The sequence below is a fragment of the Pelodiscus sinensis genome, chromosome W, assembly GCF_052426305.1.
Source record: "Pelodiscus sinensis isolate ZL-2025 chromosome W, ASM5242630v1, whole genome shotgun sequence".
Classification (NCBI taxonomy): Eukaryota; Metazoa; Chordata; order Testudines; family Trionychidae; genus Pelodiscus; species Pelodiscus sinensis.
Window position 1 is genome coordinate 8,937,171 of NC_143084.1, and position 285,966 is coordinate 9,223,136.

The following is a 285,966-nucleotide window of genomic DNA, read 5'->3' on the forward strand; positions in this document are numbered from 1 at the left end:
AATGGAACACCCACCACGGCCCTAGTGGACTCTGGCTGTAGCCAAACCATTGTCCGGAGGGGGGTGGCAGTAGGAATGGACCAGCCGGGGCCCCCCGTGCAAATGATGTGTGTCCACGGAGATGTACGGTCCTACGACACGGCTTGGGTGAGGTTGGAAGATGGGCAGCGGGGGGCGCGCAGGCTGGTGGTGGTGGCGGCCCCGAAGGTGCCCTACCCGGTGATCTTGGGGCGGGACTGGCCAGGGTTTAAGGAACTACTACAAGAAGGGAGTGAGCTAAGGGAAAATATTGTCCGGGCACGACAAGCTTGTCGGGCCCCACTGAGCCCGCCCCTCGAGATAGCAGTGGGGGAAGGGACCCCACAGCACACTACATCGGGGGCCCCGGCGGCGGACGCAGGCAGTGCCCCTGCAGATGCCCCACCTATCCGCCTAGAGCTAGATGGGGACTTCCTGGTGGAGCAACGGAACGACCCCACACTCAGCCGGGCCTGGGAGCAAGCGGTGATGCGCCCGGAAGGGGAGGAGCCGGTTTCAGGCCAGCCCCAAGGACCCCGCTTTGAGGTACAACAGGACCGCCTCTACCGCCTAGTACGGGACCCTCAGACCCAGGATGAGATGCACCAGCTGTTAGTCCCATGCCGTTTCCGCCGGGGCCTGTTACAGTTGGCGCACGCGAACCCCTGGGCGGGCCATTTGGGCCGAGAGAAGACCCTACAGTGAGTGGCACGACGGTTCTTCTGGCCGGGAATCCACCATGAAGTGCGGGAGTACTGTGCCTCGTGCCCCGAGTGCCAGAGGGCCAACCCCGCCAACGTTCCCCGGGCCCCGCTGGTGCCACTACCTATAGTGGAGACACCCTTCGAACGCATCGGCCTAGACTTGGTGGGGCCCTTGGAAAGGAGCCAGACGGGGCATAAGTACATCCTAGTTGTGGTGGACTATGCTACGCGGTATCCGGAGGCCGTCCCGCTACGGACAACCACCGCCCGCGTCATTGCGGGGGAGTTGCTGGAAATATTCTCTTGGGTGGGTCTACCCCGGGAGATTCTTACAGACCAGGGGACAAACTTGACATCGCGACTCATGGCGGAGCTGTGTCGGTTGCTGAACATCCGTGCGCTCCGGACCTCGGTCTACCACCCGCAGACGGACGGATTGGTGGAGCGCTTCAACCGCACCTTGAAGTCAATGCTGCGCAAGTTTGTGGAGGACGATGCCCGCCATTGGGATAAGATGCTCCCAGCGCTGATGTTCGCAGTGCGCGAGGTGCCCCAAGCCTCTACTGGGTTCTCGCCCTTTGAGCTCCTATATGGACGACAACCCAGAGGGGTCCTAGACCTTGTCCGAGAGACCTGGGAAGAACAAGAGACCCCCGCCCGAGGCTCCGTACACTACATCTTGCGCTTGCGGGACCGGCTCCGGGAGCTAGGACATTTGGCCCAAAAGAATCTACGCCAAGCCCAGGAGACCCAGACCGCCCACTACAACCGAGGAGCCCGGACTCGGATCTTCCAGCCAGGAGACCGGGTATTACTGTTGCTTCCGTCCGCAGAATCCAAGCTGCTAGCAAAATGGCAAGGCCCATTTGAAGTGGTGAGACGGGTGGGCCCAGTAGACTACACCGTACGGCTGCCAGGGCGGAGGAAAGAGGTGAGGATATATCATGTGAACCTGCTCAAGGGGTGGAAGGAGCGAGAGGCCTTGATGATCACCCCGTACCCGATGGAACCAGAGTTGGGGCCAGCCGCCGAGGAGGATCCCCCATCCACCCGCCTGGACGTCAGTCCCGACCTTGAGACCAAGCAGCAGGAACAACTCCACCGGCTGCTGAGCAGCTTTCCCCAGGTCCTGTCGGCGAAGCCGGGCCAGACAAACCTGGCAAGCCACCATATAGCCACCGCCCCGGGGCAGAGGGTGCGTGACCATCATCGCCTGCTGCCCAGGAAGTTGTGGGACACGGTACGAAGGGAATTAGACCAGATGCTAGCTCTGGGCGTGGTAGAGGAGTCCCGAAGTGACTGGAGGAGCCCCATAGTGCTGGTGCCAAAAGCAGATGGGTCGGTCAGGTTTTGCGTAGACTTCAGGAAGGTAAATTCCATCTCCCGCTTCGATGCCTACCCGATGCCACGGGTGGATGAGCTGCTGGAGCGATTGGGGCACGCCAGAGTCATATCCACCCTCGATTTGACTAAAGGGTACTGGCAAATCCCCCTAACACTGGCGTCCCGAGAGAAAACGGCCTTCCCAACCCCGTTCGGACTCTTCCAGTTCACAACAATGCCTTTCGGCCTCCATGGGGCCGCAGCCACTTTCCAGAGGCTCATGAATAAAGTACTAAAGCCCCATGATGACTACGCAGCGGCATACATTGATGATATTGTGGTATATAGCCGGAGCTGGACAGAGCATCTTCAACATCTGTCCCAAGTGCTGCAGGCGTTAGCGGAGGCCGGCCTCACCGCCAACCCGGCCAAGTGCCACTGGGGCTATCCGGAAGTGAGCTATCTCGGCTATACGGTAGGAAAGGGGCAGCTCCGACCCCTGGTAGACAAAGTCCAGGCATTACAGGAGAGCCCTACGCCGACCACAAAAAGGCAAGTACGGCAGTTCCTGGGGCTGGCTGGATACTACCGCCGTTTTATACCTGACTTTGCGACCATCGCGGCACCCCTGACAGACCTCACGAAAAACCCCCGGGGGCGCCGCATAGAGTGGACCCCGGAGTGCGAAACTGCCTTCCGGACCTTGAAGAGGCGACTAGCGCAGGGGCCGGTGCTCGTCCAGCCGGACTTCGACAAACCGTTTGTATTGCAAACGGATGCCTCCCGAGTGGGCCTAGGGGCGGTATTATCCCAGGTGGTGGAGGGGGAAGAGCACCCTATCCTATATCTTAGCCGCAAGTTATTCCCGCGAGAGACTAAATACTCGACGATAGAGCAGGAGGCGCTGGCGGCGAAGTGGGCCATAGAGTCCCTTAGATATTATTTATTAGGGAGCCCGTTCACGTTAGTGACCGACCATGCCCCCCTAAGATGGCTCCATGTCATGAAAGACTCAAATGCACGGGTCATGCGTTGGTACCTAGCATTACAACCCTTTGCTTTTCAGGTAGTGCATCGGCCGGGAAAAGCACATACTAACGCAGATTTTTTTTCAAGGACGACTGAAGAGGGGTCGGCCGAAACCCCGTCGCCGACCCTCTTAAGGGGGAGGGTGTGTGACGGGGCGAGGCAGCCCCGCACTGAACCTGCAGGGCCCAGCCAGGGTTACCTGGCTGCAGAGGCCCCTCCCCCACAGCCCTACCGAGCATGCCCAGGCTGCAGCAGGGCTATAAAAGCCTGGGCCAGGACTCAGTCATAGGGAGGCAGCTGAAGGAGAAGGACTGGAGAAGGGAGCTCTCCCTCAGCGGTTGCCAGGGACTCCAGGAGAGGCCGGAAGGAAGGCGGAGGCGAATTGGTGCAACCCAGAGACTGCCTGCTGAGAGGACGCCGGCCTGGAGATTGCAGCCAGCTGGGCAAGTCCAGGGGAAGGAAGCCCGGGGGTCCAGGTAGGAAGTGGCCCAGGGCAGGAGCAGGAGCCGCCGCTCCCGGCCCGAGAACCTCGGCGCGTTGCGGCTGGAATGCCCCGCCGAGAGAGTGACCCGGTACCTGGTCGCTCACAGGGCCCTGGGCTGGGACCCGGTGGAGTAGGGGGGGCCCGGGTCCCCCTACCTGGGGTGTGCCCCGCTACAACGACAACTGTGTTGTGGACTTGGCCTTGCTTAAAGGGCCAGCTATAAACTGTTTTTGTGGACTCAGGCCAGGGGGCCTTAAAGCCCTGCTTAAAGGGCCAACTGTAGACTGTTTCGGGGACTCAGGCCAGAGGGCCTTTGGCCTGGCTTAAAGGGCCAGGGAGAGACTGTATCACGAGGGGTCGGGGACCCAGGCGGGAGGGGCCCAGAACTGGACACAATATTCCAGATGTGGCCTCACCAGAGTCAAATAAAGGGCAATAATCACTTCTCTGGATCTGCTGGCAATGCTCCTCCTTATGCACCCGAATATGCCATTAGCCTTCTTGGCTACAAGGGCCCCCTGTTGACTCATATCCAGCTTCTCATCCACTGTAACCCCCAGGTCCTTTTCTGAAGAACTGCTACTTAGCCAGTCAGTCCCCAGCATTTCTTGGGGTTTGCTGTGAGCCCTGCTTCTCTCAGTACCTGCAGAACGGTTGCTACGTGGGTCAAGTGTGACCTCCAGTCTTCACTAAAAATGACCACGTCATCTAGATAGGCCGCTGAGAATTGTCCACAATGTCGCAGCACCTGGTCCATTAGGCGCTGGAAAGTGGCTGGTGCCCCATGGAGTCTGAAGGGCATGGTCACGAACTGAAAGAGTCCTAGTGGGGTGGCAAAGGCTGTCTTCTCTCCCTAGTCCTCTGTAAGGGGTATTTGCCAATAGCCTTTAGTTAAGTCTAATGTGGTAATATATATTGTGCTTTTCCAAGCTGGTCCGAGAGTTTCTCAACCCGTGGCATGGGATATGCATCAAACAGTGAGACTGCATTCACCGCTCTGAAGTTGACACAGAAACAGATCGTGCCGTCGGGTTTCGGTTCAAGGACCACTGGACTGCACCAAGGGGCTTTGGGATTCTTCAATAACCCCCAAATCTAACATGGCCCGAACCTCCTGTTCTAGGGCTCCTCGGAGCTTTTCGGGAACTCAATAGGTCCTGTGTTGGGGTTTAGCTACCTGAGTTGTCTATATCTGGTGTGCCACCAGATGGGTTCACCCTGGTAGTGAGGAAGAGATCTTTGAAGTGTTCCAATAGGTTCCTGGCCTGCCATCGCAACCACAGAGGTAGACAGTCTGTGATAGGTACGTCAGCAGGGCCTGCTGGGGGTTGCACTTCTGGCCCTAAATCCTCTGGTACTTCTTGGGGGTCTACGAACAGGGCCTCTTGTGCTCTCCAGGGTTTTAACAGATTCACGTGAAAAATCTGTTTCTCCTTTTTCTTGTCGGGACAACGGATTTCATAGTCCACCTCTCCCACTTGGCGTATAACTTCATAAGGGCCCTGCCATTTGGCCAAGAGTTTACTCTCAGAGCTGAGTAGCAGCAGCAAGACCCGGTCTCCCGGCTGACAGCACCTTTCGCGAGCCCCTTTATTATAATGGCGAGCCTGGGTTTGTTGGGCTTTCTCTAGGTTTTCTTGGGCAAATCTGGTCACGTGGCCCAGCTGCTCCCGCATTTCCATCACGTACTGAACTACATTTTGAGACTGGGAGGCTTGGTCTTTCCAAGTCTCTGAGTAAATCCAATATCCCTCTAGGTCACCGACCATATAACAGCTCAAAGGGTGAAAAACCTGTTGAGGCTTGGGGTACCTACCGCACTGCAAACATCAAATATGGCAGTAGTTGGTCCCAATTACGAGAGTCCATATCCACAAGTTTTCTCAGCATGCTCTTTGGGGTCCGATTCAACCTCTCCACTAGGCCGTCCGTTTGAAGATGGTAAACCAAAGTTCGAAGGGGTTTTACTTTGAGGAGTGCCCAGACCTCTTGACAGTCAAGACATAAAATTAGTCCCTTGGTCAGTCAGGATTTCGGTGGGAGAGACCGACAATCAACACCAGCAGCAACAACAGCAGACGGCCCTCCTTCAGCAATTGGCCGCCCAGCACCGAGAACAGCAGGCCCAACTGCTGCATGACGTAACCGAACAGTTCCGGGCGCAACAGGATCACTGGGTGAGGCAGTGGGAGAATGCGGGGTGGGGGCCGGCCCCGGTGGCCGCAGGGGAAGGGGCGGAAGGCGGGGCCTTAGCCCAGCTCCCCGTAAGGCTGACTAAAATGGGCCCCGCCGATGACCCCGAGGCTTTTTTGGTCACTTTCGAGAGGGTAGCCACAGCCGCCCGGTGGCCAGAGCAACATTGGGCCACGCTGCTAGCTCCGTACCTCACGGGCCCAGCTCAGCTGGCCTATCGGAGTCTAGATCCGCGAGATGCCCTACATTATTTTAAAGTAAAGGAGGCAATCCTGGACCAGTTAGGGGTCACACCAGAGACATACAGACAGCGGTTCCGGCAGGAAAAGTACGACCCGGGGGCCCGCCCGCGAGCCGTGGCCCAGCGGCTCAGAGAGGCGGGTTGGCGCTGGCTAGAGCCAGAACAGCAATCAGGGCCCCAGGTAGCGGAGAAGGTGGTTCTGGAACAATTCATACACATCCTGCCGGGGGAAGGGCAGCGATGGGTGAGGCGGCATCACCCCACATCGCTAGCCGACGCGGTAACCCTGATGGAGGACTACATGTCAGCCGAGGGAGGCGGGGAAGGAACCGGGTCCCGGAGGGAGCACCCTGGGGGAGCATCAAGGGAGACCCGACCCCCACCCCCGGCAAGGGGAGGCACGGAGCCAGGCCGCCCCTCCCAGTCCCAATCGCACCGGGGCCAGACGCTTAGCACCGGTGTGGAGCAGGCCCACGAGGGAAGACCCTACTCCCCGTCCAGCGGCCCTGGAGGAGCGGAAGACCAACCCCCCCCCAGCACGGAGCCCTGGGGGAGCGTGCTATCAATGCGGCCAAGAGGGACATTTCAAACGTGACTGCCCATTGATGGACTGCTCCTTTACTCAGGTAATGACGGGGCAGAGCGGGTCGGGGCCACAGGCCGCGGGGAGGATACTGCGAGAGGTGGAAGTGGAGGGCCAGGTAGTCACCGCCCTTGTGGACTCAGGATGTTGCCAGACCCTGGTCCGGGCTGACCTAGTCGCCCCCGGGGGACCCCGGGGACCCCCCGTGTTCGTCCAATGTGTACATGGGCGGGTCGAACCATACCCCATGGCCTGGGTGCACCTAAGGGATGGAGGCTCGGAAGGGTGGGCCTACGTCGCCCTTGTCCCGGGGTTGGTATACCCCGTGCTCCTTGGAAGAGACTGGAGCGGGTTCAGGCAGGCCCTCCGTGAGTGGCAGGGGGACAAGGCAGCCTTGGCCGTGGAAGACGCAGGACCCCCAATGGGGGAAATGGGAGCCAGACCAGGGGAGGACCCGGCCGGGACGGAAGGGGAGTGGTCCCCCGACTTCATACGGGAGCAGAGGGAGGACCCCCTTTTGCAACGGGCTTGGGAAAACGCGGTTACGGGAGCGGAGGGGGAAGGGATTTATCCCCACTTCGAGATCCAGGATGATCGCCTCTATAGGATCACTGAAGGACGAGAGAACGGAGAGGTGGTCACGCAGCTGGTCGTGCTGAGGATACACCATAGGCGGCTGATGGACCTTGCTCACAGCAACCCCTGGGGCGGGCACCTGGGGTATGAGAAAACGGTGCAACGCCTGTTGCAGAGGTTTTACTGGCCTGGCATATACCGGGCGGCCAAAGACTTTTGTGAGTCTTGCCCGGAATGCCAGAAGATGGGACCAGGGCGGGTGGCCAAAGCACCGCTGGTCCCAATGCCAGTAATAGTCCCATTCCAAAGGATAGCTATGGACCTAGTAGGTCCCTTGGAACGGACAAAGAACCGGTACCAGTATATCCTCGTGGTAGTGGACTATGCGACTCGCTACCCCGAGGCAGTACCACTCGAACGCAACCGCCCCCACGCTCGCGAACGAATTGATTAAAATCTTTTCACGAATAGGCATACCTAAGGAAATCCTCACAGACCAGGGGACAAACTTCACCTCGACACTTATGAAGGAACTGTGCCGCCTGCTGCGGGTAAGGACTTTGAGGACCTCGGTCTACCACCCCCAAACAGACGGGCTCGTGGAGAGGTTTACCCGAACGCTCAAGGGGATGCTCTGGAAATTCGTGGAGGAGGAGCCTAAAGAATGGGACCGAGCCCTGCCGGCGCTACTGTTCGCAGTGAGAGAAGTGCCCCAAGCCTCTACGGGATTCTCACCATTTGAACTCCTGTACGGTAGACAACCCAGAGGGATTCTAGATATAGTGAGGGGGGCTTGGGAGGAGCAGGAGACCCGGGTGCAAGGGGCAGTGCAGTACATCCTGAGGCTCAGGGAAAGGCTACGCCAGGTAGGGGAATTTGCCAAGCGTAATCTGGAGGAGGCACAGGAGAGGCAGGCCCGTCACTATAACCAAAACGCCTGGTTACACACCTTTCAGCCCAGGGATAGGGTCCTCCTCCTGTTGCCAGAACAGTCCTCTAAACTGTTAGCCAGTTGGCAGGGCCCCTTCGAGGTGATCAAGAGGGTCGGAGAGGTGAACTATGAGATTAGGATGCCCGGGAAACAGAAGGCAACCAATATTTACCATGTTAACCTACTAAAGGCATGGCGATCCCGGGAGGCCCTGGCGGGGTGGGCCTCGGAACAGAGGGAGGAAGGGGTGGTCACCGGGCCCCACCTAGGCCCGGACCTCGTACCAGGGCAGAGCAGGGGACTTCAGGAAACCCTGCAGAGGTTTTCACGGGTCTTGACGGAGACACCGGGTCGGACCAACTTGATCCAACACCCGATCGTGACCGAACCCGGCTGCCCCGTAAGAGAGCCAGTCAGGCCGCTGCCCAGGAAGCTGTGGGGGACGGTACGCGACGAATTGGACAAAATGCTGCAATGGGGAGTGATCGAGGAATCCCACAGCGCGTGGAGGAGCCCCATTGTGCTGGTCCCCAAGAGCAATGGCACCATCCGGTTCTGCATCGATTTCAGGAAGGTCAACGCAGTGTCCGTGTTTGATGCTTACCCGATGCCGAGGATAGACGAATTGCTGGAACGACTGGGGGACGCCCGATACTTGTCTACCATTGACCTGTCGAAGGGATATTGGCAAATCCCACTGAGGGAGGAGGCCCGCGAGAAGACCGCGTTCTCCACGCCGTTTGGCCTGTATCAATTTAAGCGGATGCCCTTCGGCCTCCATGGGGCCGCCGCCACATTCCAGAGGTTGATGGACCAAGTACTCCGACCCCACGGGACGTACGCGGCAGCATATATCGATGATATAATTATCTTTAGCGCAACATGGGCCGAGCACCTGCAGCAGATAGAAGCGGTGTTATCCTCGTTACAAGAGGCCGGGCTTACCGCTAACCCCGCGAAGTGTCATTTCGGCCAACGAGAGGTTTCATACTTAAGGTACACAGTGGGGGGAGGACGGATACGGCCCCAAATCGGGAAAATGGAGGCCCTACGAAACTATCCCGCCCCAACCACGAAGCGCCAGGTCCGGCAGTTTCTGGGGCTTGCCAGTTATTATAGGCGTTTCGTGCCAGATTTTGCAACCTTGGCGGCCCCGCTGACGGATCTGACCAGAAACGTGGCCCCCAAAAGGGTGCGGTGGAACCCCGAGTGTGCCCAGGCCTTTGAAACTCTAAAGCAGCGGCTGACCCAGGCCCTCGTGCTGGCACAGCCCGATTTTTCTCGCCCCTTTATTTTGCAAACAGACGCCTCCGAGCGCGGGCTCGGTGCTGTATTGTCCCAGGGGGAAGGAGAAGAGGAGCATCCTATTGTATATGTGAGCCGCAAGCTGCTCCCACGGGAGCAGCGGTATTCGACAATAGAAAAGGAGGCCTTGGCGGTTAAGTGGGCCGTTGATATGTTACGCTATTATCTCCTAGGCAGCACGTTCACTGTGGTGACCGACCACGCCCCTCTCCGGTGGCTCCTGGCCATGAAGGACGCCAACCCCCGCATCTAGAGGTGGTACCTGGCGCTGCAGCCCTACCGGTTTAAAGTGAGCCACCGGGCAGGGAGAGACCACGGGAACGCGGACTTTTTTTCTAGGATCCCCGAGGAAACCCAGGAGACACAAGGAGGGGAACAATCAGACTTGAGGGGGGAGGTGTGTGACGGGGCGCGCCGCCCCCTTCCCACCGAGGTCAGCCCGCCCACCAAGCCCGCGGTTGCCCTGACACTCCTGGGCACCACCCGGAGAGCGGGGCCGAGTTGCAGGGCCTGCTCCGCGGCCCAGCTGATGAGCGGCACGGCAGGGGTGGGGCTGACGGCAGAGCGGGGACGCACGGAGGGGGAGGAGCCAACCGACGCGGCGCCTGACGTCATCAGGGCCGGACGTCAGCGCGGTTTTTAAAGAGAGGCCCGGGGGAGCAAGGAGGAAAAGGAAGGAGAACGGAGGAGGCCGGAGAGGAACAGGGAGTGAGAGGGCGAGACGGAGGAAGGAGGAAATAGCGGAGGAGGACGAGGAGAGAGACACAACACAGAGGGTAGCACGAGCCCAGAGGGGGCCTCGGGGTAATTGAGAGGGGGTAGGAAGCAGCCCAGGGCAGGCGAACCCAGCGGGCCGGGGTGCTGCGGAGAAGCACCGCCACAGCGGAGCCGGTGGCCACTCCCCTGTCCTTAGGGCCCTGGGCTGGGGTCCGGGAGAGAGGGTGGGCCCGGACCCCCCTACCCCGCCGCGGCGGAGGACCAGCAACCGGAGGCTTACCGGGGAACCTGAGCCAACGGGGAGCAGGACTGGGCTCCCACGTTACACCGACCCAAAAGAAGAGGTGTACCAGCTCAGTGGCCACAGTTTGTGCCCTTATTGTGCGCAAGGGGATCGCTTCTGCGTAGCGCGTAGCGTAGTCTATGATGACCAATATATATTGGTGGCCCCGGGCATGCCTCTCTAGGGGACCCACAGTATCAACCCCTATTCTTTCGAAGGGTGTACCTACAAGGGCTAAGGGTACCAGGGGAGCACGTTTGGAACCCTTTGGTTCTACTAGTTGACAGTCCAGACCTGATGCACAGAAATCCACAGCCTCCTTATAGACCCCTGGCCAGAAGAACCGAGCCAGTAAGCGGGCTAAGGTCTTCTCCCACTCCAGACGGCTAGCAGAGGGGATTGAGTGGGCCAAACACAGAACTGCTCTCCGGGCCTCCCGAGGCACCAAGAGTTGGTAGCTGATCTCCCCCATGGTCGAGTCCTTGTCAGCTCGGTAGAGCAGGTCTTTCCTGAGCTCAAAGTGCGGGAACTGGGAGGCTGGGGCTTCCTGAGCAATGACCCCGTCAATGACTGCCATCCAGGAATAAGCCTCTCTCAGGGTTTCGTCTTCTTTTTGTTCTCAGACAAAATCATAGGAGCTAGTTAAATATTGCAAGTTACCTCAGGGAGGGGACCTTCTTGCGAAGGTTGCCCTGGGTCAGAGGACATTTTCCCTTCTTTGGTGGGGGCATCTCCCTGTTGAGACAGTTCCTCTTCTGGCTCGGTCTCCCTAGCCAGATGAGTTTGGAGCTATGCCCTACCCTCTTTCCAATGCCTCTGGCGGGATTTCCCCGCCTTCTCAGGGGAGGCAGGTCCTTCCCATAGGTCTGAGTTCACTACGGGAAATAGTTCCTCTAACGTCTGGGTACGGGTTCCTCTGGACTAGAGGAGCTGTCTGGTGAACAGAGCAACGAGGGAAACTGTTGCCAATCTCTGCCAATTATGACCTTCCAGGGAAGCTGTTTTGCTATACCCACCCGCATCCTTGCCTCACAGTCCTTAACCTTCAATTGGACCCATGCTGTGGGATAGGGGTGCACGTCCCTATGTACACAGGTCACCCTCAGCGGACGATCATATTGGAGGGTGCTAAGGTCCAGTACCGACTCCCAAATCAGGGTTTGGGAACACCCTGAATCTACCAGTCTAAGCACTGTGCATCCCCCTACAGTGACAGGCACCACATAGGCCTTATGCTGCTAATCAGGCCCCAGGTCAAACCCACTACAAGTTTCAGTAACCCTGCAATCTAGAAAGTCACATTCCATGATGGGGCATGATCTGCTGAAGTGTCCAGGCTTCCCACAGTGGAAACATACCAATGGTCCCTGAGCGGGACCCAACTGACTGTCCCCTTCAGTCACCTGGGACATGACTCAGTGATAGCCGGGGAAAAAAGGTGCCCCTGTGGGGTACGAGGCACCAGGCTGGCATCATTTCTTCCTCGTTTGGATCCCTGGGGTACCTCTTTCTATGCTCCGGCTGGGCCTTCAGAACCCTGGGTGGGCCAGCTCTCAGGCTGAGGCCGAGTAGGCTTGTTAGGTCCAGCTTCAAGGAGAAAAGCCTCAGTGCTCTGGACCGCAGCAGCAAGCGAGTCCGGGTTGTGCTGCCGTACCCAGGTTTGGATTGAGGTCGGCAAAATCTCCACCTATTGCTTCAAAAGTATGGAGTCCATGATCTCAGAGGCTGTGCAGGCCCCGGGGCATAGCCAATGGGAGGCCCAGTCCTTGAGGTGCTGAGCAACCGCTTGGGGCTGAACTCTTGACGGAAAAGGTTCTGCACGGAACCGCTGTCGATACATCTCAGGGCATACTCCAAGGTGTTCTAGGATGGCGACTTTCACTGCCCCATAGGCGGTTGCAGCTTCCTTGTCCAGGGCTTGGTAAGCTGCCTGGGCCTCCCTAGAGAGGAATGGTGCCAAGCGGGTAGCCCAAGTAGTTTGCAAGCCGGCAGTTGTGGCTACCCACTCAAAGGTGACCAGGTAAGCCTCTGGGTCATCGTGTGGCCCAAGCTTGGCCGGCGGTATCCCAAGTCCCGAAGCTACTGGATTAGTGGGGACTGGGTCCGCCAGTCGCTGGAGCACTGCCTCCTGCAACTCTTGCCTCTGCTGCTGGAGCTGAAGTACCTACAGCAGTATGCTCTGCTGTTGCAGGGCTGCTTGCCGTGCCTCTTGCTGTGCTTCCAGCAGGGCCTTCTGTGTGTCTGCTGTGCTATGATTCTGCTGGGCCAGCAGCCTCACCAACTCCTCCATTACTCATTCAAGAGTGACTACAGGGCTCTGGGAGTACGGGTGAAGGGGTTTGGAGCACAGGTGGTATTCTCTTCGATCCTTCCTGTAGAAGGTAGGGGCCCGGGCAGAGACAGGTGCATCCTGGAGGTGAATGTCTGGCTGCGAAGATGGTGTCGCTAGGAGGGCTTTGGCTTCCTCGACCACGGGATGCTATTCCAGGAAGGACTGCTAAGCAGGGATGGCATCCACCTTTCGAGGAGGGGGAAGACCCTATTTGGGCACAGACTGGCTAACCTAGTGAGGAGGGCTTTAAACTAGGTTCGACAGGAACAGGTAAGCAAAGCCCACAAGTAAGTGGAGAACATAGAGACCTGGGAGATGGGTCAGAAATGGGAGGGAGCGTGGGCTATAATGGCAGAGAGAAAGGAGGGTCAGGGCAAAACTGGGAGGCAAGGTCAAATCAGTATCTTAGATGCCTATATACAAATGCGAGAAGTATGGGAAATAAGCAAGAAGAACTGGAAGTGCTAATAAATAAATACAACTACGACATTGTTGACATCACAGAAACTTGGTGGGATAATACACAAGATTGGAATGTTTGTATGAAGGGTACAGCTTGCTCAGGAAGGATAGACAGGGAAAAGAGGGAGGAGGTGTTGCCTTATAAATTAAAAATGAACACACGGAGTGAGGTGGAGATGGACATAGGAGACGGAAGTGTTGAGAGTCTCTGGGTTAGGCTAAAAGGGGTTAAAAACAAGGGTGATGTCATGCTAGGAGTCTACTACAGGCCACCTACCCAGGTGGAAGAAGTGGATGAGGCTTTTTTTAAACAACTAACAAAATCATCCAAAGTGCAGGATTTGGTGGTGATGGGGGACTTCAACTATCCAGATATATGTTGGGAAAATAACACTGCGGGGCACAGACTATCCAATAAGTTCTTGGACTGCACTGGAGACAACTTTTTATTTCAGAAGGCTGAAAAAGCTACCAGGGGGAAGCTGTTCTAGATTTGATCCTAACAAATAGGAAGGAACTGGATGAGAATTTGAAAGTGGAAGGCATCTTGGGTGAAAGTGATCATGAAATCATAGAGTTCACAATTCTAAGGAAGGGTAGAAGGGAGAACAGCAAAATAGGGTATGTCTACACTACCACCCTAGTTCGAACTAGGGTGGTTAATGTAGTCAATCGAAGTTGCAAATGAAGCCTGGGATTTAAATATCCCGGGCTTCATTTGCATCTTGCTTGGTGCCGCCATTTTTAAATCCCCGGTAGTTCGGACTCCGTGCCCATGGCTACACGCGGCACGGAGTAGCCTAATTCGAACTACCTACTCCGTGCTGCGTGTAGCCATGGGCACGGAGTCAGAACTACCGGGGATTTAAAAATGGCGGCGCCCGGCAAGATGCAAATGAAGCCCGGGATATTTAAATCCCGGGCTTCATTTGCAACTTCGATTGACTACATTAACCACCCTAGTTCGAACTAGGGTGGTAGTGTAGACATACCCATAGAGACAATGGATTTCGGGAAGGCGGATTTTGGTAAGCTCAGAGAGCTGATAGGTAAGGTCCCATGGGAAGCAAGACTGAGGGGAAAAACAACTGAGGAGAGTTGGCAGTTTTTCAAAGGGACATTATTAAGGGCCCAAAAGGAAGCTATTCCGCTGCGTCGGAAAGATAGAAAATGTGGCAAAAGACCGCCTTGGCTTAACCACGAGATCTTGCATGATCTAAAAATAAAAAAAGGAGTCATATAAAAAAATGGAAAGTAGGACAGATTACAAAGGATGAATATAGGCAAACAGCACAGGAATGCAGGGGCAAGATTAGAAAGGCAAAGGCACAGAATGAGCTCAAACTAGCTACGGGAATAAAGGGAAACAAGAAGACTTTTTATAAATACATTAGAAGCAAGAGGAAGACCAAGGATAGGGTAGGCCCACTGGTCAGTGAGGAGAGACAAACAGTAACAGGAAACTTGGAAATGGCAGAGATGCTCAATGACTTCTTTGTTTCGGTCTTCACCGAAAAGTCTGAAGGAATGCCTAACATAGTGAATGCTAGTGGGAAGGGGGTAGGTTTAGAAGATAAAATAAAAAAAGAACAAGTTAAAAATCACCTAGAAAAGCTAGATGCCTGCAAGTCACAAGGGCCTGATGAAATGCATCCTAGAATACTCAAGGAGCTGATAGAGGAGGTATCTGAGCCTCTAGCTATCATCTTTGGAAAATCATGGGAGACAGGAGAGATTCCAGAAGACTGGAAAAGGGCAAATATAGTGCCCATCTATAAAAAGGGAAATAAGAACAACCCAGGAAACTACAGACCAGTTAGTTTAACTTCTGTCCCAGGGAAGATAATGGAGCAAGTAATTAAGGAAATTATCTGGAAACACTTGGAAGGTGGTAAGGTGATAGGGAACAGCCAGCATGGATTTGTAAAGAACAAATCATGTCAAACCAATTGGATAGCTTTCTTTGATAGGATAACGAGTCTTGTGGCTAAGGGAGAAGTGGTGGATGTGGTATACCTAGACTTTAGTGAGGCGTTTGATACGGTCTCGCATGATATTCTTATCAATAAACTAGGCAACTACAACTCAGATGGGGCTACTATAAGGTGGGTGCATAACTGGCTGGATAACCGTACTCAGAGAGTAGTTATTAATGGTTCACAATCCTGCTGGAAAGGTATAATAAGTGGGGTTCCGCAGGGGTCTGTTTTGGGACCGGTTCTGTTCAATATCTTCATCAACGATTTAGATATTGGCATAGAAAGTACACTTATTAAGCTTGCAGATGATACCAAGCTGGGAGGGGTTGCGACTGCTCTGGAGGATAGGGTCATAATTCAAAATGATCTGGACAAACTGGAGGAATGGTCTGAGGTAAACAGGATGAAGTTTAATAAAGACAAATGCAAAGTGCTCCACTTAGGAAGGAACAATCAGTTTCACACATACAGAATGGGAAGTGACTGCCTAGGAAGGAGTACGGCAGAAAGGGATCTAGGGGTTATAGTGGACCACAAGCTGAATAGGAGTCAGCAGTGTGATGCTGTTGAAAAAAAAAAAGAAAAAAAAAGGCAGCAAACATGATTCTGGGATGCATTAACAGGTGTGTTGTGAGCAAGACACGAGAAGTCATTCTTCCGCTCTACTCTGCGCTGGTTAGGCCTCAGTTGGAGTATTGTGTCCAGTTCTGGGCACCACATTTCAAGAAAGATGTGGAGAAATTAGAGGGAGTCCACAGAAGAGCAACAAGAATGATTAAAGGTCTAGAGAACATGACCTATGAAGGAAGGCTGAAAGAATTGTGTTTGTTTAGTTTAGAAAAGAGAAGACTGAGGGGGGACATGGTAGCCGTTTTCAGGTATCTAAAAGGGTGTCATAAGGAGGAGGGAGAAAACTTGTTCATCTTGGTCTCTGAGGATAGAACAAGAAGCAATGGGCTTAAACTGCAGCAAGGGAGGTTTAGGTTGGACATTAGGAAAAAGTTCCTAACTGTCAGGGTGGTCAAACACTGGAATAAATTGCCCAGGGAGGTTGTGGAATCCCCATCTCTGGAGATATTTAAGAGTAGGTTAGATAAATGTCTATCAGGGATGGTCTAGACAGTATTTGGTCCTGCCATGAGGGCAGGGGGCTGGACTCGATGACCTCTCGAGGTCCCTTCCAGTCCTAGTATTCTATGATTACCCCTTGTATGCAGGAGCGGCTTGAAGCCCCACTCCCGGTACCTGTGTAAAGGGTTCTGCCCTTCGCGCGGGTGCCCCTCGGTGGCTGAGGGGAGTCTTTCAGTCTCTACTCGCCTGTCTGTGGGCGTGGCAACGTCCAGTAAGTGGTCTGAGGTCAGACATCTTATTTTACCCCCCGGGTGCAGTTTGCAGGGTGGTTGGGGTGGGGGAGACCTCAGGCCCTCCTCCTACTCTGGGTCCTGGTCCAGGGACCCTATAAGTAACAGTTACCCACTGAATTTCAAAGTCATTAGTTGCTGTCACGTCCCTGGGCCACTTCCCCAGGATGCTGTTCACAAGGCCCTAAAGAAGGGCTGGATGGGTTGAGTTCCCCTTGGCCAGGGTTCTGCAGGGTTGCCTTTGGCTTCTTGGCTACTTTCAGCCGCAGGACCTGGCTCCGACCAGGTCCTATGCCCAGCTCCCACTCGGAGCTGTCCAGAGTTCTGGTGTTCCCCAGTCAGTCCTGAGGTCTGCCTGAGTCGTGCTCCACGAAGGAACTGACAGGCCCTGGCCCAGCAGCTCCTTTTATGGCAGCCTGCTGCACCCTAATTGGCTGTAGCGGAGGCTGCCCCTCTGTTCTGCTTGGAGGACCTCTCTATTGCTCCTGTTGCTGGGGCAGGGTGCTGAAAGGCCTCCAGCAGCGATGTCAGGCCTTGTCCACCCCATTACACCTGGATTGTCCTTCTTCCCTTTTTAAAAGATGGGCACTACATTTGCCTTTTTCCAATCATCCAGAATCTCTCCCGATCTCCACGAGTTTTCAAAGATAATGGCCAAAGGTGCCGCAATGACATTTGCCAACTCCCTCAGTACCCTCGGATGCATTAAATGCGGACCCATGGATTTGTGTTTGTGGAGCTTTTCTTTAAAAAAAAAAAGCAAGCTGAGTCTGACGAAGTGGGTCTTTGCCCACGAAAGCTTATGCTCCAATACATCTGTTACTCTATAAAGTACCACTGGACTCCTCGTCGCTTTTGCAGATCCAGACTAACATGGCTACCTCTCTGAGACTTAGCTTTTCTAAATAGTTCCTAACTTGTTCTTTCTCCACCTCCTTCCCATACTGCGTTGCCTAGTGCATTAGTCTGGGAGCTGACCTTGTCCGTGAAGACAGAGGCAAAGAAAGCATTGAGTACTTCAGCTTTTCCTACATCATCTGTCACTAAATTACCTCCCTCATCCAGTAAGGGCCCCACACCCTCTCTGATCACCCTCTTAATGCTAACATACCTGTAGAAACCTCTCATTACCCTTCACATCCCTTGCCAGCTGCAATTCCAATCGTGCTTTCGCCTTCCTGATTACTCCCCTGCATTCTCGAGCAATATATTTATACTCCTCCCTCGTCATCTGTCCAAGTTTCCACTTCTTGTAAGCTTCCTTTTTGTGTTTAAGCTCACCAAGGATTTCCCCGCTAAGCCAATCTGGTCACCTACCACATTCACTTTTCTTACTGCACATCGGGATGGTTTCTTCCTGTGCCTTTAATAAGGCTTCTTTAAAATACTGCCAGCTCTCCTGGGCTCCTTTCCCCTTCATGTTAGCATCCCAGGGGCTCCTACCCATCAGTTCTCTGAGGGAGTCAAAGTCTGCTTTTCTGAAGTCCAGGGTGTGTATTTTGCTAATCTCCTTTCTTCCTTTGGTCAGGATCCTGAAATCTACCATCTCATGTTCACTGCTTCCTGGTGCCACCCACATCTACTTCCCCTACTAGTTCCTCCTTGTTTGTGAGCAGCAGGTCAAGCTGTGCATGGCCCCTGGTCACTTCCTTCAGCATTTGTACCAGGAAGTTATGCCCAGTTCTTGCACGTCAGTGACGAGAATATTAATGACTCAGCATTGATAACAGACACTGGACTAGTTGCATTGGCTTCATATAACATGAAAAATGAGCTAGAAGACATGTAGTGCCAAATAACCAACTGATAATACCTTAGGGTATGTCTACACTACCCTCCTAGTTCGAACTAGCGGGGTAATGTAGGCATACCGCACTTGCAAATGAAGCCCGGGATTTGAATTACCCGGGCTTCATTTGCATAAGCGGGGAGCCGCCATTTTTAAAACTCCGCTGGTTCGAACCCCGTGCAGCGCGGCTACACGGGGCACGAACTAGGTAGTTCGAACTAGGATTCCTAGTTCGAACTACCGTTACTCCTCGTGAAATGCTGGGGGCTGGATCTGGCCCCTGGGCCTGAGGTTCCCCACTCCTGCTCTACATGCTTGCAAGTTCATTTTCCCGCTACTGTTCACCTAGACCCAATGAAAAAATTATAGAGGGGGATTTTTAAAATAACCATTCTTATTCAACATCAAAATCAATTAACATTTTATTTGGAGTAATGCCTGATCTTCCAAACAGGAGTGGATTTGCATTGCTCTGATGTACTTTCCAACTTCTGCCAGTTTATGCTGGCACAGTGATACTCTCCCAAGTTTTGTTACAGAATTTCAATCAACAGGCATGAAAACAAACTTTAATAATCATGTTTTTATTAAGGACTGAATTATATTGTGAATTGATATCATGGCTTTCATCCCAAAGGGCCTCACAGTATCAACTCCTAACTAGCTACCCTGAAAACAGCAGCCAGGAATATGGCTGGCAGACATGCACCAGGGACTGTGGATTTTTAAACCAAGGACATCCAGGCATACACTTATTCTTACAAACTGTGCCATAGGATTACAATGCCTATTCAAGTCAGATAGATGGATGCTCACTCTTGGACAACTACTGCACTATACTCAGTTTATTACCTCAGGAATGATGTATCCTGTTGGTATTTGACTGTACTGTATTGTTTCAGAGGCATATAGGTATTTCCAACCTGATGCTCAGACTAGCATTGTTAAAAAGCAAGATCCATCATCACATTTTCAAATAAATCCAGACTCCAATGTTATACAGAATCTTACATGGCTCACATTTTCTTATATATGCCATATAAGAAACCACACAGGTCTTAAGAGGATGGTGGAAGATTAATGAGAAGACTCAAAATGCTTCTCTCCCCCCAGGTACCACTTGTATTTAATTCTGGTGCCTCTTTTGAATTTGTCTATTCCATCTTTGTGTCTTCTATGAAGTGCTATGCTAATGACAATCACTTCCTGACTCATAACACATTCATGAAGGCAATCAAACTTACAGCTGGTATTAGTAAAATTTTGGTAGAAGATGGAAGAGTTGCAGAAATCCTCTAGTATGTTTTTACTTTTATTTTGTCTCACGGAGTTTCACTATTTTCTCAGATCATCTCAGCCAGGAGGATTCAATATAAAGTATTAAGTTCTTACAATAATTCTTGCTGTATAAACCTAAGGCTGTTCTGTGCCCACCTCGGTCTCCCAAAAAGAAAGCATTCCACATGCCAAGTTCATTTTCATAAGGGAAGACACATTTTCTTTTAAAGTGGACAAATTTCCTGCATATCAATTTGAGGAGCGAGACTACAAAACCATCTGGGTAGGATTAGTTCGCTATGGGGCAAGACTTGAGAGATTTCCTCCTACAGTCAGCAGGACACAGCTACAAGTTTGTCTACTCATCACAATACTAGAGTACTATGCCAAGCTCTATCTGTCCTATCCTATCCCGTTTTTTGGGGTTTTCTTTCTTTTTGCTGTATTTTGATAGCATGCTAGTAATGCAAGGGCCTACAGAGTTAAATTTTTTGTATGACTGCTTTAGCAGAAATATGGTAGCTGATAAGTTAAGATGTGTGTCTTATTTTTCAAGATATGTATTAGGCAAGAGCTTTTGCAGTTAGCTTGACAGGCTATTACTTAATTTTGATCAGAACCAGTAAGCATAATCTGCCAACTTCCACCAACTGATTTTTCTTACTTCCACAGAGATAAAAAGTGCTAGATTTCCTGGATGTAACCGCAGGTTCCCGCTCTGACTGTTCTGGGATTTGGTCCAAAAAAAGTCACTCCTCTCATATACATATTTATGGGCTACCCCCATATTTTTTCCCAATCAGGTATAGGCACCCACAGAAATCTTAGTGTATCAAGCCCAACTTTGGGCAAGCGGTTGAACATCCGGGACATTTTGGCAGCAAAAGGGTAATATAGGTCCAGGAATTAGGGAAGTTGAGGCTGCTGCAGCTGTCGCTGACAGAGCATCACCAATATTCTCTTGAGGTCAGAAACTAAACACTTATGTCTATTCTATCTTTATATTTCTATCTTGTTTCTTGTATTTTGTTTAAGTCTTGCTTTCAGGTATTTCATACTCCACCTGCTCCAAGGCCTTTCAGGCAAAGGGAGGCTGGTCCTTCCATGCCCAGCCTTCGGGGAGACTAAGATCCTGTGGGTATGAAATGCTGTTACATAATTAGTATCGGTATACTTAAATAAGTGTTAGTTTGATTTTGTTAATGCCATCTGGGGAAGAAATCCAGTTAATCTGTGTTCTTACTGCCATATTCTTTGTGGTTTTTGTAGTTATTCCTGTGGCAATAAAATTGATTTTCATTGCATTTCCTGATTTAAAGTGTGACTGCTGTCGATTGTCTACGGACCCTCATAGAATCATAGAACACTAGAACGGGAAGGGACTTCGAGAGGTCATTGAGTCCAGTCCCCTGCCCTGACAGCAGGACCCAGTACTGTATTTTTTATTACAACATTCAAACCAATGATCAGCCAGTAACCATAACACAGAGTAATTACAGAGCTGTTAAACTTGGCAATGAAAATTTAACCAGCTGGCAGAATCAAAGTAACTAATATTTAAATATTTTGGCTTTTTATTCCCAGCAGCAGAGGACACAGATGACTGAAGTTTGTTTTCAGAGAGACAGCATGTGTGAAAATATGTTGATGAAAGGAACAAGGAGAAGAAATAAGATTTGTAATAGGGAGCTCAGATTTCTCAACAAGACACTTGGGAGAAATGAGTGAAACGGTATCAGTCAGCCCGCCCCCCACAACATTGATCAACCAAAATTTATGGCCTCCACCGAAGCTGCACCCAGCACTGTGGACTACACCCCCGCCCCCGTACACACTGCCATCCCAAGAGACTTTGGGCGTGGAGTCCAAGCCCCCAAGGCAAAAGGAATGAGCTGTTTCAGGGGGTGAAGTACCTGAGCAGAAAGGCAATGGGGGAAATAGAAGAAGGATTTTCTAGGCAGGGCGGAGAAGGGCTTGGGGTCCGCAAGATCTGGCGCCTCCTTCCTACCTTAATCATGTTATCCATTTCGTGATCCTCGGACATCCTCTTCCCCCACAGAGCCCTGGGCTGAACGTGGAGAGGAGACAGGGAATCCCGCCTGCCGCTCCCCAAGGAGAAAGAGGAGCAGGGTAGGGACCGCTATGTAGTGGGGGAGCTCAGAGAACATGAAAAGGGAGAGGGAATCATTGACGGAAGAGCCAAAGCGACTCGGGACAGCTGGATGCGAGTGGGGGCATGAAGCCAAGCCGGCACTAAGCGACAGACAGTCCCGGAAAAGCCTTTGCGTCGCCTCATCCTCGCACAGCCGGGTCAGGGGCGCTGGGAGAAGCGGGTTGGTTTGTAGATTGCTGCTCCCTATCAATCAGACTGTTACTTGGGGAAAATTTAGGGTTACTACGCATGGTCAGACGTACGGAGCATGCCCAGTAGCTCAGCTGAAGCACCTGCCATTCACCCTACCCACTCTATGTATAAGATTCTGCTGACTACATTTTACAGGGGTTAAAAAAAAAATAAAGACAGAAAAGGAGCTAAATAGAGGTACAGGGGGAAGCAGCTGCAGGCAGGGTTAGAATCGGTGCTGGAGGCAAAATCAGGGCAGCGGTGGGGAAGCAGCTGGTGAGCTCTGCTGCTGGAGGGACAGGAGACAGAATACTGTAAAACAGTGTTTCTCAACCAGTGAGTGGTACGAGTACCCTTGGGGTATTCGAGAGAAGTCTGGGGCATACGGCAATACAACTGAAACTTGGAGAAAACTGCAGTTTTGTTGTAAGTTTTACAGCGCTTTACTATGTTTGTACTTTTTATACCCACAAATTTAATCACCCACCCAACTATGATTAAGTTGTTTAAACAAATGTGTTGCAATGATAGAAAAAATGTGTGTCAGAAAACTGTAGGTACTAGGGGTACTTCTAATTTTATTTTTTTGTTAAGGGGGTACTTTAAGAAAAAATTGAGAAACACTGCTGGAAAACATCCAGCATTTGAGGGAGTGTGCAGCACATTGAGTATTTAAAAGACTCTAAGTAGTCCCGTCCCCCCAGCATTTAGGAAGCAGTCTGGAAACCTACATAAACAGTGGTCAGTGCTGAGCCCCCGCTTGTAACTACCACCAGGTGGATTTGACCCTAGGACCTCTAAAGCTTAATATAGGCACTTCTACAACTTGAGCTATAAAGCCAACTAGCTTTGAGTCTAGGTTGTATAGGTCTTTTGATCTTACCTGTTGCTGTGGTCTAGGTGCCACTGCATGGGACAATGACCCACACTAGGGCTACGTCTATACTGTAGCCTTCTTACAGAAAAGCATATGCAAATGAAGCACAGCACGGAATATTGCTGTGCTTCATTTGCATACCTAATGAGCCGCCATTTTGCGCAAAAAGGAGCCCTGTAGATGGCTCCTGTTTGCGCAACCCCCCCCCTCTTGCACAACAGCTGTTCTTCCTGCAAAAAATTAGGAAGAATGGCTCTTGCGCAAGAAGGGGGTTTGGCGCAAAAAGGAGCCGTCTACACAGCTCCTTCTTGCACAAAAAACCCCTCTTGCGCAGGAGCCGTTCTTCCTGAAAATAAGCGGCAGAACGGCTCCTGCACAAGAGGGGTTTTTTTGCGCAAGAAGGAGAAGTGTAGACAGGTCCTTCTTGTGCAAAACCCCCTTCTGTAAAAATGGTGGCTCGTTAGGTATGCAAATGAGGCAGGGATAGTCATCCCTGCACCTCATTTGCATATCTTCTTACGCAACAACACGCAGTATAGACATAGCTTCAGTGTTTAACATCAGCCTTTGCCTCCGTTTCCCCAGCCAGCTCTCCTCAGTGGCTATGTCTAGATTAGCATGATTTTCCAGAAATGCTTTTAACAGAAAAGTTTTCCATTAAAAGCATTTGCAGAAAAAGAGCGTCTAGATTTTGCGGAAAAGCATCTGTGCCAATCTAGACGCGCTTTTGTGCAAAAAAGCCCTGATCGCGAAAATGGCAAACAAATCTCAGCTGTCTACACTGGCCCTTTTGTGCCAAAGGGACTTTTGCCCGAATGGGAGCAGCATAGTATTTCCTCAAGAAGCACTGATTTCTTACAGTAGAAGTCAGTGCTTTTGCGGAAATTCAAGCGGCCAGTGTAGACAGCTGGCAAGTTTTTCCGCAAAAGCGGCTGATTTTCCGGAAAAACTGGCCAGTCTAGACACAGCCTAAAGGTTTATTAATAAAGGAAAGAAAAGGTTGAGAGTAAAGTTAAGGAGAACACATTACATGCACCAATCACCAAGTTCTTGATGCAGGCTCTCAGCAGAGATGTTACAAAACTGGCCAGTCTAGACACAGCCTATCAGTATGTTGACATGAAGTCTCATAACAGTTAACAAATTTGTCTTATCTGCTGCTGTGATTCCCTGAATTGCAGTCTTGGGCTACGTCTACACTGCAGTGTTATTTTGGGATACTTCCGGTATCCTGAAATTGCTATTCTATATCTTTTGAGCGTGCCCATTATTTTGAAATAGCGTGGGTTCGCTATTCCAATGTCATTGTAAACTTCATTCCATGAGGAGTAAGATTTTTTCAGAATAGCACGTTATTTTGAAATAAGTGCTGTATAGACGGTGCCAAATTTTGAAATAAGCTACGCAAATTGCATAGCTTTTTTCGTGTGCTGGGTGCAGTGTAGACGCACCCTAAGGATGCGTCTACACAGCAACGTTATTTCAGAATAATGTCCATTATTTCAAAATAACTATGTGAGCGTCTATACAGCAATTTCGTTATTTCAAAATTATTTGAAATAACGAGCGACTTATTTCAGCGTTGGTAAACCTCATTCTACAATGAATAACGCCTCTTCCGAAACAGCTATTTCTAAATAGGGGGTGTGTAGACAGGGCAGCTGCAGTAATTTCGAAATAAGGGGCCTCCAGCCCTTCACAAGGTGCCCTGCTGGCCCTTCTGTCCACATGCATCAAAACTCTGTAGTCCCCACTTCTGCTGGAGCCCTTGAAGCCGCAGCCCCAGGGGAAAGGGCTTGTGGCATGCAGCAGGACCTGACAGCCCAGAGCCACCCAGCAGCTGCCACTGCTTTCCTTTGGGCCACAATGAGCCAGCCTGCTGCTCCCACCAGCCCTCCACTGCTCCCAGGGAGCAGTCAGACAGCTCCCAGGAGCCTGCCAGGAGCCAAAAGAGATGCACGCCTTCCTGGTCTGGTGAGGAGATCCTGGACCTCATTGAGGTTTGGGGTGATGAGACCAACCTCCAGGGTCTCTGCACCAGGCACAGGCACAACGACGCCTATGGCTGCATGGCTGAGAGCCTGGCCAACAAGGAGCACATCCGCATTGAGGAGCAGGCATGTGGCAGGGTGTGACGATGCATCAGGGAGCCCCTGACCCTGCACCCCCGACCGCAGCCAGATGTCACTCTGTCGGCCAGTAGAGTAGGAGCTTTTATTGGTTCTCAGAGATACAGCGCAGCACAGGCTCGATGTTGACATAGGAACCAGGGCAGACAGCCTTAGTCCTCTTGGGGGGGAAAAGGGTTCACAGGCCCCTGAACCCCCTGGCCTGGACTTAGTCTGCTCTCTTCATGCTTCCCCCAGCCAAGACTGCCCCTTCTCCCAGCCACCAGTCACGGTACTGGATTTTAGGGGGAGCAGCCAGGGCAGGGGGGTTGCCCCACAATCTATACAAAGGGGGCCATGTGAGGTGTCAAATGAAAGCTTATGCTCTACTGATTCTATGTATCCTACTCACGTACTTGTTCATAACTCCACATACTGACATCATACATGGACTCTGTGCTGGTACTGTGAATGTTCTCTGTCTGAGACAGAGCAATGGGCCTGGACTGCCTGCTGTAAAGAACAATTGTTCAGTCAATGACTATGCTAATTAGCAGAGCCCCAAGGACAATGGCTCTCAAGGTGCTGTTGGGATTTTGCGGTTCCCAGAGAGTCAGGTGCTGGGCAGAATCAAGGGTCTTCAATTCAATTCAATTCAATTCAATACAAGACTTTATTCAATGTGCACAAAGGGAGAGCCCCTGGTACTAAAATCAGCCAGAGCCCCTCGAGCAAGGAGCCCCTCCCCTTGCTGTTTTATAGCACATGGTTACAGGTTACATAACACAAACTTCTAAACCAATCAGATTCAACCTTTCCATATATGGCTTTGTTTGTCACATGTCCGCACCTCTCCACTCCACATGCCGAGCTCACCCCCCTCCCCTTGGCCTCCCCCAGACTGTTGCTAGGGCGGTGAGCCACAGCATGCCTCTCCATGCATACCCTTCAGCTCCCCCATTTGGTTTTGGGGCTAAGAACAATTCTTAGACACCACTTCCTTGTATTTATTAGGAGCTATAATTGACCTTATCAACACTTAATTGCAGTTTTGGTAACAGAATTAAACAATACATTCAACCTTTAATACATAATGGTATCTACACTAAAAGTAAGTCCCCATATCCATTGCGAAAACACAACTGAAATCCATCCCCAGGGAATCTCTGTTCCCACAATAGCAAACTCTTCTATCCACGGAATCACTGTAATTGCCTTACCACTTCTTTCATAATATCTTCCACAATAGGAAGAACGAGATGTTCAAGCCAGGCTTACCTTCCAAAGCTAAATACCCAAATCCACACCAGGTAGTGGAGTCTTTCTTCACTGTTATAGCATCCATTAAATTAAACGTTACATGCACCATTAAGTCAGGTCCCAACATTTGAGATAGGGCTTGTCCTGACTCCATGTTTCTTATATGCAAAACCCATCCTCCCAGGATGGAACATTGGTCCCATGGGAAAGCTATATAGTTATCTCCAGCCATTATTACATACTCAGCTACACAGGTGTCTATGACATGAGAATGGGAGTGGGTGGAAGGGCTGAGCCTCCAATCCAGGAGACCAACCCACAGGAATTAACACCTCTCCAAAGATGGAATAATCATTCCAAAATGCCCATTATCAATAGAGACCACTCCCCTGCCATCATGCAAGGTGAAGACATTCAGTCTTTGAGAACTGCGGCTCTCACCCAACAGGGCACCTGTGACACGAGCAAGTCTCCTATCAGGGCTACAACTTTCATGTTAACACCATGCCAGTATGATAACACCATTCCAGACCAATGCTTGCTCAGACATTTTAGTAGTTTTTAATAGATGGCTGAGTACGACAGTGAGGAACTAACCAACTATGTTGCTGAGTTAAGGTGATGTCTAATTAATTAGACATGAGCCCTATTCTCACCACAATAAACTGTCATCCCTGCTACTAACAAATTTTCAACCCAGTCCCTATTATGAGATTTGATAGCTTGAGTAATGGCATTTACAACTGATCCAGTGGCTCCTCCCCAGGTGATGTAGCCAGACAGGAACCCCCTCCTTGTAACATCCATTTTTGCTTGCCTGGAGCATCCAGGGCACACAGAGCAGAAGGCCCAGGCTGTGTGACCGTGAATAGCTGTAAACAGAGATATGCCAATTGCTGACTAAGAGGCTGCCAAGGAGTGCCCTTGACTCAAACCCATATTGATACGAACACACAGCCGTCCGCGGGGGGAGGAATCTCTCGCCCAGTAAAAAAAAATGTCTAGTGCTCACAATTTAGTTCTCTCTCTTGCAAGTGTAAATTAACTTGAAACTTGCTTGTAAGAACTGGCGCCACAAAACGGACCAGTACAATTCGGCATCTTAGGGTACGTCTACACTACAGAGTTAGTTCGAACTAACTTAGTTCGAATTAGTTAATTCGAACTAAGCTAATTTGAACTAACGCATCTAGAACTAAAAACTAGTTCGAATTAGCGTTTTGCTAATTCGAACTAGCATGTCCACATTAAGTGGACCCTGAGCAGGGCTTAAGGATGGCCGGAAGCAGTGCCGGCAGGGCATCAGAGGAGGACTTAGAGCATGGAGATGCTGTCTCAGGCTAGCCGCGGGCTGCGCTTAAAGGGTACCGACCCCCACCCCGGACACACAGTTCTAAGGGGTGCCCCGCTTGCAAAGAAGTTCTGGCTTGGAGTGCCCGGAGTACCCACACTGGGCACATCACACCACTCGACCATCAGCCCGGCTGCACTTGCCACAGGCTGCCATCTGGGGAGAGGGGGCAATCGGGGGGGCTGCAGGAGAGCTTCCACCCCCAGAAGCCCGCAGAGCCAGCCCAGTCCTCCCCATCGGGGGCTCGTACCCCATTCCTCCCTCACCTCCTTCCACTTACCCTTCCCTAGCCCCCCTTCTTATTGATGTACAAAATAAAGATAACGTTTCTTCCAACATTGACTCTGTCTTTATTGAACAAAACTGGGGGAGACTGGGAAAAGGAGGTGGGAGAGGGGAAGAGAAAGGCTGGGAGAGGGGAGGGCAACTAACATGATCAGGGGTTGGGAACAGGTCCCAGATGAAGAAAGGCTACAGAGACTGGGACTGTTCAGCTTAGAAAAGAGGAGACGGAGGGGGGACAGGATAGAGGTCTCTAAAAGCAGGGGTTGGGTGGAGAGGGTGCATTCATAAAAGTTCTTCCTGAGTTCCCATAAAGAAGGACTAGAGGACACCAAAGGAAAGGAATGGGTAGCAGGCTTCAAACTAGTAAGAGAAAGTTGTTGTTCTTCACAAAGCAAATAGTTAACCTGTGGAACTCCTTGCTGCAGGAGGCTGTGAAGGCTACAACTAGAACAGAGTTTAAAGGGAAGTGAGATCAAGTCATGGAGGTTGGGTCCATGGAGTAGTCTTAGCCAGGGGGTAGGAGTGGTGTCCCTGCCCAAAGTTTGTGGAAGGCTGGAGAGGGATGGCACGAGACAAATGGCTTGGTCACTGTCTTCGGTCCATCCCCTCCAGGGTCCCTAGGGTTGGCCGCTGTCGGCAGACAGGCTACTGGGCTAGATGGACCTTTGGTCTGACCCAGTACGGCCATTGTAAGCTCAGGGCTCAGGGTCGGGGGTCTCAGTGGACCCCCTTGATTTTCATGCACACCTGCTCTTGGGTGGCCAGGCTGGCAGCTCTCCTGCCCTAGCCGGCCACTTTCCTGTGCCTAGTGCGGAGATCGTGGATGAGGTCCACGATGTCCGCACTAGCCCAGGAAGGTGCCCGCCTCTTGCGGTCCAGGGCAAGCTCCCGGGAGCCGCCAGCCTGGTCCCGGGAAGAGGGGGTGGGCTGGGGGACATCGGGTGGGTGGCTCTGTGCCGTGCCAGGTGCAGGGTCTGCTGGCTGGGTGCTGGCAGGCTTGCACCCGGCACGGGCACCGTAGCCAGCCCGTGCCCCTTTAAGGGGTCCGGGGCCGGGAGGGGGCATAGAGTTTCCCTGGTGTTGGCCAGAGTGGCCACCAGGGAAACCTGGGGAGGGCTAGCCTCCCACTAGTTCGAATTAAGGGGCTACACACCCCTTAATTCGAACTAGCTAGTTCGAACTAGGCTTAATCCTCGTAAAATGAGGTTTACCTAGTTCGAACTAAGCGCTCCGCTAGTTCGATTCAAATTCGAACTAGCGGAGCGCTAGTGTAGCGCCTATTAAAGTTAGTTCGAACTAACGTCCGTTAGTTCGAACTAACTTTGTAGTGTAGACATACCCTCAGATAAGAAAGAGGATACAGGCTCCCAGGGGTATATAGATGGGTCTAGCAGCGCATTTTCTCTGAGTGTCAATCTACCATCTATCTGCTGGTCGGGTTAGGTGTTTGATCTCCCGAGGTTCCAAGGGGACGCCCACCTCGTATTCGTCTTTCCTAGGAATTGAGAGACCGGCCCTGGCCTGACACGCTGGAGTCGAGAGGCACAGAAAGGGGTAAAAATTGTACCTGGATGTGGTCCTTTGTCTTAAGTGTACACATAGACTTAGAGCTCTTTAAAGATTAAGCTGTCACTTGGTACCATTATTTCTATCTTTACCTTTTTCCTGTAATCATTTTTAAGACCTATTATATATATATATATATATTTGCTAGCATTTAAGAAATAGAGCAATAGCCATTGTAACCATATGATTTATAAGCTTCTTTAATAAACCTGTAACTGTTTAAGCTTTAACCTGACTCCTCCAGTTGCTGTAACAGAACCAAGCACAATTTAAAAGAACTTCAGCCGGTCATAAAGGGACAGACATAGGGAGAGCTTGGGCGTTTGGATCTGTGTCACTCCCAGGTGACAAGATCCGTTGGGGCACCTTTTCAGCCTTCCCCAGGCTGCCCGCTGCGAAGGAACTTTGTGTTCTAGCAGCTAAAATCTAAGGTGTAATAAGCTCTTCCTATATAACGGGGCATCTGTTGGCCTGCTGGCCACCCTCTGCGATGGGACCCCGGTCCTAGCAGTAAAGACACAGACGTTAAACCTTTTCTCGGAAGCACACACACACACACACACTGCCCTGACCGTCGGCTGACAGGTGACTACATCAATAAAACACTTAACAATACTGAGAATGGCCCTCAAGGAGTCCATAGGGTAAACAGAGATTATTGTGCCCTATGTTGAGTGTCACCCTTGTATACTTTTACTCGTGACAGGTGCACCCAAACTGGAATTCCAGTGACCCGGGCCGCTGAAGGAGTTACCAGGAGAACTATGTGAGGTCCAGTCCAGGCTGGTTCAAAGGTTCGTTTTCTATAGGCTTTCACCAGTACTTGATCACCGGGCTGCACCTCACATGTGTCCTCTTCACTAGCCTTTGGGTCTGGTTCAGTTCGGGGGTCCTGTGAGACACACTGAGATAACAATTTGCAATATTCAGCAAGCTGGTCACCCATGACATACAACTCCCCCACTCCAATGCACAGATTTCCTGGCGTCCTCATCGCCCGCCCTGTCAGCATTTCAAAAGGAGATAAGGAATGTGTATTAGTAGGACTGGATCTCATAGACATGAGAACCACTGGTAAATTGGTGACCCAGTCTTTCCCTGTAGCAGAAAACACCTGTTTGGTTAGTTTGTTTTTAATGGTTCGGTTAGCTCTTTCTACTAATCCCGAACTCTGGGGATGGTAGGGACAGTGGAATTTCTGTTTGATCCCCAGTGCCATGCATACTGTTTTCATCACCTTCCCTGTAAAGTGAGTACCTTGGTCACTATCAATGAAACATGGAAATCCCCATCGGGGAATTATTTCAGTCATCAATATTTTAGCTACATCAGACGCAGTGGCCTTGGCCACTGGGAAAGCTTCTACCCACTTAGTAAAGTGATCCACGATCACGAGAACATATTCTTTCCCTCTGCACCTTGGCAGGGGTCCAATGAAATCTATTTGTAACTGCGTGTAGGGCTGTGTTGGTCTTGGCTGATGTCGCATTCTCACTTTCACTGTGGGAGCAGAATTACATTGAGCACGTTACACACCTCCTCACATAATCATGCACATTTGCATTAAGCTGAGGATGCCACCAGGTGTCTGACATCCGGTGGATCACCCTCCGTGCTCCATCATGTCCCAACATGTGATATATTTGTATCATAGTTCCCATCAGCACATTTGGTAACACTAATGTGTTTCCTGGGCCTCTCCAAGTGTTATCATCACACAGTTTTCCCCCATTATCCATCCATAACCACTTTTCTGCCCTTGGTGCAGAGTGTTGGATGTCCTGTAATTCAAAAAAGTTTGGGGTTTTTATGAGAGGCTGTGTTGCAGCAATCAATTGCATCTCTTTACCTTCCACTGCTGCTCGTTTAGCTAGTTTGTCTGCCCTTCGGTTCCCCTTACTATGAGGGTGTGTCCCTGTTGTGTGGGCCCTCACTTTTATCACTGCTAATTCAGTAGGTTTCTGCATGGCTTCATGAAGTTTCTCCACTATTCCCCCATTTTGTGTTGGGGATCCTGTACTCGTCAGGAATCCCCGATTTACCCACAAGTTAATATAATCATGTACAACCCCAAACGCATATCTAGAATCAGTATATATGTTTACAGCATGACCTTTCGCAGCTTCACATGCTGCAACTAATGCCTGCAGTTCTGCTACTTGTGCAGATGCCCCAGGCAAACTGCCGTGTGCCACCAGCTGTCCATCTTGAGTACACACGGCCCATCCTGTGTGTCGCTTGCCATCCACATAGAAGGAAGAACCATCCACGTATAGGCAAGGGGCACCAGGTATTTCAGTTTCTTTTACCAATGGAACGTCCACGGGCTCTTCCTCAAGGCAACAATGATGTGGGTGTCCCTCATCTGGGGTAGGCATGAGGGTGGCAGGGTTTAACGATGACGCTCGTTGCAGATGTACCGAAGGCATTAGCAAGCTCGTTTCCCATCGAGTCCATCTTGCCACATGGACTGCTGAGGATTTCTTCCCTGATAAAATAGCAAGCACAGCGTGAGGTACAACAATATTTACATCCTGTGAACCAATAAGTGGTGTGGCCTGATTTAGGGCCATAGAAGCTCCTTCCACTGCCTGAAGGCATGGTGGCATTGCTTGAGTGACAGCATCTAGTTTAGAAGAGTAGTATGCTACTGGGCGCTGTTTGTCCCCATGTTTTTGCGTTAACACTGCTGCCATATGTCCCTCACTGACATGCGTGTACAATGTAAAAGGCATTAATGGATTAGGAAGTCCCAATCCTGGGGCAGCACTTAGCCTTTTTTTTTTCAATGTGGTAAATGCCTGTTCACAGTCAAGTGTCCATTCAATTGCCTCATGTGGTCCACCAGCACCCTTCAGGAGATTATTAAGAGGCTGGACAATCCTTGAATAATTGGGGATTTGAGTTCGGCAGAAATTGAATAGCCCCAATACTTTCCTAACTCCCCTGACCGTAGTTGGTCGTGGGCAGGCATTAATAGCCTCAGTGCGGTCAACAGTTAAACGCCTGTACCCTTTGGATATTAGGTACCCCAGATATGATACTTCCTCCTTTGCAAGCTGAGCCTTTCTAGCATTACATTTTACCGCACTGTCTGCCAAGTGCTGCAGGGTCATTTCTAAGTCTTTCATGTGCATTTGGCGATCTGGTGAGGAGATAAGAAGATCATCAACATACTGTACAACACAAGAAGCCATGTCTGGCAGCTTTGCCAGCACATCAGCTAATGCTCTATGAAACAAAGTAGGTGAGTTATGAAAACCCTGGCTTAGGCGAGTAAAAGTATATTGCTTCCCTTTAACAGTAAATGCAAACCAAAATTGACTGTCAGGGTGCACAGGAACAGACCAAAAACCATTGCTGATGTCCAAGGCTGAAAACATTACGTGATCACTAGGTACAGTAGAAAGAATAGTACTAGGGTCTGCAACTAGGGGGGTGAGTCTGTCTGCATGTATGTTAATATTTCGATAATCAATGGTAAGCCACCATGATCCATTGGGCTTCTTAACAGGCCAGACAGGTGAATTACATTTTGACTGTATTTCTTTTACAACTCCTCTCTTTAACAACTCTTTGACTGTACTTTCTACTGCTGTCAGGGCCTCTGGCTTAATTGGATAGGGACGTGCGGGAGGGGGAGGGTTTCCTGTAATCACCACTGGTGGGACATTCATCAAACCACAGTCGAGTTTATCGGCTGCCCACACTCCCTCTGGTCCTGGCAGCTCAGGGAGCACCTGCACAACACACACACGTTCACCTGGAGAAGAACAGATCAGAGGCACATTAGCACTTGACTTTTGAGATGGTATTTGCAATGAAGGTGACTCACCCAGATTCAAATGACATCCCAATTTTCATAACATGTCAATTCCCATTATTGTACCTTCAGCTTGTTTTGGTGCATAATAAAATCGCCCCATCCAAAAACGTTCTTCTGTCTCGATTAAAAGGGGCTTTGTCAGATATGCTTTCATACTTGCTCCCCCCAACCCTGTTAAAGTAGTAAATTTAGAAGTCAAAGGTAATCCTGGAATATCAGTAATGGATACTGAAGCTCCTGTATCTATAAGGATTTTACACGACATGCCCCCAATCCTAGCATTTAGATACGGATGTGCAGATGAACCATACTGGCTCGCTGCAATGGGGGCCGAAAGCCCTTAATCAGATTTTTTCATGGAGTTGAGGATTTGTAGTAATTGGTCCCGAGACATAGTCTCAAGAGGGTCTTTACCCTTGTTACTAGGGCAATCTTGGACCAATGCCCTGTCTGGTCACACTTCATACACCGATCAGCTCTTCCACCCCCTTTCTTATAACATTCCTTTTTGTTATGGCCCAACATTCCAGTTACTACAATTACCACCTCCCACATTTGCTGCTTTAACTGCAGCAACAAAGTTATCTTCCAAACTCATGTTCAGTTTCCCTTTTCCTTTCTGTCCTCGGGTTTGCATTCTGTGCACCTTTCCTCCTGTATCCGGTTCCTGATTGTGTTTGCTAATGTTTGAAGCCCAAGTTAATAATTCAGCATAACCCGGAGGCTGAAAGCCAGTTTTCAGGGCTGCCTTATAAGGGCCACATACCCCGTCAAGTACCCCCTCTATGAATACAGCATCTTCATGAGTAACATTCTGTTGCCCCCCATACTGTTGATATAACTCAAACTTGTCTTCCACATATTTCTCAAATGGCTCATTTGGACGCTGTTTTCGGTTTGCATATAATGAGTACAACTTAGTACCTGGCCCCAAAGCCACTGTTACAGCCTGTCGGAAATTCCGCACTGCAGTCTCCATATCAGCTGAGGAGGCAAAAATAGCAGTTGCCCATGCAGAGTTATTAAAGCCACCAGCAATTCTACTCCAGGCTGTGCCAGGACATTTTGCTTTTACCATGGTGAAAACATCCAAAGCATGCAGGCCTCCCACTACCATCCGCTCCTGCACCTTTTCCCAGAAGGGTAGGTTTGGGTTATTAAGCTGCAAAGATGACAAGTCTTTTAACATGCTCCGCAAGTCAGATGGACTCATAGGAGTGTGCTCTAGGCGACTTTCAGTAGCAGGGTCCCCTTCCCCTTGATTAGGATTAGGGACAGTGTGCACTCTCACTGGAGCCATAAAACCAGACTGATATCCCCTCATTCCACATGTAGGGTCCAAAGGTGCTGAGGGACAAGATCTCTCTTCCTGCAAGGCTGTTTCTTTATAGTTTTTTGCTTCTGTTTGCAGTTTTTCTACCTCTGCTTCTGACTCTCCCACCCTTCCTTTTAGCGTATCACACTTTCTAACCAGCTGTTCATAATCAACAATTAAACACATACCAGCCATTTTGTCCTTCTCTTTACTGTCTTTTAACCCCATACACCAACAGGCAACATAATATGGATGTTTAGTTGGGTAATCAGCATGTGTTGGATATCCTTGTTTCAATGCCTTGTCATACTGAGACAGGGCAGATCTTATACCCAGCAACCTCACATCTACACTGAGGACATTGTCTTCCTCTGATAAATATTGTGGTTTATGCACAAAATCAGTGTTGCCCACCTGTAATGGGGGGTGGTCATCCTTCTTTCTTTCAGTCGTACAGCCAAGATATCTCAACAAGAAAACTAAGAAACTTACTGCTACAATAGTGATAAAAGCACTAATTAAACACTCTTCATATTGTGGATCACTAAATCCCTTCATCTTTCCCCCCCTTTTTTTTAACCTAAATATCCTCCAATCTCAAAATCTTTAAATACAATACTGTTTACAAACTAAAAATTTCCAATTAGGAGATCTGGGCCAGCCAACACATTAACTAGAGGTACTTATGGCTATACCTGCCCCTACACTAACTGTTGGTCCTTATGGCCTCTTTGATTTCCCACTTCAACAACACTTAGAGGAACTTACAGCTTAACCCGCCCCCACACTAAGTACAGTGTCTTAAGACTGCAACCAAAATGTTACAAAACTGCAACAAACCCCTTAAATTCTCCAACACCCAGTTTCACTTACTACAAAAAGGTGTGAGAGTCACCAGTCAGGTCAGGGACACACAACCAAATGAAAAATGAACAAAATCACCCTCTAACTTGATTGTAGGTCTTGATCCTGAAGGATATTTCTGACCCTGCTCGCTGCGCCAAGAAACTGTTGGGATTTTGCGGTTCCCAGAGAGTCAGGTGCTGGGCAGAATCAAGGGTCTTCAATTCAATTCAATTCAATACAAGACTTTATTCAATGTGCACAAAGGGAGAGCCCCTGGTACTAAAATCAGCCAGAGCCCCTCCCCTTGCTGTTTTATAGCACATGGTTACAGGTTACATAACACAAACTTCTAAACCAATCAGATTCAACCTTTCCATATATGGCTTTGTTTGTCACATGTCCGCACCTCTCCACTCCACATGCCGAGCTCACCCCCCTCCCCTTGGCCTCCCCCAGGCTGTTGCTAGGGTGGTGAGCCACAGCATGCCTCTCCATGCATACCCTTCAGTGCCCAATACACACCTGAGGAATGCATCTGGAAACCTGCAACCAATCAGTATCTAATGGCTGCTGGCACGTGACACAGGGATCGGTCACTTGGCCATGTGACCCACTCCAGCTTGGGAGGTACCAGGAATGGATATAAAGTGCCATGAGGCTGTCAAAGTCAGACAGGACTCACAGATTTGTCAGACCGCTCTGTTTATTCAGCAAAGCTGCTCTGCTAAATTCACCCAGAAAATATGAGTGCCATACAAGGTTCAAACCCCTTGATTTATACAGTCAAAAGAAAGCCAAAATTAACAGGATTAAGAGAGGGGCAAAACTTCACATAATTAGTGTGAGGCTAGTCAAGTATCTTCATTTCCACATCAAGCACACAGCAATCTCCTGTCCATATCTCCTTGGTTATCTCAATTGCTTTCTCCCTAACACCTAATGTTCCTTTTCCTATTAACTCTGGCTAGCACTCTGATCTGCATACCTACAAACAACATTAACATACTTTTCTTCTTCCTGTTCAGAGACAAACAGTATTCCTTCAACTTATTCAATTACAGCATAATTCATCTTTCTCTTACAGTATAATTCTTCCTACTTTCACAATCCCTCCTTTTGGTCAAGCCACGCCTATGACCAACAATTACTGGGTTCCACACATTAACCTTTCTTTGTCTCTCTGTTCATCAGTGATATTTAAAACCATCAGATTAGCACTCTGGTGAGGGATAGCTAGCTGTGTGACGTCTTGCACAGTTTTGGATACAACAGGAGATTAACTGAAAACATACAAAAATCATTAAGATCCCAAATAGGATAGTCAGGTCTCCCTGAAACAACCAGTTTCCTATGCCAGAGACATTGGACAAGTTACTTAGCCATTTCCACAGGGAACTTGGCGCTTCGTTGGGAAGGTATGCAATCTGCTCCAAGTGGCTAGTGTGATCTATTACATCATTGGTGTTGTCAGGTGTGTATATATACACACAACATTCTTTGCCAATGAGAGCACAGGTCCCTCCTTTTGCCGCCAGCACTATATCCAATGCCTGACGGTTTTGGAGGGTCACCTGTCGGATCGCTCCTGTTTCCTTGGCCAGGGCCCTTAAACTTTCTCTAGTTTCATTTACCATGATTTCAACTACTGCTTGTAACCTCAGAAGCCTTTTTGCATGATGTATTACTCCCCCAAATGGGATAAAGGAACCACCAATAGTCTCTTCCCAAGTTAAGGGGCTTATGGGATTCACATACCATTGGGCATCTAACAAGTCCCTTCTTTTTCGCCTAAAATTACGGAGGCGTTCTCGTGGGAAGGACTCTAACACTCGGCATTGTGGGAAAAGTTGGGCGGGATAACAGATACCTGACCAGTTAACTGGTAACGCGGTATAGGCTTTTGTCCCGCAGACCCACTGATGCCCTATCAAAGCTGGGAAGGGTCGGTTGCACCCCTTTGCCATATAGGTGTCTACAAAGGAGGAGTAATATCCCCCGAAGGGCGCACGGTGATTCTCCTTACGGGGAGTGGTGTTATTTGCATGGCATTGAAAGATTGTACTGTTCTCACTAGGGTGGCTGTAGGGGGAGCATGAGAGTGATTTCCCTGTTTGATCCCAGGTTGAGAAAAAAATTCATATCCCCATACCCAGTTCGTCATTCTCCAATCTTGTTTGAATAATCCCACACCCCATTGGTTACAATATGCCGGAGACAACTGCTCCTCCCCAGATTCAGCCCCGTCCCATTACACACCCAACACCAGTGACCTTTTCCCTCCTCCACACATCCATTTAGATACATTTATTCCCACTGCTTCCCAAGTGTCATTACTGTTCCATGTCTTGTTAAACGGATGAGGTCCTCTGGTGAGGCCTGGGGAATTAAGTGGGATTGCCAAGACAGGAACACCAGCTTGTGAGTGGGCTGGGATGTGGCTGCAGACCCAGCAATTAGAGATATTAAGGGCCTGAGCGATCCATACTTGCTGGTGGATAAAAGAATTGTCATTGTCATTGTGGATTCCCCAGACCTTAAGACACCAGTGGCTGAGGAACAGGCCCCACCAGAGGCACATGCTGGAGGCAAGACCCTTTTGGTTCTGACAACCTCAGCAGAGGGAACCGCAGTCACGGTTTTATGTCCGCCAGGCAGCAGGCGCTAGGCTCACTACTGCTTCTTCTTGGGCCTTCCTTTTGGTCCTCGTCTGCTTCAGGCAACCCTTACGTGAACGTAGGTTGTAAGGTATTGCAGGCTGTTCCTCTACGTCTTCTTCTGGACTCAAAAGTGACTCTGCGTGGTCCTGAGGCGATGATTGGTCCGCAGGGGCTGGTGCCTTCTTACACTGCGAAGCCTGTATCCATGCTGCGATGCCGGATAGCTTAACAGCCGTCTGGGTAGTGAGCAGCACCTGATGCGGGCCCTTCCACCGGGGTTCCAAGGCGTGTTTGATGGTGATGTCGTACGTAGACCCAATCACCTGTCTCGAGAGCGTGGCAGGCATCAGAGGTGGGTTCCGTCAGCCAGGCAGCTTGAACCTGTGAATGGAAGTGACTTACAGCTTGCATTAGTCCATTGCAGTACTGAACGAGTGTACCGTGAGTCAAGTTCAAGTCTGAGACTGGAGTAATGGTAGCCATTGTTCGCATAGGGCGCCCCATAACAATTTCAAAAGGACTTCATTTATGTCTTTGGGATGGGATGGATTGAATTTCCATAAGGGCCAACGGTAAGGCTGCTGGCCAGCTTAACCCTGTAGAGTAAACATTTTTTTTTTTTTTGCAAGCTTATTTTTTTTCCCCCACACCATTTCATTGTTCAACTGCACCTGCGCTCTGTGGGTGGTAGGGACAGTGCAGCAGGTGTGTGACGTGTAACACATGATCCAGGTGCTGAACAAGTTGTCCGGTAAAATGTGTACCCCGGTCACTGGACAGAGTGGCAGGAATTCCTTTGGCAGGCATAATATGATTTAACAAACATTTGGCAACAGACAGTGAATCAGCTTTGGGACACGGAAAGGCTTCAGTCCAACCCGAAAATAAGCATACCATAACCAAAATGAATTCATATCATTGACACTTAGGCATTTGTACAAAATCAAGCTGCCAATGCAAGAACAGTGCTTGGGGCAGGCCCCAGAACCCTTGAGCTACCTTTACAGGTTTGCCAACATTGTAGCTTTGGCAAGTGGTACAGGCGGCACAGTGGCGGGCTGCAAAAGAGCTGAAATGTGGGGCTCACCATCCTGCCTTAGTTACAGCAGAGAGCATCCCCTCCTTTCCGACATGCAAAACATCGTGAAGCAGGGCGGCCAGAGAGGGGTAGAGTGAAAAGGGGGCCACAAAGGCACAAGTAGGCGAGCGCCAAAGGGAATCGGGGTATAGAGAGCAACCCAGGAGTCTTTTTCCGCTTCTGGGGCAGTGTCTTGGAGCAGGGTGAGGTCAGAAAGGGACGGCAGTGCTACAGAAACAGAAAGGGAACCGAGAAACGCACCTGGGGAAGGTTCTATGGCAGCATTACCCTTGGCAACATCAGTATCTGCTGTGGAGTGGCCAGGGCACTTAACAATAGCTAATGCAGATGGGAGTGCATACAGGAGAGCAGCAATGTAGGGGCCATTCTTGATAGGGGTACCAGCAGAGGTAAGGAAACCCCGAGCTTGCCAGAGGGTGCCAAAGTCATGTACAACCTCAAAAGTGTAACGAGAATCAGTATAAATGGTGGCGGAGTGCCCCTCAGCCAGAAAGCAAGCGCGGGTTAGGGCAACTAGTTCAGCAACTTGTGCTGAGGTCACAGAGGGTAAAGGCGCCGCTTCTAGGGTTTCAGAGAGTGATACCCCAGCATATCCTGCAAGGAGATGACCTTGGCTATCTCTAAAGCAGGAACTGTCAGTGAATAACACAAGGTCGGAGTTAAGAGAGAGGGACATCAGAAAGATTGGATGCTTAACATAGGAAATGCCAGTGAAAATGAGGTAGGATTAGAGTCGAAAATAGGAAAAGAACAAGTTAAAAATACGTAGATCAATTAGATGTCTTCAAGTCATCATGGTCTGATGGAATGCATCCTAGAATACTGAAAGTGCTGACCAAGGAGGTAACTGAGCCTCTAGTGATCATCTTTGAAAAGTCATGGAAGATGGCAGAGGTTCCAAAAGACTGGAAAAGGGCAATTGCACTGCCAATCTATAAAAAGGGAAATCAGGACATTAATTTGTGTACCTGAAAAGATATCACAGCAAATAAATAAGCAATAATGTCAAACCAACCTGATAGCTTTGACAAGGTAACAAGCCTTGTGCATTGGGGGGAAGTGGTTCACATGGTCTATCTTGACTTTAGTAAAGTTTTTTATACTAATGTAACCTAGATGGAGCTACAATAAGGTGAGTGCAAAACTGGTTGGAAAATAGTGCTCAGGGTTATCAGTAGTTTACAGTCATGCTGGAAGGGCATTATGACTGGTGTCCTGCAGGGATCAGTTCTGGATACATTTCTGTTAAAAAAAACTTAATTAGTGCTTTAGATAATGGATTGAAACAGAGGTGAGATGAGGGGCACAATTCCCCAAAATGTGCGGGCAGAAGTGGAGCGATGCGGCCAGGTGAGCAAAGAGAGCTGGGGCCGCCATGCTGTGCTTTCCGAGCTGCGGAGATGACACGCAGAGGGGGGGGGGGAGGCGAAGGAGGAGGGGTAGGGGTTGTCCCGACCCTTGCTCAGCCCTCTGGCCCCCCCCCCCCCTCGTCAGTCACCTCTGGTTAGCGAGTGTTTTTATAAAGGTTGTGGACGATAATACATTGGGAGGGGGTTTGCAATTGCTTTGGACCACAAGCTAAATACGAGTCAACAGTGTAAAACTTGCTCACAACAGTGAGGTTTGCTTTTTTTTGCAAGACACAATAAGTAATTCTTGTAGTCTACTCTGCGCTGATTAAGTCTCAACTGGAGCACTGAGAGAACCCTGAAATATGGTAAGAATCACGGGGTCTATAGGAATTTTCTAGATCTGGTGTTAGTATTTGACTATCAGTTTCTTACACTTTATAGTGATAGAAATGTAGCTGTGTTACACTTTATAGGTATGTAGCTGCTACCTGAAGGATTGTGCTACTTCCGGTAGCAATATCTTATAGGAGGAGTTCCTTACGGTCCCACAAATCACTACCGGTAGCAGTGCTGTACAAGCCAGTAGCTGCGCAGTGACACTCTGCGCCCTCATCATGGCGGCGCGGGGCCATGTGCAGGACCCCAACGATCGGCGCCTCCGGCCTATCTACGGTACCGACCCCCTTCCCCGTCCCGGAGCGCGCCCGTCTCCACTAAGGGGTCGACCCCCTGCGTTCCCAGCCGCCCGACCAGGCCGCACCGCCACCGCGGCCTCGCCTACTTCTCTCTGCCCGGGGAGTCCTGCTAGGGGGATGGAACTCGGCCGAGCAGGGCTGGCTCTCGCCGCTCCCGAGCTCCTGCAGGGGAGCGGGGCTCCGAAAGACACCGGGCGGAGGGTCGTCCCCTCCCTGAGCCCCTCTGGTGCCCTTAGCCTGCCTCTCTGTCTCACAGGGGCCCTTCACGGTCTTGACCTCCATGTGTCCCCACACATCCTGGGAGACCCTGGTTCTCCTCCTCCCCATTCAGATACCCCAACGTTAGGGGCTTCGTTTTATACAGGCGACTGTTACCCCTTCCAAGTGTCCAGCTTTTCCACACTTGCTATCCCCACACACACATACACTTTTCCTCACTCCTTACAGACCAGTGGTTAATAATTAGTTATTTTGAAGTGTTAAGGCCAGGATTGCTAAGAGAGCCATTATTGCCAAATGTCAACATGGGGAAGGAATGGTCCTTCCTCACTGTTGGTCTTTGGCCCTAAGTTATTGTTGGTGCTGTTCAAGGTAAAAGAGTCCCTGCCCCAATTAGCTCAGTCTGTTATGGTAGAACAGTGGTTTAGATCTACAATTGGGAGCCAGGAAAGCTATTAATGTTTTGCATGATGGTATTAGGGTTGTTAACTAATAGGTATTTGTGTAAATGTGTAACTTCTGCATTTTTGTTAGTGTTTTTTGTTAGTACAGTAAACTTCCGATAATCCGGCACGTTTAGGACCCAGGGGGTGCCAGATTATCAGATATGCCGGCCTATCAGAAGGGGGGCTATGAGGGGTCTGGAGTGGGGTGGGAGGGGATGCCACCCCAGACCCCTCATAGCCCCCCCTTACGATAGTCCGGCTCTGCCCCAGGCATCCCTGATTCAGCTGCTGCTGGTCAGTTTCAGCAGCAGCTGAATCGGGGATGCCTGCAATAGAGCAGCTGGGGTGCTGCTGGGTTGGTCCCACAGCACTGAGGAGCGGCGCTACAAGACCAACCCCGCAGCACCCCAGCTGCTCTGCCCCAGGCATCCGGATTCAGCCGCTGATCTGTTTCAGCAGCGGCTGAATCGGGGACCCCTGGGGCAGAGCAGGTGGGGTCCTGCCGGGTTGGTCCCGCAGCGCCGTCCTTTGGCGCTGCAGGACCAACCCGGCAGCACTCCAGGAGCAGCTGGGGTGCTGCCAGGTTGGTCCCGCAGCCCCGAGGGGCAGCGCTACGAGACCAACCCGGCAGCACCCCAGCTGCTCTGCTCCCGGCTTCCCCGATTCAGCTGCTGGTCAGTTTCAGCAGCAGCTGAATGGGGGAAGCCTGTCCAGCTGCCCCAGCACTTCCGGGTTCCTGATGGTGCCGGACCATCACGAGTCCCGGAGCATTGGATGCCGGACTAATGGAGTTTTACTAATGGATCGCCATTTTTGCGATCGGGGCTTTTTTCCGGAAAAGACTACTGGGCTGTCTACACTGGCCCTTTTCCGGAACAGTGTTCCGGAATAAGGACTTATGCCCGAGCGGGAGCAGAATAGTTTTTCCGGAATAGCAGCTGATTTTGTACAGTAGAGCATCGTTGCTTTTCCGGAAATTTAATGGCCAGTGTAGACAGCTTGCAGCTTATTCCGGAAAAGCGGCTGATTTTCTGGAATAAGTGGCCCAGTGTAGACACAGCCCAGGTCTCCACAGCAGACCCCAAGAGAGCCCCCAGAGACCACAAACCAGATAAGGATCGAAGGTGCCTGGCCAGGTTTATTGCTAAGTGAAGTACAACAATAGTTGTCAGTAGACTCTGCTGAACCACTACGCATATGCAATTTGTAACTGGACTGACTCAGTGGGAAATTTCCACTGCTCCCCTAGGTCATCCAAAGACTGTCCCCCTAAGATACCACTCTATGTACAGGTACAAGAAGTTACACACCGTTGCTGATGCTGTCACGTTACTACCCTCTGATGCTACTTAGATACCATCCATCACCCTGTCCCTTGTGGTTTGATTAGATCATCTCTATCCATCATTCTGTCATTTCAGACCCTTTCCTGAACCTGGGTCAGTATCTTTGGGGAGTGGGTGCCAAGGTCTTTAATGAGCTGGTGGTACCATGTGCTTTCAACTTATGACCAGTACCAATTCCTGTTTTACAGTTGGTACCTAGCACTAATTACTGGTGTACACCTGGGCCTATTACCAATGAGTGTTTTGCACTCTCAGCCCTGTTTGTGCCAAGTTCTGTGAGCTGGGGCCTGCCTCTTGCTCACAGCTTAGCTTTATGTTAGCTAGGCCTCAAGCCTCAGACCAGCCCTGTGCTACATGTACTTATTTTTTAGGCCTTCATTTTACTACATTAGGATTAATTGATAAGCCCAGGCTTATCAGTTAATCATGTAAATCTGTGGTTTCCAACCGCTGGCCCACTGCTTCTTCACCAATGGAGCACCTCCCTCCACGCTTGGGGAGGGAAGGGGGTGTGAAGGAGGGAGGTGCACCAGGCTCTTAATACATTTAAAAAATACAAGTGTATGATTATCGGATAGTTGACTAGTTGCTTACATTCCTCCTGGTAGCTGGCCTTGTTTGTGAAGACAGGCCAAAAAGCATTGAGTACTTCAGCTTTTCCCACATCATCTGTCACTAGGTTACTTCCCTCATCCAGTAAGGGCCCCACACTCTCTCTGATCACCCTCTTATTGCTAACATGCCTGTAGAAACCTTTCTTGTTACCCTTCACATCCCTTGCTAGCTGCAATTCCAATTGTGCTTTTGCCTTCCTGATAACTCCCCTGTATTCTCGGGCAATATATTTATACTCCTCCCTCGTCATCTGTCCAAGTTTCCACTTCTTGTAAGCTTCCTTTTTGTGTTTCAGCTTGCCAAGGATTTCCCTGCTAAGCCAAGCTGGTTGCCTATCATATTTGCTTTTTCTTACAGCGCATTGGGTTTGCTCTATGGGACTAAAGGTGTAGTAGTTTAGATCTTCCTCCTCAGACTGGAGCCTAGGCTCTGAGACCATCCAAACCCATTGTGCTATCTAGATCCTGTCATACCATAATGAGCTTTCATCAGAAAAGACCCAAAGAGTCTTTTACTGTGTTGGGTTGACTAAAGCTAGAACAAAGGAGATATATTTTTAAGATGCACTGTGGTAATGGTGAAAAAGGAGTTCGGTAATTGTGAACTGAACTTAATTTTGAAACAAAATCTCACCCTTGCAGCACAGACCTTCTCTCCTTGAGATTAGGGAATAGACATCCATCTTTTCTTTGCTCTCCGTTGTAATCACTCTGTGTGTTGGTTTTGTAGATTATCTTGATAATGGCAGTAATAAAATGGCAATCCAGCAGGCAGATAAACTGCTAAAAAAACACAAGGATCTTCACTGCGCTAAGGTAAATTTGATTGCTTTTCTTTATGGTATTTTCCTGAGTAAACACGGTTCTGAAATTTGGGGAAATTCTACTATCCCATTCAAGCATCCAGTAATCTGATTTTCTTTTTAAAGAAGCCATAATGTTTCTTGACAGTTTTCAGAAGGTTAATAGAACACTTTGAATAATTGAATATCATATTTGTTTGAAAATGTGTAAAGAAATATTTTCTAACCTGCAAAAATTCCACCCTTTGGGCTATGCTGTTACCAGGGCTTCTGCTATTCTGTCCCTCTCCCAGGCTCCTGGCTACTAATGCAGTTGCCACTTATCAGAGCTTTCCCAAGCTGCAGAAGAGTGAAACTGATGATGAATAGTTTTAGCTCTTCTTCTGAATAGCAGCAGTGAAAACCTGGCAAGAGTGGTTGGTTTTCACTCTGCTACAAGTAGGGAGAATTGAGCAGCAGCAAAAGCACTGCAACTGGCAGTCTACAGACTGAGGAAGGCAGCACTGCATCACTTTACACCAGTGTTTCTTAAATTTTTTAAGACCGTGGAACACCAAACCATTTTTTTTTAAATGCGGAACACTGGGGGAAAGCTGCTGAGCAAAAAAAAAAAAAAAAAAAAAAACCCAAGAAAAACAAAACAACGGTCGCTGCTCCTTTAATTGCTGTGTGTGTTGTCTCAACTGAGTTTCCATCTCCGCGGGGGGGGGGGGGGAGTTAAAAGAGGCCGTGGTACACCTCTGACTGTCTTGCAGCGCACAGTTTAAGAAACACTGCTTTACACCTGTAGAAACCATTTCATATTTAGCTAGAAGCCATCTTGTATAACAGAAACCATTTCAGCTTTTCTCTTTGGCAGTAGACCAGAGTGATCTTTGTCACCCCGTGAGAAGAGGCCTACAGGATGGGCTATTAGAATGTGTTAATTGGGCTGGTTGGGACAGGAGATGTACTCCCTCGCACCTGTCCGCCATCTTGTTGATAAGGCTTTGTTTTTCCTAGTTTAATTGAGGATTTCTGTAATTGGATGCTGTGAGGTCAGACTGTTCGGTTAAGGGTAAAAAGATACTAGGATTGATTGTATTAGCAGCCTTACTGGGCCCGGCTCTGCTGGGACCACGTTTGGCTCACTTGGCTTTACTGATCAATAAAGCTGTCTGTTTAGCCACGTAAACTGAGTGAGGCCTTTGCTTCAACACACCCATGGCTTTCAACCTTTTTTCATTTGCTGTCCCCTAAAAACATTTTAATGATGGTGCAGGCCCCTTTAGAAATCTTAGACATAGGTTGAAAACAACAGTTTTAGACTATTTGCATTTGGAAGATATTCTTTGCCATCTTAAGGGGTGTGTTTTAAATGAAAGCTTACATTCTTCAGAAATTGATGGTAGTCACTTAGGCAAGTTTGTTTCTCACCATGGACAAGTTGATTTTTCTCTAATGATCCTTTGTTTCAAAATAAGTTTCTTCTGTAGGTGTTGGCAGTGGTTTTAATAGCTGCTTCTTTATTACGTATATAGGTATTAAAAGCGATTGGCTTGCAGAGAACTGGGAAACAAGATGAAGCATTTGCTCTTGCACAAGAAGTAACTGCACTCGAACCTACAGATGACAACTCTTTGCAAGCACTGACTATCCTTTACCGGGAAATGCATAGACGTAGGTTTTCTGGTTTTACTTTTCTCCTGGAAATTTGAGCTGCTTGATCCTAATTATATAATCTTTCCTCTGGCCTTTCTTTAAAATGAATTGTCTGGAATTCAAAGGGAAATGTACAAGGTACAGTTTTCAAACATGGGCTCTTGAATAGGTGGTTCAGACATGGGATTCAGGTGCCCAGTTTGGCACAAAACTCTGTAAATGCCCTTTTGGCATAAACATGTCTGTTCAATTATTTTAAAGAAAGATGTCCTAGCTAGGCTCCTGTTATTGAAAATTGGGTTCACGGTAATTTAACGTGGTGTGTTAGTCATAATATCAAACAAGTTCATTCAAATGTATTCCAGTGAAAAGAATGTGAAGTTGTTAATTTAAATAGAAATGATGTGTAAATCGTAAGCAGCTAATACTATATATGAACTTTGAAGAGCAGACAACTATGATTCTATGTAAAATAATGTGTATATAGTCAAGGAATTTGGCCCCTCAAAATGTCTTTAGAAGTTGTCTTGTAGACTTAGTGGGGAAATCCTGACTTCTCCCTTTCCTGTTACTCTTGAAAACAATTCCTCTAAATCAAAACTTCTTGGTTACGTCTACACTGGCATGATTTTGCACAAGAACTCTTTTGTGGAAGAGTTCTTGTGCAAAAACTCTTCCAGAAGAGAGTGTCTACACTGGCATGTGCCTTTGCGCAAGAGCATCCATGCCAGTGTAGACGCTCTCTTGCGCAAGAAAGCTCTGATGGCCATTTTAACCATCCGGCTTTCTTGTGCAAGAAATTCATGGTGCCTCTCGACACTGGCCTGTTGCACAAGAACAGTTGCACAAGAGGGCTTATTCTTGAGTGGGAGCATCATAGTTCTTGCGCAAGAAGCACTGATTTCATACATTAGAACATCAGTGTTCTTGTGCAAGAACTCGTGGCCAGTGTAGACAAGCAGCAAGTTTTGGCGCAAAAGCAGGTGCTTTTGCGCAAGATTGCACCAATGTAAACACAGCCCTTGAGTGATTCAGTAAACAAAGCTGTGCATGCTTACTGTGAAAGAGAAAGCATACATGGTTTGGTTTGTCTGCAGCGCAAAGACATACCTTATCACTTTCCTGAAGATGTGTCACTAATGTTCATTATCAGGTTTCCTGCAGAAAATGACTGAATTGAGACACTTTTTGCCATGAGGAGGTATAACTGCACAGCACTATTTCTTTGATGTAGCAACCTCTTCTGTCCTTTACTAATTGTGATAATATGAAGCCTCTTCATATCTGCTTTTACATCTTTATTTCAACAATTCTCAACTTAAAAACCAGAAAAATATAAACACAAAAATAATTGAATGTATTACACATAGAAGTTAATTATTCAAGAACATATAAAACACACTAAACCTTATTAATACCTTGCATATATATATATATATATATATATATAATGCGTTTATGTGAAGAGTAACTTGAATTTAAGAAAATTACATTCAGTAATAATTGTGTAAGTACAAGTGCACCCCCCTCCAAAAAAGAGTGCAAGGCGAAGGAGGAATGGTAAAATCAAATACAAATAGTGTCTAGGTATTCTAAATGTCTAATCCTAACTTATTTCAAGATAAGCTTATTTTTAAAGGAGATTGAAAACATAAAAGCCACTTTGGAAATATGAGGGTTTTGTAATGTACAGCATAATCTCTCCTCCTGTGTTAGGCAGTGATTTTCAAACTATGGTTTGGGACCCCAAAGTGGGTCATGAACCTGATTTAATTGGGTAGCCAGGACTGATGTTAAACTTGCTGGGGCCTGGGGCCAAATTGCCCCAAACTCTCTCGGACCAATGCCTTCAGTCCTGGATGGTGGGGCTCCGTTACAGATCTACTCATCATCATCAACAACCATAGGCTCAACGCCTGTTGGTGTCCAATGTCTCCCTCACTATTTCCTTCCATCTTTCCCTGTCCAGTGCAGAGTGGCTTAGTTTCTGTAGACTAGCTCCTCACCAATCAACTAGATCATCTACCCATTCTCTGTGGGGTCTGCCTCTCCTATTGGTACCATCCATTATGCCGAATACCAGGCTCTTAACTTTTTGCTCGTCGTTCATTCTGCAGATATGCCCGAATAGCTGTAACTTCCATTGTATAACCACCTGCAGTAGGTTCTCTTTCAGCTGTATCTTCCTATTTAATTCCTCGTTGGTGACCACCTGCATCCATTCTATTCTCAGGATCTTTACTGCCCAAGGTTAAAACTCTTTGGCTTGGCTTTTCCCCCCTGCCTGGGTCAGTTGGGCTCAGACTTTGGCACCCATCCCACCCCACACCCAGGGTGGCAGGGCTCAGGCTTTGGTCCCCTGTCCTGAGTCATGTAATCATTTTTGTTGTCAAAAGGAGCTCGTGGTGCAGTGAAGTTTGATAATTGCTTCATTAGAGGGAGTTTCCTTAAAACAGTTTGAATTCCTCAAGTTTATTCTGTCTTAATAAATAGTTTATTTTTAAAGTAGACAGTCTCTGTGTGACCAAAGTACAAATCTAGAATTGGTGAAGTGTCTCAGAATGGGTGACCTTGGAAGTGTTTTAACTCCAACCTGAAAGCATTCAGAATGTTTTTGCAAAAAAACAGACTTTTTTTTTAAAATTATTTCTACTTGCCTACTGTGTAATTGAATTACTTTGCACAGCATCCCAGATGCTATCTTGAAATAGCTGCTTTATAATCTTCTGTCCCAAATGTGTCTGAATTGAACAATCTGTTTTTGGTTTAGCGGAGTTGGTAACTAAACTTTACGAGGCAGCTGTAAAGAAGGTTCCCAACAGTGAGGAATATCATTCTCATCTCTTCATGGCCTATGCCAGAGTCGGGGAATACAAGAAGATGCAACAGGTACCTTCACCCATTTCAGTTACAGTAATTGTAGGTGGTGCATTTAATAATGGTGGGGGCAAAGTTCTTAAGACAGAAATGTGAATTTAGTTTTGTTTTTCCCCAGTTGATAGTTGCCCATGAAACAAAGTAAATAATAAATCTAACATTTCCTTAAGGCTCTTCTCTGTATCCTACTATACTAGTGACCAGCACCTTTTAAAACGTTCTAGAAATCTGAGTTGAATCAATACTAAAATTCTACTTCATGATTTTGATATAGGGTTAGTTAGAACCGCTACTCAGATTTGTTTTTTATATAGAAGACAGTTGCTTCATTTCCCCTTAAAAAGGATAACTTTTATGAACTACACTGTGTGGTCTGTACTGATGTTGTATGTTGGTTGGCTGCCTTGGCCTATTAGCTTCCTGTTGATACCTATATCCAAGAGTACTAAGTTAGCAAATAGGGCAGTGTATTAGGAGTAGTTAGCTTCAATGAGACTTCCTGAGGGCCACAATTTCAAATAACATACAGTAAAGTTCCGATAATCCAGCACCTTTAGGACCCAGGGGGTGCCGGACTATCAGATATGCCGGACTATCAGAAGGGGGGGGGCTATGAGGGGTCTAGAGTGGTGTGGGAGGATGCCACCCCAGACCCCTCATAGCCCCCCCTTCTGATAGTCCGGCTCTGCCCCAGGCGTCCCCGATTTAGCCGCTGCTGGTCAGTTTCAGCAGCAGCTGAGTCGGGATGCTTGCGGCAGAGCAGCTGGGGTGCTGCCGGGTTGGTCCTGCAGCACCAAGGGACAGCGCTACAGGACCCAGCTTCCAGCTGCTCTGCCCCCAGCTTCCCCGATTCAGCCGCTGGTCAGTTTCAGCAGCGGCTGAATCGGGGAAGCCGGGGGCAGAGCAGCTCCAATGGTCCGGCTGCCCGGAGCACTTCTGGGTTCCTGATGGTGCCGGACCATCAGATGCTGGACCACTGGAGTTTTACTGTATAAACTTAATCTTTTTTTTTTGGCCTGTACTCTTGTTTCTAGAAAGCAGTGTGTAGTTAGACTGTGCACCTTGTGTTTTGATACATGCAAAGAAAAAACAGGCTTTTCTTCTATCTTGACTTTCAGTTGACAAGACAAGTCTCATGCTTGTTAGTTTTGTTTTTCATCCTTCCGAAATTAGGTGCCTAGAGCACGGGTTCCTAACCACCAGTCTGCTGACCCCTGCCTGCCGGGCTGTGCCCCAGCTGCTAATGAGCTCCGCTCGCTGGGGAGCTCTATTCCCGATAAGGTGCACGCCTGCCCGCGCACTTAAAAATTCTCCTCCCACAGTGAGTAGCACTGCAGGCTGCCCTGTGTGCCACGGCTGGAGCCAGCTCGTGGTGAGGCTGTCCCTACTGGGGCAGCCTCACTATGGCCCTGGTTCTAGCTCTGGTGGTAGCCACGTGGACTGGGTGGCAGGGCTGCATGATGAGCGGGCTAGTGCTGGGGGGCTCTAGGAGTGGGGCTAATACTGAGGGCTGGGACTGCAGGGAGGCTCTGGGGGTGCTGGGTGCAGTAGGACTCTGGGGTCAGTGGCTGGAACTGGGGGTAGTGGATGGGTGGGGGGGCCTCTAGGGGTTAGGGCTGGCACTGGGGGACTCGGGAGGCCGGGGCTTTTGGTGGACCGGTAACATTTTATTTGCATATTTGAATATTCATTAGTTGCATAATGCATATGCAAATAAAATGTTGCCAGTCTGCCACAAATTTGTGAATGGGTTTGCCAGTCCCTGGTATCAAAAAGGTTGGGAACCGCTGGCCTAGAGAGTGCCTATAAATGCAAGTCTCTCTTCAAAGTGTGCATGTACTCCCTCTTCAATGTACAGTAAACTTCCGATAATCCGGCACTTTTAGGACCCAGGGGGTGCCGGATTATCAGATATGCCAGACTGTCAGAAGGGGGGGCTATGAGGGGTCTAGAGTGGTGTGGGGGGGATGCCACCCCAGACCTCTCATAGCCCCCCCCTTCCGATAGTCCGGCTCTGCCCCAGGCGTCCCCGATTCAGCCACTGCTGGTCAGTTTCAGCAGCAGCTGAATTGGGGACGCCTGCAGCAGAGCAGCTGGGGTGCTGCCTGGTTGGTCCGGTAGCGCCGACTCTTGGCGCGGCGAGATCAACCCGGCAGCACCCCAGCTGCTCTTGGGGACGCCTGGGGCAGAGCAGCTGGGGTGCTGCCAGGTTGGTCCGGCAGCACTGCTCCTCGGCGCTACTGGACCAACCCGGCAGCCCCCCAGCTGCTCTGCCCCAGGCGTCCTGATTCAGCCACTGCTGAAACTGACCAGGGGCTGACTCCAGGAAGCCCGAGGTAGAGCTGCTCTGACCCAGGCTTCTTGGAGTCAGCTGCTGGTCAGTTTCAACAGCAGCTGAATCGGGAAGCCTGGGACAGAGCAGCTGGGATGCTGCTGGGTTGGTCCCGCAGCGCCGAGGGGCAGCACTACGGGACCTACCCAGCAGCACTCCAGCTGCTCTGCCCCTGGCTTCCCCGATTCAGCCGCTGGTCAGTTTCAACAGTGGCTGAATCGGGGAAACCGGGGGCAGAGCAGCTCCAATGGTCTGGCTGCCCGGAGCACTTCCGGGTTCCTGATGGTGCCGGACCATCAGGAGTGCCGGACCGTCAGATGCTGGACCAATGGAGTTTTACTGTATAAAGAAGCAGAGTGAAGAAGGCAAATTGATTCCAAGCTCTCTTCCCCCTGTATTAGGGTCTTTGTACAGAGATTCAAGTCACTTTGTCTCCACAACCAACAAATAGAGTTGAAAAATGGTGATTAATCTCTCTGTGGCCCAGCTGCAAATGGCTTAATTTCAACAGGGTTGAATCACTGGTGTATGTAGTGAGTGCTAGTAGGAATGGGGTAGGTTTAGAAGATTAAATAATAAAAGAACAAGTTAAAAATCACCAAGAAAAGTTAGATGCCTGCAAGTCACCAGGGCCTCAGTTGGAGTATTGTGTTCAGTTCTGGGCACCGCATTTCAAGAAAGATGTGGAGAAATTGGAGAGGGTCCAGAGAAAAGCAACAAAAATGATGAAAGGTCTAGAGAACATGAGCTATGAGTGAGGATGTTAAGTATCAGGTAATTGATTAATCAAATGCATCGACTAGTCTATAGGGCACCTCTGCCTTTGCAGTGTAGCAATAGCCCTAGGGCCCTGCACTACTCGAAACAGTTCTGCTGGACAGCATTGTCCAAGAGCAACAAGAATGATTAAAGGTCTAGAGCGCATGACCTATGAGAGAAGACTGAAAGAATTGGGATTGTTTAGTTTGGAAAGGAGATGACTGAGAGGGGACATGATAGTGGTTTTCAGGTATCTAAAAGGGTGTCATAAGGTGTCATATCCCCCCTTAGTCTCCTCTTTTCCAAGCTGGAAAGTCCCAGTCTCCTTCATCTCTCCTCATATGGGACCTGTTCCAAACCCCTAATCATTTTAGTTGCCCTTCTCTGAACCTTTTCTAATGCCAGTATATCTTTTTTTGAGATGAGGAGATCACATCTGTACGCAGTATTCAAGATGTGGGTGCCCCATGGATTTATATAAGGGCAATAAGATATTCTCCATCTTATTCTCTATGGGTATATCTACACTACCACCCTAGTTCAAACTAGGGTGGTTAATGTAGGCAACCAAAGTTGCAAATGAAGCCCGGGATTTGAATTTCCTGGTCTTCATTTGCATCTTGCTGGGCGCCGCCATTTTTAAATGTCCGCTAGTTCGGACTCCGTGCCCGCGGCTACACACGGCACGGACTAGGTAGTTCGAATTAGGCTTCCTATTCCGAACTACCGTTACTCCTCGTGGAACGAGGTGTACCGGTAGTTCGGAATAGGAAGCCTAATCCGAGCCGCGTGTAGCTGCGGGCACGGAGTCCGAACTAGCGGACATTTAAAAATGGCGGCGCCCAGCAAGATGCATCTTAATGGGTAAGATAGTTGGAGTCTTTGTTAATTCCTCTGCGGAGAGTGTCGAATTTTAGCATGAATGCCAGTTCAGAGGATTCCCTTTCAAGTGCAGATTTGAATGTCTTCTGAAGTAGGATGCAGGTTAGCAGGTCATTCAGACAGTGTCCTTTCTGGTTGAAATGACAAGCAACTGTTTTTTCTTTGTGATCCTGTCTAATGTCTGTTTTGTGGGCATTGATTCTTTGGCGAAGTGTCTGAGACGTTTGTCCAATGTACATAGCAGACGGACACTTTCGGCACATGATAGCATAGATGATATTTCTGGAGGCGCAGGAATATGTATTCTTGATCTTATAACTCACTTGGTTAGGCCCAATAATGGTGTCAGCAGAGTGAATATGTGGACAAAGCTGGCAGCGGGGTTTGTTGCAAGGGAAAGTACCAGGGTTGGTATTAGTGTGGTATGTCCTGTGGTTGTTGGTAAGAATCATCTTGAGGTTAGGTGGTTGTCTATAGGAGACTATGGGTCTGTCTCCCAGAGCTTCTTGTAGTTTAGTGTCCTGTTCCAGTATAGGCTGTAATCTATTGATAATGTGTTGGACAGGTTTAAGTTGGGAGCTGTAGGTGATGACAAGTGGTGTTCTATTGTTGGTTTTCTTGGGTCTGTCTTGTAGTAGATGGTTTCTAGGTATTCGTTTGGCTCTTTCGATTTGCTTTTTTATTTCTCCAGGTGGGTAGTTGAGGTTTATAAATGCTTGGTAGAGATCCTGAAGTTTCTGGTCTCTGTCAGTGGGATTAGAGCAGATGCGGTTGTATCGAAGGGCTTGGCTATAGATGATGGATCGTATGGTGTGTGCTGGATGGGAGCTGGAAGCATGTAGGTAATTGTATGAGTCAGTGGGTTTTCTGTAGAGGGTGGTGTCTAATTTTCCATTGTTGATTTGTACTGTGGTGTCCAGGAAATGGATCTCTCGTGTGGAATGGTCCAGGCTGAGGTTAATGGTGGGGTGTAGGTTGTTGAAATCTCTGTGGAATGTCTCCAGTGTTTCTTGGCCATGCGTCCAGATCATAAAGATGTCATCGATGTAGCGTAAGTAGAGAAGGGGTAAAAGGGGACGGGAGTTGAGGAAACGTTGTTCTAGGTCAGCCATAAAGATATTAGCATACTGTGGGGACATGCGTGTACCTATGGCTGTGCCGCTGATCTGGAGGTATAAGTTGTTCTCAAACTGGAAATAATTGTGGGTGAGAACGAAGTTACATAGGTCTGCTACCAGGTTGGCAGTGGTGTCCTCTGGGATAGTGTTTCTAATAGCTTGTAATCCGTCTTCATGTGGGATGTTGGTATATAGAGCTTCTGCATCCATGGTGGCAAGGATGGTGTTATTGGGGAGGTTATTGATGTTTTGTAGTTTCCTTAGGAAGTCAGTAGTGTCTCGGAGATAGCTGGGGGTGTTGGTTGCGTAGGGTTTGAGGAGAGAGTCTACATAGCTGGATAGACCAGTAGTGAGTGTGCCAATACCAGAGATGATGGGGCGTCCGGGGTGTCCAGGTTTATGGATCTTGGGAAGCAGATAGAAAAATCCTGGTCGGGGGTCGGAAGGTGTTTCTGTGTGGATTTGTTCCCGAGTAGCTGTAGGGAGGCTTTTAAGGAGACAGAGTAATTTCTTTTGGCATTCCGAGGTAGGATCAGAGGAGAGAGGTTTGTAAAATGTGGTGTTGGAGAGTTGTCTGGTTGCCTCTTGGTTATAGTCGGCCTTATTCATAATGACCACAGCACCACCTTTGTCAGCTGGTTTGATTATAATGTCCAGGTTGTTTTTGAGACTCTGGATGGCATGTTGTTCAGTGTCGCTGAGATTGTGTGTCGCTTGTTGTTGTTTGCGAATTACGTCAGTCTGTGCGTTGTTGCGGAAGCTTTGTATATAGAAATCTAGATTGTAATTCCGACCGTCAGGGGGAGTCCATTTTCGGCTATCATGTGCCGAAAGTGTCCGTCTGCTATGTACATTGGACAAACGTCTCAGACACTTCGCCAAAGAATCAATGCCCACAAAACAGACATTAGACAGGATCACAAAGAAAAAACAGTTGCTTGTCATTTCAACCAGAAAGGACACTGTCTGAATGACCTGCTAACCTGCATCCTACTTCAGAAGACATTCAAATCTGCACTTGAAAGGGAATCCTCTGAACTGGCATTCATGCTAAAATTCGACACTCTCCGCAGAGGAATTAACAAAGACTCCAACTATCTTACCCATTACAAAGATAGCTTCCCCAATTATCACCTCTAATACTATTAACTCACAGACATCTCCCCTTCCCCACCTCTAATATCATTAACTCACAGGCATTCACCTTCCCCCCCCCCCCCCCACATCCCCCTTCTGTTCTGTAATGTGATTTGTCCTTTTCATGTGTGTTCATTTTTTAAATTGTATCCTTTGGTATATATGGTTGTGACTATTTTCTTCCATTATTTGATCTGAGGAAGTGGGTCTGGCCCACGAAAGCTCATCATCTAATAAACCATCTTGTTAGTCTTTAAAGTGCTACATAGTCCTGTATTTTGTTTCAGCTACACCAGACTAACACGGCTACATTTCTATCACCGTTCTTCTATGTGTCTGACAATTTTATTCTTTACTATAGTTTCAACTAATTTGCCCGGTACTGATGTTAGACTTACCGGTCTGTAATTGCCAGGATTACGTCTAGAGCCCTTTTTAAATATTGGCGTCACGTTAGCTATCTTCCAGTCATTGGGTACAGAAGCTGATTTAAAGGATAGGTTACAAACCATAGTTAATAGTTCCGCAATTTCCCATTTGAGTTCTTTCAGAGCTCTTGGCTGAATGCCATCTGGTCCCGGTGACTTGTTACTGTTAAGTTTATCAATTAATTCCAAAACCTCCTCTAATGACACCTCAATCTGTGACAAATCCTCAGATTTGTCACCTACAAAGGATGGCTCAGGTTTGGGAATCTCCCTAACATCCTTAGCTGTGAAGACTGAAGCAAAGAATTCATTTAGTTTCTCCGCAGTGATTTTATCATCCTTAAGTGCTCTTTTTGTATCTCGATTGTCCATGGGCCCCATTGGCTGTTTAGCCGGCTTCCTGCTTCTGATGTACTTGAAAAACATTTTATTACCTTTTGAGTTTTTGGCTAGCTGTTCTTCCAACTCCTTTTTGGCTTTTATTATTACATTTTTACACTTAATTTGGCAGTGTTTATGCTCCTTTCTATTTACCTCACTAGGATTTGACTTCCACTTTTTAAAAGATGCCTTTTTATCTCTCACTGCTTCTTTTACTTGGTTGTTAAGCCACGGTGGCTCTTTTTTAGTTCTTCTATTTTGTTTTTAATTTGGGGTATACATTTAAGTTGGGCCTCTATTATGGTGTCTTTGAAAAGTGTCCATGCAGCTTGCAGGGATTTTACTGTAGTCACTGTACCTTTTAATTTCTGTTTAACTAACCTCATTTTTTTGCATCGTTCCGCTTTTTGAAATTAAATGCCACAGTGTTGGGCTGCTGAGGTGTTCTTCCCACCGCAGGGATGTTAAGTGTTGTTATATTATGGTCACTATTCCCAAGCAGTCCTGTAATAGTTACCTCCTGGACCAGATCCTGCGCTCCACTCAGGACTAAATTGAGAATTGACTCTCCCCGTGTGGGTTCCTGTACCAGCTGCTCCAAGAAGCAGTTGTTTAAGATAACAAGAAATTTTGTGTCTGCATCTCATCCTGAGGTGACACGTACCCAGTCAATATGGGGATAATTGAAATCCCCCACTATTATTGAGTTCTTTATTTTGGTAGCCTCTCTAATCTCCCTTAGCATTTCATAGGCACGATTATTTTCCTGGTCAGGTGGTCGATAATAGCTCCCTACTGTTATATTCTATTAGAGCAGGGAATTACTATCCATAGTGATTCTATGGAACACGTTCATTCATTTAAGATTTTTACTTCATTTGATTCTACATTTTCTTTTACATATAGTGCCACTCCCCCACCCCCAGCACAATCGGTTCTCTCCTTCCAATATATTTTGTACCCTGGTATGACTGTGTGCCATTGATCGTCCTCGCTCCACCAGGTTTCTGTGATGCCTGTTATATCAGTATCCTCCTTTAACACGAGGCACTCTAGTTCACCCATCTTATTATTTAAACTTCTAGCATTTGTGTACAAGCACTTTAAAAACTTGTCTCTGTTTATTTGTCTGCCCTTTTCTGATGTGTCAGATTCTTTTTTATGTGAATGTTTTTCATCTGATCTGGCCCATACTTTATCCTCTTCCATCCTCTCCTCCTGACTAAAACCTAGAGAATCTCTGTCAATAGACTCTCCTCTAAGAGACGTCTGTCTGATCCACATGTGCCTCAGCCCCAATCGGCTTTTCCCCATCTCTTAGTTTAAAAACTGCTCTGCGACCTTTTTAATGTTAAGTGCCAGCAGTCTGGATCCACTTTGGTTTAGGTGGAGCCCATCCTTCCTGTATAGGGTCCCCCTATCCCAAAAGTTTCCCCAGTTCCTTATAAATCTAAACCCCTCCTCCCTATACCATCGTCTCATCCACGCGTTGAGACTCTGAAGCTCGGCCTGCCTACCTGGCCCTGCGCGTGGAACTGGAAGCATGTCTGAGAACGCCACCATAGAGGTCCTGGATTTCAGTCTCTTTCCTAGCAGCCTAAATTTGGCCTCCAGGACGTCTCTGCTACCCTTCCCTATGTCATTGGTCCCTACATGTACCACGACCACCGGCTCCTCCCCAGCACTACACATAAGGCTATCTAGATGCCTCGAGAAATCCGCAACCTTCGCACCAGGCAGGCAAGTCACCATACAGTTCTCCCGGTCATCGCAAACCCAGCCATCTAGATTTCTAATGATCGAATCTCCCATTACTAACACCTGCCTTTTCCTAATGACTGGAGCTCCCTCCCCCAGAGATGTATCCTCAGTGCGAGAGGATACCCCAACATCTGGAAGGAGGGTCCCAACTATGGGAAGGTTTCCCTCTGCTCCCGTTGACTGCTCTCCTTCCCTGAGCCTTTCATCCTCCTTAACAGCGCAGGGGCTGTCTGACCGGAGGTGGGACAATTGTACAGTGTCCCGGAAAGCCTCATCTACGTACCTCTCGGCCTCCGTCAGCTCCTCCAGTTCAGCCACCCTGGCCTCCAAAGCCTGAACTTGGTCTCTGAGGGCCAGGAGCTCCTTGCACCGAATGCGCACATACGCCACCCGCCCACAGGGCAGGTAATCATACATGCTACACTGAGTGCAATGAACAGGATAGCCCACACTCTGCTGCTGGGCTTCTGCCTGCATTCTCTCCTACACCGACCTAGGTTATGGCTAGGCTTTCTAGTTAAATCAGGAAGTTTTGATTAAAACCTTTAAACTATAAAGAATGGCAAGTGTACCTTGGCTCCTTCCCACTCCCTCTCAGAACTCCCTGTTTGCTGCTTCCTGGTCGCTGACTCGCTGCTTTATAAAGCCGTGGCCTTCCTGATAGCCCCGCCCCCTGACTAAAGGCTCAGCCAATGAACAGAGGCTTCTAGATTTCAAACCTTTAGAAGCTCACAGCTTCCAACTGCCGGCCACAGCACGTGCTCCTTCAAACAGACAGACACAAACAAGCTCAGCACACAGCAAGTAACCCACAAACACACACTACAGACAGCCACTTACTTCAAGGGTTCCATATTTGCTCCTCCTTTACCTGGAGAACTCACTCTCAAAAACTCCCTGTTTGCAAAGCTCCCTGGTCGCTGACTCACTGGAAAATGAAGGGATTTCATCTGCACTAAGTGCAAGCTGGTCATTTTATTGGAAGAAAAAATTAGAGAACTTGAGGCCCAAGTATCAACCCTACGTTCTGTCAGAGAAGATGAAGACTTTCTCGATAGAAGGCACCATTTGATACTGTAGGCACAGCAGGCTGAAGAACCAGGGAGGGCAGTACAGAAGAAGGGAAAAAACTGGCAGTATGTAACCTCCAGGAGAAGAAAGCCAACTCAGATATCCCTAATTCCACTAGAGGTAAGTAACCGCTTTCAGGCTCTCTGCGCAGGCAGTACGGTGGAGAATGCTTTGTCAGGGACCTCTCAGGGAAGAGATCAGAAGGAGACCCCATCTACCCGAAGGCATGGGATGTGTAGTCCTAGGGATGGGGTTCCACAACCATCACCCTGAAGAGAAGATGACGGGTGGTGGTGGTCGGAGACTCCCTCCTAAGAGGGATGGAGTCATCCATCTGCGGACCAGACTTGGAATCCCGAAGTGTGCTGCTTACCAGGAGCTAGAATTCAGGATGTGACCAAGAGTCTTCCAAAACTGATCAAACCTTCGGATCGCTACCCCTTCCTGCTTCTCCATGTAGGAACTAATCACACGGCCAAGAATGACCTTGAGTGGGTCATTGCAGATTATGTAGCACTGGGAAGAAGGATCAAGGAATTTGAACCACAAGTGGTGTTCTTGTCCATCCTCCCTGTTGAAGTAAAAGATCCTACCTAGGGATCGTTGAATTGTGGAAGTAAATGCGTCGTTGCGCAGGTGGTGTTGGGGAGAGAGAGGGCTTTGGTTTCTTTAACCATGGGACTCTGTTCCGGGCACAAGGATTGCTAGGAAGAGATGGGATCCACCTAACCAAGGGTCTGTCTACACTACAAAGTTAATTCAAACTAACAGCCGTTAGTTCGAATTAACTTTGATAGGCGCTACACATGCAAACCGCTAGTTGGAACTTAATTGGAACTAGCGGAGCGCTTAATTCGAACTAGGTAAACCTCATTCCACGAGGACTAAGCCTAGTTCGAATTAACTAGTTCGAATTAAGGGCTGTGTAGCCACTTAATTCGAGCTAGTGGGAGGCTAGCCCTCCCCAGCTTGCCCTGGTGGCCACTCTGGGCCAAACCGGGGAAACTCTTCTGCCCCCCGCCCGGCCCCGGAGCCCTTAAAGGGGCACGGTCTGGCTACGGTGCCTGTGCCAGGTGCAAGCCTGCCAGCACCCAGCTAGCAGACCCGGCACGGCACGAACCAGCCACCCGCTGCCACCCAGCCCTCTGCCTCTTCCCAGGACCAGGCTGGCGGCTCCCAGGAGTCTGCCCGGGGCCGCAAAAGGCGGGCGCCCGCCTGGTCTAGTGCGGACATCGTGGACCTCATCCATGACCTCCGCACTAGGCACAAGAAAGTGGCCGTCTAGGGCAGGAGAGCTGCCAGCCCGGCCACCCAGGAGCAGGTTTGCATGAAAATCAAGGTGGTCCAGTGAGACCCCCGACCCTGAGCTTAGAACGGCCGTACTGGGTCAGACCAAAGGTCCATCTAGCCCAGTAGCCTGTCTGCCAACAGCGGCCAACACCAGCTACCCCGGAGGGGATGGACCGAAGACAGTGACCAAGCCATTTGTCTCGTGCCATCCATCTCCAGCCTTCCAAAACAGAGGCCAGGGGCACCATTTCTATCCCCTGGCTAATACCACTCTATGGACCCAGTCTCCATGAATTTATCTAACTTCTCTTTAAACTCTGTTCTAGTTCTAGCCTTCACAGCCTCCTGCAGCAAGGAGTTCCACAGGTTGACTACTTGCTTTGTGAAGAACTTTCTGTTATTAGTTTGAAGCCTGCTACCCATTCATTTCATTTTGTGTCCTCTAGTCCTTCTTTATGGGAACTAATGAAGAACTTTTCTTTATGCACCCTCTCCACACCACTCTTGCTTTTATAGACCTCTATCATATCCCCCCTCAGTCTCCTCTTTTCTAAGTTGAGAAGTCCCAGTCTCTTTAGCCTCTCTTCATATGGGACCTGTTCCAAACCCCTGATCATTTTAGTTGCCCTCCCCTCTCCCACCCTCTCTCTTCCCCTCTCCCACCTCCTTTTCCCAGTCTCCCCGAGTTTTGTTCAAGAAAGAGAGTTTCTATTTTTGACCACACGTTTTCTTTATTTTGTACATCAGGAAGGGGGGCTAGGGAAGGGTAAGTGGAAGGAGGTGAGGGAGGAATGGGGTACGAGCCCCCAATGGGGAGGACTGGGGTGGCTCTGCGGGCTTCTGGGGGTGGAAGCTCTCCTGCAGCCTCCCGATTGGACCCCCCCCCCCCCCCCCCGGATGGCAGCCTGCGGCAAGTGCAGCCGGGCTGATGGCCGAGTGCTGTGATGTGCCGAGTGTGGGCATTCAGGGCACTCCAAGCCAGGACTGCTTTGCTGTCCCTCATTGAGTTAGACAAGCGAGCGGGGAACCCCTGAGAACTGTCTGTCCGGGGTGGGGGTCGGGTCCCTTTAAGCACAGCCCTCGGCTAGCCTGAGACAGCAGCTCCACGCTCTAAGTCCTAATCTGATGCCCTGCCGGCACTGCTTCCGGCCATCCTTAACCTTGGTTCAGGGTCCACTCAGTGTGACATGCTAGTTCGAATTAGCAAAACGCCAATTCAAACTAGTTTTTAGGTCTAGATGCGCTAGTTCGAATTAGCTTAGTTTGAATTAACTAATTCGAATTAAGTGAGATAGTGGGAAGAAACACAAGGAGGAAGGAGCAACAAAGGAGGACCCCTGATTGTACACAAATGCAAGAAGCCTGGGAATCAAACACCTTAGATAACTAGTTGTTCGCCCTACCTTCTCCATTCCAAACAGGAAGAATTATAAGCCCTGTCACAGTCAAGGCACTATTATTTGATTAGAATAACAGAGACTTGGTGGGATGACTCGCATGACTGGAGCACGGTCATGGAAGGGTATGAACTGTTCAGGAAGAACAGGCAGGGGAGAAGAGGAGGAGGAGTTGCATTGTATGTAAGAGAGCAGTAGGATTGCTCAGCGCTCCAGTTTATGGAGGGAGAAAAGCCTGTGGGGAGAGTATGGGTTAAGTTTAGAGGCGGGAGCAACAGAGATGATGTGGTGGTTGGTGTCTGCTATAGACCCGATGAGGTAGATGAGGCTTTCTTCAGACAACTGAGAGAAGCTTCCAGATCACAGGCCTTGGTTCTCGTGGGGGACTTGAATCACCCTGACATCTGTTGGGAGACCAATACAGCAGTACACGGACAGTCCAGGAAGTTTTTGGAGACTGTTGGGGATAACTTCCTGGTACAAGTGCTGAAGGAACCGACCACGGGCCGTGTGCAGCTTGACCTGCTGCTCACAAACAGGGAGGAACTAATAGGGGAAGTAGAGGTAGATAACGACCTGGGAAGCAGTGATCATGAGATGGTCGGGTTCAGGATCCTGAAGAAAGGGGAGCAGCAAAATACACACCCTGGACTTCAGAAGAGCAGACTTTGACTCCCTCAGAGAACTGATGGGCAGGATTCCCTGGGATGCTAACATGAAGGGGAAAGGAGTCCAGGAGAGCTGGCAGTATTTTAAAGAAGCCTTATTGAAGGCACAGGAACAAACCATCCTGATGCGCAGTAAGAAAAGCAAATATGCTAGGCAACCAGATTAAGCTCACCAAGGATTTCCCTGGTAAGCCAAACACAAAAAGGAAGCTCATAAGAAGTGGAAACTTGGTGTTGTGTGGTTTGCTTTATTTTATATCCAAGGGAAACCAGGACACGCCAGGGCTACTTAACCACTTTGTTATTTATTGCAAGCTTTAAACAAGTGTATTAACTGTTTAAGTTTTACAAGCGTTAAGAACAATTACTATACAATTTAAACGTTAAATACTATAATTTCTAAAGCAATTAATACAGCGCAATGCAAAAGCAGTTACTAAAAGATCTAGTATATACAATAATAAACCCTAATTAACTTGCGCTTCACTCGTATGCTACCTACAGTGCCAGGCAGGAGGTCGTGGTTTTGTTTCTTCCCACGCATAGGAACATCATGCACTGGACCACCAGTGTGAAGGGCCTAATTACTTCTAGTTGCAACGAGCAGGACCTGTGGGTCAATCCTGCCCATTCCCTCCCATTGATTGTTCTTCCTTAGCCCGTTTTCTAGCAAAGCGAGACTTGGTTGTTCTAATAATATTTACCAATTGATTATGTGTTGTGTAGGATGCGTAAAAAGCCCAATGCCCCTATTTGGGGTACATCCTGCTACCCAGGATGTTAGCTAAACTATATGCGTAGTTGACGGTTTTATGTCTGCATCTGTACTTTTTGCTTATCAGAAACAAGTACCAGTACAAGGTTGCTTCTCCTGCGTGTACTTAACGTGGTCTCGCGTACGATGCTTAATCTGCTTTACGTAAAACAATTCCTGACTCTCTCAGCTTCCCTTGACCATGCCTGCGTGCTTTGGCATACCAGGCTTGAGACAGACTAGAAAGCTGCACTTTGGACAAGGCGGACATCACCATTTATTGCCAAGGCAGGGTAGTGCAGGCTCCCCCACGCTTGGACAGATGATGAGGGCGGAGTATAAATATATTGCTCGAGAATGCAGGGGAGTTATCAGGAAGGGGAAAGCGCATTTGAAATTGCAGCTAGTAAGAGATGTGAAGGGTAACAAGAAAGGTTTCTACAGGCATGTTAGCAACAAGAGGGTGGGCAGGGAAGGTGTGAGACCCTTATTGGATGAGGGTGGTAACCTAGTGACACGTGGGGAAAGCTGAAGTACTCAATGCTTTCTTTGCCTCTGTCTTCATGGAGAAGGTCAGCTCCCAGACTAATGCACTAGACAACACAGTATGGGAAGGAGATAGAACAGGTTAAGAACTATTTAGAAAAGCTAAACGTACACAAATCCATGGGTCCGGATTTAATGCGTCCGAGGGTACTGAGGGAGTTGGCAAATGTCATTGCGGCACCTTTGGCCATTATCTTTGAAAACTCGTGGAGATCGGGAGAGATCCCGGATGACTGGAAAAAGGCAAATGCAGTGCCCATCTTCAAAAAAGGGAAGGACAATCCAGGGAACTACAGACCAGTCAGCCTTACCTCAGTCTCCAGAAAAATAATGGAGGGGATCCTCAAGGAATCCATTTTGAAGCACTTGGAAGAGGGGAAGGTGATCAGGAATAGTCAGCATGGATTCATGAAGGGCAAGTTGTGCCTGACCAATCTGATTAGCTTCCATGCTGAGGAAATTGGATTTGTGGAGGTGGGTAAGTCAGTGGATGTGATATACCTTGACTTTAGCAAAGCTTTTGATATGGTCTCCCCCAATATTCTTGTCAGCAAGTTAAGGGAGCATGGACTGGATAAATGGACTGTAAGATGGATAGAAAGCTGGCTAGACTGTCAGGCCCAAAAGGTAGTTAGTGATCAATGGCTCGATGTCTGGTTGACAGTTGGTTTCGAGGGGGAGTGCCCCAAGGTTCGGTTCTAGGACTGATTTTGTTCAACATCTTCATTAATGATCTGGATGAGGGGATGGATTGCACCCTCAGCAAGTTTGCGCAAGACACTAAGCTGGGGGGGAGAGAGAGATACATTGGAGGGCAGGGATAGTGTCCAGAGTGACCTAGACACATTAGAGGATTGGGCCAAAAGAAATATAATGAGGTTCAACAAGGACAAGTGCACTTGGGAGGGAAGAATCCCAAGCATTGGTACAGGCTGGGGACTGAATGGCTAAGTAGCAGTTCTGCAGAAAAGGACCTGGGGGTTACAGTGGATGAGAAGCTGGATATGAGTCAACAGTGTGCCCTTGTAGCCAAGAAGGCTAATGGCATATTAGGGTTCATTAGGAGGAGCATTGCCAGCAGATCCAGAGATGTCATTATTCCCCTTTAATGTGGTGAGACCACATCTGGAGTGCTGTGTCTAGTTCTGCCCCCTTCCCCCCCCCCCCCCCCCACTACAAAAAGGATGTGGACGCATTGGAGAGGGTCCAGCAGAGGGCGACCAAAATGATTAGGGGGCTGGAGCACATGACCTACGAGGAGAGGCTGAGGGATTTGGGTTTGTTTAGTCTGCAGAAGAGAAGAGTGAGGGGGGATTTGATAGCAGCCTTCAACTTCCTGAAGGGAGGTTCCAGAGAGGATGGAGAGAGGCTGTTCTCAGTAGTGATGGATGGCAGAACAAGGAGCAATGGTCTCAAGTTACAGTGGGAGAGGTCCAGGTTGGATATTAGGAAAAACTCTTTCCCTAGGCGGGTGGTGAAGCACTGGAATGGGTTACCTAGGGAGGTGGTGGAGTCTCCAACCCTAGAGGTGTTTAAGTCTCGGCTTGACAAAGCCCTGGCTGGGTTGATTTAGTTGGGATTGGTCCTGCCTTGGCCAGGGGGCTGGACTTGATGACCTCCTGAGGTCTCTGCCAGCCCTGGGATTCTATGTTATCCACTTGACCCGTCAGCCAGACTGAAGTCTCACAACTGCCAACTGTTGGAAACCAAAATGTAGGCACCGTGTAGATTCAAGCAGGAGGATTTATTACACACAGCGCCGGCGGAGTGTCACCTTGCCACTTGGGCTCAGTGAACACTGCTAAACAGTTGATTACAATAGATTATATAGGGAGCCAATGGGCGGAGAGAAGCGACAGGGTGGGAGTTCCCAAGCCCCTGGATAGGTTCTGGCAGCAAGACAGATGAGCACAGTAAGCCAATAGTCTTAAGAGAATACATAGTAGGTCCGTTAAGTATTCCCCCCCCCCCCCCCCCCCCCCCGGTCGTCCGTTAGGAAAAAAAATTAATTTGTATATATAATATAAAATGACCAAGTTATAGCAATATTAATGAGGGGAAATATATATGCCTGCAAAGTGCTATATGGCGATACAGAAGCGATCTAGTTATTTGCGTGCCTACAGATGACTATCAAAACAATTTTGGATGTGCAATTTTTGCAGATTAAAAGGGCCAGTTTCTATTCTGATTTGCAATGCATCATGCAATATGTGATACTGTACTTGAGCAGACAGAGAACTTTGAGACATGCTATGATAGTTGCGAGTTGGACATTAATGTAATCTTAAAGTTGTTTGTTTTTAATAGATTTTTTTGTTTGTGCAGATAGAGGCTTCAAATAATTCTTGATTGGCCTTGACTTTAATATTTTAAATAAGAATTATATTTTTTATTGTTGAATGGGAACCCAGATCTAGTTTGCTTCATGCTTACTTATGTTAAAAACAATTATGCATGCCATTTTTATTTTTGGTTTTGCAAAAAAATTAATTGCCATTTTTATATATGATTCTAGACAGCCCTCTGTGTATATTCCTTTTAAATAACTGATTGATTTCAGAAGGAACAGGCATAAACATGCATTTTTATTCCAGGGTTCACAAGCAACAGGAGACTGAGAACTCTGTTAATGACAGGCCACATAAAAATTAATTGTGTTGCTCTCTGACGAGCTATGATAAAGGTGAAAGGTCTAGAAAATGAAGAATTGGTCTATAGGTGTAAGAGTGTGATTAATTTATGACTGAACTAATCAAAGTGCTTCTTTGGTGCTCTGACAGCAGCATTGAATGTATAGAGCACTGACCACAATTGTTTTAAAAAATAGCTTTTTGCATAGATTTGCTGTGCTGCAAACATTCTTCAGTAAGAAACCTCATTGCTTACTACAGGCAGTCCCCGGGTTACGTACAAGATAGGGACTGTAGGTTTATTCTTAAGTTGAATTTGTATGTAAGTCGGAACTGGTTCATATTGTAGGGGAAACTCTAGCCAAACATTTCTCCAGAGCTCAGTTTTATTCTCCCACACCTCACTTCCCTCAGTCCTTTATTCTCAAGCTGAGGTGTCTGCTGAGAAAAGCCGCTCCGCGTCTCCCTGGTCCGCTGGGGGGGAGGGGGCGCTAGCTTCGCGTCTCCCTGGTCTGCTGGGGGGAAGCAGCTAGTGCGGGGTTGCCTCACCCCATTTGTAAGTAGGGATCCGATGTAAGTCGGATCCATGTAACCTGGTGACTGCCTGTATATGCCAGTGCAGTTATTCAGGAGGCGGTCAGGATTTCCTGCCGAGGTGTCATCACCGGTCTCTGGCTCCGTTCATGATGATAACCAGAAGGCTGCTTGTGTGTGTGCTCAGTGATGTGTGCCGTGTCGATTTGTGCACTTAGTCTCCATAGCAGACCCCAAGAGAACCCCCAAAGACCACAAACCAGATAAGGATCAAAGGTGCCTGGGCAGGTTTGTTGCTAAGCAAAGTACAGTAATAGTTGTCAATAGACTCTGCTGAACCACTACGAATGTGTACCCCGTAGCAATGTAATGATGCAGTCTGTGGGAAATTTCCACTGCCCCTTAGGTCATCCAAAGACTGCCCCCCCCCCCCCCCCCCCCCCCCCAAGACACCACCTTATATACAGGTACAACAAATCACACCTCAGTGCTGACGTATCAGGTTGCCACCCTCTGACACTACTTCGATATCACCCTGTCCCTTGTGGTTTGATTAGATCATCTCTATCCATCATTCTGTCATTTCAGACCCTTTCCTGAACCTGGGTCTGTATCTGTGAGGAGTGGGTGCCAAGGTCTTTTTTAATGAGCTGGTGGTATCCTATGATTTCTACTTATGACCAGTACCAATTACTGGTGTACACTTGGGCCTATTACCAATGAGTGTTTTGCACTCTCAGCCCTGTTTGTGCCAAGTTCTGTGAGCTGGGGCCTGCCTCTTGCTCACAGCTTAGCTTTGCTTTATGTTAGCCATGTTTTGTCCATTGTTAGCTAGGCCTCAGGCCTCAAACCAGGCCTGTGCTGCATGGGCTTATGTTTCAGGCCTTCATCTTACTACAGCCAGTATATAGTGCTACTTTACTAGCTGTATATGAAATCTAAAATTCAGACATTTCACCTTCTAATAATTGTACTTTTAGCTAGAATAATGAATGGAAAATACCAGTCTTGCATATATTAAAAAATGCCACAAATGCAAAATATTCTATTCAGACCATTGTATAATACATCTATCTGATTTAGGGATGCTGGGTACCATGTAATTGAATAATGGTGTAACTGCATCACATTTTACTGCATTGCCAGTGCACTCCCAGCCCCACTCCTGGAGAACACCCTGCGCTGCTGCTACCTGAGCTCCCTGTGGACAGAGGCTGTGCCAGCAACCCATGGAGCAGCCTCCCCCTCTCTACTGCCTCTAATAGAGGCAGCAGGGTGGGGGAGAGGGGCAGTCGGCTCCACAGGAGCTGATGTGTGGGGGTGTACTAGCTCCCACCTGCCCCCCCCCCCCCCGCCTCTATCAGAGGCAGCAGCATGGGCATTGGGGCAGGGGGTAGGTGGCTCCACGGGATCTGGTGCTTGTGGGGAGCCAGTTTAAAAGCCAGTTCCACAGGGGCACCGGGTCCCGCCTCTCCCCCCTCCCCCTTGCTGCATCTGACGCAGAGGCAGCTGGGGCTGTGTGCACATGTAGTCTACAGGATTAACCAATAAGACTAGTCTTTCTGGTTAATGTGTAGTCATCTACACATTGACATCCCTAGTCTAATTGGATTACTGATTCTCCTAAATGGCAAATATAGGGTGTTCTTTTAATGAGTATGTACTACTGTACCTAAGAACTCAAAGGGATGTGGACTTCAGACAGAGATTGACTGTCAAACTTTAATGAAAGGTAAAAGGGAATCAGTTTCATAATCTGAAAATGAACAAGAAACAGTTGGTAGAAATGAATGTATTTCTTGTAGAAGTAGATTTGCTAATGTAAAGTATTCTATACAGTGAAAACTTTAACTGGGATTGCCCCCAAGCCACAATACCGTTGTGTCTTCAGGCGTGTGCCTGACTTCTGTCTGCCCAGCTGGATGTTGCAGGGCTTCTGACAGAGGTCACTGCTGGCTGACATCATCAGCAGGTGCCTCCTTTCCCCTCAGCTTGTCTTGAGCTGTTGAGAGCCAGATCTACAGGTAGGGGGCAAGGACAGAGGAATAAGTACATTCAGTTAACCAGCCACCCCCATTGCCCAGGAGTGCCAGATAACAAAGCTTCAATGTACTGTGTGTAATTTCTTATCAGTTTAAAAATTCAGAAGTAAATGTAGGAAAGTTCAGTCTTCGTTTTCATAGAGACACTAAGAACATAAGAGCGGCCAGACTGGTTCAGACCAGAGGTCCATCTAGCCCAGTATCCTGTCTGCTGACAGTGGCCAGCACCAGGTGCCCCAGAGAGAGGGAACGGAAAAGGGAATCATCAAGCCATCCGTCTCCTGTCACCCATTCCCAGTCTCTGACAGAGACTAGGGACACCATTCCTACCCTTCCTGGCTAATAGCCATTGATGGACCTAACCTCCATGAACATATCTGATTTTATAGACCTCTGTCATCCCCACCTTAGTCTCCTCTTTTCTAATCTGAAAAGTTCCAGTCTTTTTAATCTCTTTATATGGGACCCGTTCCAAACCCCTAATCATTTTTGTTGACCTTCTCTGAACCTTTTCCAATGCCAGTAGATCTTTTTTGAGATGAGGTGACCACATCTGTACACAGTATTCAAGATGGGGGCATACCATGGTTTTATATAGAGGCAATAAGATGTTCTCTGTCTTTTATTCTCTCTCCCTCTTTTAATGATTCCTAACATTGTTTGCTTTTTTTCACTGCCGCTGCACACTGAGTGGATGTTTTCAGAGAACTATCCACAATGACTCCAAGATCTCTAGAAGGTTGCTTATGTCCTTAACTCAATTTTTGTTTTTTGGAAAATAAAATGAACATGTCCATGCTTCTTTTCAATCATTGCTTTGGGGTGGGGCTGGGGATGAGGGGTTCAGGATGCAGGCTGCCCCGGGGAGAGAGGACTACCCCAGCCCCCTCACTGCAGCAGCTTGGGGCCAGGTGAGAAGCATCTCTCTCTGCCTGCTGCAGCTCCAGCAGGCACAGCCGGGCGAGGGGGGTGCATGTCCCTCCAGCAGGGGCAGGTCCAGGTTTGCCTGCCCCCTGCACTCTCCAGCCAAAGTGCACAATTTGCTCCATTCGTCCCTTTCTCTTCACTCCCTGATGAAGAGGAGCAACCAGCAGTGTCCCCACACAGATCTGGGGGCAGGGGGAAGTTCAGCCTCCTGCCCTGCCTAAAGGAGGCTTGGGGGTGGGGGTACCCCCACCAGCCTCTTTTACCTGCCTGGTGATTGTCGTCTTTTTTTCCTGGTTTTATGAGATGCAATTCCATTCTAGGTACATCCCATTTTCCTGGCACAACCAAACCCTGGCCTTGCGTTAAGTTACAATAAGAGGAAGCTGTGTAATAAATTTGGTGGCCGTAGTTTTAGGAGTTCTTGAACAGATACCGACAAATGCTCTCAAATAGATAGTAGATAATGCTTATGTGTGGAATGTTTGAATAAGAATAACTTCCATTCTAATTTAAGTGACTTGGCTGTGTAGTGATATTTAGAGCTATATTTTCAACTAGGCATCTTCTTGGGTGTCTCTTGTGCCACATGCATGTGTTCAGATTTTGAAGGCAAGTTAAACATGTGCAGGTGTTTTCATTGATAAAGTGTGGACTTGATTGTGTGTATACAATTGAAAATGTGCACAAATGGAGACCAGAGCTGAAAACTTTTCCCTTAGTCTGCAGAAGTATGTAGTGTGTGCATGCACATGCACACACTGTATTTAAAGATATAGGCCAATGATCTCTGCCCTTTATATGCCTATGATCACTCTTTGAATTTAAGGGCAGTCTCCACCCCTTCCCTGAAGCCCTGCTCACTCCATCCTCTCTCTCTCCATCACTCACTCTCCCACACCCTTGCTTTTACCATGCAGGGACAGGGGGCTGGGTTTTGGGAGTGGGTGCAGGCTCTGGGCTGGGGCCAAGGGGTTTACAGAGTGGGTAGGGTCTCCAGGCTGAGCCTGGGGCAGGGGGTTGAGGTGCAAGAGGAGGTGATGGGTACATGCTCTGCGAGTGAATTTGGGCACAGGAGGGGGCTCTGGTCTGCAGCAGGGTGCTGGTTCTAGGCGGGGGGCAGGGCTGGGGCAGGAGCTTGGGGTGTTGGCTCCAGGAAGGGGCTGGGGTGTGACCACCTGCTGGGCTGCACTTACTGCAGGTGGCTCCCAGTTGGCAGCATAGTGAGGCTAAGGAAGGCTCCCTGCCTGCCTTGGCCCCACGCCACTCCTGGAAGGGGCCAACATGCACCTGTGGCCCCAGGGGTGGTGGCACGTGGCTCTGTGCTCCACCGGCACTGCCCGCTCAGCTCCCATTGGCCAGTTTCCCATTTCTGGCCAGTGGGAGCTGTGGGGGCAGTGCTTACATGCAGGAGCAGTGTGCTCATGCACATGGCTGTGTTAGCTGCTTCTGGGAGCCAGCCACAGGTGTGGGGCAGGGCAGGCCTTAGCAGCAGTCCCACTCCACCACCAGAGATTGTGATTAAATGGGAGAGATATCAGGATTGACCAGTCAGTCAGTCGACTGGTTGGCAGCCACTGCTATAGGCACTTCAAATAGTGATTCCTCTGAAAATGCCTTTCCATGACACTTGAAGATGTAATACACTTAAAACAAACAAGCAGGAGTAGACGGTAGTGTTGCATTTTCTCTGTCTCCCATATAGATCTGTGTGGAGGGTGTTTCCTAGGGGGTGTGTAGTGGGGGTTAATAAATTCTTATTTGGTCACTAATCCTTAGGAATTTTGTCACTATTGTTATCACTCTTTCACTTTCTGTGATGCAGCTCATAAATTGAAGCATTTTGAAATGATGGATACATGTTTTACATTTTTCAGGCTGGAATGGCACTTTATAAAATTGTCCCCAAAAACCCTTACTACTTTTGGTCTGTGATGAGCTTAATTATGCAGGTGAGTACAGCATTGGGATTGAATTAAAGACTTGAACAGTGGCTGTATTGATAACATTGAGATTTTCTGGATGTTGACACATTATGAAGAATACCCAAAAGGGATATAAAAATCATTTAAAAAGATAACAGTGTAACCACTACAAATCCTAGCAGTTATATGTGCTGCGGGATCCACAGTATAATTGGCTCTACTCCCAGAGAGCTGGCCTCTTACTGTAATGGGAAATAAGCTGATGCTTATCGGTTAACCATTTAAACGGTTACACTTTTACATCCCTAGTGCCCAATAGCATTCTTGAATAAGCTAGCTCGCTGCCTACCACCATTGTAGGGTGCTGCCATTTCTGTATAACATCATAATAAACACTGAGACTTTCTCAAATGTGTATTTTCTGAGAGGTCCAGAAATTTACCTGGTATTGCTTGCCTCCTATGAAATAAGTTGCAGTAGCACAGATAACCAATTTGAGCATTAATTCAGCTTCTTGCCAGACCTTGTTTAGGGTACAGATTCATAGAACACTAGAACTTGAAGGGACCTTGAAAGGTCATCAAGTCTAGTCCCCTGCCCTCACACCATCAAGACCCTCACTGATAGATGTTTATCCAACCTGCTCTTAAATATCTTCAGTGATGGAAATTCCACAACCTCCCTAGGCAATTTATTCCAGTGTTTGACCCTGAAGTTTTTCCTAATGTCCAACCTAAACCTCCCTTGCTGCAGTTTAAGCCCATTGCTTCTTGTTCTGTCCTCAAAGATCAAGGAGAACAGTTGTTCTCCCTCCTCCTTGTAGCACCCTTTTGTGTCTATGCTATGGACCTTACAGCGGCACAGCTGTGCCGCTGTAAGACTGCTCTATGGCAACAGGAAAGAGGTTTCTAGCCAGCACCATTAAACCCCCCTCAACAAGTGGTGGTAGCTGTGCCAGCAGGAGCATGTCCCCTGCCAACATAGCACTGTCTATGCCAGCACTGTTGTCAGTGAGGGGGGAGATTCACACCCCTGAAGTGCTAGTATAGATGCAGCCTTAGGCAAAAAAATAAATACGAAAACAGTAATTACATACAGGCGGTCCCCGGGTTACGTACAAGATAGGGACTGTAGGTTTGTTCTTAAGTTGAATTTGTATGTAAGTCGGAACTGGTACATATTGTAGTGGAAACTCTAGCCAAACATTTCTCCAGAGCTCAGTTTTATTCTCCCACACCTCACTTCCCTCAGTCCTTTATTCTCAAGCTGAGGTGTCTGTTGAGAAAAGCCGCCCCGCGTCTCCCTGGTCTGCTGGGGGGAAGCAGCTAGTGCGGGGTTGCCTCACCCCGTTTGTAAGTAGGGATCCGATGTAAGTCGGATCCATGTAACCCGGGGACTGCCTGTACTTTGAAATAATTTGGTTGTAGAAGAAATGAATCCACTAAATGGCTGTTGTAATTGTATTGATAACACATCTGTTGTGGTGTTCTGAGACTCAAGTTGTGAAGTGGTGAGCATTTCATTGTGTCATCAGGTGCTTACCCAGCAGCATGTTTTACAAACCACGGTGTCCATGCATGTAGCTGATGGGTATTTCTTGGGTTGTTGCATGTGCTGTTTCCCCTCTGATGGGGGAAAAAATAATTTTGAGTAGGACAATACGAAACGGCTGATGAATTGCTACAGTAATTCTCTCTCCTCTAGTCTATTTCAACACAGGATGAAAATCTCTCCAAAACTATGTTTTTACCCCTAGCTGAAAGAATGGTGGAAAAAATGGTGAAGGAGGATAAGATTGAAGCTGATGCTGAAGTAAGATTTGCAGACTGTTTTCTATTTGATTTGATCATTGTTAATGCATTTTATGAGCTTTATGTTGTGCTAACAATATAGCTTAATGACCTAGTATAGCATCCCTAATACTGACTCTGGTTCCCATTGTGGTGCTCTCTAATCTTTTTTTTTTCATCATTTAAATATACAAAGTAAAACACTTGCTGGTGATTTGGGGGAGCTGGCAGGGTGGTGTTGGCTCTCCATTTCCAGCTGGTAACTCTCAATTTAGAAACAGCTCAATATTCCTGTTCAAGGGAAACAATTGCTGTTGTTGCCACAGAGATATTATGATTGCTAGTTTGAAGGAAGTTGGGCATGCCTAGAGGGGATGTGGTCTGTGAGTTCCTCTATTTAAGTGTGACCCACTCTATGGATAATGCTTAAGAACCCCTGTAATGAGCCTGGAACAGCAACATGGCTTCCCTCTGACCCGGAAGAGGAAGGGCCCTTTAAGACCCCTTGGTGAGCGGGTCCAGCCTCACCTAGCCCTGCCCACAGGAAGCTGGTGGGCAGGACTAGGAGTGTAAGAGCTGGGAGCTTAGTCAGAGCCCAGCAGTTGAACAGGCCAGACACTCAGCCCCAGCTCCTGCAGCAAAGGGTTCAGCTGCGCCACACCCGATGGGAGGACTGGGTTGGGCCACCAGGACCCCTGCCGGCCCCCAACACCTGGCCTAGGCTGCTGAGATGGCTGCCACGGCCCGAAGAGATGCTGAGACCTCTGGGACCCCTGCCAGGCCCTGATGACTGGGCTGGTCCACCTGGGCCCCTGCCTGAGCCGGAACCCATGGACACCCTGCCAGCACCTCTGTCCCCAGCTGACCCCGAGGAGCAGCGCCTGAACCTGGTAGGCCCCGGGGGAACTGGGAAGCAACCCAGAGACAGCCGACCCCGGGGTGGCTGAGGAGATGGAGGTCAGATGGGCAGCAAGTTGCAGCTTGAATGCCCGCTGACCCACAGAGCTAGTCGATGTGCTACAGTCTGGATCCCCGCCGACCCCGTGGCTGCCGCGCTGCCACTGTCAGGGCCCTGGGCTGGGATGCAGCAGAGCGGGTGGGCCTGCATCCTGTGTCATGTCCCCCCCCCCCCCCACCCCTTCCCTTGGGTGGCAGGTTCCCCCTGTGGGGCAAACTCCCTGTGCTTGTTGGCTCTCTGCCAGCGAGGAGAGCCGACCCCTGCCCGTCTGGGACCCGGACGGAGCTGTAGACTGCTATTGCACCGTTTGTGTTAAACGTTTGTGTGCCTGTCCCGCCCTGCCCCAGGGCTGGGCCATATAAACTGTTTGCCCAGGCTGGGCCCTTGACTTTTAGCCTGTGGCTCTGACTGAACTGAAGGCCAGGCCTGGTAAGCCGTGTCCCAGCCTACTGGGAGGCTTGGACCCTTAACTATTTATATATTAAGACACCGCTACTGTCCTTTAACTGGACAGTAAAGGGGGTCAGTGTGACCTCCCACTGATGTGGACCCCTTACAACCCCTAAGATAGAAATAAAGTTCTGTGTTGCAGAAGAACTTACAAATTTAATAAAAATACATTGCAGGCAGGGAGTCTAGTTTTCAGTTTAAACACAGTAGTAGTAGAGACAATTGCAGTAGTAACTTCTCAAGAGCTGTGTAGTGGGGCACTATTTGAAACCATGGGGATGGGTGGGCAGGCTTGTGTGTAGTGGGGCTCTGTTTGAAACCCAGGAGTGGGTGGGTATCAGCCCGCCCATTTCTAAAAGACCCTCCCCCAGCCTTGTGGGAGGGACGACTGGACCTGGGGGATCAACTAATTCCTTGGGACAACTAATGAAAAACAGGGACAAGGGGTGCAGGCTAAAGGTTTATAAGAAGGGAACCAAATGGGGACACCGAGCAGAGAACTCCGGACAGCGCCCACTGCTCCTCAAAGCTGTTGATGGAGCCAGTGGACGCTGCCCAGAGGAACTCTGTCCGGATTCGTGACACAAGGGAGGAGCGGAAATAGGCCCCACAGTCACAGGGAACCCCCTTGTCCAGCATGCTCCTCTTGGTATGATATATGGTTGCTTATGCCAGGGCCAGGAGCAGGTTGACGAGGAGGTCTCGCGACTTTGTGGGGCCACGGATTGGGTGTGCGTAAATAAAAAGGTGAGGGGAAAAGTGCAGCCAGAACCTCAATAAGAGGTTCTGGAGGAGCCGGAATAGGGGCTGCAACCTGGCGCATTCGAGGTAGGCGTGCGCCAGGTTCTCCTTCACGCCGCAAAAGGGGCAGGTGTCTGGGATAGGGGTGAACCGCGCCAAGTACACGCCCGTGCTCACGGCCCTGTGAAGGAGCCGCCAACTGATGTCCCCGATGGGCCACGGTATTAAGGTGGAAAATATGCTAGCCCATCGGGGTTCCCCACCCTCTATAGGTCTCAGGTGGTCCCGCCATTTGGTGTTGGGGCAGGACATGAGGGTGGGGAAATGGAGTTTGTGGAACACAAGTGTGTACAGGTGTTTCCTTGGTGCGGTTTGGAAGCACACCGGCTGCAAATCCTGCAACTGGCTGGGGGTCCAAGGGTGGGAAGGCCGGGGGGGCTCATGGAACAGGGGCCTGATAATAATGGACGGAGGATTTGCAGGAGGGGAGGGGCGGGGCATACCCTCTCACAGGGCTCTCTGCAGGAAATCAAGAGCAGGCTGCGGCAAGACCGCCTTCACCTCCTGGAGTAGGCGCAGGGGGGTTCGGGGGGTGGAGAGCCCCATGCGCTGAGTGAGTGCTCGGAGATCCATCCAGTCCCCCTGTCGTAGTCTAGCAGGTCTAGCAGCCTCCGGCGTGCCGAGGGAGACTCCTCCACCTGCACGCACAAGGCTGGATTGTGGAGCAGGGGATCCGCGAGGAGGTCTGCTCCCTCGGAGGCCACAACGGACCTGGTCGCCGAAAAGAGCTTCCAGGTCCGGAGGAGGTCCTGGTAGAATTCCGGCAGCTCTGAGAGGTCTCGCGGAAGACCCCTCGGGTGGATAAAAAAGAGCTGCCGGTCGTATCGGAGCCCTCAGAGGAAGGCGTGGGCCAAGGTGCCCCATGCCGGACTACCTGCACTAAAGAGGAGTCGCTGCAGGGCCTGGAGGCGGAAGGTCCGGACCTGGCTGCGCATGCAGACCAGGCCCTGACCCCCCTCCTCCAGGGGGAGGGACAGGACCCCTGCAGAGACCCAGTGCAGTCCTGGCCAAAAGAACTCCAAAGCTGCCCTCTGGAGCTTGGCCAGGACCTCCGGGGCTGGGCGCAGGGTGTTGAGCCAGTGCCAGAGCATGGACAGGACCAGCTGATTTAGCACCAGTACCCTCCTGGGAAGTCTCATAGGGTATGTCTACACTACCACCCTAGTTCAAACTAGGGTGGTTAATGTAGTCATACGAACTTGCAAATGAAGCCCAGGATTTGAATTTCCCGGGCTTCATTTGCATAAAACCGGGCGCCGCCATTTTTAAATGTCTGCTAGTGTGGACTCCGTGCCGCGTGTAGCCGCATGGCACGGAGTCCGCGCTAGCGGACATTTAAAAATGGCGGCGCCCGGTTTTATGCAAATGAAGCCCAGGAAATTCAAATCCCAGGTTTCATTTGCAACTCCGTATGACTACATTAACCACCCTAGTTCGAACTAGGGTGGTAGTGTAGACATACCCATAGACTTTAAGGTCAGAAGGGACCATTTTGATCATCTAGTCTGACCCCCTGCACAGTGCAGGCCACAGAATCTCACCCACCCACTGCTAGAATAATCCTCTCACCTATATCTCAGATATTGAAATCCTTGAAATGATGGTTCAAAGACCCCAAGATGCAGAGAATCCTCCCGCTAGTGACCCGTGCCCCATGCTACAGAGGAAGGCAAAAAACCTCCAGGGCCTCTTCCAATCTACCCTGGAGGAAAATTCCTTCCCGACCCCAAATATGGCGATCAGCTAAACCCTGAGCATGTGGGCGAGACTCATCAGCCAGACACCCAGAAAGTTCTCTATAGTAACGCCTATCATCCCTCCATTGACCTATTTCCCACTGATAATGAATGGTCAGTTACCAAGATCATGTTATCTCATCAAACCATTCCCTTCATAAACCCATCTAGTTTAATCTTGAAACCAGATAGATCTTTTGCCCCCACTACTTCCCTTGGAAGGCCGTTCCAGAACCTCACTCCTCTAATGGTTAGAAACCTTCGTCTAATCTCAAGTCTAAACTTCCTACTAGCCAGCTTATATCCATTTGTTCTTGTGTCCACATTGGTATTGAGCTTAAATAATTCCTTTCCCTCCCTGGTATTTATCCCTCTGTAGGGGTTTCCCTCGGGGGGAGGGGCTCACATCTGCCCTCCCTCAGTCCTTTATGGCAGTTGGTGGCCGGTACGCCCGGCTCTACTCCCCTCAGCTCAGCCGGTTGGGGGAAGGGGGTCCCGGCCCGCCCTCGCTCCAGACCCCGACCCAGGGCCCTAAGGTCAGGGATAGACTCCCTACCTAGCGGGGGGGGGGGGGTCAAGAACCCTAAACTCCCCCACTCTCAGGGTCCACGTCCCCGCCCTGGGCCACTTCTTCCCCCAAGTTAAATTGCTTCACCCTGCGGGCCTCCACTCCGGTCCCGCCCAGGGTCTCCAGTACCTGGCTTCTTCCACTCGCCCCCGGGGTGGGTCCGTCGCCTCAGCGTCCCCCCCGCTCGCTGGTCCACTGCGTCCTTTTGAATTGCCCGCCGATCGCAGGCAGATGACGTCACCCCCCTTGTCGGCCGCCAGCCCCCCCTCAGGCCGGCCTCCCCATGACGTCACTTCTGCGACCTCCTTCCCCCGCCCCTTGTCTGCGCCGTCGGCCGGCCCCGGCTCGTCACCCGGCCGGTGCGCCGGCTCCCCCGCTCGGGGGGAACGGACGGCTATGCACGCCGCGCCGGGGAGTGCTCCTTTCCCCCGCGGTCGCGGCGCACTGGCGGCCTCCGGGAGGGGCGGGGCTACCCCGCCACACCCTCTAATATATTTAAAGAGTGCAATCATGTCCCCCCTCAGCCTTCTTTTGATTAAGGTAAACAAGCCAAGCTCCCTGAGTCTCCTTTCATAAGGCAGGTTTTCCATTCCTCGGATCATCCTAGTGGCCCTTCTTTGTACCTGTTCCAGTTTGAATTCATCCTTCTTAAACATGGGAGACCAGAACTGCACATAGTATTCCAAATGGGGTCTCACCAATGCCTTGTATAATGGCACTAACACCTCCTTATCCCTACTGGAAATACCTCGCCTAATACATCCCAAGACCGTATTAGCCTTTTTCACGGCCATGTCACAGTGGCGGCTCATAGTCATCCTGTGATCAACCAGGACTCCGAGGTCCTTCTCCTCCTCCGTTACTTCCGACTGATGTGTCCCCAGCTTATAATTAAAATTCCTGTTATTAATCCCTAAATGCATAACCTTACACTTCACTATTAAATGTCATCCTATTACTATTAGTCCTGTCCATCTCTGCAGCTGCTCACCTACCCTGGCCTCCAAACCCTGCCAGTTCTCCGGCGGAGAGGGATGCATGGCAGATAAATAGACGCCCAGATAGAGCAGCGGACCCACGCTCCACCTGATGGCCTGAAGCGCGGGTGGGAGGGAGCCGGCCCGCCACCCGTCCCTGACCACCAGGCCAGAGCTCTTGACCCAGTTGACCCGGGCGGAGGAGGCTGCCGAGTACACGACTTGACAGGCCTCCACCTTCGCCAGGTCACCCGGGTCCTGGACCACGAGGAGCACATCATCGGCGTACGCCGGAAGAACCAGCTGCAGCTCCAGCTCTTGGCGCACCAACCCCGTCAGCTTCTTACAGAGGAGACCAAGGAAGGGCACAATCGCCAGAGCATACAGCTGGCCCGACAGAGGACACCCCTGACGTACTCCCCGCCCGAAGCTGACCGGCTCGGTCAGGGTCCAGTTGAGCCTGACCAGACGCTCCACGAGGGCGTACAGCACCCAGAGAAAACCCACAAAACGGGGCCCGAATCCGAAGGCCTGCAGGGTGCCCAGGAGATACCCGTGATCCATCCTGTCGAACGTCTTCTCCTGGTCCAGGGACAGGAGGGCGAATGACAAACTGTCCCTACACCCAAGCTCCAGGAGATCCCGGACCAAATACAAGTTGTCAAAGATGCTACGGCCTGGGACGGTGTAGGTCTGGTCGGGATGGATCACGTCCGCCAGCACGGACCGCAGTCGCAGCGAGATGGCTTTTGCTACGACCTTGTAGTCTGTGCTGAGCAGCGAGACGGGACGCCAATTCCAAAGGTCGCGGACGTCCCCCTTCTTCAGCAATAAGGCCAGCATGGCTCACCTGCACAAAAGAGGGAGGACCCCGCTCTCCAAGGACTCGGCCCAGATGCTGGCAAGGTCCGGGCCAAGGACGTCCCAAAACACACGGTAGAACTCCACGGTCAGCCCATCCATGTCCGGGGTTTTATTGTTGGGCATGAGACGGAGGGCTTCCGAGAACTCGGCCAGAGTGAGAGGCAGCTCCAGCCGGTTCCAGTCGCACACGCTGACCGCCTGGAGCTCGGTCCAGAGCGCCCTGCAGGCGTTGGCTTCGGTCGGATCTGGAGAGAACAAACTGGCGTAGAAGGCCCTGGCCCTTCCACGCGTCTCCTCCAGATTCATGAGGGGGCTGCCGTGCTTTTTAGCCCTCCTCTTTTTCTTGAGGGCATAGAAGAAGCAGGAGCTGGATGTGGGATTGAATGAAGGTGCCCTGGGCCCGATGGTCCTCCAGAGCCCGGAGCTCCTCCCGCTTCTCCCGGTACGCCTCGCGGAAGCATGGATCCTCCGGGTCGGATGCCAGGCGCCTCTCAAGCATCAAGACCTCCTGTTCCAACTGCTCTATCGCCGCATCCCTCCGCTGGCTGGCGCCCCGGGAGTAGTCGCGGCAGAAGAGCCGGGCGCACACCTTCCCCACGTCCCACCATCGCTGCGCTGAGGGAAAGGTGAGCCGCTGCCCCCGCCAGGCCTGCCCGAACTCCCGGAAGGACGCCACGAAGCCCACGTCCTCCAGCAAGCTATTGTTAAAATGCCAATAGGCCGGCCCCAGCCTCTCCGAAGTCAGAGAGGCTTTCACGGCCGCCAGATGGTGGTCCGTGAACGGGGCCGGCCGGACGCTGGAGGAGTGGGTTTGCGCCAGATGGAAATGGGATAAGTAGATACAATACAGCCGGGAGTGGCTTGACTGATTTGTCCCCCACCCGGACGTAGGTGAAGGTGGTGGTGTCATCTGGGTGGTGGTCTCGCTAGATGTCCACCAGGGAGAGAGATCGTGGACCATCACTGAGGATGCCTGCTGCGGCCTGGCAGTTCTCGACTCCTGCAGAGTCCCGGTCCTCGAGGGTGGTATTGAAATCCCCACCCAGGACCAAGCATTCGCGAGGATCCAGAGTGCCGAGGAAGGTGGCGTAAAGTGACCTGGTCCGGGGCCACATTTGGAGCGTAAACGTTGACTAAGTTGACTGTCAGCGTCTCCACGCGGGCCCGGACGTGCAGCAGGCGGCCCAGGACAACCTTGGCGGTCCCCAGCACCTCGGGCCGTAGGGCAGGGGAGAACAGGGTGACCACCCCGGCCAAGCGAGCGCCGAGGTGGCTAAAATACACCCCGTCCCCCCACTCCAGCCGCCAGCCAGCCTCGACGGCTGGAGTCGTGTGGATCTCTTGCAGGAAGATCAGAGTATTCCCCGCCCCCCCCAAGGAAGGAGAGCACCTGGCTCCTGTGGAGACCCGCCCTACAGCCCCCGGGCATTTAATGTTACAATGACGGTGTACTTCATGATGAGGGCTGGGGTGGATTCTCACGGGCAGGGTGATCGTCAGCCTCCCGCAGGCCCCGCAACAGGCTGCTCCCTGAGCCGAAGGCATAACGGAATTTGTGGGTCTGCTGGTAGACCGCGACGTCCTGCCTCTTGGTCCCTCTCCCCTTCTGCAAAAGGGCCCTTGTGGCCCCAAGGATTGAATGGAAATCCCCCCCAGTGCTGAAGGGCCAGCTCCCCCTTTCCTTTAGCCCCGCGCGTATCTGAGAGGAATTGGCAGAGCTTGGCCCCCAGTGCTCAGTGGGTACTGGGCTTTTCCTCCATCTGGGCGCCCAAAAGGACCTCACGGGCCACCGAGACTGTCAAACTGGGGTCTGAGCCCCAGTGCTGCGCCAAGAACGATGGTGCCGTGCTGCCTGTCCCCGACCCCAGTGAGGGAGGGGGCGGTGGAGGGAACAAGGCACCCCTAAAGGACTAGGGAGTGGCTACACAAATACCATCCCGAGAGCTGGCCGCAGATAGCGGGAAGGGGACAGCTCCCTGGGTGCGGCAATAATAGTGGGATGTGAGGGCAGTTGAGGGGGAGCAGGCATCACTGGGGGGGGGGAAGATGGGGGGGGGGGGGAGAGATGATAATGGGAGAGTAGCTTTCCCGGTAGGGGCGGGAGGAAGGAATGGGCTCAGGGTGAGACGGTGGGCTGGAAGGGGAAGGGGGAACAACGGTAATGGTTGGAGAAGGGTCAGGAACGGAGGAGGACTCAGGGCTGGATATAGGTTCCTAAGGGGCAGGATTGGGGCCAAGGGCATGAAAGGGGTGGAGGGGAGGATCAGAACAGGGAAGGGGACCAGAGTTTTGGGCAAGGTCACAGGGAAGGTCCCCCAAGTCTGTACCGCTGGGCTGCGGTGCGGACAAGGGGGGTCTACACTGAAGCTGGGCTCAAATGGTTGATCGGAACATGAGTCTGCAACCACGTCATTGGCTAGAGCGATGGGTTCTGTTGGGCCCCTAACAGGGAGGGAAGAGGACCGCCCCGCCTCAGTTTTGAGAGAGGGGGCGCTCTCAATCCTGGGACCCAGCCGCTCCACCCCACCCGTTGCCCCTGAGGGCTCGGCGGCCTCAGTTGTAGCACGCGAGTTGGCCTGGCAGACGGGCAACACTAGGGGCGCCCTAAGCGTGAGGATGGGGTCGGCCACCTGGGGCGTTGGGGAGAGGAGGGAGTGGCGCAGTGGGGTTGCTGCCCAGACCGAGGCCTGCTGGCAGAGGGTCGTCCTCCCCCGGGGTGAACGGGGTTAGACCCAGGGCCTCAGTCTCCTTGGGATGGAGCTTAGCTCCATCTTCCATGGCCCCAGAGTTGTCCCCGCCGTGGCAACAATTACCTTGGCGGTAGCAGCGGGAGGCGCAGCTGGTACCGGGGCCAGCGGAGCTCCACCTGAGGCCTCCTTGCGGATAGGCTCCGCAGGGGGAACGGTGTCATCCTCCCTCGCTGCCACGGCTTCCTCGGCCGGCGCCTCCTGCTGTCGCTCGTCAGGGACGATCTCAGCAACGCTGGCCCCCCTCGGTATGTTTCGGAGCGGGGCCTTCCCACCCTCCTCATCGGAGGGGGGAGATTGCGCCTGTGAAGGGTGCGCTCTGCGCTTTCCCCGAACAAGCATCCAGCCCTCTGAGGTGGAGGTGGAAGGCTGGGCAGCAGGGGCAAGGCCAGGGGGTGCGGATGGTTTTCGAGGGGGGCATTGAGGCATGGGAGGGGGAGAGGGGGGTAGGGAAACCCTCTCCCTGGGGGAACCCTCTCCCAGCAGCAACTGTACCACCCTCTCCTCAGTTCCCGCAGAGACAGTTGGAAGAGAGGCAGGGCCCGCTTGCTTGCCCGGGCACGCCAGAGAGGGTGCCTCCGGCCCCTGACGACGAGCCATTGATTGCAGGAGGGGTGGCCGTGGAGGCTGAACTACCAGGGGGCCGGCAATGTTGGGGCTGGCGCCCTCCCGGGCCCCGGATGCCTCCTCCGACTGGGCCAAGGGACAGTCCCTCCGGACATGCCCCATCGCCCAGCAGAGGAAGCACCGGGTCTCCCCCAAGGAGTAGTGGACTCGGTAAAGGGCCCCCTGGTAGGGCACCAGGAAGGACCCCTCGAGCGCCTCCCCGCCACGCGCCACCGGCAGCAGCTGCAGCTGTACCTGCCGGCGGAAGAACAGGATGTGACGGAGGGCGGGATATGGCTGATGATGGAGATGGGTGTCCCCACAGTGGAGAGGGAGGGCAGCAGGGCGGCATTGGGGAGGAAGGGCGGGATGGAGGTGAGGACCACCCGTACGCCCAGGTCCTGGTCAGGGTGGGAAAGGGACCTTGGCCACCAGGAATGGAGCTGGAGGCAGCAGACATACCTGGGCATACGCTCTGGGGGAGCAGATGGATTGCCCCCAGTGCCAGTGGGGGGAACAGCAGGGGAAGGAGGGAGTGTGGTGGAGGCCTTGACCACAGAAGATTTGGACTTCCAGGCTGGGTCTTTGCCCTTTTTCTTCCCTCCCCCGGCCCTTTTTGCTGGTTGACGTGGAGGGCCCACCTGCATGGGGTTGGGGGCATCAGCTGTGGCAGGCGTGGAGCCTGGGTCTGGAGGTCAACCGCAGCAGTCTGCGGGGTCAATGGCAATGAGGGGACCGTAGGGTCAACAGGGGTGGGGGTTTCCTCCATCATGGGGGGAGGATTGAGGGAGGCACAGATAACAGGGAAGGGGCAAAGCTGAACCAGTCCTCCCTGACAAGCAGCAGGCAGGGGAGGAGGGTAGTGGATCCAGGGAAGGGGAACCAAGAAAGGGGAGGGGATTAGCAGCCACTCCTCCCTGCTGAGGCTGTGGCAGAGGAGGGGGGGTGCTATTGCAGGGGGGAGAAGGGAAGGGTGCTAGGGAAGGGGGGGCGAGGGAAAGGGGTATGCGATTAGGGAGGAAGGGGGATGGGAAAAAGCAACCACTCCCTCCCACTGAGCTGTTGGCAGGGAGGGAGGGTGCTAACAGAGGAAGGGTGCTGGTAGGGAAACTGAGGAAGAGGAGCCAGCAGCCACTGCTCCCTGTAGGGCTGTGGGAGAGGAGGAGGCTGCTGGGGGGCGGGGGATGGGGTAGGGACGTGAGGAGAGTGGACATGAGGGAAAGGGGGTTTGTGATTGGGAAAGAAGGGGATGGGAAAAAGCAACCACTCCCTCCCGCTGGCTGATTGCAGGGAGGGAGGGCGCTAGCACAGGCGGGAAGCAAATGGGGGATCAAGGGGCCAGTGACCACTCCTCCTTGCAAGGCTGGAGACAGAGGAGGAGGGTGCTGGCAGGGTGGGGCAGGAAATGCGATTGAGGGTGCAGGGCAGGTACAGAGGGTAGCTATGAGGTCATTGAGGGAAGTGCAGTGTACTAGGGGGACTGACTAAAAGGAGAGGGATTGGGCACAAGTGCTCGGGGGGGCAAGGCTGGCAGGGCAGTGCCAAAAAGGCTAGCAGGAGGCTGGGGAAGGAGGGAGATACTGGGGGAGTTGGGACAAAAGGAGGCAAGACAACAGGCTAGCTGGGGCGGGGGCGTGGCACGTAAACTCTGGGACTGAGTGTGGTGGGTGAGTAACCTTACAGAGGGAGAGAAAAACAAACCCGCCTAGCAGCGTGGGGTAAACAGTGGGGAAGGGGGCAAGCTAAGGTAGGGTGGGGTAAGCAGGGGTGAGGGGGCTCCCCAGCCCAATGTAGGTGAGGGAGCGGGGCCAAGTCCAAGGGGGGAGCACACCCACAAGCGTTTGTGGGGGCTCAACCTTGCCCACTGCTGCAGTAGCACAGTCCTAGGCGGAGCAACAGCCCCTGGAGAGAAAGTCCAGGTGGTAAAGGTAGCGGAGGGGGCACTGGGGGTGGTGGCAGCAGGAAGGAGGGGAGGGACAGCTGGACTGGGGGGAGGGCTCTGTGCCTGGGGTTTTGTTGTTGGGCATGAGACGGAGGGCTTCCGAGAACTCGGCCAGAGTGAGAGGCAGCTCCAGCCGGTCTCGGTCGCCCGCGCTGACCGTCGGGAGCTCGGTCCAGAGCGCCCTGCAGGCGTCGGCTTCAGTCGGATCCGGGGAGAACAAACTGGCGTAGAAGGCCCTGGCCCTTCTGCGCATCTCCGCCGGGTCCGTGAGGGGGGTGCCGTCCTCCGCCAAGAGGCAGGTGAAATGCTTTTTTGCCCCCCTCCTTTTCTCCAGGGCGTAGAAGAAGCGGGAGCCACGATCCATCTCCCGAAGGAGGTGGATGCGAGATCGAACAAAAGCGCCCCGGGCCCTGTGATCTTCCAGGGCTCGGAGCTCCTCCCGCTTCTCCCGGCACGCCTCGCGGAGGAGTGGATCCTCGGGGGCGGACGCCAGGCGCCTCTCAAGCTTCAAGACCTCCCGTTCAAACTGCTCTATCGCCGCATCCCTCCGCCGGCTGGCGCCCCGGGAGTAGTCACGGCAGAAGAGCCGGGCGCGCACCTTCCCCACATCCCACCATCGCCGCGCCGAGGGGAAGGCGGGCCGCTGCCCCCGCCAGGCCTGCCAGAACTCCCGGAAGGACGCCACGAAGCCCACGTCCTCCAGCAAGCTATTGTTAAAGTGCCAGTAGGCCGGCCCCAGCCTCTCCGCTGTCAGAGAGGCCTTCACGGACACCAAATGGTGGTCCGTGAACGGGGCCGGCCGGATGCTGGAGGAGTGGGCTCGTGCCAGATGGAATCGTGAAAGGTAAATGCGATCCAACCGGGAGTGGCTCAACCGCTCTTTCCCCACCAGGACGTAAGTGAAGGTGGTACTGTTGTCCGGGTGGTGGTCTCGCCAGACGTCCACCAGGGAGTGACGTTCCACGATCTCCCTGAGGACGTCCGCCGCGGCCTGGCAGTTCGCGAGTCCTACACGGTCCCGGTCATCGAGGGTGGTGTTGAAGTCCCCGCCCAGGACCAGGCACTCGCGAGGATCCAAAGTGCCGAGGAAGGTGGCCGCCTGCCGATAAAAGGTGACCTGGTCCGGGCCCGCGTTCGGGGTGTAGACATTGACCAGGTTCAACGTCCGCCCCTCCACGCGGGCCCGGACGTGCAGCAGGTGGCCCGGGACAACCTCGGCAATCCCCAGCACCTCGGGCCGTAGGGCAGGGGAGAACAGGGTGACCATCCCGGCCGAGTGAACGCCGAGGTGACTAAAGTACACCCCGTCCCCCCACTCCAGCTGCCAGCCTGCCTCGACAGCTGGAGTCGTGTGAGTCTCCTGCAGGAAAGTCACCGAGTACCCCCCCTCAAAGGAAGGAGAGCACCCGGCTCCTGCGGGGACCCGCCCTACAGCCCTGGGCGTTCAATGTTGCGATGATGGTATAATTCATAACGAGGGCTGGGGCGGATCCTCACGGGCAGGCGAGTCGGCGGCCTCACGCAGGCCCCGCAGCAGACCGCTCTCCGACCCAAAGGTCAGGAGCGCGTCCCGAAACCTGCGGGTCCGGCGGTAGGCCGCGTCGTCCTGCCTACTGGTCCCTCTCCCCTCCTGCAACAAGGCTCTAGTGGCCTGGAGGATGGAGTGGAAGTCCCCCCAGCGCTGGAGGGCGAGCTGCGCCTTTCCTTTCGCCCCGCGGTTATCCGCGAGGAATTGGCGCAGCTCGCCCTTCAGCACCGAGGGGGAACCAGGATTCTCCTCCGTCCGGGCCCCTGGACAAAGCTCACGGGCCACGGAGACGGACAAACAGGGATCCGATCCCCGACGCGGCGCCGTTACTGCTGGCACCGCGCTGCCCGCCCCCGCCCCCGGCAGGGAAGGAGGCGGCGGAGGGAACAAGGCAGCCCCTAACGGGTTGGGGACGGGGGATACAAAAAGGACCCCGGGAGGGCTGCCCGCGGCTAGCGGGAACGAAATGGCCCTCACGGGGGTGGCACTGGCTAATGTTTGGGAGGGTGGTGGGGACGGATCGGGCAACACGACGGGGACCAGGATGGGAAAGGAAAGGGGGGACGGCAGGGGAGGGGTCTCTTCCACGGCAGGGGCGGGGGGAGGGGTGGGTTCAGGGCTGGACAGTTGGTCGGGGTCAGGGAATGGGGCAGAGGTGGGGGTAGGGAAGGGATCGGGAACAGGGGAGGCTTTGGGACTGGAAATGGGTTCGTAAAGGGCGGAAGCGGGAGTAGGGGGAGGATCGGGACATGGGAGGGAATCGGGATCCTGGACGGGGTCTGGGAAGGGGTCCCCCGTGGCAATCCCACTGAGCTGCGGTGCCTCCCGAGTGGGGACTTGGGGGTCGGGAACAGGAAGGGGGCCCGCGCCGACGCCGGGCTCAGGTGGAGAGGCAGATGTTAATGCCTCGGCGTCGGCCTGGATGGCATTTTCCGCTGGGCCCCCAACGGGAAAGGGGGATGACTGCCCCACCTCGGTAGCTGGAGAGGGGGCACCCCCAACCCCGGGACCCGGCCGCTCGGCGCCAGCCGTCGCCCCGGAGGGCTCGGCGGCATCCGTTCCGGCGCTCGAGTCGGCCGGGCCAGTGGGCAGTATCAGGGGCGCCCCGAGCGTGAGGACGGGGTCAGCCACCTGGGACACGGGATCGGGGAGAGGAGGGGGCGGCGCCATAGAGTCGCCGCCCAGACCGAGGCCCGCTGGCGGAGGGTCGTCCTCCCCCTGGGTGAGCGGGGTCAGACCCAGGGCCTCGATCTCCTCGAAGATGGAGCTAAGCTCCATCCCCTCGGCCCCGGAGCCTTCCCCTCCGGCCGCCGAGGCAACAATTACCTCAGCGGGGACGGAGGGGGGCTCAGTTGGAACCGGGGCCGGGGGGGCTCCACCCGAGGCCTCCTCGTGGAGAAGCTCCGCAGGGGGGGCGTCGTCGTCCCCCCTTGCCGCCACGGCTTCCTCGGCCGGCGCCTCCCGCTGATGCTCGTCGGGGGCGCTCTGGGCAGCGCCGGCCCCCCTCGGGATCTTTCGGAGGGGGGCCTTCCCGCCCTCCTCATCGGAGGGGGGAGATTGAGCCCGCAACCGGCGGGCTTTGCGCTTGCCCCCGACGAGCGTCCAGCCCTCCGAGGTGGAAGTGGAGGGCTGGTCAGCGAGGGCAAGGCCGGGGGGCACTTTTGGGGTTCGGGGACGGCGTTGTGGCAAGGGTGGGGAAGAAAGGGATACCTCCACCCGGGGAGGGCCCTCTCCCTCGCCCTGCGGCAACCGCGCCACCCTCTCCTCCTCGGGCCCCGCAGTGACTGATCGGATAGAGGTGGGGCCCGCCTGCCTGCTCGGGCACGCCAGAGGGGACGCCTCTGGCTCCCGAGCAGGGCCGTCGGTTGGAGGAGGGGCGGCCGCGGATCCCGGACTACCAGGGGGGCCGGCGCCCTTACGGGCCCCGGGGGGCCCAGACGCCTCCTCCGACCGGGCCAAGGGACAGTCCCTCCGGATGTGCCCCATCGCCCGTTAGAGGAAGCACCGGGTCTCCCCCGAGGAGTAGTGGATCCGATAGTGGGCCCCCTGGTAGGGCACCAGGAAGGACCCCTTGAGCGCCTCCCTGCCACGCGCCGCCGGCAGCAGCTGAAGCTGTACCTGCCGGCGGAAGGACAGGACGTGGCGGAGGGCGGGGTCCTTACAGCCCAACGGGAGAGGGCTGATGGTTGAAATGGGTTTCCCCAGGGTGGAGAGGGAGGGCAGCAGGGCGGCATTAGGGAGGAAGGGCGGGACGGAGGTGAGGACCACCCGTACGCCCAGGTCCTCCAGTGGTTCGAGGGGCACGTGCACGCCCCCCACCGCCAGGCCCCTCTCCACCGCCTCCTGGGCGGCGGCCTCTGAGGCAAGGAAGAACACCGCCTTGCCATACATTTTGGAGGCCGCCACCACGGCCGAGGCCCCCACCACCCTCGCCATCGCCCGCACGTAGGTTTCCATGTGGGGCGAGGCGGCTACCAGGAGGCAGCGAACGCCGTGTCTCCTGGTCATGGTGGGAAAGGGGCCCCGGCCGCCAGGGATGGAGCTGGAGGTGGCAGTCGGGGCTGATGACGGGGCAGGTGAGGGGGCGGCAGCGGCCACCTGGGCGTACGCTCTGGGGGCCTTGGTTGTGTCACCCCTAGAGCTGGTGGAGGGGACAGCAGGGGAAGGAGGGGCTGCGGTAGATGATAGGGCTGCGGGGGGCAGGGCAGCTTTGGCTGTGGTGGGTTTGGCCTTCGGGGCTGGGCCTTTGCCCTTTTTCTTCCCCCCGCCCTTTTTCCTGGCTGAGGTGGTGGCTGCTCCCGAATCTGGGGGAGCGTTGGCCGTGGCAGCGGCGGAGCTCGGGCCTGGGGTCGGGAGGTCAGCCGCAGCAGTTGTTGGGCCCAGTGATAAAGAGGGGACCGTGGGAGTGATGAGGGCGGGGGCTTCCTCCATCGTGGGAGGGGGGAGGAAGGAGGCACAGTTGGCAAGAGAGGGGATGAGGGTTAACCACTCCTCCCCTCCAGACAACAGGCAAGGGAGGAGGGTGTCCGTGAGGGAAAGGGTGGGGAAAAGGGAGGGCACTGGTTTCGGGAGGGGCGACTGAGGATGTGGGGGGCGTTTGGCAGCCTCTCCTCCCTGCTGAGGCTGTAGCAGAGGAGGAGGGCGCTAGTACAGGGGCAGGGATGCGCAAGGGAAGGGGGGGTGCAATTGGGGGAGAAGGGAAGGGAAGGGAAAGGAAGGGGTGGGGCAACCACTCCCTCCCGCCGACTAGTTGCTGGGAGGGAGGGAACCAAAAAAAAATAGGGGGGGGGGGGTAGAAACAGGGGGAACCGAGGGGCCAGCAACCACTCCTCCCCGCAAGGCTGGAGGCAGAGGAGGAGGGCGCTGGCAGGGCAGACAAGGTTCAAGGTAACGTGTACAGGGCAGGGGCCGGCTCCTCCAGCTGCACTGGGTTACAAGGGGGGGGGGGTTATGGGGCCGTTGGGGAGGTGCAGTGAACAGGGGGGCTAACTAAAAGGGGGAGCACAAGCGCTCAGGGCAGGGGGGGACAAAGCAAACTGGGTGGTGCTCAAGGGTGGGGGGGGGAGATAAAATGGAGGCAAACAACAGCTGGGTGGGGCGGGGCACACACTCTTGGTCTAGCTGGGGCAGGGGAGTGGCAGATAGCTTAGTTTGTTTCTTTCCCTCCCTTCCCAAAGACACTTACCCACCACACCTGCTCCCAAAGTTAACAGGGAGGGGCAGGCAGTGGGGAAGGACACAAGCTGCTGGGGTAGGGTGGGTGACCAGGGGTAAGGGTGGCCCCCCAGCCAGATGTAGCTGAGGGAGGGGGGCCACCCACGAGCACTGTGGAGGCTCAACCTCGCCCACTGCTGCGGCAGAGTCCCAGGTGGAGGGCGGGGCAGCAAACCCCGCCAGGGGGAGAAGAGACAGTCCAGGTGGTAAGGGGTGGTGGAAGCGGGGGTGGTGGCAGCTGGACTAAGGGGAGGGCTCTGAGCCTCTCCCCCAGCCCCCCTTTCAACAGTTCAGTTCACCACCACCCCTGGAGCTGGTGGGGAAAAGCTCAGTCTGTAAACAAACCCCCTCCACAGTTCTTGGTGATCTCCTCTTCTCCCCCTCAGCGGGGTGCAGCAGCAGCGGGCAGGCAGCAGGGGAAGGTCTCTGGGTGGTGGGTGCTGGTGGGGTGGTCCTCCTCCTCTGGAGCAGTGGAGGGGAGAGGGAGGGCAGCCGGCAGGCCCCCCCTCTCCCCTCAGGCAACAGCAGCAGCAGGTGGTGGTGGTGGTGGTGGAGTGCGGCGGCTGGAGCGACGTCCGGGGAGCAGTCCTCAGCGGACGGGCAGACAGGTGAGTGGGTGGGTGGGGAGGGCTCCTGCTAGTGCAGGAGCAGGAACCAGGCGGGGGGGGGGGAGAAGGAAGAGGGCAGCCCCTGCTGCCTCTTCTCCTTCTTAAGAGTGGAGTGGGGCAGAGGAGTGGCAGGCCATGGAGCAGCAGGAGGAGGTGCCCTTACCTGAGCCTTGGTGGGCAACACCCATCCCTGATCACACAGCTGCCTGGAAGCTAGGAGGCGGGGGCCAGGGATATAAAAAGGCTACCAGAGAGGTCAGTGTGAGCTGTGTGCTGGAAGGAGTCAGAAGCCTTCTGTTGTCCCAGAGGAAGCGCTGGACCCAGGAGAGGCAGGGGACTGGCCTGGGCCCCAGGGGCCCCTACTGGGTGGCAACCTGGAGGGACTGCTTGCTTGGCCAGGGGTGCCAGGACTGCAAAGCCCAGAAGACTTGCATCGGATTCAGGTACCACCCAAGGGGAAGAAGCCCAGGGTGAAGGACCATTGTGTGGCTGAGTCAGAACCAGGGTAGTGTGTTTTGGAGTGGATCCCTGCTGACCCAGCAGCAGACAGTTCTGCTGCTACTAGGGCCCTGGGCTGGGACACGGTGGAGTGGGTGGGCCCATGTCCCCCCTGCCACTGCACTCTTGGGTGGCAGTCTCCCCCTTGGCTGTTGCTCCACAGCAGCCTGAATCTGCCGGACCCCTGTCTGAGGAAGGGGACCCAGCTGGGTACACAGACCAGGATTTGTGTACTGTTTGGTTACCTGCTGCCACGCCCTGAATAAGGGCTTGGCTTTTAGAACTTTGTGTGCTGCCCCGCCCTGAATTGAGTTTGGGTTGCTGGACTCTGTTTGCTGCCCCACCCCAAACCAAGGCTTGGGGCTCCAAACTGTTTCCCTGTTCACCGCCTGACCTGAGCAGGGCCTGGGCCTGGGCCCTGGACTGTTTCTTGACTGGCCACCAGCCCTGAAGAGCTGACAGGCTTAGCTAGTTCCCCCAAGAGACTAAGCAAGGGGTAGTGAGGCGGAGTGGCTGCCCACTGATTCTGAGAGGGAGGCGCCCCTCTCTGAGCCCTACAGGCTTACAGCTGACTTTGAGAAAACAAAATGGTAAGATTCTTCCAAGGGAGTGAGTGTGAAATACATGTCTTGTTCACTTTTTCTGCTGTTACACAGCCTGGCCATGCTTGCTGGGGTTCTCCTCTTGGTCAAACAAAGCAATGTGGTCAGCAGCCTTTCCTGTCTGGTCACACTCGATGCAGAAACATGGGAGACAAAAGAAATGTTGATGTATGTTCGTGTTTGTTTTAAAAAATTGATTTTCATTGCTAATTAAATGCAGAAGTTTGGGAAATCTGGTTATAATTCAAAAGAACCTATATAACAATTTTTTTGAGGTTCCAAGGATGCGGAAGTAACCAATAGCAGTGAAAAAGTAAAAGAACTGAAAACTGGAATGTAGTTGAACAGGACTTGAAAGGACAGAAGTGCAACACCATATAGATCCAAGCACGAGGGTTTATTACGCACAGCGCTGGCGGAGTGTCACTTTGCTGTTAGGCTCAGTCAGACTGCCAAACAATGAATTACTATAGATTATATAGGGTGCCAATGGGCAGAGAGAAGCAATGGGGTGGGAGTTCCCGGGCCCCTGGATAGGTTCTAGCAGCAAGACAAAATTAGCACAATATGTCAATAATCTAAAAGGTTACGTCATTGCTCCACCCATAGCTCAGGTTAACATGTTTGCTAATACACAGGTGTTATCCCTCAAACTTTTCCTCTTGCAAGGTGTAAGTTAAATCCTGATTTCAGGTCCATGGAAATGACAGTGGCCCTTCCCAGGCAGGTTGGCCCACAGGTACATTCTTAGAGGGTCTTAAAGCAAAAAGAATAGTAAACCGTACACAGCAATGACAATTGTGTACAGTTTATCAGTGCGTTCTCTTGAGCTCGGGTTGGCATCTGTGAGGGATGGATGCTATAACTTATGCTGACATGCTAGCCCTCTCCCTGAACTCTGGTTGGCATTCAGGGAGTATGTACTTGTTATCTTGTCCTGAACCACGGAGTCTCCAAGGCCCCTCTGTGAACTACGTGCAACGCATGATGAGTCCCCAATTACTGCTCCCTGCCTGGGGTTTTGCTGTCTTAGCTTGTTTATGGCTGGTTAAACAAACATGTCTGTTTCTTGCTTATTTCAACCTTTCTTTAGCCATGTATTGTCCATTGTTAACTAGGCCTCAGGCCAGGCCCGTGGAGTTTGGGCATATGTGAAAGATTCTTAACAGAGACTGTGGTCAAGATCTTACATACATATTACAGTAAAACCTGTGTTGTCCGGCGCGCTCGGGGATTAGGGCGTTCCAGTTATCTAAAAATTCCGGTTATCTGAGGGTCCCATCAACCTAGGAAAAGCCAATGGACGATAATAGTAAAACTCAGGTTTTTAATATTGGTAGTTTTGTAGTGTGAGGCAGTTGGTCTCACATTTCTATTTTGAGTTAAAGATGATTAGTACTTCTTAATTTTTTATTTAAGCCAATCATGGTAAACCAAGCCAGGCCTGTGCGCCTGAAGATGTGACAGTATTGTGGCTGGAGGCAATTCTGGCTAACAGAATGCAGGATAACAAAGGTTTCACTGCTGTCCTCGAAGGGCCAAAATCCCAATACAATGTAAATGCATAGATGGGTAGGGGGAATATCAACAGTCAGCTTATCTGCCCAGGAGGCCCCATGACCAAAGGGAGTTTTGAGAAGTAGGAGACCCCTGCAAGCCTCAGCATGAAATGATGTGTGAAGCAGGGAGTTAGAGGGAGCGATGAGGGGGGGAGAGGAGCATAAGAAATGAAAGGGGGTGTAGAAGGAAGTGTGAGGGTAGATGTGGTGAAATTGTGCAGAGTTCATTGCTAGGTGAAGTGATTCCTTTGTAGTGTCTGTAAAGCCCAGGGGATCCTTTGTGATTGAGGGTGTTAAATTTTTGAGTTTTCCTCTCAGATGGCTGTTAATTTTACAGGCAGCATTAACATTCTCCTCTTCCTCACAACAGAAGCACAAACTGCTTTTATTTCCAGACACTTTACTTGTTTTAGTTCCAAATGTCAGTGTATCCAAATCTCTTTCTTCTAAGGTTGAACTTTACTACATGATACTGGAACGTTTGGGGAAGTATCAGGAAGCCTTGGATGTTGTTAGAGGAAAACTAGGAGGTAATTCATCTTTCAGTGTATTTGGTCAATTAACAACACTAGCTGTGTGGAGGTTTGCCAGGATATTCTTGCTTTTACCCCAGGTGGTGGGTGGGGGTGTGTGTGTGTGTGTGTGTGTGGAGTGTTTTTGGGGGAGGGGGTTGTTTGGGTCTCTTTAGGAAACTTGTATGATGCCCATTTAATTGATTTGTACATGTCCTAGTTTAAAGATGGCTGTAAATTAACGTGTACCAGTAACACACATTGAGCCCAATTATGCAGATGCTTCTGGGCAAGATGAGTTGTCCCACTGGTTTCATTAGACTAGTTCTGGTATTGCTCGCCACACTCAGGAATGTTTGCAACATCAGTTTCATTATCACTGTGTCAGAATGTGGGGGAGTCCCCAGGCCCTGCACCCCCATCCGCAGCCAGACGTGACACTCAGGTGGCAGGTAGAGCAGAGGGTTTATTGGTTCACAAGGACGCAGCGTGGCACAGACTTGCTGTTAAGACAGCAGCCAGAAGCAGTCAGCACAGTCCAATGTGGAGAGGGGGCCCAGAGCCAGCACCCTGCCCCCCTCCCTGCATCCTCCACCAGCCCAGAGTAACTCTCACCCAGCAACTGGTCCCCCAGCCTGGAGGCAGCCCCACCCCCTCCTTAGTTCAGATTCCTGGGCAAGGTGTCACCTGGTTGCCCCCCCCCCCCCCCCGGCTCCAGTTACAAGACAGCCTGAGCTATTGTTGTGTATACACGAGTGTTAAAAGGTTGGAGACCACTGAAGATCACTTTTTACATTTCAGAATGAGTGAAGATCTACTTCCCCACCCCACCCCTTGAAGCCCCACCCTCTCTATTCTCCTCCTCTCATCACTTGCTATTTCCAGCCCTTATACACTCTACACTACCACTTTTTTTTCAGTTCTTCTGTAGGAAGAAGTTTTTCCAATATTTCCAGTGGCTAGACTGGACCAAATGTCAGGAAAAAAAACCCCTTCTTTTGGAAGCCCCCTTATTCCTCGTGGAAAGAGGAATATAGGGGTGACCAAAAGAGCATGTTTGCCCTTCCACTAAAAAAGCAGAAGAACAAACGCAACCCTGGATGCAGAAGAGTTTTTCTGGGGTATCTCCGGAATCCTGAAAAACTCCTGCAGTCTAGCCGGACCCTCGCTGGGTTGAGGCAGGATGTGTGGGCTCTGGGGTGGGAATGAGGGATTTGGGTGTGGGAAGGGGTGAGAGGTGCAAGCTCTAGGAGGGAATCTGGATGCAGGAGGAGGTGGATAAGGGGACGCTGGCTCAAGGAGGGGGCTCCAGGCCGGGCAGTGTTGGGGTCAGATGGAGGGTTGGGGTGCTGAGCAAGCCACAGGCTTGCGGATGTGAGGGTGCAGGAATTTGGGTTGGGGTATGTGAGGGGCTCAGGGCAGGGGGGGTCCAATGTATGACTGGCTCAGATCTAGAGTCTGGGAGGCATGGTGCAGGAGTGTCATGATGCTGTGGCCAGATGGGGGCTTGGTCCCAATTGGGGGCTTGTTGACCAGGCTTCATTTTTAAATAAGACTGTCAAACACACGTTTCAGCATTGTCTTTATTTCTGAGAAGGGCAGGGAACCTGTTCTGAGTCAGGGGTCACTGACCCAAGAAAAGTCAGTTGGGGCCACACAAGGGAGATGCCCAAAAAAAACCCACCTCCTCCAAAAACCCCCACGCCTCACTAATGTGGCCCCAACTCTGCTAGTTGGAGCAGGGGACATGGTACTGGGAAAGGGTTTTAGTGGGTGCTGGGACAGGGTTCTGCAGCAGGGGGCATGGTGCCAGTGGGGGAGAGGGGACAGGGTGCCAGTGGGAGCAGGGAGTCCCCTGCACCTGCCTCCCCCCCAGGACTTCTCTCCTCCACTGAGCAGGGAAGCCCCAGCGGGTGCCGCCTCTGGGGCCAACTCCCCCCTCCTGCAGAGAAGGGTGCACTTGGGCTGAACACCATGACCAGCTGGCCAGGCAGCCCTCCTCTCTGCTCCAGCCCAGCTGCACTGCGCTCAGCCCGGGGAGGCTGTGCCGTGCTCCTGCTGATCTGGAAGCCCTTCCTCTTTGCTCCAGCCCAGTTGGAGTGAGGCGCAGCCTCCCAGGGCTGAGCGTGGTGCAGCTGGGCTGGAGCAAAGAGGAGTGGCTGCCCAGTCAGCTGGCCATGGTTTCCAGCCCAGGTGCACCATGCTTCACCTGGGCTGGAGCAGAGGAGAAGCTGCCTGATCAGCTGGAGCACGGTGCAGCCTCTGCTTCTGTTGAACACCATGGCCAGCTGACCAGGCAGCTTCCCTTCTGCTCCAGCCCAGGTAGACTGTGGTGCACCTGGGCTGAACACCACAGCCAGCTGGCCGGGCAGCCACTGCCCTATGATCCAGCCCAGCTGCACTGTGCTCAGCCCAGAAGGAGCTAAAGATCGATTCATAGAGCCCCTGCGATCGACCGGTAGATCACGATCTACTGGTTGGTGACCACGGGTATACACGAAGATGGGGGCAGCCTTCCCCCTCAGTGAGAGCCACACCCAACATTCCCATCCCCAGCTGGGCACTGAGGTATGCACACATGGTTACAACAGAGCAGCACAGGGCAGTAGGAATCATGCACAGCATAAAAAAGCAAACAGAGCGAACGCAATCCCCACTACATCACACAGTGTTAAAGTAAGCAGCATGTTGTACAAAGGGAAATTATCAGATTAATGTAACTGCACCTACAAAATCCCAGGTTGTCAGCTCACAGCTACCATTTTAGAATCAGTGTTGCTAGGGATGGCACGCCCCTTTCTTCTGTATGGCTTTATTTTTCTACCACAAAAATGCATGTTTGTAGCTTAAAGGCAGCCAGAACATCAAGGTTCTAGCCATACTCTAAGACTGAGTGCAGAATTGTGTTTTCAAGTGAGCATTTTGCACCATGGGCCCAGCATCTTCTGAGTCATATCTCTAGCATGAGGTGGGCAACCTAAGGCCTGGGGGCTGGATGTGGCCCCTGGCTTGCCTGGATCCAGCCCCCAAGGCTCATGTTCTCCCCCGCAGCATTGGGGAGCCCAATGGGCAGGAGCACACAATCTACTAGCCTGGGCCCCACTAGGCTCTGGTGTGTGAGTGGAATGTGGGTAAAGATGTTTAAAATTTGGTTATCAGGCTAATTGTATAGTAGATCCAATTTATCGATAGGACCACTCTGCAGTGCCGCAGTGGGTGTAGATCCAGAAGTTAGCTCGAGCTGGGACTGAGCAATTCCAGCTCGTGCCAGCTCCAGAGCCACCTGTGCTGCAGCTCTGCATTTAAAATGTAGCAAAAGCCACTGGGCTCTTGCTGCATTTAAAATAGAGGCACAGCAATTAGCGTGCGCCTGGACCTCCTCAGTTCCAGCTCACCCTGAGTCCAGCAGCCCCTGTTTGCCACAGGCAGGACTGGCCACAGGCAGGGGCTGCTGTGGGGGGCAGGCAGCAGCCTTCCTTATCCCCCCTGACCTGCTGCCTCTATCAGAGGCAGCAGGGGGGAGCAGGCAGCACCCTGGAGACAGTACTGGGCAGAACCGGTGTGTCATTCTCTTCCCCCGGCTGCCTCTCCCTGGCTGTCTAGACTACGCTCTATTTTTGAAAGAGGATATGCAAATTCCCACTGAACTTTTGAAAGCGACAGTAGTCTGGATGCAGGGGTGGGTTTTTTTTTGGAGGGGAAAAACCCTTTTTCGAAAAAACCTCTTCCTTAAAAAAATGAGGTTTACGTGTTTTTGTTTTTTCCCAAGAGGGGGTTTATTCCTGAAAAAAACGCATCCAGACTACTTTCACTTTCAAAAGCGAGATCGGAAGAAGATCCTCTTTTGAAAATAGCACGTAGTTTAGATGTACCCCCAGATAGAGGCAGCAAGTTGGGGGTGAACCGGGTAGTTGAGTAGTCGCTGACATCCCTAAATGTGGGGAGTGCCTTTCTCCTCAGTAAGGGGCCATGTCAGTGAGGGTTTTGTTGTTTGGGTTTTTTTCCTCACTTGTGTGCGGCCCCTGACCCAAAAGAGGTTCCCCACCCTGGTCTAGCAGGAGAAGGAGGGTAGTTGTTAAGATGGCTTTAATAGTTTCAGTCCCTCCTTATGCCATATGTTGACCAATAATCAGGCATAAGATGTTTTTCTTTCTAATCACAGGATCAGCACTTTCTTCAGTTGGAAAGTGTGTGCAGATCCAGCAAAGAGTTTCTAACCCTGATGAGGTACCTGTCCGTAAAAATTGTTAGGTCTCCTGGCTTTTCAATAACAAAGCACTCATTTCTAGCACCGTCGGTCTGCAAGATATAGGACCTTAAATTTGTTACTGACTGCTTGGTTTAGCACTCCTTTTTGGCATTGGTCATAGATTTCAGTCCTGGCCCACTGGTTTCAGAGGAGGGTCGGTGGGTGTGTGTGCTCCCCTCTCTTTTGCATCTTATGTAGGATAAGAGAATATTTTATTCTGAAAGTTAAGGAAAAAATATTGATATACATTTGCAACTATTTCTGATTTAGAGAAGCTGACCAGTGAGCTCCAGAGTCGAGAGAATAAGTGTATGGCACTGTATAAAAAACTGTGCAAGTGGCCAGAATGCAACGCATTGTCTAGGAGGTTGCTACTGAAAAAGTAAGTTGAAATTTCAGCTGTCTTTTTTTTAAAAAAATAAAGAATTGAAAATGAGAAACATGGGCTGTTCAGACAACATACACTTATTTCATTCCTGTGATAGAGAGCATGTGTAGTAGTTGGAGTAAAAAAGTTAGGATGGCTGCAGTATGGTCAAATCTATGCTACTGACTCACTCTGTGGCCTTGGACAAGTCCCTTCTCTGCTTTACCTCAATTAGCTATCTCTCAAGGCTTGAGACCGAATGATTGAAAAGTGTTTTGAGATTCTCTGCTGAAAGGTGATATAACTGCAAATTATCATTCATTCACATAGAAGCTCTGCTAACTCTCACAGTGAACAAGTGAATTAAGCAGCACTTGGCCTCCTGTGGAAAAACTAATTTCAGTCTCTATTTCCAGACACTGGAAATACCTTACTGTCCAACATGTCTGCATTTTTTCCCTAAAAATTAGCTGTAACTTGAATTTTTTTTTTTTAACAACTATTTTGTACAACCTGGTTCTTCTAATCTGCCAGACTTTCTTCTGGTAGCTGATTTACACTACTACTTAAGGGAACGTAATTACATTGGTCAAGGGTATGAAAATGTAGGGCAGGGTGGCAGCAGCCCCTGTCCGGGTGAGGGAAATGTGTGTAGTCTATAGCATTAACCTATAAGCTTTTGCTTATCGGATAATCGGTTAATTGACTACACTATTACATCCCTAGTTTGGGACCCATCACAAATGTATGACCAGAGACATTACCTGGCTAGCACACTACCCTCCACATCCTAATGGCTTACTTTAAAAAAACAAACAAACAATGGGTATTCGAGAAGGTGCAAATTGTTCTTAATCAGCTTCATGTAACATGAACACTCTAATTCACTATTTTTTCCCTCACCCCCCCCCCCCCCATCCCCTACTTATTTTGGAACTGGACTTTTAATACTCCAGTCATCTGAAGAAGTGGGTTGTACCCACGAAAGCGCATGATACCATCTACAGGCTTTGTTAGTCTTTAAGGTGCTGCTAGACCAGGGGTGGGCAAAAGCTTTTCAGCAGGCTGGATCCAGCCCAGGAGGCAGTTGCAAGCCCCACCCCCTAGCACATTGCCTCAGAGCGGGAGAGGGGCGCAAGCTCTTCTGTTTCTGTTTAAAGGGCTTGCGTCTTCCCCGCACCTTGCCTAGCAGCCATGGGGAAGGCACAAGCCCTTTAAATAGAAACAATTGAAAGGGCTTCTGCCTCTGGCTCCCTAGCAACGTTCTAGAGCTGTGAGCCCTTTTAAGTGCTTCTATTTAAAGGGCTGGCGCCTTCCCTCTCATGTTCCCTGGGGCTGCTAGGCAATGCTGCCTGACAAGTGCAGGGAAAGGGGCCGGCACTTTAAATAGAAGCCCTTAAAAGGGCTCGCTGCTCCCGGCGCCTCTAGCGTGTTGCTAGGGAGCCAGAGACATGAGCTCTTTCAACTGCTTCTCTTCAAAGGGCTTGTGCCGACCGGGCAGCTGCCAGGCAACAGGTTAGCAGTGGGGAGCCAGGAGCTGCAATCCTTGTTATATGAAATCTAAGCTTCCACTCCAGACAACTCTGGGAGGAGGCTAGCCCCCAGCACCCTCCCCTCTGCTCCAGGTCCCTTCCATTGGCCGGAAGTCAGGGGGCAGGGACCCCAGGCCAAGCAAAGCTTCCAGAAGGGTAGCTCTCAACCCCGCTCCTTCCAGGTTGGCCCGTGGCCACTTCTGGAATTTGTGAAGTGGCCCCCTTCAAAAATTATTGCCCAACCCTGTGCTAGACCACGCTTTTTAAAAGTTTTTTCCAGTTATAGGCTAACTTGGCTACCCCTCTGAAAGTTTAGGAAAATCATGCTTGTTCAGAAAGGGGAGCGGGGGGCACAGTGACCTTGCATCAGCTAAGGTGGTGACAACTGAAATGTTAGCTTGAGATAGTAAATTGATTTTTTTTTTTCCTTTGTGCATTTTGCAGCACTTTGTGTATACTCCATTTCACTGGTTGGTTTGATGGTTAGATCGGATGCATTCCCTGATTTCTGTGTTAGCAATTTGGTGGCGCTACTATTGTTCCTGCGCTCTCCTTTTTTGGAAAGACCTTTTGTAAATGCAAATTGGAGTAAAAAAATTTTTTTTTTTTTTTTTAAATTGTAGAAAACTTAAAATATAAATTGAATTTCTTGAAATATGTTTACCAGTGTTCCTTTAAGATGGGACATTTTCTAGTGAAAATGGGTCTTAGTGTGAGTCTTCTATGTGTGTTAGTTGTTCTGTGACTTGCAAGATCTAACTTGGTTCCTATAATGGAGTAAACCTGTATGTGAGTAACATTTGCGCTTTCCTTAATTTTGCTCCTTGCCTGTTTATAGCTCAGATGATTGGCAGTTCTATATAATGTACTTTGATTCAGTCTTTCAACTCATTGACAAATCCTGGACTCCTCCAGAAGAAGGAGAGCAGTAAGTCAATTATCCCTGAGGGTGTTTTTCCCTCTTCACACTGTAGATGCCAAAATCATAGTTTGTCCCCCTTGGTAGTTGTACTTTAGTGCATGGATGGGCAACTTTTAAGGCAGTTGAGGACCACAAAACCGTCTAAAATCATTGGTGGGCTGAGCTATGAGACTGAGGTTGGGCCCTTCCTCCAAGGGAGTGTGGGGAGAGCTTGTCTATGGCAACAGTTCCTGTCCCTCAGGGCTGTGCTCCACTCCCTGCTCCAGCTCATTGGATTCACCAGAGTCATGTAACACATGCATTAGGCGGGACCCTCCCCCTGCAATGTGATGCTATGTTTGCCTACCCCAATCTGCCAGGTTGCCTACCCCAATCTGTGCGGCAGTGGGCAAAACCGAATGATTTGGCAGGCCAAATTGCAGACCCCAAGCTGTCAGTTTCCCATCCCTGCTTTAGTGTATCCAGTCTAGGTAGTTAGCTAGTGTAACTGTATCTTAATGTGGAGTCCTCTATTTCAAGTGCCATCATGGCGGCTGGTAGATAGCGACACCCAGCTGGCCCTTATTACAAGAGGTCACGGACCCCCCCCAAGCAGGCAGATAATGCTAGTTTTGACTCTTAGAGCTTCCTTAGCCTGCTCCCTTCATGGGTCTTAGAGTCTGTTGAACCTGATAGCCTTGAGGGAGTGGTGCTAAGGCCTGTTTACCACTTACTGACAGTACCTCAGAAGTGGGAATGATACAAGAATACTTCAATCAATACTAATGTCTTTAACTGCACAGCTCTTTGGAGGGAGAAGTGCATTATTCTACAGAGCAAGCTGTGAAATTTGTAGAGGAAAGAATAACGGAAGAAGCTAAGAGCTCTCGGCCACTTCGGGGACCCTACTTAGCCAAGTTGGAGCTGATTAGACGTTTGCAGCACAGGGATTGTAATGATCAATATAAACTAGGTAAGAGCCACTAATTGGATGATAAATTAAACCTTAAGGGGGAGAAATCCTGCCTAGAACAAGGTCTTTGTACTGGGATAATCAATTTAGTTGTGCCTGATGTAAAGTGTGTGCAGGGATTGCATGCATAAATCTTCTGATGAAAGGTAGAAGAGAACACTATATTTTCTTATAACACTTCTAGAGTGTTTTAGAACTTTGGTTTACATTTTTTGTAATGGGTTTAGGAACATAAATCCAGTGACTTTCGCTGGCTGATACTACTTTGGGCTCTTTGGCTGCCTTGTAAATGGGAACAATATTTGTTAAATGTGCCTATTTGAGGGGTTTCATGATTTTAAACACTTTTTTGTGGCGTAAGGAAGATAATGTGGTTTAATATTGGCAAAATTTCTGCAGACCCTATTTAAGTAATTTTTGCCTTAAAATTTACTTTCCTACGTTAATCAGCGTGGGTAGCTCGAAATATTCTTCTGGATTTTTTTTCTCATTCTTTATTAGATGGGTTAAGCTTTCTAATAGATTGTAATATCTGAAGTGGAACTATGATTTGAAAATCAGTGTAACTTGGAACACAAGTTCATTTACACTTGCGGGACTGAAAATTTCTCATAGTTATAGAGCTCTGCCAAGCCTGAGTATTTCTTGTTTTTAATAATTTTGACAAAGTACCTGTTTTAGTGCTGGATATTATGGATGGAGGTGTCAGACAGTAATTATTTAATTATAGTCTATGTTCTCAAATAGCTTTTTTCTTACTTTGTCTAACTGCAAATTTGTGTCATCAGTGGAAATATTTTTTCTTCAGTTTGTGGGGGTGAAACTGATGTTCACTGTAGGGATGTTAAGGACTAGTCGACTATCTGATAAGCAAATGCTTATCGGGTAGTCAGTCTGCTAGTTGATTTCCGCCCCCCCCCCCCCCCCGCTACCTCTATCAGAGGCAGCAAAGGGGGGGAGAGAAGAGGTACTTCAAAGTGGCAGTGCCATACAGCTGAGCTGGGGATCAGCTGTGCAGTGCTGCTGCATGTAGAGCCCAGGGTTAGCTGGGGAAATGCCACGTGGAGCCTGGGATGAGCTGGGGAGCATGGCATTTCAAATCTGAAGCACAGCATGGAGCCTGGAGTCAGTGGGGAACTCTCAGTCCCATGCTGATTCCGGGCTCCATGCTTTGCTGCTGCTTAGAAATGCACGAGAGCCCCTGCCTGGGGACTCTTGTACATTTCAAAGTTGGCACGCCCATGTGCAGCCCAGAGTCAGCGGGACTTCCACTGGCCCCAGGCTGCATGCAGAGTTCTGCATTCCTCCTTTGAAATGTACAAGAACTCCTGCTAGGGCTCTTAGGCACTTCTGCATTCCTCCTTTGAAATGTATATCAACTAGTTGAGTAGTCGATGGAAATTCCATCGACTACTCAACTAGTAAATTAACCGTTACTTATCCTTCACTTTTTATTTACTAATAAAAATCTAATCCTTCCGAGCCTTGTTGTTGTTGATTTTGTTTCTAATTGAGTTCAAATATTTTTATAGCTGGCTACTTTATAACCAAGTTTCTTTGTTAGGTGACCCAGAAGAACTCATGTTCCAATACTTCAAAAAGTTTGGGGACAAACCCTGCTGTTTCACTGATATCAAGGTATTTGTGGACCTTCTCCCATCCACCCAGTGTACAAAGGTAAGAACAGTAGCATTGGGTGCAGTAGAAGAGGGGTCTTGGAGTTTTCTGAGTGCAGCAGCTGTTTGCCAAACACAGCTTTTTGACTATCAAAAGAGAACCTCCTTTCTGGGGGGGGGGGGGGGAATCAGTTTTTTAGAAAAACAAATTGCTAACAATGTAGAATGCTCTGTGTCTAATTGTAAACACACTCTGGGAGAGTGTCTGTGTCTTTCTCTTAATCTTGGCCAAGCATCGGGCATTGTAGCCCTTTGGGGCTCACAGAGGGGGCTCTTCCATGGGTGGCCACTGCGCCGAAGTCCTCGGAGCCCCTTTAGTCCTCATTCTCGGGCCGATGATCAGACCAGATTCAGGTTAGCATACCAGTCTCTGCAATGAGAGGCCTGGGGTGGGCCAGCAGACAAAGGTAGTCATGGAGTTCAGTAGCTCTGGCCCTGGTTCAGGGTGAGGCCGCAAGCCAGGAGGGACAGAGTTCAGTGGCCCAAGCCCTGGTTCAGGGTGGGGCAGCAAAACAAACAGTCAGAAAGGCCTAGGTGCTGGTTCAGGGTGGGCTTGTACACCAACCAGAGTTAGTCTATATGACTAGCAGTTCATAAAAAAACAAATGGTTGGGTCTCCTTGCTCGGCTGGAGATCCAGCAATCTCAGGCAGTTGGCATGAAGTGGCAGAGGGGGGAGACAGACCCACCCACTCCACTGCATCCCAGCCCAGGGCCCTAACAGCAGCAGAGCAGTCTGCTTCTGGGTCAGCTGGGATCCAGACTGCAACATGCTGACCCCGGCTCTGGCTCAGCCAAACAGTGGTCAGCTACCCCTGGGCCACTTCAGTTTTCCCCCTCAGTGCATACCTCTCCGGCACGTTCACTGGGGTGTTGGGGATCCATAGCTGTAGCAAGGGTCCTGGTGGTCCAGGCCAGTCCTCAGCCTCCCAGCACAGAGTAGATGTGTGGTTTCTCTGCTGGCTGGGCCCTGACTGAGCTCCTGTGCTGGCTTTTTATAGCCCTGGCTACGTCTCTTGACTTCTGGTCCTGTGAAGGGGTGGGGTCCAGTTCAGCCCAAGAGGGCTCACAGAGGGGCTTTTCTCCTTCTGGGTCAGTGGCAGCAACTTCACCTCACTACAGGCATACATAGGGCACTAAGTGTCATGTGGTTCGATTTATTTTAGATCTGGGGAAACCAGGACACTACAGAGAGACGTAACTGCTTAAAGCTTGCAACAAATAAGAAAGTGAACATAGTTGTTTATATTTTACAAGCCTTACAAACAATTACTACACAAGTTAAACCTGAAATACTGTAAATTCTAAAGCAATTAATACCACGCAAAGCAATGCAAAAGCAAGTAATAGAAGATCTACTATAATATAGTAATTAAGTCCAATTCACTTACACTTCACCCGTATGCTACCGACAGTTCCAGGCAGGATGTTGTGGTCCCTTTGATTCCCACCCATCGGAATGCCATGCACTGGGGTGTGAAGGGTCTATTACTTCTAGTTACGAGCAGGACGTGTGCGTCAATCCTGCTCACTCCCTCCCATCGATTGTTCTTGCTAAGCCCATTTTCTAGCAAAGCGAGACTTGGCCATTCTAATAATATTTACCAATTGATTGTGTTGTGTAAGATACCTAAAATGCCCTTATTTGTGGTACATCCTACTACTCTGGATGTTGCAAAAACTATGTGCATAGTTAACAGTTTTATGGCTGTATCTAGAATTTTTGCTTATCAGAAATAGAAGTACCAGTACAAGGTTGCTTGTCATGTGTGTTTTGACATGGTCTCGCTGTACCATGCTTTATCTGCATGATTGTGCAAAACATTCCTGCCTCCCAAAGCTTCCCCCTGAGCCTTGCCTGCGTGCTGATGTGCACCAGACTTGAGACAGGCCTGGGTTTGCTTTGTTAAAGATCCACACTATGGTCAAGGCAGATGTGACCATTTATTGTCAAGGCAGGGTTGTCCAGGCTCCTCTACACTGAGTAAGAACACTAGCAGTTCCAAGTGACACATGGACACATCAGCATCAATTGAGAGAGATGTCCGACGTTATTTGTAGTTCTCAGAGAATCTTTAAACGAGCGAGGATTTCAGCAGTGTCAGGAGCAGCTTGGTAGATGACTTCAGCAGCTGGGAATTCTGCCACTCATCCCCCTTGTTCTTCTAGTCCTGTGGTGTCCAATGAGTTCTGAAGCACTAGCCACTACTGTATAGTGAACTAGCCACACTCAACCAGCCAAATAGCCACATGTAGCTAGTGGCTAGCATGTTGGACACCAGGGGTCTAGACCATTGTGAAATATAACTCGAGGATGGGAGTTAGACAAAGTTCTGGAATAGTTAAAGGTTATTAACAGAATCTATGTAAACTACATATAGGCATTGTCCATATTGGGGATTTTTTGCAAGAAATCCCTTTGTTGCAAACATCAGCTCAGCTCCCTCAACAATGGTAATGCTGGTGGCCTTACTATAGATAGGCTGCTGCCAACACTGTGGCCTGGTCTACACTAGGACTTTGTGTGGAATTTAGCCGCATGTGGTTGACTTTTCTAAGCAATGCATCCACATTACCAAGCCTGTCACGTCAACCTTAAGTGCCTCTGAAGTCTATTTCAGTATTCCTACTTTTCACGAAAAGTAGGAACACTATTCCTGACCTTGCATGGTTGAATTTATGGTAGTGTAGAGACAGCATTGGGTGAAATTCAAGGCTGTTGGTCTCCGGGAGCCCTCCTGCACTTACCTGCTCTGGCCAACACTTGCGCCTCTACTGCTCTCCTGGTGAAGTCAAAAAGCCCCAGGGAAATCAGAATGGCATTTACTGTGTGGCCAGTGGTGGGAACCCGTTCAGAGCAAGCAATGCACTGCGGCACATGTGGAGATGACCTCCAATAATCCTACTGACGCTACAGCAACGTCGAATACTTCTGCTCCCATGGACTCCAGTTCCCAAGGGCGCAGAAGAGCGCCAGCATGGAGCGTCCAGGAGATCTTGGACCTCATCAAGGCATGGGAAGATGAATCCATTCTCTTTGAGCTCTGAACCAGCAAGCGGAACGCTGACATTTATGGCAAGGTTATAAGCTGCCTGGGGGCTAAAGGCTATTCCAGGGATGCCCAGCAGTGCTGTGTAAAAAATCAAGGCGCTCAAGCAGTCCTACCATAAGGTGAAGGAGGTAAGTGGACACTCTGGGGCACTGCCTCACATTCATTGCTATTATGAGCAGCTGGATGCAATATTTGAGGGGGGAGTTTCCCCAGCGTGGTCATGGAGTCTGGTCAAGACACACCCAATGTCAGCGTGCATGACAGTGTGGTGGCGGAGGGGGAAGGAGCATGGCCAGCCAGCGATTTCCCTGACAGCCAAAACTTGGTCATGATGCTGGAGCCAGTGTCCCCGTCCTCCCAGCATGTCTCCCAGTCCAGCACCGACCCTGGGGAGGGCACTTCTGGTGAGTTGACAAACTTTTTCTAACTACAAGCAGGTTAAAGCAAAGGGGTGTGAGGTACCTACACAGCATGGGGAGCGTGGAATAGCTTGTTAATGTGTCCATAGATGGAGCAGGAGTCTTGCCTGCACAGCTTCGTGAAGCTTTCAGCTAGGAACTCTTCGATCCTTCTCAGAGTTTCTGGGGAGGCCTGCCTTATGCTGTCCTCCGCGGTAGGACACCTTCCCACACCAAGCCACCGCCACCAGTAAGTGGTCTAGTGTCATTGAACCAAAAAGCATTGCAGCGTAAGGCCCCAGGTCTGTTACCACATTCAGTCAGCATACGCTCCTGATCAATTGGTGTGATTCAGAGAAGTCTGATATTGTGCGTGGCAACCTGAAGGAAGGAGGCTGGGAGGCTATTGGCACTTTACCTGGGAGGCTGAGAGAGCTGGGGACACATTTCTCTCCTCCCACACCCTCCCCATGCATGCATGTGCACACACCCATGGGCAGGAAGGCTATGTCTAGACTGCATCCCTCTGCTGAGAGAGGGGTGCAAATGAGCCTGGGATTTAAATATCCCGGGCTCCATTTGCATACTCGCGTTCCGACACATTTTTTGAGGAGTACAGGAGCTGCCGAGAAAGCTCCCCACTGTCGGCAGAGCCGTGGCGACACTTACTTTCACTTTCGACACTGAGCCTGATCAGCACAGCATTGGAACGTGAGCATGCAAATGAAGCCCGGGATATTTGAAGCCCGGGCTCATTTGCATTTCCGAAGTGCTTGATTTGCATCCCTCTCTCGGCAGAGGGATGCAGTCTAGACACAGCTGAAGAGAAGCAGTGTCCCTGGCAAGCCACGTGTGCCAGACCTGGCATGTGCCAAACACAGTGGAAAGCAGCAGCAGCAGCCACCACCACCACCACCCCGCTTGTTGGCCCCTTACCATGCCTGCCTGCTTCCGGACTGAGTGCATTCCAATGCTCCCCTGAGAAGTTTGGACACCTGCTGTACAGTGCCTGCTTTAAAGCAGACATTTGGCCTTGCACAGAGCACATCTCCATTGTCTTCAGAGACCTTCGGTGTAGGCTCACAGATAAAGTTTAGGCTCAACACAATGTGTCTGCTGTAATGTCTGTCCTTGTAACTTAGCAGCTGAGACAGCAGCCAGCTCACTGCATACTCCCCCTCTTCTAGCATCTGCCCACCTGGCTCCAATCTGCAGGCGAAAACGTACAAGGGAGGATAGGTTCAGGGAGCAGATGGACTGCATGCACACTCTCATGGAGGAGATGTGGGCAGAGCACATGGACCTCATCGCTGAATGGCAGGAGAGAAGAGCTGCCAGGGAGCAGCAGGCGAGGCAGCAGGAGATTCTCTTTGCCTCCTGTAGCTGTTCAGGACAGCGATACAGCGTTCACTGCCCATTGTTCTCCTTTCACTCTTGTTGTTTCCAACTATTTTATCATGTACTTAGCTGGTTGTCCTTGTACTGTCCTGCTGGCATGTGTTTACATATTTAATGTGCTTCTGTTATGCTTAAAGCACACAAGATCTCTTATAGGGGAAAAGGCAGTACGCCGCATTTATTGAGAATACAACAGTTGTATTTTTTTTTCTCACAGACACTCACTCTCCCACCAGACAATGTTGTAGTTACTAGTGCATAGTCTGTATCAATCTAGTGGCCAGTTAGATCAATCACAGAGAGAGAGCAGGGCCTTTGTCAGTCGATTGATCCGATGCTCCTCTGGAGTTGGTGGCAAGACGAACCCAAAGTTCCATAGCAAAGCACCTTGCTTTTATAAACCTTTTCTCTGAAGTCTATGGATTCCGCTGTCAGCCTGTGACCGGTGCGTTATCTTTTTTTGTCAATCATTCCCAAAACATTTCCAAAGCTCATCCTGTAATCAATCGTCTTTTAGGGGTGATTGCTTCACTTTAAAGCCGTCAATCTGCCAACCCGATCACTCCTTGGCCATGGGTACGCACTGGTGGTAACTGCTGGTTCTTCTGGCGCCGATCAGTCTGTTTTCACCCCTCCTTTTTTGGCCATCTGGTTCTGAGCAATAACCTTTGCACCTTTATCTCGACACATACATACCGCTTCCACGCACAAAGAATCTTTTACAAGGCCTTTTGAAGAAAAGCATAACATTAGTATCTCATATTGGGCAAAGCAAGAGGCATTGTAAATCAAATAATTAAAACTTCAGTCTTCAACATCCTTCTAGTCTCATTAACATAGATACAATACCAAAACTCGATTTCCTTCCTTACTAAACTTTAAAAAAAAGATATATCTTACTAAAGGGCTTAGTTTATAAAATGATGATGTTACCTTACATTGCTACATTATTAAAGCTAAAAATACAAATGTGAAAGTTTTATCCTTTTTAGTCCTAACACTTCTATCCATGCTAGCAGTTCTAGTGCTGAGACGTACTGACTTGCAGGCAACCATTTGCTTTTGATACGGCTTGTCTAGTACTCATAGTATAACTCTTGCTTACTTTGGTTCAAGCACCAGGCCCATGCTTCAGACTCTTTCTTTCTCCTACACCTCCCTGATCACTGTGATGGAGTGTCTGACTGCATGTCTGGAGAGGGACTCCTTCTTCCCCCCCCCCCCCCCCCAGCCCCATTGCTTTCACTCCTAGGAGCTGCCAGGGCCCCAGGATGTTGGGGGGCCCTCAAAGGCAGCCTTACCCCCCCAGGGGGTCCCACCCACATTCCTTAGTTCCCCTTCGGGTTCCCATTTTCCTTTCCTTGCTGTTTTCCACAAATTAAAACTGTTCTTTGAACAACGGACTCCTTATTGCTTACACTGCAGGGGTGGGGTGGGGGATTAAAGGCAACCACAGGGAATACAGGGTCACCTTGTGGAGAGCCATGCGGGAGCGTGTCAAAACTGGCCATGCATAAAACTGTCCTTCAAGGCCTCTCTGATTTGTACTGCTACTTGCTGTGCTTTCCTTATTGCGTTGGTGTCCAGCTGCTCAAACTCTCTGGCTAGGCACTCTGCCTCAGGCCCCCACCCTGCCAGATGAATTTCCCCCTTGTTCTCGCACAGATTATGGAGCACACAACAGACCACCACCACAAAGGGAATGGTGCATTTGCTGAGGTCCAATTGGGTCAGGAGACTCCTAAACCTTCCCCTTAAATGTCCAAACACACATTCCACCACCGTTCTGCAGTTGCTCAGCCTGGTGTTGAACTCCTCCTTGCTGGGGTCCAAGCTGTCTGTATATGGCTTTGTGAGGCACAGGAGCAAGGGGTAGGCTGGGTTGCCCAGGATCACTGTAGGCATTTCCACCTCTCCAATTGTGATTTTTCTGTCTTGGAAAAAAGTGCCACTGTGCACTTGTCGGAAGAGGTAGGAGTTCCTGAAGATGTGCGCATCATGCATCTTTCCCGACCATCCCACATTGATGTCGGTGAAGTGAACCTTGTGATCACCAGCATCTGCAGCACCATGGAGAAGCACCCCTTGTGGTTGGGGGGGGGGGCAGGATGGGGATGTATGTTCCATCTATCGCCTGCCTGCAGTTAAGGAACCCAATCGCTGCAAAGCCATCCACTATGGTATCTACATTTCCAAGAGTCACAACCCTCCATAGCAGAAGCAGCCCTCACTATACATTTCCCAACTCCAGAGTGATTCCCCACTGACCGGTAGCAGTCTGGCATTGCAAGCTTCCAGAGGGTAATTGCCACCTGCTCTGACTGTGGAGAAACAGGTCTCATTTGGGTATTCTGGCACCTCAGGGCAGGGGAAAGACATTCACAAAGTTCCAAGAACAAGGTATTGCACGTTTGGAAGTTCTGCAGCCACTGCTGATAGTCTCATGTCTGCATCACAATGCAGTCCCACCAGTCTCTGCTTGTCTCACGTTGCTAGAACCAGCATACTGCTGTGTCCAGAGGATTGATTGGCAGTTGCACTAGCATCAGTGCCAGGTCTTCCGTGAGCAGCACCTCCATGCCATGCCGAGCTTCATTCTCTTCTTGGAGGAGCAACATGTGTAGACTCTCAAAGTACTATGCCATTAGGCACAGTACAACACACGTCACCACCATGGTGGTTTGCTGTAAACCGGGGCTCCATGCTTGTACTGCTATATTGTCTGTGTGGGAAACGAAGGCATGAGCACACTGCCTCCTGTTGATCTCTCTCTCAGGGAGGGACTAGACCAGTGCATTATGGGATGCTGGTGACATTAGCCCCATTCTACCTACAGCACAGTTTTGGACCCAGTGAGCCCCGTGAACATAGCCCAGAATGCAAAGCAACCCATGGTGCATTGCTCTTTGTCAGTGGTGGGCTCCCTGATGGGGATGTGCTACTTTGGACTACATTTGATTCTCCCTTGCAGTGAAGACACGGACCTTTGACTTTGCAAAATCAGGTGGTAAGAAATGAACTATATAATGCTACGAGGTAAGGTTGGCTGTAATATGTGCCCTTTAAGCTCTGTGTTATCCAACCATGTTCAGAGCAGGTATAATCATTGTGTTAAAGCCATTTTTAGCTAGGGGAAAATAATGAACGTTATTTCCATAAGTGGGGGAACACTGAGCAGAGCCTCCCCAGCTGATCTCCGTCCCCGAGCAGGTTCATATGGGTCATAACCAAGACTTTGAATTGTGCCCGGAAACATACCGGAAGCCAATGCAGCTGCCGAAGCACCGGCATAATGTGCTCCGTATAACGAGTGTTAGTTAAAACTCGAGCAGCCGCATTCTGGGCCAGTTGAAGTTTCCGAAGGCTCTTTAGAGGCAGCCCCACATAAAGTACATTACAGTAATCTAGTCAGGATGTAACACGAGCATGGATCACTGTGGCCAAGTCATGCTTGTTCAGTAAGGGTCGCAGCTGGCGGATCAAACGAAGCTGCCCAAGAGCACTCCTGCCCACTGAGGAAATCTGGTTCTCGAATGTTAAAAAAGGGTCCAGGAGGACTCCCAAGCTGCGCACCTGTTCTTTCAGGGGAGAGTATGAAAGCATCCTGACAGGTAAGACTGGAGCCACTGCAGAACAGTGCCTCAGACACCCAGCTCTGCCTGGCGTTCCAGAAGGATGCCGTGGTTGATGGTATTAAAAACTGCCGAGAGGTCCAAGAGAATCAACAGGGACGCACTCCCCCATCTATCTCCCGGCGTAGGTTGTCTACCAGGGTGACCAAGGTAGTTTCAGTTCAGTTGCTTGAGTGCATTGCAAAATGTAACACGCGTGTTTCCTTTCCAGTTCATCAGACAGTTGCTAGCAGTCATTCCTTTGTCAGCACCAACAGAGGGTAAACTTGCACTGCCAGCGGACATCAAAGCTTTGCAACAACACTTGTGTGTGGTACAGCTAACAAGATTGCTTGGTCTCTATCACACCATTGATAAAAAACAAAAGCTGAACGTAGTCCAGGAGCTGATGTTAAGATATCAGCATGGATTGGAGTTTGGTAAGACTATCTTGAAACTAGTAAATTCTGGTTAGACTGTCTTGTGGGCTGAATTTCTAAAAGCTTGTCACTTTTTTTTGTGTAATTTTTCAATTTTGTCAAAAAGAAAGTAGTTGTATTTGTGTCTGGTTGAAAAGGTCTGTCTTTAAACAATCCTCTGGCACAGTGTTTCCCAAACTATGGGCTGCGGCCCAGTACCGGACCACGGGGGGAAAAAAATACCGGGCCTCAGCGTGCCTGGTGGCTGCTGGCAGGGCCAGCCTTAGGCCAATTCAGTCAAATCGGGCCCCGCACCCCTGAACCCAGAAGTGCCAGCGAGTTAGAGCCAGGGGCCCTGCTCCACCAATATGTGGAGCTGGGTCTCTCCCCCGGCTCTGCCTGGAGTGTGACGTGGCATCACGGCCCGGGATTTTAAAACTCTTCAGAGGCACGTGGCGGGGCCACGCTGGCTCAGAGTTCGGCCTCTGGGGCCTGAGTGCGGCCTCCAGCCCCGCAATGTGGAAGGCAGAAGGTAGGGAACAGGCTTGGATGGCGGCGGCGGGCTTGGGCAGAGGCGAGGCAGTGGCAGTGGTGGGGGGAGGGTTGGAAGGAGAAGGGGCTTGGGGAGGGGAAGGCACCAAGGGACGGTGCAGGAGAGACAAATGGCAGGGGGCCAAGTGCAGACAATGAGGGAAAGGGCAGGAGGGGAGATGTCAGTGGGAGGGGGACAGGGTGATGCTGGGAGAGGAGAGGGGAAGGGCATTGGGGCTGGAGGGGGAGGTGCTGGGAGAAGGCTTGAAAGAAGGGGTGGGCATGAGGAAGGCCAGGATGGAGCAAGGCATGTGTGAGGGCACAGAGGGGCAGGAGGGGATGGGGCAGAGAGTGCTGAGGGGGTGGGTATCGGGGGGGAAAAAGGGGGCAGGGGCAGTAAGGGAAAATGGAGGCACCAGGAGGGTGCAGGGCTAAGGAAAGGTGCAGGTACCAGGGGATTCTGGGGTGAGGAGGAGGGGAGAGTTGGCCACCGGAAGCAGCACTGGACGGGGGAATCGGGGAGGGCTGGGGAGATTGGGGGACCGGTGGAAGCAGGGCTGCCGGGGGTGCGAGGTTGGGGGCAGGGAGCCGGCCGGGGAAGATGGGGCGGGGGCGGGGCAAGAAGCGGCTGCCGGAAGGAGGGCTGGATGCGGGCAGCGGGGCTGGCCAAGGGAGATTGGGAGGAGAAGCGGGGGAGAACTGGCTGCCCGGGAGGGGATTGGAGGAAGTGGGGCTAGCCAGAGGCGCAGGGGGGAGGAATGAATCCGCCTGCAGGGAGTGGGACTTGACCCAGCCATATGTAGATCTTGGGGCGCTGCCCCTGTTTCCCCCCCCCTCCTCCGCAAAGCATGAGTTAGTCTGGCCTGGGGATTCTATTGTCATCCGTCCCCCCCGTCCCCCCCCCGTCCCCCCACACACACACCCCTTGAGTAGTTGCAAACTGGCTGGCTTGCTGGCAGACAAACTGATACATCTAGTAATAATACAACTTACCTAATGAGAAAATACCAGACATGTTGTACGTCTGGTATTTTCTCAGTTTTTTTGTGTTTATTTTTGGGCTGCAAAAACAGTACTGGGGGGGAAAAAAGGGTTCCAACTACAAAAGTTTGGGAAACCCTGTTCCAGCCAGCTTTCTGTCTCTTACAGTCCATTTATCCAATCCATGTTCCCTTAACTTGCTGGCAAGAATATTGTGGGTGACCATATCAAAAGCTTTGCTAACGCTGGCACTGGGGGTTTTGGGGAGGACCAGAAACAACTTATTTGAATATTCATCATTTGATTAATGAATATGCAAATGAACACTACCTGTCCTCCAAAAGTTCATGAATGGATTTACTGGTCCCAGTGTCAACAAGTTTGGGAACCCCTGCTCTGCCGGGTCTGTAACTCACCCTGCAATGTTGAGCTAGTATAAAGAACCTGGAAGTGAAACTGACTAGAAGCAAAAGTGAAATGGACCCATTCCACTGTCTGCTTTGAGGGCACTTCCAAAAGCATAAATGAGAAAAAAATGACACATTGACAATGCATTCCATTTTTATAATCTGGCATTAGTAACAGCTGTAAGGAAATTTGGGATTTCAAAAATAACCTGATGACATCACTTAGAAATGTCACCTGATGGGCTGTGAGGCTATCAATTATAGCTATGTAAGAAATTGCCACCCCCCCCCTTATTGCATGTAACAATTTTGATTATACAGTACCTATACTATGTAGGGTGATATGCTTTTTCTCTATAGGGAAATCTTGTTTGAAAACTGAATTGCAGTTTTCAGATTATTACTGTCTGCTTGCAGTCCATCTGCTCCTTGACATGTGGCTAGAGGCAGGTAAGTCCCTGCGGTTGTCTTATTCTTAAAACCTGTATGAATATTTTTGTTTCTGCATGTGTGCTCTATATCCTCTGAACAGGAGGGCTGAATCTTGCTTCCTTCAGATGTCAGTTATAGTTGCTACTTATTTGGGCAGAAGGTGACATTGGTGAGTCACATAGCATTAGTCTGCTGTTTCGGACTAGCCAGGGTCCATCTTCTTGAGGCTTAACTCCATTGTTTTCCAGAACTTATTTTACAAACAATGCTTTAATTGCTTAATTTAGAAGTTAATTATTTAAGGTTGTAACAGGGATGGGTATGTAACTGTTACCATTAATTATTTTATATTGCATTAGCTCAGTGCTGTTCTCATCTATAGGAAGATAAAGTCCCTGCCCCAAAGAGCTTATAAGCTAAAAAGACAAAGCTTGAGGGCAAGGATACAACATTGCAAGTGAAGGAAGGGCATGTGACTGAACGCTCAGGAAGTGGCTTGTCAGTTCTGTAGGTTTGGGATTTTTTTCTGCATAAAACTATTCCTCAAGTGTTTGAGCTATCCTCTTCTGAGATGAGGGTTAGGCAAGCAAACTCCATCTTAAACTGGAAGTTTATTAATTTCATTTTTTCAGTCCCAGTAGAATCCTTGCAACACTACTTACTTCCTTGCTGAGCACTTTCCCCATCCTTTCTCAGTCCAGCTTCTCTGCATCCCTCTGCACAACCTTCTATTTGCTCAAGGGAATAAATTCCCTCCTGATGTCAAACTGCTGGCATTGCTGGGTTCCCGCAACTATAAAGACCACCCTTTGGCATTACTGATTTGAGGGACCCTGGCCACAGAATTCTCCCAAAGGTTTTGGCTCAAAGGTGCTTGAGAAATAGGGAGCTCCACAGGTATCACCACCTCCTGCTTCCTGGTGGTGAGACAGATGCAGACTCTCCTTTCTGGAGAAGCTTTGGTCCTTCATGCTGGGAAGTCTCCTGGAGGGTTCCCCTGGGAAGGTGGCAGATGTAGCCACATGTCTCCAGATTCCTGGCTCTGTTGGGGCTAGGTAGTACCCAGCTAGCCCCCTTCACAGGGTGCTTAAAGGCACTCTTAATCTGATGTGGTTACAGCTGTGGCAGGGTCGGAACAGAAGGCTATATATTAAAAAAAAAAAAAAAAAAAAAAAAGGCAGTGGAGAGGAGATCTCTGCTCCCAGAGTAACAGGGAGGGGCTGGTCTAGAACCAGCAGAGGCAATCAGGGCAGTGGCGCACTTGGGGCTAATTGACCAGCCTAGGCTCATTAGGACACCTGGGGGTAATTAAGAAAACCAGTTGAGACTGGCTATAAAAGGAGCTTGCCTACAGTTGGGGCGTGCGTGGGGCTGAGAGGATGGAGGAAAGTGCTGGGAGTAGGAGGAAAACAGAGAGCAAGTGGACATTAGGAGGACGAATCAGAGAAAAGGAAGGTGCTGGGAAAGGAGCCCAGGGGACTCGGAGCTGTCATGTAGCACGTGTCGGGGACTCTCACAGGCAGCTTCTGTCACAGGGCCCTGGCCTGGATCCTGGAGTAGAGGGTGGGCCCTGGTTTCCTCCTCAACACCCAAATCACCATTTCCACTTGGGGACAAGACCATGGAGTTTGTTCTCCCTTTTTACCATTCGCTGGCCAATGATGAAAGGAGCTCAAACAAACAGTAAACTGATGCCCTAGGTGTGGTGCCTAGAACTGTGGGCTGCTGTGAGCCTCTGAGGCAAGCACATCTGTCAGGAAGTGCAGGACCCACTGAGTTTAAGTAGGAGCTTTGTGTGTCAGTCTATAAATCCAATATGGTTATTTACCAGAGGGTCATTCTCTCTGTCATATGCTGCTAGTGTGTAGCATTTACACTCCTGGTAGCAGTGGAAGTCCAGGCACCTGGAACTAGCGCCTTCTAGCAGGTTAACAAGCATGAAATGAGTCCTGTTGCATGCAGGTTGAATTATTAAAATCTATATTTAAGGTGCCTACATGTTGTCTTTTTGGTGCTGAGCATAATATAATTTATTTAGGCATTCATATAATTTAAAGTAGCTTTGAGTGAGGCGAGAAACATACAGGCAGCATGGGAAGTGTGCGTGAAGAATGAGAGGTTTTCAGCCCAGTTTGTTTATTGTGCCAGTTGTAAACCTTGCTCTTTATTAAATACACTGTTCACACCTAATGTCTGTGTGTGCTTGTGTCCTCATCACCAGGTGAAGAGATCGCTGTGTGGCAGTCCTTGACTTTATTAGAAGGAGGATTAACCCGCAGTCCTTCTAATGCTCAGTTCAAATTGCTGCTCATTCGAATTTACTGCATGCTTGGTGCATTTGAACCTGTTGTGGAGCTTTATTCCAGCCTTGATGCTAAGCACATACAGCACGACACCATCGGGTGGGTAGTATATATTCAGGATAAGTGGTCACACTGGCTCTCATGCTGTCCATGTACAAAATTTTTAAATGTTCTTTTTTCAGTTTCCTTTAGAATTACAAACCAGCTACGTCGTGAAAAGGCTCACAGTGAAGATACTGTGGAGTTTTTAATGACATGAGGGATTTCCCCTAGTACCCTCTGATCAGATTTCTCCTACTCTCCCTATGGTTTTGCAGCATTCTTTATTACTTAGGTGCTGCAGTCAGTCCCAGAGGTAGACATATGTCTGTGAGGGTTTATCAAAATAGCATGTGGGATGAAAGCTGCTTATGTAATTGAGTTAGTATTACACGTAAAACACAGACATCAAATCTTTTTCACCTCCATCATAGTGTCCTTTAATCTGTTTCTTGTTCTACCGTTTGTTTATTGTGTGGTTTTATATTGGTTACTTTTAAATCTGGGTACCACTGAGTGAAGGGGATCTTCTTATTGTTTTTGTTTGTGGAAAATGCCTTTGTATGCGTGGTATGGAGACAGAGCGTAGCTGGTCATGCAGTCTTAAGACTGCTATGGTAAAACATCAGACTGCTCTACATTATAGGCCTATATTGGTATAACTACGTTGCTCAGCAATGTGAAAAAATCACATCCCTCAGCAACATCGTTATACCGACGTGTGTGTGTGTGTAACGCGCACACACACAGCACTGTCTACACAGAGGTGGGGCGGTGTGTATGTCAGCAGGAGAGCTTCTCCCACCGACATAACTGCCATCTCATAGGGAGATGGAATAACTAAGCCAACGGGAGAGCTCTTTTCCATCTGCTTGGAGCATCTTCGTTAAAGCGGTGCACAAGTGCATGGAAGGGTCTTGAAGCTTTATTTGTGGATATCACATTAAAATGTTTTGCTCCTTGGAGGAGGAGATGGTGAGAGGAGCTCTGTGTTCTGAAGAGCATGGTTAGGTAGGTGAAATGAGAATTTAATAAGAGGAACCTTTACCATTTAAAAAGAAATGGAGGAACATTATGAAATTGTACAATTTTCAAGGGAGTTACAAGGTAAAGGCAGAAGCTGTGCTATGATGCTCTGGTCAGTGAGACCATTAGTGAAAATAATCTTTTCAGGGCACTGTGTCTCTGTGCATAATTCAGTTTACGGTGTTGTATTCCAGATACCTTCTGACACGCTATGCAGAGTCCCTGGGTCAATATGCTGCTGCATCCCAATCGTGCAATTTTGCACTCAGGTTTTTCCACTCCAACCAGAAAGATGTAAGTGACACTAATTTCTCTCATGACTCCTCCTAACTAAGCAGTTGCGTTCTCTTCAAAATAACTTGGACACATGGCCTATAGAAAGATTTATGCAGGATTTTCTGTGGGTAGATCATGGTACAGGTTGGACCTCCCTGGTGCGTCACCCTTGGAACCTGAGCTGTCCCAAACCAGGGAATTTGTAGGACAGGGCAAGGTCAGCGCTCCCCTGTTAGCTGCTCCTCTTCCTTGGGTTCCCTTCCCTGGCGTTGGCCCTGCTAACGCTGGCCTGGCATGGGCTCGCTATCCTACTGCCTGCCCGCTACCCCAAGGTCTCCCGGAGTTCCCAGCTGGGACAGCCCGGCCGCTGCCAGCCACACTGCCATACGGCGTTCCCCAAGGTTCCTGGGCTGAGGCCACCCAGCTGCCTCCAGCCCCACTGCCGATGGGGCTTCCACGGCCAGGATTGCCCGGCCACACCACGCTGCTGCTAGGGCTGGCCCCGTTGTCGCTGGGACCTCCCTGGGGTTCCCCAGCCAGGCTGCCCACTTCAGCCGCAAGCTCTGCGGTCAGGGCTACCTAATCCGGCCCTGCTGCCAGCGGAGGTATCCTGGGGCTCCCAGCCGGAACCACCCAGCTGCCGCTGGCCCTGCCGGGGCTCCCCCACCCCGCACTCTCTCTAAGTTGGCTCCCGCTCCCACCCCCGGGGCTCTTTGGTCCAGCAACATCCGTGGCCTTGCTGGGTCATGGATGTTGCCAGACCAGCAAATCCTGTATTTGGGAGGTTCAACCTGTAGAATAATTGAATCCATCATATAGCCACTTGTGGCTATAGTAAAGGTTTGTCACAGCTGTTCAGAAGGGCTTAAAATTCTACCACAAACTTACTTGCTGGCATTCAGCTTTTGACCTTTCATTTGCTAAAAGCCAATATATAATAAATATTTCAGCTGTACTGATATGGCCATTTTAGATATGGCTAAAGAACAGTGATTTCTACGTTACTGTAATTAAATGGTGCGAAACCGTCACAGGGGTAGCCGAGTTAGTCTGTAACAGGAAAAACGTAAAAAACAATGAATTGTCTACCCACCTAGCAGGGTGGGTGGAGGCTTCACGTGCTCCCCTACCTGGATCTGGCCTGCGGAGGCCCTCTTGCCCACTCCTGGTCTAGCAGCACCTTAAAGACTAACAAAACATGTAGATGGTATCGTGACTAGTCCATGATGACAAATTCATGTTTAGCATTGTGGAAAGTTCCATGGCAGCATGGGATGCTACCTGAGGATCCTGAAGCCTCACAATGGACTGGTTGAAGCAGGATAACTTTATGTATGGCTACTCTCAGTACTACAGGTTGTCATAATCGTGCAGTAGGGCATAGAGTGAAGGTATGAAGAGAGGAAAAATTAGATTAGCTTTATCAAAAGCTGTGGCTTCATTAAAGCAAAGCAGAACTAAAAATTAGCTGCAGTACATCAAGATGAGGATTTGGGATTCTGTAGTGCTAATAATTCATTTGAACTGCCACCACCAGGCCAGCAGAGGGAAAAGTGGTGTGACTTGCAGGAAAGTCTTCCTGATATAGAGAAGTCTCGCTATAATGGGGTTCTTTGGGGTGGAGCTGATAAAAGAACATAACGGCCATACTGGGTCAGACCAAAGGTCCATCCAGCCCAGTATCCTGTCTGCCGACAGTGGCCAGCCCCAGAGGAAAGGAACACAACAGGTAATCCTCAGGTGATCCCTCCCCTGTCACCCACCTCCAGAGAAACAGAGTCTAGGGACACCATTCCTACCCATCCTGGCTAATAGCCATTGATGGACCTAACCTCCATGAATCTCTCTAGCTCTTTTTTGAACCCTGTTAAAGTCCTGGTTTTCTCAACTTCCTCTGGCAAGGAGTTCCACAGGTTGACTGTGCACTGAGTGAAGAAAAACTTCCTTTTGTTTGTTTTAAACTTACTGTCTAATAATTTCATTTGGTGACCCCCTATTCTTATATTGTGGGAATAAGTAAATAACTTTTCCTTATTCACTTTTTCCACACCACTCATGATTTTCTAGACCTCTATCATATCCCCCAGTAGTCTCCTCTTTTCTAAGCTAAAAAGTTCAAGTCTTTTTAATCTCGCCTTATATGGGACCCGTTCCAAACCCCTAATAATTTTTGTTGCCCTTTTCTGAACCTTTTCCAATACCAGTATATCTTTCTTGATGAGGCGATCACATCTGTACGCAGTATTCAAGATGTGGGTGTACCATGGTTCTATACAGAGGCAGTCAGATATTTTCTGTCTTATTCTCTATCCCTTTTTTAATGATTCCTAATATTGTTTGCTTTTTCTGTTGAGTACAGGCAGTCCCCGAGTTACGCGGATCCGACTTATGTCGGATCCGCAGTTACGAACGGGGCTTTTCTCGCCCCGGAGGACGCAAGTGGCGGGACGCCCAGATGCGCCGCAGTCCCGCTGCTGGCGTGCTCCACAGCTTTGCTCTGCGTCTCCCTGGTCTGCTGGGGGGGGGCTCCCCCCAGCAGACCAGGGAGACGTGGAGCAAAGCCGCGGAGGATGCGGGCAGGACCGCGGTGCGTGTCAGCGGTCCTGCCACCCGCGTCTCCCTGGTCTCCTTGGGGGGGGGGGCGGCGGCGCAGCTAGTGCGCCCCCCCCCCCAGCAGACCAGGTTTTTCTCGCTGAGGACGCCTGGAGTAGAGCAGCTGGGGCGCTGCTGGGTTGGTCCCGCAGCGCTGCTCCTCGGCGCTACTGGACCAACCCGGCAGCACCCCAGCTGCTCTGCCCCAGGCGTCCAAATTCAACTGCTGTTGAAACTGATCAGCGGCTGATTCCAGGAAGCCCAGGGCAGAGCAACTTTGCCTCGGGCTTCCTGTAGTCAGTGCTGGTCAGTTTCAGCAGCGGCTGAATCTGGACGTCAGTTCCGACTTACATACAGATTCAACTTAAGAACAAACCTACAGTCCCTATCTTGTACGTAACCCGGGGACTGCTTGTAGTTGTAGCCAAATTAGTCCCCATCATATAATCATAGACCACTAGAACTGGAAGGGACCTTGAGAGGTCATTGAGTCCAGTTCCCTGTCCTCATGGCAGGACCAAGTACCATATAAGGTGCCACAGGACTTCTCCTTGTTTATGCAGATTCAGACTAACATGGCTACCCCTCTGATACTTGTAACTAGATATAGAAGTACTGACATTTACACTCATTTCTTTAATGTTGATGTGAGTATTTATGACCATTAGAGAAGTTTCTTCCACTCTTAATCTAGAACAATTGTTACATGATTGTATACACTCTTCATGATGGATTCAGGAGGTACATTTCATACCACAGAATGAATTTTAAGACTTAGCACATTACATGATAATGCTCTATAAAATCATGAGTGGTGTGGAAAAAGTGAATAAGAGAAAGTTTATTTACTTATTCCCACAATATAAGAACTTGGGGTCACACAATGAAATTAATAGGCAGCAGGTTTAAAACAAACAAAAGGAAGTTTGTCTTCATGCAGTGCCCAGTCAACTTGTGCAACTCCTTGCCAGAGGATGGTGTGAAGACCAGGTCTTTAGAACAGGGGTTCAAAGAAGAGCTAGATAGGTCCATCAATGGCTGTTAGCCAGGATGGGAAGGGATGTTGTCCCTAGCCTCTGTTAGAGGCTGAGAATGGGTGATGGGAGAGAGATTGTTTGATGGTTTCCTGTTCCCTCCCTGTGGGGCACTGGGCACTGGCTGCTGTTGGCAGACCGGATACAAGGCTAGATGGACTTTGGTCTAACCCAGTATGGCCGTTCTTATGTTTACAAATGTTGATCCTCACAACATCCCTAAGAGGTAGGTAATAAATAGAGAATTACCCCATTTTACTGAGGTGAGAACTGAGATGTAGACTAGCTGATTTTTGCCACACTCAGTCATTGGCTGGGTCAGGATTAGAATTTAGGAATTTTTTTTTTGGCTCTCTAGTTGGTTTGCCTGCCCGGAGGGGTTCCTCCTCCTCCAGCTCAGTGGGCAGCCACTCTGCTCCACTGCGCAGCCCCTTTAAGGCCAGCCCCATTAGTTGACAGGGAGTGGTCTGGCCCTTACTTCAGGGTGTGATGGTGACAAACCACCAGTCAGTTTATAAGGGGTGGCCAGGCCCTCAGTTCAGGGCATGGCAACACACACAGGTTAGGAGCTCCTTGTTCAGGAGGGGTGCAGGCTGATGGCCTGTGGCAGTGGCAAGACTGCCACCCAATAGGTGGGTGGCAGGGGGGGTGCAGGCCCACTTGCTCCACTGTGCCCCAGCCCAGGGCCCTAGGGGCAGCAATACAGGCTGCTACGGCTCAGCGGGGGCTCCAGCCTGAAACGCGCCGGCCTTGGGGCCTTTAACAGCCCCCACTACCCCATGGCCACTTCCGTTCTCCCCCCTCGGGCAGTACCTGGGTGTCAGGCGGCAGAGGCAGGGAGTCCAGGAGGGTCTCGTCCCACCGGGGCGGTCCGGTCCAGTCCTTCGCCGCTTGCAGGTCAGTGGGGCTCTGTTGGGCTCTGCGTGCAGGCGGGGTCGGGTGGTTGGGCCAGGCCTCAGGGTCAGGGTCCGTGGGAGTCCGGGGCGGTGCCTCTGGTTGAGGTAGCTGGGGCTGCTTCTCCCGGTTCCGGGGCAGGCGCTGGGGCGCAGGGTTGGGGTGGCCCTGTGGCTTCTCTGTTGCTTCTGGGAAGGTAGGCTGGCTACGCTGGGCCTCCACCTCCCAGGCAGGGAGCCGGTAGTCTGCCTCTGGGCCCCGGCAGGTAGGGGGCCCTGGCCAGGCCTCAGTCCCCACTCCCCAGGCTGGGAGTGCAGGGGAGGCCTCTAGCCTCTTGGCAGGCTCAGCCCTGACTGAGGCTGCTGCCTGGGCTTTTATAGTTCTGGGCCCACCCCCTGGCTTCTGGTCAGGTGACGGCAGGGTTAGCCTCAGCCCAGCATGGTGTCTGGAGGGGTTCCTCCTCCTCTGCCTCAGCGGGCGACCACTCAGTGCCCCAGTCGATTCCAGAGAAGGAGGAGAGGCAGCAGGGTGCAGGGGGCTGCTCCCCCCCCCCCCCCCCCCCCCCCCCCCGTTCCTGTTCCTGCCTCTGCACCAGCCGGAGCCCTCCCTGCCCGCTGAGGCCTGCTCCCCTGGACGCCACTCCAGTGGCTGCTCCTCACCACCACCACCACCACCACCAGATGCTGCTGCTGCCTGGGGGGGGGGGCCTGCTGGCTGCCCCCCCCCTTCCTCCGCTCCAGAGAAGGAGAAGGACCCCACCAGCACCACCACCCAGAGGCCTTTTCCACCTGGCTGCTGCCCGCCCGCTGCTGCCGCCGCTGTACCACCTGCACCCCGCCGAGGCACATGAGGATCATCAGTTGGACTGTGGAGGGGGTTTGTTTGTGGAACTGAGCCTCTTATCTGCTTTTGGAGTGGTGATGGACAGAGACACCAAGAGGGGGGCTGGAGGAGAGGTGCAGGAGCCCTCCCCCCGGTCCAGCTGCCCCCCCCATACCACCACCCCCACGACCCCCTCCACCAACCCTTGCACCACCAGGACTCGCCCCTCGGTGGGGCTGGCTGCTCCCCCCGTCTTTGTCATCTGGGACTGTCCTGCTGCAGCTGTGGGCGAGGACTGAGCCTCCCACAAGCGCTCGTGGGTGTGCTCCCCCCTTGGACTTGGCCCCCCTCCCTCAGCAGTGTTGGGCTGGGGGGCCCCTCACCCCTGCTCCCCACTCTGGAAGCCTTGCCCACCCCAGCCCATTAGCCAGTTCTGTTTCCTTCTCCCTCCCTCAGTTTGCTGACCAGCCCCACCCAGCCTCAGTTTGTTCTATTTGCCCCACCCACATTTGGCTGGTGTTCTGTTTTCTGGCCCTTACTTTGCCCTGCCCCGCCTTGTTCACCCAATTCCCCCCCCCCCCCCCGCAGTCTTGTAGCCCCACCCAGAGTTCCGGTCCCTGCCCTGAGCACTTGTCCCTCCCCCTCCCCTTTTTAGTTAGCCCCCCTGCACATCACCCCCCCCCCAACAGCCCCATAGTCCCTTTTCGTACCCCAGTGCAGCCGGAGGAGCCGGCCCCCGCCCTGCACCCGTTACCTTCCCCCTGTCTGCCCTGCCAGCGCCCTCCTCCTCTGCTCCCAGCCTTGCAGGGAGGAGTGGTTGCTGGCCCCTCGGTAGGGCCCTCCCTCCCTGCAATCAGTTGGTGGGAGGGAGTGCTTCCCCCCCACCTTGCGTACACCCTTCCCTTGCGTGTCCTTCCCTCTGTGATAGTACCCTCCTCTGCTACAGCTTTACAGGGAGGACGGGCTGCTAAACCCCCACCCCTTCCTCAGTTGTGTCTTCCTGAAACCTGTACCCTTCCCCTCTCTCTCTCTCCCCCCCCCCCCCCCCCCGCTTTTTCCTCTCACTGATGCCCTCCTCCCCTGCCTGTTGTCCAGTGGGGAGGAGCAGTTAATTCCGGCCCCTCCCACCCCCCCCCCCCCCCCCGCCATCTGTGACTCCTTCCTCCCTCCTTTTATGATGGAGGAAACCCCTGCCCCTGTCAGTCCCATGGTGCCCCCATTGCCACCGGGCCCAAAGAACGCTGCGGCCGACCTCCCGACCCCCGGCCCAAGCTCCACCACTGCCACGGCCGACGCTCCCTCAGGACTGGGAGCAGCCTCCACCTCGGCCGGAAAAAAGGGCCGGGGGGGGGGGAGAAGGGCAAAGGCCGGGCCCCGAAGGCCAAACCTCCCACTGCCAAAGCTGCCCCGCCCACTGTGGCCCCATAGTCAGCCACAGCTCCTCCTTCCCCTGCTGTCCCCCCCCCCCCCCCCCACACACACCAGCTCTGGGGGTGAACTGATCACAGCCCCCAGAGCATACGCCCAGGTGGCCGCTGCTGTCCCCCCACGTGCTGTGTCATCCGCCCCGACTGCCACCTCCAGCTCCATCCCTGGCGGCTGGGGCCCCTTCCCCACCATGACCAGGAAGCACGGCGTTCGCTGCCTCCTGGTAGCCGCCTCGCCCCACATGGAAACCTACGTGCGGGCATTGGCGAGGGTGGTGGGGGCCTCGGCCATGGGGGCGGCCTCCAAGATGTACGGCAAGGCGGTGTTCTTCCTTGCCTCAGAGGCCGCCGCCCAGGAGGCGGTGGAGAGGGGCCTGGCAGTGGGGGGCGTGCACGTGCCCCTCGAGCTGTTGGAGGACCTGGGCGTACGGGTGGTTCTCACCTCCGTCCCGCCCTTCCTCCCTAATGCCGCCCTGCTGCCCTCCCTCTCCACCTTGGGGAAGCCTATTTCTATCATAAGCCCTCTCCCGTTGGGCTGTAAGGACCCCGTCCTCCGCCACGTGTTATTGTTCCGCGGGCAGGTGCAACTGCAAATGCCGCTGGCAGCGCGTGGCGGGGAGGCGCTAGAGGGGTCCTTTATGGTGCCCTACCAGGGGGCCCTCTACCGGGTCCACTATTCGAGGGGTGAGGCCCGGTGCTTCCTCTGCCGGGCGATGGGGCACGTGCACAGGGACTGCCCCTTGGCCCCTACTGATAACCCTACGTCCCAGGTGGCCGATCCCGTCCTTACACTTGGTGTGCCCCTAGTGTTACCGATTCGCTTGGCCAACTTTGGCGCCGGAGCTGAAACGGCCGAGCCCTTAGGGGCGACGACGGGTGCCGAGCGGCCGGGTCCCGAGCTTGGGGCGCCCCTTCCCTTGCAAATGAGGTGGGGCGGCCATGTCCCCTTCCCACTCCCGCCCTCCCTGTCCCTGTACGGGAGGTGCCGCAGCTAGGCGATCCAGACTCGGGGGATGTTCCCCCTGCTCCTGACCCAAATTCTGGTTCCCTCCCCTGCACCGATCCTCCCCTCACCCTTGTTCACGTCCCTGTCCCTGACCCACCCTCTATGAACCGATCTCAAGCCCCGAGTCCTCCCCTGTCTCCAATTCCTCTCCTATCCCTATCACTCCTCCCCTTGCTAACCCCGCCCTACCGTCCGGCCTAGAGCCCGCCCTCCCTCCCAACCCTGTCGTGACGTCGGCTCCCCCACCACTGTCCCCCCACCCCCTCTCCACCCCAGTCCCTGATGCGAAACCCATCCCGCTCCCATCGTCCTCCCACACCACTGTTGTTGCCGCCCCCACGGGGGCCGTCTCATTCCCCGTAGCTGTGGGTGGCCCTCGGGGTAGTATTCGTATCCCCGATCCTCAATCCCTTAGGGGCTGCCCTGTTCCCTCCGCCGCCCCTTCCCTTGCCGGGGTTGGGGACGCGCAGCGCGGCGTTGGCGCCATGCAGGGGGTTGGCTCCCTGCTTGTCCGTCTCCGTGGCCCGTGAGCTACATCTGGGGGCCTGGATGGAGGAGAATCCTGGTTCCCCCTCTGTGCTGAGGGGCGAGCTGCGCCAATTCCTCGCAGATAACCGTGGGGCGAAAGGAAAGGTGCAGCTCGCCCTCCAGCGCTGGGGGGGACTTCCACTCCATCCTCCAGGCCACTAGAGCCCTGTTGCAGGAGGGGAGAGGGACCAATAGGCAGGACGATGCGGCCTACCGCCGGACCCGCAGATTTCGGGACGCTTTCCTGATCTTCAAGTCGGAGAGCGGTCTGCTGCGGGAGGCTGCCGACTCACCTGCCCGCGAGGATCCACCCCAGCCCTTGTCACGAAGTACACCACATTTGTAACATTCCATGCCCGGGGCTGTAGGGCGGGTCTCCGCACGCACCTGGTGCTCTCCTTCCTTCGGGGGGGGGGGTGTACTCAGTGGCCTTCCTGCAGGAGACCCACAAGACTCCAGCCGTCGAGGCTGGCTGGCGGCTGGAGTGGGGGGACGGGGTGCACTTTAGCCACCTCAGCACTCACTCGGTCGGGCTGGCCACCCTGTTCTCCCCTGCCCTACGGCCCGAGGTGCTGGGGACCGCCGAGGTTGTCCCGGGCCGCCTGCTGCACGTCCGGGCCCGCGTGGAGGGGCAGACATTGAACCTGGTAAACGTCTGTGCCCCGAACGCGGGCCCGGACCAGGTCACCTTTTATCGGCAGGCGGCCACCTTCCTCGGCACTCTGGATCCTCGGGAGGGCCTGGTCCTGGGCGGGGACTTGAACACCACCCTCAATGACCGGGACCGTGTAGGACTCGCGAACTGCCAGGCCGCGGCAGACGGCCTCAGGGAGATCGTGGAACGTCACTCCCTGGTGGACGTCTGGCGAGACCACCACCCGGACGACAGTACCACCTTCACTTACGTCCGGGTGGGGAAAGAGCGGTTGAGCCACTCCCGGTTGGATCGCATTTACCTTTCACGATTCCATCTGGCACGAGCCCACTCCTCCAGCGTCCGGCCGGCCCCGTTCACGGACCGCCATTTGGTGTCCGTGAAGGCCTCTCTGACAGCGGAGAGGCTGGGGCCGGCCTACTGGCACTTTAACAATAGCTTGCTGGAGGACGTGGGCTTCGTGGCGTCCTTCCGGGAGTTCTGGCGGGGGCAGCGGCTCACCTTTCCCTTGGCGCGGCGATGGTGGGACGTGGGGAAGGTGCGCGCCCGGCTCTTCTGCCGTGACTACTCCCGGGGCGCCAGCCGGTGGAGGGATGCGGCGATAGAGCAGTTGGAACAGGAGGTCTTGAAGCTTGAGGGGCACCTGGGGTCGGCCCCTGAGGATCCACCCCTCTGCAAGGCGTACCGGGAGGAGCTCTGGGTCCTGGAAGGTCACAGGGCCCGGGGTGCCTTCGTTCGATCCTCGCATCCAGCTACGCCCTGGAGAAGAGGGGGGCCAAAAAGCATGTCACCTGCCTTTTGGCGGAGGACGGCACCCCCCTCACGGATCCGGTGGAGATGCGTGGAAGGGCCAGGGCCTTCTACGCCAGTTTGTTCTCCCCGGATCCGACCGAAGCCGACGCCTGCAGGGCGCTCTGGACCGAGCTCCCGACGGTCAGCGCGGGCGACCGAGACCGGCTGGAGCTGCCTCTCTCTCTGGCCGAGTTCTTGGAAGCCCTCCGTCTCATGCCCAACAACAAAACCCCGGGCATGGACGGGCTGACCGTGGAGTTCTACCGCGTGTTCTGGGACGTCCTCGGCCCGGACCTCGTCACCGTCTGGGCCGAGTCCCTGGAGAGCGGGGTCCTCCCTCTGTCGTGCAGGCGAGCGGTGCTCGCCCTATTGCCGAAGAGGGGGGACCTCCGCAACCTACGGAACTGGCGTCCCGTCTCGCTCCTCAGCACGGACTACAAGATCGTAGCGAAAACCATCTCGCTGCGACTGCGGTCCGTGCTGGCGGACGTGATCCATCCCGACCAGACCTACACCGTCCCGGGCCGTAGTATATTTGACAACTTGTATTTGGTCCGGGATCTCTTAGAGCTCGGGTGTAGGGACGGCTTGTCGTTTGCCCTCCTGTCCCTGGACCAGGAGAAGGCGTTCGACAGGATGGACCACGGGTATCTCCTGGGCACCCTGCAGGCCTTCGGCTTCGGGCCCCGGTTTGTGGGTTTTCTCCGGGTGCTGTACGCCCTCGCGGAGTGTTTGGTCAGGCTCAACTGGACCCTGACCGAGCCGGTCAGCTTCGGGCGGGGGGTACGCCAGGGGTGTCCGCTGTCGGGCCAGCTGTACGCTCTGGCGATCGAGCCCTTCCTCTGTCTCCTCCGTAGGAGGTTGACGGGGTTGGTGCTTCGGGAGCCGGAGCTGCGGCTGGTCCTGTCGGCGTACGCCGATGACGTGCTCCTCGTGGTCCAGGACCCGGGCGACCTGGCGCGGGTGGAGTCTTGCCAAGCCGTCTACTCGGCAGCCTCCTCCGCCCGGGTCAACTGGGTCAAGAGCTCTGGCCTGGTGATCGGGGACGGGTGGCGGGCCGGCTCCCTCCCACCCGCGCTTCAGGCCATCAGGTGGAGCGCGGGTCCGCTGCTCTATCTGGGCGTTTGTTTATCCGCCACGCATCCTTCTCTGCCGGAAAACTGGCAAGGTTTGGAGGCCAGGGTGGGTGAGCGGTTGCGGAGATGGGCAGGACTACTCTGGTGCCTCTCCCTTCGTGGGAGGGCGCTGGTGTTAAATCAGCTGGTCCTGTCCATGCTCTGGCACCGGCTCAACACCCTGCGCCCGCACCCGGAGGTCCCGGCCAAGCTCCAGAGGGCAGCTTTGGGGTTCTTTTGGCCAGGACTGCACTGGGTCTCTGCAGGGGTCCTGTCCCTCCTCCTGGAGGAGGGGGGTCAGGGCCTGGTCTGTGTGCGCAGCCATGTCTGGACCTTCCGCCTCCAGGCCCTGCAGAGACTCCTCTTCAGTGCAGGTAGTCCGGCATGGGGCACCTTGGCCCACGCCTTCCTCCGCCGCTTCCAAGGGCTCCGATACGACCGGCAGCTCATTTTTATCCACCCGAGGGGCCTTCCGCGAGACCTCTCAGAGCTGCCGGAATTCTACCAGGACCTCCTCCAGACCTGGAAGCTGTTCTCGGCGACCAGGTCCGTTGTGGCCTCCGAGGGGGCAGACCTCCTCGCGGAGCCCCTGCTCCACAATCCAGCCTTGTGCGTGCAGGTGGCGGAGTCTCCCTCGGTGCGCCGGAGGCTGATCCTGGCAGAAACCACCATGGTCGGGGACCTCCTGGACTACGACGGGGGGACTGGGTGGATCCCCGAGCGCTCGCTCAGCGCATGGGGCTCTCCACCCCCCGAACCCCTCTGCGCCTACTCCAGGAGGTGAAGGCGGTCTTGCCGCGGCCCGCTCTCGACTTCCTGCAGCGGTCCTTGCGAGAGGGTACACCCCGCCCCTCCCCTCCTGCAAAGCCTCCGTCCCTTATTATTGGGCCCTTGTTCCGCGGGCCCCCCCGGCCTTCTCGTCCCTGGACTCCCAGCTGGCTGCAAAATCTGCAGCCGGTCTGTTTCCGGACCGCGCCAAGGCAACATCTGTACACGCTCGTGCTCCACACTCTGCATTTCCCCACCCTCGTGTCCCGTCCCGATACTAAGTGGCGGGACTATTTAAGACCTGTAGAGGGTGGGGAACCCCCATGGGCCAGTGTGTTTTCCACCTTAATCTCACAGCCGATCAGGCACATCAGTTGGCGGCTCCTTCACAGAGCCGTGAGCACGGGCGTGTACTTGGCGCGGTTCACCCCAATCCCAGACACCTGCCCCTTTTGCGGCGTGAGGGAGAACCTGGCGCACGCCTACCTCGAATGCGCCAGGTTGCAGCCCCTATTCCGGCTCCTCCAGAACCTCTTATTGAGGTTTTGGCTGCACTTTTTCTCCTCACCTATTCATTTACGCACACCCTATCCGTGGCCCCACAAAGTCGCGAGACCTCCTCATCAGCCTCCTCCTGGCCTTAGTGAAAGCTGCCATCTATAATAGCAGGAGGAGGATGCTAGACGAGGGGGTTCTCTGCGACTGTGGGGCCTATTTCCGCTCTTCCCTCGTGTCACGAATCCGGGCAGAGTTCCTCTGGGCGGCGTCCACTGGCTCCATTGACAGCTTTGAGGAGCAGTGGGCGCTGTCCGGGGTTCTCTGCTCGGTGTCCCCATCCGGTTCCCTTGTTTTGACCCTGTGACCCGCACCCCCTGACCGTGTGTTTCATTATTTGTCCCAAGTATTTAGTTGAACCCCAGGTCCAGTTGTTTCTCCTTCAGGCTGGGGGAGGGGCTTTTAGAAGTTGGCGGGCTTTGCCTGTCCACTTCCTGGGTTTCAAATAGTGCCCCACCACAGGCTGCCAGTGGGAGGGTTCTTCACTTGGTCCTTCTACCATGAAATAACAAAGTAAGAGTTATCTGTACTGCGTAGAAATGTGTGTTTGTGTGGTACATACAGTGCAGTCATTGCATAGGACGAGTGGGCAAGATGCGTCCCTCAGGCTGCATTCAGCCCACCAAGCTGTTTCATGCAGCCCACAGCCTGCCCTGCTGTGCCCCCACCTGCAGGCCAATTGAGACCCAGTAGCAGTGGAGCGTATGAAGTCTCCTTCCCCTGCTGGGGGTGTGCAGCACCAGAGGGACCTGCCAGCTGTTCAGAATGGCTGGCAGTTCCCTCTGGGCGCCATGCACTCCTGTGTGTGTGTGTGTGTGTGGGGGGGGGGGGGGGGGGGGGGATGAGAAGAGACCTCCTGTGCTGCCCCTCCCCATGAGGGAGCACACGAAGTTTCCTCCCCCTGCATGCAGTGCCTAGAGGGCCCTGCCCGTTCCGGAACCGACCTGCTACCACTATCAACTTTGAAGTGGCCCCCCTAAAAAGATTATTGCCCACCCCTGGCATAGAAGAATCTCCTTGGTTTGTCAGTAGCTAAGTTTTTTTCAGTGTGTGAAGTTTCTGTAATGCTTTAACTGTCTTCTAAAGGTGGAAATGGGGTTAGGAGCAAAATGTGGCTGCAACTGATGTGAAAAAGACCTTGTGGAACTTGTGGGATGTAAATCCCATGTGTGTGGCAGAAATGCTGGATAGATGGCATTTTAGCAAGCTCTGTCTTACTTGCCTGGCTTTTGGTTTTGCTCTGCTGAACTTACTTGTCAAGGTCTTTGGTATTGCATGTGATGGGTGCACTTGCATTACATCAAAACATTTCTGGATGGAAACCTTAATTTTTTTTAGTAGATGAGTCTTGGATTTTTCAACATAATGTTCCATTGAGAAGAGGCTCATACTTTTGTTAAGCCATGTTTGATCTGTTTCCAAGTAATTCAGTGGAAGAGACTGCAATTTAGGGCAAAGATAACTTTCATTGATTAAAAAGTTTGACAGCAACATAAAAGGAAAAAATGAAGATTTGGAGAAAAAGCTTTGGACGTAGCTCTCTTGACTGAACACTATAGACTGGAAAGCTCAAGAAATCCTATTGATCTGGAAAACAGCTCAGATTCAACTAACATCTGGCTGCATTACTGCCTCTGGGCATTAATTTAGGATAAGGTTATTCTTGTTTGAATTAAAAATGTTTTGGATGGAGAAGACCCAGTTGCCCTTTTCAGTGTCTCAGTGTGCACATCCACATACAGATCTATTGAATTGCATTCCGTGTGGTGTTGGGTCACACTTGACATGAGGAACGCTACTCAGATTCTGGTGTCAGTTCAGTTTTCAGAATTCGTGGAATACTTCTTACCTGGATTAGTGTACTATCTCATCTCAGAACTTGAATCAAAGCGGAGAGAGATGCATTTGGAATATAAACTTCTATCTACAACTAATTTGAAGAGACAGTTTTGAAGACCTACAAATGTCATTTTTCTTCTCATGGATACAGCATTCCAGACAAGTCATTAAAGGCAGCTGAGTAATAGTGTCCTTGATTTTCACAAGACAAGCATTGATTTATTCATCATCGGAGCTGAACAATTTCCAGTAGTCACCAGTTTTAGGTTTGTGTAATGGAAGCTGTGCTACTGTAAGCATTACCAGCTTGCCTGTAGTATTTATATTTAAATCCTGTCTTTTTTGCAGATTGCAGCAGACAAAGGTTCATTTCCAGAGTTTTGTTTGAATAGGACAATGTCATGCCAACAATGGGGAAAAATAGGGCTTCTAATAGAGGTCATGCCTCAAATGTCATGAGTTCAAAATCTGCCTGCAGTTTTCATTCTTGCTGCTCAGTTAGGTGGTTGCCTCTTCATCCTACTGACACAGCGGTGGGAACCTTTTTTGAGTCGGGGCCGCTGACCCACAAAAATCAGTTGGGGGTCACACGCAAGTGAGAAGCGCAAAAACCCCCACCCCAAACCAAAAAAAAACAACCCCTCACTGACGTGACCCCAACTGAGGAGACGGACCCTCCCCATGTTCCCCTCACACCCCAGAGCTTGGGGGGGGGGGGCAGCCAATAGATTTTGTGTGTTCCTGCCCCGTGGGGGAATGGCGGGGGGCGAGCCTCAAGGCTTGGGCCAGATCCAGGCAAGCCAGGGGCTGCATTTGGCTCCCAGGCCTTAGGTTAGTGGTGGGCAAAAGTGCCTCCATGGGGTGGATCTGGCCTGCGGAGGCCCTGCTGCTCCCCTGCCCCCAGGCCAGAAGGCTTCACATACTGCCCCGTCCCCAGGCCTTAATTGGCCTGGGGGCGAGGGAGTGCGCAAAGGCTCCTTCCGCCCTGCCAGGACCTCGTGGCGCTTTGAAGCACCACGCACTGCTCGCAGGGTGGGGGGGAGCGAAGGAGATTTTGCGTACTCCCCTGCCCCCAGGCCAATTGGGCCTGGTGGCAGGAGAGCTGCGTGACGCTTCCTTCACCCTGCCCTGGCCTTGTGAGGAGCCAGTGGCACTTCAGTGCCACGTGCTCCTCACAGGGCGGGAGGAGGCTTCCTGTGCTCCGCAAGCCCTAATTGGCTTGGGGGTGGGGGAGCGTGCCAAGCCTCTTCCAGGGTATGGGTGCCTAGTGGGAAGGGGCGGCAAAGGGACTCCCCCCACCCCCAGACCAATCATGGTCTGGGGGTGGGGTAGCCCCACCCCTTCCTGTTTAGGCCCTGCCCCTTCCAGGGTGGCCTGCGGCTACTTCAAAAAATTTTGAAGTGTCCCCTGGGCAAAAATTATTGCCCACCCCGCCTCTTAGGTTCTCCACCCCTGTACTAACAGTTCTGATGTCAACTTCCTGGATTCCCTTCTAGTTCCCCAGCAACCTCTAACTGCAGTGTTAAAGGAGGATTTCTTTAAAAGTTACCTTTTTAGCCAGAATACTGTCTGCTTCTTGTTCCTTGCTTTTAGCTACTTAAACTGAAATTTCACCAAACTATATCTCCACCATACTGTCCAAATATGGAAACCAGTAAACATTCCCTGTAGTGTTGTGTTCATGGGACTTTGCTGGAAACAATATATTTAGGGCTTAAGTTGTGTGGTCTCACGTGAAAGTTCAGTTAATTTTAGTGAACAGAACTGATCATCTTGAATTCAGCTAGCATGCTGAAAAATGCATTCGTTTATGCTCCATGGTAAGGCAAATTAAACACCTGGCAAGATGACTGATGTTACCAAATCCTGTAAGACATGCATTATTCAACGGTCTTGAATATTCCTGTTCTGAAAGAGAACACAAAGGGCAGACAGGAGGAAAAGAGGCAGCAGGACAGGCAGTCCCCGGGTTACGTGGATCCGACTTATGTCGGATCCCTACTTACGAATGGGGCTTTTCTCGCCGCGGAGGATGCGGGTGGCGGGACCGCCCAGACGCGCCGCAGTCCCGCTGCCTGTGTCCTCCGCGGTGAGAAGCCTGGTCTTCGGGGGGGGGGGCGCAGCTAGTGCGCCCCCCCCAGCAGACCAGGCTTTTCTCGCCGCTGGTCCGTTTCAGCAGTGGCTGAATCAGGACGCCTGGGGCAGAGCAGCTGGGGTGCTGTCAGGTTGGTCCCCGCAGCGCCGAGGTGCGGTGCTGCAGGACCAACCCAGCAGCACCCTAGCTGCTCTGCCCCAGGCGTCCCCAAGAGCAGCTGGGGTGCTGCCGGGTTGGTCCCGCCACGCCAAGGGTCGGCGCTACCAGACCAACCCAGCAGCACTCCAGCTGCTCTGCCCCAGGCGTGTCCAATTCAGCTGCTGCTGGTCAGTTTCAACAGCGGCTGAATCTGGATGCCTGGGACAGAGCAGCTGGGGCGCTGCCAGGTTTGTCCCCGCAGCACCGCACCTCGGCGCTGCGGGGACCAACCTGGCAGCACCCTGGCAGCACCCCGGCAGCACCCCAGCTACTCTATCCCAGGTGTCCCCAAGTCAGCTGCTGCTGAAACTGATCAGCGGCTGATTCCAGGAAGCCCAGGGCAAAGCAGCTCTGCCTCGGGCTTCCTGTAGTCAGCCGCTGGTCAGTTTCAGCAGCGGCTGAAATGGGGACACTTGGGGTACAATATGTACCAGTTCCGACTTACATACAAATTCAACTTAAGAACAAACCTACAGTCTCTATCTTGTACGTAACCCGGGGACTGCCTGTACTGTACTTGACCAAAACTAAAAAGGCAACTTCATTCTTTTTCAAGAGTCCTTTTTTTAAATCTGCAGAATCACAAGTAATCTCTGTAATTTTCTTGTGTCCATCCATCTTCAATTTCTCTAGATACCGCAGGCAAAAAGAGCATCGAGGTGTCCCCTGGGGTTTAAAAGCTGCGTTGATGCTTTTGAATTAGTGCCCAGGGTGCAATCCCACGGCCTGAAATGAATTCTGCAAGGCTGGTTATCAAGGCATGTTGAAAAATATGCCAATATTCAACATCTTCTGCAATTAATCAAATTGTTTGGTAAAAAGAGAATGGGCTAAACAGACATTCCGGCTGTGTCTACTCTGGCATGAATTTCCGGAACTGCTTAAACGGAATACTATTCTGTTTTCAGTTTTTCCGGAAAAGGAGCGTCTACATTGGCAGGCTGCTTTTCCGGAAAAGCCCTTTTTCCGGAAAAGTGTCTGTGGCCAATGTAGACGCGCTTTTCCGGAAAAGAGCCCCGACTGCCATTTTCGCGATCGGGGCTTTTTTCCGGAAAAGACTACTGGGCTGTCTACACTGGCCCTTTTCCGGAACAGTGTTCCGGAATAAGGACTTATGCCCGAGCGGGAGCAGAATAGTTTTTCCGGAATAGCGGCTGATTTTGTACAGTAGAGCATCGTTGCTTTTCCGGAAATTCAAGGGCCAGTGTAGACAGCTCGCAGCTTAATCCAGAAAAGCGGCTGATTGTCCGGAATAAGTGGCCCAGTGTAGACACAGCCTCCATGTTTTGGGAAATGTATGGTGACATTTGGCTGCGTTAAGTACGTACATGGTTCTAGTCTCTCCAACTCTTCAGACCAGGTAGAATCAATTGGTATAATGTATTCTAAACACACCAGTGACGTGATCTGGTGTATGTCAGATGTGAGTTCATCCCATAATCTATCGTTTGTGGGGTTTGTTCTGATTTTCCACAATTTCTCGTTTAGCTAGAGTAATTCTGGTAAAGTATCTATGTTGTCTTGGTGCATGAATAGCTTCCTATATCTTTTATATCAATAGTTACATCAAAATAAGTGCTCATTTTGGGCTCCCTACTCCTATAGCTCTCTTCATGAGACACACTTGGAAAGGGCCTGAAATCTTGGTTTAAAGTTTTTATTGTTGCATTTCGTTGGAGAGGGGAGGCAAGCTGTTGTATGGATTCTGATGTTTCCTTTGAGATTTAGATGTACATACCACATGATGTTATCCTGTGATGGTATATTCAAAACCTAATAAAAACGAGAAGCAAAAGTGTAGCATGAGTAATTTTTTAAACCCAAGTAACACGCAGTGGCACATGTACCAGTCGGATGCAGGAAAATCTGGGGTAGATTTATTTTAGTTATAAATGGATTTTTGTTAAATGAAATGGTTGCATTTTTTCAAGATTTCCCCCACTTTCTATAACCTACATTACAAGATATATTTAAAAAAAAAAAGCTTCCACAATTTTTTTGTTTTTTAAAAAAGCTGTCTTTCAATATTCAAAAGCTTCAGAGGGGTAGCCGAGTTAGTTTGTAACAGGAAAAACTTAAAGTTGTTTGAGTATTTCAATATTCAGTGGCACCAACTTGATGCTTCTTTAATGTTGGCTTACTTATTTAATAAAGAAATTGGTAGCTTGCTAGACACACTATCCCCTGTCTGCTTTTGCTAAAGAAGAGAGGCAAAGCTTACTTCACTATATGTATGCAGAATTACACATTTATCCCAGGTGATAAGTGCTTGCTAGACTCTACACCTCCAGATGCATGGCAGTCACAAATTTCATTTGTTGGTTGTAACCCTTTTAAGACTAGTTGTTTTTATTTCATAGCAATTAATACAAAGATTGTGTTCTTTCCTAGACCTCAGAATATATTATTCAAGCCTACAAGTATGGTGCATTTGAGAAGATCCCAGAATTCATTGCTTTTAGAAATAGGCTGGACTCCTCACTTCACTTTGCACAAGTCCGCACTGAACGGATGTTGTTAGACCTTTTACTTGAAGCAAATATGTAAGTATGGTGCAGACGAGTACAGTAAACCAGTCAGGGATTCTGCATGGGGAGGACAGCCTTTCCTGATGAAACGCTTTTTTCCTACCCGATAAAAGTTATTGGAATTGTTTTCCTTACAAGCCTTAAACCTGGACTACACTAGAAAACTAGATTGGCTTAACTGTGTTGCTTAGGTGTGTGAAAAATCCACACCCTTGAACAGCAAAGGTAGGCCAACCTAAGTCCCTGCATAGGTTGACAGAAGAATTCTTCCATTAACCTAGCTACCTCTTCTTGGGAAGGTGGATTGCACGATTGCTGTGCTGCTGTAGCATAATAAGGGTAGATAAGCCCTTAGTTTCCCCATCTGTAAAATGTGTTGCATTATTAGGGTACCTCAAAAGGATGTTGGAAGGTTTAATGTTTGAGGTGCTCGGAGGAAAGATGCTATTGAAGTACAACATATTTCGTTATAAGAAATGAGACTATTTATCCTATAGTTCTAATTGCTCCAATACTACCTGAGTACAAGCTCCAATTAGTCCGCGTCAGTTGCTAGTTGCTGTCCCCACCAGCATTATCTCTTCAACATGAGTAGATAGAATTGTCTTTTGTCTTTTTATCAATATAAAATAAAAAATCTGTGACCCATCCAGTGTCCCTCTAAGCTGCATGTCAGCCTGGCTTCACAGGTGATTCATCAGCCCCGCCCAGTCAGAGGCTCAGGGCTCCCTGCATGGAGCTGACTGACTGGGCAGGATTGATGAATCACCTGTGAAGCTGTGCTGCCCCACAGCTTAGAGGGAACACTGGACACATCTATTAGGGATGTTGAAATATGATTATTAAGGTAAACATGTAAACTGGGGAGCCGCCTCCACGCACTGCTGCCTCTGTATCAGAGGCAGCAGTGCAGAGGGAGGCTGTGTGTAATGGTGAAGGTTAACTATTTAAACATTTACAAGATCACATCCCTAATATATATGGTAGTTAAGCTATGTGCTCTGTAGAGAATATAGACTGTATCTGTGGGTTGGGCTTTCACCTCAACTATTAAGCATTTGGTTTAATAATACTAATATTTATGTGTTAGATCAACCAGTTTAGAAGAAAGTATAAAGTCCATGAGTCTGAGTCCAGAGGAAGATGACATTCCTTGGAAAGATTTGCATGACAACCGAGACCTTAAGGTCTTATTTAATTGGGATCCAAAAGACAGGTGAGTATAACAGCTGAGAACTGCAGGGGTCAGCCTTTCAGAAATGTGTTTTATAGAGAAAATCATTTCAAGATAAATTCCAAGTATCTCTTAAATATTTTCTAGGCTGGACAATTTGTGCAGATTTAACAAGAGCATCATTCACAGTTTTTAACAGTGTCTCACTTTGCTCATTGACATTAATACCATTCCCTGACTTTCCAGTCATTTACACCTCTCCTCATGTGATTCCAAAGCTTTGCACCAGACTAGGATAAAGGATGTTCATGGAAGCTTGCTACTGTTGCAAAACATTCGTCTAAAAACGTTTGGTGCCTTTCTCTAGGGACATTTCTGAGGTGCATAGGAAACTGTCGTTGGAGGAAGAAACCATCTGGTTGCAAATCCGATCTTTAACTTTAAGACTAGTAAGCGGACTCCCAACTCTTAATCATACTGTTCACCCAAAAAACTCTGAAAAGACTGCTGAGAATGGTGTCTCATCCAAAATTGATACAATACGGTCCCTGCTTCAACAACTGGAAGTAGCAGTGGATTCAGGGAAGCGGTTTCTTGAGCAGAATATCCAGGTACTTGTTAAGGAAAAGTGATCCCAGAATCTTTAATGACCATGAATGCAAACACAGAAACTCTGTGAATCTTGTAAAGTGCTTCAAAATTCACTTAATTGATCCTGAATTTGTAGTGTGTGAAATCTGAGATGTCAGACACCAATGCTATTTTCTGTTTAAGGGTAAGCTGCAATGTCTTTCTCTGTCCTCTTTCTCTCCCCCCCCCCCCCCCTTTCTTGCCTAGTATCCTGCTCTTGGCCCTCCTCCTACCCGAATGGCTGGCTTCTTCAGGAATGGCAGCTGTCAGTGCCAGACTAGCTTGTTCTATCTTGTTAGTGATGTTTATGAACTAGATACCAATGGCTTAGGTAAGTGTTTGGGTTGCAGGAACGTTAAGCCAATTTGTGTGGAGTGTTGCATGGGGTGGAAGTATCCATAGAGTTTCGAAATGGCTCTGCGTTTAGTGAATAAACTCTATTAATGAGTTGGAAACAAACTTATAAACCAACCCTGTGTGTGTGTGGTTTCTTTTGTTTGTTTGTTTGTTTTGGGGGGGGGGGGGGGGTTAGGGTTAGGGTTGTTTTTGTTTTTTTGAATGACATCTTAGGTGATGAAGAAAATCATAGCTTTATTTTATCTTGTGTGCTTGATTTTAAGTCTTCCTGTATTTTCTTACAATATTAATGTACCATTTGGACATGCTTGAAGCATTCCACACAGTGCATGTTTTTTTTTTGTTAATTTTAATTTTGTGTATTTGAAGCAGAAAAAAGTTGTAAAAATAGTTACAAATAAATCTTTTCTTCCAGAAGATTCAACAGAACTCCAAGAGAGGATAGGGAATAATTTTAAATCTTTACTAGAACAATTAACAGGTAAGTAAGAGTTTGGGAATAAACGTAGCCCAGATGACACTTTAAAAGTGATTTTTTTTTTAAATGGAGCCTAAGGGTATGTGCATGCTGCAACACTATTTCAGGATACCGGAATGTCCCAAAATAGCTATCCTGCGTCTTCACAGCAAGCCCGTTATTTCAGGCTCACTATTCCAACGTCCCTTGCAACTTTCATTCTACGAGGAATAAGGGATGTTTTGGAATAGCACTTTATTTTGAAATTTGGCACTATGTAGGCACCACCAAATGATGAAATAAGTTATTTCCGAATAGCATTGAAATAAGATACGCAATTTGCATAGCTCAAATTGTGTATCTTATTTCGAGTTAGGGTGCGTCTACACAGCACCATAAGTCAGCCCTAGCCTTCTTTTGATAATGTCATCCTTAAATTGCTGTAGGCTGAGACTGGCATATTCTATTATTTCACTGCTATCCTCCCCCCCCAAAAAAAGAAAAATAGGACCATGGGTTCTCTACCAGTCACACACTGTAATTCTAGGTTTCTGGTTCGTGGTGATCTAAGAATAATCCAAATAATTTAGATGCAGTTTAGAAATACTCTCTCTTTCCTCATTCCAGACACAGATAATTTTGAAGAAAAAAATCAGTCATTACAGATTAAGGTTGTATTTTTAAGCACACAATAGTTTAGTTATACTACTGCAGTGAAGTCAAATGCTCTGGCATGTCGCGTGTGTGTGTGTGTGTGTGTGTGTGTGTGTGTGTGTGTGTGTGTGTGTGTGGTTGGTTGGTTGGTTGGTTGGTTGGTTGGTTGGTTGGTTGGTTGGTTGGTTGGTTATAATCTAGTATTTATTTAAAGGGGTAGAGAAAACCCTATAAGAATTTTAATCAATTTGTTTGTAATGTTCAAAAGTTACCACCATATGATTGATACCTGATATTTTGTGAAATGGGTTTGAACTGAGTCCGTTTCCCAGCATAGAGGTCTCTGTCTGTCTGTCTGTCTGTCTGTCTGTCTGTCTGTCGCACTAGGGTGCTAACCAGTGTTCCTGTAAGCTGAGTGCTTGGGCGGCTGCCCAGGAGAGATTCAGGTGCTGCCCAGCTGTTTAGCAGAGCTCACCCACAGCCATCCAGAGCCAGCAGCATGTGTTTCTATTGGCAGTGCACATCTGCACTTGCCTTGGTGCACATAAAATTTATTCGGCACATGGGTGGGAAAAATTAGAGGGAACACTGGTGCTAACTGGCAACCTTGTAGCCCAAGCAGAGGGAGCAAGGAGTGAATGAACTTTCCCTTCATGTCATTCTGGTGAAATGCGTTTGGTACTGTCTCAGCTGTACAGGTTGGACCTCCCTTATCCGGCACCCTCAGGACATCACCCGTGCTGAATGAGGGAATTTGCTAGATATGGGGAGTTCCCCTGCCACCAGCCTCCCAGGACGCTCCCCCTCCCTGTGGCTGGCTCTATTCCAGCCCCACTGCCACTGGGATCCAGACTGCAGGGCTTGGACTTGGGCTCCAGCCCGCTGGGGCTCCCTGGGGATGGAGCTCCCCAGCCACCATGGCCCTGCTTCTCCCCTGTTCAACCGAGAATTCCCGGGGATGGGGCTTGCTGGCCCCACTTCTGATGCAGTTTGCTGGGGATCCCCGGGACAGGGCTTGTCGGCTGCCCCGCTTTTGCCGCTGGCTGCCCCACCCAGCCGGGGCTCTGCAGGGACAGGGCTCACTGGTGCCCCACTGGATGGGGCTCCCAGCTGGTTTGCATTCCTGGGCCACGGATATTGCTGGACCAGTGTCCCAGATTTCAGAGGTTCAACCTGTATCCGGTTTTGTAGGATAGGGAGCTGTGTTCCTTGGGTCTGTCAGTCCAGCACCCTTCACAAGCACTAAAATTGGTTTAAACACGTGGTTTAAACTAACCCTGTAACTGAGTAAACTTCTGTCTGTAAAGAAAACTTCTTGCATGATAAAAGGAAAAACATCAAGCCACCAAAATATCAGTAGGTTGAAGAGGGCTGGATTTTTTTCCACTGAGGTCAATGAGAATGTTGTGAAAATGCAGGCAGAGTTTCTTAGTCAGTCAGAAAAGGACGGTCATGTAAAACTGGCCTTTTACTTTTCTTAACCTTCCTTATAGTCTCCTTTTATGTCCACCTGTAGCTATCTTTCTTCCTGTAAGCAGATAGTTTGGGTTTTGATTTAAACCAGTTGTTGTTAATAAAAACCTTCTGGTGAAACTGCTTCCTGGTAAATGTTGGGTTATCTGACACTCTTTCTGGCTATACTGATGTGAAACACATTGGGGATGTAAAATCCCATTTAGAAAGTTTACCAGTTAAATGTTAAGTTTAACTGGGATCTGGCAGATGGGGCCACGCCACTCAGTGAGCCTGACCAGGCTAGAGCAGCCCCCCGCTCATGTTGGGCAGATGGCTGCTGCAGCCTGGCCAGGCCACCAGTTAACTGCTTACCTGGTAAGTATTGGTTGGTAAGGTTGACCGGTTACCTGGAAAGGGTGATGCTTACTGTGCAGCTGCTTAACCCTTTACATCCCTAAAAGGTGCACATAATTATAAACACAGAAGACGATAGAAAACATCCCATCCCAAGTTTGACAAAGGTTTTGCATTACAGATTCATTCAGAAATTATTGTAAAACTATCCACTTTTTAGAAGTACTCTTTGGTTAACTGTATCCTGTTGTACGCTAGTTTGAAATGTAGTCCATTTGTAGCTTCATGTACTTATGTAGTATATTACATAAAACATACATAAGCATCAATGTTCATCCATATTGAGAACATAAAAATTATCTTCCTTTTTTAGACTTGTTCAATAAATGTAAAGGTGACTTGATGGAAGTCAGAGATGGCATCTTGAAAACTCATCCTAACATTTTAGAAAACTTAGTCTTTTTTATTGAGGTAAGCATATTTTTATTTACTGCAATTCTTGGTCTCTTTGCAAATTCCTGCTGTTCTAATTTAATTGTTGTATATGAAAGTTCCTCTTTTACAACCATCTAAACCTAGTTATCCAATTAAGCAAGCCATAAGGATTAGCTAACCACAGGTTTTTTTCCTAGCAATAATCCAATTTAGCAAACGGCTTGGGAATTTAATTGTTAAACCACACTTACACTAAAAGGCATAGAGAGTCATGAAGAATGATACATTGCAAAGTGATTTATTTAAGTTACTAACCAGTTGATCTACATTGTTCTTCAGCTGTATTCACATCACTTTCTCCCAATAAGCAGTTTTCCTTATGATATTTCATTCTTGCAGCTAGGCCCTGCATCATCATCTTGTGCTGCTTACACTTCACGGCTACGTCTACACTGGACCCTTTTCCGAAAGGGGCATACTAATTTCACAGGTCGTAATAGGGAAATCCGCGGGGGATTTAAATATCCCCCGCGGCATTTAAATAAAAATGTCCGCCACTTTTTTCCGGCTTTTAGAAAAGCCGGAAAAGAACGTCTACACTTGCCCCGATCCTCCGGAAAAAAGCCCTTTTCCGGAGGATCTCTTATTCCTACTTCAAAGTAGGAATAAGAGATCCTCCGGAAAAGGGCTTTTTTCCCGGAGGATCGGGGCCAGTGTAGACGTTCTTTTCCGGCTTTTCTAAAAGCCGGAAAAAAGTGGCGGTCATTTTTATTTAAATGCCGCGGGGGATATTTAAATCCCCCGCGGATTTCCCTATTACGACCTGTGAAATTAGCATGCCCCTTTCAGAAAAGGGGCCAGTGTAGACGAGCCCCACATGTGTGGGTGTGTGTGGGTTTTTTTTTTTTTTTTGTTAAACCCAGGGAAGGAATTTCTTGAAAATATTCCCAGAGAGAGTCTTATGCCACAGAAGAACTGTCGTGGCTTCTGGGAAACAGTGTAGGGGAATATAGGAAGCTGTGTGTGTGCACTGAATAATGGCTTGACTTTTTCTTTCCAGTCCACTCCACTGTTCCTTTCTGTGCTGCCTCAATCCTTTCCTATTTATTCTCTCTCAGACAATATCTTAACTAACTCCTCTGCTGTGCTTGGCCCAGATCCACCACCATGTAAGCGTGGAACAAAAACAACCCTATCTCGTCTGTGTCTGTCTTTGCGCACGTTAGTATGCTCAGAAACAATGAATGAAATTGAAAGCCCAGAACTTTGAAGCAGGAAGAGCTGGTTGTTAGACTGGACAGACTAGAGCCATTCGTTCATGTTATAAGACTGTCAGTGTAGGTGTAGCATGTTTGTGATGAGATTTAATTGTAACTGTTATTTTTAAACAAATTTAGTATTTTGATTAAAAAAAAGTCTCCATTTTTTTAAAAAAGCATTGATTTTTATCCACCCTGACATTAAGCCTTTATTAAAGGACGTAGATGTGAACAGCCTCAGCAGTATTAATTGTATTTGTGCCATGCTTGTACATCTGTTTTTCTTCCTTTCAGACAATTTCCATCACTCTATGGGTGTCAAGTTACTGTGATAGTGTCCTACAACCCTTCAAATCAAGCTTACAGAAAAAGAAAAAGAAAAAAAAAGAAAGCAGTGTAGTTATGGTAGGTGACTTGATGGAGACATGAGTTCTAATCTTAAGATACTTCCCCAAAGTGAGTCCAATTTTCAAAAGTGACTAAGTGCTTAACCTCCATTAAGGGGTTCTCCTATGCCACTTTTTGAAGTTAGGAATTCTAAGTTGCTTATGTGCTTCTGAAAATTAATGGAAAAATGCAACATTGTAGAATGTTCCATAACCAACTGTGATGAATGTATGCATTAGCCTGTTGGATACAGTTAGTATGATTTCTGTTCTGTGCATAACCATCTTAAGCCCAAGGTTAATGTGGTTTCCAAATTGTTCCCACCAAATAAAAAAAAAAAGGAAGATAAAGGCTTCTGAAATGAGGGTACATAACATTTTTCGTCATTTTAGAGTTTATTTTTTAAAAAAACCAACAAATTAACTACTAAATGTAGTATAATTTTGAATAGTTCAAGGTGGGACTTATTTATTAAATGTTTTTGATTGGAAAATGCCAGTTCTAAACTGAAATTTGTCAAGAAAACATCTCTATTTCAATGAAACTTTCATCAAGAAGGTTTCTCATACCCAAACTGAGCAGGGGATTTGAACCTAGCATCTCATATCCCTGGTGCATGCCTTAACCACTGGGCAATAATCAGTCATTCTCTCTGACCTAATCAACGTTTAATGATTTTCTACTAAGTGGAACAACTCTAACAGGAGTGATTTAAGGTTCAAACTGGGCAGAAAAAAGTCCCAGATTCATGTCTTAACCACGGGCTTCTAGAGTCAGCTTGATTACGTAGCAGAATAAAAACACATTCCAAGAGCTCAGTTTTTCACAAAATGGAAATGCTTGCCCGCTAGCCAGCCTTACTACTTAAGCTATATTTGAAGGATACACTTGTGGTTTGGGACACAGAGGAATCAATTTTTTTTTTTAAATAGTGACTTGAGTGTTGTATACAAAGAATTAAAATGGATGTAAAATTTATATTAATGTCACTTCTTACTATTTTCATAGCCACCTGTATTTACCAGTTTTTTGGATTATGTTACTGAGCTACAGACGTTAATTTCCAATGTTATAGATCATATCAAAGGGCTTGAAATAATTCTGACTGCATTTAAACTTGATGAATTGTCCATAGATGACACTTTACTTTCACAGGTAAGAAACTCTACGTTATTTTATGTGATTTCTTTTGGAAAAAAAAAACTAGAGAATATCTCTTTGCTAGCTTCACCTTTTTCTTTAAATGTTACCTATTGGAAAAGCTTTAATAACCACTGATATGATTGACTTAGTTGTCTATTTAGCTAAAAAGAATAGTGTGTCGATTGGTTGAAACTGACCTAAAGTGGTAGAGTTCTTGTTGTAAAGCTCCTACCATGTGGAGTCCACCATAGTAACTTTCCCTAAACTGTTTATATCTTGTTTACTTCCACAAAATGATTAATTTCAAAAATGTGACTGGAACCTGAGAATTGTAAACCTATGTATCTTTAAGTGAGTTGAGTATGTGGAGAACAAATGCTGTGTGACATTTTGTTGCCAGGAAAATGAATGTTGTTTACAGCATAGAAAGACATGACATCAAATAAGAGAGAGAGCACAATTGTGACAGGAAATCTGTGTGGTTAAAGTATTTGACTAATATAGAATCATAGAGCACTATAACTGGAAGGGTCCTCGAGAGGTCATCAAGTCCAGTCCCCTACCCTCGTGGCAGGACCAAGCACCATCTAGACCAGGGCTAATCAACACATGGGTCGCATGCGGCCTGCAGCATGTTGGTTTGTGGAGCGGTTTGGGTTTACGCGGGGCTCAACATGCGGACCGAGGGTGGGATCCTTTGAACGTGGGCTCCACTGGGAACATGCTCCACAATGGCGAGGCATCTCCCAGGCAGGGTGAGCACTGAAAGATGCAAGCAGACAGGTTGGCTGGAACAGACTGGTACAGGGTGTCTGCGTTTCTAGCCCCCTGGGAGGAGGTGCCGGGAGCGCCGGGGCATCATGGGAAGTGCTGGCTGCTCAGCCTTATGGGCAGAGCCTGAGAGGTGCCGACAGGCTCTCACTGGCCACATTTGGGTCCGGTGCCGTGGCTGGGCAGCCCTTCCTCCGTCCCACATGGAGCAACGGACACCTGCGTGGGCACGTCAGCCCTGCTGGGAATCCAGGACAGGGCTCCCGGTCACCTGTGCCCTTCCTGCTGCAGGTTGGAGCTCTCTGGCTTGGAAACTTTTCTTGGAGTGATCTTACTGTAAAAAGAAAAAAGTACAACCTGAAGTGTCAAGCTAAACACCCAAAACACTGGTATTCAATTTTCTTTTTAATAAGAAGCATTAAAAATGGAAAGAAAGAAAGAAAGAAGAGATGCTTGTTGGATGAACACAGAGTTTTCAACCCTGTTTGGGAGATGGAATTTGCTTTTGCAGAGATAAATGGAAAACCAATGTGTCGTCTTTGTCAAAGACTATTGCTGTGTTAAAGAAGAAAAACTTGCAACGGCACCATCAGTCTTGTCACCCTGAGTTCAAAGACTTGTATCCACCTGACAGCAATTGATTTGAAAAAGCTTACTTCAGTAACAACTGATGGCGCTCCCTCCATGGTTGGGAAAAGAGAAGGGGCTAATTTCTTTGCTGAAGAAAAATCCAGATTTCTTTTCATACCATTACATTCTGCACCAAAAACCGTTATGCAGCAAACTGAAGGGAGGACTTCTCAAGAGCACAATGGATAGTGTCACAAAAATCATCAACTTCATTGTTGCAAATGCCTTGAAGCAGACAATTTTGAGCTTTAGCTGAGGAGTACCAAACACAGTATGGTGCCCTGGAAATGCTTGCAGAAGTTAGATGGCTGAGTCAAGGCAAAGTGTTAGATCTGTTTATGGATCTACTGCTTGCTGTACGAGTGTTTTTGGAGGCAGAGGATTGCCAGGATTTACTGTCATGTTTATGCAGAGACATTCCTGCTAAACGTGGCTTTTTTCACTGATATGATGCCACTTAAATGCACGCAATCTTAAACTTCGAGGCAAAGAAAAAACCTGCCTTCTCTGATGTGCGATGTTTCAAATGCAGAGACAACTGGCCCTTTTTGCAGATGAGCTTCGTGAGAGACTTAATTCACTTTCCCGTCCTCAACTCACAAGTGACACAGCTGAGTGAACATGCATCTTTTTTGCCTGGAAATTTATTTATTTATTTATTTGTAAACGGAGTACATCTCAGAGCGGAAAACTGAATTTTCTTTTTTTCTAGATGTCAAATCCTGGAAGACAGTTGTTGAATTTACTGAACCTCCATTTTCAGTTGAGGTAAAGGCAGTCTCATCTTCAGCAGTGCAATTTGGTGTTGAGAGGGCCACATTTTATGAAGAGATGATAGAACTGCAAAACAATAATATTCTAAAAGCTAGGCATAAGGAAGAGGACACAAACATTTTGGATGACCTATGGAAGACATGTACCCTGAATTACTGAAATGTGTGAAGAAAGTGCTAACTTACTTTGGGTCTACATATGTCTGTGAAAGTTCATTCTCCTCCATGGGAATCAAGTCAAAACTGCGCACCTCTCTTATTGACAGACATCTGACCAACTGTCTGTGCTGCTACAACAGAATACAAGCCTGATGTGAAACAGCTGGTGAAAAGTTTGCAGATATAATCTTCACATTGATTGTACTTATACTCTAGTACTGCATTGGCAGTTTTTGTTTGATTTTGTTAAAAATGTGAAGCCAAAACACAAAAAGTAGTCAATATAATGGTCTTCTGTTGATATGCATTTTAGTAGTAATTCCTGGACTGTCACTGCTCATTAAAAGTGCTGTCACATGGGTGGAAATCAGGTAACTATTGCATTTTATTAATATCAGCAGAACTGATTCACATGGGGCCTGCATGTTGTGTAGTCTTGCCTTAATCTTTGTATTCATGTCCATCAGACCCTATTTGCACATATATGCAACCATGCTTAAGTTGCGGCCCTTGGCATGTGCTGAGAGTATCATTGTGGCCCCTGGGGCTTCCAAATTTGAGTAGCCTTGATCTAGACCATCCCTGCCAGATGTCTGTCTAACCTGCTCTTAAATATCTCCAATGACAGATTCCACCGCGCCCCCCCCCCCCCCCCCCCCAAGGCAATTTCAGGCACAACATGTGTTAAGATGTATATGAAAATTATTCCTGATGAAGAAATATCCTTTTTGAAGCAGTGAATGCTGCTTTGACTAAATGAGGGAGAAGATGCCCTGAAGAACCAAGATGATATAACACCAGGAAATAAGTACATTGTCGTTCCTCTAACAGACACCCTCAGTGACTACTTGTTGAGTCTGTTTTTCAATTAAATGATAGCCTGCCCCTCTTCAGAGCCTCAAAATATCATTGACACTAGGTGGTGGAAGGTTGAGTTCAGATGTACGCATAAAGCACAAAACTAGCCATTTCCTTTGTCTTTAAATGTGTTCAGAGAGTCTTTTCTAAAGTACAAGACTCAAAAGTAGGTTGGTGTTCTTCTTCGGGGATGTCCCTGCGGGTGCTCCACTATGGGTGCTGGGTTTGCCCCGGCGCCGCAGACGGAGACTTGTCATTAGCAGTGTCTGGCCGGACCACGCATGTGCCACAGGCTTGCGGCTTTCGTGCTCTTTCTGTCGCGCGGTCCGGCCCCTCCGCCAGTTCCCCTTCACCGCCTCAGGCTGCAGATGCCTGTAACTGCGCTCCTGTCTCCAGAGAACTAGACTGCTTCTAGTTCTCCCTTTCTATATTTAAAAAAAAAAATCTCCTTTTCCTCCCTCTCCCCTCTTCTCCCCATAAAGTTTAAAAAAAAAATTTCTTTCAAGAGAGGAAGAACAAACAAGAACTATCGGGAGTGAAAGCAGAGACGGCTCTTACCTCCCGCCTCTCAGCTGTTCTCCTGTCAGCTTCTCTGTATAGAGCTCCGTTCACCCAAAAAAAAAAAAAAAAAAAAAAAAGACAGACTGTTGAGATAACAAGAACAAAAGATAGCTGGCCAGAGCCATTACCAGGCTATCAGCCTTAACAACAACAAGAGATAAGAAGCAGCGAGCTGCCAGCAAATGTCAGGAACCGGGTTTAAAAAATGCAGCTCCTGCCGTGAGGCAATGCCAGCCTCGGACAGCCATGCCGAATGTATTCGTTGCCTGGGGGAGTCTCACATCCCCCAAAAGTGTCGTCATTGTTCTAGGCTCACCTCCAGAGCCAGGAAAGACAGGGAGAGGCGCCTCCGTATGTTCCTCTTCGATACAGCCCTACAGCCGCTGCAAGCTGACTTGAATCAGCAGCCTCTCAAGTGCTGGGCTTCCTCCCCTACTGCGGGACTTCAGGAGAAAACGACCCTGTCTCCAGCAAGATCCCTGCCAGCTGCCTTTAATGACAGGGACAGCCAGGCAGAGACACCTGGGACCTCTGGCATCATAAAGCCATGTCCTCCTGCCTCAGCGGCTTCTAAGCCTAAGCGGCCACGGGAGTCTGCAAAGACGCTGAGCGTTGAGCTGGCGCCAAGAGCAGCCCCGGACCCGACCACGGCACCGGCCCCGGCACCGCCCCCGAGTCACCGCGCGGTGCCGGAATACACGGCGCCGACCTGTCCAGCCGGCGCGGTGCCGATCGCTCCTGCTCCGCTGCACCAGGAGCCGAGTGATTCAACGGCTAGCGCTTTAGCGCATGCCGCAACCTGATCATCCTGGAGCCCTGCTGCTTTCCATTCCCCACGCCGCAGCTGCTCCTGCTCCCACTGCTTCTCCCCAGCACCGTCCTCTTCTCTGCCGGCACTGCGATCTCCACGCCGTGCCGCTCTCCTCGCTGCTCGTCCAGACTGCCCTCCCCATTTCTGGATGCTGCATCTCCCCATCGCAGGCACCAGCACAGACATCTCGCTGCCTCTCCTGCCTCGTCCAGGACATCACACCTCCGCTCCTGCTCACCCTGCTCCCCGTACCATTATCGGTACGGCAGCCACTCCAGCTTCCATGATGACCGTTCACCGCGCCACGACGCCTACCATCACGACAACCGTGGCTCTCGACATTCCCATAGCCTGTATTCTTACTGACCACAATCCGTCTCCGACTACGCTGCACGCAGACGCTCTCCAACCCCGGCTCCCCTTACTCCTCCGCATCATGCGGCATCACCATCTCACCACTCTTCAGAGTCGGAACATACTCCCTTTGTGCACCATACCTCGGGGTCTTCCATTCCGGTTTCATCTCCTCCGGAGGACACAGTGAACCCCGACGACAGCTCTCCTCCAGACGACCTCCGTCAATTCCAAGAATTATTTAAGCGGGTAGCTATTACACAGGAGATTCCGCTACAAGAGCTCAAAGATAAGCAGCACAAGCTTTTTAGGAATCTCCAACTGCGACATAGTTCACGCCTCGCCATCCCTCTCGACGAAGGCATCCTGGAACTGGCTGACGAGGTGTGTCATGCTCCAGCGTCGGCCCTTCCCACCAACAAAAGAGCCGACAAGAAATATTTCGTGCTACCAAAGGGCATGGAATTCCTCTTTGCCCATCCACAGGCTAACACTTTAGTAGTCGATGCAGCTCAACAGAGATCTAGAGCCCCTCACCTCAAACACCAGGGCTCTGATAAAGACGTAAGGAAGCTCGACGTTCTGGGCAGGAAGGTATACACCTCAGCGACTTTACTCCTTAGAATCGCCAACTACTTGGCGCATCTCTCCAATCATACCTTCAGTACATTTTCGCGCCTCACTCCTCTCATGGATCATCTCCCTGACTCAAAGATCGATCCTGAGGTCAGTCATCCAAGAGGGCTACACATCAGTGAGAGCATCCCTCCAGATGGCCATGGACGTGGCTCATACTGCTGCTCGTTCTGCCGCTACAGCTATTCTTATGCGTAGAGCCTCTTTCCTCCAAGCGGCAGGAGTTCCAAAGGAACTACAGACAAAAGTCGAGGACTTACCCTTCGACAAGGTTAAGCTCTTTGCAGAGACCACGGACGCAATCCTGCACTCCTCTAAAGACTCTCGGACAACCCTGCGAACTTTGGGGATGTATACGCCCCCCCTTTAAGAGACGTTGGTACTCACCCTATCAGCGCAGATATGATTACCCCTACATTAGACACCAGTGGCAACAACAGCACCAACAACAGAGGCCTTTTGACAATCAGCATTCTCGCCAGAGGCCTCAACGACACCAAAACCCAAACGGCAGAATGAACATGCCATCCAACAGCAAGCAACAGATTTGATGTGTTGGTCGAGGGTGAGCAGACAGCCACAGGCAGCACTGTGAATCGTTCAACCCAGCTATTCCACCACCGTCTAAGACCCTTTCTACATCAATGGGAAAAAATCACCACGGACAAATGGGTCCTCGACCGTTCAGTTTGGCTATCCCATCCCTCTCATAGCCATCCCACCAACCACCCCTCCCACCCCGTCCCTCTTCAGGGACCCCTCTCACAAAACCCTCCTCAGACTAGAGGTCGACTGCCTTCTTTCTCTGGGTGCCATAGAGCCAGTTCCGAAGGACTTCAGGAACAGGGGCTCTTACTCTCACTATTTCCTCACCCAGAAAAGGTCCAGAGGCTGGCGCCCTATCCTAGACCTCCGTCGTCTGAACAAATATCTCAGGAAGCAACGATTCAAAATGACAACACTAGCTTCCATAATCCCTATTTTAAATCCACAGGACTGGTTTGCCGCCCTCGACCTCCAGGACGCCTATTTCCACGTCCCTATCCACCCTGCTCACAGAAGGTTCTTGCGCTTCGTCATGGCGAAGGACCATTTCCAATACAAGGTCCTCCCCTTCGGGCTATCCTCAGCCCCTAGGGTGTTCTCAAAGGTCCTATCCGTGGTCACGGCTTTTTTCCGACGCCAAGGGGTGCTCATCTTCCCTTATCTGGACAACTGTCTGCTCAAAGGCACTTCGGCACATGAGGTCTCCCGCATGGTTCACCTCACGATGCAAGTCTTTCAATCGCTCAGACTCCTCCTCAACGAACAGAAGTCCGTCTTGCATCCCACTCAGGACATCGAGTTCATTGGGGCCCGTCTGGACTCACTCGCCGGCAGAGCATTCCTACCTTTGCAGAGGTTTCAAGCCATCCAGGACCTCATTTGCACCATCACCGTGAGCCCCACCGTCCCACTCATCACATGTCTCAGACTCATGGGTCACATGGCCGCCACAACGTACGTGGTGAAATATGCCAGACTACACCTGCGTGCCCTTCAGCATTGGCTGACCCTCGTATACCACCACACCAGATACAATCTCCACAGGCCCGTTACACCGCCACCTGGCATTCTTTAATCACTCCGATGGTGGACCAGCCACACAAACCTGCTGTTGGGCACACCATTTCACCTGCAGCAGCCTCTCCACTAAATCACAACAGACGCCTCCCTACTAGGCTGGGGGGACCACATGGGTTCCCTCTCGGTACATGGCCAATGCTCCCTGTGACGGACCCAGCTGGGTCCGCACTAACCGCAGGGGGGGCCTCCTCCCTCTCTCCCCCCCCCCCCCCCCCCGGGGGCTGCCCGGGAGCACGCACGCCAGAGTTGCAGCCCCAGCCCCCCCCCCCCCCCCCCAGACAACTACTAGCCCCTGAGGGGCGGGGAGGGGCCCCCGACCCGGACCGCGGGGGAAGGGACTCACGCTGTGGCGGGTCCGCTGGTGGCAGGTCTGCTGAACCCCCCCCCCCCCACCCGAACTAGGGTAGGGGGGTGATCGCACCCAACCGCTGGCACCGCGATTAAACTGGGCTAGGGACGCCCGGGACCGTCAAGAGATGGGTGGGTCCGCAGAGTCCCCTCTAACCCCCCTCGGAGGGATAGGGGTGCGGTGCTCGCACCCAGAAACCCTGGCATGCTGGTGGAGAATGGGGGTAGTCTGAATGTTGTCACCCACAGACGAAAGGGACGAGGCGAACCGAGCAATCGCCGCCACCACCGCGGCCGCAAGTGAGGCAGACGAGCCCATGAAGCCGTACCAGTTTCTGGACTGGTTTGGGGAGAACCAGCGGCGGCAGCAGCAGCAGGCCCAGCAAGAGCAGCAGGCCCAGTTGGTCCAACAATTGAGTAATCAATTTCAAGAGCACCAGAGGCATTTGATCCAGGAGCTAGCCGCGCAGCAAGAACAATGGCGGCAGACGGTCAAGTGGAGGTGGGGGGCGACCATGGCGGGACCTGGGGAGGGGCACAACCTACCCCTGCGCCTCACTAAGTTAAGGCCCCAAGATGATCCTGAAGCCTTCCTCACCACGTTCGAACGGGTGGCAATGGCAGCCCGGTGGCCACCGGAGCAGTGGGCCACCTTGGTGGCCCCATACCTGAGCGGCCTGGCCCAGCTGGCGTACCGCAGCCTGGCCATGCCCGATGCCTTAAATTACCAGAAGGTGCGAGAGGCCATCCTGGACCAGCTTGGCCACTCCCCGGAGACCTGCAGGCAGAGGTTCCGCCAAGAGGGGTTCCAACCAGGCGACCGCCCTCGGGCGGTGGCACAACGGCTGCGGGAATAGGCGAACCGCTGGCTGGAGCCTGAGCAGAAGACGGGCGCGCAGGTTACCGAGGTCATCGTGATGGAGCAGCTTGTGCGCATCCTACCCAGAGAGGGGCAGAGGTGGGTGAGGCGGAACCAACCGACGACCCTCAATGAGGCGATCGCACTGATGGAGGCCCACCTCCTAGCCGAAAGGGAGGAAGGGGGCAGCAGACGGGAGACCCTGCCCATCCCGAAGACTGGAGGCCCCAGACCCCCGGGGAAGCTGGCTGGGAGGGACCCGCCCCCGGGAGTTCGGCGGGGAAGAGACAGCATCCCTCGACTGGCGCCGGTCTGGCCCAGCCCGACTCCGGAGAATGTCGAAGTGGGGGAGCGGCTGGGGTCCGGCCCAAGGGAAGCCCGGCCCGGACCCCGCGGGGCGTGTTTCCAGTGTGGCCAGGAGGGGCACTTTAGACGGGAGTGCCCCTTGATGGCACACTAAACCAAGGGGACCAACCCGCACAGGGAGACGGCGACCCCAGGGAAGGGTACCGGGTGCTGTGCGAGATACTGGTAGAAGGGCGGCCCGCCCAAGCCCTGGAGGATTCCGGCTCATCAGTTACGCTGGTGAGGGCCGACCTCATCCCCCCCCCCCCCCCCCCCCCCGGAAGGCCTGAGGGCCCGCCCGTGCGGATGCGATGCGTCCACAGAGAAGTGAAGGCCTACCCAACGGTCCAGGTCCGCTTAACGGATGGCAGGCAGGACCGTCCGTGGAGGGTCGGCCCTACCCCGTGCTTATAGGCCGAGACTGGCCAGGGTTCGGGCCGCTACTGAGGGGACACGGGCAGCCCAACTTGGGGGAAGCCGGAGCAGGGACCTGCCTCGAGCTGGAAACGGACCCTGATTTTACAACTGAGCAGAGGATGGACCCCGCGTTGCATCACGCCTGGGACCCAACGGTGGCACCGGAGGACACCGAGCGACCCGGGGTGGCGTCGGCCCAAGGACCGCAATTCCAGGTATGGAACGATCACCTGTACCGGGTCACCACCGAGCGGGGCGAGGAGGTGTGGAAGCAGCTGGTGGTCCCCGCCTGCTTCCATCGGGAGGTGCTGGAATTGGGACATGCTAACCCCTGGTCGGGACACCTGGGACGCAAGAAAACGCTCGAGCGGATCTTGCAAAGGTTTTATTGGCCGGGGGTCTTCCGGGCTGTGAGGGACTTCTGTGAGTCATGCCCCGAATGCCAGAGGACTGCCCCGCCGCGGGTGCCGCGAGCCCCGCTAGTACCCCTCCCGATGGTTCGAGTGGGTGGCCATGGACTTGGTCGGACCCCTGGAGCCCTCGGGGCGGGGGCACTGCTATATTATGGTAGTTCTGGATTACACTACCTGCTACCCTGAGGCAGTCCCGCTAAGAAACACCAGGGCCCCGACCCTAGCACGGGAACTGCTGAGGATATTCTCCCGGGTCGGCCTGCCCCAAAGTATTCTGACCGACCAAGTTCCAAATGTAACGTCCCGGGTCATCAAGGAACTCTGCCGAATGCTAAAGATCAAACGGTTGCAGACTTCCGTCTACCACCCCCAGACTGACGGGCTGGTCGAACGTTTTAATCAGACCCTAAAGGGAATGTTACGACGGTTCGTGCAGGACAACCCCCGGGGGTGGGATTTAATGTTGCCGGGGCTCCTCTTTGCAGTACGGGAGGTCCCGCAGGCATCCACCGGCTTCTCCCCTTTCGAGTTGCTGTACGGCCGACGGCCGCGAGGGATCTTAGACCTCTTTAAAGAAGGATGGGAACACCAACCCACTGCCGGCCGGGGGACGGTGCAATACGTTACACAACTCCGGGAGAAACTGAGCCAGCTGGGGGAGTACGTGCGCCTGAACCTCGGGGAGAGCCAGGAGCGTCAGGTGAAATATTACAACGCCAACACCTGCTGGTGGGAGTTCCAACCGGGTGACCAAGTGATGCTGCTATTGCCGACGAAAGAATCGAAACTGCTGGCTCAGTGGCAAGGACCCTTCGAGGTGGTCCGCATGGCCGGGGAGGTTGACTACGAGGTGAGGATGTCTGGGCGCTGACAGGGAACCCAGATCTTCCACGTCAATCTATTAAAGAAGTGGGTGCCTCGAGAGGCCCTGCTGATTGCCCCGCCCTTGTAGGGAGACGAATGGGGACCCTGGAGCGGGGGCGCGGCGACAACTCAGGGGATCACCCTCGACCCCGAGCTGAACCCTCAACAGCAGACACAACTGTACGACCTCTTCCAGCGACATCAAGGGACCCTCACCACCCGGCCCGGGCAGACAACGCGGGGGGTGCACCGTATCATTACGGAGGAAGGCCAAATTGTGCGGGAGCCCCTGCGCCCCCTCCCCCGGAAAATGTGGGATACGGTGAGGCAAGAGGTCCAACAGCTGCGCCGCTGGGGTGCGATAGAGGAATCGGCAAGTGAGTGGCGTAGCCTGATCGTGCTGGTCCCCAAGGCAGATGGGTCCACGCGGTTCTGCATAGACTTTCGGCGAGTGAATGCGATATCCCGCTTCGATGCCTACCCCGTGCATGGTTCCTAACTGGCTGAACCCATGTGAATCTCTCTGCTCTGTCACAGTCCACCACGTCCTGGTACAAAGTAGACGACAAACCACGAGGAAAACTTACCTTCACAAGTGGCGCAGATACTCCTCCTGGTGTACCTCGAACCACCACGATCCAACACATCCGTCCATTTCCTCCGTACTGGACTGTGCACTGCACCTAAAAAACAAGGGTCTTGCGTTAGCCTCCATCAGGGTGCACCTCGCAGCAATATCAGCATTCACACCACCGATAGATGGCGTTTCTATCTTCGCCCATCCTACGACTAAACGATTTCTCAAGGGCCTTATCAATATGGACCCACCACGCAACCCAGTCCCTCCTGCGTGGAGCCTGGACGTGGTACTCGATGCCCTAATGAGGCCACCGTTCGAGCCTCTAGCGACCGTATCCCTACAATTCCTCACTCTGAAAACGGTTTTCCTGCTCGCAATAACCTCTGCACGCAGGGTTAGCGAGCTTTCCGCCATGATGGCCATTCCACCATACACGATTTTCCGTAGCGATGGGGTAGTCTTGAGATTACATCCGAGGTTCCTACCCAAGATTGTCTCCAATTTCCACGTTCATGAACCAGTCATCTTGCCAACCTTTTTCCCGAAGCCCCATGCCTCGCCATGAGACGCGGCCCTACATTCCTTGGACATCTGCAGGGCCTTAACGTTCTACATAGATCGTACTAAATCGTTCAGGCTTACGGACCATTTATTCGTCTCCCTGGCACACAGGTCAAAGGGTCAACATCTATCTTCCCAGAGAATCTCCAATCTCGTAACCGCATGCATAGTGCAATCGTACGCAACAAGAGGGTTGCCCCTTCCATCCCAACCACACACTCATTCCACTGGAGCCATGGCCACACCTACAGCATTCCACAGAGGCGTATCTCTGAAGGACATTTGCAGAACGGCGACCTGGTCCTCTCATGGGACCTTTGCTAAGCATTATTCTCTCTCTCTCTCACTCAGATGGGGCAGTGGCGACTGCGGTGCTCTCCACGGCGGATAAATAGGGTCTCCTTGCCCTCCTTCCATTTTTGGCGACTACCGCTATGCAGTCACCCATAGTGGAGCACCCGCGGGGATATCCCCAAAGAAGAAAGCGAAGTTACTCACCTCCGGTGCAGTAACTGTCGTTCTTCGAGGTGGTGTCCCTGTGGGTGCTCCACTACCCGCCCTCCTCCCCGCTTCGGAGTCCTCTCTCTCTCTCTCTCTCTCTCTCTCTCTCTGCTTGTCTCTTACAGACTCCGAGGCGGTTTCAAGGAACTGGCGGAGGGGCCGGACCGCGCAACAGAGCGCGAAAGCCGCGAGCCTGCGGCACATGCGTGGTCCGGCCAGACACTGCTAATGACAAGTCTGCGGCGCCGGGGCAAGTCCAGCACCCATAGTGGAGCACCTGCGGGGACACCACCTCGAAGAACGACAGTTACTGCACCGGAAGTTAGTAACTTCACTTTCTTATCTCACCTTGGGTTATGAAAGTTAGTCACAAGTTGCAAGTCGTAGCATAATTCAAGTGGGGTCTGGGTTTGAGAACCATGACTACTACTTTGAGTGGTGTCCCCGTGGGTGCTCCACTCTTTAGGTGTCGGGCTTGTCCCACGCCGCAGATCGGAGAGTTGTCCGCAGTAGTCCAGCCAGACCATGCATGCATGGTAGGCGTCGCGCACCGTTTGCGCTGACTCTGAGTGCATGCTGTCCGGCTCCCGCCAGTTCCTCCTAACGCAGTTAAGTTCTGCGTAGTCGCACCTCAAAACGACACATGCCCGGTTTCAAGAAATGTGCTACGTGCCAAGACGCGATGCCTGCTTCGGGCGGGCATTCTCGATGTATCAAGTGTTTGGGCGAGGGTCATATCCCTCAAAAATGCCAGCACTGCGCCAAACTCACAGCGCAAGCCAGACGAGACCGCGAAATGCGGCTCAAGATGCTGTTGTTTAATAAGGCCCTACAACCTGCTGGGCCTGATGCCTCGCGGCTCCCAGACACTCCGGCAACGGACAAGCATCGGGCCACCCCGAGCGCGACTAAGGGAAGATCTTCCCCACCCCGCCATTCTCTAGCCAGGCAGACTAGCATGGGGGAAAAGCCAGGCACTTCGGGCCTCTCCTATCGCGCTGGCGCGAAGCTGCCCGCAGCACATCAGTGCCAAGTTCTACCCTTTCAGGGGAACCAGCACAGATAACCCTGTCAGCACCGAGAGCAGAATTGGCACCGGCAGCAGCACCAAGAAGGTCCTCTATGCTGGCACCGAGAACGACCACGGCACCGGTGGCGAAACCAGCACCGACAACGGTCCCGGCGCCTGACGTGCTGGCTCCGACACAGCACCGAGCATGCATGCGCTTATTTCGGCACTGACAGCGCAGGTGCCGCAGTTAGAAATGGAGCCAGAGGTGCCCCTGCACCACCACTCCTCTCCGGCACTGTCGAAGGCCTTGCGCAAGTCGAGGAGACTTATTACTCCCTCTCCTAGCCTGGAACTGGTGCCATTTTCACCTGAGCCTTCCTCTCCTGCTTCACCAGGTTGAACAGGTCTTTCGCGAGTCACGAGTGGTCCCTCCGCTGGGACATAGCCCAGTTGGTTTTCCGTGCTTGGGGGTTTCCCCACCTGGACCCCAGTGCTATCATCGTCACAGATCCACACGATCTCTAAGGCACTCAAGAGGCAGGTCATGTTCACCTAGATCTCCTACCCTTTCATCTTATTCCCACTATCACCAGTCCATGAGGAGGTGATATTCCTCAAGGTATTCTCCAGGCACCACTACGAACACCATTGCTACGATTGATGCTGCCCTTTCTCCGGACGACGCACCTGCTCAAGATCGCCATGCTGCTACCACCACGACACTGTCATCCTGCCTGCTACATCCGTGGTCACGAGACCACCTACCCCTACTGGAGACGTGCCTTGGTTACCTCAGCACTCTGATCCTGACGCAGAGCATTTATTGGAACAGGACCAGCCACAAGGGGAGTCATCCGACAGACCAGCCATCCAAGCCGGAAAAAAAGTGGCGGCCATGTTTATTTAAATCCCGCGGGGGATATTTAAATCCCCCACGGATTTCCCTATTCCAAAGTTAGAAATTAGCATGCCTCTTCCGAAGAAGGGGCCAGTGTAGACACAGCCCATGAGTCTCGCCTACACACCTTGGACGTTTGCCGGGCCCTTGTGTTCTTCTTGGACAGAATACGAGCTTTCGGAAAATCCCAGCGCTTGCTACTATCCACTGCCAAGTGCTCCAAAGGCCAACCTCTGACAGCGCAGCCCATTTAGAAACTTATTGTCTTCCGCATTTTACACTGCTGCTCATTGTAAAATAAGACACCCGACACCCCACCGTACACTGAGAGCACATTCAACCAGAGCGGTCGCAACTTCCACAGCCTTCCTTAAGGGGTTCTTACCAGATATCTGCCGTGCAGCTACATGGTCATCCAACTTCACAAAGTTCGCAAAACATTACGCTGTCAACACTTCCATTCGTGACTCAGCAGTTGCCTCCGCAGTCTTGGCTATGGCAAAGAGGTCATAACTCTGATACCCACCTCCATAGACTAGACTACTGCTCTGAAGTCACCTAGAGTGGAGCACCCACGGGGGGACACATCTCAAAGAACCATCGTTACTGCACAAGGTGAGTAACTTCTTCTTTGTGCTATTGCCACGTAGTATGAGAATTATTCTTGTTTGGGAAATTATGCTTTCCTCATGTAAAATAATTGATGGCTGTGTTTACAATTTCTAATTATGAGAATTGTATGAACTGATGTAGACATGTTTTCAATGGAACTGAAAAGAAAAACTCCACTCTGTACATTGATGCTGCTGTAAACACTGAGGGGGCATTGTGTGTAGCCCCAAAACTCACTGACTCTGGGAAATGAGCGAATAGCACAGTTATAGAATCAGGTCTGTGGGGCTGTGTTGCTTCCAGACAAATTCTTATCAGCATCAGAGGGGTAGCCGAGTTAGTCTGTAACTGGAAAGACTTAAACAATGAATAGCCTAACAAAACATGTAGATGGTATCATCAGCTTTTGTGGGTACAACCCACTTCTTCAGATGACTGGAGTATTAAAAGTCCTGTTCCAAAATGAATGGGGGGGGGGGTGGCAGCGGGGAGAAGGAAAGGGAAAAAAATAGTGAATTGGAGTGTTCATGTTACGTGAAGCTGATAAAGAAGGTGCAAATTGATTTTATGAGCATGTCTATCCCAGCATGACTTTACATTGTTCTAGGAGCTTTACAGTAGGGATGTAAAATCCCATTTAATCCGTTAACCGATTAAGCAAGACCCCCTCAGGTGGGATTAGAGAAACAAATTGCATATTTCATTGTGGACCTTATACATTTGATTGCCATTTGTGTACTATTCTCCTCCATTTCTCTTGGTCTTCTGTACTATTGCTGTGTGAAATTTAGTACCTTAAATACGAAAATGTCACTGTAAATCTACAAGAACTGGGAGTGGACAAATGTAACTACTTCAATTCACTTTCTCTTAATGAACTAGACTTCAAATTGTCTTATCCCTTTTGAAGCATTTCCTACAATTGCATTAGCACTTCAAACTGAATTGTCTTTCTGGTTCTTTAATTACCTTGGAGTAGCACAAGTAAACTTTCTGCTAATTCAGGCTCTGTCTAGACTCCAGTATCCTGGAAAAACTCCGCCGTGTCCAGGGAACATGTCTGCTCTTCCAACATTTATTGCAGAAGAGTAGACACGCTCTTTTGGAAGCCCTGTCTTCCTTGTGCCACGAGGAAGAAGGGCTCTTCCGAAAGAGGAGGCTTTTCTGAAATTTGGCCTAGTGTAGACGGGCCAAATTTCGGAAAAGCCTCTTCTGACAAAACTATCGGAAAAAGGTACGCAAATTGTGGAGCGCAATTTGTATACATTTTTCCGATATAAAGCGACAGTCTAGACATAGCCTCACTCAGTCAGCAGATTCTACACATTTCCTTTGTTTTTCCAAGCATTGAGGGAATTTTAGAAATCAGAAATGTGAAGACCTAAAGGAAACATAAGTTTCACGTGCTCTTGATTTTCTGGTACTTTGAAGAATGCATTGGCTGCGGGGCTTGTGGGGTTTTTCTCCATGCATACTATGTTTGCTATGCCATTCATTATTTATACTTTACTGTGAGTGTCAAGCAGCATGCATACGCTGAATAGCATTACTTGTGCAAACTCATGCACCTTTGAAACTCTGTCCACACTAGGGAGGTTAGCAAACTGTTTATTTTTGTGTAAATGTGTAACCCCTGAATTTTCCAGCGGTTACATATTTATATTTAGGGGGCAGGTGTGAGCACTGGTTTCTCAGTGCTGTCTCTGAAACAGAAGCAGCAGTGTGAATGGGGGTGGGGGGGGGTGCAAGGTGGCTCTGCAGATGCTGGTAGGTGCAGGGAGCCACTTGGAAAGCTGGCTTCCCACATGTGCTGGCTCCCACCTCTCCCCCCGCCCCCCCCCTTTGCTGCCTCTGATACAGATGCAACGGGGGGGTGGGGTGCATGTAGTTAGGATTAACTACACCAGGGTGGCCAACCCGTTTAGAGATGAAGAGCCAAAATAGCGATGGACAGAATGTGAAGAGCCACGTACCGGGGGGAAAGTTGTTTGGGGGGGGGGGGAGAAAGCAGGTGCCGGTACGCCGTCCCAGGGAGGGGGCTCCAGGCTGAGGAGTGTTGGGGTCAGGTGGAGGGGTGTGCAGAGCAAGCCGCAGGGTTGTGGCCATGAGGGTGCAGGAGTTTGGGCTGGGGTGTGTCAGGGGCTCAGGGCAGGGAGGCTGGGAGTATGATGGGCTCAGGACACAGATTTGCAGTGTGGATGGTGCAGGAGTGTTGTGGCAGAAGACGGGATGTGGGGTGCAGGAGTTTGGGGATGTAAGAGGCCCAGGACAGGGGGTTCCAGTGTATGATAGGCTCAGGTTTGGGGTCTGGGGAGTGCAGGAGTGTCATGATACTGTGGCCAGATGGGGGCTGGGCCCCAATTGGGGGTTTGTTGGCCAGGCTTCATTTTTAAATAAAATATTATGTCAACACAACGTTTCAGCATTGTCTTTATGAGAAGGGCAGGGAACCTGTTTTGAGTCAGGGGTCACTGACCCACAGAAAAGTCAGTCGGGGGCCACACAAGGGAGATGCCCAAAAAAAACCCACCTCCTCCAAAACCCCCCAAGCCTCACCAATGTGGCCCCAACTGTGCTGGTGGGGGCAGGGGACAGAGTGCTGGGACAAGGTGCTGGTGGGTCCTGGGGCAGGTGTGCTGGGGCAGGGGACAAGGTGCTGGTGGGGGGTGTCTAGCCAGGGGGAGGGGACAAGGACAGCTCAGCCGTTACCTGGGGATTTCCGGTCTCAGGAAGCATGCGGGCTGCTCTTCCCCTCCTCTCTTCCTCTCCCATAAACAGCTGGCGCACTTCCTGAAACACCGGGTTTGTCGCTCGGCTGGAGACTTCCTGCCCCCTGCTGCCTGCCTGTGCAGGGTGTGGGTGCATAGGAGTCCTGGGACTGTATGCCAGCTCCAGCTTCTCAGGAAGTGCACGCTCTTCCTCTGCTCCGCACAGCAGCCGCGTGCTTCCTGAGAAGTTGGAGCTGGCATGCAGTCCCGGGATTCCTACTCTCTCTCCCTCCCCCACCCCCTGCTCTAACCCAATCTCTCCCCCACACATGCCCAGGTCCGGAGCCAGAACTGCTGCTGCTACCACCATGTGCATCTCCCTTCCCTTGAAGTTCTGCACTGCAGAACTAATTTCAAACCTGCTTGCTGCCTTTTATAGCCACTGACCTAATCTGTTCTACGGATTTCATGTCATGGCAGGCCAACATCATGTCACCACCCACAGGAATTGCCCATCCAGGGAAGGACTGGGAGCCGCAGTTTAATGTCCTCCCCCCGTGCACCCCCCCCCCCCCCCCCGGCTCCTCTTAAAGGGCACCAACTCACACCAGCCCAGGAGCAACGGGCAGCTAACAAACCACAACAAAAAAGGCATCCACTGGAAATCCAGCCCCAAACGGGGGGAAGGGGTTGGTTTTCTTTCCTCCTACAGCCCCCGGCCTATCTATAGGGCCTCCAGTAAGTTCTGTTCCTGCCCCTGCCTCCAATGGGAGGCTTCCCTCCAGGTTCTGGCATGGCTCCCTGCATGTCTACTTCCCGGCTGACTGGCTGACTCCACTGATAGGTAGAAACATGCCTGGCGTAATTTGGTTACAGTGTATGACCCGTTTCTTCCCCCCCCCCCCCATTCTGACTGCACTACATAGACAGGCAAGTCCCCTTGTCTTCTAATCACAATATAGGGAGTTGGTTCCCATCTGTCTCCCAGTTTCTGTCTTCCTTTCTTTTCCCAGGCTACTAGCACTCTGTCTCCCAAGAATCAGTGGGGCTTCTCGTGTCTGGCGGTCATAGTACTTTTTCTGGTGACGTTTGGCAGCTTCAGATGCCTGTGCAGCCTGATGGTATGCTGTCTCCAGGCATTCTCTGAGCTGGGAGACTTACTCCTCCACCTCTAACCCCCCATTTTCTCAGTGGGGGAGACCCAGAGCTAGATCTATCTTCAGCTTTGGGTGCCGGCCAAACATTAAGAAGAATGGGGAAAACCCAGTGGACTCATGACGAGTGCAGTTGTAGGCATGAGTCATGGACTCAACATAGTCCTTTTGCTCTGGACACAGGGTTCCCAGCATATTCATGAGTGTCCGGTTGAACCACTCAGTAGTCCCATTCCCCTGGGGGTGATAGGGCGTGGTTCTGCTTTTTGAGATCCCCAACAGTTTCCAAAGCTGGACAAGGAGATTACTTTCAAAATTTCTCCCCTGGTCTGCATGTATCCTTTCAGGGATGCCACAGTTGCAGATGAACTGTTTCCACATCACCTTGGCCACTGTAGACGCCTGTTGGTCACGAGTAGGGTACACCTGAGCATATCGACTGAAGTGATCAGTAACTACCAGGATATTCTCGATGCGCCCCCCCCCCCCCCCCCCCCAGGATGGTTCCAGGGTGAGAAAATCAATACATACTAGCTCCAGGGGGCTACTGGTATGGATTGAGACAAGTGGAGCTCTGCTTCCAAAGATGCCTCTCTTTCTTAGGCAGCACCTTTTGCAGGAGAGGCACCACTTCTGAATGGTGGACTGCATGCCTGGCCAATAACAGCGAGTGCGGATGAGGTCCACTGTATGGTCAGTGCCCATGTGTCCCATGTCTGTGTGCAGAGCTTCAAACACATGTCTCTGGAGTTTCTCTGGTAGCACAAATTGTTGGATCTGTTCCTCTCCAGGGATGATTGTTCTCCTGTAAAGGATCTGTAGCGGGTTCACACACTTCTACGCACGGCTTCTTCCCTCAGGGTGGCTTGTGGGGAAGTCACCAGCTGCTCCGACGCCAACGTGCCCCTCTGGGTGAGGGGTTCTTTTCAGGTCACTGCTGGAGGGAAAAACTCCACTCTTGGTCTGTGCCCCCTTCCCGGGGGGGGGGGGGGGGGGGGAGAGAGTGGGAGTCATTGTTCTTCCTCCAGGGTCCTCCCTACTCCCCAGGACCCCCAGTTCTTCTCCCACTCTGCCTGCCCGGTTGCCTCCTGCAACCCTGCCTTGCGGACTTATGGCCTGGGGCTTCCCTGGCTCAAACTCCCACAGCCTACCACAGCTGCCTCCTTGAAGCCTGGCCTTTTAGGGCTGCCTCCATGTGAGCCCTGCCCTCCATGACTGCCTCCTTGCAGCCCTGGGCCTCAGGCCAGGTATCCTGGGTTTGCCAGGCCGAAGCCTTTCTCATGGCAGGCAGGTCTTCCTCCTTCTTCCAGGAGTTGCTTTATATGGCCTCCAGCTGGGCCCTCATTAGCTGCCTCAGCTGGGCTTCACTCCAGCTCCCAGCCCCTTAAAGGGCCAGTGCAGGGCAACGCCCTGGCCACAGATCCCTTCTACCAGCTGCAATCGTTTCCATTGGTTCAGTAATATCTTCACTGGCGTTACTTCCTTCCGCCTCTCTCGGGCACTGGGTGTCTGTTGTCTGGGCAGGTAGGACCTTGCTTGAGAGATTACTGCATCCTTTTCCTGCAGCCTCCTCAATTCTTAGGCAGGCCTGGGATTAACTCTATGCCTGGCCAATAGAGTAGCTCAGTTCTATCTGTAGCTGTCCCTTGGCCATCATCCTGGGTTGCTACGGAGGACACATTGCATCTGGCATTCAGAACAGTAGCCACCTCCTCCCAGGGTAGCCAAGACAGGCCATCAGCATTGGCATTGCTTCTCCCAGGTCGGTACTTTGTCGAAGTTGAACTCTTTCAGCTTTGCCATCCACCTTTGACTAGTTGCATCCAACCTAGCAGTAGTAGTAACATAGGTCAGTGGATTGTTGTCACTTAGCACTGGGAATTGGTTTCCTAAATGTATCTGCAGCTGCCCATTTTAATGCCAAAAACTCCAGTTTATGGGCAGGATAACTTTTTTCTGAGGCAGTTAAGCGCCTGCTGGCATAAGCTATGACCCTTTCCTTTCCTAACTGAACCTGTGCCAGTACAGCTCCTAGCCCCTCTGTAGATGCATCTGTCTGGAGAATGAATGGTAAACTGTAGTCAGCATAACCTAATATTGGTGCAGTTGTCAGCTTTGTCTTCAGCTCTGTAAAAGCCTGGTCACATTCCCAGTTTTATTGGGACAGAGGAATCTTAGTAGGACCTCTCTGATTTCTCCTTCTGGTCTGGGTGCCCCCTCCAGTTAGTCTGAATAATGGGGCTGCCAATTTGGAGTAGCCTTTGATGTATCTTCTGTAGTAGCCAGTGAACCCAAGAAACTGTAACACTTCCTCCTTCTTCTAGTGATTGCTCATGTGCATTCCAATATAGGTGTGTGAGCGCAGAGTGCGTCGGAAGATTTTCCCTCAGCTGTACCCTTAGAGCCAGCAGGGAGTCCCCTACAGTGGTGCCAGTATATCAGTGCATATATATACCCTGCTGGTGCTCTCTCCAGCCTGTTCCTTCTTACCACCCTGACGGTCATTGGAACAACCTCAGCTCCCTGAGTTGTGTTTTCAACTGCTTAATCCATTGATTATTTACCTTTGTGCTTCAGTTAAGTACCTGTGAACTTACTTTTAAAGACTCTTCTTTGTGCTTGACCTCTTCACCCCGCCGTGGCGCTCCATGCGGCAGGGCATGCCTGGCCATCAGGGCTTCAAAGCCTGCAAGAAGTGCAGCAAGTCTATGCCCTGCAGCAATCTACACTCATCTTGTTTGAAGTGCCTGGTAGAATCACACTTAACATCAGTGTGTAAAATCTGCAAAGCCTTTAAGCCCAGGACTAAGCGAGAGCATGAATCCCGTCCCCGGGCACTCTTAATGGAGTCAGCTCTCCACCCGACACCGGCTTCGGCACCGAGCACGGGCAGCGCACCAGCCTCAGTGCGGGAGGCATCAACGCGCCGCCCTTCCCCGGCACCGCTCAGGGCCAGGCACCGCTCCCACTCACCGGCACCATCCAGGAAGAGGCAGCCGGACAGGGGTCGGTCCCCACCTGGGCACGCGCCCTCCGTGCGCCCCTCGGTGGGGCACGTGGCACCAGACAGCCCACGCCCCAGGCCTTCGAGGCCAGGCGATTACCCACCCCGGCAGAGGGGATGATAGCTCCGCCGGTGGACCTCCCTGACCCATCCATGCCGGAGGCACTGGAGGCAGCCAGGGTGCTTATTGAGTCGCCCCCCTCGCCTCCCCCTGCTGTGACACCGCCCAGACGGCACGGGGACTCCTGGTACCACTCGCCACGGGTGCCCCATGAGCAGCAGCATGAGGTGCGCAGCCTCGGGCCGCAGTCGGCACCGCCCTCGGTGCCGGTCGCAGTAACATCACCGGCAAGAGCACCGGCAGCAGCCGAGTCCTGCACCCCAGGCACCACGGTGCTTGCCCCGCCTGAGGAACCAGCCATGGCCATGCCTCCTCCTCCTCCTCCACCCCTGCACCGCAGCAAACCTGAGGTTATGTCCCATCATGCCCCGCCGCACCCATCATTGGCGCCGCCGTGGTCCGCATCGCACTATTCCTCTGACTCTCATGCGGCCTCAGCGTGGTCGCCTAGGGGGTCCAGGTCACGCTCCCGGCACTGATCGTGCTCCTGGCACCGTTCCCGATCATGGTACCATTCCCAGCACCAGTCTCCTCCACACCAGCAGCAATGGGGGCAACCGATGTCGGTGCGGATGCTGCAGCAAACCTGGCTTCCTCAACCGTCGGGGCAGTGGCCTTTCTGGACTCTCTGGGCATGCCACCAGAGCCAGGGCTCCGTGCCTCTTCAACCGACTTCCTCAGTGTCAGGGCCTCAGGCTCCCCCATCGGTGACCCCCTTGGTCCGGTCTCCCACTTGAACACATTCCCTGCCCCCGGGCCAGCCATCCCCGGGTCCAGCAGAGAGTTCGGGTCAGTCAAGCCAGCCAGGTCCTCCTCCTCCTCCCTCTGTAACCACCTCTGAGGGTTAGGAGCGCACAGACATCCACATGGGGGACATTGCAAAGAGGTCATCGTCCTCTTCCCCGAACGAAGCGTTGGCAGATGCGACGCCCCTCTATGGATGCCAGGGCACACCAGGACCTTCTCCGTCGCCTGGCCCAAAATCTGGGAGTTCAGGCTGACAAGGTTGTCAAGGACTCTGACCCGACAGTCAACATTCTGCAGGCCGACACCCCCTCCAGAGCGGCACTGCCCATTAATAAGACTGCCAAAATCTCCGCTGCCCTCTGGCAAACGTCGGCTTCCATCCCGCCCACGGATAAGCGAGCCGAGCACAGATACTTTGTCACACCGGAGGGTAACGAACACCTCTTCTCTCATCCTCCCCCCGGCTCCATGGTGGTCCAGGTAGTCAACCAGAGGGAGAGGCAGGGGCAACTAGCGGTGACCCCCAAGAGTAAGGACGCCAAAAAGGCCGATTTACTGGGGAGGAAGGTTTATGCGTCCGGGGGGAATCCAGTACCGGATTGCTAACCAGCAGGTCCTCCTCTTCCAGTATGGCTATAACACCTGGGTGTCAATGGCCAAGTGTGCTGACTTGCTCCCCCGGGAGTCCCGGGCAGAGTTTAAAGCCCTGCAAGATGAGGGACGGGCCATCTCTCGGGCGGCCCTGCAACCAGCGCTCGAGGTGGCCGACGCCGCTTCCAGAGTCATGGCCACAGGGGTAGTACTGCACCGCAGCTCCTGGTTACAGGGTTCCGGGGTGCCTCCTGGGGTCCAAAATACCCTACAGGACCTCCCCTTTGAGGGTACCTCGTTTTTCTCAGAGCAAACAGACCAGCGCCTACACGGGCTGAAAGACACTAGGGCCATGCTTAAGTCTTTGGGCCTACGCACCCCGGCCACGCAGAGGCGTTCCTTTCTGGGTAGGAGTGACCCTGAGGGTGCTCTGGTGGATGTCTACACTACAAAGTTAGTTCGAACTAACGTCCGTTAGTTCGAACTAACTTTCATAGGCGCTACACTAGCGCTCCGTTAGTTCGAATTAAATTCGAACTAACGGAGCGCTTAGTTCGAACTAGGTAAACCTCATTTTACGAGGATTAAGCCTAGTTCGAACTTACTAGTTCGAATTAAGGGCTGTGTAGCCCCTTAATTCGAACTAGTGGGAGGCTAGCCCTCCCCAGCTTTCCCTGGTGGCCACTCTGGCCAACACCAGGGAAACTCTATGCCCCCCTCCCGGCCCCGGACCCCTTAAAGGGGCACGGGCTGGCTACGGTGCCCGTGCCAGGTGCAAGCCTGCCAGCACCCAGCCAGCAGACCCTGCACCTGGCACGGCACAGAGCCACCCACCCGATGCCCCCCAGCCCTCCCCCTCTTCCCGGGACCAGGCTGGCGGCTCCCGGGAGCTTGCCCGGGACCGCAAGAGGCGGGCACCCACCTGGGCTAGTGCGGAGATCGTGGACCTTGTCCAAGATCTCCGCACTAGGCACAGGAAAGTGGCCGGCTAGGGCAGGAGAGCTGCCAGCCTGGCCACCCAGGAGCAGGTGTGCATGAAAATCAAGGGGGTCCACTGAGACCCCCGACCCTGAGCTTACAATGGCCGTCCTGGGTCAGACCAAAGGTCCATCTAGCCCAGTAGCCTGTCTGCCGACAGCGGCCAACCCTAGGGACCCTGGAGGGGATGGACCGAAGAAAGTGACCAAGCCATTTGTCTCGTGTCATCCCTCTCCAGCCTTCCACAAACCTTGGGCAGGGACACCACTCCTACCCCCTGGCTAATACCACTCCATGGACCCAACCTCCATGACTTGATCTCACTTCCCTTTAAACTCTGTTCCAGTTCTAGCCTTCACAGCCTCCTGCAGCAAGGAGTTCCACAGGTTGACTCTTTGCTTTGTGAAGAACAACTTTCTGTTACTAGTTTGAAGCCTGCTACCCATTCCTTTCCTTTGGTGTCCTCTAGTCCTTCTATTATGGGAACTAATGAAGAACTTTTCTGTATGCACCCTCTCCACCCAACTCCTGCTTTTAGAGACCTCTATCCTGTCCCCCCTCCGTCTCCTCTTTTCTAAGCTGAAAAGTCCCAGTCTCTTTAGCCTCTCTTCATATGGGACCTGTTCCCAACCCCTGATCATTTTAGTTGCCCTCCCCTGTCCCACCCTCTCTCTTCCCCTCTCCCACCTCCTTTTCCTAGTCTCCCCCAGTTTTGTTCAATAAAGACAGATTCCATTTTTGAACACAATTGTCCTTTATTTTGTACATCAAGAAGAGGGGCTAGGGAAGGGTAAGTGGAAGGAGGTGAGGGAGGACTGGGCTACGCGCCCCCCATGGGGAGGACTGGGCTGGCTCTGTGGGCTTCTGGGGGTGGAAGCTCTCCTGCAGCCCCCCAATTGTCCCCTCTCCCCAGATGGCAGCCTGCGGCAAGTGCAGCCGGTCTCATGGCCGAGTGGTGTGATGTGCCCAGTGTGGGTACTCAGGGCCCTCCAAGCCAGGACTGCTTTGCAAGCGGGGCACCCCTGAGAACTGTCTGTCCGGGGTGGGGGTCGGGTCCCTTTAAGCACGGCCCTTGGCTAGCCTGAGGCAGCAGCTCCACGCTCTGATGCCCTTTTGGCACTGCTTCCGGCCATCCTTAACCCCGCTTCAGGATCCACTTAATGTGGACGTGCTAGTTCGAATTAGCAAAACGCTAATTCGAACTAGTTTTTTAGTCTGGATGGGTTAGTTCGAATTAGCGCTGTAGTGTAGACATATCCTCACAGAGTCCACAGCCTGACTTCTCACGCCGCAGGAGCAATAATGGCAAGCACAACCATCGGCGATCCCGCCCACCCTCTGACTCCAACCAGGGGCCCTCCAACAAGCCCCCCGGGCCCCGCCAGGGGTTTTGACGGGACCTTTGAGGGCCTCATACCAGTCTCCCGGAAGGGGAATGGGGACCGTTTATTCCCCTTTATATAGGCCTGGAGGTCAGTCACATCAGACCACTGGGTCCTGGAGATAGTGGAATCTGGCTACTCCATCCCCATCCTATCGCTCGCTCCCACCCTCCTACCCCGTCCCTTTTCAGGGACCCATCTCACGAATCCCTCCTACGGGAGGAAGTGAACCATCTGCTCGAACTGGGGGCCATGGAACCCTTTCCCCACGAGCACCGGGGCAGGGGTTTCTATTCACGGTACTTCCTAGCCCCAAAGGCAAAAGGGGGCCTTCGCCCAATCCTAGACCTCAGGGCCCTGAACTTCTTCCTCGTGAAAAGGAAGTTCAAAATGGTGACCCTGGCATCTATCATCCCGTCCCTAGCAGCCAGAGACTGGTACACCGCCCTCGATCAAAAGGACGCATATTTTCACGTCTCGATTGCCCCCTCCCACCGCAGGTTCCTGTGTTTCACAGTGGGACAGGACCACTATCCGTTTACGGCCCTCCCTTTTGGTATCTCTTCGGCCCCTCAGGTTTTTACCAAATGCATGGCAGTAGTGGCTGCAGAACTCAGGAGAAGGGGCGTCCGAGTGTTCCCAGGCTTCTCCGCGGAGGGTCCAACGACCAGGTGAAGAATCATATCACCGTGGTACAAAACCTTTTTCAGGATCTGGGGCTCCTGCTAAACATGGACAAGTCCACCCTAGTCCCCACTCAAACTATAGAGTTCGTGTGCGCCACCCTGGACTCCCGATCCCAGAGAGCCTACCTACCCAACTCCCGCTTTCTCATGCTGAAGGCGGGGGTCACGTCGCTTCAGACCTTCCCAATGACAACTGCCCAGACCTGCATGCGCCTGCTCGGTCTCATGTCCGCTTGCACATATGTAGTGCAATATGCCAGGCTGCGCATGCGCCCTCTGCAAATGTGGCTTGCACGGGTGCACAGACCGACCGTTCACTCCTGGGACAGGGTCCTAACCGTCCCTGCAAGCGTCCTCCTCGCGCTGCAGTGGTGGACTTGCCAAGAGGAGGTCTGCTCCGGAGTCCCGTTCTCCAGACCAGCCCCGTCACTTCGGCTCGTGACAGATGCGTCGGACACGGGTTGGGGAGCCCACCTCGGAGAACTGCACACTCAAGGTACATGGTCCCCGCACGAAGTCTCTACATATCAATATCAGAGAGCTCAGAGCAGTCCGGTTCACGTGTGCAGTTTTCCTTCCCCACTTGAGGGGCAAATCGATCCTCATGCTATCGGACAACATGACGGCGGTGGCCTATATAAACAGGCAGGGCAGGACCCGTTCTCCCCGCCTGTGCTCCGAGGCACTCCATCTCTGGGAGCTATTCATCGGGGTGGATATCCACCCGATGGACTCATACCTCCCGGGCTCCCAGAACGCCCTGGCGGACAGGTTGAACAGGTCTTTCGCGAGTCACGAGTGGTCCCTCCGCTGGGACATAGCCCAGTTGGTTTTCCGTGCTTGGGGGTTTCCCCACCTGGACCCCCTTGCTACTCCCCAGAATGCCAAGTGTCCCTGTTATTGCTCCCTCCTGGGACAGGGGCAGGGTTCCCTAGGGGATGCCCTCCTGTTTCCTTGGCCCTGGGGACTGCTTTATGTTTTCCCACCATTCCCTCTGGTCAGCAGGATTTTGCTGAAGGTGTGGGAATTCAGGTTAGTGCTAATCCTAATCACCCCAGCACGGCCACGACAGCATTGGTACTCGATGCTACTGAGCCTCTCGTGCGAGAGGCCGGTAACCCTACTGTTAGTCCCGGACCTCATATCTCAGGACTCGGGCAGGCTGCACCACCCGGACCTGCGGTCCCTGCATTTGACTGCATGGAAGCTCCGTGGCTAACGGCACAAGAGCTCCAGTGTTCCCAACGGGTCCAGGAGGTCCTGCTAGGAAGCAGGAAACCGTCCACTAGATCCACTTACCTGGCCAAATGGAAACGCTTCTGCTCCTGGGCATCCGAACAGGGGGTACACCCAAGATGGGTACCGGTCCCAGGATTCTAGACTGCTTACTGGATCTTAGGCTCCAACACCTGTCCTCATCATCCATCAAGGTTCATCTGGCAGCCATATCTGCCTTCCACCCAGGGGAAGGGGGCAAGACACTGTTCGCCAACCCGATGGTGAATAGGTTTTTAAAGGGCCTCGCTAGGCTCTACCCACATGTAAGACTTCCCATCCCGCAGTGGGATCTAAACCTGGTCCTCTCTAAACTTATGGGCCCTCCCTTTGAGCCGATGGCTACATGTTCGCTCCTCCACCTATCATATAAGGTCTCTCTCCTGGTGGCAATCACGTCCGTGAGATGGGTATCTGAACTTAGGGCTCTAACCTGCAATCCCCCGTACACAGTGTTTTTCAGAGACAAAGTCAGACTGTGCCCCCACCTGGCATTCCTACCGAAGGTGGTTTCCTCTTTCCACACTTCCCAAGATATTTTCCTCCCGGTTTTCTACCCCAAACCACACGCGTTGGGGAAAGAACAGGTCCTGCGCACATTAGATGTTAGAAGGGCGCTAGCCTTTTATTTAGACAGGACTAAACCCTTCCGCAAGTCACAGCAGCTCTTTGTAGCCACTGCTGAACGTATGAGGGGGCAACCCGTATCCACTCAGAGGATTGCTTCTTGGATAACTGCTTGTATTAAAGAGTGCTACTCCTTGGCGGGCACACCAGCCCCACCCCTCAGGGCGCACTCCACAAAGGCAATGGTGACGTCCACTGCTTTCACCGCACAGGTCCCCATTTCAGACATTTGTAGGGCTGCCACATGGTCTTCGGTCCATACGTTTGCTAACCATTATGCCCTTCCTCAACAGGCCAGGGGAGGCGCCGCCCTAGGGTGGGCGGTCCTTAATTCAGGGGCCTTTTCTTCCTCTGGCCTCCCGCGTTAGTTAGATCCTGCTTTGGAATCCCCTATATTGGAATAAAAAATAAATTAAAAATAATGCACATGAGCAATCACTCGAAGAAGAAAGAACAGTTACTTACCTCATAACTGTGATTCTTCGAGATGTGTTACTCATGTCCATTCCTAATCCCTGCGCACCCTCCTTATCTGCCAGCAGTGTACTGGTAAGAAGGAACAGGCTGGGGAGAGAGCCAGCAGGGTATATATGCACTGATATACTGGTGCCGCTGTAGGGGGCTCCCTGCTGGCTCTAAGGGTACTGCTGAGGGAAAATTTTTCCGACGATGCGTGCACACACCTATATTGGAATGGACATGAGCAACACATCTCGAAGAATCACAGTTACGAGGTAAGTAACCATTCGTTCTTGTTAGCAGGGATCCTCCAGTCTCTCACCTGCTGAATTTTATCTGGATCTGTTGCAATGCCTTGGGCAGATACTTTGTGCCCAAGATAGCGTACCTTTTCTTGCAGCAGATGACATTTCCTGGGCTTTAGCTTGAGCTTGTGTTGACGGAGGCTGTCAAAAACCATCTCCAGGCGCTGCAGATGCTCCTCAAAAGTACTGGAGAACACTATGACATCATTGAGATAAATCAATACTGCTGAGTGTAGATCCCCCAAAACATGTGTCGTCAACCTCCGGAAGGTAGCTGGTGCGTTCTTCGGGTAGTGTCCCCGTGGGTGTTCCACTGTGGGTGTTGGGCTCGTCCCGGCGCTGCAGATCGGAGATCTTTTAGCTGTTGTCTGCCAGACTGCGCATGCGCAGTGGCCATCTTGCTGCTTTCTGTGCCACTTCTGGTTGTGCGGTCCGACTCCCGCCAGTTCCTCCTAACTGTCTTCAGGCACGAACAGAGAAACAGTTCCCTCTCGTGTCAATCCTGACAGGATCTGAGAGGAGAGAGAAGAAAACGTGTATATAGTTACTTGTTACCTCTTGCTGTTTAGTTAGCTGCTCTTAGCGTGTTCGCAAAAAAAAAAAATTTTAGCTTTAGTGGAATTCGTTTAATTTGCCTGGATCCCCAGGCTTCAAAAAGTGCGTAACATGCAAGGAGTCTATGCCCACGTCAGATGGACACGCGTCGTGTCCAAGATGTCTTGGCGAGGGACACATTCCTCAGAAGTGCTCCCATTGTTCAAAACTGACGGCCCAGGCACGAAGGGACCATGAAATGCGGCTCAAAATGTTACTCTTTGACAAAGCTCTTCGGCCACAGTCAGACACTTCAATGGTGGCGCATAAAAAGAAAACTCTGTCCCCGTCTCGCTCTCTACAACCGACCAGAGTGAGCACGGGTGATAAACTGGGAACTTCAGGATTGACAGTGACCCATAGACCAGACATGGAAAAACAGGTGCGCAGCACTTTGTCATCGAGCCCAGCAGTGTGTACTGCACCTTGACCTAAGTTGGCACCGATGCAGGCGGCACCCCCGGCACTGACATCTTCAGCACCGAGTCTGGCAGCGACATCCGCACCGGACATCCAGGCACCAAGAACGCCGGCACTGGGCACGTCGGCACCCGCTCTATCGGCACCGACTCCACCGCCGGCACTAACCATCTCACCATCTCAGCACCGACTCCTCCGTCGACCTCCGCACCGAGCTTTTCAACTACCGCTCTATCGGCACCGACCTATTCACGAGTCATAACTACTCCTAGGTCGACACCACCTACATCGCCAGTACACCATGCCCCGTCACTGGGCAGAGGAAGGAAGAAGACCCACAGGCTTCCTACTCCATTTCCCAGTCCTGAGCTGGAAGCCTTTTCTCCTGAACCACCATCACCATCTCCGGTACGACCATCTCATTCAACCAATCATGTCTCCGGGTCCCAATATTCTGCACCCAGCGTGTCGCATCAACCGAGATATCACCATTAGCATCGGCCCTACTCCCCGTCACCATCTTACTCACGGGGCCGATCAAGATCACCGAGGTCTCCCTCATACCACAGAAGTTCTTGGTATAGGGAGGACCATAGATGTGCAACCAGATATTCACCATACCATGACCACCGCTGGTACAGACACTACAGTCACCGGGAACACTCATTCCACTCACCATGCCTCCTGAATGGGCAATCACCTTCGCCCGCTCTGTCATATACCGCTCCAGACAAGAGCAGATCTGTCTCCCCACCTACGCCTGCCGGCGACGGCCCAGCACATCACGGCGGGGAGTACACATTTGTCGGATACGGAGGAATCTCACCGACAATCCCCCGTGGAGGTAGCGTCCTCCTTCCCGGATGATGCGGTATTCCAGGGAGACACCTCACCAACGGACGACCTAAAAGACTTCCAGGAGTTGTTCAGAAGGGTTGCTGAAAGTCAGAACATCCACCTGGGGGAGGTTCAACAAAAGCAACATCACCTCTTAGGAACCTACATCCATCCCATTCATCCAAGGTCGCCCTCCCACTGGACGAGGCGATACTCGAGAGAGCCAATGACATCTGGCAAACTCCAGCCTCCGCTCCATCTACTAACAAAAGAGCAAACAAAAAGTACTTTGTCTCGGCCAAGGGCATGGAGTTTTTATTTAACCATCCTCAACCGAACTCCCTCATCGTGGATGCAAAGAGCCAAAGCGCCACATTATAAAAATGCCTCTGGGGACAAAGACAGCAAAAGACTTGACCTACTAGGCAGGAAGGTAGACTCATCGGCTACACTAACACGCCGCATGGTGAATTACTCTGCTTTATTCGCCAATCACAACTTTGATAATTACACCAAACTTGTCCCTTTCATTGAACATCTTCCAGAGACCAAACGTCAAGTCCTGAAAGCGATCATACAGGAAGGATACACATCCTCCCGTTCCGCACTCTACATTGCCTTGGACATGGCTGATGCAGCAGCCAGGACCACAGCTACATCCGTGGTCATGCATAGGGCTTCATGGCTACATATGGCAGCAGTCCCTAAGAAGCTCCAGAATAAGGTGGAGGACTTTCCTTTTGATAGGCAAACCCTGTTTGCAGATAAGACCGATCAAGTTCTCCACTCTGGGAAAGGCTCACGCACAACATTAAGGACATTGGGTATGTATATGCCACCTTTCCATCGGAGGCGATATACACCCTATCAGAGGCAGAGACCCTTTTCCTACGCACCACCTCAGGCATGGCAATATGACTCTCAGAGAACAAGACCGCGTCCCCAGAGGCGACACCCACAAGCCACCAGACCAACCCACCAACAGTCAAACAAGCAGCAGGTTTGACGGAAACATCGAGGGATTGCAAACCATCCACTTGTTGCCCAGTCACAATGGCACCAATGCGCTTTTCCACCATTGCTTGAGGCCCTTCCAACATCGTTGGGCCACAATAACATCAGACCAATGGGTCATGCAGCTTATAACATCAGGCTATGTGATCCCATTTTGTGTCTCCACCCCCCCTCCATCCCTCCCCTCCCTCCCTCTTCAGGGACCCATCTCCCGAATCTCCTCTCAAACAGGAGGTGGCTCATCTACTCGACATAGGAGCAATAGAGAGGGTTCCAGAGGCGTTCAAGGGCAGGGGTTTTTACTCCCACTATTTCCTAACAGAGAAGAAATCTGGGGGTTGGAGGCCCATACTGGACCTGCGGCAGCTGAATCAATATCTCCGGAAGCAGCGCTTTAAGATGGTGACGCTAGCAACAGTCATACCAGCATTGGAGCAAAGTGACTGGTTTGCATCCCTCGATTGACAGGGCGCCTACTTCCCCATTACCATTCACCTGGCTCACAGACGATTCCTCCGTTTCCTAGTAGGCACCGACCACTATCAATACAAGGTCCTTCCATTCGGACTATCGTCAGCCCCCAGGATTTTCTCCAAAACACTGGCAGTAGTGGCGGCGTTCCTTCGTCGACTAGGGGTCATCATTTTCCCATATCTGGACGACTGCCTCCTCAGAGCCCCTTCTTTTAAAGAAGCATTCCAAGCAGTCTGTATAACGAGGTCTCTGATGCCTTGGGTCTCATAGTCAGTATTCAAAAGTCTTCCCTTATACCACAACAATCCATAGAGTTCATAGGAGCCTACCTCGACTCCACCACGCCATGTGCTTACCTACCTGCTGCCAGACTTCTTGCCATACAAGATCTCATACAGGTCCTCACTACAAGCCCCACGGTTTCCATTATTACATGTCTGTGGCTCCTAGGTCGCATGGCAGCGTCCACGTACGTTGTAGCCAATGCAAGGCTCCATTTCCGATGCCTTCAACACTGGGTATCCACGATATGCGCCCCTTGCAAACATGACATCCACAGAACGGTGGTCGTACCCACCATAGTCAAGCAATCATTGAAATGGTGGACTATTTCCCATAGTATGTTGGCAGGTATACTGTTCCACCGACCTCAACCCACAGTCCAAATCATGACGGCTGCATCCTTTCTCGGATGGGGAGCTCACATGCAAAACAGTCAAGTCCAAGGTCGCTGGTCTCTCGAGGAATCTCTCCTCCATATAAACTTGCTCGAGCATTGGCGACAGCTCGTAGCCTGCAGACGCTTCCTACTGCTTGTAACCGGCTCCCTGGCTCCGCGGGGTTGCACGGGACCCGGGGGAAGGAATTTATCACCCCGGCGCCCCTTTCCTACCCCAGCTCCGGAGCCGCCGGCTCTAGTCCTCCCGCCTCCAGCGGTCAGTGTCCTGAGGCTCCCGCAGCCTCGCCTCCAGTCCAGTGTGCTTCTCCGTCCCAGTGGCTCCTGGCTCCGGCCTCTGGCCTCCGTCCGCGTTCTGTCTCCGGCGCTCGCGCCTGCAGCTCGTCCCGTCCCAACCTTCCCTCTCCGCTGAAAGCTTCCTGGTCCCCCCCCTCAGCTTCTCCACCTGTGGGAGGAATGACTGCCGGCAGCCCCGTCCCCGGGTCACCAGCCTCCTCACTCCTCCCCCCTCTCCTGCTTCTCTGGCCGTTTTAAACTCCCCGCCCAGCGCGGCCCTGGCTTCCGCCCCCGCCGGCGTCTGCCCTGCGCCTCTGGGTCCTTCCGCCGGTTGGGTTACGTCCCGGCTTTCCGGCGCATGCGCGCCTCGGCTGTGGGCGCCCCCGCCTCTCCTGGCCCTGTGGGGGTCTCTGTCCGCCTTGCCCCCTTGGCGGGGGTTCGGCCCCCCCTCCGGCGAGGCTGGCTCTAGTGCGGGGGTGGGTCCCCCGTCACACCGCTTAGCCGCAACCAAGGGGTAAGGATACTCTCCGACAACATCACAGCAGTTTATTATATAAACAGGCAGGGAGGCGCTCGCTCCCACTCCCTTTGCATCCGTCTGTGGAACTTCTGCAACCAGCACAACGTGACCCTTGCAGCAACCTACCTTCCAGGGGAGGACAATATCACAGCGGATGCGCTCAGCAGGCGCTTTGCCCAGCAACACGAATAGGAAATAAACCCACACGTCCTTCGTACACTATTCGACCGATGGGGCCACCCATCCGTGGACCTCTTCGCCATGCAGTACAACGTGAAGTGTGTACAATATTGTTCGAGGGTGGGCATCGGCCAAGCTTCCAAAGGTGATGCTTTCCTCTACAACTGGGCTCATCGTCTCCTGTATGCATTCCCTCCCATTCCCCTAATTCCAAGGGTCCTGGAGAAGATAATCATGGACAAAGCAAAGGTGATCTTGATAGCACCATTCTAGCGCCGCCAGACTTGGTTTCCTTACCTGTTTCGAATGTCGCCTCATCCTCTGTTCAGTCTTCCCATTTGACCCGATCTACTGACACAAGATCACGGCCACGTACTACATCCACAACCGGATCATCTCTCTCTCTCTCTCCGCATGGCTCCTAATTGATTCAAACAGACAGAGATGAGCTGTTCCTATGAGGTCAAACATGTTCTGTTGCACAGCAGAAAATCCTCGTAGTACCTACCTTCAGAAATGGTGATTCCAAGAATGAAGCTCGGCCAAAAACCTAGACCCTACCAAAGCGCCATTAAACGCGATCTTAGAATATATTCTACACCTTAAACACTTTGGACTCGCCCTTTCATCGCTCAAGGTACATCTAGCGGCCATTACAGCCGCCCACCAGCCCATCCATGGGTACACCGCCATAGAATCATAGAATAATAGGACTGGAAGGGACCTCAAGAGGTCATCGAGTCCAGCCCCCCGCCCTCAAGGCAGGACCAAGCTCTGTCTACACCATCCCTGACAGATGTCTATCTAACCTGTTCTTAAATATCTCCAGAGAGGGAGATTCCACCACCTCCCTTGGCAATTTATTCCAATATTTGACCACCCTGACCGTTAGGAATTTTTTCCTAATGTCCAATCTAAACCTCCCCTGCTGCACTTTAAGCCCATTACTGCTTGTCCTGTCCTCAGAAACAAAGAGGAACAAATTTTCTCCTTCCTCCTTGTGACACCCTTTTAGATATTTGAAAACTGCTATCATGTCCCCCCTTAATCTTCTTTTTTCCAAACTAAACAAGCCCAGTTCATGAAGCCTGGCTTCATAGGTCATGTTCTCTAAACCTTTAATCATTCTTGTCGCTCTTCTCTGTACCCTTTCCAATTTCTCCACATCCGCCCACAGCCGCCCATCCATGGGTACACCATGATTCATTCTTGGAATCACCATTTCTGAAGGTAGGTACTACGAGGATTTTCTGCTGTGCAACAGAACATGTTTGACCTCATAGGAACAGCTCATCTCTGTCTGTTTGAATCAATTAGGAGCCATGCGGAGAGAGAGAGAGAGAGAGAGAGAGAGATGATCCGGTTGTGGATGTAGTACGTGGCCGTGATCTTGTGTCAGTAGATCGGGTCAAATCGGGCCTTCTTCCATCCAACTATGAAAAGGTTTATTAAAGGCCTCACCAACCTTTTTCCCCGAACACAGACAACCTCTGGATGCATGGAATTTAGAATTGGTCTTGGATACCTTAATGCGTCTGCCATTTGAACCCCCTGGCCACATGTGATCTCAGTACCTTAACAATGAAAATCGTATTCCTCCTAGCCATCACATCTGCTCGCAGAGTGGGGGAATTAGCAGCTCTCTCAGCTAACCCCCCTTATACCATCTTTACGGCACAGGCAGCCATCCTATGTCCCCAACCGTCATTTTTACCCAAAGTTAATTCTTCCTTTAACAAAAATGAACCGATTGTTCTCCCTGTATTCTATCCTAAACCACACTTTTTGGAACATCAGTCAAGGCTGCACTCCCTCGACGTTCGCAGGGCCTTGGCTTTTTACATTGAAAGAACTCACGATTTCCTGAAAATCACATCATCTACTAATCTTGCTGGACGACTGCTTCAGGGGTCACCTGCTCTCCGCACAGCGAATTTCCAAAACAATAGTTTCCTGCATTGTACTTTGCTACGAGTTCAGGAATGTTCCAATTCCACAAATCCTCACGGCCCACTCTACCAGGGCAATGGCCTCCTTGGCAGCTTTCCTGAAGGGGGTCCCCCTAAAAGACATTTGTCGAGCGGCCACCTGGTCCTCCGACTTCACATTTGCAAAACACTATGTGCTACAAAACATCGTTATGACTGATGCAGCGGTAGCCACCGCAGTACTTTCCACGGCGGCAACCCATTAACTCCGAACCCGCTGCCTTTACTCCGGCTATTGCTGTGAAGTCACCCACAGTGGAGCACCCACGGGGACACTACCCGAAGAAGTAGTAGTAGTTACTCACCTTGTGCAGTAACGATGGTTCTTCGAGGTGTGTCCCCCCCGTGGGTGCTCCACGACCCGCCCTCCTCCCCTCTTCGGAGTCTGTTGTTTGTCTTTCAGACCTCAACGATCAGGAGAAACTGGCGGGAGCTGGACCGCGTGACCAGAAACGGCGTGAAAAGCAGCAAGATGGCCGCTGCGCATGCGCGGTCCGGCAGACAGCGGCTAAAAGATCTCCGATCTGCGGCGCCGGGATGAGTCCGACACCCACAGTGGTGCACCCACGGGGGGACACATCTCGAAGAACCATCGTTACTGCGCAAGGTGAGTAACTTCTTCTGTAGACTGAAGGGCATCCGATTACATTCAAACAGCCCCATGGGAGTGATGAATGCAGTTTTGGGTTTATCTTCCTCTGCCATTTCTACCTGCCAATACCCTGAAGTAAGGTCTACTGTGGAGTAATATCTGGCTCCTCCTAAGGCATCCAGAGCTTCTTCCATACGGGGCAGAGGAAACGCATCCCAAGTGGTTTTAGCATTCAACTGTCTGTAGTCAATACGCACTCTCATAGAGCCATCTTTCTTCCTTGTCACCACCATTGGGGAAGCATATGGGCTTTGACTTGCTCTTATTGCTCCCACCTCTGCCATGCCCTGCAAGTGCTTGCGGACCTCCTGGTACTGTGCTGGAGGTATCCTCCGATAGGGTTGCCTCACATGAGTAGTGTCGATCTGGGGTATCTCATGCTTGACTGTGGAAGTACACCCCAAGTCAAGATCATTTTTAGAGAATACATCTGCATTGCGCTTCAACAGTTCTTCCAACATCTTCAGTTAAACTGGGTCCTGCACAGCCACCTGACTCAGGTCTACTTCTGGCACCTCGGCATTGGCCTGTGCCTCTTCTCTCGGTGCTTGCCCTGGAGAGTATTTTAAGCTGCTGCTCACGCTAGCCATGCTGTAGACTACTGAAGCAGTAGCTAGATGTTGGTTCCTCCCTATTATTGCTGCTGTTTGTTCTATATTCTGTAGATAAACATAAGCCTTCCCATGTTCAACATCTGCTATACCTTCCTCCACTCTCAAATTCCCTGGCAGGTGACTCTTAGCATCAGGTTCAACCAGAACAGTGTATGGCTCCCATCCTGCACCCCAAACAGGTACAGTTTTTCCTTCTCCAGCTCTCAACAAGATGGGCTGCTTGCCAGTGTATCCCAAGGATGGTCTCTCTTGGACAGAGATTACTTGCTTATAGGCTGCATACCAGGCTGGTTACTTCTCTTTCAGGCAGTCTGGGAATTGGTTGTCCAATTGGTTGGCTAAATCCTGCCAGCTGGAACGTATTACATTTGTCCCCAACAACACAGGGACTCCCTGTCGGTACCTGGTTACAGGCGCCAGAAGGGCAGGGACTCCCATGTAGGTTTGCCCAAGAAAAGATAAATCTAATTTGATAGCTCCTAGATGGGAGACTGCTTGGCCACCAGCACCCTCTGTCGAGATCTACAGGCGTGGGATGTAACTTGCCCAGGATAGGGTGATTCCTCCAGAAATCCTCTGTGATGGTTGTGACCTGCGACCCTGAGTCAATAAGAGCCTTGCACAGAACACCATTCACTTCCACAATTTCCTCAGTCAAGGGCCCCACCACGCCAGGCTGCCAGCTGGTCGAGTACGCAGGGACATTGTGCACACTGATGCTATTGGGGGACTTCTCACCAACTCTGTGCCCTTCACTTGCCCCTCAGTGTCAGGCGTTATCAGTTTAAAGAAGAGCCAGTGGCTGTTAGCAGATACTCTTATCTTTTATCCAGTCCTCAATGTCTACCCTGCAATCTGCACCACCACTGAACATAGGCACCCCATGGATTTGGTGCTGTGCAGGGAGGTACAGCACTGCTATGCTGCTCCCTAAGATTTCCCCTCCAGCAGCTATATCCTTAGCCTTAGGGGTCTCTAGGCCACAGCACCCATTGGGGGTCTCTACTTTCACTGACACCAACCCCTGGTCATACCAACCCCCCTGGGATCCAAACTGAGAGTCCATGCTGTCCTAGTGCTCTGGTGTGGCAGATTCCCAACTCTGTGCAAACTAATCAAGCTTTCCCTATCCGAGTCACAGCACCAATAGCTAAACAATGTAACCCCTCCTGTTCGCTAGCCCAGTGTGAGGTTATTCAGCATAGGGGAAGCCTTGTGGGAGGCTAGGCCTGAGGCTGCTTGGTGTGCTCTGCGTTGTGTATTGTGGGTATGTGTGAGCACCTCAGACAGACCCACTCCGACAAACCACCAGGAACAGGCTTTATTCTGTAAAAATACATAGAACAGGATCACAGTTCAGCAGCCCCTTCTCTCTGCATGCAGCCCGTGTGCTGCTTCTAGCACAGACCCTGCTGGGGGCAGAAGGCACATCTGGGCAGGAAGCAGGAAGTTCTCCCAACATGCTGCAGTTTTTAGTCCACAACTTGTAGCTCCCAGGGCTGCTGCTGAAACACACTGGACCTTGGGCTACACATGTTTTGAAGAACTTGGAAAATAGGGATTGTGAGGGAATCTAGATAGTAGACACCAATGGTACATCTATACTGTATGCTTCTTACAGCAGCATATGGAGTGCATACATGCATAGCCCCCTGGCATGGGTATAAATAAGTGTGGCTGGTGAGGCACAGCTTAGGTAAGCAAAGACACTCCTGAAGGGTGTATGGGTGTGGGAATGTATGAGCGCACCCTGCTCTCTGCTTGGTGTTCCTAGTTAGATTGCTGTTTTTCACAGTGCATTTCCCACTACCTTCCTGCTGTTGGAGCGAGGGTGGGCAAAAGCCACTCAGCGGGCCAGATCCAGCCCATGCAGCTGTTCCCGGCCCCTCTCCCTAGTGCATTGACTGGGAGCCGGAGCAGTGCGAGCCCTTTCAACTGCTTCTATTTAAAGGGCTCGTGCTTTCCATTCAAGGCTCTGCCCCTTCCAGGGCAGCCTGTAACCCCTTCAAAATTTTTGAAGTGGCCCCTGCTCAAAAATTATTTCCCAACCCTGTGCTGGAGCCTTTCCCCTCCATGGGGGGCAGTAGAGAAAGGCAGCTCCTCCCTTTCAAAGTCTTTCCATGCAGCAAGAAGGCTCTGAGGGGGAGAGTTCCCCTTGCTTCTTCGAGTAGTTGCTCATGTCCATTCGAGTGAGGTGCGCGCGCACCGCATGCACAGTTCCCGGAGCATTTTTCCCCTAGCGGTACCCGTCGGGCTGGCAGGTCGCCCCCTGGAGTGGCGCCGCTATAGCGGAGCATAAGTACCCCTGACGGCCCTCCCCCTCCTCAGTTCCTTCTTACCACCTGCAATGGTCATTGAAGCTTGTTGCCTTGTGCAAATAACCAGCTTTCTCTTGGTGCCCGTTGGCTGTTTGTTCAAGTAGTTGTTAAGTAGTTAGTTTAGATAGGATAGTTTATAGAACTGTTGTCCCTACCCCCTGTTGGGGGATGGGGATGCCGGGCCCACAGGGCTTCAAACTTTGCACGGCTTGTGCTAAGCCTATGCCGAGAGGAGACCCCCACCGCGAATGTCTCAAGTGCCTTGGGGAGTCTCATCTCACTGATTCCTGCAAGATCTGCCGGGGGTTTGAGCCTCACACTAAGAGGGAGTGGGATTCCTACTTGAAACTGCTCCTGATGGAATCAGCGCTTCAGCCGGTGCCTTCAGGGGAAGTGTCGGTGCGGGAAACCCATTCCAGCCCAGCCCGCCCCGCGGTACTGAGGAGGTTGGCACCACGGCACCGTTCCCAGTCCCCGGCACCAAAGAAGTCGAAGGACCCTAGAGGGAGGTTACCGGGCCGGAAGGTGCACGATGATGGGCAACGGCATAAGCAGATGCCCTTGCATAGGGCCAGGAGCCCAGTGCCGGTCCTGGCACATCTCCCCTCCACGCCGGAGACGTTTGAGGTGGCTCAAGTTAATTGAGCTGACAACCTCGCCTCCGTCTCCCATTTCCTCCAAGGGGTCCTCATCTTCGGCACCGGAGGCAATGGGGGTACCAGTGTCACCCAGGCCTCCAGGCACATGGCCGGCACTGGTAGAGTCAGGGAACCAACCATTGTTGCTGGCCTGGGACACACACAGCCTGTTTGTCGGGGCAGGGCACACCATCTCCAGCACCGGTACCAGCTTCGGCACAGGCACCGACCCAGCCTTCGGTACCATCGCTGTCGGCGTCTGCACCATCCCAGACCCTGGCACCGATGGTACCGGTACCAGCACCACCGCTGCTTCAGATGCCGGTTCTGGCACCGCCGCTCCCGGCACAATCAGTGCCGGCGCGAGCCCCAGGGTCGGTGCCACCGTACCGGGGGATCTCTGGGGACCAGAATCAGCAGGAGGCACGCATGCTGTCCCGTGTACGCTCAGGCAAGCCTGAGTCCATGGCACGTTTTAGGCCTGGGGTGATGCAGGACCAGCCTGCCGCGGTACCGCCTTGGTCGGCTTCGGAGCTGTCGTCCGAATCTGAAGCGGAGTCGCTCCATTCACTGGGTTCGCCCTGTCAATTGTCACAGTACCGCTCTAGCTCCCGGCACCGGGCCGTACCTCCTAGTTTTGAGCAGATATGGCCGCCACAGGTGCTGTAGCAGCTCTGGCCTTTCTGGACACCGTGAGCCTACCACCAGTGGCAGGGACCGCTCCCGCCATTGCACCCAACCAGTGGGTCTCGCAGTCGTTCCATCCCGTCGGCCTCCCTGTCTCGTCCCCCGCCGTCACCCACGGAGGGTGATCTGCAGGGGCATGGCACCTTGGAAGAGCCCCCCACTGGCCCTCTGCAGCAGCCACCCCCAACACTAGCCCTGTCAGATCAGCAGGTTGTGGGGCAAGAGTCATCGGTGGCGGTGTTGCCCAATGAGGCTCTGGCAGACCCGGCTCCTTCCATGCCAGCTATGGATGCCAGGTTGCACCAGGAGCTGCTCCGCCATATGGCGGGAAATTTGGGGGTGCCTGTAGAGCCGGTCACTGAGGAGTCCGACCCCATGGCGGACATCCTCACTGAGGACGCCCTGGCTAAGCTGGCTCTGCCACTGAATAAGACCGTGGCAAAGATTATGAACACATTGTGGCAAACCCCGGCATCCATTTCCCCTACCCTCAAAGGGGTGGAGAGGAGATATTATGTCCCACAGATGGGACATGAGCACCTCTACTCGCACCCAGCGCCGGGTTCGATTGTGGTTCAGGCAGCGGTGCAAAAGGAAGAGCAGCCGCAGCCAGGTCCCTCTCCAAAAGTGAAGGACCCCAAGCGCATGGACCTGATGGGGCGCAAGGTGTATGCCACCGGGGGGGGGGGGGGGGTACAGCTTTGCATTGCCAATCAACAGGCAATGCTCAGTCAGTACGCATATAATACTTGGCAAGCGTTGGACAGGTTTTGCGACCGACTGCCCCTGGAGGATAGGCAGGAGTTTTCGGCCCTCACTATGGAGGGTGGAATCATAGCCCGTACGGCCCTGCGGGCATCCTTAGACACCGTGGACTCGGCTGCTAGGCCCGTGGCCTCGGGGGTGGTGATGTGGCGCAGTGCCTGGCTCCAGGTCTCGGGGATCCCATTGGACCTGCAGGCCACTACACAGGACTTACCATTTGACAGGAAGTCCCTCGTTGCGGAGAACACGGACTCCAGGCTTCATAGCCTTAAGGACACCGCGTCCACGCTCAAGTCCCTGGGCATCCACACGCCTGCTCCACAACGTAGGCAGCTGCCGAGTAGGCCGGTGGCCAGGCCTCTATCCCAGGCCCAGCACTCTGATTACTGGAGGCGGAGGCCTTGGGGCCCTGGGGGTGTTTTCCCGGGCGCACAGGGCTCGAACACCCGCACTAGGTGGTGTCAGCCACGACCGGATGCGGGCGGGGCGCTAACCAACCCCCTCCACAGCAGCCTAAGGAGCTGTTTTGAAGGCACGCTGAGGGACTGCATACTGATCCTCAAGATCTCCCCTCCCTTCTCTCCATTGTTCTGGTGTTGGAGGAGGGAGATTGGTATGTGGCCCTCGATTTAAAGGATACGTACTTTCATGTGGCTATTCGGTTGGACTACCGGCGGTTCCTCTGGTTTGTGGTCTCCTGTCGCCATTTCCAGTTTGCTGTGCTCCCCTTTGGACTCTCGACAGCGCCAAGGGTTTTTACAAAGTGTATGGCGGTGGTGGCGGCCTACCTCAGGAGGCTGGGAGTTCAGGTCTTTCCATACCTGGACAACTGGCTCATCAGGGGCAGGTCAAGGGACCAGGTGATCGTCCACATAGGTCTCGCACGAGCCCTTTTCAACAGACTTGGCCTTGTCATCAATGAGGAGAAGTCGAATTGACACCGACCCAGGCCATAGAATCTGTGGGTCTGCCCAAGATGCCAGGGGAGGTCGGGCGTATCTCCCGGCATCCAGATACCAGGCAATTGGGGGCTTGGTGGCCAGCCTGCGACACTCCCCGCTGACGACGGCCCGGATATGTATGAGGCTTCTCGGTCACATGGCAGCCTGCACCTACGTTGTAAGGCATGCTAGGCTAAAACTCAGACTGCTTCAGGCATGGCTGGTGAGGTCATTCAGCCAGGCCAGAACGGGCTGGGACCAGATTCTGACCGTGCCTCAGGATGTTGTCGCCTCACTGCACTGGTGGACATTGGAGAGTGAGGTGTGCGCGGGGGTTCCTTTTCATACAGAACTACTGTCAGCCCAATTAGTGACCGACGCTTCCGACGATGGTTGGGGAGCACATCTGCTCACGCACAGGGCGCAGGGGCTGTGGGACCCCCAGGAGAGGTTGCTTCATATAAATGTGTGGGAGCTGAGAGAGGTCAGGAGGGCCTGTGAGTTTTTCCTGACCATGCTCTTGGGGAAGCTAGTCTCGGTACTGATGGATAACATGGCTGCGGTGTCCTGTATAAACAAGCAGGGGGGTGCCTGTTCGTCCCAGTTGTGCAGGGAGGTTACCCTCCTATGGGAGTTTTGCATAGTGTGCAACATCTGCCTGCAAGTGGCCTACTTGCCGGGGTGCGTAAATATGCTGGCAGACTCACTGAGCAGATCCTTCAGAGTCCACGAGTGGTCCCTGAAGGATGAGGTGGTGTCCCAACTCTTCCATCACTGGGGCTGTCCCCGGGTGGATCTGTTCACCACCGAGGGGCACAGGAAATGCTCTCAGTACTTCTCCCCCCCGGGCTTGGGTGTGGGCTCGAAGGGAGACGCCCTGACCTCACCATGGCCTCGGGGGACGCTTTATGCATTCCCTCCGTTTCCCCTGGTCCCCAAGGTGCTCACCAGGATCAGGCTGTTCAGGTCGTGAGTAATTCTGGTAACCCCAGACTGGCCCAGGCAATTCTGGTATCCCATTTTGCAGGAAATGGTGAGGGCCAGGCCGCTTCACCTGCCACCGACCCAGGACCTGGTAACGCAGGCCAGGGAAGGGGGCATCCTGTACCATCCGGATGTCCAGTCCCTCCATCTGACAGCTTGGCTTGTCCATGGCTGAAACCCCCCGAGAGGGCATGCTCACAGGGGGTGCAGGAGATTCTCCTGGGCAGTAGAAAACAAACTGCCCAGTTGTCTATGCGGTGAAGTGGAGACAGTTCTCGGTCTGGGCCGCGGGGAGGGGGGTTTGCCCCTCCCAGGCCCCTGTTCCAATGGTCCTGGATTATTTGTTTGGTCTGCGCCGGGGCGGGGCGTCCACCCCCTCAATTCTATGAAGGGTCTGGGGGTGGATCGTTAGTCACAGACCCCCCTGGTTAAATAGTGATAGAAATGTAGCCGTGTTAGTCTGGTGCAGCTGAAACAAAAACCAGGACTGTGTAGCACTTTAAAGACTAACAAGATGGTTTAATAGGTGATGAGCTTTTGTGGGCCAGACCCACTTCCTCAGATCAAATAGTGGAAGTGGGTCTGGCCCACAAAAGCTCATCACCTATTAAACCATCTTGTTAGTCTTTAAAGTGCTACATAGTCCTGGTTTTTGTTTCCCCTGGTTAAAAGGTTCCTTAAGGGTTTGGCAAAGTTGTTTCCCCATGTCAGAGCCTCTGTTCCACAGTGGGACCTTAATTTAGTGTTGACGAAGCTTATGGGGTCCCCCTTTGAGCCCATGGGATCCTGTCCCCTTAAGTATCTCTGTTTTAAAGTGGCGTTTCTAATAGCCATTATGTCGGCTCGGAGGGTATCGGAGCTTCATGCCCTGACTGTGGAGCCCCCTTACCTAGTTTTTTCACAAGATCGTGTGAGATTGCGCCCCCACCCGGCGTTTCTCCCGAAGGTGGTATTGGCCTTCCACATGTCACAGGACATATACCTCCCAGTTTTCTTTCCCAAACCGCACCGCTCCCCTAAGGAGCAGGTGTTACATTCCCTAGATGTGAAGCGAGCCTTAGTGTTCTATATAGACAGTCTGAAACCGTTTCGAAAGTCATCACGGCTGTTTATTGCATATGCTGAGCGAATGAAAGGGCTTCCGGTGTCAGCACAGAGGCTGTCAGTGTGGATATCGTCCTGTATTAAAGAGTGCTATGCTCTGGCGCGAAGGGAGCTGGCGCGAGTGTTGGTGCACTCCACTAGGGCGCATGCTTCCTCAGTGGCCTTTGGGGTGCAAGTCCTGATACTTGAAATTTGTAAAGCGGCCACATGGTCTTCTGTACATATGTTCACAGAGCACTATGCGCTTACCCTGCAGGCCTGGGAGGATGCCGCGCTGGGCACCGCTATCCTCGGTTCTGTTCTGTGTCTTTAAAAAAAGATGGGGGGGGGGCAGGAACATTAATACAGGCTGGCCTGCAGGTTGGCTTGTTGTGATTGCATGTCTTGTGTTGACCATGCTGCTGACTTCAGGTATTGTTCTGTTTTGGTTGTGTTTATTAAAGTTCTAGTTTCTGGTTATGGTCGTGTGTGTGTGTGTGTGTCTGTCTGTCTGTCTTTTTCAGGAGAGGTAGCTCTGACCCCACCACCGGTGGGAGAGCTTGGAAGTCACCTTCGAATGGACATGAGCAACTACTTGAAGAAGAAAACAGGGTTACTTACCTGTAACTGTTGTTCTTCAAGATGTGTTGCTTATGTCCATTCGACTCCCTCCCCTGCATCGGAGTCTCCGGCAAGAAGGAACTGAGGAGGGGGGAGGGCCGGCAGGGTTACTTATGCTTCGTTATAGCGGTGCCACTCCAGGGGGTGACCTGCCCGCCCAACGGGTACCACTGGGGGGGAAAAATGCTCTGGGAAGCTGCATGCGTTGTGTGCGCACCTCATTCGAATGGACATGAGCAACGCATCTCGAAGAACAACAGTTACAGGTAAGTAACCCTGTTTTCTTTCTTCCTGTCATTTTCCCCCCCCCCCCCCCCCCGTCTTTTTTCCTTCCCTCTCCACCACCAGAGTCTTTTCTCACTGCAATGAGAGGCTCCAGCAGTGTGGAGCTGCTGAAGCCTTTTTCTGTTTCCAGCATCGTTACCTCCTTGATATGTGTAGCTATACATTGCAGCATGGACACAGCTTGCTTTTCACCACAGCATGTAGCTAGGCATACCCTGCATGCCACCACCACTGGAGTAGTATTTTATAGACACAGCCTTAGTCTTATGAAAACTTTGGTTTAAGTAATTTTGTTTTGTATTTAAGAGGCTTCTGCTTTTAAGTTATTGCTGGATCAAAATGTCTGTCTTATAACTGTTTTGGCATTAATGCCAAAAGATAGCTTTCTTTAAATTCATTATACAAAGATGTTTCTTGCAAGTGTTAGGGAAATTTGATATGCTAATAATCCTGTGATAAGTAAAATAACATAAGTAAAAAAAATACTGCTTTGGGGGCTGCTTATTCTGGATTGATGAGCAATGTTCCCTCTAAACTGTGCACAGCTTCATAGGTGATTAATCAGCTCTGGCCAGTCAGCTCCATGCAGAAGCCCTGAGCCTCCTGTGAAGCTGGGCAGCCCCGCACCTTAGAGGGAACACTGATGAGCTTTCCTATCTTTTTAGAAAATTCAAACTATTACACAAACCCCCTTACTGATGTATTGAGACTTCAAACTAGACTTTTTTGTCCTCTATTTCAATATTTTCAAAAAGGATGTGGGGAATTTTACAGGAGAATTTAAAAGACAAAATTACCTTTAACCTGCAGGGTGTGAATGACTGTGTTTTCTTGATTTGCAGGAAGAAAAAAAGTTCACAAAGACTGTGCAAGGAAAAGTGCAGAGCAGTTATCAGCACTCAATTCAGGAAATTGGGGAGCTGCTGAAAAAGAGACTTGATACCATAAAAAAACTAAAGATTTAAGAAATGCACCCTAGGCATAAAGACTTCACAGCAGAGTGATACCATCATCCCAGGCAGAAGCAACATCCACCATACCATCACTTCAATCCAGAACTTCCTCATAAATGCATGAAGGACTTAAATCATAAAACTTTTTGGGTATTAAGATAATATTCAGCTGAGTAAATTATTGTACATAAACCAGAAGTAGGAGCCCTCTGTTAGGGTTTGACCACCTTTTTATACATGTTCATAAGCATATTGCAACAGGAAAAATTCAATTTTCTTCCTCTTTGGTCTCCAGAGACACCTGGAGATATGCTTTATACTGGATTTCTATTGCTGCTTCTAAAGATTATCTCAAAGGAGTTGTATTTTCATCACCATACAGTGTTTATAGTTTTGATATGGTCCTTGCCTTAGAAAAGGAGAAATTGTAGATGCCCACATTCAACCTTAGAACCTATTTTGTGGCCTCTTCCACTGAAGCAGATTAGTTCAGGAGCTGTCTATTCTATTGACGAGCCATTTGGCTGTGCTTGAAAAGGAGACTTGATACCATGTGGGTCCAGCAGGGAGAAGTGACTTCGTATTTGAAACACATTGGTTTATTTAGGCATATAGTGCCTTTCAGTGACCCTCATCATAGAATCATAGAATAATAGGACTGGAAGGGACCTCAAGAGGTCATCGAGTCCAGCCCCCCGCCCTCAAGGCAGGACCAAGCTCCGTCTACACCATCCCTGACAGATGTCTATCTAATCTGTTCTTAAATATCTCCAGAGAGGGAGATTCCACCACCTCCCTTGGCAATTTATTCCAATATTTGACCACCCTGACAGTTAGGAATTTTTTCCTAATGTCCAATCTAAACCTCCCCTGCTGCACTTTAAGCCCATTACTCCTTGTCCTGTCCTCAGAAACCAAGAGGAACAAATTTTCTCCTTCCTCCTTGTGACACCCTTTTAGATATTTGAAAAGCGCTATCATGTCCCCCCTTAATCTTCTTTTTTCCAAACTAAACAAGCCCAGTTCATGAAGCCTGGCTTCATAGGTCATGTTCTCTAAACCTTTAATCATTCTTGTCGCTCTTCTCTGTACCCTCTCCAATTTCTCCACATCTTTTTTGAAATGCGGTGCCCAGAACTGAACACAATACTCCAACTGAGGCCTAACCAGCGCAGAGTAGAGTGGAAGAATGACTTCTCGTGTCTTGCTCACAACACACCTGTTAATGCAGCCCAGAATCATGTTTGCTTTCTTTGCAACAGCATCACACTGCTGACTCATATTCAAGTTGTGGTCCACTATGACCCCTAGATCCCTTTCCGCCATGCTCCTTCCTAGACAGTCGCTTCCCATCTTGTATGTATGGAACTGATTGTTCCTTCCTAAGTGGAGCACTTTGCATTTCTCTTTATTAAACCTCATCCTGTTTACCTCTGACCATTTCTCTAACTTGCTACGGTCATTTTGAATTATGTCCCTATCCTCCAAAGAAGCTGCAACCCCACCCAGTTTGGTATCATCTGCAAACTTAATAAGCGTACTCTCTATCCCAATATCTATATCATTGATGAAGATATTGAACAGTACGGGTCCCAAAACAGACCCTTGAGGAACTCCACTTGTTATCCCTTTCCAGCAGGATTTAGAACCGTTAACAACAACTCTCTGACTACGGTTATCCAGCCAATTATGCACCCACCTTATCGTGGCCCTATCTAAGTTATATTTGCCTAGTTTATCAATAAGAATATCATACGAGACCGTATCAAATGCCTTACTAAAGTCTAGGTATATGACATCCACCGCTTCTCCCTTATCCACAAGGCTCGTTATCTTATCAAAGAAAGCTATCAGATTAGTTTGGCATGACTTGTTCTTCACAAACCCATGCTGGCTATTCCCTATCACTTTATTACCTTCCAAGTGTTTGCATATGATTTCCTTAATTATCTGCTCCATTATCTTCCCTGGGACAGACGTTAAACTGACCGGTCTGTAGTTTCCTGGGTTGTTCTTATTCCCCTTTTTATAGATGGGCACAATATTTGCCCTTTTCCAGTCTTCTGGAATCTCCCCTGTCTGCCATGATTTTTCAAAGATCATAGCTAAAGGCTCATGTACCTCCTCTATCAGCTCCTTGAGTATCCTGGGATGCATTTCATCAGGACCTGGTGACTTGCTGATATCTAACTTTCCTAAGTGATTTTTAACTTGTTCTTTGTGTATCCTATCTTCTAAACTTACCCTCTCTCTGCTTGTATTCACTACGTTAGGCACACCTCCAGACTTCTCGGTGAAGACCGAAACAAAGAAGTCATTGAGCATCTCTGCCATTTCCAAGTTTCCTGTTACTGCTTCTCCCTCCTCACTAAGCAGTGGGCCTACCCTGTCCTTGGTCTTCCTCTTGCTTTTAATGTATTTATAAAAGGTCTTCTTGTTTCCCTTTATGCCTGTAGCTAGTTTGATCTCATTTTGTGCCTTTGCCTTTCTAATCTTGCCCCTGCATTCCCGTGTTGCTTGCCTATATTCATCCTTTGTTATTTGTCCTAGTTTCCAGTTTTTATGAGACTCCTTTTTTATTTTGAGATCATGCAAGATCTCCTTGTTAAGCCAAGCTGGTCTTTTGCCATATTTTCTATCTTTCCTACACAGCGGAATTGTTTGCTTTTGGGCCCTTAACAACGTCCCTTTGAAATACTTCCAACTCTCCTCAGTTGTTTTTCCCTTCAGTCTTGCTTCCCATGGGACCTTACCTACAAGTTCTCTGAGCTTATCAAAATCTGCCTTCCTGAAATCCATTACCTCAATTGTGCTGGTCTCCCTTCTACCTTTCCTTAAGATCATGAACTCTATTATTTCATGATCACTGTCCCCTATACTGTCTTCCACTTTCAAGTTCTCAACTAGTTCCTCCCTATTTATTAAAACCAAATCCAGAACAGCTTCTCCTCTGGTAGCTTTTTCAACCTTCTGAAACAGAAAGTTGTCTCCAATGCAGTCCAGAAACTTATTGGATAGCCTGTGCCCCGCTGTGTTAGTTTCCCAACATATGTCTGGATAGTTGAAGTCCCCCATCACCACCAAATCTTGGGCTTTGGATAGTTTTGTTAATTGTTTAAAAAAGGCCTCATCCACCTCTTCCACCTGACTAGGTGGCCTGTAGTAGACTCCTAGCATGACATCACCCTCGTTTTTTACCCCTTTTAGCTTAACCCAGAGACTCTCTACACAGCTATCTCCTACGTTCATCTCCACTTCAGTCCAAGTGTGTACATTTTTAATATACAAGGCAACCCCTCCTCCCTTTTTTCCCTGTCTGTCCTTCCTGAGCAAGCCGTACCCTTCCGTACCAACATTCCAATCGTGCGTCCCATCCCACCAGGTTTCTGTAATACCAATGATATCATAGTTGTATTTATTTAGCAATTCCAGTTCTTCCTGCTTATTACCCATACTTCTTGCATTTGTATATAGGCATCTAAGATACTGATTTGATCTTGCCTCCCTGTTGTGCCCTGACCCTCCTTTCTCCTTGCCATTATAGGCCGTAGTCCCCCCCAATTCCAGCCCATCTCCCAGTCCCGCACATTCAACACTTACCTGTGGGCTTTGCTCACCTGTCCCCGTCGAACCTAGTTTAAAGCCCTCCTCACAAGGTTAGCCAGTCTGTGTCCAAACAAGGCCTTCCCGCTCCTGGAAAGGTGAACTCCATCTCCGCAAAGCAGTCCTTCCTGGAAGAGCACCTCGTGATCAAGGAAGCCGAATCCCTGGACACGCATTACCTGAAGCGTGTCCGAGTAAGCCATGGTTAGATCGATGCAGTTTCCTCTAAGGTTGAACTTCAAGGGTTGTTGGAGGAAGGTGGTGGTGTTTGTTTTATATCAGGCTTGTAATTTTTGAACTACCATTTCACTAGGAAGAATCTGTGTGTAAACTAACTTGACTATTCAGCTGTACAAAAATAGGAATCCATGTTTCAGCAAAAAGCTAGAGGCGATACACAATACTTGCAGTGAAATCTTGGCACCACTGACTCTGATCTTGTCAGTTTGATGTAGAACAAGGGGCTTGAAGCTTTGAGTAAATTCTAAAGACTCCATTCCATTTAAAAATTATCAACTTTCTATGGTGGTAAGTTGGCAGAAATAATGTTTGCTTCCAGATTGGTATGAGGCTGAGTGTGTTACTCTTTTGTTTGTAACTATTTCCTTTTGTAACTGATCTTGTGTCAATACTTTAGTCATTCAGTTAGAGTAATGTAACTGCATCATCTGATCCCATAAAATCTGCATTTCTGCTATTTTTATTTAAAGAGGAGTAATACAGAGACACAAAACAAATAGGCATGGATATGTTGTACCTAGGATGTGAGGGACACTTGAGACTTACAGATTCCTTACCTTCTGATTAAAGAAAAGTATAATTTGAAATCTATATTTAAAGTTTTAAGAGAACTGACAAGCCTCATGTTGTCCTCTCTTCTGAATGCATTTTGTCAGACATGCTAGAATGTTGACAAGTTTTTTTTTTTTTTTTTTTTTAAAGCCCTATGTAAATTTTCAAGTGGCTGCTCTTGCTGGATTTAGTTTTACTTTGTCCCTTCCTTAAAGGGAAAGAGGACTTTCCTACAAGTTGTTTCAATAGTGATGGATGTGCTTATGATGTAGTTGCAGCATCTGGTAAGTGCTTTGGGCCAGGGGAAAACAATACCAAAATGTATTAACTCGGTTTTATAATGAAACACCTTTCCTGAGCAAACTGTCTTATATGTTGGTATAGAAATACTTTTGGAAAGACAAGTGTGCTATTTACATTAAAATAAGACTTATGACTAAAGTTGACCATCTGAAATGCATAGTTTAAGTGAAAATGGTCCTATCACTAAGATTGCACATTGTCTATAGTGGCCCTGAAGTGACATCTGCACTGGGCTTTTTGGCTAAAATATTTGCAAACATGCGTAGGACTTGCTAGTGTAGGCAGGGCTCCAGGCAAACACTGACACTTAAGCACCAACTGGCTCTGAACAAGACCAAACAGTGCAGTAGTCCATGCTGGAACTTCTGCCCATTGTTGCTACTGTCATCTTACAGGGCCATGGCCAAACAGGATTATGGATTTGCTTCAACACAGAGTCAATTAGGGATAATTTGTTTTATTAGTCTCACTACGTCACTCCTACTACAGACAGAGTGCACATCAGCAAGCACTACAGACCAATGCATATAAGAGTAAAAGGCACTTGGAATGCTTATGTCCCTTCTACCATGGGGAGTCCCATCCCTGATCCTCGCTTCGAGGGCTGCGGTCAATGTGGCTCCAGATGGGGGACCCAGGGCACCCTCCAAGGTCTAGGTCTCTGGTGAAACTCACCAGGCACGGGACTCCCTACACTATTTATACTACAGGGCTGCGTCTAGACTGGTATGATTTTTCCGGAAATACTTTTATCAGAAAAATGTTTCCATTAAAAGTATTTCCGCAAAAGCGCGTCTAGATTGGTCCCGGAGTTATCGTTAGAACGATGCGCTTTTGCGCAAAAGTGCGTCTACATTGACGGGACGCTTTTGCGCAGAAGCAGAAGCCCCGAACCATTTTGAAGAGGGCAAAAGGGCACCAGCCCTTTCCAGGGGCGGAGGCTGGAGCTCTGTTCAGACACGTGCTTAAAGGGGTCTCGCTGGACAGCCGTTTGTCTCCTGCTCTGTGCGTTAGGACCTCTTGCAGGGACTGACAGCCCCATAGCAGGTTTGGTGGATGCCCACTGACTTTTGGGGACACCACCCTTTTGCCCCCCTAGTGCTTTTTCCTGGTTTTGGTTTCTTGTGCCTTGCTTTGTCCGCCATGGAGCCACGGGTGGCCATGTGCCTGCTCTGGCCCGTCGGCCATTTTCGAGTGCCTGCAGCTGCTGCTCCAGGCTGGTGCCCTCGTGTTCCAGGACCAGGAGGCACAGATCGCTTTGGACTCCCTCACCAGGGAGGCCATGGATTCCCTGTGGCATCCCCACCCCACCGTGGAGAGGCCACTGTGGAGACTGGACACCAGTACGGACTGGTGGGACCGGCTGGTCCTGGGGCAATGGGGCGACCAGCAATGGCTCTGGAATTTCCGCATGTGAAAGCGGACGTTCCTGGAGCTGTGTGCCTGGCTCGCCCCTGCGCTCCAGAGAGCCACCACCCGGCTGCGGGCACCCATCCCCGTCAACAAGAGGGTCACCATCGCACTATGGAAGCTGGCCACCCTGGACAGCTACCGATCAGTGGCACAACAGTTCGGGGTGGGCAGATCCACCGTCGGTGTGATCATCATGGAGGTAAGTCCCGGGGGAGTGGGGTGGGGGGAGGGTGCTGCACTCCATGCCCAGGGGCAGCCAACACTCCAGGCTGGGTCACCCAGGGGTTTGGTCTGTCCCTCCCTTGCACAGGCCTGATGGGGGGGGGCGGGCCCTGGTGTGTGCGTGCGTGTGGACAGAGGGAATCACGGGGGGCCCAAGGGAGTGCACACTCACCCTGCCTTATGTGATGTGTTCCCTTGTGTTTCTCTGCACCCTTCTGCAGGTCGTCCACGCCATCAATGATGTCCTGCTCCCGAGAGTGATCTGCCTGCGTGATGTGGACGTTACGCTGGCCGGCTTTGCTGCCCTCGGGTTCCCCAACTGCGGGGGAGCCCTGGATGCAACCCGCATCGAGCAGCCCATTTCACAAACAGGAAGGGGTACTGCTCTATTGTTCTCCAGGCCCTCGTGGACCACCGGGACCACTTCCTGGACGTCTACGTGGGCTGGTCCAGCAGGGCACACAACGCCCGCATCCTCCGCAACTCCGGTCTGTTTCGCAGGCTGGAGGCGGGCACCTACTTCCCCCGGTGGGAGTTGACTGTCGGGGATGTGCCTATGCCCATCTGTGTCATCGGGGACGCGGCCTACCCCCTGCTGCCCTGGCTAATGCGGCCCTACACGGGGCAGCCGGACCAGAACCGGGCCCGGTTCAAAGACCGCCACAACAGGGCCCGAAATCAAGTGGAGTGCACCTTTGGCCGCTTAAAAGCCCACTTCCGTTGTTTGCTCACCCGTCTCGAGATGGGTGAGCGGAATGCAACGGAGGTAGTGGCCGCGTGCTGCGTGCTCCACAACATTGTGGAGTGGAATGGGGAGGCCTTCCTCCCCGCATGGATGGCAGCCGAGGCACAGATGTTTGAACAGCCCCACACAGCTGCCATCCGCCAGGCGCACCAGGATGGGGTGCGCATCTGAGAGGCCCTGACAGGCATGTTCGCACAAGCCCCATAGTAGGGTTGCCTTGGTCTCCCCATACAACTCCCTCCCATCCCCTCCCCTCACCTCCCCCCAATTGTAAATGTACTGCATAGAAGAAACCTGACTCTTTGTCAGGCAGTGTCGGTTCCAAGCATATCGGCCGTCATCGTGAACGTTCGTCGGGTGCGTCGGACGTAGCTAGGGTTTCTCTTTTAGTTTAGGCTAGGGTTTAGGCCACCATTGCCTGTCCGAGCTGTCCTGAAGAACAGGAAGAGGATTCATGGTTCGTGGGGAAGGCTCGAGTCAGCGTACCCGATTCCAGTCGTCTTCGAGGGATCTCCTGGCTGTTCCTCTCCCGAGGCCCGGAAGGACCAAAGGATTGAGGTTGCCAGCAACACTACAATTGTCCCTCTGTCTATACTATGTACAGATTCTTTTTTGTGCGTCTTTTAACCTTTCTTGCTTGTTTGTTATCTATGTTAATATAGTTTGTGGTTTAAATTTTACAAAAGTGTCAGTATTTATTTATGCACCACAAACCAATGACCACTTAAAGGGACGACCAGTGATAGATACAGTATTTGGTGTCCGCATTTTGTAATCCTCTTAAATTTAGTTGGCTAATTGGCATCTCAAATCATTTATTAGTTACCTCGAGTAACACAAACAACACAGTTTTGTTTTCAACTGAAAAACTTGTATGTTTTTATTTACAAGGGGGAGGGGGAGGAGACCTTGAATTGGGAGTGGGAGGAGCTATTCCTGGGAGGGGTGGCCCCTGCGACCGCTCCTGCGGGGGCGGACCTGGACATGGGGGGCAGGCTGCATGGGGAGGTGGGCAGGAGGGGTTATTGCAGGAGCGGCAGGAGGGGGCATGGGCAGTGCTAGGGGAGGGATTGGGGGGGGCATGGGGCAAGGCCATGCCATAATGGATGGCATGGCCAATGTGGGCAGTGAGGGTAGCGATGGAGTCGGCCATCCTCGTGCACTGGGCCTGGAAGGCGCCCCAGGCCTCCTGGCGCCACTGCAGGTCCCCCTCGACGCGTTGCCTAATGACAGCCTTGATGTGCTCGATGGCCTGCACATGGCGCCAGAGGAGTTGGTCGTGGTGGCGGAGCCGCTGCCTCCGTGGTTGGGCGGCTGGGGGTGCCGCTGCTGCCGGACTGGAGGGTCCCCGACTTGTGCTTGGTCCCGCTGCAGGGAAGAGAAGAAAGGACGGGTCAGTCAGGCAGCCTGGCCATGGTCCTCACACCCCATGCCCTCCACCCCTGAACCCAAGTGACACCACAGTAGTGTGGCTTGGGCCCCCTCGGTTCCCCCCTGCCCTCCCATGTTGTATGTTTGCAAGGAGGACCGGCCCTGGAGTAGGGTCCTCCTCCATGTATTGTAACCACCGGTCTGTGTCCTGGCCCCGTGGAGGGCGCTTGTGTTGCGTTAACCTGTGGAACTCCCTGCCGGTGGAGGCTGTGAGGCTTTGGGCTAATCACTGGTGTTTGACAGGGAGCAAGATGCATCCCCACACAGTGCCTGGGAGCACGTCTGGCAGAGGTGGTCTGGGCTCTCAGATCCCCTTGCGTGGGATATCTCCTGGACGGAACCAGGAGAGTGACTGGGGGGTCCCATCCTTGCAGCAAAACTCAGGCGGCCCTAGGGGCGGCCCGAGCGCTTCCCCCCTCCCCCTCCCGCTAGCCCTCACACATGTAGCCCAGGGACATGTGTGGCCGCAGTGGGGACTTCCCTCGGGGGGCCAGCCAAGGCACCGGGAGCAGGCGAGGGGCTCAGTGGGGCCCACGCTCACAGGGCTGTGACGCTGCGGTTTTCCCAGGAGCAGCTGGCTGTGCCTCACAGCCAGGCATGGGGCAGTGTGCCGTTCTGCGTGCTGCACCCTTGCGGAGGTGCCTGGGGCCCTGGCTGGTTCCAGCCGGCATCCACCCTTCCCCCCTGGTCCCGCCGGATGTGTGTGAGCAGCATGGTCCCAGGCGTGCCCTGCAGCTGCCTGCCGTGGCCACGTGCCACTCGGTCCTGCTTCCTGCCTAATGCTACACAGCTCCCCCCCCCGCCCTTGTGAGTGCAAAGTGCAAGACTCACCGGTGGATCCTTCCCCGGCCTCGGAGGATGCGCGGGAGATGTCAGGGCTGCTGGAGGGGGCCTGCTGGGTGGCAGTGCCGGCCTCATCCTCCGACGCACTGCTGTCGTCTCCTTCCCCCGACTCGGTGGTCCTGGTGGGGGGGGCGCATGCTGCTGTCAATGGGCACGTCCGGGGCTTGTGGGGCTGGCTGGCCCAGGATGGCGTGGAGCCGGTCGTAGTGGGGGCAGGTGTCTACTCCTGCCCCCTGGCCCTCGCTGGCCCGCACGTAGCCCAGGCGCAGCTCCTTGACTTTAGCCCGGACTTGCTCTAGGGTCCGGGCTGGATGGCCTTGCTGGGTGAGCGCCTGGGCCATGTGGGTGAAGATGTCAGCGTTCCGGTGCCGGGAGCGGGTATCGTGGAGGGCCTCCTCCTCCTGCCACAGGTCGAGCAGGCTGTCCAGCTCCCCCGAGGACCAGGATGGGGCCCTTTTTTTCTGGCCCTGGGGGCCTCCTGCGCTGGGGGTGCGGGTGGCTGGTGCCCCCCTGGAGCTGCCATCCTACTGCGGGGTGGCTGCTGAGGACGCAGGGGCCATGTGGCAGACCTCAGCCCTGAGGTCCGAATAAGGGTCCTGCCTGGTGACCTCAGCAGCCTGCGTCTGCTTTAAGGAGGCTCGCATGAGCAGGAAGTCTGGGAAGCTGAGCCTGGCTACAGAGCCTTAGAGCGCCCATAGGGCTTTTCCATTTACCCTGCTTTTGCGCAAAACGTCTTAGCTGCCTGTCTACTCTGGCCCTTTTGCGCAAAAACATTTCCGGAAAAGGGCTTTTGCCCGAACGGGTACGTCAGAGCATTTGCGCAAGAAGCACTGATTTCGGACAGTAGAACGTCAGTGCTTTTGTACAAAATCAAGTGGCCAGTGTAGACAGCTGGCAAGTTTTTCCGGAAAAGCGGACGCTTTTGCGGAAAAACTTGGCAGTCTAAACGCAGCCCAGTTGTTTACCGGGTGTGCACGTACTGGCTCAATGCCATTCTTATCACTCTTACGAGCTGAGACCGAGGTCAAACTTGTTTACCACTTAGTAGTTTCCCAGCTCAAGGCATGGGTTAAAGCTGATAAGGGCCAGCTGCTGTTTGCATTTGCAGGGGTCAAGGATCTGCAAAAGCGACGAGGAGTCCTGTGGCACCTTATAGACTAACAGATGTATCAGAGCATAAGCTTTCGTGGACAAAGACCAAGTGGGTCTTTGCCCACGAAAGCCTATGCTCCAATACATCTGTTAGTCTATAAGGTGCCACAGGACTCGTTGACGCTTTTAGTTAAATATATATTTCTTACTAAAGCACATTTTCCCTCTCCAGTATGTACACCTTCACATACTTGATTTTGTACAAAAGCACTGACGTTCTACTGTCCGAAATCAGTGCTTGTTGCGCAAATGCTCTGACGTACCCGTTCGGGCAAAAGCCCTTTTCCGGAAATGTTTTTGTGCAAAAGGGCCAGAGTAGACAGGTTGGATAGGAACTCCAGGGTATAACCCATTACTGCTGTTACTCTTGTTATGGTGAAATGAGCCATGTGTTTAGTAGGGATGTGAGAGTAGTCGACTACTCGCATTCTCCCCCCCCCCCCCCTTGCTACTTCTATATCAGAAGCAGCAAGGGCTGGGGGAGCAGGAGCTGGTGGGGAGCCAGCTTAAAAGCTGGTTTCCCCCTAGCACCCTCGCCACGGTGTGGGGGAGGACTGCAGCAGTCCCCATGTGTCGGGTTCCCCGCTGTGCCTCGGCATTTGAAATGTAGCAAGATCTGCGAGCGCCCCCCCCCCTTATCAACTAATTGAGTAGTCAATGGAAATTCCATCAACTACTCGATTAGCTGATTAATCAAAATTTAACTTAGTCTTTAGGAAAGCTACCAAGACTACTGTTTACATACTGAAAATTATTGCTTTTATACTACTGGGATCATGAGCCAAGATGCTTCTACAGATTTCCTCCTCAACTGATTGCTTTAAATCTTTTGTCTGATGTTAACTTATTAACACAGGAACCAGACGCAGTCAGTACAATCCAACTTGGGGAGAGGGGGGACCCAGGGCCAGTGCCATGCCCCCCTCCCTGCAACCTAAGCCCGTGGAGACTAACTCCCATGCCCTGCAGGCAGCCCCGCCTCCTCCTTTGTCCTGCTTCCTGGGCAAAAGGTGTCAGCTGACAATCCTCCACCTAGCTCATGTTACACAACAACAGCTCAGGCTGTCTTGTATGTACTAAAATGTACACCTCCCCGTGAGCCACACCCAACATTCCCATCCCCAGCACAGGACGCTAGGAATCACATAGAACATGAAGCAAACGGTGAATATAGTCCCCACTACGTCACAGTGGGTCAGACCAAAGGTCCATCCAGCCCAGTATCCTGTCTGCCGACAGCGGCCAATACTAGATTCCCCAAAGGGAGGGAACAGAACAGAATCATTGTGATCCCTCTGTCGTGCATGTCCAGCCTCTGAGACACAGAGGCTATGGACACCATTTGTACTGTGAAAGTAGAAAGAATTATACTGTAAGAGAAAGATGAATTATGCTGTAATTGAATAAGTTGAAGGAATACTGTTTGTCTCTGAACAGGAAGAAGAAAAGTATGTTAATGTTGTTTGTAGGTATGCAGATCAGAGTGCTAGCCAGAGTTAATAGGAAAAGGAACATTAGGTTTTAGGGAGAAAGCAATTGAGATAACCAAGGAGATATGGACAGGAGATTGCTGTGTGCTTGATGTGGAAATGAAGATACTTGACTAGCCTCACACTAATTATGTGAAGTTTTACCCCTCTTTTAATCCTGTTAATTTTGGCTTTCTTTTGACTGTATAAATCAAGGGGTTTGAACCTTGTATGACACACACATTTTCTGGGTGAATTTAGCAGAGCAGCTTTGCTAAATAAACAGAGCGGTCTGACAAATCTGAGAGTCCTGTCTGACTTTGACAATTTGGAGGTTCCACCGAGATGGCAACCATCTTCACTGAGGCCGTGTGATCCCTGACTGTCTTGCAGGATGACTGTGGTAGCCGGCACCTGGGCATTTGGCCCGAGCGGTCCTCTGCCAGAATGGAAAGGTGCACAACCACAGCGAAGCCTATGCCATCGAACCGGTTGGTTCCCTCTCTGTTCTGGTAGGGATCCCGGGATCTAACATCAGGACTCTGGTCAGGTAATTATTTCTATGTTTTGTCCGGACTGAGGACTGTCTTGTCTCTGTGTCTATCCATCTTCCCTGTGGTGGGAGTGAGTCTGGGAGCCAGCCCTGTCCAGGGACTGGCTGACCAAGGGGCTCCTGTCCCCGCAGTCTGTGTGACTGGAATCTGCACAATCGCAGCCGCACCGCACCTTGGATAAAATCCTTGGAGTGAACGCAAGGGCAATTGAGGCAGTAGCCTGTGGGCTTCTTTTGTGTGTTGCACTGGGCACCGCTCTGACGAACCCGAATTTCCTCCTTGTGTGATTGGTGTATGAAGTCCTCCTGTATGGGTAACTAGACGTCTAAGCAGGGATAGTTCCCTAAAGGGACCCGGGCTCAGTTTATATATTTTAGAAAGGGTCCGGACTCCTGTAAATTTCTGGAAAAATGATCTAGATTGACTCTGGGGGATCCCAAAACTCAGTGGCCACTGTTAGGATCTTGGAACAAAGACCAAGTGGATGTCTTAAAAGACAAACCTGGCCTTCCCAAAACTAAATTGGCTAGAGGAGAGGTAGATTGCTTCATGCAGTGGTGGGACGAGGCAAATCTTAGATCAGGCATGTCCAAAGTCCGGCCCACGGGCCAATTGCGGCCCGCGGTCGGATTTAATACGGCCCCCCACTTCTCCCGGATCCCCGGTGCTTTTTTCAACTGGCGCGCGCAGCACGCCGCTTCGGGCCGACGCGGTCCCAGACCCTGCCCCTGCACTCCGCTTTGGGGCTGAGAGTGCGGGGACAGCCCCCGCTTCCTCCCCCTCTCCTGGCTCCCCGGCGCTCCTCTGAACTGGCGCCGCTTCCGGCCGTGCCGCCGCCGTCCATGGCGGCCGCTGCGGTCCTAAAGTCTGCCATGTAGGGCACATCCACAGCCCCGCTCTCCCGCTTGGCTGCGGGTTCGCCCTGCCCCCGGGCCGCTGTGAGGCCAGCGTGCCCTGCGCTCTCCGCCCGCCTCTGACCCTGCAGGCCCTCTACCTTGGGGCTGAGAGTGCAGGGACGGACTCCACAGCTGCTGAGATCAGGGACGGACTCCTCAGCTGCTCAATCTCAGTATCTGTGATTGGCCCTGCGCACTGTCAGCTTTCTGGCGGGCTCAGGCACGTGGAGCTGCGAACACGCCGGAGGTCATCATTAGACACTTCGCCACAAACAGCCACAAAGGCAAGAGAATTCTTGTTGGGCAGTGTATTAGTGCAGTGTATTACTTGGGCAGTGTATTAAACCTCTGGCACTGCGCTCACATGATCCCTTCCCCTTCTGGTCAATTTAAAAAAATGGCAACTGTAAATAAGAGAAGGAAAGTTGACAGTGAGGGCCGCCGCTTCCAGGACAGGTGGAAAGTGGAATATTTCTTCACTGAAATACAGAATCACTGTGTTTGTCTGATATGCCAAGAGACTGTGGCTGTTTATAAGGAATTTAATGTCAAGAGACACTACCAGTCGAGACATAGCACATACGACAAGCTTACAGGGCACGACCGCAGTGAAAAGTTGAAGCAACTTGAAGCTGTTTTAATGTCACAACAGAAATTTTTCATAAGAGCCCGTGAGTCAAATGAAAATGCCACAAGGGCGAGCTATGAGGTGGCAACGTTAATTGCTAAAAATTGCAAATCTTTTGCTGAGGGTGACTTTATTAAAGAATGAGTTATGAAAATGGTTGAGAATATTTGTCCCGAGAAGAAGCAAGAGTTTGCCAACATTTGCCTGGCTCGTAACACTGTAGCACGGAGAATTGAAGAGATTTCATCAGATATTAAGAGACAGTTGACATCCAAAGGAGTGGATTTTGACTTCTTTTCAATAGCCTGTGATGAAAGCACGGACCTATCTGACACAGCTCAGTTGCTGATTTTTATGAGAGGGGTGGACGATGAAATGAATGTGACTGAAGAGCTACTTGACCTCCAGAGCCTTACGGACCAAACAAGAGGAAAAGATTTATTTGTTTCTGTTAGTTCCGCCATAGATGACATGAAACTGCCTTGGAACAAAGTTACTGGGATTATTACTGATGGGGCACCTGCCATGGTTGGTGAACGAAGTGGATTATCAACCCTAATCTGTAACAAGGTGATCGAAGAAGGAGGCAAAGCTATTAAACTCCATTGTATCATTCATCAACAAGTTCTCTGTGCTAAACATCTCAAATATGATCATGTTATGAAACCGGTGCTAAAGACTATTAATTTTATTCGCTCTAAAGCCCTGTGCCACCGCCAGTTTAAACAGTTTCTACTGGACATCCAGGCTGAATACGAAGATGTTTTATATCACAACGATGTAAGATGGCTCAGTCGGGGGTCTGCACTGCAGCGTTTCTACTCTCTCAGAAAGGAAATCGGAGAATTCTTGGAAACAAAGGGACAACCAATGCGAGAACTATCTGATCCTATTTGGCTGGCTGATTTGGGGTTTCTAGTTGACATAACAAAGCATCTGAATGTACTGAACACGAGTCTTCAGGGGAAAGATGCAGCGGTGAACCAGCTTTATTCACACCTCAAAGCCTTTGGGACAAAGCTGCAACTTTTCATAAGGCAGTTGTCACAAACACAGCCCAATACCATACATTTTTCAGCGTTGCAGGAAATAATGAACAGTTTTCCACAGGACAATATCAGTGCGCAAACGAGCAGGTATGCAGCAGACATCGCATCTCTGGCTGGGGAGTTTAAACGGCGCTTTCAGGATTTTGCAGCTATTGAAAAGGAGATCAGCCTTTTCTCCTCTCCATTCTCTGTTGACCCCGATGATGCTCCAGATCAGCTGCAGCTCGAGCTCATTGAGCTGCATTGTGACAGCGAGTTACGCAGTCGTCACCAACAGCTCTCTCTTGTGAACTTTTACCGCCAACTGGATAAGAGCCGGTTTCAAGAGATTCGAACATTGGCTAAGAAAATGCTGAGCTTGTTTGGCTCAACATATATGTGTGAGAAGACATTCTCTGCTATGAACTTTAACAAGAACCGCGTGAGGACAAGACTAAGTGACTCTCACCTGCGTGACATTTTGCGCATCAAAACCACTGCCTTTGAACCAGACCTAGCCTATGTGCTGCAGTCCAGATCTCAGTTTCACCCTTCACATTAGTGTAGGCAAGTTTTTTTTTTCAATTGAGATGAATACATTGTAAAATCTCAGTTAATGTCAGTTGGTCTAAATCAGTTATAAATATATTTGGACACAACATGTATAGTTGGTGTTATGTTCCTGTTCATATTTTTTTAACTTAAAAGTTGATAATATGTAATGTACTTTACAATGTTCCTGACATATATTTCAGCTTCCTGGATTTTTTTTTTCATCTGGCCTTCAGATATGAAAGGCAGAGTGATTTAACACTTGTTTAGATTTGTCATCCATGTGACAAAATGAAAAGTATGCCGTTTGCAATAAACTTTGCATAACATAGTTAATTTGCATTTAATTTTAATGGTTCAAAGAATGTCAGGCAAAATGGTCGGCCCTCACGCATGTTCACTTCATCAAATCTGGCCCTCTTTGAAAAAAGTTTGGACACCCCTGTCTTAGATGGACTGAATCGAAGCTCGCCTCCCTTAAAAATTCTAATTATAAGTAAAAAGCTTTATTGGAAACCTCCTCTCCCACCACCAGACCGAGCGCTTCCCTTTACCCCGTCCTCCAAGAAGACTCAGACGGGTCCCACTTGGAGCTATAAACCCTGGACCCACACGGAGCTCCACTCAATTGTAAAAGGTTTTCCAAAGCCCCAGGAAAACCCTGCCAAATTTGCAGAGGAATTTTTGCTAGTGTGCAGTGCCTGTGAACCCTCTGGGGCAGACCTCCTGCAACTGTGTAAGCTATTTATAACCCCTAGCGAACAAGGGGGGAAAAAAAGACTCCTGATAGCAAATTGGCCCACCACTGAGCATCCTTCTAATTTGCCAGACACTGGTCCTGATGCTGCCTACTGGAACAAATGTAAGAATCAAGCTAAGTGCCTGCATGAGGCCATTCCCCAAATATGGACTCCAAAAACCAACTGGACGGCCATACGTTGCTGTAAATAGCAACAGAGAGAAAACCCGGGCAACTATCACGCAGACTGACTGATGGTTTTTGTTTTTTTACAGCAACCGGGTGAAAATGGACAGGGCACCCTGGCGCATGCGTTTGTTAATGGCCTCCTATCTGCTATTAACATACTGCTAAAGCAAATAAGTGTTAGATGGGAGGCCAAGACCATGGACAAATTGCAAGCAGTGGCAGAGCATTGCCACCGCACTCTAAAAGGAAAGAGGAGCAGTCCTCACAAAAGTTAATGGCTCTGCAAATACAGCATTATTCAGGGCAGGGCAGACAGTACAGGGAACAGGGAAGGTACCAAGAACGGGGATGAGGTTGGAGAAGGGGTCGTGGGACTGGGTTTTGGGGATTTAGAGGTTTCCGCTCCGGTCATATCCACCCTGTGGGAACAAGGCGTTATTGTCCCGTGTTACAGCACTGTAACATCCCTATCCTCCCAGTTTGAAAGGCTGATGGGAAATCATGGCGGTTTGTTCAGGATCTTCGAGCCATTAACTGCATTGTTGTACCCACCTTCCTGTAGTCCCTAACCCAGCAACTAATCTGGCTTCTATCCTGCCAGATGCAACTCATTTTACTGTTGTTGATCTGTGTTCTGCTTTCTTTTCTGTCCCGGTTCACCCTAAGTCCCAGTATCTTTTTGCCTTTTCTTACAAGGGGCAGCAGTACACATGGACCATGCTTCCCTAGGGGTACACAGAAAGCCCGTCTTACTTTTCCCAAGCATTAGCCAGAGACCTTGTTGACCTGGTCTTCCCCTCTGGGTCCACATTGGTCCAATATGTAAATGATCTACTCCTCTGTTCCCCTTCATTATCTGCCTCAAACTGACTCTTTAGTGCTTCTCACTGCCCCCCACCTTAGGGTTACCTAACTACTGTAAGCCTTTTACTCTTTTCTGCCACGAGCAATCTGGTTGTGCACTTGGGGTTCTTACTCAGGAGCATAGTGACAAAAATCGTCCAGTGGCCTATTTCTCTGCCACCTTGGAACCCTGTTGCCCAGGGTTTACCCCCCTGCCTGCGTGCTGTGGCTGCTGCGGCACGCCTAGTCGAAATGTCTGAGTCCCTTGTCCTCTGCTCTCCTCTTTCTCTCATGGTCCCTCACTCTGTAGAAGCTCTCCTGCTACAGCTCACTTTTCCTCCGCCCGCCTCACTAGGTATGAACTTTTACTGCTTTCGGCTTCGCATATCACCATAAAGTGCTGTTCTCAGTTGAACCCTGCCACTCTCCTTCCTCTGTCCGATGACGGTGAACCCCACGACTATCTTGCAACTGTCTCTGCTGTCACCGTCCCACGCCCCGACCTTTCTGATGTCCCTCTCTCTAACTCTGACCTTCTGTTATTCACTGACGGTTCCTGCTTTAGAGATAACCAAGGTCGTCTCCTTGCAGGATACACTGTGGTATCGCTCTCTGAAACCCTAGAAGCGGCGCCTTTACCCTCTGTGACCTCAGCACAAGTTGCTGAACTAGTTGCCCTAACCCCCACTTGCTTTCTGGCTGAGGGGCGCTCCGCCACCATTTATACTGATTCTCGTTACACTTTTGAGGTTGTACGTGACTTTGGCACCCTCTGGCAAGCTCGGGGTTTCCTTACCTCTGCTGGTAGCCCTATCAAGAATGGCCCCTACATTGCTGCTCTCCTGTATGCAGTTTTACTCCCATCTACATTAGCTATTGTTAAGTGCCCTGGCCACTCCACAGCAGATACTGATGTTGCCAAGGGTAATGCTGCCATAGAACCTTCCCCAGGTGCGTTTCTCGGTTCCCTTTCTGTTTCTGTAGCACCGCCGTCCCTTTCTGACCTCACCCTGCTCCAAGACACTGCCCCAGAAGCGGAAAAAGACTCCTGGGTTGCTCTCTATACCCCGATTCCCTTTGGCGCTCGCCTACTTGTGCCTTTGTGGCCCCCTTTTCACTCTACCCCTCTCTGGCCGCCCTGCTTCACGATGTTTTGCATGTCGGAAAGGAGGGGATGCTCTCTGCTGTAACTAAGGCAGGATGGTGAGCCCCACATTTCAGCTCTTTTGCAGCCCGCCACTGTGCCGCCTGTACCACTTGCCAAAGCTACAATGTTGGCAAACCTGTAAAGGTAGCTCAAGGGTTCTGGGGCCTGCCCCAAGCACTGTTCTTGCATTGGCAGCTTGATTTTGTACAAATGCCTAAGTGTCAATGATATGAATTCATTTTGGTTATGGTATGTTTATTTTCGGGTTGGACTGAAGCCTTTCCGTGTCCCAAAGCTGATTCACTGTCTGTTGCCAAATGTTTGTTAAATCATATTATGCCTGCCTGTCAGGGGGTTCACACCCCAGTGCGCCTCAGTGCCCCCTGACTGTCTTCATATAGCCCATCTCAGGGCAGAATACAGTCTGTATGGGTTGCTCATCATAGGCCTCTGGGCTTATCTCCGTGGCCCCGCTTACCTAAGCCAGGCTGTAACCTGTCTCCACGCCCGGGCCTTTCCTCCGGCCCCTCATCAGGGTAGCCTTAGCTGGCCTTCTCCCAGCTCTAGCTGGCTAGCCCCAGCAGGTCTCCCTCCTGGGAGCTCCTGCTTCCTCCACAGCCAGCCCCTCACTGGCCTCTCCCCTCCCTTGAGCAACCTGGGCTTCTCTATATATACGAACCAGCTGTGCTCATACTCGCCCTAATGGGTTCAGCTGGCTGCCCCCAGCCACTCGGGCAGTCCTGGGTCTTTGCCAGCTGGGCCCTCTCTAGCCCTAACTAGCTCCCGCTGGCCTCCTCTCTGCTAGCCCTGGCTCCGGGCCGGAGTCCTGGTATTAAAGGGCCAGTGCAGGGCAGGCGCCCTGTCACACTGCCAAAGGAATTCCTGCCACTCTGTCCAGTGACCGGGGTACACATTTTACCGGACAACTTGTTCAGCACCTGGATCATGTGTTACACGTCACACACCTGCTGCACTGTCCCTACCACCCACAGAGCGCAGGTGCAGTTGAACAATGAAATGGTGTGGGGGAAAAAAAATAAGCTTGCAAAAAAAAAAAAAAAATGTTTACTCTACAGGGTTAAGCTGGCCAGCAGCCTTACCGTTGGCCCTTATGGAAATTCAATCCATCCCATCCCAAAGACATAAATGAAGTCCTTTTGAAATTGTTATGGGGCGCCCTATGCGAACAATGGCTACCATTACTCCAGTCTCAGACTTGAACTTGACTCACGGTACACTCGTTCAGTACTGCAATGGACTAATGCAAGCTGTAAGTCACTTCCATTCACAGGTTCAAGCTGCCTGGCTGACGGAACCCACCTCTGATGCCTGCCACGCTCTCGAGACAGGTGATTGGGTCTACGTACGACATCACCATCAAACACGCCTTGGAACCCCGGTGGAAGGGCCCGCATCAGGTGCTGCTCACTACCCAGACGGCTGTTAAGCTATCCGGCATCGCAGCATGGATACAGGCTTCGCAGTGTAAGAAGGCACCAGCCCCTGCGGACCAATCATCGCCTCAGGACCACGCAGAGTCACTTTTGAGTCCAGAAGAAGACGTAGAGGAACAGCCTGCAATACCTTACAACCTACGTTCACGTAAGGGTTGCCTGAAGCAGACGAGGACCAAAAGGAAGGCCCAAGAAGAAGCAGTAGTGAGCCTAGCGCCTGCTGCCTGGCGGACATAAAACCGTGACTGCGGTTCCCTCTGCTGAGGTTGTCAGAACCAAAAGGGTCTTGCCTCCAGCATGTGCCTCTGGTGGGGCCTGTTCCTCAGCCACTGGTGTCTTAAGGTCTGGGGAATCCACAATGACAATGACAATTCTTTTATCCACCAGCAAGTATGGATCGCTCAGGCCCTTAATATCTCTAATTGCTGGGTCTGCAGCCACATCCCAGCCCACTCACAAGCTGGTGTTCCTGTCTTGGCAATCCCACTTAATTCCCCAGGCCTCACCAGAGGACCTCATCCGTTTAACAAGACATGGAACAGTAATGACACTTGGGAAGCAGTGGGAATAAATGTATCTAAATGGATGTGTGGAGGAGGGAAAAGGTCACTGGTGTTGGGTGTGTAATGGGACGGGGCTGAATCTGGGGAGGAGCAGTTGTCTCCGGCATATTGTAACCAATGGGGTGTGGGATTATTCAAACAAGATTGGAGAATGACGAACTGGGTATGGGGATATGAATTTTTTTCTCAACCTGGGATCAAACAGGGAAATCACTCTCATGCTCCCCCTACAGCCACCCTAGTGAGAACAGTACAATCTTTCAATGCCATGCAAATAACACCACTCCCCGTAAGGAGAATCACCGTGCGCCCTTCGGGGGATATTACTCCTCCTTTGTAGACACCTATATGGCAAAGGGGTGCAACCGACCCTTCCCAGCTTTGATAGGGCATCAGTGGGTCTGCGGGACAAAAGCCTATACCGCGTTACCAGTTAACTGGTCAGGTATCTGTTATCCCGCCCAACTTTTCCCACAATGCCGAGTGTTAGAGTCCTTCCCACGAGAACGCCTCCGTAATTTTAGGCGAAAAAGAAGGGACTTGTTAGATGCCCAATGGTATGTGAATCCCATAAGCCCCTTAACTTGGGAAGAGACTATTGGTGGTTCCTTTATCCCATTTGGGGGAGTAATACATCATGCAAAAAGGCTTCTGAGGTTACAAGCAGTAGTTGAAATCATGGTAAATGAAACTAGAGAAAGTTTAAGGGCCCTGGCCAAGGAAACAGGAGCGATCCGACAGGTGACCCTCCAAAACCGTCAGGCATTGGATATAGTGCTGGCGGCAAAAGGAGGGACCTGTGCTCTCATTGGCAAAGAATGTTGTGTGTATATATACACACCTGACAACACCAATGATGTAATAGATCACACTAGCCACTTGGAGCAGATTGCATACCTTCCCAACGAAGCGCCAAGTTCCCTGTGGAAATGGCTAAGTAACTTGTCCAATGTCTCTGGCATAGGAAACTGGTTGTTTCAGGGAGACCTGACTATCCTATTTGGGATCTTAATGATTTTTGTATGTTTTCAGTTAATCTCCTGTTGTATCCAAAACTGTGCAAGACGTCACACAGCTAGCTATCCCTCACCAGAGTGCTAATCTGATGGTTTTAAATATCACTGATGAACAGAGAGACAAAGAAAGGTTAATGTGTGGAACCCAGTAATTGTTGGTCATAGGCGTGGCTTGACCAAAAGGAGGGATTGTGAAAGTAGGAAGAATTATACTGTAAGAGAAAGATGAATTATGCTGTAATTGAATAAGTTGAAGGAATACTGTTTGTCTCTGAACAGGAAGAAGAAAAGTATGTTAATGTTGTTTGTAGGTATGCAGATCAGAGTGCTAGCCAGAGTTAATAGGAAAAGGAACATTAGGTGTTAGGGAGAAAGCAATTGAGATAACCAAGGAGATATGGACAGGAGATTGCTGTGTGCTTGATGTGGAAATGAAGATACTTGACTAGCCTCACACTAATTATGTGAAGTTTTGCCCCTCTCTTAATCCTGTTAATTTTGGCTTTCTTTTGACTGTATAAATCAAGGGGTTTGAACCTTGTATGGCACTCATATTTTCTGGGTGAATTTAGCAGAGCAGCTTTGCTGAATAAACAGAGCGGTCTGACAAATCTGTGAGTCCTGTCTGACTTTGACAGCCTCATGGCACTTTATATCCATTCCTGGTACCTCCCAAGCTGGAGTGGGTCACATGGCCAAGTGACCGATCCCTGTGTCACGTGCCAGCAGCCATTAGATACTGATTGGTTGCAGGTTTCCAGATGCATTCCTCAGGTGTGTATTGGGCACTGAAGGGTATGCATGGAGAGGCATGCTGTGGCTCACCACCCTAGCAACAGCCTGGGGGAGGCCAAGGGGAGGGGGGTGAGCTCGGCATGTGGAGTGGAGAGGTGCGGACATGTGACAAACAAAGCCATATATGGAAAGGTTGAATCTGATTGGTTTAGAAGTTTGTGTTATGTAACCTGTAACCATGTGCTATAAAACAGCAAGGGGAGGGGCTCTGGCTGATTTTAGTACCAGGGGCTCTCCCTTTGTGCACATTGAATAAAGTCTTGTATTGAATTGAATTGAATTGAATTGAATTGAAGACCCTTGATTCTGCCCAGCACCTGACTCTCTGGGAACCGCAAAATCCCAACAGTTTCTTGGCGCAGCGAGCAGGGTCAGAAATATCCTTCAGGATCAAGACCTACAATCAAGTTAGAGGGTGATTTTGTTCATTTTTCATTTGGTTGTGTGTCCCTGACCTGACTGGTGACTCTCACACCTTTTTGTAGTAAGTGAAACTGGGTGTTGGAGAATTTAAGGGGTTTGTTGCAGTTTTGTAACATTTTGGTTGCAGTCTTAAGACACTGTACTTAGTGTGGGGGCGGGTTAAGCTGTAAGTTCCTCTAAGTGTTGTTGAAGTGGGAAATCAAAGAGGCCATAAGGACCAACAGTTAGTGTAGGGGCAGGTATAGCCATAAGTACCTCTAGTTAATGTGTTGGCTGGCCCAGATCTCCTAATTGGAAATTTTTAGTTTGTAAACAGTATTGTATTTAAAGATTTTGAGATTGGAGGATATTTAGGTTAAAAAAAAAGGGGGGGAAAGATGAAGGGATTTAGTGATCCACAATATGAAGAGTGTTTAATTAGTGCTTTTATCACTATTGTAGCAGTAAGTTTCTTAGTTTTCTTGTTGAGATATCTTGGCTGTACGACTGAAAGAAAGAAGGATGACCACCCCCCATTACAGGTGGGCAACACTGATTTTGTGCATAAACCACAATATTTATCAGAGGAAGACAATGTCCTCAGTGTAGATGTGAGGTTGCTGGGTATAAGATCTGCCCTGTCTCAGTATGACAAGGCATTGAAACAAGGATATCCAACACATGCTGATTACCCAACTAAACATCCATATTATGTTGCCTGTTGGTGTATGGGGTTAAAAGACAGTAAAGAGAAGGACAAAATGGCTGGTATGTGTTTAATTGTTGATTATGAACAGCTGGTTAGAAAGTGTGATACGCTAAAAGGAAGGGTGGGAGAGTCAGAAGCAGAGGTAGAAAAACTGCAAACAGAAGCAAAAAACTATAAAGAAACAGCCTTGCAGGAAGAGAGATCTTGTCCCTCAGCACCTTTGGACCCTACATGTGGAATGAGGGGATATCAGTCTGGTTTTATGGCTCCAGTGAGAGTGCACACTGTCCCTAATCCTAATCAAGGGGAAGGGGACCCTGCTACTGAAAGTCGCCTAGAGCACACTCCTATGAGTCCATCTGACTTGCGGAGCATGTTAAAAGACTTGTCATCTTTGCAGCTTAATAACCCAAACCTACCCTTCTGGGAAAAGGTGCAGGAGCGGATGGTAGTGGGAGGCCTGCATGCTTTGGATGTTTTCACCATGGTAAAAGCAAAATGTCCTGGCACAGCCTGGAGTAGAATTGCTGGTGGCTTTAATAACTCTGCATGGGCAACTGCTATTTTTGCCTCCTCAGCTGATATGGAGACTGCAGTGCGGAATTTCCGACAGGCTGTAACAGTGGCTTTGGGGCCAGGTACTAAGTTGTACTCATTATATGCAAACCGAAAACAGCGTCCAAATGAGCCATTTGAGAAATATGTGGAAGACAAGTTTGAGTTATATCAACAGTATGGGGGGCAACAGAATGTTACTCATGAAGATGCTGTATTCATAGAGGGGGTACTTGACGGGGTATGTGGCCCTTATAAGGCAGCCCTGAAAACTGGCTTTCAGCCTCCGGGTTATGCTGAATTATTAACTTGGGCTTCAAACATTAGCAAACACAATCAGGAACCGGATACAGGAGGAAAGGTGCACAGAATGCAAACCCGAGGACAGAAAGGAAAAGGGAAACTGAACATGAGTTTGGAAGATAACTTTGTTGCTGCAGTTAAAGCAGCAAATGTGGGAGGTGGTAATTGTAGTAACTGGAATGTTGGGCCATAACAAAAAGGAATGTTATAAGAAAGGGGGTGGAAGAGCTGATCGGTGTATGAAGTGTGACCAGACAGGGCATTGGTCCAAGATTGCCCTAGTAACAAGGGTAAAGACCCTCTTGAGACTATGTCTCGGGACCAATTACTACAAATCCTCAACTCCATGAAAAAATCTGATTAAGGGCTTTCGGCCCCCATTGCAGCGAGCCAGTATGGTTCATCTGCACATCCGTATCTAAATGCTAGGATTGGGGGCATGTCGTGTAAAATCCTTATAGATACAGGAGCTTCAGTATCCATTACTGATATTCCAGGATTACCTTTGACTTCTAAATTTACTACTTTAACAGGGTTGGGGGGAGCAAGTATGAAAGCATATCTGACAAAGCCCCTTTTAATCGAGACAGAAGAACGTTTTTGGATGGGGCGATTTTATTATGCACCAAAACAAGCTGAAGGTACAATAATGGGAATTGACATGTTATGAAAATTGGGATGTCATTTGAATCTGGGTGAGTCACCTTCATTGCAAATACCATCTCAAAAGTCAAGTGCTAATGTGCCTCTGATCTGTTCTTCTCCAGGTGAACGTGTGTGTGTTGTGCAGGTGCTCCCTGAGCTGCCAGGACCAGAGGGAGTGTGGGCAGCCGATAAACTCGACTGTGGTTTGATGAATGTCCCACCAGTGGTGATTACAGGAAACCCTCCCCCTCCCGCACGTCCCTATCCAATTAAGCCAGAGGCCCTGACAGCAGTAGAAAGTACAGTCAAAGAGTTGTTAAAGAGAGGAGTTGTAAAAGAAATACAGTCAAAATGTAATTCACCTGTCTGGCCTGTTAAGAAGCCCAATGGATCATGGTGGCTTACCATTGATTATCGAAATATTAACATACATGCAGACAGACTCACCCCCCTAGTTGCAGACCCTAGTACTATTCTTTCTACTGTACCTAGTGATCACGTAATGTTTTCAGCCTTGGACATCAGCAATGGTTTTTGGTCTGTTCCTGTGCACCCTGACAGTCAATTTTGGTTTGCATTTACTGTTAAAGGGAAGCAATATACTTTTACTCGCCTAAGCCAGGGTTTTCATAACTCACCTACTTTGTTTCATAGAGCATTAGCTGATGTGCTGGCAAAGCTGCCAGACATGGCTTCTTGTGTTGTACAGTATGTTGATGATCTTCTTATCTCCTCACCAGATCGCCAAATGCACATGAAAGACTTAGAAATGACCCTGCAGCACTTGGCAGACAGTGCGGTAAAATGTAATGCTAGAAAGGCTCAGCTTGCAAAGGAGGAAGTATCATATCTGGGGTACCTAATATCCAAAGGGTACAGGCGTTTAACTGTTGACCGCACTGAGGCTATTAATGCCTGCCCACGACCAACTACGGTCAGGGGAGTTAGGAAAGTATTGGGGCTATTCAATTTCTGCCGAACTCAAATCCCCAATTATTCAAGGATTGTCCAGCCTCTTAATAATCTCCTGAAGGGTGCTGGTGGACCACATGAGGCAATTGAATGGACACTTGACTGTGAACAGGCATTTACCACATTGAAAAAAAAAGGCTAAGTGCTGCCCCAGGATTGGGACTTCCTAATCCATTAATGCCTTTTACATTGTACACGCATGTCAGTGAGGGACATATGGCAGCAGTGTTAACGCAAAAACATGGGGACAAACAGCGCCCAGTAGCATACTACTCTTCTAAACTAGATGCTGTTGCTCAAGCAATGCCACCATGCCTTCAGGCAGTGGAAGGAGCTTCTATGGCCCTAAATCAGGCCACACCACTTATTGGTTCACAGGATGTAAATATTGTTGTACCTCACGCTGTGCTTGCTATTTTATCAGGGAAGAAATCCTCAGCAGTCCATGTGGCAAGATGGACTCGATGGGAAACGAGCTTGCTAATGCCTTCGGTACATCTGCAACGAGCGTCATCGTTAAACCCTGCCACCCTCATGCCTACCCCAGATGAGGGACACCCACATCATTGTTGCCTTGAGGAAGAGCCCGTGGACGTTCCATTGGTAAAAGAAACTGAAATACCTGGTGCCCCTTGCCTATACGTGGATGGTTCTTCCTTCTATGTGGATGGCAAGCGACACACAGGATGGGCCGTGTGTACTCAAGATGGACAGCTGGTGGCACACGGCAGTTTGCCTGGGGCATCTGCACAAGTAGCAGAACTGCAGGCATTAGTTGCAGCATGTGAAGCTGCGAAAGGTCATGCTGTAAACATATATACTGATTCTAGATATGCGTTTGGGGTTGTACATGATTATATTAACTTGTGGGTAAATCGGGGATTCCTGACGAGTACAGGATCCCCAACACAAAATGGGGGAATAGTGGAGAAACTTCATGAAGCCATGCAGAAACCTACTGAATTAGCAGTGATAAAAGTGAGGGCCCACACAACAGGGACACACCCTCATAGTAAGGGGAACCGAAGGGCAGACAAACTAGCTAAACGAGCAGCAGTGGAAGGTAAAGAGATGCAATTGATTGCTGCAACACAGCCTCTCATAAAAACCCCAAACTTTTTTGAATTACAGGACATCCAACACTCTGCACCAAGGGCAGAAAAGTGGTTATGGATGGATAATGGGGGAAAACTGTGTGATGATAACACTTGGAGAGGCCCAGGAAACACATTAGTGTTACCAAATGTGCTGATGGGAACTATGATACAAATATATCACATGTTGGGACATGATGGAGCACGGAGGGTGATCCACCGGATGTCAGACACCTGGTGGCATCCTCAGCTTAATGCAAATGTGCATGATTATGTGAGGAGGTGTGTAACGTGCTCAATGTAATTCTGCTCCCACAGTGAAAGTGAGAATGCGACATCAGCCAAGACCAACACAGCCCTACACGCAGTTACAAATAGATTTCATTGGACCCCTGCCAAGGTGCAGAGGGAAAGAATATGTTCTCGTGATCGTGGATCACTTTACTAAGTGGGTAGAAGCTTTCCCAGTGGCCAAGGCCACTGCGTCTGATGTAGCTAAAATATTGATGACTGAAATAATTCCCCGATGGGGATTTCCATGTTTCATTGATAGTGACCAAGGTACTCACTTTACAGGGAAGGTGATGAAAACAGTATGCATGGCACTGGGGATCAAACAGAAATTCCACTGTCCCTACCATCCCCAGAGTTCGGGATTAGTAGAAAGAGCTAACCGAACCATTAAAAACAAACTAACCAAACAGGTGTTTTCTGCTACAGGGAAAGACTGGGTCACCAATTTACCAGTGGTTCTCATGTCTATGAGATCCAGTCCTACTAATACACATTCCTTATCTCCTTTTGAAATGCTGACAGGGCGGGCGATGAGGACGCCAGGAAATCTGTGCATTGGAGTGGGGGAGTTGTATGTCATGGGTGACCAGCTTGCTGAATATTGCAAATTGTTATCTCAGTGTGTCTCACAGGACCCCCGAACTGAACCAGACCCAAAGGCTAGTGAAGAGGACACATGTGAGGTGCAGCCCGGTGATCAAGTACTGGTGAAAGCCTATAGAAAACGAACCTTTGAACCAGCCTGGACTGGACCTCACATAGTTCTCCTGGTAACTCCTTCAGCGGCCCGGGTCACTGGAATTCCAGTTTGGGTGCACCTGTCACGAGTAAAAGTATACAAGGGTGACACTCAACATAGGGCACAATAATCTCTGTTTACCCTATGGACTCCTTGAGGGCCATTCTCAGTATTGTTAAGTGTTTTATTGATGTAGTCACCTGTCAGCCGACGGTCAGGGCAGTGTGTGTGTGTGTGTGTGCTTCCGAGAAAAGGTTTAACGTCTGTGTCTTTACTGCTAGGACCGGGGTCCCATCGCAGAGGGTGGCCAGCAGGCCAACAGATGCCCCGTTATATAGGAAGAGCTTATTACACCTTAGATTTTAGCTGCTAGAACACAAAGTTCCTTCGCAGCGGGCAGCCTGGGGAAGGCTGAAAAGGTGCCCCAACGGATCTTGTCACCTGGGAGTGACACAGATCCAAACGCCCAAGCTCTCCCTATGTCTGTCCCTTTATGACCGGCTGAAGTTCTTTTAAATTGTGCTTGGTTCTGTTACAGCAACTGGAGGAGTCAGGTTAAAGCTTAAACAGTTACAGGTTTATTAAAGAAGCTTATAAATCATATGGTTACAATGGCTATTGCTCTATTTCTTAAATGCTAGCAAATATATATATATATATAATAGGTCTTAAAAATGATTACAGGAAAAAGGTAAAGATAGAAATAATGGTACCAAGTGACAGCTTAATCTTTAAAGAGCTCTAAGTCTATGTGTACACTTAAGACAAAGGACCACATCCAGGTACAATTTTTACCCCTTTCTGTGCCTCTCGACTCCAGCGTGTCAGGCCAGGGCCGGTCTCTCAATTCCTAGGAAAGACGAATACGAGGTGGGCGTCCCCTTGGAACCTCGGGAGATCAAACACCTAACCCGACCAGCAGATAGATGGTAGATTGACACTCAGAGAAAATGCGCTGCTAGACCCATCTATATACCCCTGGGAGCCTGTATCCTCTTTCTTATCTGAGGGTATGTCTACACTACAAAGTTAGTTCGAACTAACGGACGTTAGTTCGAACTAACTTTAATAGGCGCTACACTAGCGCTCCGCTAGTTCGAATTTGAATCGAACTAGCGGAGCGCTTAGTTCGAACTAGGTAAACCTCATTTTACGAGGATTAAGCCTAGTTCGAACTAGCTAGTTCGAATTAAGGGGTGTGTAGCCCCTTAATTCGAACTAGTGGGAGGCTAGCCCTCCCCAGGTTTCCCTGGTGGCCACTCTGGCCAACACCAGGGAAACTCTATGCCCCCCTCCCGGCCCCGGACCCCTTAAAGGGGCACGGGCTGGCTACGGTGCCCGTGCCGGGTGCAAGCCTGCCAGCACCCAGCCAGCAGACCCTGCACCTGGCACGGCACAGAGCCACCCACCCGATGTCCCCCAGCCCACCCCCTCTTCCCGGGACCAGGCTGGCGGCTCCCGGGAGCTTGCCCTGGACCGCAAGAGGCGGGCACCTTCCTGGGCTAGTGCGGACATCGTGGACCTCATCCACGATCTCCGCACTAGGCACAGGAAAGTGGCCGGCTAGGGCAGGAGAGCTGCCAGCCTGGCCACCCAAGAGCAGGTGTGCATGAAAATCAAGGGGGTCCACTGAGACCCCCGACCCTGAGCCCTGAGCTTACAATGGCCGTACTGGGTCAGACCAAAGGTCCATCTAGCCCAGTAGCCTGTCTGCCGACAGCGGCCAACCCTAGGGACCCTGGAGGGGATGGACCGAAGACAGTGACCAAGCCATTTGTCTCGTGCCATCCCTCTCCAGCCTTCCACAAACTTTGGGCAGGGACACCACTCCTACCCCCTGGCTAAGACTACTCCATGGACCCAACCTCCATGACTTGATCTCACTTCCCTTTAAACTCTGTTCTAGTTGTAGCCTTCACAGCCTCCTGCAGCAAGGAGTTCCACAGGTTAACTATTTGCTTTGTGAACAACAACAACTTTCTCTTACTAGTTTGAAGCCTGCTACCCATTCCTTTCCTTTGGTGTCCTCTAGTCCTTCTTTATGGGAACTCAGGAAGAACTTTTATGAATGCACCCTCTCCACCCAACCCCTGCTTTTAGAGACCTCTATCCTGTCCCCCCCTCCGTCTCCTCTTTTCTAAGCTGAACAGTCCCAGTCTCTGTAGCCTTTCTTCATCTGGGACCTGTTCCCAACCCCTGATCATGTTAGTTGCCCTCCCTTCTCCCAGCCTTTCTCTTCCCCTCTCCCACCTCCTTTTCCCAGTCTCCCCCAGTTTTGTTCAATAAAGACAGAGTCAATGTTGGAAGAAACGTTATCTTTATTTTGTACATCAATAAGAAGGGGGGCTAGGGAAGGGTAAGTGGAAGGAGGTGAGGGAGGAATGGGGTACGAGCCCCCGATGTGGACGACTGGGCTGGCTCTGCGGGCTTCTGGGGGTGGAAGCTCTCCTGCAGCCCCCCAATTACCCCCTCTCCCCAGATGGCAGCCTGCGGCAAGTGCAGCCGGGCTGATGGCCGAGTGGTGTGATGTGCCCAGTGTGGGTACTCCGGGCACTCCAAGCCAGAACTTCTTTGCAAGCGGGGCACCCCTTAGAACTGTGTGTCCGGGGTGGGGGTCGGGACCCTTTAAGCGCAGCCCTCGGCTAGCCTGAGACAGCATCTCCATGCTCTAAGTCCTCCTTTTATGCCCTGCCGGCACTGCTTCCGGCCATCCTTAAGCCCTGTTCAGAGTCCACTCAATGTGGACTTGCTAGTTCGAATTAGCAAAACGCTAATTCGAACTAGTTTTTAGTTCTAGACGCGTTAGTTCGAATTAGCTTAGTTCGAATTAACTAATTCGAACTAAGTTAGTTCGAACTAGCGCTGTAGTGTAGACGTACCCTAAGAGTACATCTCTCTGCAATAGCAGCATTTCATACCTCAGTGGACGGCTTCTCCATTTTTAACCATCCTATCATGAAGAGGTTCCTCAAGGGACTCCAAAATATGTACCCACAATATAAGGCCCCACCCCCCTTGTGGGACCTAAATCTCCTTTTGGACTACCTCACCAGACCTCCTTTTGAACCATTGGCAACAATACCACTGCCCTTCCTTTTTATGAAAGTCTGCTTCCTCTTAGCCATCACCTCCGTCAGAAGGGTGAGAGAACTCGGAGCATTAATGTCAGAACCTCCTTACACAGTTTTCACGAAGGATAGGGTCATACTTAGACCCCACCCCACGTTTTTGCCGAAGGTCTGTACAGAATTCCATCTCAACAAACCGATCGTATTACCTACCTTTTTCCCAAAACCGCATTCTTCGCAGACAGACGCCAGCCTGCACACTCTGGACATCCGGAGGGCTGTTGCCTTCTTCCTAGAAAGAACAAAACCATTTCGTAAATCTGAAAGACTTTTTATCTCCATCGCTGAACGATCCAAAGGGACACAAATATCATCGCAACGTATCTCAAAGTGGATATCAACATGCATAATTAAGTGCCACTCTCTGGGCAATAGACCGCTACAGCGCCCACCACGAGCGCATTCCACTCGAGCCACGGCTGCTTCTACAGCCTTTCTGGGCAACGTCCCCTTAAGAGACATTTACCGGGCAGCAACATGGTCTTCAGACCATACTTTTGCTAAACACTACACTATTCTTGCACAACTCAAGAGTGACTCAGCAGTTGCCATAGCAGTGCTCTCTACCACTGCCAAACAATGACTCCGGCTCCCTCCAGCCATACATTGAATACTGCTTTGTAGTCACCTACAGTGGAGCACCCACGGGGACACTACTCGAAAAATAAAAGGGAGTTACTCACCTCGTGCAGTAACGAGTGTTCTTCGAGATGTGTCCCCCCGTGGGTGCTCCACGACCCTCCCTGCCTCCTCTCTGCTCGGAGTCAAAATTACTCGGGCGGAGATGAGGAACTGAAAGGGAGAGGGTTGAGCCACGCTCCTCAGGAGGCGGGAAGGGCTCGAGACGCCTCCTGGGCATGCGTGGCTCAACGGGGGAAACTGCTGTACAAAGCTCCGATCTGCGGCTCACCCTTCACCTAGAGTGGAGCACCCACGGGGGGGACACATCAAGAAAGACCACTCGTTACTGCACGAAGTAACTCCCTTTTACGATGGCTATTGCTCTATTTCTTAACTGCTAGCAAATACAGATCTTAAAATGGTTACAAAGAAAATAAAGATAGAAAATAGAAATAATGGTACCAAGTGACAGCTTAATCTTTAAAGAGCTCTAAGTCTATGTGTACACTTAAGACAAAAGACACATCCAGGTACAATTTTTACCCCCTTCTGTGCCTCTCGACTCCAGCGTATCAGGCCAGGGCCGGTCCCTCAATTCGTAGGAAAGACGGATACGAGGTGGGCGTCCCCATGGAACCTCGGGAGGTCAAACACCTAACCCGACCAGCAGATTGATGGTAGATTGACGCTCAGAGTAAATGTGCTGCTGGACCCATCTTTATACCCATAGGGGCCCGTATCCTCTTATCTAAGATGCCGAATTGTACTGGTCTGTTTCTGTGGCGCCAGTTCTTACAAGCAAGTTTCAACTTAATTTACACTTGCAAGAGAGAGAACTAAATTGTGAGTACTGGACATTCTTTGCTGGGCGGGAGATTCCTCCCCCCGCGGACGGCTGTGTGTTCATATCAATATGGGTTTCAGTCAAGGGCACTCCTTGGCAGCCTCTTGGTCAGCGATGAGCTCGATCACCCTCATATCTCTGCTTACAGTTGTCCAGGGTCACTGTGAGCTAGCATATCTGGGCCTCCTGTCAAGGCTTCAAAGACTATGCTGATTTTACTGCTCTGTGTGTGCCCTGTGTGCTCCAGGCAAGCAAGATGGATGTTACGGGGGGGTTCCTGTCTGACTACAATAGTCAGCTACACTCATCAGTGGGTACTGTAACAGGTTCACTCACTTTCCGCACAGCTTCTTCCCTCACGGTGGCTTTGGGGAAGTAGCTGGCCACTCCGATGCGCCCCCTTTGGGTGAGGTGTTCTCTTCAGGGCACTGCCCTCCAGCAGTGACCACTCCGGTCTTGGTCCGCACCCCCTTCTGGGGGGGGGGGGGGGGAGAGTCATTGTTCTTCCTTCACCTCCCTAGGACCACCAGTTCTTCTTCCCAGGAACACCCAGCTCCCTCCAGGAACACACAGTTCCTCAGCACCCTCCAGGCCTCACTGGCCGACTGCCAGTCCCTCTCTAGCCCTGTCTCAGGGCAGACTGCAGTCTCTCCTGGCCATTCCTCCCTGGCCAAAGGCGTGCCTCTGCCTGCTCAGTTGCCTCCTGCAACCCTGCCTTGTGGTCTTATGGCCTGGGGCTTTCCTGGCTCAAACTCCACCAGCCAACCACAGCTGCCTCCTTGTGAACCACGGCTGCCTCCTTGAAGCCTGGCCTTTTAGGGCTGCCTCCTTGTGAGCCCCGCCCTCCATGACTGCCTCCTTGCAGCCCTGGGCCTCAGGCCAGGTAGCCTGGGTTTGCCAGGCCGAAGCCTCTCTCATTGCAGGCAGGCAGGCAGGCAGGCAGGTCCCTCTCCTCCTCCCAGGAGCTGCTCTTAAGGTCTCCAGCTAGGCCCTCATTTGCCTTAACTGGGCTTCCCCCTGACTCCAGGTCTCAGCCCCTTAAAGGGCCAGTGCAGGGCAACGCCCTGCCACAGTACCTATAAAGTCTAGCAGCTGGATTTTATCCCATGAAGTCTGTTGTTGTAGAACTGCTCTTTCAACCCCTTGCTGTGGAACTGGGTCTGCAAACTGCAGGAAGACAAAACCTGGAGAGGCAGCATGGAGAGGACAGCATACCAGTATACAAGTAGGTTTATTTTGCAGGGAGAATGCTTTATTGGGCCCCTTGAATCTGGAAAGGAACCAAGAGAAAACATAAGGGCAGAGAACAGGTGGTGAAGATGAGGATGTGCCTGCGGGATATTTAGGGGAGGCAGATTTGTTTTGTTCAAACTGATACCTTTGCACAAGTGCTTTTGGAGTCGTGTTACACCCTTGTGGTTGCACAGTAGACACACACTGGGCACTGTTCCAGTAATTTACAGCAAGAGTAGCCATGAAATTAGTCAGCCTGTTGTTTAACTGAATGGCAATCACATTTGCTATCCTTCAAGCTCGGGGAATTGATCCAGTGGTGGCTGTGTTGTAGGCTTGTAATCCTCTTTTTCCTCTGGGTTCAGGAGCTCATAGAAATGGCTGGGTTTGTACCTGATGGAGACAGTCCTCTAGTCTGCAGGGATTCTGATTCTGGTGATTTCTTGTGATACTTTGCATGTCTACGCTATTTCATGTGGACCACTGTCATGTTACTGGACTTTAAGGGGAGCAGCCAGATCACTGCTGCACCCATGTGTGGGGGGGGGTTTGCCCCAAAGTCTGTACAAAGGGGGCCATGTAAGGTGTCAAATGAAAGTTTATGTTCTACTGAATCTATGTATGCTACTCATGTACTTGTATGATATCTGTATGTGGAATTATGAACATGGGCTCTGTGCTGATACTGGCCTGCACTGCCTGTTGTAAAGGAGGATTGTCCAATGAATGACTATGCTAATTAGCAGAGCCCCAAGGACAATGGCTCTCAAGGTGCCCAATACACACCTGAGGAATGCATCTGGGAACATGCAAACCAGCCAGGGCATAATGGCTGCCAGCATGTGAAACAAACAGGTCACTTGACCATGTGACCTGCTCTGGCCAGGAGAACTATATAAGTGCTATGAGGTGGACTCCATCTTGTCTTCAATTCTGCTACTGACCCTAGATGCAGCCTTGTGAGGGCCAGCGAGCCGGGAAGGATTGTCAACCCATCCTGACCTAGGATGTACACCAGAGACTTCTAAGCTAGCAGTTTGTAACATCTCTGCTGAGAGCCTGCATCAAGAACTTGGTGATTGGTGCATGTAATGTGTTCTCCTTAACCTTACTCTCAACCTTTTCTTTCCTTTATTAATAAACCTTTCGATTTTAGATTCTAAAGGACTGGCCCAGCGAAATCTTGAGAGTAAGATCTAAAGTGTTCACTGACCGGGGATTTGTGGGTAGTTCTTCAGGACCAGAAAGACCCATTCGGGGTAGGCGAGATTGGGTTCTATAACCCTTCACCTGTGTGTAAGGTCTGGGGCTGATTGTGGCACAAGGAGAGCTGGGGTGTCAGAGTGGTGTTGCTCCTGAGGCTTCCTGATGGCCAGATTGGCAGCTGAAGTGCTCTGTGTGACTGGTGTGTGGCCTATTTGGGAAGGGTCTCCAGTCAAGGGCTGTAAGGAGCCCTGGTTTTGAGCAATTCACCCTGGGTATGTCTACACTACAGCGCCAATTCAAACTAACTTAGTTCGAATTAGTTAATTCAAACTAATGTATCCAGACTAAAAAACTAGTTTGAATTAGCGTTGTGCTAATTCGAACTAGCGTGTCCACATTAAGTGGACCCTGAACCGGGGTTAAGGCTGGCCGGAAGCAGTGCCGGCAGGGCATCAGATGAGGACTTAGAGCATGGAGCTGCTGCCTCAGGCTAGCTGAGGGCTGTGGTTAAAGGGACCCGACCCCCACCCCGGACAGACAGTTCTCAGGGGTGCCCCGCTTGCAAAGCAGTCGTGGCTTGGAGTGCCCTGAGTGCCCACACTGGGCACATCACAGCACTCGGCCATCAGACCGGCTGCACTTGCCACAGGCTGCCATCTGGGGAGAGGGGGCAATTGGGGAGCTGCAGGAGAGCTTCCACCCCCAGAAGCCCGCAGAGCCAGCCCTGTCCTCCCCATCGGGGGCTCGTACCCCATTTCTCCCTCACCTCCTTCCACTTACCCTTCCCTAACCCCCCTTCCTGATGTACAAAATAAAGAAAACGTGTGGTCAAAAATAGAATCTCTCTTTATTGAACAAAACTGGGGGAGACTGGGAAAAGGAGGTGGGAGAGGGGAGGGCAACTAAAATGATCAGAGGTTTGGAAGAGGTCCCATATGAAGAGAGGCTAAAGAGACTGGGACTTTTCAGTTTAGAAAAGAGACTGGGGGGGGGGGATAGGATAGAGGTCTATAAAAGCATGAGTGGGGTGGACAGGGTGCATCAAGAAAAGTTCTTCATTAGTTCCCATAATAGAAGGACTAGAGGACACCAAAGGAAAGGAATGGGTAACAGGCTTCAAACTAGTAACAGAAAGTTGTTCTTCACAAAGCAAAGAGTCAACCTGTGGAATTCCTTGCTGCAGGAGGCTGTGAAGGCTAGAACTAGAACAGAGTTTAAAGAGAAGTGAGATAAAGTGATGGAGGTTGGGTCCATGGAGTGGTATTAGCCAGGGGGTAGGAGTGGTGTCCCTGCCCAAAGTTTGTGGAAGGCTGGAGAGGGATAGCACGAGACATATGGCTTGGTCACTGTCTTCGGTCCATCCCCTCCAGGGTCGGCCGCTGTCGACAGACAGGCTACTGGGCTAGATGGACCTTTGGTCTGACCCAGTACGGCCATTGTAAGCTCAGGGCTCAGGGTTGGGGGTCTTGGACCACCTTGATTTTCATGCACACCTGCTCCTGGGTGGCCAGGCTGGCAGCTCTCCTGCCCTAGCCGGCCACTTTCCTGTGCCTAGTGCGGAGGTTGTGGACGAGGTCCACGATGTCCGCACTAGCCCAGGCGGGTGCCCGCCTCGTGCGGTCCAGGGCAAGCTCCCGGGAGCCGCCAGCCTGGTCCCGGGAAGAGGGGGAGGGCTGGGGGGCATCGGGTGGCTGGCTCGAGCTGTGCCAGGTGCAGGGTCTGCTAGCTGGGCGCTAGCATGCTTGCACCTGGCACGGGCATCGTAGCCAGCCCATGCCCCTTTAAGGGGTCCGGGGCCGGGAGGGGGGCAATAGAGTTTCCCTGGTGTTGGCCAGAGTGGCCACCAGGGCAAGCTGGGGAGGGCTAGCCTCCCACTAGTTCAAATTAAGGGGCTACACACCCCTTAATTCGAACTAGTAAGTTTGAACTAGGCTTAGTCCTCGTAGAATGAGGATTACCTAGTTCGAACTAAGCGCTCCGCTAGTTCGAATTAAGTTCGAACTAGCGGAGTGCTAGTGTAGCGCCTATCAAAGTTAATTCGAACTAACGTCCGTTAGTTCGAATTAACTTTGTAGTGTAGACATACCCCCTCAGTGGACGCCCTCAGTGGTGCCCTAGCCCAGTCCATTACAATCACAATTGATTGCACTGGAGCTCACCCCCATGGGATAGATAAGTATACAGTAGTAATTGTTACCTGTCCTTGGAATCAGCCAAGGAATAAAGTTAGACAAAGGGTGAACTGGAGCAGTTCTGAAGCTTGTTTATTAGTACAGATTCTTAAGGGTACGGTGACACACACACACACACTGTACATTCATACTGGCAGTTTGAAGGGAGGCTGCAATGTAGATTACTTCTGATTTCACAGGCGGCTGGAGCTGGCCAGGCATCAGCTTCCCGGAGATCGAGCATGAGACCATGACAATCTCTGGAGTCACTTTGGATCTACGGGAGGGCTTTACTACCTCTAGTTTAATCCCGAGTTCCACATGCTGTTACATCTCTTCAAAAAGAGATTTTCATCTGGCCACTCGCTATGTTAATTTATATACTTTGCATGGTCCTTTCCTGCCTTAAATGGTTACAGATATTGGACTGCCTTATGATCGGGTGTTCCTCATTTACACTTCCTCACTCATTCCATACAAATTCATAAGCATGAATCTAATTAAGCAATATGATTTCTAAGCAAATATCTGGCCTTATCGGTTTTGACATAACAGGAAGCCTACTTAAATTGTAGCGGAGAGAGCCAGAACCAAGGAAAGGGGGTGGAGGGGTGGAAACAGGGGTGTCGTGTCCAGCCAGCTAGACTCCAGTGGGGGAGCCGTGTCCAGCTGCCTACAGTAATGTTATTTTACTGGCAAGCAAACGTGAGGCACAGCAAGATTAAGGACAAAATCTTCCACAGTGGCCACTGATTTAGGATCTTTCACTTTCTGGGTGCCCATCTTGAGAAACAGGGGTGGGGGATTTTCAGATGTGCTGAGCATCCCAACTCCAGCTGAATCAATGGGAGCTGGTGGCGCTCAGCACCTCTGCAGATTGGGCTCTGGCTGTCTCAAATGGTGTACCTGAAATCAGGGGCCATTGAAGAAAGTTTTAACCTAAATGAGAGATGGGGCAGGGCTGAGGTACTCTCTCTTATTGGACCAACTTCTGGTGGTGAGAGGGACAAGCTTTTGGGCTACACCAAACTCTCCTTCAGGTCTGGGAAGGGTACTGACAGCATCAGAGCTAAGTACAAGAGCAAATGGTTTAGCAAAGTTGTTCACACACATTCTAAGGGTCCACTCCAAGTGAAGTGGCTCATTAAAACCTTACAGTCATAGGACAAAAAGGGTGAGCTGGTGGGTGTCATGGGGTGGTTTCTCCTGCTCCCTCGAGTGGGCAGGATAAGACCCCAAGTCCACAAACAAAGTCACTGGCTGGCCCTTTAAGACTGGGCCCACTGGCCCGAGTCAATAAGTACAATCACTGCCTGGCCCTTTGAGACAAGGCCCATGCTGGCGAATCAGGGCTATAGCGGGGCTGCACACCTGGTAGGGGGACCTGGGCCCACCGTACTCCACTGGGTCCCGGCCCAGGCCCTGTGAGTGGCAGGACAGCCTGCCAGTCCCTCGGTGGGGGAATCTGATCGAAAGGCACCAAGGTTCCCGGGGCGGGAGAGGCTGCTCCCACTCCTGCCCTGGGCCACTTCCTACCTGGTCCATCGGGGCCTCTTCCCATGTACTTGCCGAGTCCTCCACCTTCCCTGGGGCGGCGACTTCTCTGCGGACGACCTCTGCAACATCCCAACTAGCCCTGGTATCGCTGCTGGCTTCTCCTGGGGTCAGTGGTGGCTGCTGGTCAGGCGCTCCCCTCCTAGGGCCTTCTTTTCTGGCCACCAGCCCAGACTGAGCCCTTCCCCTTTTATAGCTGAGCTGCAGCCTGGGCATGCTTGGTAGGTCTGCAGGGGCAGGGCCTCAGCAGCCAGGTAACCCTGGCTGGGCCCTGCAAGTTCAGTGTGGAGCTGCTTCACCCCATCACAGTAGGTTACAGATTTTTGTAATAAACCAGAAATCCACGGTCTCTGTTTAGATCACACTTTTTAGTGCCTGGCTGAGTTATGAATGTACGTTCTCAGGCTGGTCTTTAGAATGTGTGGTGCAGTTTTCCTTTTGAGAACGAGGGTGGACAAGTCAGATGTAGAGTGATTACTATGTGAAAAGTGTTCGCCCACTGGTGAGACGGTGTTCTTGTCAGTTATTTTCCCGTGTGAGTTCATTTGAGAGCACAGTGATTGTCTGGTTTCACCTGCATAGTCTTGTTGGGATTTAGTGTGGTGGATGAGACACACTGGCTGTGTCTACACTGGCAAGTTATTCCGGAAAATCAGTCGCTTTTCTGGAAAAACTTGCCAGCTGTCTACACTGGCCGCTTGAATTTCCGGAAAAGCATTGAGGATCTAATGTAAAATCATCAGTGCTTTTCCGGAAAAACTATGCTGCTCCCGTTCGGACAAAAGTCTTTTTCCAGAAAACTGTTCCGGAAAAGGGCCAGTGTAGACAGCACAGTACTGTTTTCCGCAAAAAAGCCCCAATCGCGAAAATGACGATCGGGGCTTTTTTGTGGAAAAGCGCGTCTAGATTGGCCACGGATGCTTTTCTAGAAAAAGTGCTTTTCTGGAAAAGCGTCCTGCCAATCTAGACACGCTTTTCTGAAAATGCTTTTAACGGAAAAGTTTTCCGTTAAAAGCATTTCCAGAAAATCATGCCAGTGTAGACGTAGCCACCGTGTGGTGTGCTAGGCATTAGGGTTTTAGGTTTCACATAGTTCATACAACTTTGGCTGAAAGTAATTCCAAGCCTCCTCCACATTCAAATCCTTGAGTTCTTTAGTCTGGTCTATTACCCCAACTAGTTCCCTTAAATTTTTAAATGTTTATTTTGTTGGCTGCAGAAGGTGTAAGAGAAAACAACGAAATCAAGGTGTCCAGTGGTTTGATTTTTTTTCCCTGCTCTAAATGTGATGTAGCCATAGGAACCCAAGAGCTGTAAAACTTTTTAAAAGGGCAATAAACCCTGGAAGGCTTACAAAGGGGAGACTCTAGTGGGTAGATGAGGGCTGGAGCTACATGAAATGAGCCTGGCTAGTTGGTCCTGTTCCCCCTCCTCATAAAAAGCACTGTCAAGCAAAACAGAGTCACCTGCTGTCAGTGTAGTTGGCAAGACTCTGCAAAGAGGCCATGGATGCAGTAAATCAAAGCCTGTTTGTGTTTCTGCAGTGCCTAAGAGGCTTAGTCATTGACCAGGCCCCTGTTGTGCTAGGAGCTGTACAAACAACATGTGGAGGATGTCAGTAACTCATCCAGAGGTGAGGGGTCTGTGACAGGAGTGGGTGGGTGAGGTTCCATGGCCTGCAAAGTGCCAGAGGTCAGACTAGTTGATAATGATGTTCCCTTCTGGCCCTAAAGTCTTGGGCTACGTCTACACTGGCCCCTTTTCCGGAAGGGGCATGTAAATTTCACGAGTCGTCGTAGGGAAATCCGCGGGGGATTTAAATATCCCCCGCGGCATTTAAATAAAAATGTCCGCCGCTTTTTTCCGGCTTTTAAAAAAGCCGGAAAAGAGCGTCTAGACTGGCCCCGATCCTCTGGAAAAAGCGCCCTTTTCCGGAGGCTCTTATTCCTACTTCAAAGTAGGAATAAGAGCCTCCGGAAAAAGGCGCTTTTTCCGGAGGATCGGGGCCAGTCTAGACGCTCTTTACCGGCTTTTTTAAAAGCCGGAAAAAAGCGGCGGACATTTTTATTTAAATGCCGCGGGGGATATTTAAATCCCCCGCGGATTTCCCTACGACGACTCGTGAAATTTACATGCCCCTTCCGGAAAAGGGGCCAGTGTAGACGTAGCCTTGGGGTATGTCTACACTGCAAAGTTAATTCGAAATAACAGTCATTATTTCAAATTAACTTTAATAGCGTCTACACAGGCAAACCGCTATTTCGAAATTAATTCAAAATAGCGGAGCACTTAATTCGAATTTGGTGAACCTCATTCCACGAGGAGTAACGCCAAATTCAAAATAGCTATTTCGAATGAAGTGCTGTGTAGACGCTTAATTTGAAATAGGGGGCCTCCAGCCCTTCCCAGGGAGCCCTGGTGGCCACTCTGGGCACAACCAGGAAAACTTACTCTCCTCTCCCCCAGCCCGGAGACAATAAGGGGTAGATCCTGGCCACAGTGCTTGTGCCAGCTCCAAGCCTGCCAGCCCAGAGCCAGCAGTGGCCACCGGGGCCCCTGACCCAGTGGCCCCAAAACATGAGCCAGCAAGCCACTGACAGCCAGCCCTCCACCACTCCCCAGGAGCAGTCTGCCAGCTCCCAGGAGCCTGATAGGGGCTGGAGAAGGCGGGCGCCTTCCTGGTCCAGGGTGGAGATCATGGACCTTATTCAGGTTTGGGGGGGATGCCCCCAACGTCCATGATCTCCACACTAGATGGAAGAATGCGGCCGCCTAGGGCAGGATAGCTGCCAGCCTGGCCACCAAAGGCCACATGTGAACCCAGGAGCAGGTTTGCATGAAAATCAAGCTGGTCCGGCGAGACCCCCAACCCTGAGCCCTGAGCTTCCCCTTCCCCTTGCTTCCCCCTTCCAGCTCCCTCCTCCCAGGTTTCCCCCTCCCCTCCCCTCTCCCACCTTCTCTCTTCCCCTCTCCCACCTCCTTTTCCCAGTCTCCCCAGAGGTTCATCTCCCCCCCCCCCCCGTTTTGTTCAATAAACCCAGTTTCTATTTTTGAACATACGTGTCTTTTGATTGACATCAGGAAGGGGGGGCTAGGGAGGGGTAAGTGGAAGGACGTGAGGGAGGAATGGGGCACAAGCCCCTGGTGGGGAGGACCGGGGTGGCTCTGAGGTCTCCTCGGGGTGGACGCTTTCCCTCAGGGCCTCCTGGATCCTGACAGCCCCTGGATAGACCCCCCCCAGATGGCAGCCTGCAGCAAGTGCAGCCGGGCTGATGGCAACGACCCCACGAGATGCACCGGCATGCCCAGGGGCAGCTCTCGCTCCATGTGGCCGAGTGCTGTGGTGTCCTGAGTGCGGGCACTCAGGGCACTCCAAGACAGGACTGCTTTGCTGTCCCTCTTCGAGGTAGACAATCAAGCGGGGAACCCTGAGAACTGTCTGTCCAGGGTGGGGGTAGACATATCCTTAGTCTGTAAATACTTTCCCCCCTTCCTCTCTGCTCCCCTCACTATCTGTTAAAGGACAGACACCTCTGTTTAAGTGACTGTGGGAAATGCCACCAGGATGCTGGCATCTTCTGAGAATTAACCAGTGAGGCTATTTGTGTGTGTCCCTGCCAAGTCATTTTACCTTTGACTGTAAATTCCTGTAGTGCTGTGAAGATAGAGTGCCCACAATAGACTAGTGTTCCCTCTAACATTTTGTATCCTTGGGCAGGTTGAATTTTCTTTCCGGAGGGTTGAAATTTCTTATGTGCAACACCAATATTGAGTTAGTGTGTGGTTGTGCACCACCAGTACAAACAAAAAAACCCACACTATATATATTAAGCAGTCCATATGTGTGGAAGATTATATATTAAAATAAGACACCTGTGTCTAGTTTCTGTGAAGTACCCTTAGTGATTACAAAGGTAGGGAATTAACCTTCTTCCACTTAAGGAAGAGTAGAAGCCCCAGAACAAATAAACACATGGCTTCAGGGTTTGTAGACAGATGCATGTTTCAAAGAGCTTGCAAATAAGGTTTCATCCTAAAAAATACCTAGTACTTGCTACTTCTGATTCATAAGATCCAGAACTCTACCACATAGCACAGATCTAGCCTTAATGCAGTAAAGCATACCATGTATTAATTGGTAACACAGGAGTTACCTAACACGCTGAACTTAATTTTTTTATCTGCAACACTCCAAAAACATTCTGTTAAAACAATTTTTTCTTTCTTACCTTAAGCCATTAACACCTATGTAAATTTGGTTTGAACTGTGGTCATGCAAATGTCCTGGCGCATCCACATACACACCCCCATGCAGCCTGCTTCTCCCCCCCCCCTTCCAACCCAGCCAGCCAAACAAACTGCCCCCTGCCTCTACCTCACTGCACAGATGCCAACACCCACCCACCCACCCCTTCATTCCCCATACAGTCAGCCCCTTACCTTCCCCTTCCCAGCCCAGGAGGTTTGACGAGACTGCTGGGTTTCTACCTCTGTCTGTCTCTCCCCAGGCAGACGGGACTCCGCAAACTCCACTCCCCTCTGATTCCCCCCCAACCCAATTAATTAATCCCTCCCCCCCCAGTCACTTATGCCCTCCTTATCTTGACTACTTATCTGCCCTGGGAGCTCTTCAGTTCAAGCAAGCAGCAGCTAAGCTGCTGCTTAGAGATGCCCCCTCCCCCACTGGTCAGCTGAGCTCCCTGCCTGTGCAGGGAGCTTTGAAGCTCTGAGCAGGGCTCAGAAAACAGCTGCATGGTCCCACAGCTTAAAAGAACTTAGCAATACACTGGTTGAGCCGCATCCTCATGTGGTGTAAATTGGCATAGCTCTACTGAATTGGGTTTGAGGTGGCTACTTCAATTGAATTCAGATTAACAGAACAGATCGGCTATGTCTACACTCGCGGCTTCTTGCGCAAGAATGGCTGTTCTTGCGCACGAATCCGCAGTGTGTCTACACTGCCCATCTGCTCTTGTGCAAGTAAATGTACAGTACGGCGTGGTAAGAGACAGCTCCTTGCGCAAGAGTTACGCTGTTTTCTATCAGACTTAAGCTCTCTTGCGCAGGTGCTCTTGCACAAGAGAGCAGTGTGGACATTAGGCAAATGCATACTTGCACAAGAAGTGGCCGCCAGTCAAAAACACAGGTAGCCTCTCTGACACTCCGTACAGGCAATCACCACTCGTTGGTTCCCCCTAGTTGCCCCCCCCCAAAGGCACAGCCACGCAGCACAGCCATTTGCCACGTGCAGCCCAGGTAGCAGCCAGGAGGAGCAATGGCAGCTGCCCAGCCTCAGCCAGGTCCCTCAGACCCCACCAAGGAGCCACCCCAGAGCACCCAGCAGGCCCACAGGGGCACCAAGTGGCAGGCTCCATGCTGGAGCACCGCTGAGGTGACTGCCCTCTGGGACCCCAAGTCCAGGAGGAGGAATGTCCACATCTTCTCCCACATGGGCCAAGCGCTGGCCGCAAAGGGATACCCAGTCCGGACCCTGGAACAGGTCCGGGCCAAGGTGAAGGACCTTCACCTCACCTATGTGCGGGCCAGCGAGCGTGGGGGCAGAGGAGCCAATGCCTGTCCCCATTACCACCGCCTGCAATGCATCTTGGGGGACAAAGGGACCAGTTCCCTGCTGGCCCAGGTGGCCACAGCAGTGGCCACCCCAGCGGTCCGACCCAGGTAATCGGAGATGGAGGAGGAGGGAGACCGGTCCTCGGACGAGGAGGAGGAGGTGGCAGAGGACAGCAGCCAGACCTCACCATCCCGGCCCAGCAGTAGTCAGGATGTGTCCCGGGCATCCTCAGAAGCTGGCGAGGGATTGTCTGGTGAGTGTAGTGGCTACCATTTGCAAGTGTGCTGGAGACAGGGGGGGGGGGGGGGGGGGGAGAAGAGAGGTAGCAGCACATGCAACCTCGTGCAGCTAGGGTTGCCAGGTGTCCGGTTTTGAACCAGACAGTCCAGTCTTTGAGCTTTCTGTTCGGGAAACAAATTGAGAGGATATAAATGAGAAAATATAAATGTCCAGTATTTTCTAACTAAGGTGTAATGTAGACTGTCATGTAATGGCAAGTGTGTCCAGTATTTCTGTTGAAACCGTCTGGCAACCCTACGTGCAGCCAGACCAAGTGGCACAGAGAAGTGGCATCTAGTCCCAGCACATGCCTGGGACCCCGGCGATTCCACTTGACCAGACCCGGGGGGGGATGGAGTAGGCCAGCCCCAAGGTTGCAGGCCTAACCCCACACAGCCTAAAGGGTGCTGCACACAGCACACATCCATGGCCACCTCTGGGACACTGTAGCTTCCCCTGGGGAAGGCACAACAGGCCCCCCAAACACGTGGCCCCCTGGGCCGCCTTGGGACCCCCCCCTCCTGCTGCCCCAGGGGAATTCCCCTTCGCCAGCCACACCTGTCCCCGGGCATCATGATGTGCTGGGAGGAGGGCACGGGGCTCTGGAACACCATGGGGCAGGGCTCACTGACCATGTTGCTCTCCTCTGCTTCTCCTGCAGTGGGACCCCCTGCCAGCGAGGGACCTTCCAGCCCCATCCCGCCGGCGCAAAGGATCCAGGGCCCGTTGCACCGCTCCTGGGACCGCCACCACCTGCTCTGCCATCACGTCTGCGTGACTGAGCGCATGGAGCGTGCTCTGCCGGAGGAGATCCACGCAGATGCAGAGTGGCGGGAGAGGGTAGTACCTGGAGCGCTGCGACCGTGTGTGCAGTATCCTGGGCACGATTGCAGACTGAATGAGCCCTGTGCAGCAGCCCAGTGCTGCCAGGCCCCCTCTGCCACCCCCAGCTCTCCCCCTGCCTTGCCTATGCCCCCTCCTGAGGTCCCCCACCCTTGGCACCTCCTGGTGCAGCCTGCCCCAACCCAGCACAAGGGGCAGAGGCGCCCCCCACACCCATGGGAGTAGGAGAGACCTCCCTTCACACCCATGAGGCCCTCCCAGTTCAGGGTCCCCCTCCCCACAGTGCACCCCCTTCCCCATGTAAATAAAAGTGCCTTGTATCAAGCAAGTGCATTTAATTTATTGGGAGGTGAGGGAAGGGTGGTGGGAAGGGGTGGTGATGGGAGTGGGAAGTGGGGGCACCCCTGCGGCCAGAAGTGTAGGGGCAGCCTATTGTGGGGCCTGGTCCAGCATCACCCAGAGGGCTTCCCAGACCCGCACCCCGTGGCGATTGGTCTGCCAGGAGGCGGCCATGTGGGGCTGCTGGTAGGCCTGACCCTCACCTGCCATCCACCCTGGGAGGAAGGCCTCCCCTTCCCCTCAATAACATTACGCAGCACACCGCGATGACCTCCACGATGTGCTGCACCCCCATGTCCAGGTGGGTCAGGAGGTACCTGAACCGTGCCTTCAGACGGCCAATGGCGCGCTCGACGGGATTGCGAGCCCGGTCCAGGTGGGCGGGCTGTGATCCAGTCGGCCGCTGTATGGCCGCATCAGCCAGGCCATCAGGGGGTAGGCCGCATCCCCCAAGATGCAGACCAGCATCCTGACATCCCCAATGGTCAATTCCCCCTGGGGGAAGTAGGTGCCTGCCTCTAGCCTGTGGCACAGGCCTGAGTGCCTGAAGATGCGAGCATCATGGGCCCGGCCAGACCACCCCACATAAATGTCCTGGAACCGGCCCTGGTGGTCCACGAGTGCCTGGAGCACCATAGAGCAGTACCCCTTCCCCTTTATGAACCGGGCCGCTTGGTGCTCTGGCGCCTGGATGGGGATGGGGGTCCCGTCTACGGCTCCCTCACAGTTCGGGAACCTGAGGCTGGCAGAGCCGGCAATGGTGGTGTCCATGTCCCGGGGCCGGATCACCCTTTGGAGCAGCACGTCATTGATGGCGTGGACGACCTGCAGAGGGGCCCATGGGAGCACAGGGGATGCATGGAATGAGACAGTGCGTATATGGGCTCCTGGGGTGTGCTCACCCTCCCTTTGATGGCCCCTCCCTGCATGCAGGCCAGGGCCCTCTGCCCCCCGGGATTCCCCCCACCCACACCAGCAGGGCTTTGTGCAGGAGGGACAGCATGACCCCCTGGGTGCTGGGCTTCGCCCTGCCCCTACAGCCTCCCCTAGCCCAGTCTGGCCCCTTCCCTCCCCCAGGACGAGCCCGTGGTCCACAGAGGGCCTTACCTGCAAGACAACCGTGGACCTGCCCACCCCAAACTGGTTCCCCACGGAGCGGTAGCTGTCTGGGGCGGCCAGTTTCCAGAGGGCAATCGCAACCCTCTTCTCCACAGGGATGGCGGGGCGCAGGCGGGTGTCCTACTTCTGGAGCGCAGGGGTGAGCCTGGTGCAGAGCTCATGGAATGTCCCCCTGCGCATCCAGAAGTTCTGCACCCATTGCTGGTCGCCCCATTGTCCCAGCACCAGGCGCTCCCACCAGTCCCCACTGATGTCGTAGCTCCAGAGGTGCCTGTCAGTGGTGGGGTGCCTGAGCCCAGCTGCAGCCATGGCGAGGTCCTGCACCTGCTGCCCAGTCTCCAGCTCCTGCTGGAGCAATGTGGCTCCCTGGTGGAGGAGCTCCACAGCCTCTATAATGACCATGAGGGGACGTTGCTGGCTGGGGTCCACCTCCGGCTCCATGGCTGTGACGGTGGCAGCGAGGGTGCCCAGGGGCACTTGCCAGGAACAGAGGTGACAGGCGCTGTTGTGGTTCTTGCTCCCTCAAAAAGGATGCCTGAGCACGCAGCCACAGGGAAACGGCCGTCCAGGAGTCCCTTTAAGTACGTTTCCCAGTGGGGGTCTGGCGCATGCCCACAGATGCTGCTGGTGACCTCGACATGGCTGAATTTCTTCCGGAGACACGTTCTTGTGCAAGGGCTTCCCGCCAGTGTGGACGTTTGCTTGCGCAAGAACCCGCCAGTGTAGACATCAGGTTCTCTTTTTTTAAACCCCTTCACTATGGTTATTTCCAGCAGTGTGACCCAAAAGCAGTTTATCCAGTTCGCTCAGTAAGAAATCATTTTAGAAAGTTGAGGCTGGTGACAAATTGTGAACACTGGCTGCCCTAAAGGGCTTTTTAATTTGAGAAAGTTATAAGGGGAAGGAGTTGGAATGGAGTGGTTTTCACAGTCTTAACTGTAGGGTCACAGCTGTGAAGCTGAAATACACCAGCCTCAATAGTCTTGGGTCTATTCCTTGGCTTGTAGCTAATTCTTACCACTTAGCTCCCAGGTGGAAAGTCAATTGATATTGGGGATGAGTGGGGACAGCAAAACTTGATTCAATTTTATAAACTGCTTGCCCTGTGGTTTAAGCCTCCCCCTACGGCAACAAATCATTTAAATTCTCTTCTAGTTAAAGGGAAGCTTGTGCTGTAGAAGAGAGTTTCAATTCTCCATCCATTGCTCTACTCAAGAAATCTAGGCTGATGTACAGCATATGCATCAATAGATCTCCTACATATGGGGTCTGCATCAATTCATACAAACAACTATGGTGCATGATATAGTGTACATACCACAGGGAACCCACTTTTGCCAGACTTTTAGAGGGGAGCAGTTTGGTCCTTGAAACCTGTATAGATAAGTATAACTTGTTTTAGTCACACCAGCCATGGAACACAGAAGGTGAAACAGCATGCAGAGCAGTCTATTCTTTCAGGGATTTCAGCGTGAATCAGGGCCCAGTTCTCAGGGAACAACTCTGGCTCAAGAATTGACTCCAATCAGAAGCCAAAGCAGAGAACAAACTATCTTGCTGTTTGCACAGCTCTCTAATCAGATCCTTTGCATAGCTGTCCAAGATAGAGCATTGGCTTCAATGTGCAGAAAAAGTTATTGGAAAACTATGCATAACAGCGCCATCTGGTGACAGCTGACAGAACAATATTTTGGTCCATCTTATCTAAAGACCCCCCCTAACTTGTATGGGTTTAGGTAGTATGGAACTTGGATCCAAACCACTTCTCACTCTCTGTATGTATGGATTTTTCTATGTAATATCACAGGGGAAGTGTGCTGCATTGCTAGCTCTGTCTGCTCAATCAGATTACCTTTGTACTGAGCGCTTTGTTTCTACAGAGCAATCCTACAGCCCTGACTTTCTCTTGGTGGTGGATGTAGTGTTATTAGTCCATGCATTATGGACTTTGGTGAGCACACTTCACTATCAAGAAGGCCCTTCCCAGCTAAGTCACACAGTTGAATTAAAGCAGGATGCTGTGTTGGTAGGATTAAATCTGTTAAATAGATTTGTGGATGGATTTCTGAACAATGGCATATTGAATTGCTAATTTAGGATCTATAACTTCAGACATGGATTAGAAAATCTTTGGATCAGGTAACTGGTAATTGTGTGTGTGCGCATGCTGGGTGGTGGAATTGAAGTAACTGTCCCCATCCCATGGCAATATGCCTGGACAGTAAATCTATGGAGAAAAGTCACTATGGCTGGCTATTCTGAGAACTGCTTCTGTTGTTTTTACAGAGTGCTCTTAAGGTGGTTGCTAAAAATCTAAGGGTAACACTGGAAGTTTTGGAAGGAATGAGCTTCAGACAACAGCATAGAGAGTACGCTTATTAAGCTTGCAGATGATACCAAGCTGGGAGGGGTTGCGACTAATCTGGAGTACAGGGTCATAATTCAAAATGACCTGGACAAACTGGAGAAATGGTCTGAGGTAAACAGGATGAAGTTTAATAAGGACAAATGCAAAGTGCTCCACTTAGGAAGGAACAATCAGTTTCACACATACAGAATGGAAAGCGACTGTCTAGGAAGGAGAACGGCAGAAAGGGATCTAGGGGTCACAGTGGACCACAAGCTACATATGAGCCAACAGTGTGACACTGTTCCAAAAAAGTAGGGCTGTCAATTAACACTTGTGATTAATGCAGAACAGAATTAGGTGTTAAAAAAATTAACGGGCGTTAATTGCAGGCGTTTCCATGTGGTGCTGCCCCTTTGAAACACCGCCACAACATTTCAAAGGGGCAGCACCGAGCAGAGCCTGTGGTCAGCTGGAGTCTTATTATTGTTTAACAGCACAATTAATCTTGATTAATTTTTTTAATCACTTGACAGCTCTAAAAAAAAGCAACCATGATTCTGGGATGTATTAACAGGTGTGTTGTAAGCAAAACTCGTGAAGTCATTCTGCCGCTCTACTCTGCACTAGTTAGGCCTCAGCTGGAGTACTGTGTCCAGTTCTGGGCGCCACATTTCAAGAAAGATGTGGAGAAATTGGAGAAGGTCCATGTAATGGGGTACACTCACCACCACAGCGCCACCAGCTGTTGGTCCTGGGAATTAGCTCGGACGGCAGGTCACAGGGTCCTTTTTGGGACACTGCCCTCTGGCAGTACCCACAACAGTCTCTGAGCTCCACCCTTCCGGAGGTTGGTTGTAGGTCGGTTGGCCTCCTGGAAGGTTCCTCCACCTCCAGGTCAGTGGGCAATACACCTGTCCCACCACGCAGCCCCTGTCAATTGTCCCCCCAAGTCTCTAGTCCCACAGCCAGGCCTTGCCCAGGACGGGTAGAAGGGATCAATAGTTCACGTGCCCGGCCTTGCTTCAGGTCCGGACCATAGGGGAAGAAGTTCAATAGAGACTCAAGTCTCTCAGCTCACAGTTCCAGGCAGGGCAGCAGTCCTAGCCCTGCCCCTTTAAGAGGCCCCGGCCTGCATCCAGACCAGGCAGTAACCACCCACAGTACATAAGCCCTGGCTCTGGAGCAGTGCGAGCCAGCAAACACCCAGGTTTAAGAAAGCTCCTGGTTCAGGAGCAGGGCAGGTAGCGCACCTGCAGCAGTGGTGAGGGGGAGACTACCACCCAGTAGGTGGGTGGCAAGGGGGGTGCAAGCCCGCACAGGCCCATCCACTCCACTGTGCCCCGACCCAGGGCCCTGGATGCAGCAGTGCAGCTGCTACTGGCTCAGCAAGGCCCCAGCCTGCAACATGCTGGCTTAGAGCTGCTCTCAGCCGGTGCTACCCCCTGGGCCACTTCTCGTCTCCCCCTTCCCAGGTACCTGTACCTCCAGCAGGTCCATCAGGGAGTTGAGGGCGGTGTCATCCCAGCAGAGTCTGGGCAGCCTAATCCAGGCTTTGGTGGGTTAGAGCTCTGCAGCATCCAGCAAATTTGCAAGGCCCCAGGGTATCCGCAGGCATCAGGACTCGAACAGGACCTCTGGCTCAGGCAGGTCCTCAGAATCACCAGGCCCCAGCAGACACCCAGACTCCTCTGGGGCAGAGGATAACTCTGCTGGCTGGCTTGGCCAGGCCTCTACAACCAAGGCTTGGCAGTCTTTGCTGGCCCTGTGGAAAGCAGCTATGGGTAACCCCAGCCACACTTCAGCCTCCAAATCAGGGACCTTGTGGCAAACCTCTGTCTCCTCCAGGGGCTAGCCTCTGACTAAGCACCCTGGCAGCCTTCTAATAGTCCTAGCCACGCCCCTTAACTTCCTATGGGGGGGGGGGGGGCTAGGTAGTGGGTGCCTCTCCACCCCACTCCACTCTAGAGAAGAAGAAGAGGGAGCAGGTGCAGTAGCCGCTCTCTCCCTTCTCCGCCCTGTTCCTGCACCAGCGGGAGCCCTCCCCACCCACATGGGCAGGCCTGCTCCCTGGATGTTACTCCAACTGCTGTACCCCACCACCTGCTGCTGTTGCCTGAGGGGAGGGCCTGCTGGTTGCCCTCCCTCTCCCCTCCACCGCTCCAGAGAAGGAGGACCACCCCACCAGCACCGACCACCCAGAGACCTTCCCCTGCTGCCTGCCCACTGCTGCTGCACCCCGCTGAGGGGGAGAAGAGGAGGTCATCACCATCTGGAACTGTGGAGGGGGTTCGTTTACAGACTGAGCTTTTTCAACCTGCTCCGGGGTGGTGGTGAGTTGAACTGTTAAAAGGGGGGCTGGGGGAGAGGCTCAGAGCCCTCCCCCCAGTCCAGCTGCTCCCCCCCACCCCACCCGCTGCCACCACCCCCAATGCCCCCTCCACCACCCCTTACCATCTGGACTGTCTCTTCTCCCCCTGGTGGGGTTTGCTGCCCCACCTGCCACCTGGGACTCTGCTGCAGCGGTGGGCGAGGTTGAGCCCCACACAGCGCTCGTGGGTGTGCTCCCTCCCCCCTCTTCTGGACTTGGCCCCCCTCCCTCAGCTACATCTGGCTGGGGGGCCACCCTTACCCCCGGTCACCCACCCTACCCCAGCAGCTTGTGTCCTTCCCCACTGCCTGCCCCTCCCTGCTAGCTTAGTTTGGTTCCTTCCCTCCCTTCCCCAAGACACTTACCCACCACACCTGCTCCCAAAGTCATCTGCCATGCCCCTGCCCCAGCCAGCCCAAGAGTGTGTGCCCCGCCCCACCCAGCTGTTGTTTGCCTCTATTTTATCCCTCCCCACCCCCCCCAGCTCTTGAGCACCACCAGATTTGCTTCGCCCCCTCCCTGCCCTGAGAGCTTGTGCCCCCCCCTTTTTAGTTAGCCCCCTTGTTCACTGCACCTCCCCAACGGCCCCATAACCCCCCCCCCCTTGTATCCCAGTGCAGCCGGAGGAGCTGGCCCCCGCCCTGTACACGTTACCTTGAACCTTGTCTGCCCTGCCGGCACCCTCCTCCTCCGCTCCAGCCTTGCGGGGAGGAGTGGTTGCTGGCCCCTCGGTTCCCCTGCTCTATCCCGCCCTTTTTGGTTCTCTCCCTCCCAGCAACTAGTCGGCGGGAGGGAGTAGTTGCCCCCCCTTTTTCCCCTTTTCCCCTTCCCTCCCAATTATACGCCCCCCCCACCCTCCCCTTCCCTTGCGTGCCCCCGCCCCCGTATTAGCGCCCTCCTCCTCTGCTACAGTCTCAGCAGGGAGGTGAGGCTGCTAACTCCCCCCCCCCCATATCTTCAGTTGCCCTCCCCAAAACCAGCACCCTCCCTCTCTCCCACCCCCTCCATTTCAGACACCCTCCTCCCTCGCCTGCTGTCTGGTGGGGAGGAGCGGTGAACCCTTGCTCCCCTTCCTGTTATCTGTGCCTCCTTCCTACCCCCCCCCCCCTTCCATGATGGAGGCAGTCCCTACCACGGCCCCCTCGCTACCACCAGGCCCAACAACTGCTGCGGCTGACCTCCCGACCCTAGGCCCGAGCTCCGCCGCGGCCGCCGCTCCCTCAGACACGGGAGCAACCATCACCTCGGCCGGAAAAAAGGGCGGGGGGAAGAAAAAGGGCAAAAGCCCAGCCCCAAAGGCCAAATCCACCACGGCCAAAGCTGCCCCGCCCTCCGCAGCCCCTCCTTCCCCTGCTGTCCCCTCCACCAGCTCTGGGGGTGACACAACCAAGGCCCCCAGAGCGTACGCCCAGGTGGCCGCTGCTACCCCCTCACCTGCCCCGTCATCAGCCCCGACTGCCGCCTCCAGCTCCATCCCTGGTGGCCGGGGCCCCTTTCCCACCATGACCAGGAGGCACGGCGTTCGCTGCCTCGCCCCACATGGAAACATACGTGCGGGCGTTGGCGAGGGTGGTGGGGGCCTCGGCCGTGGTGGCAGCCTCCAAGATGTACGGCAAGGCGGTGTTCTTCCTTGCCTCGGAGGCCGCCGCCCAGGAGGCGGTGGAGAGGGGCCTGGCGGTGGGGGGCGTGCACGTGCCCCTCGAACCACTGGAGGACCTGGGCGTACGGGTGGTCCTCACCTCTGTCCCGCCCTTCCTCCCTAATGCCGCCCTACTGCCCTCCCTCTCCACTCTGGGGAAACCCATCTCAACAATCAGCCCTCTCCCGTTGGGCTGTAAGGACCCCGCCCTCCGCCACGTTCTATCCTTCCGCCGGCAGGTACAGCTTCAGCTGCCGCCGGCGGCGCGTGGCGGGGAGGCGCTTGAGGGGTCCTTCCTGGTGCCCTACCAGGGGGCCCACTATCGGATCCACTACTCCTCGGGGGAGACCCGGTGCTTCCTCTGCCGGGCGATGGGGCACGTCCGGAGGGACTGTCCCTTGGCCCGGTCGGAGGAGGCGTCCGGGCCCCCCGGGGCCCGTAAGGGCGCCGGCCCCACCACCGCCGGCCCCCCTGGTAGTCCGGGCTCCGCGGCCGCCCCTCCTCCAACCGACGGCCCTGCTCGGGAGCCAGAGGCGTCCCCTCTGGTGTGCCCGAGTGGGCAGGCAGGCCCCACCTCTATCCGATCAGTCACTGCGGGGCCCGAGGAGGAGAGGGTGGCGCGGTTGCCGCAGGGCGAGGGAGAGGGCCCTCCCTGGGTGGAGGTATCCCCTTTTTTCTCACCCTTGCCACAACGCTGTCCCCGAACCCCAAAAAGTGCCCCCCGGCCTTGCCCTTGCTGACCGGCCCTCCACTTCCACCTCGGAGGGCTGGACGCTCGTCGGGGGCAAGCGCAAAGCCCGCCGGTTGCGGACTCAATCTCCCCCCTCCGATGAGAAGGGCGGGAAGGCCCCCCTCCGAAAGATCCCGAGGGGGGCCGGCGCTGCCCAGAGCGCCCCCGACGAGCATCAGCGGTAGGCGCCGGCCGAGGAAGCCGTGGCGGCGAGGGGGGACGACGACGACGCCCCCCCTGCGGAGCTCCTCCACGAGGAGGCCTCGGGTGGAGCCCCCCCGGCCCCGGTTCCAACTGAGCCCCCCTCCGTCCCCGCTGAGGTAATTGTTGCCTCGGCGGCCGGAGGGGAAGGCTCCGGGGCCGAGGGGATGGAGCTTAGCTCCATCTTCGAGGAGATTGAGGCCCTGGGTCTGACCCCGCTCACCCAGGGGGAGGACGACCCTCCGCCAGCGGGCCTCGGTCTGGGCGGCGACTCTATGGCGCCGCCCCCTCCTCTCCCCGATCCCGTGTCCCAGGTGGCTGACCCCGTCCTCACACTCGGGGCGCCCCTGATACTGCCCACTGGCCTGGCCGACTCGAGCGCCGGAACGGATGCCGCCGAGCCCTCAGGGGCGACGGCTGGTGCCGAGCGGCCGGGTCCCGGGGTTGGGGGTGCCCCCTCTCCAGCTACCGAGGCGGGGCAGTCATCCCCCTTTCCCGTTGGGGGCCCAGCAGAAAATGCCATCCAGGCCGACGCCGAGGCATTAACACCTGCCTCTCCACCTGAGCCCGGCGTCGGCACGGGCCCCCTTCCTGGTTCCGACCCCCAATTTCCCATTCGGGAGGCGCCGCAGCCCGGTGGGATTGCCACAGGGGACCCCTTCCCAGACCCCGTCCAGGATCCCGATTCCCTCCCATGTCCCGATCCTCCCCCTACTCCCGCTTCCGCCCTTTACGAACCCATCTCCAGCCCCGAGTCCTCTCCTGTTCCCGATCCCTTCCCTACCCCCACCTCTGCCCCATTCCCTGTCCCCGACCCATTGTTCGGCCCTGGACCCACCCCTCCCCCTGCCCCTGCCGTGGAAGATACCCCTCCTCTGCCGTCCCCCCCTTCCTTTCCCATCCTGGTCCCCGTCGTGTTGCCTGATCCGTCCCTACTGCCCTCCCAAACATCCGCCAGTGCCACCCCCGCGAGGCCCGTCTCGTTCCCGCTAGCTGCGGGCGGCCCTTCGGGGGTTGTTTTTGTATCCCCGGTCCCCAACCCGTTGGGGGCTGCCTTGTTCCCTCCGCCGCCTCCTTCCCTGCCGGGGTCGGGGGCGGGCAGCGCGGCGCCAGCAGTAACGGCGCCGCGTCGGGGATCGGATCCCTGCTTGTCCGTCTCCGTGACCCGTGAGTCTCATCCGGGGGCCCGGACGGAGGAGAATCCTGGTTCCCTCTCGGTGCTGAAGGGCGGAGTGGGGGGACGGGGTGTATTTTAGTCACCTCGGCGTTCGCTCGGCCGGGGTGGCCACCCTGTTCTCCCCTGCCCTACGGCCCGAGGTGCTGGGCCGGGCAGAGTTCCTCTGGGCGGCGTCCACTGGCTCCTTCGATAGCTTTGAGGAGCAGTGGGCGCTGTCTGGGGTTCTCTGCTCGGTGTCCCCATCCGGTTCCCTAGTTATAAACCTTTAGCCTGCACTCCTTGCCTTTTTTGTCCTCATTTGTCCCCAGTAATTAGTTGAGCACGGGTTCAGTCGTCCCTCCCGCAAGGCTGGGGGAGGGGCTTTTAGAAAGTGGGCGGGCTTCGCCCGCCTACTCGCCCATGTCTTCAAATAGACCCCAGCAGCTTGTTCCTTTCCCCACTGCCTGCTCTCCCCTGCTAGCCTAGGTTGTTTTTCCCTCCCTCCCCAAAGTCACTTACCCACCACACCCTCTCTGAAAGTTTACCTGCCACTCCCCCGCCCCAGCTAGCCCAAGTGTGTGTGCCCCGCCCCTCCCAGCTGCTGTTTTGCTTCCTTTTGTCCTCCCCCCCCCCCCCGCCAGCCGTCCGCCAGCCCTTGAGCACCACCCAATCTGCCTTGTCCCACCCCGAGCACTTGTACCCCATCCATCCCCCTTTTAGTTAGTCCCCCTGTTCACTGCAGTCCCCCAATGGTCCTATAGTTTCCCTTTATACCCCAGTGCAGCCGGAGGAGCCGGCCCCTACCCTGCACCTGTTACCACGTTCCCTGTCTCACCCTGCTGGTGTCCTCCTTCTCTGTTCTCAGGCTTACAGGGAGGAGTGGGTCCTTTATGGTGCCTGTGACAGGGCGCCTGCCTTGCACTGGCCCTGTAAGACAAGGACTCAGGCCCTGAGCCGGGGCTGGGAACAGAGAGGCCAGCTGAAGCTGTTTGGGCTAGTGAGAGCCCAGCTGGCAGCTATATAGGGAAGCACAGTTTACTTAGAGGGGGGAGCTAGTGAAGGGCTGACTGCAGAGGAAGCAGGAGCTCCCAGGAGGGAGACCCGTTGGGGATAGCTAGCTAGGGCTGGGAGAGGGCCAGCCAAGACTCCCCCTGGCTAGGGGCTGGAGGCAAGGCCCAGGGTTTGGAGGTGGATCACAATGCAGCCTAGGTAAGCGGGGCAGTAGAGAGAACCCCATGCCAATGATGAGCAACCCACACAGACTGTAACTTGCCCTGAGAGGGGCTAGATGAGGACAGTCAGGGGGCACTGAGGCGCGGTGGGGGGCATGCACCCCTCTACCGGGTCCATTACTCAATGGGTGAGGCCCGGTACTTCCTCTGCTGGGCAATGGGGCACGTCCGGAGGGATTGCCCCCTGGCCCAGTCAGGGGAGGCCCTCCTGGGCCCCGGGGGGCCTGGACGCACCGGCCCTACCACCGCTGGCCCCCCTGGTAGTCTGGCCTCCGCTGCTGCCCCTCCCCCAACGGCTCTGCTTGGGAGCCAGAGGCACCCCCTTTGGCGTGCCCGAGCGAGCAGGCGGGCCCCACCTCCATTCCATCTGTCTCTGCGGGGCCCGAGGAGGAGAGGGTGGCTGTCAAGATCGCCCCCGGCGAGCGTCAGCAGGAGGTGCTGGCCAAGGAAGTTGTGGCGGCGAGGGGGGATGACGCTGTTCCCCCTGCAGAGCCTATCCGCGAGGAGGTCTCAGGTGGAGCTCTCCTGGCCCTGGTATCAACTGCACTCCCTGCAGCTACCACCGAGGTAATTGTTGCCTCTTCCCAGGACCAGGCTGGCAGCTCACAGGAGCCTGCCCGGGGCCACAAGAGGCAGGTGCCCACCTGGTCTAGTGCGGAGATCGTGGACCTCATCGAGGTTTGGGGGGAGGCCTCCAATGCCCATGATCTCCTGCACTAGCCACAGGAACGCAGCCATCTACAGCCACATGGCTGACAGCCTCTCCACCAGAGGCCACATGCGGACCTGGGAGCAGGTCCGCTGCAAAATTAAGGACCTGTGGCAGGCCTACTCCAGGGCCTCCCAGCCAGGGGCCGACCCGGAGGCCTGCCCCCACTTTCAGGCCCTGGACCACATCCTGGGGGCTCATGCCGTCCCTGCCCCCCGGGTGGTGATCGACCCCAGGGCTGAGGTACCCGTCCTGGACACGGAGGAGGAGGAGGCCGAGAGCCAGGAGCCTGCAGGGAGCCTGCCCAGGACCCCTGAGGCATCCCACGGAGCACATCAGTTGTGTTGTCCGAGGTCGGGGAGGGCTCCAGGTGTGGGTGCCATCATGCTCCCCTTCTGTGTGTGGGGTGAGAGGGAGCCCAGGGACCGTGCGCCTGGACCTTGCCCACCATGGAGCAGCAACTGGGTGTCACGCAGGGGCCCTGGCCTGTTCCCCACACTCCGACCTTGCCTTGCAGAGCGGGGCTGGGTTTCACCCACTGTGTCCCCAGGGAGAACTGACCACTGCTCTTGTTTCACCACAGCCGCAGCACCTGGGATTGCATGGCGCACCACCCGGCCTGCAACAGCCACCCGCACCAGGGCCAGCAGGTGCACCAGGAACCTGGAGGACTACCACCTGCGGCTACTGGAGCAGCAGCCCCGCATCCAGGAGCACTGGGTCCGCGAGGACCTGCAGCTGCGGCAGTGGAGCTTGGAGGTGTTGAAGGAGCAGAGCCTTGCCCTCAGAGGTCACCTCCAGACCCTGGTGGACAGGTTCCTGCCTCAGCCTGCTCCAGCCCCTGCGGCCGCCCCAGCATTCACTCCTCCTCCCACCCCTGCTCCCCCTCCCACTTCCTCCGCATCGAAATGTGGCTTTCAGGTGTCCGAAGGCCCCCTCGACCACGATGCGGGCCCTGGTGAGCCTGGCATTGAAGGAGAACACATCAAGGGGCTGTGCTCATCACGGAGGCCTTGTGCAAGATCAGTTGTGAGACTCTCCCCTGTGTCTCTCCATGAGGGGCCCCTGCATTCCCTCTGTGTGCCTTTCCTTCCCCCACCCCTCCATTCCCCCCTTCCCTGCAGAGCAAACAATAAAGCCTTTAAAAAAAAAATCAGGACTGTTTATTGGGGGGGGACTCAGGGCTGGGGCTGGGGCTGGGGCTGGGGCTGGGAGTGGTTCCTGCCTCGAGGTGGTCTGGACTCAGGAGACTTTGGCTGTCCGAGAGGTCCCACTGCCCTGTGTAATGGGGTCCCGGCAGCCCCTGGGGGAGCTAGGAGAAGCCATGGGGAGGGGGGAGGTGAGGGAGGAGCACATGGCATTGTGCTGGCTTGCCAGCTGGTCCCAGGCGGCCTTCTGTTGTTCCCAGTCCGTCCAGTGTTCCTCCTTGAGCTCCCGGGCAAGAGACTGCAGGCAATCTGCTCCCGCATCAGGTCCTTGTGGGTTCTGTTCCTCCTGCAGATCCTGTGGAGTCAAGCAGATGGCATGGGAGGTGGGGTACATGCTAAGCTTGCATCTGGCCCAGCTGTGAAGAAAACTTACAAGGGCAGTCACGCCAGGAGACACAGGGCTAGGCTCCATACTCAAATCTCTGAGCTGACACCGAAGGTTTCAGTTCAGATGAAGGTCATGTGCTTCAAGCAAGGCCATATGTTTCCTAGACAGTGGGCACTTTCCTGAAGGGGCACAGACGTCCCAGGGGAGCATTGCTACACCCATGACCTGGGGACAAGCAGGCATGGCAAGATGCTGACCAGGCACCTGCAGGTGGGGGGAGGGGCAGGGCGGTTCACCTTCCTTCCATGTCACACACATGCCAGGTCTGGAACTGGCAGCATCCTGCAGAAAGAAAACTTCTATCGCTGCCCATTGGAAGGTGGGGGGAGGCGTGTGTGAGCAGCAGATGCTGCTTGTTGGAGAGTGCGCTACTGGGGTCCCCTCCTCTTCCTCCCTGCAGCAGGTTCCCATGTATGGGATCAGTCTCCTCCACATCTGACTGGGAGCAGATGCTGCCTGAGTGCAAGCATGACCCTGTGTGGCACTGCTGTGTGGTTCCATGACCCCAGACTCCTTAGTGGTGGCTTGTTGTGGAAAGGTGTTCCACTATGAAGGCAGGCCTCTCCGGGAACCTTGTGAGAAGGACCAAGGGGGTTCCTGTGTGAGCGTGTGTAAGGAGGCAGTATTTGAAAACCCCAGGGGTGGGAGGGCATTAGCCTGCCCACTTCTAAAAGCCTCTCCCCCAGCCTTGCGGGAGGGACAACTGAGCCTAGGGATCAACTAATTCCAGGGGGCAAATAATGAAAAGCACGGTCAGAGGGTGAGGGTCAAAGGTTTAAAACAAGGGAACCAGACGGGGACACCGAGCAGAGAACCCCGGACAGCGCCCACTGCTCCTCAAAGCTGTTGATGGAGCCAGTGGACGCCGCCCAGAGGAACTCTGCCCGGATTCGTGACACAAGGGAGGAACAGAAATAGGCCCCACAGTCACAGAGAACCCCCTCATCTAGCATCCTCCTCCTGGTATTATATACAGCGGCTTTCACCAGTGCCAGCTCCAGAGGCAATGGCGAGCCTTACCCTGCCAATCCCAGCAGGATGACTGGGTTGGGCCTCCGGGGCCACTACCGTGCCCCAGGGACTGTTCTAGGCTGCTGTGAGCCCTGTGACTACGAGAGACTGCAGAGACCCCTGCTAAGGCCTGAGGCCTATCCTGGACCCCCCAGGACCCAGACCAGGCTTGGAAGAATGGGCTGGACCCCCTGGACCTCTGCCTGAGCCACCTCCAGAACCTATGGACACCCTGCCAGCTCCTTCAGCCCCTGCAGAACAGACATGGAGCCAGGTAGAACTCCAGGGGGAACCAGGAAATAGCTCAGGGGGAGAAGGCCCCGTGCTGGCCGAGGACATGGAGGTCAGCTTGGCTGCGGGCCGGACCCCTGTTAGCCCACTGACCAGACCGGCGTGTTGCAGCCAAGAGACCCGCCGACCCAGTGGTAGCTGGCACTGCCACTGTTAGGGCCCTGGGCTGGGACACAGTGGAGCGGGTGGGCATGTCTCCCCCCACCACCCCTTTTCCCTCAGGTGGCAGGTTCCCCCTGAAGGGAGAAACCATCTGCGTCTGCCAGCAAGGAGACCGGACCCCTGGCTCAGCCTGCAGACAGGCCTGCACCCTTCCGGGTGTACCTTTGGAGTACTTAACTGTTTGTTTGTTCGCCCTGCCCTGCTCCCAAGGCCTGGCTCCAAGACTGTGTCAGCCGATGGTCAGGGCAGTGTGTGTGTGTGTGTGTTACATCCGAGTCTTCAACTGCTGGGACACAAGGCCCCGTCGCAGTGGGCAGTCTAGGAGAGACTGACGGGCGCCCCGAGGAGTTTAACGTCTGTGTCTTTGTCAGCCTGTTGGCTGCCCTCCGCGAAGGGATCCCGATCCTAGCGGACAGACGCCCCAGAGTTTATAGGAAGAGCTTATGACATCTCAGATTTTAACTGCTAGGATACAGGATCCCTTCGCAGCGGGCAGCCTAGGGAAGACTGAGAGATGCCCCAACGGATCTGTCCTCTGGAAGCGAAACGATCCAAATGCCCCAGCTCTTCCTATATCTGTCCCTTATGACCAGATGAAGTTCTTTTAAATTGTTTAAGTTTTAACCTGATTCCTTCCATTGCTGTAATAGAACCAAGCACAGTTACAGGTTTATTAAAGAAGCTTATAAATCATATGGTTACAATGGCTATTGCTCTATTAACTGCTAGCAAATACAGATCTTAAAATGGTTACAAAGAAAATAATCTTTAAAGAGCTCTATTTTTTTATCTTTAAGCTGTCACTTGGTACCATTATTTCTAAGTCTATGTGTACACTTAAGACAAAGGACCACATCCAGGTACAATTTTTACCCCCTTCTCGACTCCAGCATATCAGGCCAGGGCCGGTCCCTCAATTCGTAGGAAAGACGGATATGAGGTGGGCGTCCCCATGGAACCTCGGGAGGCCAATCACCTAACCCGACCAGCAGATAGATGGTAGATTGACGCTCAAAGTAAGTGTGCTGCTGGACTCATCTTTATACCCCTGGGGGCCCGTATCCTCTTTCTTATCTAAGATGCCAAATTGTGTTGGTCCATCTTTGTGACGCCAGTTCTTACAAGGGAGTTTCAAGTTAATTTACACTTGCAAGAGAGAGAACTAAATTGTGAGTACTGGACATTCTTTGCTGGGCGGGAGATTCCTCCCCCCGCGGACGGCTGTGTGTACGTACCAATATGGGTTTCAGGCAAGGGCACTCCTCGGCAGCCTCTTGGTCAGCAATTGGCGTATCTCTGTTTACAGACATCCAGGGTCACAGCAGCCTGCATATCTGGGCCTTCTGTCAAGGATCTTACTGCTCTGTGTGCCCTGTATGCTCCAGGCAAGCAAAGATGGATGTTACAGGGCGGTTCCTGTCTGGCTACAGACTGCTCCTGTTGGTTTGTCCACCACGCCCTGTCCCCACAACTGGGCTCTGAGACTAATTGTAGGGAGAGAGCGGGCTGCCCACGGCCCGAGACAATTACAGAGCATCATGGGGCTGAGTGCTCCGGACTGGCGCTCCATGTGCACCCACATGCACTGGCTGTTGTGTGGTCCCCAGGCTCAGTAAGCCAAGAGAGGAGCCTGCTGCCTCCCCCCGCATGTATATAGGGAAAGTTATAGAACTCACCTGAAGTGCCTTCCCCCGTTTAATCCAAAGCCTGGGAAACATCTTGGGATGGGCGGGGCGGGGGACTAGCTCCAGGGTGCGGAGCAGGTCCTGGCTGGCGGGCATGGCCGCGTCCTCCTCCTTGTCCTCTGCCACCCTGTCCTTCTGGAGGCTGATGCCAGGCTTGTCCTGGCCAGACTCCATGACAACGGGGTTGGGGGGTGACTGCCCCCCCCCCCCCGGATGGCATCCAGCTGCTCATAGTAGTGGAAGCTGTGCGGCACCATCCTGGAGCATCTGCTCTGCTCCCTGGCCTTGTGGTAGGCCTGCCGGAGCTCTTTAATCTTCATCTGGACTTGGTCCGGGGTCCAGCTGTGTCCTTTGCTGGCCAGGCTGGTGGTCTCCTCCCTCCCCAGACCTTGATGAGGTCCAGGATCTCCACACCAGTTCAGGCCAGAGCTCTCCTGCGTCCCTGGCCTGTGACAGCCGAGGGAACAGCAGGAGTGCTGGCAGCTGTGGGAGGCTCTGAGGGAGCGCTGGGGTCCATCATGGCTCCCTCTCTGGCTGCTGTCTTGCATGGGGCTGATAGAGAGGCAGCAGCATGGAGTGTAAGGGGGGGTACGCAGGGACCGATACATGCAGGAAGCCAGGATTTAAGCCAGCTCTCCATGCGTGCCAGCTCCGTGGACCCGCCTGCCCCTCCCTGCTGCCTCCTACAGAGGCAATGTGGGGGGAGGCAGGAGATGTTTCCGCCTGCCCCCTCACGCTGCTGCCTCTATGGGTGGGGGGAAGGGGAGGCTGCCACGGAACAGCCTCTGTCCATGGCAGGCCTGGGCTTGCCGCAGACAGAGGCTGCTCTGTGGCAGCAGCCCCTGTCCGCAAGGGGTCCAAACTGCACAAAGCCTAAAAGGGAAATGGGGATGGGATGGAAAATGACAAAGCAGATCAGGGAAGGGAAAAAGAGCAAACCTAGCCGAGCGCCTCACTTCCCTGCAAGACAATCCCATATGCTGGACCGCGCCACCCAACTACAGCTATGGAATCCAAGTGAGTTACTGCACATCTGGGGATGAAATAACACCCTGTGTATGACCCTCATAGTGGATACAAGTGTGCCCACAAAGGCTCATGTGATAAGTTTGTTTACCCAGTTAGGAGGCGGAAGGCTTTTCTCTCCTTGGTGGAGTGCAATTATTCAGGCTTCCTCCCCACCCAGAAAGGGATTCTCACCCTAACATCCTCACATGGGTTTTCCCCATCACTTTGGGGAAGGAAGCAGCTGTGTGAGAAGAGCTCTCTCAGGGTATGTCTACACTACAGCACTAATTCGAACTAACTTAATTCGAATTAGTTAATTCGAACTAAGCTAATTCGAACTAGTGCATCTAGAACTAAAAACTAGTTCAAATTAGCGTATTGCTAATTCGAACTAGCATGTCCACATTGAGTGGACCCTGAACCGGGGTTAAGGCTGGCCGGAAGCAGTGCCGGCAGGGCATCAGAGGAGGACTTAGAGCGTGGAGCTGCTGTCTCAGGCTAGCCAAGGGCTGTGCTTAAAGGGACCCAACCCCCAACCCGGACAGACAGTTCTCAGGGTTCCCCGCTTGCAAAGCAGTCCTGGCTTGGAGTGCCCTGAGTGCCCACACTGGGCACATCACAGCACTCGGCCATCAGACCGGCTGCACTTGCCACAGGCTGCCATCCGGGGGGGGGGGGTGTCAATCGGGGGGCTGCAGGAGAGCTTCCACCCCGAGGAGCCCGCAGAGCTTTATTGAACACTCTCTTTATTGAACAAAACTCGGGGAGACTGGGAAAAGGAGGTGGGAGAGGGAAAGAGAGAGGCTGGGAGAGGGGAGGGCAACTAAAATGATCAGAGGTTTGGAACAGGTCCCATATGAAAAAGAGGCTAAAGAGACTGGGACTTCTCAGCTGAGAAAAGAGGAGACGGAGGGGGGATATGATAGAGGTCTATAAAAGCACGAGTGGTGTGGAGAGGGTGCATACAGAAAAGTTCTTCATTAGTTCCCATAATAGAAGGACTAGAGGACATCAAATGAAATGAATGGGTAGCAGGCTTCAAACTAATAACAGAAAGTTCTTCTTCACAAAGCAAGTAGGCAACCAGTGGAACTCCTTGCTGCAGGAGGCTGTGAAGGCTAGAACTAGAACAGAGTTTAAAGAGAAGTTAGATAAATTCATGGAGGCTGGGTCCATGGAGTGGTATTAGCCACGGGGTAGAAATGGTGTCCCTGGCCTCTGTTTTGGAAGGCTGGAGATGGATGGCATGAGACAAATGGCTTGGTCATTGTCTTCGGTCCATCCCCTCCGGGGTACCTAGTGTTGGCCGCTGTTGGCAGACAGGCTACTGGGCTAGATGGACCTTTGGTCTGACCCAGTATGGCCGTTCTAAGCTCAGGGCTCAGGGTCTGGGATCTCACTGGACCACCCTGATTTTCATGCAAACCTGCTCCTGGGTGGCCAGGCTGGCAGCTCTCCTGCCCTAGACGGCCACTTTCCTGTGCCTAGTGCGGAGATCGTGGATGAGGTCCACGATGTCCGCACAAGACCAGGCGGGCGCCCGCCTTTTGCAGCCCCGGGCAGGCTCCTGGGAGCCGCCAGCCTGGTCCCGGGAAGAGGTGGAGGGCTGGGGGGCATCGGGTGGCTGGTTCATGCTGTGCCAGGTGCAGGGTCTGCTGGCTGGGCGCTGGCAGGCTTGCACCTGGCACAGGCACCGTAGCCAGACCATGCCCCTTTAAGGGCTCCGGGGCCGGGAGGGGGGCAGACGAGTTTCCCTGGTGGTGCCCAGAGTGGCCACCAGGGCAAGCTGGGGAGGGCTAGCCTCCCACTAGTTCGAATTAAGTGGCTACACAGCCCTTAATTCGAACTACTTAATTCGAACCAGGCGTTAGTCCTCGTAGAATGAGGTTTACCTAGTTCGAATTAAGCGCTCCGCTAGTTCCAATTAAGTTCAAACTAGAGGTTTGCATGTGCAGCGCCTATCAAAGTTAATTCAAACTAACGGCTGTTAGTTCGAATTAACTTTGTAGTGTAGACAGACCCTCATTGGCTAAGCTCCAGGACAGCCAGAGATGTCACTCAGGAGCAGCTCTTTGGGTTGTGCAATGCCTGCAATGACGCATATGGCAGTTTAATTTTCAAAGCTCCTTGCAAACAGTAACCAGGCCAGTACCTGGCAAGGTAGGCAAATGGTTAGCCTATTTTTTCTGAGGGGAAAACGGAGACCAAAAAAATTAGCAATGGGCTCAAGGTCAGTGATGGAGTCTGTGTCAGACCAAGGATCAGAACCACCTACATCCTGACAACCCCCCCAGGCCTTGGTGTTCTCATTACAACAGGGACAACTTATTACAACAGGGAGAACTTGTATTTAATATTATGAGAGTCTGTTGTAAGCTGCAGTCAGTCAGTTGCATGGCTTCTGAGACAAAGGCCATTGTTGATTTTGGAAGTTGGGGTTCTGAACTGAGAACAATAGCAACGTTCCATGCAGACTTGGTAAGAAGGCTAGTTACAGTCTCAGACCCTGGGGCGGCAGCGGCGGATATAGGGCAGGGCGAGCGGGGCAGCTGCCCCGGGTCCTGTGCTTCAATAGGCCCTGCGCATGCGCCCCGCGCACGCTACTTCCAGGAGTTGGCTGCTGCCGAGGTGCATGCACGAAATTGTGCCGCCCCGGGCCCTGCGGTGCTGCCCTGGGCCCCGCAAAATTATCATCTGCCCCTGTGGGGAGGATCTGCCACAGCTGTTTGTGGTAGTTCCTAAACTAGCATTAGACAAAGGGTGGAAAAAACCTCCCAAGAGAGCGCGTCCTCGATGGGAGTTGCAGAGTCAGATTCTAAATCATGGGTCAGCAACCTTTTCAAACCAAAGAGCCAAACTGCTGACCACTTGTTCTGAATGTTGATGTTGACGGAGAATGTAATCCGAGGGTTCGGCTGGGGGCCCAAAACCCCTACCAAATCAATTGCAGACACCCTTCTTAAGCAACCAGCTTTATTCAGGAATGCATTCCAGGGCAAAAACCTCCAGGATACTCAGGAAAAAGTTTCTGCAACTGCCCAAACAAAAGGCAAGGTCTTTTGGACTATCTTACATGGTAATTACCCCTCTTTCACTGACCACTTACAATTGCATGCATATACAGGTCATGCCCCTTTGCACCAAATTCCCTCCAATCATTATTTGTCCCCTCACAGTCCCTTTGCAGGCCTTACAACAGGTTCAAACCAGTTTCACCGATCCCCTCCTTTTGTATACCTGTGTTCAAGCACGTACCTCTTTACAAAGACCAGACTTAACATCCAGGTCACAGCAGGGGTCATACTGACGACAGTTAAGTTTATCCTTCATTCCCCCCTTTGATCCACTTGTGGATCACAATTAATCTTAAGCATCCTTTCCCATTCGTCCTCAAACGTGCAAGTGTCTTTGTAGTCTTTCTCGGGAGGGTTCTGTACATTTAGCAGAAGCATCTGTTGTACCTTGCTTTCTGCTACATTCTCTATCTTTTGTAAGCACCTTTTAATACAGCATAAGGCTAGCTGTAGCATTATGTATATAGAGCATATTAAGACAAGGAACATCAATATTCCTCCCACCACCTTCTTCATGAGTTCGCTTAACTCTATTCCCAACCAGTTCAAAGGATTCCAGTCTTGCAACTGCTCAAAATGTTTTTGTCTGGACAGACAATGTTTGGATTTCCTTTATCCTTGTGGTTAGGTTTGAACTCATGTCAGAAACTTTAACACAACACTCTGGGCCTATTAATCCACATACCCCTCCTTGAGCTGCTAGTAGATAGTCAAGAGCCAGTCTGTTTTGCTGGGTAAAGATTCGCAATTCATTTACATTTTCCTGTACCACACCTAATGCCCCCTCTGTGGTATTCATGAATTTCTCCATAAGCAGGGACATTGTTTTTAAATCATGATTTGTTTTTGCCTGTCCTACCCATGGAATGGTAGTTTCAGCTGCTGCAAGGGCAGTTTGTTCTATCCAGTTCCATGCTTTCTCCCAAGACCCATCCCGCTTGTTCCTGATATGCCCTGGTGGCAAAGTGTCAACAATCCTCATAGCTGGTGTCACGAGACTGAGATAACAAAACCCTGAGGCATTCTGCGGAAGCCTTTTATAGGCAAATTTACCGCATATCCACCAATAATTATACATGTTCCATGAGTCAGACTGATCTATCATCATGGCTCGGTTTGCAAAGGTGGTGTTACCTTCCTTGCAAAGGTCTGTACTAGTGGGCCCTCCCCATATGGTTGTTATTTCTGGTTTGGTGTATTCTATTCAAAGGTTTGCGGTAGACATAGTGGAACCATTATGCCATACATGTGTCCCATTCACCTTTGTTATAATGTGTGTGCAGCTTGATTTCCCGACAAAGGTGGTACCTGTAAGATTCCTACATAGGGGGCTTGTACCACTGAATGATAATTGGATGCACCCAGTCTGATTGAACCACACAGTTTGGTCATTTTGTTCCAGTAATGCATCACTTACTAGTCCAGTTCTGTTTAACGTAAGGGCACCTATTGGGTATCCACTATGCGCGCTTTGTGGTGGCCAGGCACACACCCAACAGTTAGTTTTGTTTGCGGCTCGTGCCATACCTTCTGCCAGCTGCAGAAAGGTGTTAGTCCCAATACCATTCCCCCCTTGGAGCCAAATAAGGCCTATACAAAGGAGGAACAAGAGTTTAGCCATTGTGCAGGGATTGTAATCCTTTCAGCACTTGCGCGGACGGAGGTTATAAGTAAATCTAGAGGAAGGAAAACAGCTTTCAGAAAACCCACCGTCCTCTGACAGAGTGCCGGTAGGGTCAATGGCAAGGTCGGGTGTAGATTCTTGTGAAATGTCAACGTGACTAGTAGGACCAGAAGGGATCTGGCCTGTAGTGAGAGCGTAGTGAACGAGGTCCAGGTCTTTGATTTCCGATGATGTATATCCCTCGTTCAGGAGAAGTGATTCGATTTCTTCCTCAGAAAGCGGTAGAAAGTCGTTCTCTTCTGGCTCTGGGCTGACAGGTTCAGTAGGAGGCGATATGTCGGGAGAGGCAAATTCACACAACTTATGAGGGTCAACGGTGCGGCGCACGTGGCTTGAGTGTATCCAAGAATCTCGCTCGGCTACCTTCACAGCCGTGTTGGTAGTCAGCAGGACCTGGAAGGGACCATTCCACCTTGGAGATAGGCAGTCTTTCCTCCGGAATTCTTTTATCAGGACCCAGTTTCCTGGTTGCACATCATGGCAAGGCACATCAGTTGGGACAGGTAAGGCTTCTGCAACCTGAAAGGAGAGACTGAAAGCAATTGTAGACAGATGTATACAGTATTGAAGTAGTTCGTCATAACATTCAGACAAGTGGGAAGGATTAATTTTTCCAGGAGGCTCAAATCCAAGTAAAATCGGCCTCCCAAATAGGATTTCATGAGGGGTGAGACCATGTTTGCGGTTCGGGGTATTTCGGATATGCATGAGGGCAAGGGGCAATGCCTGTGGCCACTTGAGTCCAGTATCAGAGATAATCTTGCTTAACTTCCGTTGGATATCGAGGTTTCTTCTTTCAACATGCCCTGAACTTTGGGGATGATATGGAGTATGGAATCGTTGTTCTATGTGGAGGGCTCTACACAGATCTTGCAGGATTTTGGCTGTGAAATGGGTTCCCTTATCTAAGTCAATTTTTAAAGGGATTCCAAATCTGGGAACCACCTCAGTAGCTAATTTCTTCACCACAGTAGTGGCGTCCGCTCGGCGGCAAGGGAAAGCTTCCACCCAACCACTGAACACACATACAATAACCAGACAATACTTGAACCCACAGGAAAGGGTTAACTCTATAAAATCAATCTGCAAATATTGGAAGGGTCCATAGGCCCAAGTATGAGCACTCAGAGTAGTCTTTTCTCCACCCTGGGTAGAGAACTTTTGGCAAGTAGCACAATTGCTGGTGATTTTAGCAGCAGCTTGGTGAATCCCGGGCGCATACCAATGCTTCAGAATCTGGTCCGCTACCCCCCTTTTGTTCATATGTCCTTGTGACGGGGTTGCCGGCCCAGGCTGCCGCCCTTCCCGCTTGCACCTAGGCTGCGCTCAATGCACCACCTGGTTCCGAATCTCCTGGCGGAGTGGGGGGTCCGGGCCCACCCTCTCTCCAGACCCCGACCCAGGGCCCTGACACTGAGAGAGTGCCTCTCAGCGGTAGCAGGGGGGCTAGTACCCCAAACACACCTGCTCGCGGGTTCCACAGCCCGCCCTGGGTCCTGCTCCACTCCGCCGGCCCTTAGCCGTGCCGGTCACCCGCTGGCCTCCACGGGCTCCCTGCCTCCTCCGTTTCCCCCTTGTCCGAGTTCCGCGGTCTCCTCCCCTCTCTCCTCGCTTCCTGACCCCGCTGGCCCCGGCCCCCTTACCCCGGCCGCTCCTGCTCCTCTTATCCTCCCCCTCCCTTCCGCCTTCCCTGGCGTCGCACTTATGACGTCATCACCGGCGCGCCCAGGCGCCGCGCGATGACGCGTCCCTCCGCCCTCGCTCGGGCCTGCCGCGCCTGTTGCCTGCCCCCCGGCTGCTCCGTTCGGCTCACACGAGTGGCGGGGTTGTCCCACCCCATCACACACCTCCCCCCTTCCCGAAGTCCCTACGCCTCCCGGTTGCTCGTCACCCGGCAACCGTGAGGGGCAGTCTGCATTCACATTGTCTTTGCCAGGTCTGTGTTTAATTTCGAAACGGAAAGGTTGCAAACTTAAATACCACCGCATTATCCGCGCGTTATTGTCCTTCATGGTCTGCATCCACTTTAGGGGTTCGTGGTCCGTCACCAGCGTGAAGGTATTGCCTGTAAGGAAATAGCGCAGAGAGTCTATGGCCCATTTGATGGCTAACGCTTCCTTTTCTATCACCGCGTAATTTCTCTCCCTGGGGAACAGCTTTCGGCTCAGGTAGGCTACAGGATACTCCGTGCCCTCTTCCTCCTGCGCGAGAACCGCTCCGAGCCCTACCTCGGAGGCATCGGTCTGTAATAAGAACGGTTTTCCGAAATCGGGTGGCCGCAATACTGGCCCCGATATCAGGCATTGGCGGAGTGTCTCAAATGCCCGCACCCCTTGGGGTGTCCACACCACCCTTTGGGGGCGATCTTTCTTTGTAAGGTCTGTTAACGGGGCCGCTAGTGAGGCAAAGTGGTTTATAAACCGCCAGTAGTACCCCGCGAGGCCTAAAAACTGGCGGACTTGTCGCTTGGTGTGGGGCCGAGGGTAGTCTCTAATGGCTTGTACCTTGTCTAGCAACGGTTTTAACCGCCCCCTCCCCACTGTGTACCCAAGGTACGATACTTCCCTGTTCCCAAACTGGCATTTCTTGGGGTTTGCCGTGAGTCCTGCTCGTTGGAGCGCCCGCAGGACGGCTTCCAGCTGCTGTAGATGTTCCTCCCAAGACTTGCTAAAGACGACAATGTCGTCTATATATGCCGTGGCGTAGTCACGGTGATCTTCCAGGATCTCGTCCATCATCCGCTGGAATGTGGCTGCCGCGCCGTGTAACCCAAACGGCATGGTGACGAACTGGAAAAGTCCAAACGGGGTAGCGAATGCTGTCTTCTCTCGGGCCGCCGGCGCTAAGGGTATCTGCCAATAACCCTTCGTGAGGTCGATTGTCGACAAATACTCGGCCTGCCCCAACCGTTCCAGCAGCTCGTCTACCCTGGGCATGGGGTACACGTCAAACTTAGACACCGCGTTCAGTTTACGGAAGTCAATGCAGAACCGTATGGCCCCGTCCTTTTTCGGCACTAGCACGATGGGGCTCCGCCACTCACTCCGCGACTTTTCCACTACTCCCCACCTTATCATGTCCCGCAGTTCCTTTTGGACTGTGTCCCACAACTTCCGGGGGATGGGGCGTACCGGGTCCCGAACCTTCCTTCCCGGGTCCGTGGTGATTTCATGATGTACCAGGGTCGTCCTCCCGGGTCAGCTCATCAGGCTGGCCGCTGACCGTTGCAGCACTGCCCGGAGTTGGTCCTGCTGAACATGGTTTAGTTCTTTCCCCACGGGGCTAGCCGCCCAGGTGACTTCTTCCTCGCCCCAGGGCCCAAACTCGATTTCTGTACTCAGGGCCTCTGTTAGGGGCTCCTCCCGGGGTACCCACCGCTTTAATAGGTTGATGTGGTACACCTGGCTCTGACGGTGCCTACCCCCTACTTGAACTTCGTAGTCTACCTCTCCGATCTTTTTAGTGACCCGGTACGGCCCCTGCCACTTGGCCAACAGCTTGGACTCCCCTGTTGGCAGCAGCACCAAGACAGGGTCGCCCGGACTGAAGGTCCTCGGCCGTGTCCCCCTATCGTAGTGGCGGGCTTGGGTTTCTTGGGCTTTTTCCAGGTTTTCCCGCGCCCACCTCCCTATGGTTCTCATACGGTCCCGTAGCTTAATTACGTATTGGACGGCCCCCAGTGCGGAGGACGTCTGCTCCTCCCACCCTTCCCGCACTAAGTCTAGTATACCTCGCGGCCGCCGGCCGTACAATAGTTCAAACGGCGAGAACCCCACCGAGGACTGTGGTACCTCCCGTATTGCGAAGAGCAGGGGCGGTAGCAGCTTGTCCCAATCGCGCGGATCATCCTGCACCAAACGTCGCAGCATCGCCTTCAAAGTTTGATTGAATCGTTCCACGAGGCCGTCCGTCTGGGGGTGGTAGGCCGCGGTGCGGATCTTCTTCACCTGCAGCCAGTTACATAGCTCCTTCATTAGACGCGACACCAGATTCGTGCCCTGGTCGGTCAAGATCTCCTTCGGGAGTCCAACCCGAGCGAACATCTTCATGAGCTCGTTGGCTATCGTGGCTGCATTGGTCTTGCGTAGGGGAACGGCCTCCGGGTAGCGTGTTGCGTAATCGACTACTACCAAAATATACTGGTGCCCTCTCCGAGTGCGCTCCAGGGGTCCTATCAGGTCCATGCCTATTCTCTCGAAGGGCTCTGACACCAGCGGCATGGGCACTAGGGCTGCTCGGGGTACCCGGGCCCCCGCGGTCCGTTGGCATTGCGGGCATGACCTGCAAAAATCCTTAATGTTCTGGTACACCCCTGGCCAATAAAACCTCTGGAGCACCCGTTGCTGTGTTTTCTCGGTCCCCAGGTGCCCGGCCCAATGATTATCATGGGCCATCTCCATCACCCGCCACCGATACGCCTTTGGCACGACTAATTGGGTTTCCCCGTCTCCTGTCCCCGGGACTCGATAAAGACGGTCCCCCTGGATTTTTAAGTGGGGGCCCTGCTCGGGTCGCCGCTCGGCCCCTTTGCCCTCTTCCCGGGTAATCAGCGCGTTCTCCCACGCGTGCTGCAGCATCGGGTCTTCCCGCTGAAGGACTAGGAAGTCGCCCCTATCGATCTCCAGGGCTGTCAGTGGCTCCCCCCTATCTGGTTCCTGCGGGGGCATTGGCCCCGCGTCCTCCTCCTGGGTAGCCCACGCCTCCTGCGCGCCCCTCTGGTCGCTGGGGTCCCATTCCCCTAGGAGCTGCCGCAGTCCGGGCCAGTCTCTACCCAATAACACGGGGCAGGGTAGCCGGGGTGTTATTGCTACTCGCAGTTCCCCGCCCTGTTGCCCGTCGTGTATTTTCACCCAGGTCGTTGGGTATGACCGGGTGTCCCCATGAACGCACTTAATCCACACCGGGGTTCGGGTGTGCAACACTTTCCCTAGCGCGTCCCGCCGCACTAGCGTCTGCCCGCACCCCGAGTCCAGTACGGCTTCCACCGCCTCCCCATTTAGGCGTACCTGTCTTGTTATGCGGGCCCGGCTTACCTCCGGTCGCGGGCCTCTCCGGGGTCTGGGCTGTCCGAACGTGCAATCCATCATGGGGCAATCCCGGCGAAAGTGGCCCTCCTGGCCGCACTGGTAGCAAGTTGGTTTTGCCTGGGTCCCCGGCGCTTCTTCCATGCTCTTTTCGGCCCCGGTCCGTGGTTCCGCTTTCTCGCGGTGCTCGGTCCCGCGCCACACAGGGGCTAATCGACGTTCCGGCCCTCGGGTTGGGGGGCTTCTAGCCCTAGGCCCCGTACTGTCCCGCCCTTCCTTCCCTCTGGGGCTAGGGCCTCCCCGGCCCACCGGGTTAGTCCCTACTCCTACCTTGCCGTGTCCTTCCGGTGCTTCGGCCGCCATGAAGTGCTCCATGAGCGTCACGGCTTCTTCCAGGGTTCCGGGCAGGTGTCGGCGTACCCATTGTTGGCCCTCCGCGGGGAGCACCTGCAAGTACTGCTCGAATACCACCAGGTCGGCCACCTGAACTGCGGTCTTGTTAGATGGTTCCAGCCACCGCAGCCTGGCTTCCCGGATCCGCTGGGCGACCGCCCGGGGTCGCTCCCCCGCTCCATACTTCGCCGCCCGAAACCGCTGTCTGTACGTCTCCGGGGAAATGCCCAGCTGGTCAAGGATCGCCTCCTTGACCTTGTAATAGCACAACGAGTCGCGGTCAGATAAGCTTCGGTAAGCAAGCTGTGCCGGGCCGGACAGGTAGGGGGTGAGTATAGTAGCCCAGTGCTCCTGGGGCCAGCGGGCTTCTGTGGCCACCCGCTCGAACGTCACCAGGAACGCTTCTGCGTCGTCCTCAGCCCCCAATTTGGCAAGCCTGATGGGTAGTCGCACCGGGCCTGTCATGTCCTCCTCCCCCTCGTTGGTGGGTCCCATCGGCCCCGTCCCATCCTTCAGCTCCCGTACCAGCTGCCTCTGTTGCTCCCTAAACTCGGAGGTCAGTTGTCGCAACGCCTCTGTCTGTTGCCTCTGTAGTTGACGCTGGCTATCTACCAGCCATTCCACGATTTTGTCCGCATCCATGGCGCCTCTGCCTATTTGAGATGGCAGCGAAAATAGAAGAAAGAGAGAAAAAAAAAACGAAGCCCCACCAATCCTGCGCCCTAAGTTACAGGGTCGCCAGTCATGCCCACATTCTCCACCACGTGTGACGGGGTTGCCGGCCCAGGCCGCCGCCCTTCCCGCTTGCACCTAGGCTGCGCTCAATGCACCACCTGGTTCCGAATCTCCTGGCGGAGTGGGGGGTCCGGGCCCACCCTCTCTCCGGACCCCGACCCAGGGCCCTGACACTGAGAGAGTGCCTCTCAGCGGTAGCAGGGGGGCTAGTACCCCAAACACACCTGCTCGCGGGTTCCACAGCCCGCCCTGGGTCCTGCTCCACTCCGCCGGCCCTTAGCCGTGCCGGTCACCCGCTGGCCTCCGTGGGCTCCCTGCCTCCTCCGTTTCCCCCTTGTCCGAGTTCCGCGGTCTCCTCCCCTCTCTCCTCGCTTCCTGACCCCGCTGGCCCCGGCCCCCTTACCCCGGCTGCTCCTGCTCCTCTTATCCTCCCCCTCCCTTCCGCCTTCCCTGGCGTCGCACTTATGACGTCATCACCGGCGCGCCCAGGCGCCGCGCGATGACGCGTCCCTCCGCCCTCGCTCGGGCCTGCCGCGCCTGTTGCCTGCCCCCCGGCTGCTCCGTTCGGCTCACACGAGTGGCGGGGTTGTCCCACCCCGTCACAGTCCTATTCCATGGATAATGGTAGCCAATTGGGACACCAACGTAGACGGAGCCACAGGTCGTCCATCTGGCGAAAGCCAAATGTTATTATCTTGAATACGACACCCAGCTTTGTACCAATTGTGTTGTTCCTTCTCAGGTGCCCTAGATTGCAACAGGGATAACTCATTTAGAGTCAGGGGAACAGAAACAGCAACCAGGATTTGAAATGGAGCTGGAGGTCCACAGGCAGCTGCATTCTTGGCTGCAAAATCTGCCCGTCTGTTTCCTACTGATACAGTATCAGTTATATCAGTATGAGCACTGCAATGCATAATAGAAATAGCAAAAGGTAATTGAATAGCAAGCAAGAGGTCATTAACAAGGGATCCATTAGAAATAGCGCTTCCCGAGGATGTTAAGAATCCTCGATGTTTCCAAATCTGACCTACAGAATGACAGATATTAAAAGCATACATTGAGTCAGTATAAATGTTAACAGATTGATCAGTAGCTAGAATACAGGCACGAGTGAGAGCAGTTAGTTCAGCGGCTTGTGCACTTTTTATCCCTGGAAGAGAATGAGCTTCAATTATTGCATGATCAGAAACAACAGCATACCCGCTTCTAAGGTTTCCCCTTTCATCCCTTTTACATGACCCATCAGTGTAATACACTAAATCAGGATTGGACAAAGGAATGTCCCTTAGATCGGATTGCGGGGTACAAGTGAGGTCCACCAATGCTAAACAATCGTGGGGTTCCATCTCATGGGGCTCTCCATCAGTAGGGTTAGGAAAAAGGGTGGCAGGATTTAAAGTAGAACAGCGTATTATAGAGACATTCTGGGCTCCTAAAAGGGCTTTCTCATAGTTAGTCAGTCTTTGCATTGACAAATGCTGGGTCTTAGTCTTATTCAACAAAGCTTGCACTGCATGGGGTACAGCAAGTGTCAGGTGGTGACCCAATACCAGGCATTGACTTTTCTAATAGTACAGCAGCTGCGGCCACAGCTCTAAGACACGGGGGGAAACCCTTTGCTACTGGGTCAAGCTGAGCACTAAAATAAGCTACAGGACGAAGGCGATTTCCAAATGGCTGGCATAATACTCCCGAAGCGACCTGATCCTGTTCGTGGCAAAAAAGAGTAAAGGGTTTATCATAATCAGGGAGCCCAAGAGAGGGTGGAGAGTGTGACGGGGGGGACTCACCCCCGCACTAACGGAGGCAGGGTCCACAGCCCCGGACCCCGCGTGGAAGATCAGTGGGCGCCGGGGAGCCGGCGCAGTGCGGCAGGGCAACCTGCAGAAGCGGGGAAAACTAAAATGGCGGGCGCGCATGCGCCCAATAGGCAGGAGGCTAGCGGGGGGGCTTTAGGACCCAGGGAGACGGCGGCGGCCCCAGGAAGGGCGGGGGCGGGAGAAACGCCGAGCGGGGAGTTTAAAAGGAGGGGGAAAGAGACAGGAAGGGGGGAGGCAAGCGGAGAGCTGGGGAGACTCTGCTCTCAGCCTCCTCCGCAGAACGGATCGCCGGACCAGCAGGGGACCCAGCCCGGAGAAGACCCGGAGCGGAGCCAGCCGACGGGGACAGCCGAGGCGGCCCGGAGAGGGCGGACAGGGAGCTCTGCGCTAGGAACCGTGCCGGACCAGCCAGCGATGTCAGCAAGTCACCAGGTCCTGATGAAATGCATCCCAGGATACTCAAGGAGCTGATAGAGGAGGTATCTGAGCCTTTAGCTATGATCTTTGAAAAATCATGGCAGACAGGGGAGATTCCAGAAGACTGGAAAAGGGCAAATATTGTGCCCATCTATAAAAAGGGGAATAAGAACAACCCAGGAAACTACAGACCGGTCAGTTTAACGTCTGTCCCAGGGAAGATAATGGAGCAGGTAATTAAGGAAATCATATGCAAACACTTGGAAGGTAATAAAGTGATAGGGAATAGCCAGCATGGGTTTGTGAAGAACAAGTCATGCCAAACTAATCTGATAGCTTTCTTTGATAGGATAACGAGCCTTGTGGATAAGGGAGAAGCGGTGGATGTCATATACCTAGACTTTAGTAAGGCATTTGATACGGTCTCGCATGATATTCTTATTGATAAACTAGGCAAATATAACTTAGATAGGGCCACGATAAGGTGGGTGCATAATTGGCTGGATAACCGTAGTCAGAGAGTTGTTGTTAACGGTTCTAAATCCTGCTGGAAAGGGATAACAAGTGGAGTTCCTCAAGGGTCTGTTTTGGGACCCGTACTGTTCAATATCTTCATCAATGATGTAGATATTGGGATAGAGAGTATGCTTATTAAGTTTGCAGATGATACCAAACTGGGTGGGGTTGCGACTTCTTTGGAGGATAGGGACATAATTCAAAATGACCTTAGCAAGTTAGAGAAATGGTCAGAGGTAAACAGGATGAGGTTTAATAAAGAGAAATGCAAAGTGCTCCACTTAGGAAGGAACAATCAGTTCCATACATACAAGATGGGAAGCGACTGTCTAGGAAGGAGCATGGCAGAAAGGGATCTAGGGGTCATAGTGGACCACAAGTTGAATATGAGCCAACAGTGTGATGCTGTTGCAAAAAAAGCAAATATGATTCTAGGTTGTATCAACAGGTGTGTTGTAAGCAAAACTCGTGAAGTCATTCTGCCACTCTACTCTGCACTAGTTAGGCCTCAGCTGGAGTACTGTGTCCAGTTCTGGGCGCCACATTTCAAGAAAGATGTGGAGAAATTGGAAAGGGTACAGAGAAGAGCGACAAGAATGATTAAAGGTTTAGAGAACATGACCTATGAAGCCAGGCTTCATGAACTGGGCTTGTTTAGTTTGGAAAAAAGAAGATTAAGGGGGGACATGATAGCGGTTTTCAAATATCTAAAAGGGTGTCACAAGGAGGAAGGAGAAAATTTGTTCCTCTTGGTTTCTGAGGACAGGACAAGGAGTAATGGGCTTAAAGTGCAGCAGGGGAGGTTTAGATTGGACATTAGGAAAAAATTCCTAACTGTCAGGGTGGTCAAATATTGGAATAAATTGCCAAGGGAGGTGGTGGAATCTCCCTCTCTGGAGATATTTAAGAACAGGTTAGATAGACATCTGTCAGGGATGGTGTAGGTGGAGCTTGGTCCTGCCTTGAGGGCGGGGGGCTGGACTCGATGACCTCTTGAGGTCCCTTCCAGTCCTATTATTCTATGATTCTATGACCCGGAGCAGCGGCGCGGTGGACCCGGCGCTCGGAGGAGCCGCCGGGGGAGGTGGCGGGGACGTGAGAGAGAGACTGACAGGCGTGGACCGTGGGGATGGCGCATTAGAAGCCGGGGGCAGGGGCGGATCAGGGTAGCAGCCCTTGAGTTGGAGGGGACCCCAAGGCCCCAGCAGGCCACCCGGTTACACTGGTGGAGAATGTGGGTACCCCTGTGGGGGGGCAGACGGGTAGCGTACTCTGTATGTATAGACACAGGGAGAAGAGGGAAAGGGTGAGAGCAAGAGCAGTCCCTAGCGCAGAGATGGACGCCGGTAAGCTGCTGGAGTGGCTGGCTGACAGCCAGCGCCAACAGCAGCAGCAGCAAACTCAGCTCCTCCAGCAAATGGCGGAGCAACAAAAGGAGCAGCAGAGGCTGGTGAGGGACTTAATGGAACACCAGCAGAGTCAGATGGACAGGTGGGTGGCGCAGGGGGCAGCGGCATCAGGAGGCCCGGCAGGAATAGCGGGGGAAAAAACAGCCGTGGGCCCTGCCTTGGCCCTGCCCCTGAGGCTGGTGAAAATGTCTGCGAGCGATGACCCAGAAGCCTTCCTCGTGACGTTCGAGAGGGTAGCCACGGCAGCCAGGTGGCCCGAGGAGAACTGGGCCACTCTGTTAGCCCCCTACCTTATGGGTGCTGCGCAAGGGGCCTACCGGGGGCCGTCTGCGTGGGACGCGCTACACTACCATAAGGTTAAGGAAGCCGTCTTAGATCAGGCGGGGATCACCCCAGAGAGCCATCGGCAGAGGTTCAGGGCGGAGAAGTACCGGGCGGGGGAAAGGCCCAGGGCGGTGGTGCAAAGACTCAAAGACGCCGCGGTACAGTGGTTGGAGCCCGAGCGGAAGTCTGCCATGCAGGTGGTCGAGATGATCGTACTGGACCAGTTCTCGCAGATCCTGCCACCAGACAGCCGCCTCTGGGTCCGCCGGCACCAGCCCACTACGCTAGGGGAAGCGACAGCCATTTTGGAGAACTACATGGCCGCGGCCAGTGGAGAGGAAAGGCCAGGGAGGAGTCCGGAAAGACCCGGAGGGCGAGGCGAACCAGGAAGAGCACGCACAGCCAGGGCACGAGGACCAGGGGTCGCGCCCCCGATACCATGGAGGAGGCGGGGGGAAAGCACGGCCTCAAGCCCACCAGGCACGCCCAAGACCCCCGTGGCCCGCGAAGGTGAGGGGCCCCCCGCGAGGGCCTCAGAGACCGCAGCCAAAGGAGCCTGCTTTGAATGTGGCCAGGAGGGGCACTTCAGGAGGGACTGCCCCTTTATGGACTGCTCCTACGGGAGAGCGTCGGGGGCGGACCAGCGGGTGAGGTGCCGGGATGACAGCAAGATCACCGTTCAGGTAGGCATCGCGGGCCAGATGGTGTGGGCCCTAGTGGACACGGGGTGTAATCAGACGCTAGTCCGGAAAGAGCTGGTCCCTCGGGAAGGGGCCCCGGGCCCCACCGTGGCGATGCAGTGCATCCACGGGGACGTGAGGCACTACCCGACGCAGGTGGTCCAAATTACCGCGGGAGGAAGACAGCAGACCTGCCGAGTGGCAGTGGCCCCCAATTTGGCCTACCCCGTAGTGTTGGGGCGGGACTGGCCAGGTCTACCCCGGCTGATTCAAGACTGGGGGAGGGCCCACCCGAGCGGGCCGGGAGGCAGACGGCCACGTCACAGGGAAGAGGAACCCGCGCGGGAAGCCCAGGCCGGAGATGTGACGAATGTCAGAGGCGGACGGGAGGTTCCGGAGGCCGACGCAGATTTCGTAAGGGATCAGAGGGAGGACGAATCCTTGAGGCATGCCTGGGACCAAGCGGGAACCGAAGAGGACTCCGACGGACAGGGGGCCCAAGGACCTCGGTTCGAGGTAAGAGGGGAGCGCTTGTACCGGGTAGTCTCCCAGCCCGGGCAAAAAGAGGGAGTGCAGCAGCTCCTGGTCCCAGCCCGCAGGCGATGGCAGGTACTGGAGGCGGCCCACGCCAACCCCTGGGCAGGCCACTTAGGGACGGAAAAGACTCTGCAGCGCATACTGCAGAGGTTTTACTGGCCAGGGGTCCATAAAGAGGTTAGGGTACGTCTACACTACAGCGCTAGTTCGAACTAACTTAGTTCGAATTAGTTAATTCGAACTAAGCTAATCCGAACTAACGCGTCTAGACCTAAAAACTAGTTCGAATTAGCGTTTTGCTAATTCGAACTAGCAAGTCCACATTGAGTGGACCCTGAACAGGGCTTAAGGATGGCCGGAAGCAGTGCCGGCAGGGCATCAGAGGAGGACTTAGAGCGTGGAGCTGCTGTCTCAGGCTAGCCGAGGGCTGCGCTTAAAGGGTCCCGACCCCCACCCCGGACAGACAGTTCTCAGGGGTGCCCCGCTTGCAAAGCAGTCCTGGCTTGGAGTGCCCGGAGTACCCACACTGGGCACATCACAGCACTCGGCCATCAGCCCGGCTGCACTTGTCGCAGGCTGCCATCTGGGGAGGGGGGCAATTGGGGGGCTGCAGGAGAGCTTCCACCCCCAGAAGCCCGCAGAGCCAGCCCAGTCCTCCCCATCGGGGGCTTGTACCCCATTCCTCCCTCACCTCCTTCCACTTACCCTTCCCTAGCCCCCCTTCTTATTGATGTACAAAATAAAGATAACGTTTCTTCCAACATTAATAGAATCATAGAATAATAGGACTGGAAGGGACCTCAAGAGGTCATCGAGTCCAGCCCCCCGCCCTCAAGGCAGGACCAAGCTCCACCTACACCATCCCTGACAGATGTCTATCTAACCTGTTCTTAAATATCTCCAGAGAGGGAGATTCCACCACCTCCCTTGGCAATTTATTCCAATATTTGACCACCCTGACAGTTAGGAATTTTTTCCTAATGTCCAATCTAAACCTCCCCTGCTGCACTTTAAGCCCATTACTCCTTGTCCTGTCCTCAGAAACCAAGAGGAACAAATTTTCTCCTTCCTCCTTGTGACACCCTTTTAGATATTTGAAAACCGCTATCATGTCCCCCCTTAATCTTCTTTTTTCCAAACTAAACAAGCCCAGTTCATGAAGCCTGGCTTCATAGGTCATGTTCTCTAGACCTTTAATCATTCTTGTCGCTCTTCTCTGTCTTTATTGAACAAAACTGGGGGAGACTGGGAAAAGGAGGTGGGAGAGGGGAAGAGAAAGGCTGGGAGAGGGGAGGGCAACTAAAATGATCAGGGGTTGGGAACAGGTCCCAGATGAAGAGAGGCTACAGAGACTGGGACTTTTCAGCTTAGAAAAGAGGAGACGGAGGGGGGACAGGATAGAGGTCTCTAAAAGCAGGAGTTGGGTGGAGAGGGTGCATTCAGAAAAGTTCTTCATGAGTTCCCATAAAGAAGGACTAGAGGACACCAAAGGAAAGGAATGGGTAGCAGGCTTCAAACTAGTAAGAGAAAGTTGTTGTTGTTCACAAAGCAAATAGTTAACCTGTGGAACTCCTTGCTGCAGGAGGCTGTGAAGGCTACAACTAGAACAGAGTTTAAAGAGAAGTGAGATCAAGCCATGGAGGTTGGGTCCATGGAGTAGTCTTAGCCAGGGGGTAGGAGTGGTGTCCCTGCCCAAAGTTTGTGGAAGGCTGGAGAGGGATGGCACGAGACAAATGGCTTGGTCACTGTCTTCAGTCCATCCCCTCCAGGGTCCCTAGGGTTGGTTGCTGTCAGCAGACAGGCTACTGGGCTAGATGGACCTTTGGTCTGACCCAGTACGGCCATTGTAAGCTCAGGGCTCAGGGTCGGGGGTCTCAGTGGACCCCCTTGATTTTCATGCACACCTGCTCCTGGGTGGCCAGGCTGGCAGCTCTCCTGCCCTAGACGGCCACTTTCCTGTGCCTAGTGAGGAGATCATGGACGAGGTCCACGATGTCCGCACTAGCCCAGGAAGGTGCCCGCCTCTTGCGGTCCAGGGCAAGCTCCCGGGAGCCGCCAGCCTGGTCCCGGGAAGAGGGGGTGGGCTGGGGGACATCGGGTGGGTGGCTCTGTGCCGTGCCAGGTCCAGGGTCTGCTGGCTGGGTGCTGGCAGGCTTGCACCTGGCACGGGCACCGTAGCCAGCCCGTGCCCCTTTAAGAGGTCCGGGGCCGGGAGGGGGGCATAGAGTTTCCCTGGTGTTGGCCAGAGTGGCCACCAGGGAAAGCTGGGGAGGGCTAGCCTCCCACTAGTTCGAAGTAAGGGGCTACACACCCCTTAATTCGAACTAGCTAGTTCGAACTAGGCTTAATCCTCGTAAAATGAGGTTTTCCTAGTTCGAACTAAGCGCTCCGCTAGTTCGATTCAAATTCGAATTAGCGGAGCGCTAGTGTAGCGGCTATGAATGTTAGTTTGAACTAACGTCCGTTAGTTCGAACTAACATTGTAGTGTAGACATACCCTTAGAGACTTTTGCAGCTCCTGCCCTGAGTGCCAACGTGTGGCAGGGAAGAACGTGGCCCAAGCTCCGCTCGTACCCTTACCAGTGGTGGACGTACCCTTTAGCAGGGTCGCGCTGGATCTGGTGGGGCCCCTGGAACGATCACGGCGGGGTAACTGCCATATCTTAGTGTTGATAGACTATGCCACCCGGTACACGGAGGCAGTCCCGCTCCGCAACACCAAGGCCCAGACCCTGGCAGGGGAGCTGGTTAAGGTGTTCGCCAGGGTAGGCTTACCCCAGGAGATACTGACGGACCAGGGGGCGAACCTGACGGGTCGGGTCATGGCGGAACTCTGCCGCCTGTTAAAAGTGAAGTGGCTCCGCACCTCCGTATACCACCCTCAGACGGATGGGTTGGTAGAGCGTTTTAATAGGACACTTAAGACCATGCTCAGGAAGTTCGTAGAGCTAGACCCGCGGGACTGGGACCAGTTCCTCCCGGCGCTCCTGTTTGCCGTGCGGGAAGTACCCCAGGCCTCTACCGGGTTCTCCCTGTTTGAGCTGCTTTACAGGAGGCAGCCCCGGGGGATCTTGGACCTGATCAAGGAGGAGTGGGAAGAACAGCCCACGAGGGTACGAGGAACAGTACGGTATATTATGGAACTGCGCGAAAGAATGAAGGTGGTGGGCGAACTCGCTCAGCAGAACCTCCGCAAGGCTCAGATGAGGCAGGCGCGCTATTACAACCAAGGGGCCCGGGCCCAGACCTTTACGCCAGGGGATCGAGTCCTATTGCTGCTGCCATCGGCTGAGTCCAAACTGCTGGCGAAGTGGCAAGGCCCCTACGAAGTAGTGCGGCAAGTGGGCCCGGTGGATTACGAGATCAAACTCCCGGACCGGCGGAGAGGTACACAGATCTACCACGTGAACCTGTTAAAGGGGTGGAAGGAGCGAGAAGGCCTCATGGTCAGCCTACAAAGGTCTGAGCCAGAGTTGGGACCCTGGGGCAGTGACATCGAAGACACCGGGAAGGAGGCGACGCTGGGCGTGGAGCTGACGGCAGCCCAAAAGGCCGAGATGAGGAACCTGCTGCAAGAATTCGCGGGGGTGTTATCAGCCCAGCCAGGTAGGACGACGGCGGGGTACCACCATATCCAGACGCCACCCGGCCAGAAGGTGCGAGAACCCCTTCGTCCGTTACCACGCAAGATGTGGGGGCCGGTCCAAGAGGAGGTAGATAAGATGCTGAGGATGGGGGTCATACAGGAGTCCAGAAGTGGCTGGCGGAGTCCCATAGTGCTCGTCCCCAAGCGGGACGGGACCTTACGGTTCTGTATTGACTTTAGAAAGGTCAACGCCATTTCCCGCATGGACGCCTACCCGATGCCCCGGGTAGAAGAATTGCTAGAGAGGCTAGGGCAGGCGCAGTTCCTGTCAACATTGGACCTGACGAAGGGATATTGGCAGATCCCACTGACACCAGCGTCACAGGCGAAAACCGCCTTTGCCACCCCGTCCGGGCTATATCACTTCCTCACGATGCCCTTCGGGTTGAACGGGGCGGCGGCCACCTTCCAGAGGGTAATGGACAGGGTGCTGAGAGACCACCAGCCATACGCCACTGCCTATATCGACGATATTATCATATACAGTGCATCCTGGAAAGAACACCTAGCGCACGTCCGGACTATTCTTCAAGCACTAGAGGAAGCTCGGTTAACGGCCAACCCTAGCAAGTGTGCGTTTGGCCAGTCAGAAGTGATGTACCTGGGGTATGTGGTAGGAAGGGGGTGCCTGAAGCCCCAGGTAACCAAGGTAGAGGTGATACAAAAGTTCCGGGCCCCGGCTACGAAAAAGCAAGTGAGGCAGTTTCTGGGCCTAGCCGGGTACTACAGGAGATTTATACCGCAGTTTGCTATGGTGGCGGGCCCGCTGACGGACTTAACGAGGAAGGGCGGCCCGGAAAGGGTGAAGTGGACACCACGGTGCGAAGAGGCCTTTCAACAGCTAAAGTGGAGACTTACAACAGCGCCGGTGTTGGCTCAACCAGACTTCACGAAGCCCTTTACGGTGCAGACGGATGCGTCAGATACCGGGATTGGGGCAATATTAGCCCAGGAACAGGGGGGGAGCGATAGGCCCATCGTCTACCTAAGCCGCAAACTAGTGCCAAGTGAGCGGCGCTACTCTACAATAGAGAAGGAAGCCTTGGCCATCAGGTGGGCGGTAGAATCGTTGAGATACTACCTATTAGGAAACCCGTTTAGGCTAGTGACAGACCATGCACCTCTAACATGGATGCATAATATGAAGGAGGCTAATCCCCGGATAATGAGGTGGTATTTGTTTTTACAGCAGTACACGTTTAAAATAGAACACTGGGCAGGGCGAGAACATACCAACGTGGACTTTTTATCAAGGGCAGCCGGGAGAGAGGAAACAAGGGAGGAGGCGAAAGAGACCCCGGGGGAGGGGTGTGACGGGGGGACTCACCCCCGCACTAACGGAGGCAGGGTCCACAGCCCCAGACCCCGCGCGGAAGATCAGTGGGCGCCGGGGAGCCGGCGCAGTGCGGCAGGGCAACCTTCAGAAGTGGGGAAAACTAAAATGGCGGGCGCGCATGCGCCCAATAGGCAGGAGGCTAGCGGGGGGGCTTTAGGACCCAGGGAGACGGCGGCAGCCCCAGGAAGGGCGGGGGCGGGAGAAACGCCGAGCGGGGAGTTTAAAAGCAGGGGGAAAGAGACAGGAAGGGGGGAGGCAAGCGGAGAGCTGGGGAGACTCTGCTCTCAGCCTCCTCCGCAGAACGGATCGCCGGACCAGCAGGGGACCCAGCCCGGAGAAGACCCGGAGCGGAGCCGGCCGACGGGGACAGCCGAGGCGGCCTGGAGAGGGCGGACGGGGAGCCCTGCGCTAGGAACCGTGCCGGACCAGCCAGCGACCCGGAGCAGTGGCGCGGTGGACCTGGCGCTCAGAGGAGCCACCGGGGGAGGCGGCGGGGACGTGAGAGAGAGACTGACAGGCGTGGACTGTGGGGACGGTGCATTAGAAGCCGGGGGCAGGGGCGGATCAGGGTAGCGGCCCTTGAGTTGGAGGGGACCCCAAGGCCCCAGCAGGCCACCCGGTTACAGAGAGACCAAAGCAGCTTTCACTTTTTGAAAGGATTTTTCTTCCTCCTCTGTCCACGGGACGGGATCCTTCACCTTGTCACATGTCAGGGAGACAAGGGGTTTTACAAGACCAGAGAAATTAGGAATCCATTGTCTGCAATAGCTAGCAGCACCTAAGAGAGACCGAACCTGTTTCTTAGTTACTGGGCGAGGGAGAGAAAGAACAGAGGTTATGCGTTTATCAGTAAGCTTTCGCCCTTCTTGGGATATGAGGTGACCCAAATATTCAACCTCTGCTTTACAGAACTGGAGCTTTGCCTTGGAGGCTTTGTGACCTCTCTTTGCTAATTCACACAGCAAATGTACAGTATCCGTTTTACATGCTTCATGATTAGGTGAGGCTATCAATAAATCATCAACAGACTGAACAAGGGTAGACTCTTTTGGCAAAGAGATTGAATCAAGGTCCCTTTTTAACAGTTGTAAGAAAAGGGTGGGACTTTCAGTATATCCTTGAGGAAGTCTGGTCCAGGTCAGCTGCTCCCCTTTATAGGAAAAAGCAAACAAAAACTGAATCCTTATCAATGGGAATGGAGAAGAAGGCTGAACATAAATCTATGACAGAGAAACATTTAGCACCTGCAGGGATAGAGGACAGTATTGTTGCTGGATTAGGAGCCACAGGAAATCTGGGGATAACAAACTGATTTACAGCTCTTAGGTCCTGCACAAATCTATATATCTGTCTCCCTTGATCATCAAATTTCCCCTCCTTTTTGACAGGAAGTATTGGGGTATTACACACAGACTGCGTTCTTATGAGCACTCCTTGTTCCAACAGGGAGGAGATTACAGGCGCTATGCCCTCCTCCGCTTCCTGGGACAAGGGGTACTGAGACACTCGAGGGTAAGGCCGGCCGTGTTTATACCTGATCCGTACAGGCTCTGCTGTTAACAGTTTCCCAACTTCATTGGAGTGAGAAGCTCACGAAGACGTTGGTACCTGGTCCAGCTCCACACTCTCCAGTTTGGAGTCTGGGTCTATACCTTGTCCGTCTGTTGTTAACATCATGAGGAAATTTGGCGCCCGATTATGGGGTATATCAACAAAGACCCCTTCAGGGGAACAATAAATTGTAGCATTCAATTTACACAGCAGATCTCTACCCATCAAGTTTACAGGCGTACTGGGAGATAACAGAAAGGCATGTTCCTCTGTCAAAGGCCCAATGGTTAAGGAACACGGTTCACTCATTGCATGGGGGATAGTTACTCCCCCCACCCCCACAGCATTTACTATTTCTCCAGTTCTGGCCAGACTGGGAGCTTCATCCTCTCGTATTGTGGAAAGAGAGGCACCAGTATCAATTAGAAATTCATGTTTGTTTCCATTAACGGAAAATGAAACTAAGGCATCGGGTGTAGCAGAAAGAGAGACAGAAGGTAACAGAGAGCATTGCAATGTTTTATCAGTAACCTCTGGGCAGAGTCAGAACGGATTACTCCTTTGTCAGTCCTCCGGAGGGTAGCCTCTGTTGGGTGCACCTGCTGGAAAGGGGTTAGTATTGGGCCACCTCTGTCCTTGTGACGATGGTCCGGACTGTCTGTTGGGGCCCTGGTTAAATCCAGTTTGTCGTCTTTTACGGCATTCATTTTTCCAATGGCCAAACCCACCACAGTAATTACACACATCATTAGGTTGGGGGCCACACCGGGGTCTGTTTGGGCCTTCCCTCTGACCTTTTGGTTGCCCGTGGCCTTGTAAATCTTGTATTTGTAGTGCCATTAGGGTATTTTTAAGTTCCTTTTTCGTTTGTTTTTCTATTTGCAAGTTGTCAAACTGAGTTGCAGCTTCCAAAATTTTCTCAGTAGTTTCCATTTTCCATCCAATCATATTATTAATAATCTTGTCCCCAATTTCTGGTCTTAAATTCTGCACAAAGGTGGTTACTACCATAGTGCGCATATTGGCATCATTTGGGTTAAAGGTGCTGTACTTCCTCATGGCTGCAAAGAGCCTTGCCTGAAAACCAATAGGGCTTTCATCTGGCTTCTGTTTGCAGTTATATACTTTAGACCAATCAGTTTGCACTGGAACCATTTCAGTAATTGCATTTAGGAGACCTGTACGGTCATTTGCTAGCCCGGTATGTTCTGCAGCAGTAGCAGGAATTCCTGGCAAATCTTGGGGCCATTGCTCACCCAGATGGGCAGGAGTATCCCCAGGGCCTCGCCTTGCTTGGGTGTAAAGGGCTTGATTCTCATGGGGTTCCATTATTCCTGAGAGTAGCATGTCAATGTCTCTGTGGGTAGGCTGATAAACTTCAAAAATCTGGCACAACTTCCTTTGCAAGCCCACAGGATCCTCTCTTATTTTTGGGAGAGTAAGTCTAAAATTCATGATGTCATTAGGTGTCCAGGGGACGTGGACAAGTGCTGGGGTGCCCCCTTCTGGATTAGGAAATTGTCTTAGTGGGAAAAGTTTAATATTCTCTTTAAACAGTCCAGGAAAACTTTTAGGTCCAACTTCAATAATCACATCCTTATTTACTTCATTACTTCTAGTCACTGAGTTATTTTCGGGATCTATTTTAGTTATAACAAACCCCAGGTCCTTTAAGTCTTTTGCCAATGTCCGCTGCAGCATTTTTAAGGAGACTTCTGACCGCTTTAGAATTACTGGACTCTGAGCGTGCTCACAATCCGAAGTTTTATTGGCCAGGTTGACATTCCCCACCGCCCCTCCAGAGGTGTGAGTATGTGCGGGGGATTCAAATTGGGCTGGTGCAGCTGAATGATGGGTAAGCAATATTTGCTGATGCTGGGGCAGGTTGGTGGGAAGGGGAGCCGGGAAATTGGGGACCCACAGGTCCAATAGATCTTCAGGTGGATCTGGCAGCGGAGCTGGTGGTTTCGAGATGGATGGGTAGATTCCGCTGGGTGCGCTTGGTGTAGGAACGTACGGAGGGCGACAAACTTTAGAGGAGTCAGATTTCTCCTTTATTTCTGCCAATTGTTTTTTCAGTTTTTCATTTGAGTCCTTCAGGCTAGCCATTATGGATTTATCTCTTAATTTAGAGGCCTGGTCATCCCAGAGGTGCCAATAATTCATCTGGGAGGGGTGACTGGACTCTAAGACACCCTTTAAATAATTTCTCTAATTGAAAGGTACCTTGAACTGGGAATTGTAATGCTGATTCTACATAAGTATATTCATTCCACGCGTGTGTGAGCTTTGCCAGCCTCCTGAGCTTAAGACCTGCTGGCAATTTCCCTGGCTGACTATAAATCTGCAGCATTTTACCCAATGGGGTTTTTGGATCTATCTTAGATCCTTTATTCCCCATAATCCCTGTCCTATTACCTATAAGACAGTTCCAATCCGGCACTAACCTGCCTTCCTCTCAGCTTCAAGCCTGAGCTGACCCTGTTTCAGTGTCTTCCCACCATCCCCTTTTAAACAAACTTTTTCTTTTTTTTTTTTTTTTTTTGAATAAGAAATGAAAAAGACTTACAGTTGCTTGGGAAGGATGTTCTTAACGTAGGGTGGACGCTTACCGCCAGTGAAAGCAGCCGTTCAGGACAAGGAGAGAGGAACAGAACAGTGAGATTTTTTAACACGGATCTCTTACCGATTTGTATGGCGCCTTTCTGTTCAGTCTCTCCAGTCTGGCTCGTCACAATCACCTGGTGTCCCGATCCATCCCACTTCTGACACCATAAATGACGGAGAATTTAATCCGAGGGTTCAGATGGGGGCCCAAAACCCCTACCAAATCAATTCCAGACACCCTTCTTAAGCAACCAGCTTTATTCAGGAATGCATTCCAGGGCAAAAACCTCCAGGATACTCAGGAAAAAGTTTCTGCAAAGTTTCTGCAACTGCCCAAACAAAAGGCAAGGTCTTTTGGACTATCTTACATGGTAATTACCCCTCTTTCACTGACCACTTACAATTGCATGCATATACAGGTCATGCCCCATTGCACCAAATTCCCTCCAATCATTATTTGTCCCCTCACAGTCCCTTTTCAGGCCTTACAACAGGTTCAAACCAGTTTCACCTGTCCCCTCCTTTTGTATACCTGTGTTCAAGCACGTACCTCTTTACAAAGACCAGACTTAACATCCAGGTCACAGCAGGGGTCATACTGACAACAGTTAAGTTTATCCTTCAATGTAAAGAGCCGTATAAGAATGCCCATTTGCATGACTGAAAATATACAACTTAATCATCATGTCAATTATCAATAATATTAAGTGAAATGAGGAGTAACGGTAGTTCGAACTAGGAAGCCTAGTTCGAACTACCTAGTTCGTGCCCCGTGTAGCCACGCTGCACGGGGTTCGAACCAGCGGGGTTTTAAAAATGGCGGCGCCCCGCTTATGCAAATGAAGCCCGGGAAATTCAAATCCCAGGCTTCATTTGCAAGTGCGGTATGCCTACATTACCCTCCTAGTTCGAACTAGGAGGGTAGTGTAGACATACCCTAAAGTAGAAGGATAATAATAATACAGTAATTAGCTAGCAACTAGCAAAGCAGTCTTTTAACTAAACTTAATCAGTTAGTATTGTTTGGCTTGCCTCTGCAGGCACTCTTCGAGATTTCGTAGTCTCTCAGTTCACTCAATACTGGAATGGATTCCCCTTTGTGAGAGCTATGGGGCGCCAGGCTCACCTGTAGGTCTTTGCTGGTACAGTCCTACCTCTCAGGTTGTACCTCGAAGCTCCTGGTGGAGGCCGGTTTGGTAACAGTCTGGTTTGAGAGTCTGCCGCCTCGGTCCGCTGAACCTCGTCCTCAGGTGATTCCTCCGGGGAGGGGTCCTGGGTGACGGGGTCAATCAGCTCTGTTGGATCTGCAGTTCGGCGTACATGACTTGCGTGGATCCGCGAGGGGCCCTCCTTCACCTTTACTGCTGTGTGGGTGATGAGCAGCAATTGGAACGGTCCTTTCCACCGGGCTGTCAGGGAATTCTTTCTGCGATGTTCCTTCACGAACACGTAGTCGCCTGGTTGGATGTTGTGGCACGGTACATCAGTAGGTACTGGGAGGGCTTCCTTTACCTGCAGGTGCAAGCTCTCCTAACCGTCATTTTATGTCTAGGTTTCTTCTTTCTGTGTGGCTGCTAGCCTGTGGGCCTCCTGCAACATTAAACTGCTTACAAATCACACATGAATTAGATACCCTTGCAGCTTCTAGGTGCACGCCTGGGGCGTACCATTGTTTTAGGACCTGTGAGGCCACCCCCCTTTTGCTCATGTGTGTCATTTGATGAGACACCTGAGCAAGCTGCCGTGTGAGAGATCTTGGGGCGACTGGGCGGCCATCAGGTGCAACCATTATCCCAGCTGGGGATAAGGAGCAGCCTGCTTTTTCCCAAAGGTTTTTCTCTGCAGGTTGAGCAGCTTGCTGTAGTTCTATCAGGTCCTGCAAAGAAACAGGGCGGGAAAGAGAGACCAGAATCTGAAAGGGAGCCAGAGGTCCATGTGCTGCTTCATGTCTGGCCACTGCATCAGCACTCCCATTACCCAGAGAAACAGGATCAGTGGCACCTGTGTGGGCCGGGCAATGGGTAATAGAGAGGGATGTGGGTAGCTGAATAGCATCAAGGAGTTGGGAGATAAGGGGACCATGAGAGATAGCGGAGCCAGAAGAGGTAAGGAAACCTCGTTGTTTCCAAATTTGTCCTGTGGCATGACAGAGAAAGCATACTTTGAATCAGTATAAATGGCAGCAGACTGTCCGGAAGCTAAAAGGCAAGCATGAATTAAAGCGATGAGCTCAGCAGCCTGAGCTGATTTGATTCCTGGAAGAGAAAAAAACCCCTCTAAAACATCATTATCTGAGACCACTGCATATCCAGCCTTTAGTTTACCAACTGAATTTCTTTTACATGAGCCATCAGTATACAATACAAGATCTGCATTTACCAGCAGTTGATCAGACAAATCTTGGGGAGGCTTCACACAGTGCTCAAGCAATTCTTCACAGTTATGGGTGTGTGGTTCACCATCAGAGGGTAAAGGAGAAAGAGTAGCTGGGTTAAGTACATTACATCTTTGAATTACCACATTTGGGGAAGAGAGGATAACATTCTCATACCGGGTTTGTCAGCATGAGAGACCTGTAAGATCAGCAGTAGCTGCAACTGCCATCAAGCAAGGTGGGAACCCACGGGCTACTGAGTCCAGTGTTGCAGAAAAATAAGCTACTGGACGAGGTGTGGGTCCAAGGGGTTGACAGAGAGCTCCAGCTGCAATTCCATCCTGTTCATGACAAAACAGAGTAAAGGGCTTGCTATAATTAGATAAGCCCAGAGTGGGGGGCTGAGAGAAGAGTTTTAAGGGAAAGGAAAGCAGATTCACATTCTGGGGACCAGGTCACTGGGTCAGGAGCTGAGTCTAAGAGTAGAATAGTAAGGGGTCTGGTGAGTCTAGAAAAGTTAGGAATCCATTGTCTGCAATATCCTGCAGCACCCAGAAATTTGTGTATCTGACTTTGGTGAAAGGGAAATGGAAAGAACATGTAAGATTCGCTCAGGTGTTAACTGGTGGCCATCTCCTGAAAGTAAATGTCCCAAGTACTGAACTCTTTGTTTTACAAACTGCAATTTGGCTTTGGAAGCCTTGTGACCCTTTTTAGAAAGACACTTTAACACATACAAGGTATCAGTTTTACATCCTTCCTCAGTTTCACTAGCAATTAGCACATCATTAACATACTGAATCAACACAGAACTGCAGGGAAGAGAGAGAGAATTAAGGTCAGCTTTTTAAAAACTGAGAAAACAGAGTGGGGCTTTTACAATTACTTTGGGGAAAACATGTCCAGGTTAATTGATGACCCTGAAAGGAAAAGGCAAAGAGAAATTGGGAATTCTTATGCACTGGAATAGAAAAGAAGGCAGAACATAAATCTATTACAGAAAACCATTTAGAAGTGGGTGGAATAGAGGAAAGAATAGTAGCAGGGTTAGGTACTACTGGAAATCTAGGGATTACAAACTTATTAATGGCTCTTAGGTCTTCTACAAATCTAAAGATTTGCTTTTTCACAGGTAGTACAGGTGTATTACATGGTGAAGTTGTATAAACAAGTAACCCTTGTTCAAGGAGGGAAGAGATTACAGGCTTAATGCCCTCTTGTGCCTCCCTAGCCAATGGACACTGGGGTACCCTTGGGAAAGGCTTGTTGTGTCTGTATGTTATTTGCACTGGTGTTGCAGAGGCTAGCAACCCCACTTCATTCACGTGGGCTGCCCACAATGTCTCTGGGACATCTGAGAGGTCCAGGAGGGGTGTATGTCCTGAGGTCTCATCAGATTCCTCTGAGAGTAGTAATGCCATCAATTTTGGAGCCTGATAGGGGGAAGGTCAACAAATATCCCTTCCTCTCTACAGAGAAGGTTTGCACCCAATTTACACAACAAGTCACGTCCCCTAAGGTTTACAGGAGAACAGGGAGATAACAGGAAAGAATGTTCAGCTGACAAGGGTCCAAAGGGGGTGGGGGTGCAGATGGCACATCTGGGGAATCAAGCTGTTTCTTTAGAGTAGCCAATTCTTGCTGCAGCTTTTTAATAGAATCTTTTTGGCTAGCCATAATGCTCTGATTCTTTTTTTTACTGCCACATCCTCCTAGAGGCACCAATATTCCATCTGGTTAGGATGTTTTTCCTTGAGGAAAACTCTAAGATAAGCAAGCTTTTGTAAGTCAAAGCTCTAGTTGCCATTTATTCTGGGAATTCCCCTGAGTATAGCCATTCCAAATGCTCAATAATTCCTTAAGTCTCCTTAGTTTCAAACCTGCAGGCAATACCTAGCTGACTGATCATCTGAGACAAGGGAGTCCCAGGCTGTGATAGAAATGTAGCCGTGTTAGTCTGGGGTAGCTGAAGCAAAATGCAGGACAATGTAGCACTTTAAAGACTAACAAGATGGTTTATTAGATGATGAGCTTTCGTGGGCCAGACCCACTTCCTCAGATCAAATAGTGGAAGAAAATAGTCACAACCATATATACCAAAGGATACAATTAAAAAAAATGAACACATATGAAAAGGACAAATCACATTTCAGAACAGGAGGGGGATGTGGGGGGGGGGGGGAAGGAAGGAAGGAAGGAAGGTAAGTGTCTGTGAATTGATGATATTAGAGGTGGGGAGAGTGGGATGTCTGTGAGCTAATGGTATTAGAGGTGATAATTGGGGAAGCTATCCTGGTAATGGGTAAGATAGTTTGAGTGTTTGTTCATTCCTTCTCGGAGAGTGTCGAATTTTAACATGAATGACAGTTCAGAGGATTCCCTTTCAAGTGCAGATGTAAAAGGTCTTTGTAGCAGAATGCAGGTGGTTAAGTCGTTGAGACAGTGTCCTTTCTGGTTAAAATGGCAAGAAACTGTTTTTTCTTTGTGATCCTGTCTGATATCTGTTTTGTGGGCATTAATCCTTTGGTGAAGTGTCTGAGACGTTTGTCCAATGTACATAGCAGACGGACACTTTCGGCACATGATAGCATAGATTATATTTCTGGAGGCGCAGGAATATGTGTTCTTGATCTTATAACTCACTTGGTTAGGCCCAATAATGGTATCAGCAG

At 51.9% G+C, this 285,966-nt stretch overlaps 3 protein-coding genes and 1 long non-coding RNA gene across 6 annotated transcripts; 3 read left to right on the top strand and 1 right to left on the bottom strand.

The window, feature by feature from the left end:
* Window positions 1–18,719: 18,719 nt before the first annotated feature.
* Window positions 18,720–39,312, bottom strand: LOC149520848 (uncharacterized). The gene is made up of 2 exons (XR_016348228.1): window positions 35,394–39,312; window positions 18,720–31,867 (listed from the first exon to the last, which is right to left on the bottom strand). It is a non-coding gene; the product is annotated as an uncharacterized LOC149520848 (long non-coding RNA).
* A 1,726-nt stretch (window positions 39,313–41,038) lies between these two features.
* Window positions 41,039–202,532, top strand: LOC102450730 (N-alpha-acetyltransferase 25, NatB auxiliary subunit-like). Of its 3 annotated transcripts, none has more exons than XM_089775109.1 (24): window positions 41,039–41,146; window positions 44,525–44,610; window positions 46,118–46,256; window positions 49,009–49,127; window positions 71,650–71,724; window positions 73,402–73,509; window positions 94,097–94,175; window positions 98,677–98,788; window positions 101,144–101,233; window positions 102,010–102,179; window positions 103,744–103,856; window positions 112,547–112,754; window positions 115,013–115,102; window positions 117,306–117,486; window positions 118,647–118,746; window positions 137,440–137,591; window positions 138,667–138,792; window positions 139,118–139,361; window positions 139,588–139,711; window positions 140,153–140,218; window positions 143,031–143,128; window positions 144,646–144,756; window positions 145,747–145,893; window positions 191,917–202,532. In XM_089775109.1, the coding sequence occupies exons 1-24, from the start codon at window positions 41,089–41,091 to the stop codon at window positions 192,037–192,039; spliced, it is 2,919 nt and encodes a 972-aa protein (XP_089631235.1). In that variant the 5' UTR covers window positions 41,039–41,088; the 3' UTR covers window positions 192,040–202,532. The 3 variants fall into 3 exon arrangements, with proteins under 3 accessions (XP_089631235.1, XP_089631236.1, XP_089631237.1); XM_089775110.1 differs by having other exon boundaries at window positions 140,156–140,218; XM_089775111.1 differs by lacking the exons at window positions 41,039–41,146; window positions 44,525–44,610; window positions 46,118–46,256 and having other exon boundaries at window positions 49,087–49,127; window positions 73,454–73,509.
* LOC149520849 (uncharacterized) lies at window positions 170,473–179,899 on the top strand. Its single transcript, XM_089775078.1, is given in 2 exon segments — window positions 170,473–173,210; window positions 173,213–179,899. Coding segments are annotated over 2 exon segments (2,367 nt in total). The 5' UTR covers window positions 170,473–171,742; the 3' UTR covers window positions 174,112–179,899.
* Window positions 202,533–202,680: 148 nt separating the features above from the next.
* Window positions 202,681–220,718, top strand: LOC149520850 (general transcription factor II-I repeat domain-containing protein 2-like). Its single transcript, XM_089775059.1, has 2 exons — window positions 202,681–214,888; window positions 218,415–220,718. Exon 1 carries the CDS (start codon window positions 206,226–206,228, stop codon window positions 207,666–207,668), a length of 1,443 nt encoding a protein of 480 aa, XP_089631185.1. The 5' UTR covers window positions 202,681–206,225; the 3' UTR covers window positions 207,669–214,888; window positions 218,415–220,718.
* The last annotated feature ends 65,248 nt before the right edge of the window (window positions 220,719–285,966 follow it).

Excerpts from the sequence above, each read along its gene's own strand:
- LOC102450730 (XM_089775109.1), top strand. The coding sequence starts at position 41,089 with ATGGCGGCGCGGGGCCATGTGCAGGACCCCAACGATCGGCGCCTCCGG. Across the intron at positions 44,611-46,117 it reads AGGATCTTCACTGCGCTAAG|GTATTAAAAGCGATTGGCTT; the intron begins GTAAATTTGATT and ends TTACGTATATAG. Across the intron at positions 138,793-139,117 it reads AATTGGGATCCAAAAGACAG|GGACATTTCTGAGGTGCATA; the intron begins GTGAGTATAACA and ends GCCTTTCTCTAG.
- LOC149520850 (XM_089775059.1), top strand. The coding sequence starts at position 206,226 with ATGAAAATGGTTGAGAATATTTGTCCCGAGAAGAAGCAAGAGTTTGCC.